The sequence below is a fragment of the Toxotes jaculatrix genome, chromosome 12 (genome assembly GCF_017976425.1).
Source record: "Toxotes jaculatrix isolate fToxJac2 chromosome 12, fToxJac2.pri, whole genome shotgun sequence".
NCBI lineage: Eukaryota > Metazoa > Chordata > Actinopteri > Toxotidae > Toxotes > Toxotes jaculatrix.
Window position 1 is genome coordinate 14791116 of NC_054405.1, and position 285640 is coordinate 15076755.

Sequence of the window (285640 nt, forward strand, 5' to 3'; positions counted from 1 at the left end):
TATTCACCTCTGCCACTAAACAAAAAAATCACTTCCTGTTAATCCTTCTGCTGTGTGATTTTCATAACCCTCGAAGCCTGTTTGACCAACTGTCTGCAGAACAATCACAAGATAAATCTGGGGAGTTGTGAGATGATTAAAGGGAGAGAAAAGAAAAAAAATCTTGGTTCTGCTACACAAACCACAAACTTGTAATATATATATATTAAAAAATTTGTCTTATTGGACATTTTGACCTCTTTGGGTATTGGAAGCTCAAAGGGGAAACCCTGCAGTGATAGTGCTAACAAGATATAGACTTCTGAAACCTGTGAGAAGAAACCAGGAAACTGCTTTTTTTTTGTAAGCGGTTTTGTCTTGTGTTCTCATAAGCTTATAAGATGTAGATTCAATATAAATAAGAAAAGTAACTGGTAACTACAGCTGTCAGATAAATGTAGTGCAGCAAAAAGTATATTTCCCTATATAAAGTAGCATAAAATGGCAGTACTCAAGCACAAGTACCTCAAAATTGTGGTTCAGCACATTACTTGAGTAAACATAGTTTCCACCAGTGGTAGAGAGGTTCTCATTTAACTCTCTGCTAGAAAGCAAATAAGCGACGTTGAACTAGAATGAGTCAATCATCTAATTCAGTACAGAACGACTCATCACATTAGAAGTTGTGAGAAAAGCCATATTGTCCATGTACATGTCGCTACAAGACCTACATATAGTCCAGATCATAAGTATTAGAACAGGTTTTTGTTCTTCAGGCTCTGTGTTTCAGCACATTCAGTCTGAAATAAAATAGCAGATGCTACATTTAAGTGCCAAGTCTCAGCTTTAATTTGAGTAGATTGACATCAATATAGAAGGAACTGTGTGGGAGCTATAGCCCTTTCAACACACAGCTGACAGATTCACACAAAGTCAAACACAGTGATCAGTTTAATATTTTGTGGAAAATCCTTTGCAGTAAATGACTCCCTGAAGTCTGTGATCCACAGGCATCAGCTGAAGCTTTGTATCTCTTGCTTGTTGTGGGGTCTCTCTGCCTTTAGTCTGATCTTCAGATGGTGGACTGAGATCAGGTGACTGACACCTCTTGACCTTGAAAAGCTCTTTGGTTGTTTTATGACTGGCCATCATTTTGATAGAGGTTGATTTTTGTTCCATCAGTACATAGAACTTTGTTCCTCCACTGCTGTTTTTTGTATGTGTGTGTGTGTCTGTGTGTGAAATGTAACTTGACCTTTTTGTTTGCACGTTGTTTGCATGTTGTTCCATAATCCTCTGAGATTATGGTGATCAAATCTTCTCTTGATCAAGGAAAAGGACACACTCATTTGCATGGTCAAATCTTTACTCCTCATATTGGCAGAGAACTCAAACTCAATCAGAAATGACAACTGTCATTCAACTCTGAACCATATGTGGGGTCAACTAACACTGAAATGAGTTTAGTAGCCAAGTGTCCAATTACTTTTGAAACCTTGTTTCAAAAGAGCTATATCTCCCACGCAGTTCTTTCAATAATTATGTAAACCTACTCAAATTAAAGCTGAGACTTGACACTTTAATGTAGTATCTGTTCATTTATTTAACTTGCCCCTGTGGGTAGGTTTAGACAAAAGGCTGCAGTCGTCCCCATGAGGAGCAGAGACTTCAACTGAGGAGAGAAACCAAACTGACAAAGGAAAGAAAAGGCATCAGCCAGAGACTTGGTCTAATCTTTATATACATGATAATTAGTCACCAGTTACAATACACATATTTATATACTACAGGAACACAGATAATACAGGTACTCAATGTGTGTTTTACTGTTTTTTTTTTTTTTTAAACCTATCCTGCATGTTGAATAAGAGCCAATCATGGGGTTTGTCTTCAAGCCTAGAGGACAAGAACGAGAGGGCTGCTGGCTCGAACTAACCAATCACAGCCCCCAGTGATCAACCCCCCCACCCCCGCCCTCATCCATGTTGGCCATTGGCCTACATTTGAACAGAGCACATAGGTCCGAGAGGTTCAAACTCCAAGCAGTCTTTTCAAATGTACACAGATGTCCAAACTGCTGAGGAATGCCCATACAACTGAAATGTCCTGCCTCCTATATCGTGGTTCCCTTTTAAAGAAGAAAGCTTCACATTCATTTTTCCGTGCAAATCGTTTAAGTTCAGCATTTGAGCTCGAGAACCAGCTGGCCACACCTAGTGACGTGATGTCTCGTATTTCAGCAGGAGAAAGTGAAATCAGACTGACTGATGACTTCTTGCAGGAGGTGCAGGAGTGTGTTAAATGAACCTTACCACAGGCAGCAGATTATGACTCATAATCCTATTCTCTGTGGGAAAAATGAATGGGAAATTGACTTCAGGAACTCTGCATTTATGCTCTGTGACCTTTCAAGTATGGCTGACAGAACTACATTTTGTTGCATCCTTCAGCAGAAGACAAACCCTCAGAGAGCCTTTTAATGCAACATCATTATTGCTTACAGAGAAAAAGAAAAAGCTTTTTTGTGTACATAGACACACAGTGCAGATTCATGGAGGGCCCTATAGTTAGACAGAGATTATGGGAGAGCAGAGCTGAACCTCTGCTCGTTTTCATCGTCAGGGGAGGGAAACATCCGACTCAGAGGAACCTTTAGAGCAGGCAGCAGAGCGTGAGCGAGTGAGGGGTTTCACGAGCTTAGGTAGAGGATTTACCACAAGGAATGATGGTGAAGGTTTTTATTGCTCGTACTGTGACAACTTCTGGCAATTTTCAATACGACGAGTAACAGTGTTTAACTAATTCACAGGGTTTTGGTGAAGGTTTTTGGCGAATGCAACCCATGGATCCTTGTCACTGAGCATTGTTGTGGTACACCTCTCCTCTCAGAGCGCCGAACGTGCAGTGCTGAGCTTCGTATTGACACTAAAGACATTGATAAAATCAACGGTGAATCACAGGGGACAGAAAACTACTGCTGCACTGCACAGCTGCTCTGAGGCGTGGCCACAAGTACAACATGCCTCAGGGTATTGGTTCAAACAGAGCAGTTTTCCATGGCAGCACAGAACTGCCACCAGTCACAAAAAATATGCAACAAAGGTCACTAAAAAACAAGATCTTGAAATAATGACAAAAGACCAATTATTTTCTTATCATGACAAAGCACCTCATTGTAAGAAGAAATAAAATCTTGTTATAATGAGAGAAGTTTCATCAGAACCTCTTTGACTTAGTTCACAGATGTGCAGAAACTAAATATAGAATAACTGGAATGCCTTTTACCTCACAAACTTCCATCCTTTAATTGGACTGTTATTGCTTTAACCCAGACAGATGGATATTTTTATTTTGATTGAACTCCTGATGTCAAGTTAAAAAGAAATCTTTGTCATTATAACGAGATCCTGAGAAAACTTTTTGTCTCATGGTTGCACTTCTGCTTCTCTGCAGTTTACTGCCCTGTGTGAACCCGTGTAAAATAACTAATCTGTGATCTAAACGACTTGAAAGACGGTAGCTCTAAGCGAGGCCCAAACTCCACAGCAGCTCACTTTACTCATGTGTTCCTTGTCTCTAATCAACTCCTTACTAATCATCTAACATCGGCAGAGTTAGAATAAAAACCTACAAACTATTGATATAATCTGATTGGCAAAATGTTTTTTTTTTTTTTTAAGGCTGATACCGATAAAAATTTTAGCTCCAAGCTGCAGATTGGTGATACAGTATTTTAAGCCGATAATTAACATCTTTATGTATGTTTTCCCGAGATTTTTATTCATGTCAGCGTGAGAAAGCAGGGTGAAACAGCAGCTAGGCCATGATAGGACACTACAACTCTCCAGTGAAAGCCAGACTGGTTCAACACCTTTATATACTTTAGCAGCTCTTGAAGGCAGAGGCTGAGTTTATAGACTGATGCCCCTGTTCAGCAACATCCTCACCTCCACCTCAGTCTGGTGGTAGGAGATTTTGACAATCCAACATCTGACTGATCAAAGTCAATATCTGAGCTATCTGTCAGGCCTTGTGGAGCATGGATCAAAAACCACTGATTTACAAGACAGAATTATTATATGTACATTCCTACAGCACTCGCTCAACTCACAATTAGTACTCATAATATACATTCACATCCACACCCAAGTGAACAGTTTAAGTGACTGTGATTTCCAATGTTCTCTGGTACTTCTCCCATCTTCTATCGGCATCAACCATCACATCTAGAGACAATGACTGCAGTGATCCTTCCACAAAGGGATCCAGTGGCTTTAGTTTGTTGAGTTGAGTGTCTTGGCAGTACATTCCTCATAGCTAGATGCCCCCGAAAAGAAGAGCTGCTTCCCAACTAAAAAAAAAAAAAAAGAAGAAAAATACCACCTCATGTCGACCCACTTCACCAAGTCTCTGAGGACTTTCTGGGACATGAGGTACATTCTGCTCCACTGACAGTCAGATGCTCTTCACTAGTCAGTCCACAAGTTGGTTACAGGAGACTCTGAGGTGAGTCCCCATCTACCAGCAAGACTGAAAAGGGAGGTGATGGCCCTTTGTGTCAAGGGTGACAAACCAGTAACCAGCTGTCAGATAAATCATCTGTTTGGATATCACACCCGCTGGGTGTTTCATTAGCCAGTGACTGGGCCAGGAAAGTGGAGGCACGATTTACAGAACCTGGTTATCGCTAACATCCTGACATTTGAAAATTCACTGCATCAGCTAAGGAATGGTGAATGATGATGTTATAATGTTAGGGAATATTTCATGTGTCCAAATGAACGTTCGGTAAACCCCACCCATGGACACTGATTGTCCAATCACAGCTTAGCAACTGTAACTTGGAAATGAGTGTTTGTTTTCTCGGCTCCTCACATTCTGTATCACGCATGGTGTAATGTTAGCAAGTCCAGCAACCGCAGCCCAATCTTTACCTGAGATAGCATTATGTTTCAAACACATCAGTTAGTCCTCACCCTCAGCCTTTTCTCATGTAACTCTAAAGGTCAAACATAATAAAGAACAAAGTTTTAAAAAATTATCATGAATTTGGAGTGGTAGATCAGCCACTGTTACTGTACACAGTGGCATGTGAGGATTGAAAGCCAGGCGGGTGTAGCAACAGTTACTAAGGGAGGTGGGGCTTAACAAGCATCAGTTGCTCCAACAACAAATGAAAAATGTAGCAGTGAGAAGGAACAAAAGGAGTTTATGCGTGCTGATGGAAACAGGAGGATTTTCAGTACTTTAAAAGTGACTGACGGAGTTATGAACTTAATGTGGCTCAGGGTTTACTTTTTATTTTCATAGTAGTCTTCATAGTAAATTTGTGGGGTAGTTAGTTTACAGTTATTGAGTATGGTTAGATACAGTAATTCTATATAGTGCGTATTTGAAAGAAAGTTACACATTTAATGCAAAGTGACAGAAGTCTTTCCATAGATCGGTCTCACCATGTTAACTAGGTATGGGGGCTATTAGCCTCATCTGAAAGGGATTAATATGAATGTAATATGAAACTTTTTATTATAGCATCACCATATAAATCAGTAGGAGGATTATTATTATTTGATGATTACATAGTTGTTTGTCAATTATGATTATGAATCTGCCTTGAAAAGGAATTCTAAAGATAGACTACCTACTATATTTGGTGTTTGGCATATTAAAACCAATGAATATCAGTGGAGAACTAGTTTTTATGTCTTAGTCAGGTGTTGTAGGTGAGTGCAGTCTTATGAAAGGTGGCATAAAGACTGAGTGTCTTACACTGTCAGTAGAGAGGGCGCACTCCATAGTCTACATTAGATCGAAGAAAGATCCAATTATGAAGGTGCTGTGGGGCCACAGGAGTCATGGTGCTATCTTGGAGTTGGTGATGACTGGGATGTTTGCTGTGTGGTTTTGTTGCTGTGTGGCTATCAACACCACAACTTGATTTACAGATAGGAAACTCTACTCTCTTACCTCAGGCTACTAAGGCCTCCAAAATGGGCAGATTCTCTTTGTGTTATTTGAAGGACTATAAATCTTAAAGGATATCTTTGGGAAATACGCTTATTCACTTTCTTGATGAGAAGATTAACACCTCTCTCATGTCTGTGCGCATTTCTCAAAATGTCAAACTATTCCTTTGAAAGCACAAGCCAGACTTGTTCTTAATGGTGATATTAACACATACATTTAATAATTACTGAATGTGTGTCTAAGGGGAGTAGGCTTTAGCAACACATTTGGAAGGCACGTGTTCTGCAGCTTTCAACTATCCTGGCCCAAACATTTAACTGTTGTGCATTTATCAAGCCTGCTGGAAAATTATTCTTTTCAGTGGCTTTTGTGTAAAAGTAAATACACTTGAAATACTTGCAATTACTATGTGGCCCAACAGCAGCTATAACAAAAATATATTTTTAAATATGCCCCCTCTCCAAAAAAAAAACAAAACAAAACAAAAAAAAAAACCCCAAAACATTTATCCCAGGAGTACCGGTATATCCCCATCTGGAATACTGGACTACACAAAGCATTTATTCAGGTATGTGACTACTAATCTTTTATAATCCGATGTTAAGTGCTTTTATCTGTAGACAAACTGTGGCTGGATAATGGCTGGGTCATTGACTTTATGGGAGGGGGCAGAACAGCATGTGCCTTCAGTCCCAGAAACCAGGAGCAACAATTGTTCCAGGCCTCCTCTATGAACTTTATTCATCTGCCACCAAAGGATTGCTGAGAGGGCAAAGAGGCAAGCTGGGCCATTAGAGCTTAATATAATGCTCAGTCGCTTGACATTCTCGACAGCTGTCTTAAGACAAAAGATGATACGTGTCACCTCACCCTGCGTTTGTACCTGGGCGACATAAAATAGAAGGAAAGAGAAATAACAAAGCTGAGTGATCATACAGTGAACCTCTTTCACTCTTTCCTAACTTGACCTCGCTGATGCTGCTATGGGTGAATGGGAGCAGATCCCTGCACCTAGGTTCCAAAATCTGAAGAAATCCTTCAAAGAGTGAAGGGTGTTATAACAGCACATTAATGCTCTTGGAGTAACATGTTCCACTATCACATATGGGTGTGAAGGTTAGGTGTCTACATAACTTTGGCCACGTAGTATATACTCATACTTCTTCTGAAAGCTTAATAACCTTTTCTTCTCCTCCAAAATACACTATTTCTGTCTGAAGACACTGACAAGAATGTGTCGCGACAAAGTAATTAGATTTTAACTAGTGTTCAGACTGAATGCAAGTGAAGCTTTGCCTAATCAAGCACTGAGAAGCTTTTGTTTAACGCAGACTTAAGCTCCAGTTAGGTAACAGCACACAGTCAAAGTACATGTTACATGACAGCTCAGAGTCCAGGTGATTGATTTTAAAATTGACCTGGAGCTCCGAGTTCTTCCTGTTATTTACCTCTAAACCTTCTTTTTCATCCTCGCTCAGGCAGTAAACTCGAACAGCTCAAGACAGTCTTCTCACAAACGTTGTAAGCAATGGCGCAGCCTCCAAGACTCATCTCACATTCAGTCTGAACACGTCTTATAACACAACCTGCACTTCCAGCCCTGGCTTCATGTTGACTGATCAATGGTAACAATGGAGAGGATGCAGTTTTACACTTTACCTACAGCATTAAGGAGCAGGACTTGTGCTCAGTGGGCCAGCTTACGTCTGGAAACATTTCGGCTTAGGACAGAGAGCACCACTCTTCCGACAGAGACTCAATAATCACATAACGACTGCAGGAGCCACAACTACCTACTATCAAAGAAAGACGTGTTGTTGAAGGCAGAAGTGGGTGGGTGGGTTGAGGGGCAGGGAGCAGGACTGAATAAATGAAGGAGATGGTTTGGTTTGGGTCACCACTTCAGATGGTGGCATCGTGGGGCAGTTGAGGCACTGCCACACCTGGCCTCCGGTTGGAGTAGCGCTGCAAGTAGGGCGGCAAGTAGCCAGATGGTAACAGGCCTAGCAGCTCCCTGGATCTACCTGGCCACCTCCGGCCCCATAGGCGACTACCATAACTGAGCCTGCGGCTTCGTCTCACTGCCTGGCCCAACAGCATGGCTGTCTGGGGCCAGAGTGGGTCCGTGAAGCTAGAGATGCTGGGCTCCTGAAACGGGACACAGGACCTGCGCCTCAGTGGGCGTTCTTCTCGGTAGATGTGGGAGGCTGTGAAGAGGTCGGGGCTAAAGTTGGAGCAGGGCTGCCGTGAGCCCGGGGTCAGAGAGATGCGGCCCTCCAGCGATGGCCCCAGCAGGCTGAGACTAGTTCTGTCCGTGAACGAGTCCGTTCGGTCTTCGTAGCCGAGGTCAGCAGGGGCCGAGCACTGCTGCAGGGGCCAGCCTCCGCGACTCTTCCCCCCAATGTCCGCAGTGCTGCCTCCCTCACCACCGCCACGCTCTGCCCTGACTGCCTCATCTTCCTCCTCCTCCTCTTCTTGTTCCTCCTCCTCCACCTCCGCTGCCTCCTCTTCCTCCACCTCTCCCTCCACCACACCCTCCTCCTCATCCTCAGTGCTGGTGGGCGGCGGGGAGCGTGGGTCCCGCAAGAAGACCACTATGACAGTGATATTATCACTAGAGCCCGCATCACGGGCAGAGGCCACAAGCTTGTGGGCTACCATGGTGGTGTCTCCAGTGTTCTCCTGGAGGTGGTCACTGACCACCCGCACCGCCTCATCCGGACTCACTGTGTCCCAGAAGCCATCGCAGGCCAGAATCAGGTAGTCTTCTGAACCATCCAGTGGGAAGATGCTATGGTCTGCATCACCACAGATGTAGGGTTTGTGCTCGGAGTCACCTGTCAATACAGGTAACAGGTTAGTCTGTTAGGGTCTGCTCATACTAGAACTCATGACAGCAAAGTGAGTGGACTGCCAGCAGTGTGTGTACTTGATGGTGAACAATGGTAAATTCTCAAGGTTACTACCTTCACATGCCTAAATATTCATGCTAATTTTTGATATTTGATATTTAGCTTGTTTTGATATTTGATGTTTATATTTGCGTGAAACTTAGGAGCAAACACATAGTAGTCGAAATATGAATGATGTATACAATATTATTCATACTACATCTGATGTAGTATGAGTACATTACATGTAGTATAAAGAGGGTCTGACTGAACTTGTAGTTTACCTATTGCTCTGGATACAGACAGACTGCCATTAACCCTCCAAGTGCCGAACCAGATCACACAGCCCCCCAGAGCCTCGATCCTCTGCTTCTCATCCTGCACAGAGACATGAGGCACAACTGGCTTCAGTGGTCAGTCATTTAACAATCTGATCCTGGATATTGAAGGTTTCTTGACAAAACTATAACTTGAAATATTTCTTTTGATGCAGAATTTACAAGAAGAGTAATAAATATAAATAAAGAGCTGGTTGTAGACAGTGTTTCAAATTATATCATTTTACCCCAGACACAGCAAAACTAAACAGACAGATTTTTGAAGGGAGTTTGGTGTTTTAATTGGGTCTTGTTCCATAATGGACATTAATATCTGTACAATTTCAAGGAATGGTTGTCACATTTATTTGCTCTCTGGCATTGAGTCAGATGAGAAGATTGATACAGATACCACTCTCATGTCAGGCAAGTGGATTTCCCCTGTTTCCAGTCTTTGTGCTAAGTGGAGCCAACTGGCTTCTGGCTGTAGCTTCATATCAAACAAGACAGACATGAGAGTGGTATCGATTCTTTCATCTGACTCTTGAGCAAAAAAGCAAATAAGCGTATTTCCCACAATGTCAAGCTTTTGCTTCAGGAGCATCATAATAGTGTAAAATAGTATACTACAAATGGTAAATTAATGACTGTACACTGTATAATAGCTCAAAATCTACCAATCTACCACTCTCAGCAACAGTTCGTCATTTCAATCCAGTGTGAATTCAGAGGAAGTGAAAGATCTGTGCCTGATGGTGTGTGGTGGTGCGTGTGCATGTATAAATGGTTACCTCTCTGTCTGGTTTATGTGGTTTCATTAGCTCCACGACCTGTCCTCTCCTCACCAGTATGACCTGGGAGTCCCCCAACCAGGCCACGTGCAACGTCTGGCCCCGCAGGAACGTCACCACACCTGTTGTGCCACAGCGCAGGTTCTGCCAAACACAGACTCATGTTACAGAATTCAGCTCACAGCAAGCAGCAGCTGTACTGCCGCTACTTCGTACAGGAATGGTGTCCCTGTTTTATTGGATCAGGGTCAGTTTACTGAAAAAACAAGCAGAATATTTGTCATGACCAGGCAAAAATATTTTCTAGTCATCCAATCTGCAACTCAAACCTTAATAATGTGGAAACACGCTGTAAATGTGTGAATATTCTGGACAATGGAGAAACCTGGAGGGTTGTTATTGGGAGGAATGACTTGCCTCATCATGGATTGGACATAACAATCACCATGTCCAAGCATAGGGTGGTTCATAAATGTACTTGGTACCAGAACACCCTGGACCCTGGTAGACCCAGAACACACTGGAGATATTATCTATCTCATCTGGCCTGGGATCCCCCAGGCAGTACAAATAGTAGTAGTGCTAATATAAGTATCATCAGCAGAAGAAGCATTATCAGTAGGAGAGGCAGCAGTAGCAGTAGCAGTAAAAGAAGTAGTACCACTAATGTTGTTATATATTAGTAAATAATACAATACAGTACTTTGCGGTTGTGGTTACCTCTCGTGAGGCCTTCTTCACAAAGCGTTCATCAGTGAGTTTGAAGGCTCTGCAGAGCGCCTCGCTGGGGTCCTGGCTGAAGGATTCCTGCCGAACTAGGTTGACATGGAGGTGATTGGCAGCATAAATGGCAGCGTCCACACCGCCATGGCCGTCAAATACGGCAAAGAAAGCCTGTTCTTCCTGATCCTGAAAGACAGTACATGTCAGTCAGTGGGAAAAGAACACTGCAATGACAAAATCAGAAGTTTTAGCTCAGACAGTAAAGCCCCAAAACAACCTTTCATTTTTTCACAAGGACAGATGACGAAATGCTGAAACCATTAGAAGTCCAGGCACCAAACTTGGAGGACAGATTATTGGTCTCACCAAGGTCCTGTCATGACCTGCTTTTTCATGGCATGGGGTGTAGGGAAGTGGTGTCTACCTGAACATTGAAGAGTGTGTTGAAGTCAGGGATGATGACATGCTTGTCCTCCATCTTGCGCCTCATGTTCTTGATGGCGTGGATGGAAGTTTCGTAGTATGGCTGTGGGCGGCGGCGGAAGGGCAGCTCCTTCAGCCAGAGGCAGCACATCTCAAACAGTCTATTGAACACCAGCCGGGCCAGCTTCACAGACTCTATCTCTAACACACACACACAGGCACACACAAAGAATCAGTCAGTCTGCGTGCTTCTTTCTTGCATATATGCTGACTAAGTCATATCATTTCAGTCACCTTTTTGTTGCTTTGCTTATCTTGCTATTCAGTGTGGTTTCCAGTGGGAGCTGAACAATAGAGGGCACATGCTCTTACCTGCCAGCAAGAGCTAACACTAACTAACAGAATTAAAGTTTTGAGAGTTTGTTAGGTTTAAAGGAACACTCCACCGAGCTAGCTCTGAAGACTTGCTCCTTTCTTAAGTATTGTAGCTGTGGTCTGTCTGGATTCAGAGGTTACAATTGCCTACAGGTCACAGGCCCAGGAACCCATGGGTCAGAGTCTAACAATTCTTGTTGAAAAGTTAGTTAAAATACTTCAAAGAAACACAAAATGACCTAAAAAAGATTTTAAAAAAACCTGTAAATGACCACAACCAAAAACACACAGGAAAGATCCAAAAAGATAAAAAACAGAGTTAACGTTTCTAAGTTAGATTTTAAGGGGGACTTTATTAAGGGTGACTTTAGCAGAAAAGCTAATGTGTGTTGTTCAGTCTGTGGCTGTCTGCTCTGCCTGTGATACAATGCTGACAAGATTTGATTGGCTGTATTGACACTACATGTCCGTAGACAGATGCCTGAACAGAATTCCATCAAAGTAATGCAAAACTAGAAGGCACCTACACGAAACCAGAAAACATGAAATGTAAATTTTCCCCTTTTGGTTTTTTACTTCTTCTCGACGGAGAACCCAGGCCAATAGATTTACAGAGCATGTATAAGTTATAGCAGACAAAAAGCAGACAAAAAGAAATGCAATTTAATTTCACTTGGACAGTAACTGCTGTAAGTGCACCGAAAGAAGAATAAGTGTGCCAGGAGTTACATAGTTTAATCAGTTTAACAATAAAAATGTAAAAGTGTTAGTTTAATATTTCTGCTGTGTCAAAAATTGAATTGAGAAAAGTCCCTATCCCCAGTGGAAATTATGCCATTGTGGATGGTGAAAGCCCCAAGGATGTGTTTTACTTTTTCAGAAAGGCAGATGAAAGAAAGCCTCATTGAGATATTGCTCTGAGTTACAAAAGTGAGTGGAACTGAGCTGAGCCCAGAAGTGACATCAAGGCTTCTTCCGCTCTCTGTAATAACCAAGACACAGACTGTGAGTACATGGGCTTGACCTACTAATATTAGCTGCAGGTATAATAGTCCATCCTGTCTTTGCTGTTGTCTTCTCTCTCACTCCGCTCTCCCAAATATGGTATCAGTGAGATAACGAGAGAGAGAGATTAAGTGTCCCATTTCCTCCCTTCACCTTCACCCCTCCACCTCCTCTAAGTACCTGCACGTCAAACGCTGTCCTGATACTAAATTTCACTATCTGAACTGGCTGTTCAGCCATTAATCGTTTTAATATTTTCAGTAATATATAGGCATAAAACTTTCAATGGAAGAGGCACAAAAGTAAGTTAGGACAAAATCACATTACATGTAACTAGACTGTGTTATTGTTGTATGTGTTTTATAATGATTTTTTAATATATTACTAAAGAATTTGTAGATTTTTATAGGTGCCTGGGACATTTTTCATGTATTTTGGTAGCCTTATACTTTGTTAAATTGACAAAGTTTATATGACTTTTTCTTATTCTCTGTGGAAAGTTTTACCTCTTGTATTTGCCTGATCTTAAAGGATAAGACTGGCACTGTTCTGTATTTTTGTTATTGTTTACAAATCCCATGAAAAACCAAAACCAACAATGGATTAGTCTATCAATACCTTCTGACTTCCTTTCCCTGTCTGTGGCACTCAGCCCAAAGCCCATTGATTACAACTGAAGACATAATCCTTTACCACAAGTACAGAATTTAACTTGTTTTTTTTTTTTAAAAAAAGGCTCTGTAATTTCCTAAAACATCAGGTCACTGTAGTTATTGGCAAATGTTACTCAAACAGGACTAAATAAAGCTTTTGTTGGGGACTATTTTCAGCAGTGGATTAATACACATTTGGTGCTCTCATGGGTATTTCCAGGGGACTGACTTACAATAAACTGCAGTTCATCACTATGAGTGACCTCTTTCAGATTACACATAATCCTTTGATCAATTGTTATTATAAAAATACAGATTAGTGCAGCTTTAAAAGATGGCTGCTGAATATAATTAGTAAATCCTTGCTTTCTGTTTTCTGTAATAACAGTTACAAATTCAACATTAAGTTTTCAGTCTACATCCATTTAACTGAACTTAATGTTTAGTATAGTTGATGTATATGCAATATACTCATTGACAAAACTTTGCTCATTGCTATGTTAGACTACCTCTGTAATGAAAACATGATTAGACAAAGCATGATAACCACTTTAATGAAACTACGTTGGCCCATGGTGGATGTAGTATATCCTGGCTTGTAAGCAGTGAGTGTGCTTTCTGCCCCCTAGTGGTCAAATACCACTTAATGCAGCTTTGCGGGGGAGAACTGGGACAAAGCCCTGGTGGTTACATGCCTTGCCTATGTATGTGTGTGGGATGAAGTGAGAGAGAGACCTAATTTGTCTGTACCTCTATGTGTGTGTGTGTGTGTGTGAGACAGAGCAGTCTCGTGGCCCCCCCAGAGGACTCACGTGGTAGTGGGTCAGCTCCATCTTCTACAGTCTTATTGAGGTGGTGGATGGAGAGGTCAGTCTGCAGGATGCTGTCTGCTGTGGCTCTAGCCAAGGCTGCAGCCAGGGAGCACGGACAGTTACTGTGGCGAGGAGAGACGACACAGTTATGAATGGGTCACAAATTAGAATCATGTTACAATAATCTGCTGTGGGGATCAACAGTGTGTTTGTTTATTTGACCAGTGTATTTGTAGATATACAGCAGGTCGCAAATATCAACATGCTGAATGGAACAACGCATGGTTTTACTATTCTTATAGGAACGCAGGTATTTAGGGAGGGAGGGAGACATGACTGTGTGTGTCAAGTTTCATGGCAATCCATCAAGTAGCAGTCAAGACATTTCTCTCAAAATCACAAATGTGAATCACAGTCATTAGGATACATCATCTGGGAACCATGAATGTCAATACAAAATTTAGAGACATTTCACAGTGAATAAGTGAAAACTTTGACCATCTGGTGGTGCTATTTCAGTCTGGACCAAACAACTGGATCAATAGACATCACCATCCCTAGAGCCATATTGGTAGCTGTTATCAGTTTTTAATCAGTATTTGCCTTGAAGAATGTTAAAATGATATAACAGCTCTGATTGAGTGCAGCGGTAGATCACTACATCTGGTCAGAGCTGTGTGTGCATCTGTGCCAGAGGAGGTGTGTCTCCTCTTAAGGTTAAGAAGGGGGAGGAGGAGGAGGAAGAGAGGGTCGTTTGAAGGACTAAAGGCCTGCTGTACATGAGTCACTAAGAGAACTAGGCCACCTCCAGATGCAGGTAACCATGGTAACCCAACTTCTGGATGCTCTCTATCACACTCAAATTAAGTTGAAAATAAACCTGAACTGAAGCGACGTCAGCTTAATGGCTTTTTAATTCGGGAGTGAGTGCCAAAGCTCGCTTTAGCGCTGAGGAAAAGTATAATTAAAAGAACTATTAAGTTAGTTATTCCTGTCTGTCCTGGACAAGTATGATCTGATGATTGGCAGGAAGTCCAATCATTTATTCTTGATACTTGTGCAGTGCTACGAGATTTACTCACTGAACACAATACAGCCACACATATAGCCCGTGCTGGTTTGTATTAATTTAAAATGCAGCAGCGAGGCAGCTGAATCCTCTGAGATATACTCTGAAATGTGCAGAGCAACAATAACATCCTCGATAGTTTGATGCTGCAGACTCGAAACAGTCATTACGCTGTTTAATTTACCCAAATAAATGAACAGGGGTTGGATGAGTACAACACAGGGACATATTGTACAATTACATACTGCGTATTTTGTGTGAAAGCACCTCTGTGGCTTTTTGTGTTAAATGACTTGGGTTTAATCAATGAAAAGCCAAGGCAACTGAGTCAGCTTCAACGTTTTTAATGAATACAGCTCTTAAGTGTGAGGCAGCTACGTGAGCTCAGGTTAATGTATGATCCAAAGGCTGGTTCATTTCTAAAATTACAAACTTGGATCCTTGGATTAAAAATAAAAAGGTGGTAAAACTCTGTTTGGGTTTCGTGGTCCAGGTGCAGTGGGTCTAACTCTTAGTGCTTTGTGTTGTATAATGTACGAGAGGAGGTGAGGTACTCCTGCAAGAGTTTATTAAGCGACACCATTATAACTTCAGGGCAGTATTAGAGAAGCATTCACAGGACCTCAGCAGCATAAGTTCTCTCTGCGCCTTCCCAGAGAAAACTCAGAACACAGAGAACAAAAAGAGGATGTAAAGCAAGCAAAAGCACAAGTTCACAAAATAAAACAATCATCAATCTTCCCCTTTTTTTGAAAAGCAAAGAAACTATACGTGAACACATATTTATTCCCCTAAAAGTAAACCAGAAGCATTTTAGAAAGCACAGGATGAATAAGTCTTATTTTGTACTCTTCAAAATTCTGACTGAATTTTGCAATGCCATAATTATAATTTAGCACAATAACATACACACAACACAGAGAAAACATTAATTTTTCCTGTACACATAATTACTTTTTGTGTTTTATTTTTATTGTATTTGATTGTGTGTACATGTTTTCTCAGGACACCGTGTAAGCATGTGTGCGTACTGCTAATGGTCTTGGCATTTCAGTGAACCACACTATATTTCCTCTAGAATAAATGCGCCATATAAATAATCCTGCTTTGCTTTTACTACCATCAAAAACAAACAACAGTAAACTGCAGTTCACTTTTCATATCTGCAGTTATAATTTGCCTCTCCTCTTTTTCTCTGCTCTCACAATATGTTGTAGTGTTGGAAAAAGTTAAAACACGACGGGGAATGTTCCTCTCTCCATGGCAACCACAGAAACTACAAATAACTTCACTGACGATCATCTCACAGAAATAGTTAAATGAATTACTCATTTCCATCTTGACACTGGACAGAATATATCCAGGCAATTTGACGTATTTAACAATACAGTCAGTGATGAAGAGTAAAACCTAAGTTACTGGTATTCTGTCTATGTATGGGCAGTGCTGCTATTCATTCTGTGACACAGAAAATCAACTTAGAAAGTTTTGGCTTGCTGCTTGTAAATTGTTAATAAAATAAAATTTGGTCAAAATAACAAACCAATCAGATAACAGTAAAAATAGGAATTCCAAACATATTCGCTGAACACTTTAATACACTTGGATTAGATATGACCAGCAATAAATTGTTTACTCTGCAGTTGTTTTGTATTTGGGTAGGGTAGAAGGTGCCCTAATGTCATCTGACAGATCCACTTGGTCTTGGTGGGTGGTGGTTCAATTCACATAGACTGGTTTTGGAGTCGATGGTGCAGTCATCTACTTGCTTCAACGAACCCTTTCTCACCTGGACAAAGCAGGCAGCACTGGAGGAATCCTGTTCTGTCTTGTTCTCTAGTGCCTTTCACTCAATTTAAGCCGTCCTGCTGTGAGAGAATAAGCTCCAGAAAGTGCAGGCAAACGCCTCCACAAACTCCTGGATTACTGACTACCTGACACACAGACAGGCCACAGTTTGTGCAGCTGCAGGGAGGTGTTGTGGATCTGAACAGGTGTTTAGCAGCACAAGAGCACCGCAAGGAACCTCACTCTCATCTTTCCTCTTCACCCTGCACACCTCTGACTTTCAGTCCAACTATGAGTCCTGATGTTTGCAGGAAGGGACAGAGCAGACTCTACTTCTCGATCTATGTAAAAAAGAGACTTAGAAGGTTGAGTACAGATCTTTTCCTCCCTGGAAATGAGATCTGGGCCCTGTTTAACCAAATCTGCAATATTAGATCATTTCTTTTTGGGTTAAGTTTGACGTGTCTCACTAATCAAAACAAACCCCGAACATCCAGGAGTCCTGTAGAACTTTTAAATAATCTCCAACTAGTAAGTGACAGTCATTTGTTAGACAAGACTTAAGTTTTGTGAAGTGGGCCACAGGCCAAGGGGTGGTTGTTCCCTGTTTTTCTCTGACTCATTGAAGTGCACTTTGTTGTGTGATGTAGTCGGTTGAAAATCTGTTGTTCAGTGATTTTAAAGGTGGAAAATGTTAGAAAAAGAAGCACGGTCCAAATGGCTTGTCGCAGTATATCAGGGTTACTCTTGTTAGACGCATCTTCCTTAAATGTAAATTTTTAAACTACACCCACTGATGGCTTTTGGTTTTCATTCAGGTTATCTGGACCAGGAATATGCGTATGCAGTAGTCTTGTAATTCCTCTCTTCCCTTTGAAACTACTTTCTCGTCAGGTCCTTGATTTTGCTCTCGAACTGGGTCAAGGGCTAGAAGCATCAGATTGGTTAAAGCATGCCCCCATAAAGCAGTAACCATAGTAACCTCCTGTGTAAACTTCTCCTTGAAAATGTGGCAGCTGTATTGGCGTATTCTTAAAGGGATCTGTTGAGACAAATTCTGCCACAAATCTGATGCGAATGCAAAGTTGCATCACAGTGCGACCCTGCGATTTCTTTGGCCGAAGCCCTCTGCATGGATGGAGTGGCCTCATTCGAATGAATGATAGGGTGGCATGTTTTTTCAGATGGGGCTCATGTTGGTGTGAATGCAGATAAAACCTCATATTACTAGCGGTTAAACTTTTCAGTCAGTTTTCCTTTTTGCACAGACTGATGACTGTGGATTTTGTCCCTCGTCTCATATACTAGAATCGCATTACGAAGGTATCTCTTCAGTCAGTCTGAACAGACGAGCTATATCAGTGCAAGTACAGTATGGGTATGTGAGTATTCCTTTAATCGATTTCTTAGGTCTAGGGCCAAAATTTCTGATCTGCTGCTCTGTTAAGAACTCTCCTCCCACACCTGTCAGACCTTCAGGGACAGGTCTGTTTACTGTTTCCAGAAACTAAACACCTCAAAAAAAAACTAAACACAGAGAAGCAGAATTCGGTTTTTGTACACCTCATATCTGGAAAAACCGCTGCAACTCTCAGTTCGTTTAAATCAGGACTCAGTACATTTCTGTTTGTCACTTTTGAGACTGCTTATTTATGTTTATTCACACAACTTTGTGCCTTGTGTAAAGCACTTTTATTTGCTTTGGTGTTGAAGGGGCTTGCCTTCGTGGATGATAGAAAGCCTGATATTGTCTTTGGGCATTTCTTTTTGCCAGACAGTCCGGTCAGCGCAAACATGTTGAGATTTCATAAGAGAACGTGTGTATACAAGAGCGTCATGTTGAAAGGCTTAACATTGTCTCTGTTTACTATCTGTGGTGGAAGACGTACTAATATTTGTTACTTAAGCCAAGCAAGTTAGTTCAGTTACTGCTAGTTAGTTATAGCTGGAAACCACTGGTTTTATCTATAATAATATGTTGTATTTTTTAAAGCACAGTGTACATTTTTAAATGTAAAACCTTAATTCGCAGCATAAGAAGCAAATATATTCCATGTCAGATGTCAAATGTGGAGTAAAAAGTACAATATTCATATTTCCACATAAAATTGACAAGAACATCCAAATTTTACATAAGTACAATCCTTGACTAAATCTACTTAGTTACTGCATTATAACAGATAGAAGAAGAAATAAAGACAGAGAGAGGCAAGATGAGGAGACGCGGGGTGGGGAGGGTCTAGCTGTCAGCATATGGGTTTGTTCATCACCAGTGTCCTCTCCTCCATGTTTCCATTCATAGAAACTCCCCCAACCCCCTCTCTTTCCTCTCTTCACTTGTTCCACCACTGGCAGCCCGGTGGGGGTGGATGCTGAGCCGAGGAGCTGTGATTGGCTGCAGGTCACACAGGAGAACGCATGGCGCACCAATGACAGCTCCCGGCGGCTTGTGCATCACAGTGAGGTCATGTGGAGCGGAGGAGGATTAAAGGAGGGAGCTTAATCTCAGTTCACACCATCACACTGCAACAACACGACTGACTAGATAAATGACCAGCACTGGTTCAACTGGTTACACTGGTCGTCCAAATCGTTCTTTAATAGTTCACAGTTAAAAGATGCTTCTATCACACAGCATTAAGTTTATTAATGCTGCAGTATTTTATTTAACTGTGTGTTCTGAGGCTTTTCTTCTGTCCATCTCTTAATTTTACTGAAAAATTAGCCATGTTATGGTGCACACTCACTTATACAGCTCAAATAATCCAGAATAGCAGTGCCACAAGAAGGGACCCCAAAATTTAGATAATGGCAGTCTCAACTAAATAACCACTTTGCTGAGGTAATATTTATAACAAGGCCCCTGCATTGGCTTGTCTTACACAGGTGTTCCTGTTATTGTGTCCCTCCCCTGTATGCCACACATGCCTGGTGACCTCAACATTTTGTAAAGGACAAACTGGTTTATATAGGTATCTGTCTGTGTTTATGTCTCTTATAGCAACAACAATATACCTGCTGCAGGTGTTGCTTCAGTTTTCTTTTTTTTTTTTTTTAAAGTTATATTTTACATGCATGATTGCTGTCAAATACTTCACGTTCTAAACTAAAAGAAAAAAATCTGAAAGTTTTGTTAACTGGAGCATATTTCAGTGTTTACACTGCTGCTTTGGAGAAGGGAGCAGGGAGACCAGATTTTATTTGTCCAAAGAAATAAACTGGTGGGTATGAGAAAGAGAACAATATTTGAAGTAGCTACTGAATACTGGCGTCTTTTGCAGCTCTTAGAGGTGTTAAAAGTAAGGACACGAGGTTATTCACATCCTATTTTTACATTTTTTTTTTTATTTCAAAAAGTCAGTGAAACAAAACTTGAGAAATCTCACACAGATCTTACTTTTAGTTGTAGTTGTATTATTTTTATTTACAGGCGCATACATACATTTGCTATCTATTTTCATTCTAAATTCCTGTTGTCTACCTTTCCATATGTAGAGTTAGTTCACTTATTTTCAGATTTTTATTTTCATCTTATTTTGACTTTTCTTGTTTTGTGGATTATCTGAGATTTTAAATGTTGTTAGTTTTTATTATAGTTGTTTTGTGTGGACCAGCAAGACTCACCAGGAAGACTAGTGAGTGGACATCCAACAACAGACTAAAGAATATTTTAGTGAATAAAGACACAAAGTGCAGTTACGTAAACTGTGCTCAGTGGGGGTGGGGGCATGCCAGTGCTGTGTCTGAAACTCTTTCCCCATTGATTTGTGTTTCACCTTACACATCCCACCCACACGTGTAAATGGGGAGGGCAAAACATTAGAAACATGTCTTTATGCCTCCAAATGTCTTGTTTCAGTCCAAAATCAAAAGCTATTCAGTTTAAAATGACATAAATCAGAGAAAATCCTCACACTGGTGAGACTGACATCAGAGAATACTTGTATATTTGCTTAAAAATTAACTTTAGTTGATTATCAGAATAGTTGCTGATTCATTTGCTCATTTCTTTCAGCTCTGCTTGTGACATTTTCCCTCTTATTCTCACAACATTACCCCTCCACACCTGCTGGTTGAAAATCTGCCCTGGCTGCAGCCTTGACTGTTGATAAAGTTTGGAGTTGAATATAGCGGTATGCTTGAGTCAGCGGTGATTACTGCCTTCTCCCGTGGTTGTTACCACAGTCTGGTGGTGCTTTTGTTCTCTCATGTGGTCTCTGCTGCGGCTGTGTTTAGCTACAATCACGCAGGGAGCTCTGACAGGCTGCTCGCAGTGATAAAACTGGAGAGCTCTGAGTGTATGTGTTAGCAGATGACTCATGCATGCAGCCATGTTTTTTTTCTTTCTTTCTTTCTTTTTTTTTTTTTTAAACCATTGCTTTCTACAAGCTTGTTCTTTTCTACAGAATTAGCCCCGGAGTCGAGCAACAAGGTTGTTTCCATAGCAACACAGAAGCAAGTGACTGACAGCCAATGGTGTCAGTCGTCTTGTTGCCAAACCCACAGAACAAGCTCCCACTTCATTATTCTAAATATTGAACCTTTTCTGTGCCAAGTGGAGGTGAGAGTGTAGATCCACTGGAACTCATACGGCTCTATTGATATGCTCTGCTTTGGGCACCGGTCCCTTGTACCAGGCATTCCTCATATTAAACCTGAGCCTTTTCCCAGAGCCTTTTCTGGGAACGGAGAGAAAATCCTCTGGCTATTTCCAGCCCCGCATTAGGTATTTGTTTTATCCAATTTTCCAAAATGTGGTCAAAGGAGAAATTTTGAATTTGTGTTTCTAACAACTACTGTTATGTGAACACAGTATTCTCGAGAGGGCATAACAGGATTACATAATACAAAGAGTGCCAGGAACTCTTAAATCATGGCGATTCACTGCTGCTTCTCCCTTAAGATGGCTTTCAAATGACTTTGATGAATTAATTTGTCTCCTCAGTCCACACACACCATGTGGCGCTTTAGTCTGTTGCCGGGCTTTCTGGCTTCTAATGATGGTGAGTGGCAGGAATCCACTGATGCTACATCTGAACTGATGGAAATTAAAAAAATTACATCTTTTACATATCAAATAGGGGTAAAAACCTTCTGCTCTTTCTTTTCCATTCAGACTTTTTTATATGCCGAAATTCAAAATGAAAATAAAAATCTGTGGATAGAAATATATTAAAAACAGCTTCTGATCTCATGTCAGGGCCATGACAATCATTAATTTATTCTATTTATTATACACGTTTTTAAATGCCAGTGTTCAATTCAATTATATTTCACCCACATTGTTTTTCTCGTATAATTACATTTTACTCCAAATTGGCATGCTGTTTGGTTCTCCATACACCTACATCTATATCTAAACGCTGAGCACTGTGTGGTTTTAGAGTATTAAAGATTTAACTGCAATTACTGTTTTTGTTGCCATTTGAAGGACAGGGCTGGTGTTATTCTGTATTTTTCTTATTGGCAGTAACGCAGACATTATGTTATGTCACACTTCTCTGACATCCCTGTTCTCTCTGTGGCTCTCAGGCCCAAACCCAGTCCTTCCTACTGAAGATGTCAATCTTTGAAAAGCTACATTTTCTAAAACAGCCGGTCACTGTCATTTTTAGCAAATGTTACTCAAACAGGACTAAATGCTGTATTTGTTGGGTTCTATTTTCAGCTGTGGATTAAGGAACATTTGGTGTGCTAGTATTTACAGAGCCGAGACCAGATCTATTCATGATGCATACACCATTCCCCACACGTAAAGTGGTGTTTAAAAAGAAAAAAAAGGTGTGGTGAGAGTGTGTGAGTGTCAGACCAGCGTACACATATTTATACCCTGAGTTGCTGGAACTGTCTGCCTGAGGATCTGAGAACAGCTGAAAGTACTGATATCTTGAAACAGAGACTTAAAACCTACCTCCTAATCAAAGATTAGGCTATTTTTAGGGACACTATTTATTTATTTTGTGTTCATGTTTTGAAATATTCTATTCCCTCACATCGATTTTGCTTTTGCCTTTTATCTATTTTATCTAGGTTATTTTATTTATCTTATTTACTTATTTAGTTTTGCTGTTATTTTACAATTTATTTATTGGTTTTGTTATTACATTCCTTTTTTTTAATTTCTCGTGCACTAATTCTCATTATCAACTTGTCAGTCATTGGAAAAGCACTTTGAACTGTATTAAGGTGCTATACAAATAAAATTTGATTTTTCTAGAGCAATCCAAGGGTGATATGAAGGTAAAAAGTGTTTTCTGATTTGATGCCACGTGTTTGTGCTTTCTGAATAAATGTTTTAGTGGTGTATCTACAGTAGATCGAGCAGAGCTGTAGCTGTTGATGCTAACAAAATGACTGTTTTTATATAAACAGTATGACAATGTATTTGAGCATGAAATGAGCAATAACTATCGTGAGTTTTGGTTGTGGAATAACAGTGGTTCTGTACAGATGTGTTGTCTCACTGGCAGGACCATCCACAGTAAACAGTAAAAATGTGAGCAGCGTGATTAGCCGCCAGCTGAAGACTAGCAGATGCGTGGTGTTTTGCCCTCTCAGCAGTTCCACCTTAAGTGCACCTCTGGATGTTTTCAGAGCTCTGCAGATGTAACGCTGCGCACTTCAAACAGTGTGGAAATGATGGAGCGACTGTGACTGCAGACGTCACAGAGTGCTGCTGTATGCATTTGCAATGCCGTGTTCCACTTACGATGAAGTGCACAATGTTGGCTGCAGAGAGGCGTGTCTAATCTGTCATAAAATTAGAAAAACCTCCACAGCCACAAAACTCCTACAACAGACTACAGTACATCTGGGAGTGTTGTGTAGGCAGTGGGTCTACTACTTCAACAAGACGTGACAGTAACTGGAGACTTAAAGGTGACATACTGCAAAGAAAACGGGCCGTAAAGCTTTGCATGTGTCATGTATTAGAAATGGCTGGATATCTGTTGAAGTGTAGTAAGTTTCCAGATAAGCCTCCAGCCTCTGCTCAGTCTCCACAGATACACTGGGGAACTTGCATGTAATTCCCTCTGAGGTTTTTGAGCAGGCCCAGTGCTGCTCTGCACAAAGCCTTAAGGCGGTATTATGTAATCTACCAGCTGGATCATTGGTGGATTGGTGAGAGCCTATAGGGGAGCCACATCATGTCCTGACCCGAACTATGTCCGGAAGCGCCTTTAATTGAACAACAGTGCTGTCTGTGTGAGTAATGCAACGTTAGTGCTGCCACGTCTTGAGCGGTGTAAGCGTCATGACTTATTTACCAACACTGCAGTATGGACTCCCTAGATAGTTTGTTGTCTGCTAGAGTGGCTCTTGTTGGAGTAACCAAACGTTGCTGTCAGTTGCCATTATTTACAACATTTCAGCCTGGCTTCTGTTAAGTAGGTTGTTGTATTGGTAAATCTTTATCAAATTCAGCGAAAACTGATTTATTTTAGCACTTCATCTTTTAACAAAATGCAGTCAGATTATCAGCTGTTTGTCTGCAAATACTTGCACCGTTCGCAAATTCAAAACGCTTCGTCGTTTCAGTTGAGACCAAACACTGCGCCACGTTGCTGAGTCCATCCAAAACTGATTCAGAATTTAAAACTGTGTTGATTTGAGCTGCAAAGTTGCATAGTTTTCGCCGCAGTGTAATTAGCTTTCTCCAGCCATTAGCACTGGAACTTAAGCCTAATTTTTAGTCTAGTGATTGGATGTTTCTAGCCGAAATGCACCTGGGGAGTTGTTAATTAACTATCCCTCTGTGTTTTTTTTATCAAAGAAGCCAATATTTTCTAACACAGTTATTGATCTTTTTTTTTTTTGATGATTTTAAAGTGCCCATGGGAAAATGAATGGGATGTTTGTGTCCAGTACCAGCTCCACCACTGTAGATTTTAACAGGATTAAATATCTGCAGACTTGGTACGTTAATAAGTAAATAAATTATAAATTTATTTCTGGTGTCATAATAAATTATGACACCAGAACGGTGTATACAAATCTATGGCACCGTACTTCCATCACAGAAAATACATGTTAATAGGATCGATTCATTGTTGGTTTTGGTGTTTTCTTGGGATTTGTTAGCAATTAAAAACATAGAATATCACCAACTTTATCCATCGAAAGATTTGTTCTTTTGAGTGCTGAACTCCTGTACAGGCCTGCCCTCAGCCTTGAACAGCCTGAATGTCTACACTGTAATTGACTCATTTATCATTTATCGTACTTTGATATTTTATCACGCAGCCCGGCACACCAAACTCAAAGATTTCTTTCAAGGCTGTCAAAAGGGACAAGCCTCGACGTGTTGACTTGATCTTATCCTGACCATCTGTTTTAACAGAGTATTAAACTGCTTAGAGGATGAAATGCTGGTGATTGTGAACTGCTCCGTGCAAACAGCATACTGGCACCACAGAAAACAGCTGCTGTGAAACTTCTCCTAAATAAATGCAACCCCGACCCCATAATACTTAACAAACTTGAATTAAATGTCAAATCCTTACTTTGTAATTAAAATCATAGAAATCAGCTCATTTCTTACATAATCTTTTCAGTATTTCAGAGCAGAGATGTTTCCGTCTGGCTTTTATGCTCAGCACAGCACTGGACCAGCTTTATTCAGTTAAAAATCACTTCAAAATACAACAATTTTGTTGAATTTATTTTAAATAAATATATAAAATAAATAAATAAATAAATAAATAAATTTATTTTAAATTGGTTTTCGTCTTTAGTCGCATTTTGTTTATTGTTAATTCTTTGGGGCAACAAAAAGACATTTTAGTCTAGGTTTCATCAGTAAAATAGATTTTATTCATGCAATTTAGATTTTTATGTCTACTGGGATGTTTTCTTTTACAGTTACTATATGTAATATTACAATGCTGGTGATGATGATGTTGATGACAGAGGTGGATTGATTAGTTGATTGATTGTGATTTAAGCCGTTTTTCAAACAAAAATGCTAAAGACTTGATGGTTCCAGGTTCTCAAACGTGAGAATTTGCTGCTTTTCTTGGCCTAACATTATGGTAAATTAAATAATTTGGGGTTTTGAACAATTAGTCAGAAAAAAAACAAGACATTTAATAATGTCACCATGTGCTCTAGGACATTGTGATGGAAATTTTTCAACAAATAATGAATCAGCAGGATTTTCAACAAACACTGCCTCCCTGTGCAAGTCGAGCCTGCTAACAGTCTGAGGCAGAAGCTTGTCCACCCTAAGGACAAAACACTCAAGCATGAGCAAAGCAATGTAGTGTGTGCAGTTCAGTGCAGCGAGGAATGCACAGACCTGCACACTGGGAAAACAGAACAATCACTTCACAAGCGCATGGCACAACACAGGAGAGCTAGCTCCTCAGGTCAGGACTCAGCAGTCCGCCTACATCTGAAGGACAAAGGACACTCATCTGAGGACAGCAATGTTCCCATTTTGGCCAGAAAAGGCAGATGGTTTGAAGAAGATGAAGTGAAAGAAGCCATCTACGCCAAACTGGAACGACCATCACTTAACAGAAGAGGTGATCTACAACACCACTTGTCAACCACTTACAATGCAGTCTTCAGATCCCGCCCCAGGCAGCTGAACACCCATTCATACCGTGACTCATGGGATTCAAAACAACTCACATGATGTCAACAACACTCAAGGTGTTAACGACCCCACAAGAGCTTAATTACCTGGGACTCCCCTACAGTCAGTTAGAATCTGAAGTCTTTCAGATTAGAGGTGAAATATGTTCAAGAACCTCAAGCAAGTCCAGCTGCCTTTACATAGCATTTAGAAACAGCGCTGCATTAGTCATTTAATGATGTAGTGGTTTCCTTCAAGCACCACACACCACGTATTTTAGCTGCACATACAGCTAAATAATCAGTATGTTGTCAATTTTCTCACCTAAAATGCTGTGGAAAGAAAAATAAATAATGTATGATGGTGGTATGTGCACAAGATACTGGGGCACTTTCAACCAGGCTGCTATTATTTTGATTTCCACTGCAATTTAGGTCCACCACAATTTATGGCCTCATGATTATTCCTTACACAACCTTATGTTAATATAAAATTATACCTAAAATGTAATTAATTTAAGTTAGATAATGAAGAATGCTGGTGAAATCCAACAGTATAATAATCACAATCTTGGTGTCTTTTCTTTCTCCAGGTGCTCATTCAGATTCAGATAAATTAATTACTCTAATGTGTGGCTGCTTCTCAGTCATGTGATCCACAGACCCAGCATGCCCCTATTCAGCAGCTTTCAAATACATTTTTCAAGGTCAGGCAGGTTGCGATGCTGCAGACTATAATGTGCGCTGAACTGCTTTCCCTTCAGTTCATCTGCCGCAAACATATGTCCCATCATTTGAATTATGGACACCTTGTGTGAACAAAGACGCCTGTCGCTTTGGAGCAGCAGCAGACTGGAAAGGCTTCTGCAAAAGTGTCTATCCATAAGGCTGTAAGAGGAAAAGGAGGACACTGCACACTTTTGAAGGTCACTGCACTTCCAAAAATGGGGCCTCTCCAGAGCTGAAATTAATTAAGGCGCCTGTTTTAGAGACATCAATGTGAGCCACTGCTGGAAAGACTAGTGATTCTCCATTCTTTACAGCCCAGTGTTAGACAGTTACAGACCAGCTCCAGAAAAAAGGCCATGGAGTGGATGTTGAGATCTTTTTGTTGATCAGATTAAAATGGTCAGTCATCAAGCACCAACAGTTGCTCCTCATATGAATGGCTCATTAAAGAGGCTCTACAGCAATCTGGTACTTCCATAAATTCAGGCGAATCATAGGATGTTAAAAAAAAATGATATAAATAGCTCCAAAAACGCTGGATATTCCATAACACACCTGGTGTAAAATCAGTGGAATGTCCGTTTAAAGTTTGTTAAATGAAACTTAGTTGAAGCAGCATTATGGGCTGTAGGATCTGAAAAATAGGACTGTAAGTCCTGTCTGTGTGGAGTTTGCATATTCTCTCTGTATTTGCATGGTTTCCCTCTGTGTGCTTTGCTTTCCTCCCACAGCTCTGGTGAACAGGAGGCTCTATACATCTGTCTCAGCGTTGTGATGGACTGTCCTAAATGTTTCCCTGCCCCCTCCCCAATTCAAGCTGGGACTTGCACTGTTGGGGGGGTTATTGAACATCTTACTGTACAACTTATAACTCCATTCAGTTCTTCTGACTAGTATAACTGATGTAAGCAGCTTTGACAGCACAGAAAGGTTATTATTACGTTATGATACCAATGGTGCCTAAGTAAAGCTTACTGCTGACATTACAGTGTTAACATACTGACAAAGACAATTATAACATGCTAATAACTTGCTGGTTATGTTTACCACGTTCACCTTTATTTCACCATCTTTCTTAATCCATACCTCCAGATTTTTTTATTTTTATTTTCTAACTTGTTGTCTTCAGATCCAAAAACTCTTAATTCACATCACTTGAGTAATTTAGCAGACTTTATGCAGCTTCCTCTGGAGCCACAAAAGCCTTTACAACTTTCTTTCATACATGCACTAGTTCTCCACAAGACCTGTAAAAACACTTTGATGAGTAAAATTGGTGCATGTGTGAGGGAACATATTAATATCAGTTTATGGCTACATGACAAATGAGAACCTGGGGCCAGTGCATGTTTGGCATTTTTGCTTGAAAAATGATTAAATTGATTAATCGATCACCAAAATAATTGATTGACTAATCATTCCAGCTCTATAATTAATATTAGAGAATGAAGAGCAGCTTTTTTTCATCTATCATGAACTGATATAAAATCTAAATCAACAGTTAGAGACAGTTGTATTTGATCCCTGAATCAACACAGTCATCTAACATTGAGAGGCTTTCTCTACAAAAGGGAACTGGTTCTGTTCCAATGGCTTCGTGAAACAAAACAATGCGTTCATTTTACTGACGCTGCAGAGGGAAAGGTCACATTAGTATACTGCACGCTCAACAATTGCCAGTGGTGTTGGAGGGCAGTAACTGAGGCTGCCCTCCGTGGTAATCCCAGCGAGACACTCTGATTAAGGGATTACTCCTGCAACTAATTTCACAGGGATAGACCAGACCAGAACGAGGAGGCATAGAGGAGAGGAAGTTGTACGGATGAGTGGACTGAGAAAAAAACTGCCGAACCAAGGATGAGGAGGGATGGATGTAAAACACCCAAAACGTGTTGAAGATAAGCACTCTCCAGCGCTGACATAGTTTTGTAGGCATTACCAGGCCTGTCTTTTTCTAAGACAGGATACCTCAAAAGTCACAGAAAAATCCCTTTAATGAGAAACGGGGCTGACTGAACCTCAAACAGCTTCAATTTTCAGAGGCGCTCTAGAAAGCCTTACAGTTACTTCCCAGAAGCCTCAGAGGATGTATATCTCCAGGGGGATCAAATCTCCTGGCTTCATATTGCTCTGATTAAACAGTGAAAAGCCAGTGGACAGACAGATGGTAGCGTGAAAAACTAGGACTTTCAAAAATTCCATACAAACGCACTTTCTTTGCTCAAACGTATGTTGACTTTCATTTAAAGCTTGGCCTGCTCGCAGTAATGGCTCTTGATGGCGAGAGGCAGCTATCCCATGAGAGGTGGGTGCATTTAATGCTGTTTGATATACATTGAATTCAATAATATCTGTATCCTTTTTCTTTGAAACTAGTTCAGCTCAAAAGGAGGTCACTTCATTCTGAGACAGTACATGTGGGACTTCAGTGGATGGTCTGATTTGTCTGCTGTAAAGTGACAAAATCGTCTAGCATTTGCTCACCGCAGATGAAATCCATTTTGAGCTCTGGACTGCAGCTTTATTCTGGATCACTGCCGTGGTAATACACTCAGTACATTCCTCTATGACATAACAGTACCTTGCTATTCAAGCATCAGCTGTGGTTCTGACCTTTGATGTTCTAATTAAAGCAGAAAGAGGAACATATTGTCAGACATGCTCAAGAGGCTGCTCCATGAATACAGCTCCATCCTGCTTGCTGTGGCTAATGGACCTCTTTTATGAAATGAAAAGCTTGGGGCGCCCTGCGATCAACCACAATGTCGGGGATCTTTCTTGCATGTCATTCACCAACTGTCTCTCCCCTCATTTCCTGTCATGTTTCTAACTGTTGACTCTTTAGTAAAGGTATAACACATCTCAAAAAAATTTTTTTTTAAAAAAAAGAAAAGCTTCATGAAACTGCCATCACCCAGGTTCACACCATCCCTCCCTCAGATTCCCAGCTCTCCCAGTCCAGGCAAACAGGATGTAAACCCTGGCCACTTCCAACCAGTGAACATTTCCAATTGTTGGGGTTAGCTCCCAATTTCTATCAAGTTTCTTTAGTCTGTACCAAAACCAAAGTGTAAAAATGACAATTTTGACAAGTTCTGGCTAAAAAATATTTGTTGGTGAAAGACGTGAAAATAAGTCCTCCACTTATTTGTAGAAATGAGCTAGAATTAGTTGACGTATATGAAGAAATTGATTTCAAATTAGTTTTTATGACTTTACATTTGTTCTTGGGACATTATTATGATTATATTGCTTCTCTTTTCATTCCCTGAATTGCTTGTTAATTGATTACGCATCATGTTGCTGCCAGTGCTGCTTTTCTCTCTCAATTAGAGCTGCACCAGTAAGTCAATTAATTGATTAGTCAATCAACAAATGAATCAGGAGCTATTTTGATCATCAAATAATTGTTTAAGTCACTGTTTAAGCAAACATTTCATCTCTTTGCTGTTTCTAGCTACTAAAATGTGAGGATGTTGATGTATTTCTTTGTCACACATTTTAGTAAACTGAATATCTTTGGATTTTGTCCTGTTGGTTGGACAAAACAAGATGTGAAGATATCTCCATGGTCACCTCTTGGTTGTCATTTGTAGACAAAACAATTCATTGATTAATCGAAAAAATAATCCTCAGAATAATCGATAACGAAAATACTCATTAGTTGAAGCCCTACTCATGACTGGGGTCGACACCATTTTGTATCAGGTCTAATTATCCTTGGCTCTATTCTGGATCCTTTTGCTTTGGAAGCTTTCTAAAAGTCACCCTCCTTACACCTTGAGCAGTCACATTGGCAACTGTCTCTGTCTCTGTCTTGAGGGACAAGATGATCTGTTGCTCTTCTTCCAAGGACCATTTGTGGTCACAACAGAATCATAAATAATGACAATTTCAAGTGGCACAAAGTAGCCTAAGACATCGGACACAATTGTTATTCCAGGGAGACAGAAGTCATAAAACTCTGTCCCTAGACTACTACTCATAAACCAAATTTAGGACTGTATTCTGTCATTACACTCCTCTCCACAGAAGTCAACCTCTGCACAGAGTAAATTCACAGGAAACAAAGAAAAAACTTAAAAGAAAAGCTTCCTGTCTAGATGTCACCTCAAATTACTGGGGGACCAACAAGTATGCTCAAACAACAGCAGGGATTTGGGGCTGTAATTACAGGCTAGAAGGACAAAAATCATATACATTTATGTTCTAGAAGATTCAAATTACTTCAGGGCACAGATAACATTAAAACCATCTTATCTCCCACAGAGAAAAAAACCTTTTATCACTATTCAGTTCATTTTTCACTAATTATTATGGATTTCATCATTAATCAGCATTGGCTTTGTAGAGAATGTTTTCATTTGTCATCAGATTTAATGCCATTTTACTGCTCATAATGTATTTACTGCTCATTAATTAATCTGTCTTTTGTCTTTTGCTCCAGTTTACTACAGCTGGAAAGGTCACTCATTTTGAGATGAACCAGTTATGTGCGAATACAGTCCCTGGAGAGTGGGTGTGATAAGAGTGCGTGGGCAGGTGGACATTAGTGCAGCTGTACACTTCTGTATTGTCATTATTTCCTCTTTTCTGTGCAGCATCCTACTTCTGCTGGATGGCCTGAGGGAAGTCCTCATTAATAAAGCCCTTGAGGGGTTTGCTTGTTCCAAACAAAGCAAGCTTGTCCTTGAACCAGAGGACATGGCTAATAAGGTCAAGGTTTGTCCAGCCAGAAGCAGGGGTATGTCAATCACTGAATGCTGACGCTGATTAATAAACACATTGAGTAACAGGGTGGAGACTGTGAGTGCAGGCAAGGTACCACATAGTACCACACACTGTTGCTTAAAGTCCAACTAAAAATCAGCTTGTTTTGTAGGCAAACATCTGTGTCAAGGTGATTTTAAAAAATATTTCTGATAAAAATTAAAATTATAATTACATTAATTGCCGACCGGTTAGCTCAGTTGGTAGAGCACGAGACTCAATCTCTCGGGGTCGTGGGTTTGAGCCCCACTCCTGACGGCACCGCTTTCCATGGGCTCACCACCTGTGAGAGGTGCTGTAGGACTTGTGGACTGGGCAGGAGTTGCCCCCGCGACCTGGGCCTGGACCCAGATAAGCAGCAGCAGCAGATGATGACATGACATTAAATTAATTATTACTGTTAGTCGTTGGGCTGATGTTTCATCTGTGAACACCCAACCCAGTCTTGGTGCAAGGGGCACCATCTTGGACTGAGAAAACCCTTTTGAGTGCTGATTTGTTCTCATGGAGAGCACATGATGTGATTTACAGAGCACATATGTATATCATAGTAGAAAATAAACACTGAAATTTAATTTCATCTGGACTTTTTCCCTTGGCCCCACACTGAGTTAATTCAGAACATCTGCTCCTAAAATATCTTTTAAAATTGTATAGAAATGTCAGATCAAAGGTTTTTACCATTCATGAAGCTACTTTGTTTTGGGAGGCACATTGTGCTGCATCCATCTGTATGAAATATGCAACATGGCCAACTTTTCTGCTATGAATGGAACAAAAGGAAATCAGCTGCATGTGTGATGGTACATAGTGTTCAGCAGGGAAACGGCAGAGAGCAGAGAGTCCTGAGTTGTGCAGAATCAACAATCTGCAACAGTAGGTTGTACCAAATTATCATAAAAAATCTACATAATTAGTTTCATTGCTACAACTAATAAGTGTTGACATTCAACTCATAAATACTAAGTCAGTTCTAAATAAAAAAAAATTTAAACAAACATTGTTTGAGCTCAAGAAGAGGAGGTGTTTATATTTGTGTGATAAATGTTGATAATGCTGATATTACTGCCGCTTTTGCTTGTTTCCACAATGTGTGATAAAAGAAATTCCCATGTCACACTCGTATTTTCCACAAACGCGGTAACATGACTCAGTTTCTTCTAGTTGAAAGCTCATATTTCCCACAGACCCAACATGTCGGGAACATGGGGATGCGATCGAACATCTGTTAGCTGCTGTTTGCAGTGCTGCACTGACAGCTACACTGGACAACTGGGGACCATTTGTATACAGTAATGTAGTGATAGCAGAATAAGTAAACCTGCTGTTTCCAACCAGTCCAGCACAGCCTGCTCATGTTTTACCTCTTTACCTGTATGAGAAGCTCAAATTGAAAGTGTAGGAAGTGTGGAACAAGCTCACCAGTTTCTCTGCCAATACAGTCTCAAAACATTTTTGAAGATATTGAGGTGTTGATAAAATTGGCTACTGGAGATAAAAATCTGCTGCAGACGTTTGGAGTTTTAACAATCGCTGGCCAAAACTGAGAAGCCTTATATCATTTCCCTCTTCGTTTATACTGAATACAGCAAAAGCAAGCAACATTTACCATAATAAAAATAATACTGTAAGTGGCATAGGGCGGCCATTATCTTTGCCCAGAGTCCAGGATGGCTTTTTCAAATTCCTTGTTTTTTATGACCAATATTTAGTTTATTATCTTATATGAAAGAAATCACCTCACACTTGTGTTGCTAAAATCATACATCGTTTAGCAGTTTTGCTTAATAAATGACAGTAACGATTACTTGATTATCAAAATAGTTGCAAAGCAGGAGCAGAACAGAGAATAGATAATAGGTTTTTTCATGGGAAAAACTACCAACAGGTCATGTTAATTATTGATATCAACATAATTAATGTGGATACTGTTATTGATAATCATCATTAAAGTTACAACTGGTCCTAGGCTTTGTCTCTCATAATGGCTCGGTGTGCAGGTAGTTCAAACAAATAAAAGCATGAGGAGAAAAACAGGGAACAAGAACAAAACCACCTGTAATATATAAAATAATAACAGCTGCCATGATGACTGTACGTATCACCAGCAGCTACAACACAGTCATTGGTGATGTTGCAGTTTTACAGTCTGTGGTTTATCTTTTAATAAACCAGCTCCTCTAACACCACCTACTCTTCTAATTGTGTGTGTGTGTGTGTGTGTGTGTGTGTGTGTGTGTGTGTGTGTGTGTGTGTGTGTGTGTGTGTGTGTGTGTGTGTGTGTTTGTGTGTGTGTGTCTACATACTTGAGTGCATCATGTGCTGGAGGAAGCCGGATCTACCCCCTAGTTCTTTACAGCTGTGGGAGACATTTCTGTTTAATGAGGTCTAGAAAGGCTCTCCCCTCAATTGCTATCTATCAGCTCTCAGTGTGTGTGTGTGTGTGTGTGTGTGTGTCATTGTAGAGGGTCATTTAACTCCCCCTCTTACTCCTCTTCAAATCGTTATCAGTTCATCAGCAGTCAGTACAAACAGACAGTGATATCAGACCGCTGCCAAGTTTGTTTGTTTGTTTGTTTTGTTTTTATTCTGAATGATCAGCTGTTTAGAGCTAATCTAATACAGATCAGACCATTCAGTTCATGTTTTTACAAAGGTAAATTCACAGGAAGAGCACAGTAAAGAAATTACAGGAAATGAGGGTAGAGAAATGGGAGTTGACCTGCAGTAAAGGTTCCTCACTGCGCAGAAAAGCAGGAAAGCTGTGACAAAACAATCACCATCTTAAAACATCAGGATGCCTCATTGTTAAATACACTTCAGCGTTTCACACCAAAATGTGGTGAATAGATCCCTGACGTCTAACAAATGTGCTTAATGTATTTCCTTCTTCATAAAACACTTGCAAAGCTGATTTTAAAAAATATATATTTTAAATAGTCCCTGTTTGCTTGCTAGCAGCCTTCGCTGCATTGTTGTTTGTTTGCACTTTGCCACCACAAACTGATGTAGAGATACAGTAGAACCAGTGGCAGGATCTGAAACTAAAACTTGCATCCACTCATAAAAACACTGCCCCATAGTGCTGCAGGCAGTCAAAAACTCCACAAGGTGCCTTTATTGCAACGGAAAACTACTTAGAAAAGTAAACTCAGTGAAGTACTTAGCTTTACAAATGATGCCACCGCAGTAAAAGTCTACTTCTGCCTACAACCCCGATTCATGTTTATGTCTGCTTGTTTTATTCACACAGCAGCATGAATTTAAGTCATGCAGTACTTTGGAGTAAACCCTGCATGGACACACACACACACATACCCCAAATCACACCGAGCTTAGGGGGAGTAGACTGCATCCTCTCCTTCTCAGATGTGACTCCCAGCTGCCTGGAGCAAAATGGATTAAAACCTAACTGGCATCATTTTAACTTACACACACACGCGCACGCACACATGCTCTGTCCACACCCCCAAACTCGTTCTAGCACACCAAGTGCTTCACCCGCCCCCTATTAACACACACTCACACACAGAGGGGATCTCTCTTCTTGCAGAAGTCTATTATTAGCTGTTCAACCCAGAGACAAACTAATGACACGTTGGGATGAATCACCAGAGCTGCTGCCTCCAACTATCATTACACTCACAGCACAGCTCCAGTAGACAGCCATGTAGGATGCTGGCCACCACACAAGTATACACACACTCATACCATCAGTCTGCTTCGAGGAAAGTTCTCAGCGAAAGTTCTCATCCATGAACCACTGGGACCCACATGTTTGCAGATTTTCAATGCAACATGCACAAAATCGTATTCGACTAATACCCACTTATCTGATGTCTGCACCTCTGAGTTACCAGGCGTGACTGCGTGGTCAGTAATGTTTTCACCTTGTCAATCTCCATATGTGTGTGTGTGTGTATCATCATGGCAAAATGTGGTCCTGGAGACACCTACTGTCGCAGGAACTTCCATAGAGGTGGTTTGAGTACTTTGGCAGGTGTTTATATATCTGTCTGTACACAGATTTTGTCACTGTGATAGCAGCACCTTGCAAGATACAGGGACAAAACGTTGTTGACATAAAAATCAAGGTCGAGTTTGAAGATTGATGTGGTCTGAGCAAGGCCACCAGAAGTAGGAGAGTTGGAAGTAGTGGCAGGTCACCTGTTTGGACAAACTCACGTCTCTCATATTGTGTATTTTATTGTACAACAAACAACAATTTCGAATCGCAGCTGGTGTGACCCCATCGCCTTGTGGTTTCTAGTTTTATTTTATATTACCCCCAACTACCAGTGTTTTTACTGCCATGTTTTCTTTGGGCACAAATCATTATTTTTATATCAACATGTGAAAGGTATCATGTAGTGATGAGCCCACAGAGACTCTGTAGTTCCCCCCATCTCTACAGAGCTTTTTAAAATCTTTCAGCTCAGTGTTTTGGTCCTGTCTCACGGAATAAGGATGCGTCTGTGTCGCAACAGGCTTCTGAATCACTTTTTTTTTGTTTTTTAACCAATACAGCAACACCTGGTCTCATGTTACCTTAGATAAAAATTATCCCCATGAGTCCCTGGCAGTGAGATATACAGAATTTACATTTGGGAAAAACACTGATATCACACCAATTCTCTTTATTGGCAGATGTCTCGAGTCGATGTATTGGTATTAGGAGAGAAAAAATAATTTCCAACCGTAGCTGGCAGCTCTTTTCGGTGAAAAAGCGCTAAAAACCCACTACCTGTTCAGCACCAAATATCAGCCAACATGTTTGAGTTGATTTACAGCTTTTTCTGCTGCCTCAAAGTGACCAAAATACCTGTAAGTGTTGCTTTGGGCCAATTTTTTTAAATCTAGATGAGCCTTGTTGGCCTGGGGGGGGTTAAAGCAGCAACCATGAACTCCTACTCTATAGAGCTTTTTTTTTTTCATTCAGCTCATTGTTTTGTTTTTGCGGCCAGCAAGTTTACTGTTCAGGTTCACTCTCACTGCTCTCATCAGTGTTGGCTACAGCAACAGCAAGAAGCTGCTTTCAGCCAAAAAGCCTTGATAGACCTTGTGAAGCTTTGCTACATGTCATTCCCAGTATCATCCCTCTGCTGTGTCTATGCAATAAGATGATAAAAATACATAATTGGCAGTTATTTTGATAATCAATTAATCCCACCTTGTATGTTGAATATCTTTGGGCTTTGGACAAAACATCTGAAGACCTCCTTGGATTTCTGATTTGTGTGACAGTCATTTTTCTCTATTTTCTGACACCTTATAGGTTAGCCAAGACAACCCAATCTACAATATCAAAACACATCTAACATTACAGAGTCCAGTGTTTGATAGACTTAATGCCATAAATTCCTTCTCCCTGGTTTTTGCCCACATTGTCCTACGGATTAAATCCACAATGTAAAACTCTGATGGTTGACAAATTTAATCAAGTATTTATTGGCATGTTTCCCAACTTTATTGATCTTAAGTAAGCAGCAAAATAACACACAGTGACTGCAAATCTAAAGAACCTAGTGTGCTGCTTGCATCGCCTCTGCTGTTATCTAAGCACAGTTATCAAGCTGCCACATAAAAAGAAGTCTGACTGAAACATGGCTGGCCTGCTGCTGCTGCCTCCTGTATTCAGACTGACTACTGACCACCATTATTACTTGGTGCAAGGACGCCTGGGTTGTTCCCATGACAACTGCTGTATACGATGTAAAGAAGTGTCAAACTAACACGCAGATCAGACCTTGTCACGTGTCCATTTTCACTGTGTACTGTGAGCCTAAATGCAGAGACCACAGCTTTAACCAGCAGCAGGCAATGCTAATGGAAGAATAAGTGATACATTAGATCGTGTATCAGCTCTGAATGAGAGTTGATACCTGATCTGTGTTCCCTGTAACTCCTGTACCAGAGAAGGAGTCTACAGGTTTGACTCCAACCAAATACTGCAGCAGCTCATCTTACACACTAAACCACTTTAAATGTGAGTTGTGTGTGCTCCAATGGATGTTGCCTGTTGGTGAATGTGTTTGTCTTTGACACTGTTACTATGAAAAATATTGATTGCAGCCATTTTAAGGATAGTGAAACACTGTGGTTTGTGTTAAAGTAAGCACTTTGTTAAGGTTAGAGAACCTCCGTCATCAAGGCAACAATAATAACCATTTGGTTATGGTTTGGGAATAATTGTTGTCTTGGTTAAAAGAAACTGACACTTATCATCCATACACACACATCCAACCCTCTACAATCTTTGCAGCGTTATAATAATGTCATAGAATTTCCACGTTTGCTCCTGACGAACAAGAGTCAGAAATTCTACAGCAACGTTAATTTTTGTTGTTTCTATAAAGCAACAAAAATGAACGTCCCTTGTGACCTTGTGAGCAGCTGGAATAGCTAGCTCTTGGTAGTGTCTCCTAAGATAAACTGCTCCATGGAGAGGAGCCAATGAGTGATTCATCAACTCCAACAAGCCAAATGTATAAGACGCTACCTCGGCCAGAAAAGAGAGACAGAGGGATATGTTATAAAGCAAGCTTAGGCGGTGAGCTGCAGTTATTTTGGTAAGCTTGGCTAACGGTCGCTTCACAAAGCCAGATTGGATGGACTCCATTTAAATGACTGTGGCAACTTCAGCTTTCAGCCAAACCTGGTCATGAGCAGGAGTAACACTGACATGAGGGATCACACACCAATCTGACTGCTCTCATATGCTTTGGAGAGCTGTCCACTAAAATATTACAGCAACCAGTCATCATGCAGTCACATGTTGGTGCCTTGTTTCAGCTTTGTTCAACATCAGAAGGCGTGTAGTTGTCAGGAAGCCCAGAGAGTTGTTAAAAAACCTATTTTTGAACTTTTTGTATTTTTTTGAGTGGTGAAAGATGTATTCAGATCCTTTATTTAAGTGTAAGTAGTAATGCCACAATGTAAAATATACTCCATTACAAATAAATGTACGTATTATTCGCAAAAATGTATTGAGGATATCAATCGATTATCTATGCTATATTAGTGGATTATTATTACTGATGCATTAACATGTTTTAACATTTTAATGTTATAGTTAGTCGACGTGTAGTTAATTTTAACATGTTTATGTACTGCTGGGTAACTTAATAACTGTGTATGTCTATGCACAGTACTGTGGGTAAAATGGATGAGGTTATTTTTATGGCCCAATAGCATTTTCTGAAAACTAATAAATTACATGATAGATTTGCCTAATGCAACCAAAAATATTACAGGGGCTTTAATAAAAATAGTAGGGAAAACCCATATTACCTCTCAGTCCATATCGTTATTTTGCTGAACCAGGTGGTAATGTTGGTGCTCACAGCTGACTGCTTAGATAAATGTAACAGATTAATGTTGAACTATTCCTTTAACATTCAACAACTACAGCGCCCATGATTCTTAGACACAGGCAGGCAGGCTCTTTAAATGAAAAGGGGCTCATATTTTCTCGAAAGCACATTAGCAGGTGCACATTTACACCGAATGTACCTGAAGAACATGAAATAGTCAGGTGTCAATACAAAACCTGCAAAGGGGGAAAGAGCTGTGTAACATGTTGAACACTGAATCTGCTGAACGTTATTTTCTCCAGCCAATCAAACATCGTAACAAAGACAATATGAATGTGTGAGACTGACCTGGACGGGGCTGCTTCAACAGGTCAGATGTGTGAACCTTTCCAATCAGAGTCATCCTGCTCTCCAGCTTTGTGAAAACAGCTGACGACTCTACTGGCTGTTGCATGTGATCCATTCTACCACCAACACATGCTCTCCATCACTGCTGGAGTGTACCCTGACCTTCTGAGATGTACGGTACACAAGTGCCTACAGGGTCTGGGTGCAAACTGACCGATAAAGTCATTTTCAGACATACATGCAAGCAGCAGTCCCCTTGCCACTCAGTGCCCTAGATGAGTCCTTCCACCCTGTTCTTCCCAGCACAGTTTCTGCACCTATTTTGGATTCAAAACCAGGCCAGGCAGCGGAGCTCAGGGCAGAGCTCTCTCAGCAGCTACACTCCTCTCAGTTTTACTCTTTCTGCCAAGTTTGCCCATGTCTCAAACAATGGCTTCTTAAGAATTTTAATTCTGTATATTAAGAATTTTAATTATTATAAGCGGAGCATGCTTTCTCAGTAAAATGTATGAATTTGATTGTTAACATGCATCTAAAGTGTCCTCCCTTAATGAACATGTCTTCTTTCCCTTGCAGACCTTTTGAAGGGACTACAGTGAGATTTAGGTTTAAATTTTTGAGCTGCAAAATGCACGAACACGTTTGAGTGATTCCGCGAACTACAAACATGTCCAGAGAGACGCAGCACCTCAGTCTGTGACCATTCAGTGTGCGTCTTGGATTTTAGAGTGTAACGATCAGTCTAACGATTGAGGCTAATAACGTAACCGGTGAGGTTATTTTTAGCCTGCATGAAGATGCGCTCAGCAGTGATGGCGATGGCTTCCTCCCCCCTCCTCCTCCTCCTACACCACGATGACGTCGTGCTGTTACGCAAAACCAGGGGTTCACCTTTTGTAGACCTCCAGCTCTGTCACCGCTGGCGTCAAATTTTGTGGCACGAAAAAAACAGAGGCAATACACAGACATATGACACAGTGCAACACAAAACATGCAGTCGAGGCAGCGCCGACGCGCAGTGTCCGCTTTTAACTTCTGCTTTATCTTTAATTCCTCATAACGTTTCAGCAAAGACACTTGTGTCTAAACTTGGTGCCGGACACACCCATCGTGGCATGAAAGCAGGTAGCGGGGTATCCTGCGAGGCAGTCAGCGGGCATCCCGGCTTATCTGGTGTGGACCCAGCCGGGGTCGCAGCCCGCTCACCTCCGCACAGCCCTCCACAATACACTGACGTTTAAAACACGAGCATTTCACCGCTGCGGTGGGACCATTTGGCATTACACACACAGAAAAAACAACATGCCATGACAGAAAGTGGACACTTAACTATTTGTAGAGGTGTTGGAGACACAGGTCGAGGCATTCCCCTTCCACCTCGTCCTCAGACACCAGGTCCGACAAGGGGCGCATCGGCAGCGGGTCGCTCTCCTGCAGAGGCATTCTCATCTCCCGAAGAAAGAGCTCCAGGAACCGTCGGAAGGTTTTCTCCTCTGCTGCAGAGCCGGCCATCATTTCTCATTCCTGGACAGACAGAGACAGCTCCGCCCGTCAGTACACTAACTTGCCGGGCTAAGAAGAGAAGAGTCAGTTACACTAACCGAACTAGTTGGACTGTCAGTGCGCTACCAGACTACCTGAATAAATGTGTACTACCGGTGGAGCAGTGCCGTTGACTACCGGTGTGTCTGGAATCAGCGGACCTGACTGGATGAGCGGACCGTGGCGTCTACGATTATACTACCGGAGGAGCTGTCACAAGCTGGACCGAGTCCCCATTCAGAGCCGAGCGGGAGCGCGCACCGCGTTATCGGGGATTTCGGATGATCAGAGGGCGGTGACGTCAGAGACAACGCAGCGGTTTACATTTAGCTCATGAACGCGCGCGCAGTCTCCTGACGTCTGAGACCTTTTTGTAGACGCGATGAAGGTGGTTTCATAAAAGAACCTTTTTTTTTTTTTTTTTTTACTGTATATGGTGAAGTTGTCTTATTAATTATTGATGCCTACATTTTATATCCACTTACGTAAATTCTCTAAATCCCCATCTTCCTATGAGAAAAAAACAAAGTGTCTTGCACTCTTTAAGCCATATGAACTACAAAAGTGCTGTCTTGATACTCAGAATTAACTGCTATATACTATCTGTATTTTTTTTTGGACTGCATGTAACGATTAGTGTCATTATTTTATTATAATATATTAATCATTGTTAATTGTGAGTATGTTAATGTAATTAAATGTAGAACATATGATGAGCTAAAATATGATATATTCTTACGGAATTAAACCTTCTAGAAGTCTATAAAATACTTAACATTAGCCCCACCTTGACCAATTACAGCAGTTAAATGACACTTATACGGGAGCACATCAGTAATAACAATCCAAAAATGAAATGAATTTAATAATACATACACAGTAACAGTATAACAGTCACATAGGTCTTTTTTTTTTTTTTTTTTTGCTTTGAGTACTTTTACTTCTGGTGCTTTAAATAGAATACATTGAAATCCGGTACAGTTGGGCTAGCGCTACTACAAGCATAATTCCAGTCCACACTCCTGTATGAAATAAAAGGTATATTTTATACAATTCAAGACCAAATCTGTACAGGGACGGGACAGGGGGAGGAATTTGGACCATAATACATTTGATGGATAAAAATAATAATATTATATTATTATTATTTTTTGTATATTTTTAGTCACAATGATTTCCTGCTCACGTATATTTTTTTTCAATAACAACATATTGGTCAGTGATCAAAGCCATTCCTGTTGCACTCATCACTATGATAAGAGGGATATTACACTGTTAATCTATTATACCTTCAATTTGTGTGTTGCTGATTGACAACATTAACTTCCTTGATGTCAGGTGTAACAACAAAGCATTGAGATCCACTATCAAACGAATGTAACCAACACCGGAACGGTAAAACAAATGTTGCATGTACTCGGGCATTTTAGTTTCACGAACCCGGAAGTTGGTGCGTCGTTGTTTTTATTCCCCTGCTTCTCCGAACATGAAAGAGGCGAACATGGCTGTCCCTGTGAGTATCGGGGCTCTGCTTCAGTCAGAGGTCCTGGAGGATGCTGCTTATCGGGACGACGGCTTGTGTGTCGTCGGTATCTTCGGTAAAAGCAACATGCAGCCCGTGCCGCCGAAGGAGTCTCTCATCAACACTCTGGCGGACAAACACATCTTCTCGCTATTCGGCGGACCGGAGGGCGGCGGCACCGCGGACAGCCACATCCAGGCTTTCTACAACCAGGAGAACCGGGTGCTGTACCTGCTGCTCTCTTCCGTCTGCGATAGCCGGCAGCTCCTGCGGGCCTGCCAGTCTCTGAGCGCCGGCACCGGCCACTCCGACTCCCACGACTTCTGGAAAGGCCTGGACAGACAGCACTGCCTCCACCTGCTCTACATGTTCTCTGTGTGTCACGTCCTCCTGCTCGTACACCCCAACCAGACCTTCGACGTGACCTACGACCGGCTCTTCAGAGCCCTGGACGCCCTGCGACAGAAGGCGCTGCCTCTGATCCGAGCTGCCATCAAAGACTGCCCCGTGTCCAAGGAGTGGAAGGTGAACTGCCGGCCCTGCCCTCCGCGCCTGCTCTTCGTCTTCCACATGAACGGCTCTCTGAAGGTCTTCTTTTTAATTAAGTCTTTTTTTAATTAATTATAAGCAGCGGTGTATATTTTTCATCAATTTTACAGTGACATACAAAAGTGGTAGTCAGAGTGTTCATCTGCCCTGGGGCCCCAACAGTCAGGAGCCCTGAAGCTCACAGATTTAAGTATAAGAACCTGAAACAGATGTTTATTCCATCATTTTGAATCCCTGTCTTGTAGAGGAGCACTGTGCCAAAGCTGTGTCAAATTGTAGAGTGAACAGCTTTATTATTAAAATTGTGCATACTCCACCCTTCCCCACTCTTCCTACTTCAGGAAGCTCACCATCTCATAATGGGGAAGTGATATTATTGAAACATATTAAATTGGTTAATCCATCCATTCATTTTATACTGCTTGTCTGTGCTGATGTCATATTAATTGATTATATCATCAGGAATTTATGTAATATATTGCTTTAAAGTACTGAAAAAAGTGATATAATAGATCATTCGAGGCCATATCATCCCTACTAGTTTTCCATCATACTTTCATACTTTGGATGGTATATTTTGTGAAAAATATGTCATATTCAATTCTCTGTGGCATTAAAAAGGTCTTCTGAAATTCAACTTTTTAAGTGATAAATTATCTTCTTTCTATAAAAAGAAATATTATTTGAAACCCCTCAACACACTTGGTCAGGTAATTTTCCGCTGTTGGAACACTGGACAGATTCTCGGGCTCCATTCTTGGGCCATTCTGAACCTCCGCCTCTCGGGTGACACCTCTTCTCTTTGTTGTTCCAAAGGTTTCTGCAAATGGCTCCGAGTCTGGAGGAAACCCAGACAAACCCAAAAAGCACTCTCCCAGGAGGAGGCTGCAGCATGCCCTAGAGGACCAAATTTATCGCATCTTCCGTAAAAGCAGAGTCCTGACCAACCAAAGCAGCAACTGCTTGTTCACTGTACCTGCCAACCAAGCATTTGTGTATGTAATACCAGCAGCGGACGAGGACCCTGTGGGTGCCTTGCTTGGTCAGCTGCGGTCCAACTGCATCTTGTGTGATCAAGACTCCACCACGTCGGTATCAGGACCAAGGCGGTACCAGCAGATGCGACGTTCAACTCGGCAATCCAGCCTCAGTGGAGACTCGGGCATCATGTCCATGGGTGGTCAGCTGGTGGACTGCAGCTTGAAGGAGTTCCTCTGGCAGCACGTAGAGCTGGTGCTGACCAAGAAAGGCTTTGACGACAGTGTCGGCCGCAACCCACAGCCTTCGCACTTTGAGCTGCCGACCTACTCCAAATGGGTCCAGGTTGCCTCCAGACTCCACCAAGTCCTAATTAGCAACACAGAGGAAGAAACGGCCGAGTTAGCCACGAAAGTGCAAAGCCAGCTGAAAGTTTTGGAGGGTTTCCTCGATGCCGACACTAAGTTCTCTGAGAACAGGTGTCAGAAGGCTCTGCCACTGGCTCACAGCGCTTACCAGTCCAACCTTCCCCATAACTACACTACTACAGTGCACAAAAACCAGCTGGCGCAAGCTTTGCGTGTGTACAGCCAACATGCTCGCGGTGTGGCTTTCCAACGCTATGCACTGCAGCTTCATGAGGACTGCTACAAGTTCTGGAGCAACGGCCACCAACTGTGTGAGGAGCGAAGCCTGACTGACCAGCACTGTGTTCACAAGTTCCACCTGCTGCCTCAGCCAGGTGAACACTTTCTTCTACTTTCTTCTCCTCTGCTATGCTGTATCTGGACTAATGAGGACAGGAACTAGAAAAAGAAAAATATACAGAAAGTCCTGTATGTGTTAATGTACATGCACATTTCTATACGTGTATGTTTATATACATTTCAAATGCATTGCGATTAAAACTAATAACATTGCTGCATGAAATCTGACATCAATTTCTGCAGGAGAAAAGCCAGACATGGATCGCAACCCACCCATCCTGAACCACAACAGCAGGGGACGCTCCACCAGCTCCTGTAACTGTGGCAGGAAACAGGCTCCTCGTGAGGATCCGTTTGACATCCAGGCTGCCAATTATGACTTCTACCAGGTTAGGATTCGCACTACGTTGTCCTTCTGAGGACCACAGCATAGCAGCTTTTCTCGACTGGTTGTCAAATATCACATACACAGCTGTGATAGTGCTGATCTGACACATCTTATTTAGTGTGTAGTCATTTTCAGTGCCAAGCTTTTATTGCTGTAGTGTTTTTGCACTGCACTTCCTGGAGATCATATGTCAGTCTATGTGACCAGTACTTTATATCTTTTGTCTTTAGAGAACCAAACCAAAGTACATTAAATTCATAGTTGATGCTTCATTCCATCGCTGCAAAAATTCTATGTTGTCATAAAGAGAGCTCTTGGTTTGTTGGTCATATACATTGCCAAACTCTACCTCAAATATTATTTATTCCATGTCTTTGTTGCATGTGTTCTGTAACTCTGTTCTCCCTGAATAGATGCTGGAGGAGAAATGCTGCGGGAAGCTGGAGAGGATTGAGTTTCCTGTGTTCCAGCCCAGCACCCCAGACCCAGCCCCAGCTTGCAACCAAGCTCAGCGACTCCCATGTGAGGCCTCAGGGTCTGGTGAAGCAGAGAGGCTGAAGGAGCCGAGCACTGCCCAGAGCCATACGCCTGGAGACACCAGCCTCAGCCTGGCTCTCAGTCTAGGCCAGTCCACGGACAGTCTGGGTCCGTATGGTGATGGAGACGGAAACGAAACCCAAGTCCAGCAAAAGAGACCAAGCCTTGTAGATCGCCAGCCCTCTACTGTGGAGTACCTCCCAGGTATGATGCACTCTGGCTGCCCCAAGGGCCTTCTACCCAAGTTCTCCAGCTGGTCACTGATCAAACTGGGCCCAGCAAAGTCATATAACTGCCACACCGGTCTGGAACAGCCAGGCTTCCTCCCCGGCTCCTGCTTCCTCTTGCCTTGGGACTTGGTGATCCGGTCTCGGTCAGAGGACGATACAGGTCTTACGGAGCCTTTGGATGGAGGCACCTCCTCATGGCCAGCCCCCAACAAGTCCCTGGTGGGAAAACGAGGGAGCACTGGAGGGCTGGGTAGGAGTCGCAGAAGGGATGATATGGCTCGCGCATTTGTAGGATTTGAGTACGAGGACAGCAGGGGAAGACGCTTCATTAGCTCTGGGCCTGATAAGATAGTGAAGGTGCTGGGTCCAGGGGGTGCCAAAGATCCTGCCACCAGGGTGTTAAACACCGACATGCCGCTGTACATTCCTTCCCCTTCCCAGGGCCGTGGCCTGAAGCCTCACTACGCCCAGCTGGCTCGCCTTTTTATTGTGGTCCCTGATGTTCCGCTGGAGGTTACCCTCAACCCACAGGTACGCAGCTGAACATGACTCCATTTTGATCAACATTTTGTCCTGGACAAAGTTTCAGAGACACAGTTTCAGAGTTCTGCTTTAAAAGATATCAACCAGAAAATTAAAAATAGTATAAAAGAGGTATAAAAATAAAATTAAAAAGTCATATGTTTTACTTCATGATATAAGCAGCATCATGTGGCTGCTGGAAGGTTATAGTTATCTGACTGATTAGGGTTAGACATACAAATATAAATATATGTGAACTCTCTGTGAGGTTAGACTGCTCATTCACGCCTCGTAGCAATATTCAACATTTAGTTTGAATAATGATGCATGAATAAGTGTATTTTTTAATAAAAATGTCATATTAATCCTCACAATATTGTGTTTTCAGGTACAGCCTGGTCCTCATCCCTGCCCAGTTTTCCATCCAGAGCAGACAGATATAGTGTTGCCCCCTGATGGTCTTTGGGTTCTGCGGTTCCCTTATTCCTACGCAACAGATCGAGGCCCCTGTTACCCCCCCAAAGAAAACCAACCCCTCAACAACTACAAGGTGCTGAGAGGCATCCTGAAGGCCACCACTGCTAACCCTCCACCACAATAAACTTGAACCTTTTTTTTAAGGGCTTCACCTTTCTCAACCCAGTCTTATTGATTTATCTAAGACAGGCTGAGAACATTTAGTTTTTTGTTTCTCTGCACATGGATCAGTCAGTGATGTCCTCTCGTCAGATCTCTTGTCTGGCTCCACCATGAGGTCAAAATCTCCCCAAGGGTCTGAGAATCTAATTTCTGGATTCTCATTAAAGGAGCAGTGGATGTTCATGCTCATCCCACTGATTTTTCATGACCTCACGACCTTTTCTTTTTAGAGCACAATTCAAACAGTTTTACTGAACGCTTTCACGCTCCCAGAGGAAGAACCCACTTGTGGCACTTGGGAACAATTATGACCGTCTCATAACCGCAATTATTTTACTCAAGTCCAACTTGAAGTCAACTTGAGTCACTTCTCTGTGACAACCATCAAGTTCTTTATCTTGTGCCGCTTTGCAAATGTTCTTATATTTTACAGGGTGAAGTCTGCTTAACAAAGGTCAGCAGCAACAAAGAAAGTAGACATTAAAGCAGAGGCTGAGGTGGAGTATCAATAATTAGGCTGAATTAATGTGTGCTCTGCTTCAAGGGCAGTATCTGTATGGTGCCACATGTCAAAGACTCGTCTGTAAAGTTAATCATGGCTTACGTTCTTAGAAAGACACAGAGTCCTGGGAGTGGAACATGTTCTTGATATTTTTTGTAAATAAAAATCCAGTGTTAGATAATGTTATGAATGATACCTGCTCAATGAAACAAAGAAACAATCATTCTGATCTATACTTGAAGTCACAAATGGCAGCCTAAAAAAGAGAAAAGCTTCAGATTTGAGGTCAGTTTTAAAGCCAGAAGCACTGCATTCTACCTTTTACTCACTAGGTGGAGTTGGGCTCTTTCACCTTGGTTAAACCAGCTCTTCGTCCCTTGATGGAGGCAAATGACCCATTTAAAGCTAAGACCAAAGTTAAACCTGTTTCCTAACAGAGAAATGGGTCATACTGGACTGTTTATTCATCATTTAGGCCACACATATTTTTCTTTCAATGAAGAGATGAGAGAGATAGCATGTTTACAATTCAGTACAGTTCAGATTTTTGCCACATGATTTGACTCCACGTTTCCCATATCCCCCTGGTGCTGGCTTCATTGCACTGGTGTCATGTCAAAGTTAACATTGAATCCTTACAGTGGGTTTTAAAACTACATATATTCTACAATTCTATAATTAAAGTTGTTTGACATAACTTTGGGTAGCTCACTGTGGAGCCACAGAAGATATTATATACCTCTTTTCACAGGCTGAGTAGAACCAACCAGTGTCATGTAAACTGAACTTCATGTGTAAAATCTGCAGTGTGCCCACAAAAACAGCTGAAAGGTAATTGTTTGAGTTTACATTAAACTTTTCTGTCATCCTTCTTTGTGTTCTTTCTGTATTAGAAGACAGAACTCATCAACAAAATATACACTTTATAAACAAATTCAACTTGCATTAATCAATATTTTAGATACGGTACCTTAATTTCTCTGACCAGACAGCAAAATTACCTCAAAGAATGGCACCTTCATCAGTTTCATTTGTGATGTGAACATGACAATAGATGAAGATCAACAGGCTCAAAGCTTTACTGCCCGAAACAGAGCGATCAGTGTGTAAAGTATGTTTTCTTTCTGTTACTCAACTTTATCTGTATTTTTCCATAATTTAAAACACTGTGTTACTCTGAATTATCTAAAGTACAACAGCAAGGAACAAGGAAATAAACTGGTGATCTCATGTCTTAGTAACACACACACACACAGAGCTCTCAGGAATGTGGGTAATAACAATGAAGTTAATAACAAAGCTGAGGTGTGTAATTCAAGGTCATAGAGTCGAGCAACCAGTGGTCAGAACTTAAAGAAACATTCAACATTTACTGTATATTAACAGTTAAAAATTGTTCATTCTGCACCTAAACTAATTTATCTCAACCTCATGCTTCAACTTCTTTGAATGTTTACACTAATGCTGCAAAACTTGATCCACTATTTTCCCATTTTTATTGATGCAAGCTCTGCTGAGGCCTTTGCTCGCCAAAATTGGAATTAAACTTTTAGTGCGCAAAAAAGTTTTAATTAGTAAAGTAAATTAATAAGTTTTTTTTCCTTGTTTTTTTTTTTTTTTTGTTAACAATTTCTTGTGTAAGTATGACAAGTCTCCATTTGGAGACAAAAAAAGACTTCGGCCCTTCCAGCTCCTTTTATTACTTAAACTGACCTTACAATCTTCTGCACTTCGACTCCTTTCAGTGTTTGAACTTCATCAGACTCTTCGACGTCCCTCAGCCTTTATATATTTTATCTAATATATGAACATCATCCAGGACTTGAACTCCAACTCCTTTCAGCACCTCCATTTTTACAACCACATCAACTTCTTTTAGTGTTTCACTTTGACTTCAGCTACTGGACAGTGACTGTCACGCAAAGACATTTCAAAAGCACCAAAGACTCATCATATTAAGACATACACATACATTTCTTTAAAAAATTTAGCCTTGTCTGGTGTCAGACCAGAATTCAGTCAGACCACGTTTTATTTGTAGTGACACCAAAAGTGTCCTAAGAGTTCAAAGTGCCCTTCAGAGAACTGTTAGCTATTGGAAGCAGTAAATCTGGGTGTGAGTGTAAAGCAACAACAACCATAAAAGGAGCAAAACAAACTTCATGTGTTCAGGGTTGCTGTTCCCACCTGTGTGCAGGTAGGGGAGGCGGGGGAATAGAAACCAACCCACATGTAGATCAGAGTTTACAGCTCGGCTTTGTCACTCATCTCTGTTCTACCCTGAATACCACTGTGCCAAAGTTCAGCGCTCACAATCTGGGACAATAGGAGAAAGAAGACACTGAACTAGATGTTCTCTGGCAGCTTCATCTTACAGATTGTGTGTGACCCTGAGACAACTGAAGGCAAACACCCGAAACTATTCAACGAGGCAGCACAACGGGATGTGAGTATGATACACATGTCACATTTATCAAGCAATCAATGATTATTTAAAGTTACTGCAAGTGTCCTCAGGCTCCTGCAATCACTTACTACAAGGTTAAGTTTCAACTTTGTCATTGTATTAACCGTGAGCAGCCTATGACAGCAGTATGTTATGCAGTTTTTTTACATTGAATTTTGAGAAATATTTATTCATCAAGTTTGTCATTTTTGATTTTTGTAGATCATCATTTGAACTTCTTGTGTCAAATTCTCATTTGTGCTTTTTGTCCCCTTCCATGGACCAACCTTGATCAACTTTAAAGGAACATACCACCAGTTTTGTCTTGTTTTGAGACCAGTGGGAAGAACTGAGGACATTTCTCAGTGCTCATGTTTTACTGGAGCATTTCCATTTTGTAAAAATTTGCTTTAGCACTCCACTTCTTTTGAGATGAACAGTTTACTTATTACTCTTCTGTATTTAGCCACAGCTGTGGTAACTAGTTAAAATAAGACAGTCTCCAAATATTCCCACTGTTGTTGTGGAGAATCATTTCAGGACTTTTGAAAAGGAAAAAGTTGTGTGTTGTTTTTTTTTTTGTTTTTTTTTTTACATATCAGGGACCGTGCAGGAGTGGATCATGTATTTTTCCTTTGGCTGGAGGAAGAATTGTCCTAATTTTGGGGCAGAGCAGCAAAGTTTTCCATGCCCTAGTTTTATATTTTATGCTACACTTTTTCTTGCAAGATTTACTGTAAAAAAAAAAAAAAAAACATCAAAATTGTTTTGTCAGACACACGCCTTTTTGTGTGCTTTATGAATCATAAATAAATAGAAACTTTATATTTGCAAATCCATCTGAAACTTACCTTTCCAGAATCAGTGAACCTATTACATCAAATGAACAATTTCCTTTGGGATTGTTTTTTATTTGTGGAAAGTTTTACTGGAAACTGGTAACAGTGCTGTCTGTGGATTATCCTGAGTAACCATGACACTGCTACTGGAAGGACAAGTACAACAAGAGCACTACATATTGAGTTCCACCCATATCCATTGTACTGGGGTGGAGGCAGAAATCTGAGAGAAAGAAATCTCAACAACTGGACAAATAAAACCAAAAATATTTGCGTGGCTTGATATCACCAGAGAAAGTTTTTTTTTTTTGTTCTGTAATTTGGATGACACTTTAAAATATTTCTATGTGTAAATGGATATTATTGTGATCCTTTATGTGAAACTGATGTGGCTTCAGGTGAGATAGTAATCATATCTTTTTTGGTCTTTTATCAGTCTTTCCATTGGCGATGCGAAAATAAGAAGACAGTATCAGTTTGAATTGACCTAAAGCAACATGGCCAACAGGAAGGCAGAGGTCCAGCGAAGGATTGTGTCCAAGGACGGCCACAACAATGTGCGGATTGACAATGTCGAGGGCATGGTCAAGCTGTACTTGCATGACATCTGGACCACTGTGGTGGACATGAAATGGCGCTACAAACTCACTCTGTTCGCCTCCACATTTGTCATGACTTGGTTCATCTTTGGGGTCATCTTTTACTTCATTGGCATGGGCAACGGAGACTTTGAGACTGGTTTGAGTTCCAACCACACGCCCTGTGTGATGAATGTGGAGACACTCACCGGAGCCTTCCTCTTCTCCCTGGAATCACAGACTACCATTGGCTATGGTTTTCGTTACATCTCAGAGGAGTGCCCTCTGGCTATCTTCACTCTGGTGGCTCAGCTCGTCATCACAGGCCTAGCTGAGATCTTTGTCACCGGTGCCTTTCTAGCCAAACTGGCTCGGCCCAAGAAGCGAGCAGAGACCATCAAGTTCAGCCAGTTGGCAGTGATTTGCCAGCACCAAGGCAAGCTGTGTCTGATGGTGAGAGTGGCTAACATGAGGAAGAGCCTGCTGATCCAATGCCAGCTAACAGGAAAGCTCCTCCACTCAAATGTGACACAGGAGGGCGAGAAGACACAAGTCCACCAGAGCACTGTTGATTTCCACATGGACTCTAGTGGAGAGTGCTCTTTCCTCATCCTCCCACTCACCTTCTACCACATTCTGGATGAGCACAGCCCGCTGGCAGGACTGAACGCAGAAAACCTCCACAGTCGAGAGTTTGAGCTGCTGGTCACCCTCAATGCAACAATGGAGTCGACGGCAGCCACGTGTCAGAGCCGCACCTCCTACATCCCTCAGGAGATCCTCTGGGGCTACGAGTTCAAGCCAGTGCTGTTCAGCACCACAGGGGGCCGCTATGTGGCAGATTTCAACTTTTTTGACAAGGTGCAAGTGAGCAACGACGGAGCCCTCCTCGGAAACAATGCAGAGAAGATAAAAATTGAGGAGGACTATAAAAAAGAATAGAGGGTACATGTGTTAGTGTGCTGTATTGTGTCAGTCAGTTCTTCTCATGGCTATGACCCTTAATTCAAACACATTTTATTTGAACGTTTTCATTTTCACATAAAAACTGATTTGGTCTTGTTTCTCATGACAATGCCCTGACTTTCTGTTTTTGTAACTCAAATTTTCCAGCAGCCTGGAAAACCTGACATGAAAATACAATTTCTTTGCACGTTTTATTTATTCATTGAATCATTCTGACATATCTTTTTTAAATATTAGTTTCTAAGTTTTCAATATATCAGAACTGTTCTAAATTATTGGTTGGATCATTGGGGTTGTTAACCCAAAATAAAATTCATTAGACTGGGTTTTCGATGGATTTGGATTTCTTTGAGGGGAATTAATTGGTCCAAACACTGCAAAAATGACAAGTTGTGATTTTACAGGTAGTTGTGTGCTGAAAAGTAGGATAAGTCAGATGTGTTTAGCTTAGCTTGACAGGATAAGATAAAGCAGGACTTTTGTGATGTCGCTAGTAGTAGTTCATGACACTCAGTGGTTGTTGGTCAGGAAACACTGAACTAACAAAGACACAATGTACAATCAACAGGACAGATTTGGACTTGGTGGAAGGTGTATTGATCAGTGTATTTTTTTTTACAGTGTTATAGCCCAGCAGTTTACAAGGCTAACACATTCGATCTCTGTTCTGGACACACAGAAATGAATCTGATATCAAACTGCTCATCTGACTGTGGGTAAGACACTGAACAAACATTGTTCCCAGAACATCAAACTGCTCCTTTAAAAATACTGACAATCAGAAACAAATATACATTTATGGCAGCTCCAGTCCAGAAACATCGGTATCAGCATCTTGTGTAAATGCATATTGCTGCACGTAGGTTCAGCCTTTTACATAATTTTCAAATTAAGAGGATATCTCTACCTCGATATGAATCTAGTGTGAGAATATGTTGGTGCCTATTACAGATTCACAACTGCTTTACTGTTACTGAATTTGTATGGCCCATGTTTTCTAACGGACATTATCCCTGGAGAACAGGTGTAAGCTTTGTCATGTTACTCAACTGGCACAGACAAAGCTTGTGATGATATCATAATGCATTAGACATGGTGATACACAGAGGGTATATAATGAAGAGACTGATAAAAAGAATTAGTTTTTGTTTTGTAAATAAATGTTTCTTTATTCAGTAAAAAAAATTTTCCATGTTCATTTTTGTGGAAACAAAATTGAATGTCTCTCAGTGCATGCTCGGAAACGCTCCAGTCAATAATGACTCAGTGTAGGAACAGTGGATGGTGGATGGTAACTAACTATGTTCACTCAGGTAATGTAATTAATTAAAGTTTTAAGGTATTCCATTTTATGCCGATTTCAGCTTACACTCAATTAAGAACAGATGATCAACCTCTAAAATAGAGTAGTTCAAATTAGCTTCACCTTGACCAACAACAATAGTATAGTGCTACTTAATGCATCTGTGACAATAATCCATATAAAATAGCATAACACATTTATTTAAGGCAGGTTTTGAATGCGTGATGTTTGCTTGTAACAGAGTAAATCTGTACTGTGATATTGATATGTACTTAAGTAAAAGGATTGCCCACTGTAAAGGAGTAAGTGGTGATTGTGAATGGATATATGGATGAATGAATAGAGTCCATTAAAGGACAGCATGTTTAGTCTACAGCTCTACTGTCTCAGCTGTCTTTAGCCTTCAGTTCTTATTGTGGCAACACTGAAGTTTGAGATGACCGTTGGTGATTGTATCTGGTCAAAACAACCTTTCAGTCCAAAGCACAACTGATCTTTTTCTTTCAGAGAAAGGGGGGATAACATTTCGATCAGCAAGCACTTTATTAAAGACAAATAGCTTAGCAAGAAAATATATCTAAAGGCTGAATTCCTGATAATCAGCTCAGCTTCTTATATGAACAAGTGGAAATGACCACATAGATGCAGCACATATTCCTAAAATATTAAAATACAAATGTTATGATTTTGAAAACTTAAACTTCAAGATGTCATTACTTAGCAACAACTTGTCTGTGGAGATAGTTTTGGATTTCACTGCCCATTCTTGCTCTGCAGCAAATGGTGTAAAATTTTGCTGATGGTGCACAGCACTGAAAAATTACATAAAAAAAAAAAACACACTATTAATAGTTTTCATTGGGGCTAGTTCTTCAGCAGAAAGTAGTTACAGTTAAAAAGATTGACAGTGAGATCTTTGGACATGGAAATATCGGAGGCAGATATGACATAACCTGGGCACACAAAACGAAAACTATTTGCATGGCGGTGCAAATAGAGATACATTTCTTTGTATTTGGATTTGTGCTAATGATTTTTTGAGGAACACGGGCTGAGATGCCACTTTTATTCTGAAGGAATTGAACCGGACATTGTGCGGATGCAGCTGATGGCGGAAAACAAACCGAGCTAGGAGAAAATATAATAAATGTGTTACAAGGTAACGCCAGCTTGTTTGTTGTATTAAGAAGAAGCAGCGTGGAGCCTGTTCTTTAAATGTCTGTCTGAAGAGTTACGGCCAGACATGAGCGTCACGTTAGATATAAGACTGAAAAGAGCAAACAAAGTTTATCATGAGGGGGTAAGTACGTTAACCACAGTCATCTAACGTTAACTGCTTGTGTAGCCTGCTAAGCTAACATTGACGTTAACCTTGCTTTCTTGGTGTTTAATGTAACTGTCAGTAAAAGACAGGATTTTTTTTTTAAAGATGCTTGCTTACTAACTAACTGGCTAGCTAGTCAGCTAGCTAATCCGGTGTTGTTGTCCTGTTATCACATGACCAGCAGCTGACCAAGGGGTGTTAACGCTAAAGTCGGTGACCCCTCAGACCTGTTCACTTCTGGTGACCTGTTTCTGCTTATCAGTAGGCACAAAGCTCTGGTGATAGTTATTAAGGTCATCAGTAAAAAACGCTTGAAACTCACTTTCAGATTTGTGAAAATATAAGAAATGTTTTTTGTACAGTCTGTGGTTGTTAAATGAATGTCACTAGTTATCCTTTCAGGTATGATGAAATGCCAGCATTCTCAGTGGGTTTTTCTTCTGCCCTTCTCTGGTGCACATGAAAATTATTCAATAAAACGGAAATTACTCCTCAGGTCACAGAATATAGTGTAACACTGGTACAAAGGCTGGTTGCGCCTGGGTTGCTGCAGTGCACTGCAACCTCAGCTGTGCTTAAAATGGGTCATTGTGCAAGTTAGCTTAATACTGCCTAGCAGAGTTTAAGGGATTAAAACGATGACCTTGAACATCTTCAGAACACTTATTTTTTTATTTCATTTTATTTTTTGTGCAGGAAGCAGTGGCTGGTGTCATCGTGCTGGCGTGTAAGGAGCCGCTGCAGCACCACGGCATCACTCTGAGCATGGAGGGAGTGGTGAACCTGCAGCTGAGCTCCAAGAGCGTTGGTGTCTTCGAAGCTTTCTACAACTCTGTCAAGGTGAATTATGGGTTATGTGGAGTTGAATCATTTCAGTTCTCAGTCAGGAGGTGCGAACTCCAAACAGATGCCTTCTTGATAGCTGAAACCTCACTACTGTTCACAAAGATATTAGATTCATCAGCATAAAGACAGAATAGAAGCAACAAAGAGTAAATCCTGACTAGTACTGAAACAGTTAATCATTCAACTGAAAATTAATCAGCACAGTTTTTATACACAATTAACTTGTGAAGCAAAAATAGGAAAAATTCTCTGGTTTCTGCTTCACAGATGTGATGATTTTCTATTTTTCTCTGATTCAACTGGATATATTTGGGTTTTGTCTGACAAAACAACATTTGCAGACATCACCTTGGGTTATTGCAAACTTGTGATGGATTGTTTTCACTAAACAGACTACAAAATGACCTGTTGGAAAGAATATTAGCAGACTAAATAATAGCAAATTTGATGTTTTAACATCAATTTAAAAGCGCATCAACATTCTGGGGCTACAAGTTAGCTTCAGATAGAAGCCATGTATACATTACATCCGTTCTACTACTTATCTGTATGTAACAGTGTTACAGCCCTAATCCTGTGGAGATAAATGATATGAACCAAGGGGTTGCAGTTACCAATATAAATCAAACCTTCCTGTCTTGTTTTTTTACGTGTTGTAGCCCATCCAGCTGATCAGCAGTAACATCGAGGTGGCCAAGGCAGGAAAGATCCCAGGTGGCAAGACTGAAATCCCCTTTGAATTCCCTCTGCACGCAAAGGGCAACAAAGTGCTGTATGAGACCTACCACGGTGTCTTTGTCAACATTCAGGTGAGAAAGGGACTCTTTAAATCTTATTAGAATTAATAGTCATCACTGTAACAGGACATTTTATATCATAAACAGTGACATAAACAGGACATAAAGAGGCATTTAGTTCTGTAACATCACATGAGGATGGTTACTGTGTGGTCGTTACGTTTCTCTTGGATTTAATAGTATTTTAACTTTTGAATTTGTGTGGAAATCATAGGTCGTTCATAAAATCCTGTGGTTAGTTTTGTTTTCACACCACAAGTCAGCCACAAATCAGAGCTTATGCAGAAGATAATTTTGATCCAAAAAAAAATCTAATTTAAAGTTATATATCCTCAAATAGTTGTGGTGAGTTGTGTTTCAAATTCTGTTTTGTATGTGTGTAAACCATCCTGTTTGTGTCCCCTCATCAGTACACCCTCCGCTGTGACATGAAGCGCTCCCTGCTGGCCAAAGACCTGAGCAGGAACTGTGAGTTCATTGTGCACTGTCAGGTGCGTGAAACAGATTTGATTTAGATAAACTACTGCATCAGTGTAAATGTTTGTTTGTTTGTTTCTCCTTGGTGTTGTGTGGTGTGAAGCTACAGAATTTTAGGACTGTAAAGTTGTTTTAATGTAGCACAGTCATATAGTCAGATTTAGGACACATATTTCCAGTTTGTAGTATATTATTCATTACTTTATTCATTTTTAGTAAACTATGTGGCTCTCTAGATATCTGTGTGATCAGTCTAATGACACTGAGATTTCTGTAGATTAAAGGTTGATTTAACTTTCCCCTAAGCTTTCTTATGGGTGGTGTAAATCCCATCTGTGCTGTTTTATTTTATACAAACACCACGTGTTTTGAACACCATGCATCACATCTGCATCTGAAAACATCTGATTGTTTTTAATGATCATATGATTCAGTCCATTAGGTCTCTTTGTAAACTCAGATGATATGTTCACCGTCTTCACTGTGTGGACTCTGTTTCTCTGTTTGATTTTCAGCCACAGAAATCTAAAGTTGCCCCCACTCCGGTCAACTTCACCATCACTCCAGACACCTTGCAGAATATCCGTGAGGTAAAAAAAAAAATGTTGTCCCTTGTTTTTATTGTTTAATTTTGTTTTATTTAAAGCTGTACTGAGAGGAGGAAATTCCTTTCTGTTTTTAGAGGAGTTCACTGCCAAAGTTTCTAATCAGAGGCCATTTAGACGCCACCAACTGTGTGATCAGCCAGGCGCTGACTGGAGAGGTGGTGGTGGAGAACTCAGACGTTCCCATCAAGAGTATCGAACTGCAGCTTGTGCGGGTGGAGACCTGTGGTGAGTTCATTCTTCCAGATGATTGGATTAACCTTCCTTTTGTAGTGGAAGCTTTTGTAGTGGAGCTGGCGGTTTTTTAAAATGTCTTCTGTGCCCAGGTTGTGCTGAAGGCTATGCCAGAGATGCCACAGAGATCCAGAACATCCAGATAGCTGAAGGTGATGTCTGCCACAGCCTCTCTATTCCTATCTACATGGTCTTCCCCAGGCTGTTCACCTGCCCCACACTGGAGACCACCAACTTTAAAGTCGGTCAGTGAAACCTTTCAGGCTGTTTTAAGTACAATAATGTTTTCATCCTACAATATTTATAGTTTTCAATATTTTACAGTAATCCCTCCCAGAGCTGTCATAAAAAACGTCATAGTATAGTAAGGCGTCAAAATCGGCCAAAAAAAGTCAAAAAAATTTTTGACCTCAAAATGTGATAAAAAACGTCATAGTATAGTAAGGCGTTAAAATCGGCCAAAAAAAGTCAAAACATTTTTTGACCTCAAAATGTCCTAAAAAACGTCATAGTATAGTAAGGCGTCAAAATCGGCCAAAAAAAGTCAAAAAATTTTTTTACCTCAAAATGTAATAAAAAACGTCATAGTATAGTAAGGCGTCAAAATCGGACAAAAAAAGTCAAAAAAAAATTTTGACCTCAAAAAGTCATAAAAAACGTCAGTATAGTAAGGCGTCAAAATCGACCAAAAAAAGTCAAAAAAATTTTTGACCTCAAAATGTCATAAAAAACGTCATAGTATAGTAAGGCGTCAAAATCGGACAAAAAAAGTCAAAAAAAAATTTTGACCTCAAAAAGTCATAAAAAACGTCAGTATAGTAAGGCGTCAAAATCGACCAAAAAAAGTCAAAAAAATTTTTGACCTCAAAATGTCATAAAAAACGTCATAGTATAGTATGGCGTTTTTTCGGGCAAAAAAAGTCAAAACATTTTTCGACCTCAAAATGTCATAAAAAACGACATAGTATAGTATGGCGTTTTTTTCGGGCAAAAAAAGTCAAACATTTTTTCGACCTCAAAATGTCATAAAAAACGTCATAGTATACTAAGGCGTCAAAATCGACCAAAAAAAGTCAAAAATTTTTTCGACCTCAAAATGTCATAAAAAACGTCATAGTATAGTATGGCGTTTTTTGGGGCAAAAAAAGTCAAAAAATTTTTCGACCTCAAAATGTCATAAAAAACGTCATAGTATAGTAAGGCGTTTTTTTCAAGCAAAAAAAGTCAAAAAAATTTTTGACCTCAAAATGTCATAAAAAACGTCATAGTATAGTAAGGCGTCAAAATCGACCAAAAAAAGTCAAAGATTTTTTCGACCTCAAAATGGGCTTTTGGACCTCAAAAGGCTGTTCACCTGCCCCACACTGGAGACCACCAACTTTAAAGTCGGTCAGTGAAACCTTTCAGGCTGTTTTAAGTACAATAATGTTTTCATCTCACAATATTTATAGTTTTCAATATTTTACAGTAATCCCTCCCAGAGCTGTCATAAAAAACGTCATAGTATAGTAAGGTGTCAAAATCGGCCAAAAACAGTCAAAAAATTTTTTGGACTCAAAATGTCTTAAAAAACATCATAGTATAGTAAGGCGTCAAAATTGGCCAAAAAAAGTCAAAAAAAATTTTGACCTCAAAATGTGATAAAAAACGTCATAGTATAGTAAGGCGTTAAAATCGGCCAAAAAAAGTCAAAAAATTTTTTCGACCTCAAAATGTCATAAAAAACGTCATAGTATAGTATGGCGTTTTTTTCGGGCAAAAAAAGTCAAAAATTTTTTCGACCTCAAAATGTCATAAAAAACGTCATAGTATAGTATGGCGTTTTTTTCGGGCAAAAAAAGTCAAAAAATTTTTCGACCTCAAAATGTCATAAAAAACGTCATAGTATAGTATGGCGTTTTTTTCGGGCAAAAAAAGCCAAAAAATTTTTCGACCTCAAAATGTCATAAAAAACGTCATAGTATAGTAAGACATCAAAATCGACCAAAAAAAGTCAAAATTTTTTTCGACCTCAAAATGTCATAAAAAACGTCATAGTATAGTATGGCGTTTTTTTTGGGCAAAAAAAGTCAAAAAAATTTTCGACCTCAAAATGTCATAAAAAACGTCATAGTATAGTATGGCGTCAAAATCGACCAAAAAGAGTCAAAAAAATTTTCGACCTCAAAATGTCATAAAAAACGTCATAGTATAGTAAGGCGTCAAAATCGACCAAAAAAAAGTCAAAATTTTTTTCGACCTTAAAATGTCATAAAAAACGTCATAGTATAGTATGGCGTTTTTTCGGGCAAAAAAAGTCAAAAAATTTTTCGACCTCAAAATGTCATAAAAAACGTCAAAAATTTTTTCGACCTCAAAATGTCATAAAAAACGTCATAGTATAGTATGGCGTTTTTTTCGGGCAAAAAAATCAAAATTTTTTTCGACCTCAAAATGTCATAAAAAACGTCATAGTATAGTATGGCGTTTTTTCAGGCAAAAAAAGTCAAAAAAATTTTCGACCTCAAAATGTCATAAAAAACGTCAAAAATTTTTTCGACATCAAAATGTCATAAAAAACGTCATAGTATAGTATGGCGTTTTTTCGGGCAAAAAAAGTCAAAAAATTTTTCGACCTCAAAATGTCATAAAAAACGTCAAAAATTTTTTCGACCTCAAAATGTCATAAAAAACGTCATAGTATAGTATGGCGTTTTTTTCGGCCAAAAAAAGTCAAAATTTTTTTCGACCTCAAAATGTCATAAAAAACGTCATAGTATAGTATGGCGTCAAAATCGACCAAAAAAAGTCAAAATTTTTTTCGACCTCAAAATGTCATAAAAAACGTCATAGTATAGTATGGCGTCAAAATCGACCAAAAAAAGTCAAAATTTTTTTCGACCTCAAAATGTCATAAAAAACGTCATAGTATAGTATGGCGTCACTATCGACCAAAAAAAGTCAAAAAAATTTTCGACCTCAAAATGTCATAAAAAACGTCATAGTATAGTATGGCGTTTTTTTCGGGCAAAAAAAGCCAAAAAATTTTTCGACCTCAAAATGTCATAAAAAACGTCATAGTATAGTAAGACATCAAAATCGACCAAAAAAAGTCAAAATTTTTTTCGACCTCAAAATGTCATAAAAAACGTCATAGTATAGTATGGCGTTTTTTTTTGGGCAAAAAAAGTCAAAAAAATTTTCGACCTCAAAATGTCATAAAAAACGTCATAGTATAGTATGGCGTCAAAATCGACCAAAAAGAGTCAAAAAAATTTTCGACCTCAAAATGTCATAAAAAACGTCATAGTATAGTAAGGCGTCAAAATCGACCAAAAAAAAGTCAAAATTTTTTTCGACCTTAAAATGTCATAAAAAACGTCATAGTATAGTATGGCGTTTTTTCGGGCAAAAAAAGTCAAAAAATTTTTCGACCTCAAAATGTCATAAAAAACGTCAAAAATTTTTTCGACCTCAAAATGTCATAAAAAACGTCATAGTATAGTATGGCGTTTTTTTCGGGCAAAAAAATCAAAATTTTTTTCGACCTCAAAATGTCATAAAAAACGTCATAGTATAGTATGGCGTTTTTTCAGGCAAAAAAAGTCAAAAAAATTTTCGACCTCAAAATGTCATAAAAAACGTCAAAAATTTTTTCGACATCAAAATGTCATAAAAAACGTCATAGTATAGTATGGCGTTTTTTCGGGCAAAAAAAGTCAAAAAATTTTTCGACCTCAAAATGTCATAAAAAACGTCAAAAATTTTTTCGACCTCAAAATGTCATAAAAAACGTCATAGTATAGTATGGCGTTTTTTTCGGCCAAAAAAAGTCAAAATTTTTTTCGACCTCAAAATGTCATAAAAAACGTCATAGTATAGTATGGCGTCAAAATCGACCAAAAAAAGTCAAAATTTTTTTCGACCTCAAAATGTCATAAAAAACGTCATAGTATAGTATGGCGTCACTATCGACCAAAAAAAGTCAAAAAAATTTTCGACCTCAAAATGTCATAAAAAACGTCATAGTATAGTAAGGCGTCAAAATCGACCAAAAAAAGTCAAAAAAATTTTCGACCTCAAAATGTCATAAAAAACGTCATAGTATAGTAAGGCGTTTTTTTCAAGCAAAAAAAGTCAAAAAAATTTTCGACCTCAAAATGTCATAAAAAACGTCAAAAATTTTTTCGACCTCAAAATGTCATAAAAAACGTCATAGTATAGTATGGCGTTTTTTTCGGGCAAAAAAATCAAAATTTTTTTCGACCTCAAAATGTCATAAAAAACGTCATAGTATAGTATGGCGTTTTTTCAGGCAAAAAAAGTCAAAAAAATTTTCGACCTCAAAATGTCATAAAAAACGTCAAAAATTTTTTCGACATCAAAATGTCATAAAAAACGTCATAGTATAGTATGGCGTTTTTTCGGGCAAAAAAAGTCAAAAAATTTTTCGACCTCAAAATGTCATAAAAAACGTCAAAAATTTTTTCGACCTCAAAATGTCATAAAAAACGTCATAGTATAGTATGGCGTTTTTTTCGGCCAAAAAAAGTCAAAATTTTTTTCGACCTCAAAATGTCATAAAAAACGTCATAGTATAGTATGGCGTCAAAATCGACCAAAAAAAGTCAAAATTTTTTTCGACCTCAAAATGTCATAAAAAACGTCATAGTATAGTATGGCGTTTTTTTCGGCCAAAAAAAGTCAAAATTTTTTTCGACCTCAAAATGTCATAAAAAACGTCATAGTATAGTATGGCGTCAAAATCGACCAAAAAAAGTCAAAATTTTTTTCGACCTCAAAATGTCATAAAAAACGTCATAGTATAGTATGGCGTCACTATCGACCAAAAAAAGTCAAAAAAATTTTCGAACACAAAATGTCATAAAAAACGTCATAGTATAGTAAGGCGTCAAAATCGACCAAAAAAAGTCAAAAAAATTTTCGACCTCAAAATGTCATAAAAAACGTCATAGTATAGTAAGGCGTTTTTTTCAAGCAAAAAAAGTCAAAAAAATTTTCGACCTCAAAATGTCATAAAAAACGTCATAGTATAGTAAGGCGTTTTTTTCGGGCAAAAAAAGTCAAAAAATTTTTTCGACCTCAAAATGTCATAAAAAACGTCATAGTATAGTATGGCGTCAAAATCGACCAAAAAAAGTCAAAATTTTTTTCGACCTCAAAATGTCATAAAAAACGTCATAGTATAGTATGGTGTTTTTTTCAGGCAAAAAAAGTCAAAAAATGTTTCGACCTCAAAATGTCATAAAAAACGTCATAGTATAGTATGCTGTTTTTTTCTAGCAAAAAAAGTCAAAAAATTTTTCGACCTCAAAATGTCATAAAAAACGTCATAGTATAGTATGGCGTTTTTTTCGGGCAAAAAAAGTTAAAAAATTTTTCGACCTCAAAATGTCATAAAAAACGTCATAGTATAGTATGGCGTTTTTTTCGGGCAAAAAAAGTCAAAAAAATTTTCGACCTCAAAATGTCATAAAAAACGTCATAGTATAGTATGGCGTCAAAATCGACCAAAAAAAGTCAAAAAATGTTTCGACCTCAAAATGTCATAAAAAACGTCATAGTATAGTAAGGCCTCAAAATCGACCAAAAAAAGTCAAAATTTTTTTCGACCTCAAAATGTCATAAAAAACGTCATAGTATAGTATGGTATTTTTTTCAGGCAAAAAAAGTCAAAAAATGTTTCGACCTCAAAATGTCATAAAAAACGTCATAGTATAGTATGCTGTTTTTTTCAAGCAAAAAAAGTCAAAAAATTTTTCGACCTCAAAATGTCATAAAAAACGTCATAGTATAGTATGGCGTTTTTTTCGGGCAAAAAAAGTCAAAAAATTTTTCGACCTCAAAATGTCATAAAAAACGTCATAGTATAGTATGCCGTTTTTTTCGGGCAAAAAAAGTCAAAAAAATTTTCGACCTCAAAATGTCATAAAAAACGTCATAGTATGGCGTTTTTTTCGGGCAAAAAAAGTCAAAATTTTTTTCGACCTCAAAATGTCATAAAAAACGTCATAGTATAGTATGGCGTCAAAATCGACCAAAAAAAGTCAAAAATTTTTTCGACCTCACAATGTCATAAAAAACGTCATAGTATAGTATGGCGTTTTTTTCGGGCAAAAAAAGTCAAAAAAATTTTCGACCTCAAAATGTCATAAAAAATGTCATAGTATAGTAAGGCGTTTTTTTCGGGCAAAAAAAGTCAAAGAATTTTTCGACCTCAAAATGTCATAAAAAACGTCATAGTATAGTATGGCGTTTTTTCGGGCAAAAAAAGTCAAAAAATTTTTCGACCTCAAAATGTCATAAAAAACGTCATAGTATAGTATGGCGTTTTTTTCGGGCAAAAAAAGTCAAAAATTTTTTCGACCTCAAAATGTCATAAAAAACGTCATAGTATAGTAAGGCGTTTTTTTCAAGCAAAAAAAGTCAAAAAAATTTTTGACCTCAAAATGTCATAAAAAACGTCATAGTATAGTAAGGCGTCAAAATCGACCAAAAAAAAGTCAAAATTTTTTTCGACCTCAAAATGTCATAAAAAACGTCATAGTATAGTATGGCGTTTTTTTCAGGCAAAAAAAGTCAAAAAAATTTTCGACCTCAAAATGTCATAAAAAACGTCAAAAATTTTTTCGACCTCAAAATGTCATAAAAAACGTCATAGTATAGTATGGCGTCAAAATCGACCAAAAAAGTCAAAATTTTTTTCTACCTCAAAATGTCATAAAAAACGTCATAGTATAGTATGGCGTTTTTTCGGGCAAAAAAAGTCAAAAAAATTTTCGACCTCAAAATGTCATAAAAAACGTCAGAAATTTTTTCGACATCAAAATGTCATAAAAAACGTCATAGTATAGTATGGCGTTTTTTCGGGCAAAAAAAGTCAAAAAAATTTTCGACCTCAAAATGTCATAAAAAACGTCAAAAATTTTTTCGACATCAAAATGTCATAAAAAACATAGTATAGTATGGCGTTTTTTTCGGGCAAAAAAAGTCAAAAATTTTTTCGACCTCAAAATGTCATAAAAAACGTCATAGTATAGTATGGCGTCAAAATCGACCAAAAAAAGTCAAAAAATGTTACGACCTCAAAATGTCATAAAAAACGTCATAGTATAGTATGGTGTTTTTTTCAGGCAAAAAAAGTCAAAAAATTTTTCGACCTCAAAATGTCATAAAAAACGTCATAGTATAGTATGGCGTTTTTTTCGGGCAAAAAAAGTCAAAAATTTTTTCGACCTCAAAATGTCATAAAAAACGTCATAGTATAGTAAGGCGTTTTTTTCAAGCAAAAAAAGTCAAAAAAATTTTTGACCTCAAAATGTCATAAAAAACGTCATAGTATAGTAAGGCGTCAAAATCGACCAAAAAAAAGTCAAAATTTTTTTCGACCTTAAAATGTCATAAAAAACGTCATAGTATAGTATGGCGTTTTTTCGGGCAAAAAAAGTCAAAAAATTTTTCGACCTCAAAATGTCATAAAAAACGTCAAAAATTTTTTCGACCTCAAAATGTCATAAAAAACGTCATAGTATAGTATGGCGTTTTTTTCGGGCAAAAAAAGTCAAAATTTTTTTCGACCTCAAAATGTCATAAAAAACGTCATAGTATAGTATGGCGTTTTTTCAGGCAAAAAAAGTCAAAAAAATTTTCGACCTCAAAATGTCATAAAAAACGTCAAAAATTTTTTCGACATCAAAATGTCATAAAAAACGTCATAGTATAGTAAGGCGTTTTTTCAGGCAAAAAAAGTCAAAAAAATTTTTCGACCTCAAAATGTCATAAAAAACGTCAAAAATTTTTTCGACATCAAAATGTCATAAAAAACGTCATAGTATAGTATGGCGTTTTTTCGGGCAAAAAAAGTCAAAAAATTTTTCCACCTCAAAATGTCATAAAAAACGTCAAAAATTTTTTCGACCTCAAAATGTCATAAAAAACGTCATAGTATAGTATGGCGTTTTTTTCGGCCAAAAAAAGTCAAAATTTTTTTCGACCTCAAAATGTCATAAAAAACGTCATAGTATAGTATGGCGTCAAAATCGACCAAAAAAAGTCAAAATTTTTTTCGACCTCAAAATGTCATAAAAAACGTCATAGTATAGTATGGCGTCAAAATCGACCAAAAAAAGTCAAAAAAATTTTCGACCTCAAAATGTCATAAAAAACGTCATAGTATAGTAAGGCGTCAAAATCGACCAAAAAAAGTCAAAAAAATTTTCGACCTCAAAATGTCATAAAAAACGTCATAGTATAGTATGGCGTTTTTTTCAAGCAAAAAAAGTCAAAATTTTTTTCGACCTCAAAATGTCATAAAAAACGTCATAGTATAGTATGGCGTTTTTTCAGGCAAAAAAAGTCAAAAAAATTTTCGACCTCAAAATGTCATAAAAAACGTCAAAAATTTTTTCGACATCAAAATGTCATAAAAAACGTCATAGTATAGTAAGGCGTTTTTTCAGGCAAAAAAAGTCAAAAAAATTTTTCGACCTCAAAATGTCATAAAAAACGTCAAAAATTTTTTCGACATCAAAATGTCATAAAAAACGTCATAGTATAGTATGGCGTTTTTTCGGGCAAAAAAAGTCAAAAAATTTTTCCACCTCAAAATGTCATAAAAAACGTCAAAAATTTTTTCGACCTCAAAATGTCATAAAAAACGTCATAGTATAGTATGGCGTTTTTTTCGGCCAAAAAAAGTCAAAAATTTTTTCGACCTCAAAATGTCATAAAAAACGTCATAGTATAGTATGGCGTCAAAATCGACCAAAAAAAGTCAAAAAAATTTTCGACCTCAAAATGTCATAAAAAACGTCATAGTATAGTAAGGCGTCAAAATCGACCAAAAAAAGTCAAAAAAATTTTCGACCTCAAAATGTCATAAAAAACGTCATAGTATAGTAAGGCGTTTTTTTCAAGCAAAAAAAGTCAAAAAAATTTTCGACCTCAAAATGTCATAAAAAACGTCATAGTATAGTAAGGCGTTTTTTTCGGGCAAAAAAAGTCAAAAAAATTTTTCGACCTCAAAATGTCATAAAAAACGTCATAGTATAGTATGGCGTTTTTTTCGGGCAAAAAAAGTCAAAAAATTTTTCGACCTCAAAATGTCATAAAAAACGTCATAGTATAGTATGGCGTTTTTTTCGGGCAAAAAAAGTCAAAAAAATTTTCGACCTCAAAATGTCATAAAAAACGTCATAGTATAGTAAGACATCAAAATCGACCAAAAAAAGTCAAAAAATTTTTCGACCTCAAAATGTCATAAAAAACGTCAAAAATTTTTTCGACCTCAAAATGTCATAAAAAACGTCATAGTATAGTATGGCGTTTTTTTCGGCCAAAAAAAGTCAAAAATTTTTTCGACCTCAAAATGTCATAAAAAACGTCATAGTATAGTATGGCGTCAAAATAGACCAAAAAAAGTCAAAATTTTTTTCGACCTCAAAATGTCATAAAAAACGTCATAGTATAGTATGGCGTTTTTTCGGGCAAAAAAAGTCAAAAAATTTTTCGACCTCAAAATGTCATAAAAAACGTCAAAAATTTTTTCGACCTCAAAATGTCATAAAAAACGTCATAGTATAGTATGGCGTTTTTTTCGGGCAAAAAAAGTCAAAATTTTTTTCGACCTCAAAATGTCATAAAAAACGTCATAGTATAGTATGGCGTCAAAATCGACCAAAAAAAGTCAACATTTTTTTCGACCTCAAAATGTCATAAAAAACGTCATAGTATAGTAAGGCGTCAAAATCGACCAAAAAAAAGTCAAAATTTTTTTCGACCTTAAAATGTCATAAAAAACGTCATAGTATAGTATGGCGTTTTTTCGGGCAAAAAAAGTCAAAAAATTTTTCGACCTCAAAATGTCATAAAAAACGTCAAAAATTTTTTCGACCTCAAAATGTCATAAAAAACGTCATAGTATAGTATGGCGTTTTTTTCGTCCAAAAAAAGTCAAAATTTTTTTCGACCTCAAAATGTCATAAAAAACGTCATAGTATAGTATGGCGTCAAAATCGACCAAAAAAAGTCAAAATTTTTTTCGACCTCAAAATGTCATAAAAAACGTCATAGTATAGTATGGCGTTTTTTCGGGCAAAAAAAGTCAAAAAAATTTTCGACCTCAAAATGTCATAAAAAACGTCATAGTATAGTAAGGCGGTTTTTTCGGGCAAAAAAAGGCAAAAAATTTTTCGACCTCAAAATGTCATAAAAAACGTCATAGTATAGTATGGCGTCAAAATCGACCAAAAAAAGTCAAATTTTTTTTCGACCTCAAAATGTCATAAAAAACGTCATAGTATAGTAAGGCGTCAAAATCGACCAAAAAAAGTCAAAAAATGTTTCGACCTCAAAATGTCATAAAAAACGTCATAGTATAGTATGGTGTTTTTTTCAGGCAAAAAAAGTCAAAAAAATTTTTCAACCTCAAAATGTCATAAAAAACGTCATAGTATAGTATGGCGTTTTTTCGGGCAAAAAAAGTCAAAAAATTTTTCGACCTCAAAATGTCATAAAAAACGTCATAGTATAGTATGCCGTTTTTTTCGGGCAAAAAAAGTCAAAAATTTTTTCGACCTCAAAATGTCATAAAAAACGTCATAGTATAGTATGGCGTTTTTTCGGGCAAAAAAAGTCAAAAAAATTTTCGACCTCAAAATGTCATAAAAAACGTCATAGTATAGTAAGGCGTCAAAATCGACCAAAAAAAGTCAAAAAAAATTTCGACCTCAAAATGTCATAAAAAACGTCATAGTATAGTAAGGCGTTTTTTTTGGGCAAAAAAAGTCAAAAATTTTTTCGACCTCAAAATGTCATAAAAAACATCATAGTATAGTATGGCGTCAAAATCGACGAAAAAAAGTCAAAAAAATTTTCGACCTCAAAATGTCATAAAAAACGTCATAGTATAGTATGGCGTTTTTTTCAGGCAAAAAAAGTCAAAAATTTTTTCGACCTCAAAATGTCATAAGAAACGTCATAGTATAGTATGGCGTTTTTTTTGGGCAAAAAAAGTCAAAAAAATTTTCGACCTCAAAATGTCATAAAAAACGTCAAAAATTTTTTCGACATCAAAATGTCATAAAAAACGTCATAGTATAGTATGGCGTTTTTTCGGGCAAAAAAAGTCAAAAAATTTTTCGACCTCAAAATGTCATAAAAAACGTCAAAAATTTTTTCGACCTCAAAATGTCATAAAAAACGTCATAGTATAGTATGGCGTTTTTTTCGGCCAAAAAAAGTCAAAATTTTTTTCGACCTCAAAATGTCATAAAAAACGTCATAGTATAGTATGGCGTCAAAATCGACCAAAAAAAGTCAAAATTTTTTTCGACCTCAAAATGTCATAAAAAACGTCATAGTATAGTATGGCGTCAAAATCGACCAAAAAAAGTCAAAAAAATTTTCGACCTCAAAATGTCATAAAAAACGTCATAGTATAGTAAGGCGTCAAAATCGACCAAAAAAAGTCAAAAAAATTTTCGACCTCAAAATGTCATAAAAAACGTCATAGTATAGTAAGGCGTTTTTTTCAAGCAAAAAAAGTCAAAAAAATTTTCGACCTCAAAATGTCATAAAAAACGTCATAGTATAGTAAGGCGTTTTTTTCGGGCAAAAAAAGTCAAAAAATTTTTTCGACCTCAAAATGTCATAAAAAACGTCATAGTATAGTATGGCGTCAAAATCGACCAAAAAAAGTCAAAATTTTTTTCGACCTCAAAATGTCATAAAAAACGTCATAGTATAGTATGGTGTTTTTTTCAGGCAAAAAAAGTCAAAAAATGTTTCGACCTCAAAATGTCATAAAAAACGTCATAGTATAGTATGCTGTTTTTTTCAAGCAAAAAAAGTCAAAAAATTTTTCGACCTCAAAATGTCATAAAAAACGTCATAGTATAGTATGGCGTTTTTTTCGGGCAAAAAAAGTCAAAAAATTTTTCGACCTCAAAATGTCATAAAAAACGTCATAGTATAGTATGGCGTTTTTTTCGGGCAAAAAAAGTCAAAAAAATTTTCGACCTCAAAATGTCATAAAAAACGTCATAGTATAGTATGGCGTCAAAATCGACCAAAAAAAGTCAAAAAATGTTTCGACCTCAAAATGTCATAAAAAACGTCATAGTATAGTAAGGCGTCAAAATCGACCAAAAAAAGTCAAAATTTTTTTCGACCTCAAAATGTCATAAAAAACGTCATAGTATAGTATGGCGTTTTTTCGGGCAAAAAAAGTCAAAAAATTTTTCGACCTCAAAATGTCATAAAAAACGTCATAGTATAGTATGGCGTTTTTTTCGGGCAAAAAAAGTCAAAATTTTTTTCGACCTCAAAATGTCATAAAAAACGTCATAGTATAGTAAGGCGTCAAAATCGACCAAAAAAAAGTCAAAATTTTTTTCGACCTTAAAATGTCATAAAAAACGTCATAGTATAGTATGGCGTTTTTTTAGGCAAAAAAAGTCAAAAAATTTTTCGACCTCAAAATGTCATAAAAAACGTCAAAAATTTTTTCGACCTCAAAATGTCATAAAAAACGTCATAGTATAGTATGGCGTTTTTTTCGTCCAAAAAAAGTCAAAATTTTTTTCGACCTCAAAATGTCATAAAAAACGTCATAGTATAGTATGGCGTCAAAATCGACCAAAAAAAGTCAAAATTTTTTTCGACCTCAAAATGTCATAAAAAACGTCATAGTATAGTATGGCGTTTTTTCGGGCAAAAAAAGTCAAAAAAATTTTCGACCTCAAAATGTCATAAAAAACGTCATAGTATAGTAAGGCGGTTTTTTCGGGCAAAAAAAGGCAAAAAATTTTTCGACCTCAAAATGTCATAAAAAACGTCATAGTATAGTATGGCGTCAAAATCGACCAAAAAAAGTCAAATTTTTTTTCGACCTCAAAATGTCATAAAAAACGTCATAGTATAGTAAGGCGTCAAAATCGACCAAAAAAAGTCAAAAAATGTTTCGACCTCAAAATGTCATAAAAAACGTCATAGTATAGTATGGTGTTTTTTTCAGGCAAAAAAAGTCAAAAAAATTTTTCAACCTCAAAATGTCATAAAAAACGTCATAGTATAGTATGGCGTTTTTTCGGGCAAAAAAAGTCAAAAAATTTTTCGACCTCAAAATGTCATAAAAAACGTCATAGTATAGTATGCCGTTTTTTTCGGGCAAAAAAAGTCAAAAATTTTTTCGACCTCAAAATGTCATAAAAAACGTCATAGTATAGTATGGCGTTTTTTCGGGCAAAAAAAGTCAAAAAAATTTTCGACCTCAAAATGTCATAAAAAACGTCATAGTATAGTAAGGCGTCAAAATCGACCAAAAAAAGTCAAAAAAAATTTCGACCTCAAAATGTCATAAAAAACGTCATAGTATAGTAAGGCGTTTTTTTTGGGCAAAAAAAGTCAAAAATTTTTTCGACCTCAAAATGTCATAAAAAACATCATAGTATAGTATGGCGTCAAAATCGACGAAAAAAAGTCAAAATTTTTTTCGACCTCAAAATGTCATAAAAAACGTCATAGTATAGTATGGTGTTTTTTTCAGGCAAAAAAAGTCAAAAAATGTTTCGACCTCAAAATGTCATAAAAAACGTCATAGTATAGTATGCTGTTTTTTTTAGGCAAAAAAAGTCAAAAAATTTTTCAACCTCAAAATGTCATAAAAAACGTCATAGTATAGTATGGCGTTTTTTCGGGCAAAAAAAGTCAAAAAATTTTTCGACCTCAAAATGTCATAAAAAACGTCATAGTATAGTATGCCGTTTTTTTCGGGCAAAAAAAGTCAAAAATTTTTTCGACCTCAAAATGTCATAAAAAACGTCATAGTATAGTATGGCGTTTTTTCGGGCAAAAAAAGTCAAAAAAATTTTCGACCTCAAAATGTCATAAAAAACGTCATAGTATAGTAAGGCGTCAAAATCGACCAAAAAAAGTCAAAATTTTTTTCGACCTCAAAATGTCATAAAAAACGTCATAGTATAGTATGCCGTTTTTTCGGGCAAAAAAAGTCAAAAAATTTTTCGACCTCAAAATGTCATAAAAAACGTCATAGTATAGTATGGCGTTTTTTTCGGGCAAAAAAAGTCAAAAATTTTTTCGACCTCAAAATGTCATAAAAAACGTCATAGTATAGTATGGCGTTTTTTCGGGCAAAAAAAGTCAAAAAATTTTTCGACCTCAAAATGTCATAAAAAACGTCATAGTATAGTAAGACATCAAAATCGACCAAAAAAAGTCAAAAAATTTTTCGACCTTAAAATGTCATAAAAAACGTCATAGTATAGTATGCCGTTTTTTTCGGGCAAAAAAAGTCAAAAATTTTTTCGACCTCAAAATGTCATAAAAAACGTCATAGTATAGTAAGGCGTTTTTTTCGGGAAAAAAAAGTCAAAATTTTTTTCGACCTCAAAATGTCATAAAAAACGTCATAGTATAGTAAGGCGTTTTTTTCGGGCAAAAAAAGTCAAAAATTTTTTCGACCTCAAAATGTCATAAAAAACGTCATAGTATAGTATGGCGTCAAAATCGACCAAAAAAAGTCAAATTTTTTTTCGACCTCAAAATGTCATAAAAAACGTCATAGTATAGTAAGGCGTCAAAATCGACCAAAAAAAGTCAAAAAATGTTTCGACCTCAAAATGTCATAAAAAACGTCATAGTATAGTATGGTGTTTTTTTCAGGCAAAAAAAGTCAAAAAAATTTTTCAACCTCAAAATGTCATAAAAAACGTCATAGTATAGTATGGCGTTTTTTCGGGCAAAAAAAGTCAAAAAATTTTTCGACCTCAAAATGTCATAAAAAACGTCATAGTATAGTATGCCGTTTTTTTCGGGCAAAAAAAGTCAAAAATTTTTTCGACCTCAAAATGTCATAAAAAACGTCATAGTATAGTATGGCGTTTTTTCGGGCAAAAAAAGTCAAAAAAATTTTCGACCTCAAAATGTCATAAAAAACGTCATAGTATAGTAAGGCGTCAAAATCGACCAAAAAAAGTCAAAAAAAATTTCGACCTCAAAATGTCATAAAAAACGTCATAGTATAGTAAGGCGTTTTTTTCAGGCAAAAAAAGTCAAAAATTTTTTCGACCTCAAAATGTCATAAAAAACATCATAGTATAGTATGGCGTCAAAATCGACGAAAAAAAGTCAAAATTTTTTTCGACCTCAAAATGTCATAAAAAACGTCATAGTATAGTATGGTGTTTTTTTCAGGCAAAAAAAGTCAAAAAATGTTTCGACCTCAAAATGTCATAAAAAACGTCATAGTATAGTATGCTGTTTTTTTTAGGCAAAAAAAGTCAAAAAAATTTTCGACCTCAAAATGTCATAAAAAACGTCATAGTATAGTATGGCGTTTTTTTCGGGCAAAAAAAGTCAAAAATTTTTTCGACCTCAAAATGTCATAAAAAACGTCATAGTATAGTATGGCGTTTTTTCGGGCAAAAAAAGTCAAAAAAATTTTCGACCTCAAAATGTCATAAAAAACGTCATAGTATAGTAAGGCGTCAAAATCGACCAAAAAAAGTCAAAATTTTTTTCGACCTCAAAATGTCATAAAAAACGTCATAGTATAGTATGGCGTTTTTTCGGGCAAAAAACGTCAAAAATTTTTTCGACCTCAAAATGTCATAAAAAACGTCATAGTATAGTATGGCGTTTTTTTCGGGCAAAAAAAGTCAAAAATTTGTTCGACCTCAAAATGTCATAAAAAACGTCATAGTATAGTATGGCGTTTTTTCGGGCAAAAAAAGTCAAAAAATTTTTCGACCTCAAAATGTCATAAAAAACGTCATAGTATAGTAAGACATCAAAATCGACCAAAAAAAGTCAAAAAATTTTTCGACCTCAAAATGTCATAAAAAACGTCAAAAATTTTTTCGACCTCAAAATGTCATAAAAAACGTCATAGTATAGTATGGCGTTTTTTTCGGCCAAAAAAAGTCAAAAATTTTTTCGACCTCAAAATGTCATAAAAAACGTCATAGTATAGTATGGCGTCAAAATAGACCAAAAAAAGTCAAAATTTTTTTCGACCTCAAAATGTCATAAAAAACGTCATAGTATAGTATGGCGTTTTTTCGGGCAAAAAAAGTCAAAAAATTTTTCGACCTCAAAATGTCATAAAAAACGTCAAAAATTTTTTCGACCTCAAAATGTCATAAAAAACGTCATAGTATAGTATGGCGTTTTTTTCGGGCAAAAAAAGTCAAAATTTTTTTCGACCTCAAAATGTCATAAAAAACGTCATAGTATAGTATGGCGTCAAAATCGACCAAAAAAAGTCAACATTTTTTTCGACCTCAAAATGTCATAAAAAACGTCATAGTATAGTAAGGCGTCAAAATCGACCAAAAAAAAGTCAAAATTTTTTTCGACCTTAAAATGTCATAAAAAACGTCATAGTATAGTATGGCGTTTTTTCGGGCAAAAAAAGTCAAAAAATTTTTCGACCTCAAAATGTCATAAAAAACGTCAAAAATTTTTTCGACCTCAAAATGTCATAAAAAACGTCATAGTATAGTATGGCGTTTTTTTCGTCCAAAAAAAGTCAAAATTTTTTTCGACCTCAAAATGTCATAAAAAACGTCATAGTATAGTATGGCGTCAAAATCGACCAAAAAAAGTCAAAATTTTTTTCGACCTCAAAATGTCATAAAAAACGTCATAGTATAGTATGGCGTTTTTTCGGGCAAAAAAAGTCAAAAAAATTTTCGACCTCAAAATGTCATAAAAAACGTCATAGTATAGTAAGGCGGTTTTTTCGGGCAAAAAAAGGCAAAAAATTTTTCGACCTCAAAATGTCATAAAAAACGTCATAGTATAGTATGGCGTCAAAATCGACCAAAAAAAGTCAAATTTTTTTTCGACCTCAAAATGTCATAAAAAACGTCATAGTATAGTAAGGCGTCAAAATCGACCAAAAAAAGTCAAAAAATGTTTCGACCTCAAAATGTCATAAAAAACGTCATAGTATAGTATGGTGTTTTTTTCAGGCAAAAAAAGTCAAAAAAATTTTTCAACCTCAAAATGTCATAAAAAACGTCATAGTATAGTATGGCGTTTTTTCGGGCAAAAAAAGTCAAAAAATTTTTCGACCTCAAAATGTCATAAAAAACGTCATAGTATAGTATGCCGTTTTTTTCGGGCAAAAAAAGTCAAAAATTTTTTCGACCTCAAAATGTCATAAAAAACGTCATAGTATAGTATGGCGTTTTTTCGGGCAAAAAAAGTCAAAAAAATTTTCGACCTCAAAATGTCATAAAAAACGTCATAGTATAGTAAGGCGTCAAAATCGACCAAAAAAAGTCAAAAAAAATTTCGACCTCAAAATGTCATAAAAAACGTCATAGTATAGTAAGGCGTTTTTTTTGGGCAAAAAAAGTCAAAAATTTTTTCGACCTCAAAATGTCATAAAAAACATCATAGTATAGTATGGCGTCAAAATCGACGAAAAAAAGTCAAAATTTTTTTCGACCTCAAAATGTCATAAAAAACGTCATAGTATAGTATGGTGTTTTTTTCAGGCAAAAAAAGTCAAAAAATGTTTCGACCTCAAAATGTCATAAAAAACGTCATAGTATAGTATGCTGTTTTTTTTAGGCAAAAAAAGTCAAAAAAATTTTCGACCTCAAAATGTCATAAAAAACGTCATAGTATAGTATGGCGTTTTTTTCGGGCAAAAAAAGTCAAAAATTTTTTCGACCTCAAAATGTCATAAGAAACGTCATAGTATAGTATGGCGTTTTTTTTGGGCAAAAAAAGTCAAAAAAATTTTCGACCTCAAAATGTCATAAAAAACGTCAAAAATTTTTTCGACATCAAAATGTCATAAAAAACGTCATAGTATAGTATGGCGTTTTTTCGGGCAAAAAAAGTCAAAAAATTTTTCGACCTCAAAATGTCATAAAAAACGTCAAAAATTTTTTCGACCTCAAAATGTCATAAAAAACGTCATAGTATAGTATGGCGTTTTTTTCGGCCAAAAAAAGTCAAAATTTTTTTCGACCTCAAAATGTCATAAAAAACGTCATAGTATAGTATGGCGTCAAAATCGACCAAAAAAAGTCAAAATTTTTTTCGACCTCAAAATGTCATAAAAAACGTCATAGTATAGTATGGCGTCAAAATCGACCAAAAAAAGTCAAAAAAATTTTCGACCTCAAAATGTCATAAAAAACGTCATAGTATAGTAAGGCGTCAAAATCGACCAAAAAAAGTCAAAAAAATTTTCGACCTCAAAATGTCATAAAAAACGTCATAGTATAGTAAGGCGTTTTTTTCAAGCAAAAAAAGTCAAAAAAATTTTCGACCTCAAAATGTCATAAAAAACGTCATAGTATAGTAAGGCGTTTTTTTCGGGCAAAAAAAGTCAAAAAATTTTTTCGACCTCAAAATGTCATAAAAAACGTCATAGTATAGTATGGCGTCAAAATCGACCAAAAAAAGTCAAAATTTTTTTCGACCTCAAAATGTCATAAAAAACGTCATAGTATAGTATGGTGTTTTTTTCAGGCAAAAAAAGTCAAAAAATGTTTCGACCTCAAAATGTCATAAAAAACGTCATAGTATAGTATGCTGTTTTTTTCAAGCAAAAAAAGTCAAAAAATTTTTCGACCTCAAAATGTCATAAAAAACGTCATAGTATAGTATGGCGTTTTTTTCGGGCAAAAAAAGTCAAAAAATTTTTCGACCTCAAAATGTCATAAAAAACGTCATAGTATAGTATGGCGTTTTTTTCGGGCAAAAAAAGTCAAAAAAATTTTCGACCTCAAAATGTCATAAAAAACGTCATAGTATAGTATGGCGTCAAAATCGACCAAAAAAAGTCAAAAAATGTTTCGACCTCAAAATGTCATAAAAAACGTCATAGTATAGTAAGGCGTCAAAATCGACCAAAAAAAGTCAAAATTTTTTTCGACCTCAAAATGTCATAAAAAACGTCATAGTATAGTATGGCGTTTTTTCGGGCAAAAAAAGTCAAAAAATTTTTCGACCTCAAAATGTCATAAAAAACGTCATAGTATAGTATGGCGTTTTTTTCGGGCAAAAAAAGTCAAAATTTTTTTCGACCTCAAAATGTCATAAAAAACGTCATAGTATAGTAAGGCGTCAAAATCGACCAAAAAAAAGTCAAAATTTTTTTCGACCTTAAAATGTCATAAAAAACGTCATAGTATAGTATGGCGTTTTTTTAGGCAAAAAAAGTCAAAAAATTTTTCGACCTCAAAATGTCATAAAAAACGTCAAAAATTTTTTCGACCTCAAAATGTCATAAAAAACGTCATAGTATAGTATGGCGTTTTTTTCGTCCAAAAAAAGTCAAAATTTTTTTCGACCTCAAAATGTCATAAAAAACGTCATAGTATAGTATGGCGTCAAAATCGACCAAAAAAAGTCAAAATTTTTTTCGACCTCAAAATGTCATAAAAAACGTCATAGTATAGTATGGCGTTTTTTCGGGCAAAAAAAGTCAAAAAAATTTTCGACCTCAAAATGTCATAAAAAACGTCATAGTATAGTATGGTGTTTTTTTCAGGCAAAAAAAGTCAAAAAATGTTTCGACCTCAAAATGTCATAAAAAACGTCATAGTATAGTATGCTGTTTTTTTTAGGCAAAAAAAGTCAAAAAATTTTTCAACCTCAAAATGTCATAAAAAACGTCATAGTATAGTATGGCGTTTTTTCGGGCAAAAAAAGTCAAAAAATTTTTCGACCTCAAAATGTCATAAAAAACGTCATAGTATAGTATGCCGTTTTTTTCGGGCAAAAAAAGTCAAAAATTTTTTCGACCTCAAAATGTCATAAAAAACGTCATAGTATAGTATGGCGTTTTTTCGGGCAAAAAAAGTCAAAAAAATTTTCGACCTCAAAATGTCATAAAAAACGTCATAGTATAGTAAGGCGTCAAAATCGACCAAAAAAAGTCAAAATTTTTTTCGACCTCAAAATGTCATAAAAAACGTCATAGTATAGTATGCCGTTTTTTCGGGCAAAAAAAGTCAAAAAATTTTTCGACCTCAAAATGTCATAAAAAACGTCATAGTATAGTATGGCGTTTTTTTCGGGCAAAAAAAGTCAAAAATTTTTTCGACCTCAAAATGTCATAAAAAACGTCATAGTATAGTATGGCGTTTTTTCGGGCAAAAAAAGTCAAAAAATTTTTCGACCTCAAAATGTCATAAAAAACGTCATAGTATAGTAAGACATCAAAATCGACCAAAAAAAGTCAAAAAATTTTTCGACCTTAAAATGTCATAAAAAACGTCATAGTATAGTATGCCGTTTTTTTCGGGCAAAAAAAGTCAAAAATTTTTTCGACCTCAAAATGTCATAAAAAACGTCATAGTATAGTAAGGCGTTTTTTTCGGGCAAAAAAAGTCAAAAATTTTTTCGACCTCAAAATGTCATAAAAAACGTCATAGTATAGTAAGGCGTTTTTTTCAAGCAAAAAAAGTCAAAAAAATTTTCGACCTCAAAATGTCATAAAAAACGTCATAGTATAGTAAGGCGTTTTTTTCGGGCAAAAAAAGTCAAAAAATTTTTCGACCTCAAAATGTCATAAAAAACGTCATAGTATAGTATGGCGTTTTTTTCGGGCAAAAAAAGTCAAAAATTTTTTCGACCTCAAAATGTCATAAAAAACGTCATAGTATAGTATGGCGTTTTTTTTGGGCAAAAAAAGTCAAAAAAATTTTCGACCTCAAAATGTCATAAAAAACGTCATAGTATAGTATGGCGTCAAAATCGACCAAAAAAAGTCAAAAAAATTTTCGACCTCAAAATGTCATAAAAAACGTCATAGTATAGTAAGGCGTCAAAATCGACCAAAAAAAGTCAAAAAAATTTTCGACCTCAAAATGTCATAAAAAACGTCATAGTATAGTAAGGCGTTTTTTTTGGGCAAAAAAAGTCAAAAATTTTTTCGACCTCAAAATGTCATAAAAAACATCATAGTATAGTATGGCGTTTTTTTCGTCCAAAAAAAGTCAAAATTTTTTTCGACCTCAAAATGTCATAAAAAACGTCATAGTATAGTATGGCGTCAAAATCGACCAAAAAAAGTCAAAATTTTTTTCGACCTCAAAATGTCATAAAAAACGTCATAGTATAGTATGGCGTTTTTTCGGGCAAAAAAAGTCAAAAAAATTTTCGACCTCAAAATGTCATAAAAAACGTCATAGTATAGTAAGGCGGTTTTTTCGGGCAAAAAAAGGCAAAAAATTTTTCGACCTCAAAATGTCATAAAAAACGTCATAGTATAGTATGGCGTCAAAATCGACCAAAAAAAGTCAAATTTTTTTTCGACCTCAAAATGTCATAAAAAACGTCATAGTATAGTAAGGCGTCAAAATCGACCAAAAAAAGTCAAAAAATGTTTCGACCTCAAAATGTCATAAAAAACGTCATAGTATAGTATGGTGTTTTTTTCAGGCAAAAAAAGTCAAAAAAATTTTTCAACCTCAAAATGTCATAAAAAACGTCATAGTATAGTATGGCGTTTTTTCGGGCAAAAAAAGTCAAAAAATTTTTCGACCTCAAAATGTCATAAAAAACGTCATAGTATAGTATGCCGTTTTTTTCGGGCAAAAAAAGTCAAAAAATGTTTCGACCTCAAAATGTCATAAAAAACGTCATAGTATAGTATGGCGTTTTTTCGGGCAAAAAAAGTCAAAAAAATTTTCGACCTCAAAATGTCATAAAAAACGTCATAGTATAGTAAGGCGTCAAAATCGACCAAAAAAAGTCAAAAAAAATTTCGACCTCAAAATGTCATAAAAAACGTCATAGTATAGTAAGGCGTTTTTTTTGGGCAAAAAAAGTCAAAAATTTTTTCGACCTCAAAATGTCATAAAAAACATCATAGTATAGTATGGCGTCAAAATCGACGAAAAAAAGTCAAAATTTTTTTCGACCTCAAAATGTCATAAAAAACGTCATAGTATAGTATGGTGTTTTTTTCAGGCAAAAAAAGTCAAAAAATGTTTCGACCTCAAAATGTCATAAAAAACGTCATAGTATAGTATGCTGTTTTTTTTAGGCAAAAAAAGTCAAAAAAATTTTCGACCTCAAAATGTCATAAAAAACGTCATAGTATAGTATGGCGTTTTTTTCGGGCAAAAAAAGTCAAAAATTTTTTCGACCTCAAAATGTCATAAGAAACGTCATAGTATAGTATGGCGTTTTTTTTGGGCAAAAAAAGTCAAAAAAATTTTCGACCTCAAAATGTCATAAAAAACGTCAAAAATTTTTTCGACATCAAAATGTCATAAAAAACGTCATAGTATAGTATGGCGTTTTTTCGGGCAAAAAAAGTCAAAAAATTTTTCGACCTCAAAATGTCATAAAAAACGTCAAAAATTTTTTCGACCTCAAAATGTCATAAAAAACGTCATAGTATAGTATGGCGTTTTTTTCGGCCAAAAAAAGTCAAAATTTTTTTCGACCTCAAAATGTCATAAAAAACGTCATAGTATAGTATGGCGTCAAAATCGACCAAAAAAAGTCAAAATTTTTTTCGACCTCAAAATGTCATAAAAAACGTCATAGTATAGTATGGCGTCAAAATCGACCAAAAAAAGTCAAAAAAATTTTCGACCTCAAAATGTCATAAAAAACGTCATAGTATAGTAAGGCGTCAAAATCGACCAAAAAAAGTCAAAAAAATTTTCGACCTCAAAATGTCATAAAAAACGTCATAGTATAGTAAGGCGTTTTTTTCAAGCAAAAAAAGTCAAAAAAAATTTCGACCTCAAAATGTCATAAAAAACGTCATAGTATAGTAAGGCGTTTTTTTCGGGCAAAAAAAGTCAAAAAATTTTTTCGACCTCAAAATGTCATAAAAAACGTCATAGTATAGTATGGCGTCAAAATCGACCAAAAAAAGTCAAAATTTTTTTCGACCTCAAAATGTCATAAAAAACGTCATAGTATAGTATGGTGTTTTTTTCAGGCAAAAAAAGTCAAAAAATGTTTCGACCTCAAAATGTCATAAAAAACGTCATAGTATAGTATGCTGTTTTTTTTCAAGCAAAAAAAGTCAAAAAATTTTTCGACCTCAAAATGTCATAAAAAACGTCATAGTATAGTATGGCGTTTTTTTCGGGCAAAAAAAGTCAAAAAATTTTTCGACCTCAAAATGTCATAAAAAACGTCATAGTATAGTATGGCGTTTTTTTCGGGCAAAAAAAGTCAAAAAAATTTTCGACCTCAAAATGTCATAAAAAACGTCATAGTATAGTATGGCGTCAAAATCGACCAAAAAAAGTCAAAAAATGTTTCGACCTCAAAATGTCATAAAAAACGTCATAGTATAGTAAGGCGTCAAAATCGACCAAAAAAAGTCAAAATTTTTTTCGACCTCAAAATGTCATAAAAAACGTCATAGTATAGTATGGCGTTTTTTTCGGGCAAAAAAAGTCAAAAAATTTTTCGACCTCAAAATGTCATAAAAAACGTCAAAAATTTTTTCGACCTCAAAATGTCATAAAAAACGTCATAGTATAGTATGGCGTTTTTTTCGTCCAAAAAAAGTCAAAATTTTTTTCGACCTCAAAATGTCATAAAAAACGTCATAGTATAGTATGGCGTCAAAATCGACCAAAAAAAGTCAAAATTTTTTTCGACCTCAAAATGTCATAAAAAACGTCATAGTATAGTATGGCGTTTTTTCGGGCAAAAAAAGTCAAAAAAATTTTCGACCTCAAAATGTCATAAAAAACGTCATAGTATAGTAAGGCGGTTTTTTCGGGCAAAAAAAGGCAAAAAATTTTTCGACCTCAAAATGTCATAAAAAACGTCATAGTATAGTATGGCGTCAAAATCGACCAAAAAAAGTCAAATTTTTTTTCGACCTCAAAATGTCATAAAAAACGTCATAGTATAGTAAGGCGTCAAAATCGACCAAAAAAAGTCAAAAAATGTTTCGACCTCAAAATGTCATAAAAAACGTCATAGTATAGTATGGTGTTTTTTTCAGGCAAAAAAAGTCAAAAAAATTTTTCAACCTCAAAATGTCATAAAAAACGTCATAGTATAGTATGGCGTTTTTTCGGGCAAAAAAAGTCAAAAAATTTTTCGACCTCAAAATGTCATAAAAAACGTCATAGTATAGTATGCCGTTTTTTTCGGGCAAAAAAAGTCAAAAATTTTTTCGACCTCAAAATGTCATAAAAAACGTCATAGTATAGTATGGCGTTTTTTCGGGCAAAAAAAGTCAAAAAAATTTTCGACCTCAAAATGTCATAAAAAACGTCATAGTATAGTAAGGCGTCAAAATCGACCAAAAAAAGTCAAAAAAAATTTCGACCTCAAAATGTCATAAAAAACGTCATAGTATAGTAAGGCGTTTTTTTTGGGCAAAAAAAGTCAAAAATTTTTTCGACCTCAAAATGTCATAAAAAACATCATAGTATAGTATGGCGTCAAAATCGACGAAAAAAAGTCAAAATTTTTTTCGACCTCAAAATGTCATAAAAAACGTCATAGTATAGTATGGTGTTTTTTTCAGGCAAAAAAAGTCAAAAAATGTTTCGACCTCAAAATGTCATAAAAAACGTCATAGTATAGTATGCTGTTTTTTTTAGGCAAAAAAAGTCAAAAAATTTTTCAACCTCAAAATGTCATAAAAAACGTCATAGTATAGTATGGCGTTTTTTCGGGCAAAAAAAGTCAAAAAATTTTTCGACCTCAAAATGTCATAAAAAACGTCATAGTATAGTATGCCGTTTTTTTCGGGCAAAAAAAGTCAAAAATTTTTTCGACCTCAAAATGTCATAAAAAACGTCATAGTATAGTATGGCGTTTTTTCGGGCAAAAAAAGTCAAAAAAATTTTCGACCTCAAAATGTCATAAAAAACGTCATAGTATAGTAAGGCGTCAAAATCGACCAAAAAAAGTCAAAATTTTTTTCGACCTCAAAATGTCATAAAAAACGTCATAGTATAGTATGCCGTTTTTTCGGGCAAAAAAAGTCAAAAAATTTTTCGACCTCAAAATGTCATAAAAAACGTCATAGTATAGTATGGCGTTTTTTTCGGGCAAAAAAAGTCAAAAATTTTTTCGACCTCAAAATGTCATAAAAAACGTCATAGTATAGTATGGCGTTTTTTCGGGCAAAAAAAGTCAAAAAATTTTTCGACCTCAAAATGTCATAAAAAACGTCATAGTATAGTAAGACATCAAAATCGACCAAAAAAAGTCAAAAAATTTTTCGACCTTAAAATGTCATAAAAAACGTCATAGTATAGTATGCCGTTTTTTTCGGGCAAAAAAAGTCAAAAATTTTTTCGACCTCAAAATGTCATAAAAAACGTCATAGTATAGTAAGGCGTTTTTTTCGGGAAAAAAAAGTCAAAATTTTTTTCGACCTCAAAATGTCATAAAAAACGTCATAGTATAGTAAGGCGTTTTTTTCGGGCAAAAAAAGTCAAAAATTTTTTCGACCTCAAAATGTCATAAAAAACGTCATAGTATAGTAAGGCGTTTTTTTCAAGCAAAAAAAGTCAAAAAAATTTTCGACCTCAAAATGTCATAAAAAACGTCATAGTATAGTAAGGCGTTTTTTTCGGGCAAAAAAAGTCAAAAAATTTTTCGACCTCAAAATGTCATAAAAAACGTCATAGTATAGTATGGCGTTTTTTTCGGGCAAAAAAAGTCAAAAATTTTTTCGACCTCAAAATGTCATAAAAAACGTCATAGTATAGTATGGCGTTTTTTTTGGGCAAAAAAAGTCAAAAAAATTTTCGACCTCAAAATGTCATAAAAAACGTCATAGTATAGTATGGCGTCAAAATCGACCAAAAAAAGTCAAAAAAATTTTCGACCTCAAAATGTCATAAAAAACGTCATAGTATAGTAAGGCGTCAAAATCGACCAAAAAAAGTCAAAAAAATTTTCGACCTCAAAATGTCATAAAAAACGTCATAGTATAGTAAGGCGTTTTTTTTGGGCAAAAAAAGTCAAAAATTTTTTCGACCTCAAAATGTCATAAAAAACATCATAGTATAGTATGGCGTCAAAATCGACCAAAAAAAGTCAAAATTTTTTTCGACCTCAAAATGTCATAAAAAACGTCATAGTATAGTATGGTGTTTTTTTCAGGCAAAAAAAGTCAAAAAATGTTTCGACCTCAAAATGTCATAAAAAACGTCATAGTATAGTATGCTGTTTTTTTTAGGCAAAAAAAGTCAAAAAAATTTTCGACCTCAAAATGTCATAAAAAACGTCATAGTATAGTATGGCGTTTTTTTCGGGCAAAAAAAGTCAAAAATTTTTTCGACCTCAAAATGTCATAAGAAACGTCATAGTATAGTATGGCGTTTTTTTTGGGCAAAAAAAGTCAAAAAAATTTTCGACCTCAAAATGTCATAAAAAACGTCAAAAATTTTTTCGACATCAAAATGTCATAAAAAACGTCATAGTATAGTATGGTGTTTTTTCGGGCAAAAAAAGTCAAAAAATTTTTCGACCTCAAAATGTCATAAAAAACGTCAAAAATTTTTTCGACCTCAAAATGTCATAAAAAACGTCATAGTATAGTATGGCGTTTTTTTCGGCCAAAAAAGTCAAAATTTTTTTCGACCTCAAAATGTCATAAAAAACGTCATAGTATAGTATGGCGTCAAAATCGACCAAAAAAAGTCAAAATTTTTTTCGACCTCAAAATGTCATAAAAAACGTCATAGTATAGTATGGCGTCAAAATCGACCAAAAAAAGTCAAAAAAATTTTCGACCTCAAAATGTCATAAAAAACGTCATAGTATAGTAAGGCGTCAAAATCGACCAAAAAAAGTCAAAAAAATTTTCGACCTCAAAATGTCATAAAAAACGTCATAGTATAGTAAGGCGTTTTTTTCAAGCAAAAAAAGTCAAAAAAATTTTCGACCTCAAAATGTCATAAAAAACGTCATAGTATAGTAAGGCGTTTTTTTCGGGCAAAAAAAGTCAAAAAATTTTTTCGACCTCAAAATGTCATAAAAAACGTCATAGTATAGTATGGCGTCAAAATCGACCAAAAAAAGTCAAAATTTTTTTCGACCTCAAAATGTCATAAAAAACGTCATAGTATAGTATGGTGTTTTTTTCAGGCAAAAAAAGTCAAAAAATGTTTCGACCTCAAAATGTCATAAAAAACGTCATAGTATAGTATGCTGTTTTTTTCAAGCAAAAAAAGTCAAAAAATTTTTCGACCTCAAAATGTCATAAAAAACGTCATAGTATAGTATGGCGTTTTTTTCGGGCAAAAAAAGTCAAAAAATTTTTCGACCTCAAAATGTCATAAAAAACGTCATAGTATAGTATGGCGTTTTTTTTCGGGCAAAAAAAGTCAAAAAAATTTTCGACCTCAAAATGTCATAAAAAACGTCATAGTATAGTATGGCGTCAAAATCGACCAAAAAAAGTCAAAAAATGTTTCGACCTCAAAATGTCATAAAAAACGTCATAGTATAGTAAGGCGTCAAAATCGACCAAAAAAAGTCAAAATTTTTTTCGACCTCAAAATGTCATAAAAAACGTCATAGTATAGTATGGCGTTTTTTCGGGCAAAAAAAGTCAAAAAATTTTTCGACCTCAAAATGTCATAAAAAACGTCATAGTATAGTATGGCGTTTTTTTCGGGCAAAAAAAGTCAAAATTTTTTTCGACCTCAAAATGTCATAAAAAACGTCATAGTATAGTAAGGCGTCAAAATCGACCAAAAAAAAGTCAAAATTTTTTTCGACCTTAAAATGTCATAAAAAACGTCATAGTATAGTATGGCGTTTTTTCGGGCAAAAAAAGTCAAAAAATTTTTCGACCTCAAAATGTCATAAAAAACGTCAAAAATTTTTTCGACCTCAAAATGTCATAAAAAACGTCATAGTATAGTATGGCGTTTTTTTCGTCCAAAAAAAGTCAAAATTTTTTTCGACCTCAAAATGTCATAAAAAACGTCATAGTATAGTATGGCGTCAAAATCGACCAAAAAAAGTCAAAATTTTTTTCGACCTCAAAATGTCATAAAAAACGTCATAGTATAGTATGGCGTTTTTTCGGGCAAAAAAAGTCAAAAAAATTTTCGACCTCAAAATGTCATAAAAAACGTCATAGTATAGTAAGGCGGTTTTTTCGGGCAAAAAAAGGCAAAAAATTTTTCGACCTCAAAATGTCATAAAAAACGTCATAGTATAGTATGGCGTCAAAATCGACCAAAAAAAGTCAAATTTTTTTTCGACCTCAAAATGTCATAAAAAACGTCATAGTATAGTAAGGCGTCAAAATCGACCAAAAAAAGTCAAAAAATGTTTCGACCTCAAAATGTCATAAAAAACGTCATAGTATAGTATGGTGTTTTTTTCAGGCAAAAAAAGTCAAAAAAATTTTTCAACCTCAAAATGTCATAAAAAACGTCATAGTATAGTATGGCGTTTTTTCGGGCAAAAAAAGTCAAAAAATTTTTCGACCTCAAAATGTCATAAAAAACGTCATAGTATAGTATGCCGTTTTTTTCGGGCAAAAAAAGTCAAAAATTTTTTCGACCTCAAAATGTCATAAAAAACGTCATAGTATAGTATGGCGTTTTTTCGGGCAAAAAAAGTCAAAAAAATTTTCGACCTCAAAATGTCATAAAAAACGTCATAGTATAGTAAGGCGTCAAAATCGACCAAAAAAAGTCAAAAAAAATTTCGACCTCAAAATGTCATAAAAAACGTCATAGTATAGTAAGGCGTTTTTTTTGGGCAAAAAAAGTCAAAAATTTTTTCGACCTCAAAATGTCATAAAGAACATCATAGTATAGTATGGCGTCAAAATCGACGAAAAAAAGTCAAAATTTTTTTCGACCTCAAAATGTCATAAAAAACGTCATAGTATAGTATGGTGTTTTTTTCAGGCAAAAAAAGTCAAAAAATGTTTCGACCTCAAAATGTCATAAAAAACGTCATAGTATAGTATGCTGTTTTTTTTAGGCAAAAAAAGTCAAAAAATTTTTCGACCTCAAAATGTCATAAAAAACGTCATAGTATAGTATGGCGTTTTTTTCGGGCAAAAAAAGTCAAAAATTTTTTCGACCTCAAAATGTCATAAGAAACGTCATAGTATAGTATGGCGTTTTTTTTGGGCAAAAAAAGTCAAAAAAATTTTCGACCTCAAAATGTCATAAAAAACGTCAAAAATTTTTTCGACATCAAAATGTCATAAAAAACGTCATAGTATAGTATGCCGTTTTTTCGGGCAAAAAAAGTCAAAAAATTTTTCGACCTCAAAATGTCATAAAAAACGTCATAGTATAGTAAGGCGTCAAAATCGACCAAAAAAAAGTCAAAATTTTTTTCGACCTTAAAATGTCATAAAAAACGTCATAGTATAGTATGGCGTTTTTTCGGGCAAAAAAAGTCAAAAAATTTTTCGACCTCAAAATGTCATAAAAAACGTCAAAAATTTTTTCGACCTCAAAATGTCATAAAAAACGTCATAGTATAGTATGGCGTCAAAATCGACCAAAAAAAGTCAAAATTTTTTTCGACCTCAAAATGTCATAAAAAACGTCATAGTATAGTATGGCGTTTTTTCGGGCAAAAAAAGTCAAAAAAATTTTCGACCTCAAAATGTCATAAAAAACGTCATAGTATAGTAAGGCGGTTTTTTCGGGCAAAAAAAGGCAAAAAATTTTTCGACCTCAAAATGTCATAAAAAACGTCATAGTATAGTATGGCGTCAAAATCGACCAAAAAAAGTCAAATTTTTTTTCGACCTCAAAATGTCATAAAAAACGTCATAGTATAGTAAGGCGTCAAAATCGACCAAAAAAAGTCAAAAAATGTTTCGACCTCAAAATGTCATAAAAAACGTCATAGTATAGTATGGTGTTTTTTTCAGGCAAAAAAAGTCAAAAAAATTTTTCAACCTCAAAATGTCATAAAAAACGTCATAGTATAGTATGGCGTTTTTTCGGGCAAAAAAAGTCAAAAAATTTTTCGACCTCAAAATGTCATAAAAAACGTCATAGTATAGTATGCCGTTTTTTTCGGGCAAAAAAAGTCAAAAATTTTTTCGACCTCAAAATGTCATAAAAAACGTCATAGTATAGTATGGCGTTTTTTCGGGCAAAAAAAGTCAAAAAAATTTTCGACCTCAAAATGTCATAAAAAACGTCATAGTATAGTAAGGCGTCAAAATCGACCAAAAAAAGTCAAAATTTTTTTCGACCTCAAAATGTCATAAAAAACGTCATAGTATAGTATGGCGTTTTTTCGGGCAAAAAACGTCAAAAATTTTTTCGACCTCAAAATGTCATAAAAAACGTCATAGTATAGTATGGCGTTTTTTTCGGGCAAAAAAAGTCAAAAATTTGTTCGACCTCAAAATGTCATAAAAAACGTCATAGTATAGTATGGCGTTTTTTCGGGCAAAAAAAGTCAAAAAATTTTTCGACCTCAAAATGTCATAAAAAACGTCATAGTATAGTAAGACATCAAAATCGACCAAAAAAAGTCAAAAAATTTTTCGACCTCAAAATGTCATAAAAAACGTCAAAAATTTTTTCGACCTCAAAATGTCATAAAAAACGTCATAGTATAGTATGGCGTTTTTTTCGGCCAAAAAAAGTCAAAAATTTTTTCGACCTCAAAATGTCATAAAAAACGTCATAGTATAGTATGGCGTCAAAATAGACCAAAAAAAGTCAAAAAATTTTTCGACCTCAAAATGTCATAAAAAACGTCATAGTATAGTAAGGCGTCAAAATCGACCAAAAAAAGTCAAAAAAAATTTCGACCTCAAAATGTCATAAAAAACGTCATAGTATAGTAAGGCGTTTTTTTTGGGCAAAAAAAGTCAAAAATTTTTTCGACCTCAAAATGTCATAAAAAACATCATAGTATAGTATGGCGTCAAAATCGACGAAAAAAAGTCAAAATTTTTTTCGACCTCAAAATGTCATAAAAAACGTCATAGTATAGTATGGTGTTTTTTTCAGGCAAAAAAAGTCAAAAAATGTTTCGACCTCAAAATGTCATAAAAAACGTCATAGTATAGTATGCTGTTTTTTTTAGGCAAAAAAAGTCAAAAAAATTTTCGACCTCAAAATGTCATAAAAAACGTCATAGTATAGTATGGCGTTTTTTTCGGGCAAAAAAAGTCAAAAATTTTTTCGACCTCAAAATGTCATAAGAAACGTCATAGTATAGTATGGCGTTTTTTTTTGGGCAAAAAAAGTCAAAAAAATTTTCGACCTCAAAATGTCATAAAAAACGTCAAAAATTTTTTCGACATCAAAATGTCATAAAAAACGTCATAGTATAGTATGGCGTTTTTTCGGGCAAAAAAAGTCAAAAAATTTTTCGACCTCAAAATGTCATAAAAAACGTCAAAAATTTTTTCGACCTCAAAATGTCATAAAAAACGTCATAGTATAGTATGGCGTTTTTTTCGGCCAAAAAAAGTCAAAATTTTTTTCGACCTCAAAATGTCATAAAAAACGTCATAGTATAGTATGGCGTCAAAATCGACCAAAAAAAGTCAAAATTTTTTTCGACCTCAAAATGTCATAAAAAACGTCATAGTATAGTATGGCGTCAAAATCGACCAAAAAAAGTCAAAAAAATTTTCGACCTCAAAATGTCATAAAAAACGTCATAGTATAGTAAGGCGTCAAAATCGACCAAAAAAAGTCAAAAAAATTTTCGACCTCAAAATGTCATAAAAGACGTCATAGTATAGTAAGGCGTTTTTTTTCAAGCAAAAAAAGTCAAAAAAATTTTCGACCTCAAAATGTCATAAAAAACGTCATAGTATAGTAAGGCGTTTTTTTCGGGCAAAAAAAGTCAAAAAATTTTTTCGACCTCAAAATGTCATAAAAAACGTCATAGTATAGTATGGCGTCAAAATCGACCAAAAAAAGTCAAAATTTTTTTCGACCTCAAAATGTCATAAAAAACGTCATAGTATAGTATGGTGTTTTTTTCAGGCAAAAAAAGTCAAAAAATGTTTCGACCTCAAAATGTCATAAAAAACGTCATAGTATAGTATGCTGTTTTTTTCAAGCAAAAAAAGTCAAAAAATTTTTCGACCTCAAAATGTCATAAAAAACGTCATAGTATAGTATGGCGTTTCTTTCGGGCAAAAAAAGTCAAAAAATTTTTCGACCTCAAAATGTCATAAAAAACGTCATAGTATAGTATGGCGTTTTTTTCGGGCAAAAAAAGTCAAAAAAATTTTCGACCTCAAAATGTCATAAAAAACGTCATAGTATAGTAAGGCGTCAAAATCGACCAAAAAAAGTCAAAAATTTTTTCGACCTCAAAATGTCATAAAAAACGTCATAGTATAGTATGGCGTCAAAATCGACCAAAAAAAGTCAAAAAATGTTTCGACCTCAAAATGTCATAAAAAACGTCATAGTATAGTAAGGCGTCAAAATCGACCAAAAAAAGTCAAAATTTTTTTCGACCTCAAAATGTCATAAAAAACGTCATAGTATAGTATGGCGTTTTTTCGGGCAAAAAAAGTCAAAAAATTTTTCGACCTCAAAATGTCATAAAAAACGTCACAGTATAGTATGGCGTTTTTTTTGGGCAAAAAAAGTCAAAAAAATTTTCGACCTCAAAATGTCATAAAAAACGTCATAGTATAGTATGGCGTCAAAATCGACCAAAAAAAGTCAAAAAAATTTTCGACCTCAAAATGTCATAAAAAACGTCATAGTATAGTATGGCGTTTTTTTCGGGCAAAAAAAGTCAAAAATTTTTTCGACCTCAAAATGTCATAAAAAACGTCAGAAATTTTTTCGACATCAAAATGTCATAAAAAACGTCATAGTATAGTATGGCGTTTTTTTCGGGCAAAAAAAGTCAAAAAATTTTTCGACCTCAAAATGTCATAAAAAAACGTCATAGTATAGTATGGCGTTTTTTTCGGGCAAAAAAAGTCAAAAAAATTTTCGACCTCAAAATGTCATAAAAAACGTCATAGTATAGTAAGGCGTCAAAATCGACCAAAAAAAGTCAAAAATTTTTTCGACCTCAAAATGTCATAAAAAACGTCATAGTATAGTATGGCGTCAAAATCGACCAAAAAAAGTCAAAAAATGTTTCGACCTCAAAATGTCATAAAAAACGTCATAGTATAGTAAGGCGTCAAAATCGACCAAAAAAAGTCAAAATTTTTTTCGACCTCAAAATGTCATAAAAAACGTCATAGTATAGTATGGCGTTTTTTCGGGCAAAAAAAGTCAAAAAATTTTTCGACCTCAAAATGTCATAAAAAACGTCATAGTATAGTATGGCGTTTTTTTCGGGCAAAAAAAGTCAAAAATTTTTTCAACCTCAAAATGTCATAAAAAACGTCATAGTATAGTATGGCGTTTTTTCGGGCAAAAAAAGTCAAAAAATTTTTCGACCTCAAAATGTCATAAAAAACGTCAAAAATTTTTTCAACCTCAAAATGTCATAAAAAACGTCATAGTATAGTATGGCGTTTTTTTCGGCCAAAAAAAGTCAAAAATTTTTTCGACCTCAAAATGTCATAAAAAACGTCATAGTATAGTATGGCGTCAAAATAGACCAAAAAAAGTCAAAATTTTTTTCGACCTCAAAATGTCATAAAAAACGTCATAGTATAGTATGGCGTTTTTTCGGGCAAAAAAAGTCAAAAAATTTTTCGACCTCAAAATGTCATAAAAAACGTCAAAAATTTTTTCAACCTCAAAATGTCATAAAAAACGTCATAGTATAGTATGGCGTTTTTTTCGGGCAAAAAAAGTCAAAAATTTTTTCGACCTCAAAATGTCATAAAAAACGTCATAGTATAGTATGGCGTCAAAATCGACCAAAAAAAGTCAAAAAAATTTTCGACCTCAAAATGTCATAAAAAACGTCATAGTATAGTAAGGCGTCAAAATCGACCAAAAAAAGTCAAAAAAATTTTCGACCTCAAAATGTCATAAAAAACGTCATAGTATAGTAAGGCGTTTTTTTTGGGCAAAAAAAGTCAAAAAATTTTTCGACCTCAAAATGTCATAAAAAACATCATAGTATAGTATGGCGTCAAAATCGACCAAAAAAAGTCAAAATTTTTTTCGACCTCAAAATGTCATAAAAAACGTCATAGTATAGTATGGTGTTTTTTTCAGGCAAAAAAAGTCAAAAAATGTTTCGACCTCAAAATGTCATAAAAAACGTCATAGTATAGTATGCTGTTTTTTTTAGGCAAAAAAAGTCAAAAAATTTTTCGACCTCAAAATGTCATAAAAAACGTCATAGTATAGTATGGCGTTTTTTTCGGGCAAAAAAAGTCAAAAATTTTTTCGACCTCAAAATGTCATAAGAAACGTCATAGTATAGTATGGCGTTTTTTTTGGGCAAAAAAAGTCAAAAAAATTTTCGACCTCAAAATGTCATAAAAAACGTCATAGTATAGTAAGGCGTCAAAATCGACCAAAAAAAGTCAAAATTTTTTTCGACCTCAAAATGTCATAAAAAACGTCATAGTATAGTATGGCGTCAAAATCGACCAAAAAAAGTCAAAAAATTTTTCGACCTCAAAATGTCATAAAAAACGTCATAGTATAGTATGGCGTTTTTTTCGGGCAAAAAAAGTCAAAAATTTTTTCGACCTCAGAATGTCATAAAAAACGTCATAGTATAGTAAGGCGTTTTTTTCAAGCAAAAAAAGTCAAAAAAATTTTTGACCTCAAAATGTCATAAAAAACGTCATAGTATAGTAAGGCGTCAAAATCGACCAAAAAAAAGTCAAAATTTTTTTCGACCTTAAAATGTCATAAAAAACGTCATAGTATAGTATGGCGTTTTTTCGGGCAAAAAAAGTCAAAAAATTTTTCGACCTCAAAATGTCATAAAAAACGTCAAAAATTTTTTCGACCTCAAAATGTCATAAAAAACGTCATAGTATAGTATGGCGTTTTTTTCGACCAAAAAAAGTCAAAATTTTTTTCGACCTCAAAATGTCATAAAAAACGTCATAGTATAGTATGGCGTTTTTTCGGGCAAAAAAAGTCAAAAAAATTTTCGACCTCAAAATGTCATAAAAAACGTCATAGTATAGTAAGGCGTCAAAATCGACCAAAAAAAGTCAAAAAATTTTTCGACCTCAAAATGTCATAAAAAACGTCATAGTATAGTATGGTGTTTTTTTTAGGCAAAAAAAGTCAAAAAATTTTTCGACCTCAAAATGTCATAAAAAACGTCAAAAATTTTTTCGACCTCAAAATGTCATAAAAAAAGTCATAGTATAGTATGGCGTTTTTTCACTCAAAAAAAGTCAAAAAAATTTTCGACCTCAAAATGTCATAAAAAACGTCAAAAATTTTTTCGACCTCAAAATGTCATAAAAAACGTCATAGTATAGTATGGCGTTTTTTTCGGGCAAAAAAAGTCAAAAAATTTTTCGACCTCAAAATGTCATAAAAAACGTCATAGTATAGTATGGCGTTTTTTTTGGGCAAAAGAAAGTCAAAAAAATTTTCGACCTCAAAATGTCATAAAAAACGTCATAGTATAGTAAGGCGTTTTTTTCGGGCAAAAAAAGTCAAAAATTTTTTCGTCCTCACAATGTCATAAAAAACGTCATAGTATAGTAAGGCGTCAAAATCGACCAAAAAAAGTCAAAATTTTTTTCAACCTCAAAATGTCATAAAAAAACGTCATAGTATAGTATGGCGTTTTTTCGGGCAAAAAAAGTCAAAAAATTTTTCGACCTCAAAATGTCATAAAAAACGTCATAGTATAGTAAGGCGTTTTTTTCAAGCAAAAAAAGTCAAAAAAATTTTCGACCTCAAAATGTCATAAAAAATGTCATAGCATAGTAAGGCGTCAAAATCGACCAAAAAAAGTCAAAAAAATTTTCGACCTTAAAATGTCATAAAAAACGTCATAGTATAGTAAGGCGTTTTTTTCGGGCAAAAAAAGTCAAAAAATGTTTCGACCTCAAAATGTCATAAAAAACGTCATAGTATAGTAAGGCGTTTTTTTCGGGCAAAAAAAGTCAAAAAATTTTTCGACCTCAAAATGTCATAAAAAACGTCATAGTATAGTATGGCGTCAAAATTGACCAAAAAAAGTCAAAAAAATTTTCGACCTCAAAATGTCATAAAAAACGTCATAGTATGGCGTTTTTTTCGGGCAAAAAAAGTCATAAAAATTTTCGACCTCAAAATGTCATCAAAAACGTCATAGTATAGTATGGTGTTTTTTTCGGGCAAAAAAAGTCAAAAATTTTTTCGACCTCAGAATGTCATAAAAAACGTCATAGTATAGTAAGGCGTTTTTTTCAAGCAAAAAAAGTCAAAAAAATTTTTGACCTCAAAATGTCATAAAAAACGTCATAGTATAGTAAGGCGTCAAAATCGACCAAAAAAAAGTCAAAATTTTTTTCGACCTTAAAATGTCATAAAAAACGTCATAGTATAGTATGGCGTTTTTTCGGGCAAAAAAAGTCAAAAAATTTTTCGACCTCAAAATGTCATAAAAAACGTCAAAAATTTTTTCGACCTCAAAATGTCATAAAAAACGTCATAGTATAGTATGGCGTTTTTTTCGACCAAAAAAAGTCAAAATTTTTTTCGACCTCAAAATGTCATAAAAAACGTCATAGTATAGTATGGCGTTTTTTCGGGCAAAAAAAGTCAAAAAAATTTTCGACCTCAAAATGTCATAAAAAACGTCATAGTATAGTAAGGCGTCAAAATCGACCAAAAAAAGTCAAAAAATTTTTCGACCTCAAAATGTCATAAAAAACGTCATAGTATAGTATGGTGTTTTTTTTAGGCAAAAAAAGTCAAAAAATTTTTCGACCTCAAAATGTCATAAAAAACGTCAAAAATTTTTTCGACCTCAAAATGTCATAAAAAAAGTCATAGTATAGTATGGCGTTTTTTCACTCAAAAAAAGTCAAAAAAATTTTCGACCTCAAAATGTCATAAAAAACGTCAAAAATTTTTTCGACCTCAAAATGTCATAAAAAACGTCATAGTATAGTATGGCGTTTTTTTCGGGCAAAAAAAGTCAAAAAATTTTTCGACCTCAAAATGTCATAAAAAACGTCATAGTATAGTATGGCGTTTTTTTTGGGCAAAAGAAAGTCAAAAAAATTTTCGACCTCAAAATGTCATAAAAAACGTCATAGTATAGTAAGGCGTTTTTTTCGGGCAAAAAAAGTCAAAAATTTTTTCGTCCTCACAATGTCATAAAAAACGTCATAGTATAGTAAGGCGTTTTTTTCAAGCAAAAAAAGTCAAAAAAATTTTCGACCTCAAAATGTCATAAAAAATGTCATAGCATAGTAAGGCGTCAAAATCGACCAAAAAAAGTCAAAATTTTTTTCAACCTCAAAATGTCATAAAAACGTCATAGTATAGTATGGCGTCAAAATCGACCAAAAAAAGTCAAAAAAAATTTCGACCTCAAAATGTCATAAAAAATGTCATAGTATATAGTATGGCGTTTTTTTCGGGCAAAAAAAGTCAAAAATTTTTTCGACCTCAAAATGTCATAAAAAACGTCATAGTATAGTATGGCGTTTTTTTCGGGCAAAAAAAGTCAAAAAATTTTTCGACCTCAAAATGTCACAAAAAATGTCATAGTATAGTATGGCGTTTTTTTCGGGCAAAAAAAGTCAAAAATTTTTTCGACCTCAAAATGTCATAAAAAACGTCATAGTATAGTAAGGCGTTTTTTTCGGGCAAAAAAAGTCAAAAAAATTTTCGACCTCAAAATGTCATAAAAAACGTCATAGTATAGTAAGGCTTCAAAATCGACCAAAAAAAGTCAAAAAATGTTTCGACCTCAAAATGTCATAAAAAATGTCATAGTATAGTATGGTGTTTTTTTCAGGCAAAAAAAGTCAAAAAAAATTTTTCGACCTCAAAATGTCATAAAAAAACGTCAAAAATTTTTTCGACCTCAAAATGTCAAAAAAACGTCATAGTATAGTATGGCGTCAAAATCGACCAAAAAAAGTCAAAAAAAATTTCGACCTCAAAATGTCATAAAAAATGTCATAGTATATAGTATGGCGTTTTTTTCGGGCAAAAAAAGTCAAAAATTTTTTCGACCTCAAAATGTCATAAAAAACGTCATAGTATAGTATGGCGTTTTTTTCGGGCAAAAAAAGTCAAAAATTTTTTCGACCTCACAATGTCATAAAAAACGTCATAGTATAGTAAGGCGTCAAAATCGACCAAAAAAAGTCAAAAAATTTTTCGACCTAAAAATGTCATAAAAAACGTCATAGTATAGTATGGCGTTTTTTCGGGCAAAAAAAGTCAAAAAAATTTTCGACCTCAAAATGTCATAAAAAACATCAGAAATTTTTTCGACATCAAAATGTCATAAAAAACGTCATAGTATAGTATGGCGTTTTTTTCGGGCAATAAAAGTCAAAAAATGTTTCGACCTCAAAATGTCATAAAAAACGTCATAGTATAGTATGGCGTTTTTTTCGGGCAAAAAAAGTCAAAACTTTTTTCGACCTCAAAATGTCATAAAAAACGTCAAAAATTTTTTCGACATCAAAATGTCATAAAAAACGTCATAGTATAGTAAGGCGTTTTTTTCGGGCAAAAAAAGTCAAAAAATTTTTCAACCTCAAAATGTCATAAAAAACGTCAAAAATTTTTTCGACCTCAAAATGTCATAAAAAACGTCATAGTATAGTAAGGCGTTTTTTTCGGGCAAAAAAAGTCAAAAAAAATTTCGACCTCAAAATGTCATAAAAAACGTCATAGTATAGTAAGGCGTTTTTTTTGGGCAAAAAAAGTCAAAAAATTTTTCAACCTCAAAATGTCATAAAAAACGTCAAAAATTTTTTCGACATCAAAATGTCATAAAAACGTCATAGTATAGTATGGTGTTTTTTTCGGGCAAAAAAAGTCAAAAAATGTTTCAACTTCAAAATGTCATAAAAAACGTCATAGTATAGTATGGCGTTTTTTCGGGCAAAAAAAGTCAAAACATTTTTCGACCTCAAAATGTCATAAAAAACGTCATAGTATAGTATGCCGTTTTTTTTGGGCAAAAAAAGTCAAAATTTTTTCGACCTCAAAATGTCATAAAAAACGTCATAGTATAGTAAGGCGTTTTTTTCGGGCAAAAAAAGTCAAAAAATTTTTCGACCTCAAAATGTCATAAAAAACGTCATAGCATAGTATGGCGTTTTTTTCGGGCAAAAAAAGTCAAAAAATTTTTCGACCAAAAAAAGTCAAAAAATGTTTCGACCTCAAAATGTCATAAAAAACGTCATATATGTTTGGTGTTTTTTTCAGGCAAAAAAAGTCAAAAAATTTTTCGACCTCAAAATGTCATAAAAAACGTCATTGTATAGTAAGGCGTCAAAATCGACCAAAAAAAGTCAAAAAATTTTTCGGCCTCAAAATGTCATAAAAAACGTCATAGTATAGTATGGCGTTTTTTTCGGGCAAAAAAAGTCAAAAATTTTTTCGACCTCAAAATGTCATAAAAAACGTCATAGTATAGTATGCCGTTTTTTTCGGGCAAAAAAAGTCAAAAAAATTTTCGACCTCAAAATGTCATAAAAAACGTCATAGTATAGTAAGGCGTCAAAATCGACCAAAAAAAGTCAAAAATTTTTTCAACCTCAAAATGTCATAAAAAACGTCATAGTATAGTATGCCGTTTTTTTGGGCAAAAAAAGTCAAACATTTTTTCGACCTCAAAATGTCATAAAAACGTCATAGTATAGTAAAGCGTTTTTTTCGGGCAAAAAAATTCAAACATTTTTTCGACCTCAAAATGTCATAAAAAACGTCATAGTATAGTAAGGCGTCAAAATCGGCCAAAAAAAGTCAAAAAAAATTTTGACCTCAAAATGTCATAAAAATGGTCAAAGTATAGTAAGGCGTCAAAATCGGCCAAAAAAATTCATTTTTTAGAACGACTTCAAAATGTCATAGTATAGTAAAGCTTTAAAATATTCCAAAAAAAGTCATATGTTCGTAAGATTTCAAAATGTCAGAAAAAACATCACATAGATGTAAGGCTTCAAAATATGCCAAAAAAAGTCATATTTTATTAAGACTGTGAAGAATGTGCGTGAAGCTGTTGCATCACGCGCGTTATTCGGAGCGCAACCCATGTAAAATGTGGAGAATATCTGGAGCGTGGCTCCATTTTAACATTATGCTGACAGTGCACAATGCTAAATATGTATAGGCATGAAGGGCACTGCCAGTGCTTTCTGACTTGGCAACAAGTTTATCTCTGTATGCAAGCAACACCCACTCCTTCAGAACTGCATTTTCTACTGCTGGGGACAATATTACCCTGGAGCAGCTTGTCTGACATTTTTGAACAATACCCAGCCCTACTAACGAATCTTCCTGTTATCTTCATTATTAATTGGTTTGTTTGAAATGTCAGAAAATATTGAAAGGTGCTCAGAATTGACCTGTCAATATTTACTGATTAACATGCTATATTTTGATTTATGTACAAAAACCAAATTGTAAAAAACAACATGTTTAACGGACGGCTCTGAGCAGTTACCAGGAAACCAGCGGAGACTATAGTTAGTGGTCCCTGCCAAGAAATAGTTGGGCACAAAAACCCCCCAAACCAGGTCGAATTATTGTTTTTACACTGAACAACCAGTGACATTTTTACTGCGACTGTTCTCATGATGTAACAATGTTTGTTTCTGTTCTTTAGAGTTTGAAGTCAACATCGTCATCGTGCTACATGATGATCATCTGATCACAGAGAACTTCCCTCTGAAGCTCTGCAGAGTCTGATCCTGGATCTCACACCAGCTCTCAGGTAATTTCACTGTAGGCTGCTTCTGCTGACCTCGACCCTTCATATGACACACCAGGACAGTTGTGCCATCTGTAGAGATATGAACTGAGTTTGTGCTTAATGCAATGGCCAGATTTTCCTTCAGAAATATATATAAATATGACTTTAAGTGTGGAATAGAGATGTAAAAGTGATATTTCAGTGACATTACAACTCATTTAAGAGATTGTACCACAGGATTTTCAGGCTGTAGGTTGATGGGAAAGAATTTTCCAAACCAAGACTTTACCATCTGAGATGTAACAGATGAACGTACAACAAAGAGAGTTCGAACACACAACAGTTTTATTTCTTTAAAGTGTGTGATGTGGTGTCTCCCATCAAAATTTTGATAATATAAAAACATGAATCGCGTTTTTAGATTTTAATGAAGTGATTCGTAAAATAACATAATAAACATAAAAGCGAACATTTAGGTAGTGAAGGCTGACCAGGGTTAAGACATTATGGGGCTTGGCGTCTCCTGCCAGGCAGCACAGGGAAATCTTCAGGCAGCAAGGCGTGATCTCTGCAGGTGGGACAGGTGCTCCGCTCCTTCAGCCACGGCGTGATGCACTGAACACAAACAACATGTGCTGCACGTTAAAACCAGCAGCAGTCACCATCCATACATCAAATCTATGACTTGGTATTATAACGTGTTCTGTTAGAAACTGGAATGATTTAATTTGTTTCATTAACATCCATTTGGTCTGTATTCATTTGCTTAGTGTTTATTCTGAGGGGATTTGCATTGAGCTTTAGTCAAGTCCTGCTTATATCTTTTTCACAAGCTTGTACAGGATCAGCTGAAAGACTGTGGTTTAAAAAGGTACCCTGTGGAGTTGCACATCATTTAAGTAAAAGCTCTAATTATTTGAAAAAAAATTTTTTTTCTAGCATTAGTAAACAATGTAATATAAAATATTAATTTAAAAAAAGTCATTTTCTAAGAGCTCATGGTAACACTGAAGGTAAACAGATTTGTTTGTTTATAAGAAAGCTCCACAGGGCACCTTTTTTAAAAAAAGTATGTCCACATTAAGCCACTTAAATCTAAAAACACGTTATTTTCTCTGTTTCAGGCCTCAGTTAAAAGAGGAAGTGAATAAATCTTATAACTTTAGCATACGCTGAGAGTGAGTGTTAGGGCTATTCGCCACTTAATTTAATTTAATTTAATTTATAATTTTAATGACTTTATTGATCCCTCCTCGGGAAGTTAAGAACAACTTTATTTCGTTCCTAACCTGTCCAGTGATGACTGATTTTAAATCAACATATACACTGGTCAAAATAATATGTAAACAAGAAAAACTAAACTGTCTGTCCTACTCCTTCTCAGATGCTGACTATGATGCACCATTTAGTTGTTTGCCAACTGAGAAAAGGGGCAAAGAAGAAGAGATTTGCTGCTGTTCTGATGTTTCACTGTGGACAGATGTCTCTACACCAGTGTCAAAAAAATTAGCTTAATGTGGATGTATATATAAAAGCCTGATTTACTCTGCAGCTCAACATCATGAATGAGCTGCCCGTTAACTGATGACAGAGAAATCCTGTCAGAGGTAAATAAATTGTAAAGCTGTTTAATATGTATTTCTTTAAGCTTTTTTTTTAATAATTAGAGAAAGCATTTCTTCTGTCTGTTGCACTAATTTTCTGTAACAAGTCAAAAAAAAAAAAAATCCTGTTTTGGTTGAGTATTTGTTGTTCAAGCACCAGAAGATTACATGTACAGGGAGTTCAGAAGTTTTTCTGATTTCGGCTCATTTCACACTGTTCCAACTTTAAGAATAACTGGAAGAGGAGTTAAGAAAATCCTTCCCTGCTGGTCCCATTTAAACACCAGTACAGTACCCTTTGATTCTTTGCTCACCTCTTTGTGGAAGCTGTGTCTGCACTCCAGCACGCAGATGTCGTCTGGACTCATGTCATCATGACAGATGATGCAGGGATCCTCCACGTTGAGCTGCAGTCAAGACACAGAGAGACACACACACACATACAGTCAGCTCTGAGCGCCTCATTTATCCCCGTGGGAAGTTCTGTTTTTAGTCACACTAGCAGTATCTTTTAGCGCCATCGTCAGGTCAGAGTTGTTATTTGTCCAGTACTTTGGTTCATGACCAAAAATCTGCAAAGCTAATGACATTCCCATCAGCCTCAGCTGTTTTGTGTGAATTAGAAAATGTTAGCAAGCTAACACACTAAATTCAGATGGTGAACAGAGAAAAAAAAATTACAACTATTACTATATTAGCTTGTTAGCATACCAATCATTTTTGCATTTACTCCAAAACAAACTTTGGTCTTACCAACTCATTTCTTAAATTGTGGGCCTTTCTATTCTGTATTTCATCTTTTTTTTTTTTTTTTTTAAATCTCAGTATTGTTGTTGCCTCTTTCTTTCATTTACATTGTATAGCTCTGTGCTCTCTAAATAAAATTTGACATTAATAAGGTGGACTGTGTATTGCTTTGCATCAAATAATAGTTTTTGTTGCCTCAAGTCAAACCATGTGAATAATGCCAGTGCAGTTTGTACTGATGAAAAATTCTGGACTTACTGCACTGGAATGTGTGGCTCTGTGGGATCCGACTGGCTGCCAGACGGGCGCTGGGGTTACCAAAGGCGGAGTAGCACACTGAGCTGGACTCCCACGTCCCACAATGCTGGATTTGACGGAATCAAGCTTCTCCTGAGACGATAAAACAAGAAAAAAAATCAACACAAATATTTCCAAGTGACAATGAGTAGGCTGTCAATACTAAACCCTGAATCCATGCCAGACTTTCAGCTCTGATCACGTGGGGTGTCAAGCCAGATGGAGGGTGTGAATCCAAGTTCACTACATTTTGAATTGGGTCTAATTAACCTCAGGTCCATTTGGGACTGGCTCTGTAGATCTGTTTCACGTTTACAAAACCACACCTACCTGATGGTCCAGGATCAGCTGGGTCACTCCACCAACCACATCCTGCAACGCCATGTTGTTGAGGGTTCCACCGCTGCATGAACGGAACTCCTGAACAAACTTCATCAAGTCTAACCTGAACACACACACAGTAAATTGATTATCCACATTTGTTCTCTTTAAGTTCAAACTCTCAGTACTATGATGTTTCCTAATTTTGTTTATTTCCATTCATTGTAGTCCACATGATGTTATAATGTAAATAGCTGGGTTTCAGTCACATGATCATGATGACGCATATAGGCACAGCGATTTCACATGGAGGGCAGGAAGTAAGTTAAATGTCAAAGCCAATGGAGGAAATATTAGCAGGCAGTTCGTGTTGTACGAGTTTAGATCCTGTGTCGAGATGGAGATACACAAAATTAATCAAACAATATGTTGGACGTGATCCGTACCTCATGAAGATGAGCAAGTTTTCAACGGACGTTAAAGATTTGCCGACAATCGAGGCTGTTGAGATCACCAATTATCTCGTACTTCAGACCTCTTATTATACGAAACAGCAAATGAACGCCTACAAAAGTCTGGACGAGATGATTATCGTTTGGTCTTCGCCAGGGTGAGTGTTTATTCTTATACTTGTAATGTATAGCTAGCAGCTAGCAATAGCGACTATGATGTCAACAAACACATCTTACAGGGATACAAGGGGGTTTATTTGTCAATTACATAGAAATACTAATGTATGACATGACAGCGAAATAGCATTTGGACTACTGAGTCAACGTCCCCTAAAATGCTAGGGCAGCCTAAAAAGTCCCATTGAGGTCCATATTAGACTACCGGCAACTTAATAATTATTACTATGTAAGTCAGCATTAAGCGACAACCTAATGATATAAACACAGCCACAAAAACCGTTAGCTAGCTAACACACCTTTGACAAAGTGGTCAATGCAGACACGGGCATTAGCAGACTGCTCCTCCCGACCACAGACGTAGGTTTAAGATCCACCTTTTACGGCGTTGTTCTGTAAGTTTTTTATATTGCTCACCTTTGTGGGTGACTACATTTGGTACCCTATAATAGCTTTTTTCTTTTTCTCTATTGGAACGATTTGAGCACCGGTAAACTACACAAAACATAGGCATGTGGCATTTTCCCACACGGTAGATTCTCAGTGTGTCGGTCAGCTATCGGCTGAAACACTTCCTGCCCTCCGTCTGAATTTGGCGCCCTCGCGCCACTGCATCATGACGTCACGTGAAACCCACCTGTAAATGAAACTGATGTGGATTTTTAAGGTCATTAAATGATTTCGATATTTGCTACGTTACATCTCCGATTTTTCCAAATACAAACACATAATCTTGATACGGATCCCTTTGCATCAGTGGTCCAGTGTTACCTTGTATAGTCGGGGAAAATGGTGGACAGGCGCTCCATGGCTTTCTCAAACACGGTGATGTGCGGAGGCTCCAGTGTCCTGCCTGGAGGTTTGTGCAGTGTCTGAGCCGGACCGGCCAGCACCTCAGCTGCAGACGGGGCCGCAGCCTGCTGGATGGGCGGGGGGCTGCTGTGCGACGCCTGGGCTGAAGACTGAGAAGTAAACTCTTTGGCTGCTGCAGAGAGCTGCTAAATTCACACAGAAGAGGAAGCCGTTTACATTTGTACACTTTTATACCTTTAATTAGTAAATACAAGTAAATAACTTTTTTTTTCTTTGCAGATGATGATGAGGACTTTCACCAGTTCAATGTCACGTTAGTTAAATTGACCTGATTTTAGTTTTCATTACATTATGTTCACTCTGTGACTTCAATTCATGCTATTGAAAAGTTTCAACATCCATAGTGAGTAGTTATGAACTGTTAGTGGAAACACTGAACTGCTGCTGCTCTTTAAGCTGTTCGTCAGCCAGAGGTGAGACTTTCATCTAGTCCAAAATAATGTCTTCAAATTGCTTTTTTCCAGTCACCAAAAACAAATAAAAGGCATCCATTTACAGTGATTTTAAAAACAGTAAATAAATACTGGTGTGGCTGATCTGCTGGGAAGTATTACCTGTTGTGCTGGAGGCTCAGCCTGGTTGTTGATGCTGACTGGAGGCAACTCACTGACTCTTCTGCCGTTCTTTGCTTGATCGATCTGCTCCTGGTACTGTGCCTGTGGACCATGTAAAGACAAGTCATGTCGTATTCTGAAATTGAATATTCTTATCTAAAAAAAACATTTTGGCAATGGATTCATTTACCTCAGCAGCAGAGATTTTATTTTCTATTTCTTGGACATTGGTTCTCCAGCTGTTTCTGGTGGTTTCCAGGTCTTGGTTTGGGTATCTGGAAAGAAGAAGGACACTACACATAAGTCTGACACCATCTGGTCTATGTTTAGTCCATCCTGTTAGCCAGACTGATCCACAGCCATAGTTTCACTTGTCTTACCTGTGTACTGCTTCATCCAGTTTGCTCAGCAAAGCCTTGGCGTCGGTCAGCTCTTTGTAGAGGCCGGATAAACCCTGATCCCGGCTGCTCTCCACTAAGGACAACTTGAGGAGCAAACCAAGCAGGGTTAAAGGAAAAGTTCACAATTTTTCCCGTCTGTCTTAAAACAATACTCAGATGTCCATATATGTATTACGTTTACTCCACTTTGTATGATGTTAATTCATAAATAAAATCTATTCATGGCATTATTTTTGCACAGAACTGTGCACTGAAACGCTCCTGTTCATACTGGGCATGAAGAAATCTCTTCCCTAACGTACTTCCAATGATTGGCAGAAACAATTCTCCACATTCTGTGCAAAAATATATTCTGTTTATATACCTGTATGGAAAGGAGGGGAAGGACATTTGCAATGACTGAATGAAGATTTGGTATTGTGAGCATTGTTTTTAAGAGTTGAAAAAACAAACAGTCTTTTATGACAAGAAGTAAACCATTAAAATGTGACTGTTTGGGGTCAAGAAGTAGGACCTACCTGAGCTATGTGGGACCTCCTCTTAGCCGAGGTAAACAAGGCTTTACAGCGCTTGATCTCATCTTCCAGACTCATCTTCTCAGCGGCTGACTGGTTGCTGGAGGAACAATGAAAAAGAAGTGAACAAATAAAACCAGGGAGGGTTTTAGTTTGTGCTTCACTATCACCGTTCTATCACTACTTACCCCAGCTCCAGGAAATCCTGCAACTTTGCCTCAAAGCTGGCTTTCTTCTCTTGGATGTTTCGGGTCAAACTAAGAAAAAAGAAAAAAAAACTGTAATTTAAAAAATAATTATCAATCAATCAATGGTATTTGGGTAAGACACCAGGTACTATGAAGAGTTCTGAAAATTAATATGTTTTAATTAATTACTGTTGTTAATTGCAAGTTTTTAAAAAAGCATTTAAAAAAGGTCTGAATTAATTTGTTTCATGATATTTTTTAAAACAGAAACTGACTTTAAGACTTGTACAAGAAAAGTCTGATTGCTGGGAATCTTAGACTGAGCATGTATCACATTAATTTGCATTCATTTCCCTTAGTTAAACTTAAACCACTCTAATGCTATTATATGATTATATGTTCAGACTTTTTTTTTTACTCTGATAAACTATGCATCCCCACTTTTCCCCTCTTTGTTTTTTTTATGTTCTCCTCCTTAATTTGTTTTATCCTCTTACTCTTTTACCTTAATGTTAGACATACATGTGAAGATGGGTGGTGAAAGTAGGTGATGCTGTGTAAAATGTACAACTCTACCTTTATTTCAAATAGAAATTCAAAGAGCAACAAGATGTGACATCTGTGCAAACACTTGTGACTCAATAACATAAGACCAGCCACTACAGGGAGTAAACTACACCAGAGAACATTTATTTCGTGTTCAAGCTGCCACCTGAGACGTTTGAATAAACAGATGCAGGAAATGTTTCTGTCTTACCTCCCATGTTCCTCCGCCAGCTGTTCGATCTCCAGCTTGAGGGACTTCAGCGCTTCCTGGTTGGCTTTCTTCTCCTTCTGGTCTTTCTTCACCTCCTCTTCCAGCTTCTGCTGGAACAGTGTCAGCTCTTTGTTGGTCACCTTGCAAAGAGAAAACAACCAACAACAAACAATTCAGCCATTCAGATTAAAATCATCACTTATAAATTCACTGTAATTATAACCGGGTCTGGACCTACTTGTATGTTGGCATTGATCTTCTGTATGTCTTCCTCCAGGGAGGCAATGTCTTCTTTGTGCTTTATGTTGACTTTGTCACAGCCGTCCACCATTTCCTCGATCTGCTGCTCCAACATCCTGTTGCTCTTTTCCTTTTTGATCATGTCACCCTGGACAAATAAAGAAGGCCAAAAGGGTCAACAACAAAATAACTGAAACATATAGCTAGACCGATAAATCAGTCAGACCAGCATATGGGCTGATGTATCGGAGGACACAGATGTTCCTGCAGAACAACCCACTCTCCAAACAATCCCAGAATCCAAATGTAGAAAATATGATGGAAATATGAAATTTATGTCTGCTTCAAGTATTAATTTGAGGAACATTGCAGTCTCCTCAACACTTCATACAGATCTGATGTTTTCATCTTCTTCACGTCTACTACACGGAATGGAAACACACTCCCCACTACATGGTTTGTCTTCCAGAGGCTACTGACAAGTTGATTTTACTACTGAAATTTCCTGTACTATAGTAAAATGCCCTACTATAGAAAAAAAAAACATAAAAATGTAAAAATGTAAGGAATCTGTCTCTAAATTCTTGGTTAATGTTACTACTGGCACTGGATTTTTTAACCCCCCCCCCAAAAAAAAAAAACAGAATTGGATATGTGGCTATACTTTAACAGTTACAGATGAACTCACCTGGCAGCTCTCAAAACGCTCATGAAGCTCTGTATTCACAGTGACACTGCTCATGGGCTCCGGACATGTCTAAAAGAATGGAAGGAAAAAAAGCAATTAAAACTTATACGAAATACGGTATGCATTCACATGTTTATGTATTCCATCTAGTTTATTCAAAAATCTGGTGACCTGAACCAACCTGAACTTCTGCATGTTTCTTCAAAACGCTTTCCTCAGTCGTCAATGAAGCGACTCCACCTGAAGACGGATCCATTTCCCAAGCTCCGACATCAGGCTCACTGACATTTAGATCCAAATCCCAGTTGTCATTACTGAAAAAGTAAGGCGACTCCTGTTGATCATCACCGTTACTCCAGTGGGTGAAGGGATCATTCACTGTGATACTGCCTACAGAGGTGGTAAGTCCACTATCTGGCTGGAAAGCATATGCATAAGGATTTGGGAGGATGGGATAGATTTCATTCTGTGCACATGAAAAATTGTCCAGATAGTTGGGGAAACCAGATTCATGCAAATCAGTAGATGGAGAGTCTGTGTCAGGATCCACTATGACATCAAGGTCATCTAGGCTGGCTCCATGTCCAGCCTGCTGCAGGCTGACGGCATGTTTAGCCAGGCCGATGCACCTCCCCATCTTTATGAAGCGAAGGGACTCCAGGAGGAAGGACTCAAAACCGCCTGCTTCTTGGATCTTCAGCTGAGCCATGGGTGGGAAATTTTCCAGCTCACCCACCAGCAGGGGGTCCTCAGCAACCAGGGGACCATGCTCCTCCAAGATCTGGGCAAAGTAGCTGCAGCAGCAGAAAGATAATCCAAATGTTCAGATGTATGAATGGAGTATAAAATACACAAAACAGAGTGATGATAAACACACCAGGGGCAGACGAACACTACAGTCAACAGTTACTGTGTTTTTTTTTTTAATTTGCTGTCTGAATACTGCTTACAAGTGCTCTCAAGCAAACTGTGGAGAATGTTGTGTCACATCAGCTGGATCAGGGCAGTCTCACCTGTCCAGAGCAGTGGTTACTAGGCTTGGCCAGTATCCTTTTTTCCCCATACCTTAATACTTTGCCAACATTTCACCTGGGAAAAATTGCCTTGGACCAATATTATTATTTTGTATCTATACATGGAACTGTAGCCTGCACTTACTCATACAAGCTCTCTTTCGTTGGGTCAGGGTGGTTGTCCAAAATCTTTTTAAAGTGACCTCTGTTTCTGGTGCCGTGGAACTGGTTCTCAAAATCGGCGAGTTGCTCTCGAAGGTGACCGGGTACACTGAATGGCTCAGCGGGGTGAAGGAATGATCTGTCGACAGAGAGCTCAATGTTATGAAAAGTTACAGTTACAATACAATGCGTGAGTCCATGTGGAAAAGGCAACTTACAAAGAGTCATCTTCAAAAAAGTCTTGGTCCCACTCGTCCCTTGGAGTTACACCTCTCCTCCCAGACAAAACAATAACACCCTGAGAGGAAGAAGACAGGAAACACTTCAGAGCGATGCTACATATCCATATTCAGATATAAGCAACAACTACCAATGTAAATTCTGACCTTTGGTTCTCTCTGTTTCTTTTTCCGGCCTCGATTCTTAGTCTTCATAGGAGAATTCTGAAATGAAAACAAACGGAATGAGAATTAACTCTGAAACTCAAATTTAGTGATGTCTGCTCAATGCTTCATTTACTATGGTTAAATCATATTAAAGGAATAGTTCAACATTTAGGGAAATTATTCTAAAAATAAATAAATAAATTATTATAAAAATAAATACACCTATTTAACAAGGCAGCAAAAAGTTGTGGTGTTACAGGGAGATATGTACTGCACCTTTTTTAGCACATTTGAGTTTCTTTTTTGTGTCATCAAGACAATGTTATTAACTGACATTATCACACATTGATTTTTGGCTTTTGTACATCAATTCAGAATGGTGGAAGATAAGAATAATGATTCTTAAACAAATCAATTTTCTATCCACCCCTTTGTGTAACAAGAAAGCAAATAAGCATATTTCCCTTAATGTCAAACTATTCCTTTAGGTTTTGTTTATGTGGCCACCAACTTCTATCCTGTGTCATATAAACCCAGGGAAAAAAATAGAAAGAAATTAGAAATTAGTTTTCTGAAGACTTACATTTTCATTGTCATCAGACTTTTTTAAGACTGAACAATGTCCATCTGAAAAACACCAAATTGGAAGTTAAATCATAAAGCCAGAGCAAAATCCAGCAGAAAATGAACAGGCCTTCAAATCAGGTTAAATATACTTACCCATCATATCAAAATACTCATCCAGAATAGTGTGGCAGGAGACATACTCATCTCTATGCTCCTCCAGAGTCCAGATAAAGAGTCTCATGTCATGTAGCGGTGCCTGTTTTAGGTATTCAGTCACTGTCAAGCCAATGCTTGAAAAAACCTCCGGCCTTGTACCAAGCTTTGATATAATCATCTCCTGCAATGGGCCAAAGTTGAGAAGAAGAGCCAGGTCCAGCTGCTCCAAGCGTCCTGCGTAGCGCTCAATGAAGGATTTAGCAGCGTTCAGGCCTAAAGAGAGAGAACAGAAAACAGTTGGTCAGACTTCACAACCTGGCACTAATGTTGAAGACCACAATTTTTGAATGACTTCTGTGTGTAAATGCTCTTTTAGTGTGGCCTATTTATAAAATTCAGATATTTTCTGACCTGCATTGTTGAGCCGACACGCCCAGCTGTTGAGTTTGGGGTTTACGTCCAGACAGCTACTGAGCAGTTCGATCAGGACACGAGCCCAAACCCGGTTCTTCCTCTCCAGTAGGAGCTCAACAGCCTGACCAAGCGTCTCCAGCGACTCCTGCTGCCAGTTCAGCATCCTCGCAGCTATCTGGTTCCCCCTCGATGAGTCCAGCTCCAGCCAGGGCTTCAAGGTGCTGGCCAGGGCCGACACCTGGAGGCCCTTCTCCTCTCTCAGAAGCTCCAAGTTCTGGCTGATCTGCAGCAGAACTCGATCTCGGTACAGCAACCAGACTGAAAAACCAAGGAAACGTGACAAAAATAAAATGAAAAGACAGATGGATACTTGTTATACATGTATTAAGTCAACTAAGGAGAATGGAGATTTCAGTTCTCCTGACTGAGCTCAGCATTTGGGAGAATGACCTCTTCTAAATGAAGAGGTCATAAATCCTGCACAGTTGTGACAAAGTCAGGAGCTGTACCTTTCTGTTGACTCTGAGATGCAGAGTCTTCTTTCTTCTGCAGAATCTCATCGTTGAGCGTCTGCTTATCTTGAAATGACTGCTTATGCTGCTTCCTCTTGAGCTTGCGCTCTTCCTTTGACTTTAATTTCTTCAGACTGAAAATAAAATACAATTATTAAATAATAATAATAACAATGAAAAGAGAGGCAGTTAGACTGCTTTTTAATTATTCAGAAACACGACTAATTAATAACTGAGAATGAGCCTGGGCCTTCACTAACCCATTGTTTTTATTTTTTTTGTTTTTGGACTTTGCCACCATGAGGTGTCTACAGAGTTGCTTAAGCACCACAAATCTGATGTGTAGGAAAATCTATAGCCTGAGAGGCAAAACCCAGGGCACCAAAACTAACTATTGACTGGTTATCTATAATCAATCAACTAAAATATGATAATATTTGTAGTCAGCATATGAGATGCAACTGTGATTAAGCTTGTAGAAGCACCAGGCTGGAAAGTCAATTCATTAGTTTACAGAATCGTACTATTGATAACAATAATACAGAAATGGCAGATTAAGAACTGATTAAGTGCGAAACTGTCCTCAATAAGAAAATTCTTTTCAAAGTTAATGTTATCACAGTACCAGTCCTGCAGCGATAAACTGCAGGACTGGTACTGAAGAAAAGCCACAGTGAGTCAGCAGCATGAACTGTATTTGACTGCAGCCTCACCTTGTACACCTCTGATTCACTTTTGGCTTCTTAGAAGTCTGCGGTTTGGGAATGGTAGCTTCAAACTGAAAAGAGAAAGAAATCAGGTCAACACTAATCCTGTCATCTATGAGGACAGTGGCTCTAAAAGTTCACCTCACCTCCAGAGAATTATCTTACCTTACATTTCACCAGGCCTGTTGGACCAAAGATTTTGATACTACAGACCTGGCCGACGCAGTCTGGAGTCAAACATGGTTCTTGCAGGAAATCCTGCAACATAAAAACAACACATAAAGAAAAACAAATTAAGACTAGGAGCAGAGGTTAACAGCTACAGAACTGCTGTGCACAGTGAGGAAAAAAATAAAAGTGATAATAATATAAAAGATAAAAATATCCTGGAAACCCATAGAGATTGACCTTAAAATGCTGTTGTGGAATCTCAACGTACCTTTTCGTTCTTTTCAAAGAAGGTTGATGTCTTGAGGGTCTTCCAACAGGTGATGTGGTATTCAACAGTGCAGCTCTGACAGCAGCTTATTTGAATGAAGCCCTACGTGAAGAAGAATGCACCGTTACAACTCATCCATGCTTTTCATATTTGAATTCCAAAGCACTGTCTAGCTGTGTATCACTGCCCCCCATTTACCTTAAAATCTGGGTCAGTGAAGTAGATTTCACTTTTCAAGTGGCCATGGCATTTCTCATGTCGACAAATGGCGTCAGGAATAGGAGGAAATTTGCACAACTCTATAGCACTCTCCAGAATTTCCTACAAAGACAATTACAAAAGTAAGACAAACTGAGGATGAGAGATTTCTAATCTATAATCACATGTTCTAAGACAAAAATGTGAAGTAAAACATAAGCTATAAATACAGTAAGTACTTTTACTTGCTCAGACATAGTGTGTCAGTTTTCACTGATATTTAAATATATACAGGGCCAATAAAAAGATATTTATTGTCCTGGAACTTTGTTATATTTTATTTTATAATACTGAACCGCGGCGGATCTAATTACAACTTTTTCCACACTGATCAACAGAGAAAACCAGGTGAGAGGTCATGTGTGATTTTCACTGTGAAAACCATATTCAGTCCAGTTTTGAGTCCTCGTTCTGATTACTTTGAACTTAACCATCATGGATTTGACTGAAATTTTCTTTTGTTTTAATGATATATTTTATAACGAGACCCAGACGACTCAGGAGTTGTTTCTCGTGCCCCATCCTGTTGTGTTTCAAGACCATGTCGCCATCTAACATCTAAATTACTGTTTGACTTAACTGTTTGTTGTGAACATTGTGTTCTGTTAGTCAGTGTGAAAAAAAAGTCCTTAAATTTAGTGTAATTAGCAGAGAGGAGGTAAAAATCCTTAAGGACACTGCATATAGTCCTGTGTTCAAGCACTATTAAGTTGTTTGTCAGAAATCAACACAAACCTACAATGACAACATACCTTGAAATAGTCTGGTTGTGTTTCTTTGACGATCTCTCTTGTTAAAGGCCAAGTGAGTTTACCGGGTGTTATTTGATTCTTGACCATCTGGAGGGAATCTGAAAACTGCTGCAGAGCAAGTGCAAACCTGCAGAGGAGACACATACGTTGTACAGTTTGAAACTGCCAAAGGTGTGAATCTGTGACATAAAACTTTTAAGACTAGAGTCTAATGTACCTGTTCTCTTTGAGATACACCCTCCCGATGGCGTAGTAAACCAGACACTGAAAGGTCCTCTCCTCAAATGATTTGATCTTCTTCATGAGTTTTTGTGCTTCTGCAAGTTCCTGTGTTTCACAAAGCAGCCACACATGTAAAGACCAAACACAGGAACTTCACATACAATTTCTAATATAATTTTTTGCATATAATTTAAATGCTCAAATCCTCCTGTCCATGTAACACCACCTCAAACTGAAGCAACAAACTAAATAATTTAAGCTTCTCAACTTAGCACTGAGATAAAGTAGCTCATGAAAAATAAGGTGTCCCAAATTTAGAACGCTGCAGCTGTTATAAAAAAGTGTCAGATACATAATTAATCAGCATTAGGGTAAATATAAATCTCTGATCTGATCAGACTTGGAATCAGCAGAGACCTCATTTTAAAGGTATGAGACCAGGACAAAAAGGGGGAAAAAAAAAAACTTCACCATCACTTCAACATCACTAGTTTTTTGGTTATACACCGACTGTTTTAAAGGGTTAAATGGACTGCAAACACAACCATGGTGACTGAGGTAGAGGCGGCTCTACAATGTCAATATGTTTTCAACAACCTTCCCTATCAGCACAGCATAAATGAAGGTGCAGTTACTGATAAAGCTTACAGCTGTCACACATCTGCACATTAATATAGTATAAATATGAAGTCCATGTCATAAAGATTTGAGAGACAAACATGTCAGTAATCTGTGCAAATATTGTACAAAAGATATGGAGAGGAGAATTTCCCATTTTCAAAAGTTGTAACTGATTGCTGTTGCCATTCAGGGACAACACGCCGATCTACGACTTACCTCAGGTTGGCCGATTTCTGTCAGGGCGGTTGCACGGCCATACAGTAGCAACAGTTGATCCACTGTGGAAAGTCCAAGTTCCTGAGAATGTATATAATGAAAACAACATCACAGTTAAAAGTTTTTCACAAAGTTTGAGGCATTTTTTTGTCTGAATTTGACAGCTGATGGTGAAGACTGGCAGGAAATGTGGGGAGAGAGTGCAGATGACTTGCAACAAAACGTCCACAGCTGAATATAAACCAGTAATGTTACATATGTTATCTCTACAAAGTAATACCGCAGTCTAGGTGGTGCAGAGTGGACAAACCTGAATACACAGCACCACAAATCTGCAGCCCAGTGTAGACTGAGATTAATAAAGCTCAATTTACATTTGTAGACAAACTTAAAAGCACAATCACGCATATTTATATTCTGCACAACACAGTCAAGTTGTGCACATGTTGAGTTTCTGAATCTGCTTGCAAAATGCCGGGCATTTTTGCTCATAAGTTGTACAACAGCATGAAGCCCTATCGGTGGTATGATTACCTTGGGTGAGCTGGTTTCCAGTATGGCCAGTGCCTGGCTGAAGGCCTGCTCTGCGTTGCGGCTGCGGAGGTCAGCCAGAGCAGTATGGGCGTCCTGTACCATGGATCTCAACTCTTTGACCACACTTGCTTTACTGTTGGCCTCTTTCTGGTTCTGAACAGAGCACACACCACAGCAGGTCAGCCATTTCATTCAATGATACCTTTATGGCTTAGAAGCTCCAATATCTATAGTTTATAAATGCTAAAAGTTAAGATGTTGCTAAACACGGGCTATCAATACAGTGAATAACAAAGGTGTGGCTACATTCATCCTGCAAATGTGTGAAATATTGACACCACAACTCTTGATCGACTCTTTTAGATTCCAAGACAAACAACAGCTTCAGTGAGGTGACGCTCCAGGCTCTGTGATGCTAGGTGTGTCTCCACACATATATCCGTTTTCATGCTGCACTGGAAAGGCTTTACAAGTCTTAACACCACTCAAGACTCAAGATAACATGTTAGTCAAGTGACAGAAGCAGAGCTCCCAACATGCATAACACAACACATGAGCAGGGCCTTACCTCAACTTCAGACTGTCCATTTTTGTCCTTTGATTTCTTCTTTGCTGCAGTGCTGGACTCTTCTTTTCTGATCTTTGACGACAACTCACTGGAAGCATAGATTTATCAATTAGCTATAGAGTCCAAAATGCAACCAAATCACATGCTGCCACACCACACTGTACTCCACGAAACGATTAAAGGGACAGTGAGCCGGGGCAAAAGGTGGTTGTGGGGTCCTCGTAGAATCAAAGTTGATTGCAGTGACACAATTTATATAAGAGTTGGTTATAACAAAAGTCCTTCCACTAACCTCTTTGAGGGTTTAGAGTCTTTAGCATTGCCTTTCACCTGTGCGGTCTGTTCATTTTTACCTGTGGAAAGAATATTAGGCATGAAGTTTTTCAGTGTCACTGTATAATGTCACTTCAATTCTGAAGGGCCATTGTCCCTGCAGAGCATAATCAACCCAGGTCCAAATAAGGATACTGATATTCTACATGGGACCACAGCACTTGATCATACAAGAATAAGGATTCTATTGGGTACCAGATGATAAACATGAACCTAAGCTACCTTGGTCATGTTGTACCATCCAGATCTATTATCAGTTTGTTGGCTAAAGTGAGTCAGTCATTGATATTGATACTGAGGGATGAACTGATTCACAAGATCAGGCATTTTTTTGCTGAGGATCTAAGCACAGGATTAAAAAAAAAATTATTAATCAACTGCACCAATAGGCATTAAAACGAACTCACCTGGTTGCTTGTCCGTTTTAACCTCAGAAACCTGTTAACACAGAAGTTAATTACTGACACAGAACTACATTTAACTTCAACCAAGGCCATGTTCATGTAAACAAATCAATTACATTCTAAAAGTCAGACTAAGAAAACTAGGGCTAAAACTAACCAAGGTTTTTTTTTTATTCTAAATTAAAAAGACGCCAGAAAAAAAAGAGACTGAAATGACAAATATTGATGTCATTAAATAAACATTTCTGTTTAAGAATTTCAGATATCATGTTCCATGACAATTAATTTGCCATTTCAATACCCACATGTCAAATCCTTAAAACCTGAAAAAGCAAGACAGCTGTTGAAGTCACTTTGGGCTCTTTTTAACAGGAATTTTACACTGTTTTCATCGATCAAATGATTAATCAGTTAATTGGGAAAATAATCAGGGATCTTTCACAAATAAAATCAGCTTCCAGTGTTTTGTGTCTAACGTGGCTGCTATCTGTTGAATTACTGTTGAGGAAATGTAACATGAACAGAGTTACCAACCTTGTTCTGTGGAGCTTTGCTTGTTACCGCACCAACCCGAAAAGATTTTACAGGCTGTTGTCGTGACTCTGCTGCATCTGCTCGGTTAGTGCTGCCAGGTCTATAGAAAAAAAAAAGAATTACAAAAATACAACAGAACTTCGATAATTAATCTTGTTTGTACCATGTGTATTAGGTAGCACACACATACCTTTTATGCTTACTCTTTGGATGTCCAGCTGAAAACAAAGCACAAAAAAACGACTCAGTTTTGAGGGACAGCAAACTACAAGGGATGATTTGCCTAATAAGCGATAAACTAGTTATTTAGTCCTACATAACAAGTTATGATCACATCTTAGTTAGATCCATTACCTTTACATTCAAGTTAAAGTGGAAAAACAATCCCACACGAAAAAAAAATTACATGCAAGAAGTTGTTTATTATTTACACCTTGACTTTTCCCCACTAGCCATTTTCCCCTTTGATTTTTGTGTTGTATTTAGCTGAGACAATGTGGACACCGTGGTGCATAGGGGCTGCTTACTGACACCAGTGTAAATATGTCTTAGTGCCAGGTACGTTTAGAAAAAAACAAAAAGAAACTAAAGTGATTTAAGGTGCTGCTGTGAACATGAGTGCTGGGAAAATACCTTTGCGTTCTTCCATTTCAGTGATGAATTTGAGATGTTGTTGTTCTAGGTCTTTGATTCCCTCGTGGTCATCCTTACACAGAGTCTGGGCTGAACTGTTGGCTTCAAGAGCCATTCTGACCTCACCCAAGGAAAACAAAGCCTCGCAGTAGCGATAATGGCCCTGCAAACAAACCAAGCATTAACTTGTGTCTCATAACTATTGTTTGCCCATCAGTGACGGGCAGGAAGTACATGTGGAGTCAACTGCAGTAACAGGGAGTACAGTTCAAACTGTGAATCAGCTGCATCAAGACTGTGTTTGTACAGATTACTTTGCCTCTATGGTACAGAAAAATGAAAAATCAGCATCTGCACTTATACTGCTGCGTGACGCAGGACGTCCCTAACTTCTGCGCAATAAATGTTGGACCAGTCTCTCTGTTGCATATCCATACCACACCACCATAGCCAGATTATAAAAGAGATGAGTACCTTTGCCCACAGTGGTTTAATCAGGGTGGCACGTTTTCCATCACCAACTGCTTTTCTGTAAAAAATCAAAAATTCATGTTTGGGTTAAAACATTTCTTAAGCCTTGTGCCTTTGATGAACACCACTGCTGAATGATTTATAATCCTGCATGTTCGCTAACCTTTTTTTTTCCTTTAAGTTGAAGCACAATCCAGTACACATGTAGTAATCATTATAACAGAGACTCAGGGGATACACGTTGTCATACCTTTGTTAACTGTTTCGCATGGTTATGTATGAATAAATGTGTTCTTTTTATTAAACACTCTTCTCAATTTGCAATTGCTTAGTAAATCACCACAGCTAATGACTATTTCTGAATGTTAAACATATTTTGATCTGTTACACTTAGAGCTCAGTTACTTACAGATGAAAAATATTCCAGAATAAGTGGTACTCACAGAAATTTCTTACATCGGATATAGCACAAGGCTCTGTTTCCATAAATTATGTGATTGTCAGGGCTGGAGGGAGAAGAAATGAATTCCAGTTACAAAAGCTCACATATTTTCCAGTTGATTACAGCTATACAATCTAATACTATAAACTTGGAATGACTCCTTTCTTTGTGGAATTTGTGTTCAAATTCTTGTCAACGGTATCAGGGAGGAGTTAAATCAGCTCTGTGGCCTTTTTTTGAGGCTGTTGTTTCAGGTGGTTTCATCTTATACTGAGAGGCATATGTCAATAAAAACTAAAAAAAAGGCATTTACAACAGGGTCATTATATTTTACTGCATTACTTAATATTAGTAGTTTATATTTTTCTATTGCACCATGGGTCTGAGTGAAACACAATTTCAATCCTCTGTATGTGATATACATATAAGGTATACGTAGCATTGATAATAAAGCTGACTTTGATTACAATAAAGAAACTGCGACTCTTTATAACATATTTTATAGTATATTTAGAACGATGCAGTTTCATGTCTAAGAAAAAGACACTTTTAAGGAAATATTAAAATATTACTTACTAATATTTGATGGCTTGGGAATAAAACTTCACAGCATCTTCATACTGCTGTTTCTGAAAGTTCTCATTTCCTTTCTTCTTCATTTCTTCACTTTTCTGAAAGAGGAACGAGGAATGAGTTCAGGGCTGCCACATTTGATGAGAAATTTGGTCATTTAATCATACATTTTCAAACTGGCACAGGTCTCAATCAGGCCGCCCAGATCATTGTCAATAATGTGCCTGACTCCAGGCAGACTTACAGTCTGTAGATCAAGTTGTTGTGCCTTACCGCTACTTGACAGTCGGATGGCCGAGCCATCAGCGCCTTCATTGTCTTATCAAAGTTGCTTCCCATGTCCTGGATGTACTTAGCAACTGTTTGAAAGCAAAAGAGAAGAAATCATTTTCCTAGAACTTCTACAGGCTTCACTGTTTGGCACAACTCAAACACAGCAAATTTCTGTGCTGTAAAATACATGTATAAATTTAGTAATGTAACTACATTAAAAAAATGTTATTTTAAATGTTATAAAATAAAACAGACTCTGAAATCTACAAATGGCCCAAGTATTTGGGTTTTCCCTTTACATGAATTACTAGAAATGTCTTGTGACCTGATAAAACAAAGCTGGGTAAATGTCAGAGGTGTATTGCTGAATGGTTTTGCAGCAGACCGGTCCGTGTGAACTGTAGCGTGTGTGTCTTACACTGGGTGAAGATAAGGTGCAGGGCTGTGAAGCAGGTGTGTGCATGGCCAAGCTCTAGGACGCGATGGCGAATAGCAGGTTCCTCTGTTCGCTCCAACCAGAGTAATGCATCCTCCAAAACCTCTGCGGTACGCTGTTAGTACGATGACAAACAAAGAAGCAGTCAACTATCTCTATTTACCATTACACAGGCCATGTCAATACACACAGGTATTCATTCAACTGTATATTTTTTGACACTGACATTCTGCTATATTGAGGAAAAAAAAATATAATAAAACATTATGCAATTTGATGTAAAGCACACTCAGCTGCTTTATATTCATGAAAGGTAATAAACAAATCATGTTCAATATTATCATTATTATTATTGTTATATTATTATTGACCAAAAGCTAGAAAAGGAAGCCATGCCTCTGCCATTGTTCAAAACACATGATCCCTTTTTTCCTCAACTTACCATGTTAAACATGTTGCTTATCCAGAAAACATGTTTTGTTTGGTCCCTTTTCAACTGTAACAGAGAAAAAGTGGTTAAGATCAAAAGCAAAAGCTCCAAAGTCATAAAGTACCAATGTTGTGATTGTCAACATCCCTCTAGTCTACTCTTTTGCTTGTCTGTTATCTGCCAACACCAACACACAGTGTCTAAGCTAAGATAGGCCAGTAATATCAGCCATGCCGATGCATCAGTCAAGATCTGCTACAGAAGGCAGCCAATGGGGATAAAGCATCACTGACACAAATTATCACAGTGCAATCAATCCTATACTGTAGGTTGTGTGTTCAGAAAAAAAGCTTTGGGATGAACCAGTGCAAAGTGAACTTACACTTCCTTTCTCCAAAGCTCTGAAGATTGCTTCCAATATGTCTATCCTGTGCAGGTGCTTCAGACTTATTACTTCTGTGTGCCTAGAGGAAGACAATTAGAAACTAAGTCCAAACACTGAGGACTGAAAGAGCTGGGGGTTAAAAAATGATTCAGATGCAAATTATAATTATACTTACACAGGGTCGATCAGACCTATTTGTAAAGCCCAGGAAGTGGTAGGGCTGGACTCGTCACGCTGCAGCAGAGTGGGAAGCCAGAAGGCACAAATTTTCATCCGCTGTCCAGCTTCTTTTTTGGTATCGACGGGGATACGGCCCCATTGATCAAAAACCTCCTCTAAAAAAACAAAAAACATGCAGTTTTTCTTTTCTTTTCCAAGAAGTAAAAGACTGTAAATTAAGGAATATATCAGCATTCATTAATTTAGTTTTCTCGACATTAAAATACAAGCAAAAAGTGATTGTGATGTGAAAGTCATGGCTAGTTGTGGCAGATAAAAATGGACAGGGTTCAGATTTTCACAGTAATGCACTCAAATCTTTTATCAGAACTCACTAGTGCGTCTTAGAGATTTCAGTGTTTTTCAACATCTTGTGCAAAATGCAATCAATTATCTAATCACTATTTATAACAGCAAATTAACTTCAGAAATATGTCCATAACTGACGCCACAGTGACAACTGTCTCAGTGTGGTTTGTACTGTACAGAAAATGTCACAACCTGAAAAATAAAATAATTGAGTTGTTCTTCCTTTCATCTAAGAGAATTTCTGGTTTCTTGTCCATCGTTTAAGTCTGATGTTGCTGTATAGCTCTTATCTAAAAGGCGTGCTCAAAGTTTACCATCAGTTGACCACAGCTCTCCCTTTTTTCTCATTGTGATTTTGGCCTAAAGGTTATTTGGAAAATTCTTGATTAATATAATGTATACCATAATAATTTTGCATTGGACAGCACTGCTTTCATATGTATGGTGTATTAAGACTTAAATGTTCCTTACCTGGTGGATGGAAGGCAACCATCGGATCATTTCTCTGAGTGGCCAAAAGAGAGAGAAAAAAAAAGAAAAAGAAGTTTCAGTGACAAACAGCAAGTTGGCTAAATCATCTTATTTTGAGCAGTAATTAATAACTCACAACACTCACCCGCTGTCTGTAGTCTTCCCAGTCACCACCATAGTCAGAGTCAGAGTCTGAATCTGACATTTTGTCCAACTCTGTAAGAAAACTTCAATAAATCACTCAAACCCATTTTACACTCGGGACTCACCGTGCCTCTTTTCATTGCTGTCAATGTCTATGCAAGTTCATTCTCATAATATCTGGCAATTAAATGAAGCAAAGCTTAAAAAAAGAAAGTCTATCACTGCGATCGGCATTAGACAACAGTCAGTAATAATATAATCTTATGTTTTGAAGTAAACAAGTCTTATCACTGCAGGCTAGAGCTGCAACAATTAATCAATTAATTAATCAATTAATCAATCAACAGAAAAATTACCTGCAACTAGTTTGATAATTGATAATCTGAGATAATTTTGAGAGTTTTTTTTTTTTAAATAAAATGTCAAAATTTTCTGTATTCAACCTCTGGTTTACCTTCTCTTCTATGGTGGCAAACTCATTGTGTTTGGGTTTTGGACTGTTTATCAGGCCAAAGGAGGCATTTTAAGACATCACCTTGGACTTTGGAAAATTAGGAAGGATATCTTTCACATCTTTTGGACATATTACTGAGCACACAACTAATCAATTTACTAAGAAAACAACTGTCAGATTAAGAGTTAATTATAATAAAAAATATATATATTGTTAATTGCAGGCCTGCTGCAGGCTCACAACAGGGAATAACTATGCTGAGGCGCTATGTTATGGTTCTGCATGACCAGGTTTTAAAAACAATCAAAAGGGCGGAGATGTGTGTATGTGGCGTTTCAGGCATCAGTGACAATATGAAATATGATCCATTCATAAAGTCCAGCCCTAGTCGCCTTAACCATGAACAATGCTTAAGGCGAGTGAATCATATTTTGATGATCGAGTCGTTTCATTTTTCAAGCCAAGTTCCAGTGGCTCGCTAGTTCCCCTGCTTCCATCGTGATGACCTGCTTTTTTCCTCCTGTTTTACATAAGTGCAAATCATGGTCAGGCAAAACAAGTCACACGAACCCCCAACACGAAGCGCAGATGGTTTTAAAGTGGCTTATGACAACTATTACAGAAAATAACTTTAATTCCTACAACTACATAGCACTTTTTAAATATAGTACTTTAACCGCAAAAATCACCATCACAGATTGCGAAACTGTACCTAATTGTGTGTATGTGTGGTAAAACGAAACACTGTCCCACTAGTTTCGTTTCGTTACAGAAGCATTACTCATGCAAAGGAAGGAAGAAACACACACACACGCACACGCACTTCTGAGTATAAATACACCTGGAAATGATTACTTTCACTTATAATGTGGATTCAACACCGTGAAGACTCGTAAGACAGCAAACAGCGATTGAATTATTACTATGGCTGTTACATTTTCTCATTGTTTTTCTTAAAACAAATGCAACCACTTTGAGTACTGAACGCAAATGTTTGTCGGAACCAGTTCCCTCGGGAATGAGGTAAGGTAGCTAACGCCGCTCCTTCAACTTAGCATTTTAGCATAACAGCCCACAGACGTAGTGATAAAATGCTGCCATACAAACGCCCACAGCGCCGGGTTAGCCCGCTGGGAACTGCATCAACTACTACCCGGTTAGTGCCAAAGCTTTATTTTGGCCATTTCCTCACAACGTGGCACACTTTAATGCGTTTTAAACAACGCCACGACACTTTCTTCCTACTTTGTTTTCGTGCGACGCAGCCCATCATGAGCCGAGCCAGGATTACACTTCAGCCACTCGATGCTGGCGGGTTCAAAAAGAGACTTAAGTCAGCACTAAATCACAAAAGACTCACCTCACGTCAAAGATTTACAGTAGTTTACTGTCTTAAGCTGCTCGTCCTGTTCATATTAGTGTGCGGAAGTTAAAACGAACGCGCTGATCACGCACCCAGCCCCCGCGTGTCGTCAGCATACGTGAATGGGCGGGTTTTTCTTCTTCTTCTTTATTTTTTTGTTGAATGGTTGCGATACCGCCACCAACTGGTGGGCATCCTTGTCATGCGACGGGACTGTAAGAATCTAGTTTTTAGACCATGATTGTTTTAGTTTATTTTATTTTGCTCATTTGTTATAAAGTTTATTACCCAAATATTTTCAAATGTCTTGATTTGTCCAGCTGTCAAAAACCCAAAGGTGTTGAGTTTATTATCAAACTGGGAAAGTTCCAGTTAATTCTCATTTCTAAGTTAGCAGAGATTTTTAAATTGAAATTGTTTATTATATTTTACAGTGTATGTGACAGAAATGGTGGTGAGAACAGAATACAAATCTTTGGTAAAAGAAAAAAGTACAAATACAACTTATTCCGTAGAAATCACAATCAGTCAGCTCTTTTCAAAATGGCAAAAATCATTTCAATTTGATGTTTAAATTGACAGGTAATATTTTTTACAATTAAACAAGAAAAACAAGTCATTGGAGATACTGAAGAAGCCCTTTAGCTTCCGTCATTAGGTGTAAAGCTATTATGAGCAAAATACAGCTGATGTTGTGTTGCAGGCTCTATCTAACAGTCCCGTTATAGATCCAGCCTCTATGAAGGTCTGTGTTGAGACTGTTGTGAGAAGAGGTATTAAGGTGCTGATTCAACTTTATGGTCATTTTGAAGGATGTGGTTTGTGCTGCTGCTGAATTGTGTTATACTGACAGATGTTTCTAATGTGTACAACCATCATGAATATAAAATATTCATATCTGTGGTCAATTAAAGCGGAATGAAGCACACTTTCATGCAGACTGATAGAAAATAAGATAAATGATTAAAAGGACTAACGAGATGGTGGTTTATTAAAGATCAGAGCACAATGTTAAAGACAGTTGTGAAATGTGAAGATTCAGTTGCACATTATTCATTCTGATCTAATTTGTCTTTAACTCAAAGTCATTCCTCTGCGTGAGCAGGCTGTGTAAAACTTTCTCAGGGTACAGGAAAAAGTTTCTATTCTGCTCCAGGTCCTGTGCATTTATGATACGAGTCACCAAAGCTTCTTGTATGGCTGGAGACTCACAGGGGTGGTGCTGCACATTGTGACTCACATTCCTCCATGGCTCAATGACTAACAGGCCCATCGTGCCAGCTTCCTCCTCCCTGCTATATCCAGTCAAACTGGTGAGTCTCTCTCTGTTTACCACACCTTCAGCCGTTGCATTGCTTCCTTTTGACACATTCTCTACTCTAAAGTTTTCTCTCAATCCATGCATTTTACAGCTTCTGCTTATTTCAGAAGTTGAACTGGGTGCAGTAGTCTCATTAAATCTATCAGTTGCAATACTTGCATTAACCAGAGTAACATTAAAAAGGTGATTACTTGAGCAGGTCATATTGGTTTTGCTAGATATGTTAGTTTGTCTTGGTCCACTCGTTGTCCTAGTTTTGGGTTTTTGTGGACCTGGAGCTACAATCTCCTGGATATTTCTGCGTAGATAGGCATTGTAGCCCTGAACCAAGCGTTTTAACCCCGTCTTATAAGACAGTCGCAGTGACAGTACTGATCCTAAAGGCACAGAGTTCAGCCGGACCTGTTGGAACAAGAATAAATGTAATTTCAGATCAAAATCCCCAGGAATTATGTTCTCTATGGATGATTCAGCACATCAGGAATGATGGGTGGGCATGTAATATCATGTCAACTCATTATATTAAAAATGTAAAACATGCATTTTAACTTTAAGCTTTTTTTCTCTGTCCTGACCTGATGGATTCTCATGTGCAGATGAAATGCAGCTCCTGTCAACCACTGCTGCATGGACACCGAACTCATTCTTTTTTTAGTGGTCATCCTCTCATAATGGTCAATCAGCTCAAGTTTCAGCCAGCTGTCATAGAGCTCTGTAGTCTGAGCCATCTTCTCCTCATCGTTGGCAATGCCAGGGATCAGGCAGAGGTAGCTGTGGATAATCCAGCCAATTCTCGAAGAACTACTGATGCCAAAAATCTTCTCAACCTGGGATCTCTGAGTTGACAGGTCCCCCTCTGTTGAACCTTGTGCTCGGACCTGGTTAGACAACAGAGAGGAAAGGTGTGATAGAGAGAACAGTTTAGAAATCTCTAAAAACTCTAAAAAGTCAATGTCTAAGTGGTGCTAGAAGAAAAGGGATCAGCAAAGACAGTACAGGGTTCTGCTGATTTCAGTATTGAATAAAGACAAAACAAAAAAGTTTTACCTACTTGTTGGGCAACCTGGTCAAAAAGCATGGACAGAGCCAAGGCAACCACCCCTACTCCTCCATAGGTGACCCTGCTGCTGCCTCCCAGCTCTCTAGTCAGGCTGAGGTTGAATTTGGTCTGCTGCTCCCTGCTCATGCTCCGCTGTAAGAAAGCATATTGATGCTCCAGTGCTGCAGAGGAGTCCAGCGACAAGAAGGTGGTGAGAACCGGATCCAAGGAGATATCAGGGATGATACTGGCGTCTCGAGCCACAGAGAACAGCTCCTGGACAGTGGCTGGAGAAGGAAGACACAAGCTGCGACCTGTCAGGATCATGGCTGTATCTGTCTGTCTAGTCAGTGTGTGTTGGTATGTGCATGTGTGTGAAACAAGACTGCTTGTTATCTGTGTTTCTGACCCTCTGTGTGTTTATTTGCCCCAGTCAGAATGATGTTATCAGCGTGACCAGTCGAATGAAGCACTCATGCATATAAATATAAATGCATAACCTGTTAGCTCAAATAAAACAAGGCTTCACACACACATACAGTAATTACAGCAGCATCAACCTTATTTTCCTCATTGAACAAATAAGACTTCCACAGTAAGCATATAATAACCATCTGTTTCAGAATCAGTGCAGCCTACAGATGATACTGAAGTCACAGCACTTTTTGTAATCCAACTGACATTTAGACTTAGACACAACCACTGAACATTAACCTCAATGTCAATAAGCAAGCAGTCAGCTCACTGCAAGGAACAGATTTACTCTGCCCGCCCTTCAGCAAATTCCACTTTCGGGCACTGTGGCAAGGGCTCAAGTAAGAGTCCAAAATATATGACATCCAGACCCAACCTCAAAGCCGGGGGTTGTCCATAGACCAACTGTAGCTGTTGAAATGTTGTGTGAATCTGTAAACACAGTTCATGAGTCGATGTACAATAGTGTAAATACTTTAGACTATCCAGTATTTGGCCTAACTGTTGTACATTGAAAAAGCACTTTTGAAACAAAGCACCTGCATATTGTACTGAAATTTACATCAATATAATTTTTTTTTAGTAATATCAGAATATTTAACTCTCTATATAATTTATTTTATTGTATCACATACTATAAACTAGAACTACGTTTTGAGTGAAAGGGGTGTTGTGGCAAGACTTTAGGATAAAAAAAAATAGTAGTAATACTGTAGTAGTAGTATTACACATATAATTATAAGTATACATATATTTATATTTATATTACAGTATTACATATAAAGATGTAATACTTGGGTCCATTGTGATACGTCATTTTGACTTATGTCTGTCCCAACATCTGGTTGAGACGGAAATAAAAGTGAAGACCCTTCCGTACTGTTCCGTCCTAACTCGCCCATCTCCGTCGGTCACATGACCCTCTGTCAGCGGTTTTTCTGCATGACGACATTCACCAATCCTTGGAAATTAGTCCTTCATGCCTAAGTAAATAAACTACCGACTTTAATCGGAATGCTTAGGCAAAAACTGTATTTTCTTTCTTAAAGAGTTTGACTGTTTTGAGATGATAAATTGAATAAATGCCTCCAGTCTCAGTCTGATAATGTAATAACCGGACTATAGCGTCGTTACGAAGACGTCAGTGTCTAAACCTTGGCCGTTGGTCATCGCGCAGAGGCGGTGTGTTCCTGCTTCAGCTCGGTGAAAGCTAATCAGGTGAGTACTAAAGCAAACATCAGGGACATGTCATGGTAAAGTGTAAGATCGGTGAGCAGCCTGTGAGCTGGATTTTCTCGTTGTTGTCTGTTATCGCTGAGTAAAATACAGCTACATCTTTAGCTAACTGACCGACAGATAGTCGACAAGTTAAAGGAAAGCCTTGAATAAATGAGGCGAGACCATAGGTCGAGACACACGGGGAATCATGGTTTCTGTCTGTATATAGGACAGGAGGGCTCACTGGATGGTCCAGTGACTATTAAAATGATGTGAATCATATTCTACGGCCTTCACAGTAATCAGATCTCAACTAAATTGAACACCCATGGGAGATATTGACGCTACAATGCTCTCCATCACCACCATAAAAACACAAGAGAGTAGCAGAGGTGTAGAGAGAGTTGTAAGAACAGTATTTATCCCTCCAATGTAGATTAAGACAAGGATAGATTGTTTTCAGTGTCAGCTGCTGATGCAGGTGATAATTCTTTGTAGGTTCATCAGGGGCCACAATTATTCCCCTGATCCCACCATGATTTAGTCTGGCCCTGAGCCTGACTTGAACATTGGAAAGTGACAATGATAAATAAAAAGTTCAAAGCAAAGACGTTCTGCTGTGAAACACATACACAAGGTATAATCCTTATTGATCTATAGCAGTGCAATTAACAAATAACGGTGATCAAAATCACCTTAACAATTTATAATAACGTGTAATGTATGAAAGAGACGTAACATAAAAAGTCGTTTTTGGAGCTTGACTCATGCTAAGGACTAAAAGTCAGGTTATCTTGGCCCTTTCTGCTTCTATTATGACCAGTCATTTCACGATCTGTCTTTTGTAAATCTCTGAACTGAATTGCAATACTTAATTATTGTAGTGTCCCTTTATTTACGACCTTATAAGGTTGGCTAAGGTTCGAGGTTCATCTTTGTAGTCGTTATATAATATAGGATTGCCCCCTCCATGCTACACACACAGAAAATGTATAAATAAATGTTTTAAATTTCAATACAGTAACACAGGAAATAAAATAGAACTGTCTAGTTTCATCTTGAGCAGACACATTGACATTTGCTGACATGATATAGAAAGGCTGCTTTTTGTCTAAACTGTGAGGTTTGTGCATTAGATAGGGTGCTTATAAACTGTGTGATAATCTGGGAGCGTCATAAATGCTCCGTGCAGGCAGCAGAATAGAGATCAGTCTGTTCAGCAGTGCATACAAATACACTAATAAATCAGATGATGAATTTTTCATATCAGGTTGTCCAGCATTATGAGTCAGCGGACAGAGCGACGGGGTATACATGTGGACCAGTCAGACCTCCTGTGCAAAAAGGGATGCGGTTACTACGGCAACGCAGCATGGCAGGGTTTGTGCTCCAAGTGCTGGAGGGAAGAGTACCAGCGGGTACGGCAAAAACAGATCCAGGACGACTGGGCCCTGGCAGAAAAGTAAGACCTTTACTAGCCTGCACCTTCACTACCTAGGTTTAAAAATTTCCAGCTGTCTCTGACTTTTCATTGATACTTAAACGAAAGAAAACAAATTAAAACATGCAAGTCCATCTCCTGGTAAACAAAGGCCTGCATCCTGATGAGTTGACTGCATTCGTAGATGTAAAGTATCAGTTTTTTTTTTAAAGACGTTAAATGATTGGTCAAACTATTTAAAAACTGTAGACTTATGGCAAAGTTATCAGCCTTGTCTAAAATACTTATTTGCTCTCAGTTCAATGCTTTTTTATTATGGTAACAATATTTTATTAAAATTTGAATCTGCATATTGTCAAAACATAATACAACAACTGCAGATTTGAATATGGTAAACTTTACCATTAAAGCTCTTGACAAAGGCGAACAAAATGTGTCAGCTCTTTTAATTAATTTATCTAATGCTTTTATAATGTGGACCACAATATTTTAATATTTTAGTACCACTTGAAGCACACGAGTGCCAATTAGCTGGCTTTTTTTTCCTTTATATAATTTACTTATGAAATAAATCAGCTAGGCCAGTTCATGAAAATTACATAGCAGTAATGTAATGCCAAAAGACACATCAAATTGCTTTTTTAAATTAAGCTTTAAATAATTTTCTCAGTTGCTTTGGCACTTTCCTATAATGAAAAGCATGATTTCATACTGTTGCTTCCACATATAATCAAACTGAAAAAGTAAAAGTGCCTTTTGTGCTCATCAGTTATACCTGTAGCATATTCATTCAGAATGCAACTTTGTCAGTGACACTGTATATGAATTTGACAAGATACAGTGACACTAATTGCAAGTTTTGATCTTTAAAATTGAATTACTGGAATTACTGACACATTCTCTATCAATTTTCCTTTGCCTTAGGTTGCAACGAGAGGAGGAGGCAGCGTATGCCAGTAGTCATGGAGTTCAGACCCAGTCCCAAGCCCAGTCCACGGCACCACACCAAGGGCACACCTCTTTAGGACCCTTTTCCAAGTTTGAGGAGAAGAAAACCAATGAGAAGACACGAAAGGTCACCACTGTTAAGAAGTTCTTCAGCCCGTCATCACGTGCTGCTCCCAAGAAAGGTTTGACGTTAGCACAACATACAACTCAGTCCACTTTCTGACTGGTTTTTTGCCAAGGTCACTGCTTCATGTTTTGCTCATTTAGACTAACCTGAAATATTTGCAAGGTCACCATGCTGACACAGATGGAGAGTACAGCAGCCAAAAAGTCATTCTATTCCTAAATGTGGTTCTTCCTCACCAGAAACCCAAGAGGGCAAGACACCCAGTCCATCCATTAGCCGCCACGCCAGCTTCGAGACAGACCAAGTGTCCAGGGACTTTGTTGACTTCTTGAAAAACCTCCAGAAGCCCGGCCGGGAGATCCATAAGCAGTGTCGATCCTTCATAGTGAACATGTCAAGCAAGAAGGTCTGTTATACTCAGAAATCTAGTGGAATAATAATGATACATTTATAATGATAGTTGGAACTTTTAAATGTGAATGCGTTCTTTGTTAAATTACTCTTAATGTGAAATGTTTAGATTAGAAAACAATAAAATAAAACTAAAGTAAAACACAAGCACAGATCAATGCAATAATCGATTTGTGTAACTGATCTGACAGTTTTTATCGTCATCATCTCTTCCAGCTGAAATGACAGGTTACATTGCTGCTTTTTTAAATTCATGGTGTGTGTGCTAATACACATCAGGTCTGATAACTTTACTTTCTTAAACTTCTGCTTTGTAACATGAGTTATAGATAGTGACCTACCTTAACTTCTTGTCTTGACAGGATCTCAGTGCTGAGGAACTTTCAGAGTGCGTTCAGGATTTCTACCAGGGCATGGCTGACCGCTTAATGAGTTACTTTAAAGGTTGGTTCAGAGGAGCTTCTTATGTGAAAACAACATTCAACAATTATGTCCAGGAAAAAAGGTTCCATGGCTAAGTTCAGTTATCCTCCTGACAAGTATCCATCATCAGAAGATCGTCATGGTAACATCAACTTCACGTCAGAAGATCAGATCAAAACTTGTCAACAGCGAAACCACCAACCAATCAGATCACTGGAAAAACAGAGTCATCAGCCACTGGATCATGATCAAACAGAGAAATACTGTAGTTTACCACACTTATAGCTGAATTAATATTATTACCAGTTATCACTGCATATGAACTATTTCACTGTTAATTAGTAAATTGCAGCATTTTGATCAGGTGAACCTACACTGTACTTCAGTTTTTGTTACCGCTATAATCTTGTTTCTCTGCAGGCATCGCTGTTTCGTCTCATTCCACGAACATTCTCGTAGCTAGACTGATAAACTCAGAGTTAACAGAGCCACATGATAACCAGCTTTATGATACCGGTTATCCTGGATCACCGATGTTGGGCTCCTAGTGAGGCCATGTAACCCAAAAAGAGCCAGACCGAGCTGAACTCGCATCACGATTCAGGCTTTCGCTCGGCCTGTTGTGCTAATGTGATGTTCTGTACTGCACAAGGTGTGTACACAGTATGCAGCACTCACTAGATGGCAGCACAAGCAGGATTTTCCACTTAGGTGCGTAAATTTGACACTACATCTCTAACCACTGTGGTCTGAAATATTATTGTTCACCAGGCTCTTCAGATTCTGTGGAGCAGGTGATGGACCAAGTGGAGAAATACATCATGACGCGTCTGTATAAGAGCGTGTTCTGTCCGGAAACCACGGATGATGAGAAGAAGGATTTGGCCACACAGAACAGGATAAGGTGGGCCTCTCTGGATCCAAATCCGGCAGTGATGTTCTCATAATAATATTAATATATCAAGCGAGAGTGATCACTAGGAGTGGAACAATAGACACATATTCAGACAGGATACAGTTACATTTTGTTTTGATAAGCGTGTGCCCATTTTAGTCTTAGCAGAAACATTAGAAAGCCTCACTACGCAAAGCTTTCTCTTTAATCTGCAGCAGTCTGTGAAAACTTCTGTCTGAGTCTGTTTGTGCACTTGATTACACAATAGCCATTTTTAGCAGCGTTCAGTGTGTTTTTCTTACATGCGAATGCACAGTGGCAGCTGCTGACTGCATGTGTTTGTCACCCAGGGGGATACTGACAAATGTGTGTGTGTGGTTAGATCAGATCCTCAAAAACAAAAACTGTAGACCGCGAACATAACTTTGCTTCTTTATGGTGCAGGGCTTTACACTGGGTGACAATCCAGATGCTGTGTGTGTCTATGGATGAAGAAATCCCTGAAGTCTCTGAGAACGTGGTCAAAGCAATAACAGGTCAGAGTCTGCTACAGCATACATGTCGGCAAAGTACTGTACACTGTGTCTTATTCACCCACACACATACTCTAGTATCAGGGTGGAGGCAGAAATCTCAGAGACCGATATCTCAACAAGATAAAACCAAAAACTGCCTGCATGGCCAGATACTGCCCGAGGAGAGTAACGCTGCAGTTAAAAAATGTTTCCTCTATCGATTAGTCTGTCGATTAGTCATGGTTTTCTTGAGCCAATCAGTGTCAAAAGATAAGTTTAGCACCTTGTCAGAGCCCAAGCTGACGTCTTCAAATTCTCTGTTTCTTCTGACCAACAGTCCTAAACCAAAGATGTTCAGTTCATTGTTATGCAAGGTGAAGAAAGCCAATAAACATTTACATTTCAGTAGCTGGATCCTGTGAAGCTTTTACTCTTTTTCTTAAAACATAATGAAAATGATTAATCGATCATCCAAATAGTTGATTAATTTCCTGTAAAACAACATCAGTTAATTGACTGATTGTTTCAGCTCTAGAAGTGAGACATTGTTTTTTTTGTTTGTTTTTTTTTATTTGGGTGTTTAATGTTTTTTGCGCAGGAAACTGATTATATTTTCTAACTGCCTGATGATACATTAGTCTGTCCAGCCTCTGCCTTATATGTACATATCTGTGACTCTTGCAGATATCATTGAGATGGACTCGAAGAGGGTTCCTCGGGACAAACTTGCGTGCATTACACGCTGCAGTAAACACATCTTCAGTGCCATTAGGATCACCAAGAATGAGCCGGCCTCCGCTGACGACTTTCTCCCTGCTCTCATTTACATTGTGCTCAAGGCTAACCCTCCACGACTTCAGTCCAACATCCAGTACATCACCCGCTTCTGTAACCCCAGTAGGCTGATGACCGGAGAGGATGGATACTACTTCACTAACCTGGTAAGTTTTTTTTGTCGTCTTCTACTTCAGTTCTTCTCCAGAGCCAGTTTGAGCTGGAGGCCTCTCGCTTCACAGTGGTTCTGTACATGCAAAGCCAGGGGCTTATGAAACTGAAAAGGCAATTAAAAATGAGTTGTATGTGTTGTCCTTCTACAGTTTAACTTCATCTGTAAAATTTTAAATCCATTAAGACATTTTACAGTACATATATCACATATATATGAAAATCTCTCACGTGTTTTAGTTGGGAAAAGGTGGCATCACATACATGCACAAATAAGGATTCAGCAACATTTGGATCAGAATCTGCTGACAGTAGAGCTGCAACAACTAGCTGATTGATTAGTTGATCAACTGAAATTAAATAACTATTTTGATAAGCGATTAATTGTTGTAATCATAATTCAATTAAATATTCCAAACATTTGCAGGTTAAAGCTTCTTAAATATGATGATTTGCTGTTTTTCTTTGTCATATCTGATTGTAAACTGAACATTCAGTCTTGGTCTTTATACTGTCATCTTTGAATGAATATCAAATAAACAACATATATTAATTAGTGAGCTTTTTTTTCCTTTCTTTTTTTAGTGTTGTGCAGCGGCCTTCATCGAGAAGTTGGATGCTCAGTCTCTCAACCTTTCTCCGGAGGAATTTGAGCGCTACATGTCAGGCCAAGCTTCACCACGACTCAACAGCTCTGAGGGTGACTGGCCCCACGCTGGCTCAGCACCTGGTGTGACTGCCACCAACCCAGTCCTGGCTCAGCTCAATCACAACCTGGAGCTGCTGTCGAGCCTCACAAGCAAGCAGGAAAGGCTAATGGAGGCTGCTCAGAGCCTGCAGGCTGACCTGCTCTCCTGGCCTGAGAGTGTACAGCGGGAGGTGCACGACATCCTGGAGAAATACCCCCTGGAGATCATGTCTTGCACAGTTTCTGCCATTGATGCCAACAACATGGACAACGACAACCTGCCGCCACCCCTCACACCCCAAGTGTTTGCTGGGTAGTGGAGTCTACAAACGGAGGAAACATTTCACACAGTGCAGCTGCTTTAAAGAAGTCAGCTCATTGCCTGTGTTTTGAGTTTGATCGTAACGTCCCAAATACACAAATCTCCTGAACATTTTACTGAGCTTCTTCTGCACCTTAAAAGCTCAAACTGTGTCCAAAACCACTCCCTATTTAATATATGGTACACTATACTTACTACACTTATTTCCTTAATTCAGAGTGAGTAAACTCAATACTTAATAGCACCAGCTACACCACCAACTAGCACTAGAAGGGTCTAACTTTATTCACTTTCGGAAAAAAATTTCTTGTAGTGTGTTAGGTGTGAAAGAAATACTTGGCTAAATTAACTAAAACACACAACCTGGTTGATGTTACATAAAGTGAAGTTGACATTAGCCTGTTGGAGACGCCAACATTTATTTTCGCTCTACACATAAGCTCCTTTTGTTAGTTAGTGACAGTATTTGATTTTAGTGAGTTATGTGTGCCTAAATTCAAAACAGCTTTTTCAGCATTTTTTTTTTATTTCTTCCCACTCTGGATAAAAACATAATTGTACAGCTATTTAGTTGACAAATACAAAATTACCATATACAGCAAGCAACACCCAGTCTTTAATAACTGACAAATGTTTTAATGGCAGCATTAAGTCGGATCCTGTTTTATTGTTTTTTTCCCACACTTTGCTAATGTTAAAACGCTAATGGTAGCTAGTTCCAAACATCTTGTAAAAGACTGACGATAAAGTTATATTTTCTCTGTAATACTTGAAGATTTCAGTCTTGTGTGTGTGGGTTTTTTGGACTTTTATTTCACATTTTTTACACAGATGTTATTGTCTTATACTGCGTGAACATTAGTTAAATTAAGTGTGGCAGTAGTCCTATGTGCTGTAATACCTTTGTGACACTCCGCATGGCTGAGGTCCACAGTTGGACTGATGTGATCGGGCATTTATCGTTACCTAATCCTCAGCTGTCCCTGCTCTTTCATTACAGCTGCTAATCGTCAGTTTTCACTAGCAGAATCCACAGTGTCCACGCAGATCTCACATTCTACAGCAAATATGAACAGGTATTTGGTGGTGAGTTTATTTTTCTGTTTGAGGCCAGTTTGACTTGTCAGTATAGCTGCATAATCTATTTTCTTGCTGTGTTTAATATTTTGTGTGGAGCAGTTTTATGTATCTGTCACTGAGTTTGGTGAAGTTGTAACTGAAATCCAGCTGTAACAAATTTAGAGGAAACAGAGAACCACTCCGGGACTAGTCCTGTCATTGTCAGGTATCAGATTAACTTCAAGAGGCCCTTCAGTTAGTTCAGTTTTTATTTTCAGTTTTTATAAATGCACTATATATTTTAACATTGTACTGTGTTTTTTATAATTGACTGTATTTTGGCCTCTATAACTAATCAATGTTAGGATGTAGTAAGCATCTTATACTAAAAGAAATGCATTTTAAATGTTGATTTAGTTTGTGATTTTGTGATGCACTGTATAATATCGAGTTTGACATGATCTGATTGCCTGTTGAAACATTGCTGCCCTACTACTGTTTTTTGTTGCTGTTGATTCATTGGCTTGAGGATTGTTTTAAATAGCATCATTCATTCTAGAAAAGGGAAGAGTGAACATGTAAAATCCTGTGAATGTTCATGTAATTTACGATATTTACTCGACTACAAAGAGAACCAGAATTTATCATGTGTGGTTTAACAAAACCATAATAGCAGGAACCACTTTTAAGAATAGGTCTGGTGATATTCTGTGTTTATCTTACTGAGACGAAAACCAACAATGAACTGATCCAAAGGTCAAAAGTATTTTCTTGTAGCCAGAGCCTGTTATATCTGATATATATGCACACACTGTATAGTAGTCCTCAAAAAAGCCCTTTCTACCCCTGTTTGAATGATCTTAGCTAAAAACTGCAATTCATAGCTCTTTTAGAAAAAAAATTGGGCCTTAGAAACTGGTGAGCTAAATGGGGGCTGAGTCAGGATAGACAGTGGATTAACTAAGGCCAAACAGATGGACTAACACTCTCTTGATTTTGGCCTTTTCATGGGGTTTGTTGACAGAAAGAAAATCCAGAATAACACCAGCATTCTCCTTCAAACATATTCTGAAATGTGAAATATCTCACCTGGCAGAGTCCGTACGATTAAGGCTGCAGTGGTCTGGGTTCATTTCTGGCTCTCCAGCTTTCCTGTCTGTCCTCTTACTGTCACTATGTGAAGAAAGGCAAAAATGTCCAAAAAAAAACATTTCACACATTTAAGGGTTTAATAACGAAGTGTCCATCAAACTGTCATGATAAAATGTGTGTGTTTTCTGGAAATTGGCTCAATTAAACTAGAAGCTAAAGTCTTCTTTAGACAGAATCAGAAATAATGATTAATTATACGTAAAAGTGGTATGAGTGCACGAAGGTGGATGATGCTAAGTGTTGGGAAAAATAAATAAAGATAACAGTGAAATGAAACGTAAATGAATTTAGTCTCTTTTTTTGTACAATAACTATAAAATATGGACCAATTTATATACAGCACTTTACTTCCAAATGAAAAAACAGTTTTAAAGGCAAAGGCTGCTCATGGAAGATGTTGATTTGGTTCAGTTTTTTTTTTTTCTGTTTACTTTACTTTGTATGAGGTTAACCAATATATAAAAACTATTCATGGCATTATTTCTGAAAAGACTCACTTTAGTTTTAGTTCCTAAAACATTTAGGCACTAAAACTAATCTGTAGTTAAAACACACTGTTCAGATTTGAAGATACATTACTTTAGCACCACCTGTTGATCATGTCAAGACTCTGAGGCAAACAGGAGAACACAACAGATGAACCGAAATTAACAACACACGCTGACTGTTCCTCTTCACTATCCTCCTGTTTCATTTTCCCACAAACGAAAACTGCAGTGGTGGAAAGTAACTAAGTACATTTACTCCAAGTCTGCACATAAGTACATTTTAGTGGTAACTGTACTTGAGTATTTTCATTTTATGGTACTTTTTTTTGTATTTTACTATTTTAATTTTCTGACAGCAACAGTTATTTTTCAGAGCAGGATTTTACATGTTAAAATGATAAGCTGATAAAGTACAACACATTTTTAGGATTTTGATCTGTAAAGAAAAAGCAAAACTGTGTAGTTAGGCTATTTGTCATGCAAAACAAGTAGTTTAATTTTGATTCTTTAAGTACATTTTACTGATAATACCACTGGACTGTTACTAAGGTAGTTTTTACAAAGTGGTATTAGTACTTTTACCAGTAAAAAGGATCTCAGTACTTTTTCCACCACTGAAAAAAAATATGCCACATTCAAAAGCTGTGATAATCACATCTAAATAAATAATTCAAAAAAGAAATTCTACACATACAAAGAGAAAAACCCTCACCAAGTACATAATATGCAGTTTACTGTTTATTTTTGATACTGGTAGGTGACGTGAGGGATTTCTGGAGACTGAAGTAGTGACTACCTTTCTCCACTAGAGGCCTCCGATGTGCAAAAGTGACTAAATGCAGTTTTAAAGGGCCATTGTCTGAAGTCACTCAGCTGTAAACAGCAAGTCATGGCTTCTCGAGGAATAGTATCGCAGGCGTGTAGAACTACCTTAAACAAACATGTATCATTTGGGGAAGAATCTGTCATTGGTTTAAACTAGAGTTTGCATCCATTAAGATGTATGTTTTTCTTATAACATTATTATCATCATACAGTATATACACAATACAAGATAAATTAACCGCGGATAATGTTTATACATGCTTATATATTTCTGAAAAACAAATGATGAAAGCTTTATACATACAGTAAGGCATAGAATATATACAGAACTAACCTAAAGGAATTAGTATCAAACATCTGTCAAATATTCACACCGCAACAAAACAAAGAATTCAAAACATTTTATAGTATGTACAAAAATACTTATGCAAATGCCCCTAGGAATATTTTAATAGAAAAAATAATAGGAATCTCATCAGGAGGACATCACATTATATTTGAAACATGCACTTGCCGCAAAGGGTTTTCAGTTCAGCGGTGGGCCACATGTCTAGATGGTTTATTGTTGTTTTTGTGGTAACTGTGAATCACTGAGAAAAAGTGGATCTTGGTGCAGGGATACTTGGTCTACTGTGCTCACTGGTCCTCGTTCAGTAACTAAGATTCTCACCTGTGCTCCGCTAGCTTGTGTGGTCGTCCCCCATTTGGGAGACGTGCAGTACAGTCCGATAATCTCAGATGGACCTTAAGCTTGGCATCTTTCCCTCCTCCATCACGATCGCTACACTTTGGACTCACTCTCCATGTTGGCAATGTCCCCGTTCCTCTCAGTCTGCTGGGTCTTCTCCTGGTTGTCCGTGCTGGTCTTGGTCTCCTGACCCTCTTGCTCAGACTCTGGAAGCCCCTGCTGACTCAGCTTACTGGCCAGTGACCAGGTTAGGGGCAAGCGGGCGCGGTTCGTCATATCAGCAAGCTCTTTGGCACTGCAGGTGGGTGTGTTGGTTTCGTAGATGTCATGGAAGCTGTTGTAGTCCACCTCATAGAAGCCATCCTCCAGTGTCAGGACTGGTGTGAAGCGGTAGCCCCACTTGATCTCACTGCTGACGTATGAACTCCTCGCCTGGCACGTCATGCCTGGAAACACAATGCAACATTAAAGATTAAAAGATTTATGGCCACCTGAGAGGGTCAGTTCATCCAAATTACAAAAAACAAAAAACATAATACTCACTTTCCTCTCATGGTATCTACACACAATTTTTAGTAGAAGTATGAAGTAGCATGGAATGAAAATACTCCTCTAAAGTGCAGGTGCTTAAAAATCTACACTTAAGTAAATGTACTTAGTTACATTCCACCGCTACTTTTCGAAGCCATTTACTTGTGTTTTGATGTTTATCAGTGTGCTCTTTGGCTCAGCTGTCTGGGTCCTCTGTGAGCCTCCAGCAGCTGCTTCAAAACACACCACTCAGGCGTTATGTAATTGGTTCATTTTATTGCAGCTGATAGTGAGACAAGCGATCGCATTCCAGTTTCTAAGGCACGTCAATGCCGTCTGATCTACCATGTTAACATTTTCATCTACAGTGCACACGTCTATAAACTCTCACATTATACAAAATAAAATTATTACAAGTAATCCTGAAATTGAGGCAAATGTGCGCAACAAATTCAATGGGAATCCATTCAATATTTGTAAGAAAATGACTGTTGTGAATATTATACTCGCTAAACATCAACATGTTGGTATGGTCATTTGGCTGATGTTAGTATTCAGCTCAAAGTAGCACCATGTCTAAGTGCAACATCACAAAGTTGCTGCTGTGGCTATAAACTCTTAGTGCTGTGTAACCTATAGGATGGTAAAGACAGGGTTAATTAATCAAAGCAATTCAGTTAGAATTTAACTAGACTATACATCTGAACTTAGGCACAAAGAAGAGCTTTACTGAATAACAATTGCTGAACACATTATTGTTATCTATGCATGGTAACATCACAAATATAACATCTGGCCAGAAAGCCTCAGACTTTATGAATCCGAGGACTCACCTGTGGCCTCGACCATCCCCTCCAGAATCACAACAATTTCCAACTCCTCCTTGGCCAGGTGGGCTTGTGAGATCTCCCAGAAGGGGCTGTTCTGGTTTATCTCATGGCAGATGATGAGCGGCGACACTAGGAAGAGCCTGTCATCTCCTGTGTTGTAGCCCACATTTATGTCTGTCTGATTCAAAGGGATGAACTCCCCTTCCTTGGTCTGCTTAGACTTGATAAGCTTGGCCCTGATTGAAGCCTCCACGATGTGTGAGTTTCGGAGGTCTCCGACCCTGAACATCAGGCACAGTCGTCCATCTCTCATTGAGATGACCGCGTTGGTGGAAAACACTAGTGTCTCAGCTCGTTTCTTGGGCTGCGAGATTTTAACGAACATGCAGCCCACCATGAAGGCATTCACGATAGATCCCAGCACTGACTGAACTAAAAGCAGAACTATGCCCTCGGGGCATTTGTCTGTGATGACTCTATATCCATAACCGATGGTGGTCTCTGTCTCAATGGAGAACAGAAAAGCTGATACAAACCCATTGAGGTTATTGACACATGGAGTCCACTGATTGTCTGCTATATGGTCCAGATCACCCCGGAGGTAAGCGATAAGCCACCACATGAAGCCAAAGAACAGCCATGTCACCGTGTACACCAACACGAAGATGAAGAGGTTGAACCTCCATTTGAGGTCTACCAGCGTGGTGAAAATGTCTGTCAGATACCGGTATGTCTCTCGAACGTTCCCGTGGTGGACGTTGCACTTCCCATCTTTCTGGACGTACCGTTGGATCTTCTTTGCCCTGTCCATTTCTGCCAGCTGTTTAGGCAGGTCCTCACGGGCCTGCTTTGGCAATTTGGGCTGTCTGATGATGGCTGGGCTCTCCACATCCTGCTCCATGGGGTTTCTAGGTGGATTCAAGCCTGTAAGAGAGGAAACATGGCACTGATTATTAGCAACAGCTAGCAAGTTTTGTAGTAATTGTACTGGAATACTTTCATTTTAAGATACTTCATACTTACATTTAACAACATTTCACAGGGAAATATTTAACTTTTTAATGCACAACATTTATCTGACTGCTGGAGTCACTGGTTTCTTTGAAATTTTTTCTCTACACCAACCAGCTGAAACGTATAATCCGAATATCGATTATAAGGATAATCCAATGATATAACATCATGAAATATTATAAATACAGAACTTTGACTTGTAATGGAATATTTTTATAGCATTGTATTGCTACCTTTACTTAAGTTAAAGATCTAACTTCTTTTTTTTTCCAACACTGAAAACTTTTTCTTTTCTTGTTCTTACAGAAGATTTAAAATTCCTAAATAAAAACAAGCAAGTGAAATCCATTAAAGATTCTAATACGCATTTCCCTTTCTGTATGAATTTACAATCATATTTCATTGAAAAAAACATACGTTAAAAGATGTTTTAGCTTTTTGGCTTTAATAAGTAAAAGGAATTGTGTTCTATATCATGCTAAAATCACACCATTAAAACATCCCTGAGGGATTTTCAGTTAAAGATATAAACATCAAATCAACTATGAATGCATGCATTCACATCATCATTTCCAGCCTGTTTTAACAGAGACCACTGTCTACAAATGGCTGAATCTCTTCTTCTGCCTCTTTTCACCTAGTAATGTAGTCGTCTGGTATGGAGTGAAAAAGACAGCCGAGTGGACCAAACCAACCAAAAAAAATAATTAAAGAACAATGTTGGAAAGGAATGGAGCCACGACATCCATCTCCCTTCAAAGAGCAGTCATTTCCATCACTACTGCCATTGTTTCCAGTATCATCCAGTTGAGCCCAGTATAGATGCACCATTAGTACTAAATAGTTACGGCATGAAACTGTGCAGCTACAGTGAGCCAGAGGGAAAACGTGTCACCACCCACACTGCCAAAATCAAGCTACACTTTGTCACAGTAGCTCCTGCAGTATAGAGTGGGAGTGTAACGCTGAATTAAGGTTGTAATGCGTTGTGGGTGCTTGGGAGCTCCTCAACACCCACAGAGAAATCATACTGTGAGGTGACCATATCTGAAGAATAAGATAATCTACTGAAGATAAATTACAAACAGTGTAAAAACAAAGGTTTGACTGTGACATAAATTATGTCCATTTCTACATTTGACTTTTTTGGTGCCCTGGCTGCCACCTTTAGGTAATGACCACTCTGAGGTCTGATACAGTCTTGTATCATCTTGTGTATCTTGTGCCATCTGACGTAACAAGAACACAGTAAGTTTCTCAGTAACTGAGGCCGTCACAACCAATATAACACACCCCATCCCACAACTGGGCCTTGATATCCTTTTTGTTTATATTATTGAGGCCACACAAGCTTTTCCGATAGTTTATTATGATATTTTGTGTGGTATCCTATCATTTTCTGTCTTTGTTGGTATGGTGCTGCAAGGAGGTTTAGACAGGACAGAATCTCCAGCATAAACAAAAAAGTTCATCTGCAGTTTTTCATAAGCAGCAACGCTCTTGAAGTAAAGCACTGTACCTTTCCTAAATATGCTGTTTTCATAGCTTATTGTCATTTTATTAAACGAAAAAACATATGTTGAAAGGAAACTTATTTGGCCTCTCCTCAAACACTGAAATGTAATTCACCTTTTCACGTTGTCTTCTGTGTTGAGATTTGATTGGAAAATTGAAAATTCATGTCACAATCCTCCCTCTAACATTCAGTTAATAATGGCACAGTAAATGCACACACAAAAAGGAAATACATATGATGTGTATTGTTTTTCCACTCTGTTTCATTTGTTTTAATGTAGACATTTTAAATCTTCTATATACTTGAAGCGCGATAATGAATAAAGAAATAACATTAGAGTTTTCCTCTAAGGTTTCAAACAGAAAAGACAAAGGCACGTCCGTGCCATGGGCTCACCACTGTCTCCTATTGTAGCCAACCTCTACATGGAGGAAGTAGAAAGCGGAGCACTGAACTCCTTCAGAGGAACACCACCAAGCCACTGGTTCAGATATGTGGAAGACACATGTTTTAAAATTAAAATCCACAGAGTGCAAGCCTTTACAGAACACATTAAATCAGTGGACAGTAACATCAAATTCACATGAGAGGATGTCAGGAGCAACAGCTTGGCTTTCCTGGACTGTGCTGTATCTCACTGAAGAAGACAGGAGCCTCCACATTGGAGTATACGGGAAACCCACACACACAGACCAATTCTTAGTCTTTGACTCTCACCACCCACTGGAACATAAGCTAGGAGTGATCCGTACCCTGCACCACTGAGCTGAGAATGCGGCAGCTAATGCCCAGGCCCAAGAGAAGGAGCACAGACACCTGAAGGATTCACTTAAAGCTTATGGATATCCAAACTGGACATTTGTAAACAAAGATCCAGGAAAAACACCAACACTGTGGGTGGTGAAGAAAATAAAAATAAAAACTGCAACAAGAGCGTCATCCCATATGTGTCTGGAGTATCCGAGAAACTTGGGAGGATTTTCAACAAGCACCACATCCCTGTGTTTTTCCAAACGGAAAAAAAAAACACATAGACAGGTCCATCCAAAAGACAGCACAACCAAACACAAGAAAAGCAGTCTACTGTAACTGCAGTAACACACTTATATATAAGGGAAAGTAAACAACCATTGAACAAACACATCGCTCAACACAGGAGGTCATGACTTAGCAGTTTTCCTTCATCTGAAAGACAGGAGACACTCTGTTGAGGACAACAATGTACATATTTAGGACAGGGAGGACAGGTGGTTTGAATGAGGAGTGAAAGGTCTACAACACAACCTATCCCCTACCTACACCTACGCTATCCTTTCATCCCTTCCCGAGAGATTTATCAACCATTCACACTTGGCCTCAGGTGACTCCAAAAACTCAAACATGAGAACTAATGAATGGCCTCGATAACCTTACAGAGGTTAAATAGATTTACAGCAAAGTCCAGCTGCCCTTGCTTCAACTCTTCTTGGATTTACTGCCTTTACTTTTGGTAGGCTTTGGACTATTGTTTGAACAGAACAAGCATTGTGAAGGTGTCACTATTTTCTGAAATTTTACAAACCAAAAATCCAAACAAATTGATTTGATTTGAAAATGACTGAGATTAATCCATAAGTTATTAGATGCAGTCCTATCTTCAGTCAATCATCCAGTAAAACTTGCAGGGACATTATTTGTAATCTGATTATATTGAATTTTGCTTCAGTGACATTTCTAATTCAGGACTTTTAACTTTATTAGGTATTTTTACAGAGTGGTAAAAATTAGTACTGATCACTTCTTCCACCATGGTTCAGAACATGTTCCTCCAAGAGCTAAATCAGACATCACCAGGGTAAAAATAAATCCATGCAGTGCATATGAAATACACTAGAGTATGTGCTCCTTGTGATGTGGCTGTCAGATATAGATTTTTTTTTTTCTGTTGTGCTGTCCTGAGATCAGTACCGATTTCCTTTTCTGTGCACATAGCCTAAGCCACCATCAGTGCTTTTACCACTGGAACAAATGGCTGTGTTGAAGCCGTTCTGCTCTCCATTCACAGGGGAATATTATGAGCTTCAGCAGCGCTGGTTTCCATGGCAACGCACAGCTCAGTCTACCAAGTGCTCACAATATAGCAGGAATGTACTGGATGAGGCCGCAGCATTGGATAACATTTGTCTGTTTCATCTTGTTTCAGAAGGCCTGAGGAAGAACAGCGTACTCTATCTGTACATAAAGCTGTCACTCATGTCATATCTGGGATTTCCGAGATATTCAACAGATGAATATCTGTGAATGGAAACATAATAATAATAATAATAATAGAGGCTTATAATGGTACTGAGACTAACGGAACAATATAAGCTAGTAAATTATGATCAGCAATCATTTTAATTGATGGGGCGTCTTTCAACTTCCTTTTTTTTTGGTTTTGTGACCAACAGCTTGTTCTAATTCTCTCTCACCACTTCTGTCGCTTTGTTTTTTTCAACTGCAGCAGGGCAGCTTTTCAGCAAAAAAAAAAAAAAAAAAGCCCCCACTTAATGTTACCTGCACCAAAAGGCAGATAAAGTTAGCAATCAGTTGGTGAACATAGTGCTGCATTTAGCTGCTTTTCAGGAGTTGGTAAAGACCAAAAAACTGACTTTTTGTTTTCAGTTTTCCTTTTTCTTTAGCTCCCACTTGCCATTAGCAGTGTATGTAACAGAATTGTAATGCCATGTTCACATCATATAAACCTGTCTATGGGGGACAAAAAAAGGAACAGGGCTTTTACCTCCAGCTCCAGGGGCACCCAAAATAGGTTCTCAGGCAAACCAGAGACCACCGTTAATGTTGTAATGGAACTAAACTGAATCACTAGAGGTTACTGCATACAAGGCAATCAGTTTCACTGATGGTTATTCAAGTGCACCTACTGTATGCTGAACCACATGCTTGGTCTGCAGCAGGATGTGGTGCATATTTAAATATTGTGTCGGATGGACCTCAACTCAAAGGAAAGTCTTTGTCGATATGTACGAAACTGTGCAAACACATCAGCAGACACTCTTTTTATGTGATTTCATGATTCAGTTTCTAGTTTTTCATTATGCTGTGTGAGGGTTATTGTTAAGCAGGTAGCTTGATCCAGATGTGGCCAAAATTGAGCCAAGGCCGCATGGGGACACACTATTTTTAGGCCTACAAACAGCTGAGCACAGGCACAATAAACGACGCATACAAATAATTTTCGAACTTTACCACAGTATTTCGCCAGCATTTTAGAGCTCAGGTGAGAATAACGCAGTGAATGAAAACTAGTCTCATTCATCAACTGATTCTTCCATATACAGCAAATCAGCTATTGCTGTGTTATTGCTGTTCTTTAATATGGTGCATGGAACCCAATTAACCACTCCACCCATGGTGATATTGGCATTAAAGGAACTGTTCACCCAAATTACACAAAAATCCAATAAAGGGAGAACTGAAACTGAAACAAATTAGGGGTGAGTTTTTTTGTAAACTGGATTAAAAACAAGAAGATGCTTTACACTAATAGCTTATCAGGAAAGGAAAAGGAGAGGATTTCTGTTAGGCATCCTGCCCCACCAGCTTTTAATGGAACATCTGTTCAGGAAGTGTTGAGTTTGCCCTTGGAGTAAACACCACCAATAACAAAGTGAAGGAGGATCAGACCAGGAAACAGGTAGGCTTCTTACCTGTGGCCTGAGAGGTAAAAAAAAAAAAAAAAAAAAAAAAAATAAAGTTTGCCAGCAGTAGTAATGTGATGAAGGTATTCAGATAAGTTTTTTAATATTTTTGTCAACTCAGAATTTTCTCTCCTCAGAATCTGTTGCTCCAGCTATTTCTAAATCCTGAACTTGGTTTGTCTGTAATGTCCGAAGTTTTCAGTGACCACTTTCTGATTTACAAAATTGTGCTGCACCAGTAAAGCTTCAGCTATGGCCTAGATAGTTAAGGTTTCACTGACATGTAAATCTGTTGCCTGGAAACATCTGTAGTGCTGTCTCACGTCTATGTAAACAGGACGTCGCTACTGGGTTCTCAAACCAGGTCAAACTTGGTTGCCAACCTGACACAGGTAGAGCTTTGGTGCGTGTTGAATCACGTTACCAGCTTAGACACTGTGTCAAGTCCGAGATCTGTCCTTCAAAGAATGACTATGACACACTACAGTGACTGCCAGAGTTTTTGCTCTACTGTGGCTGCTGAGAAAGGCAACAGATTTAACTTCAAACAAACTAAAACAGCCTTGATTTGTTTTGATGGGGGAAGCTTTTGGCAGAGGCAACAATAAATCCAAGCAACTAACTTTTATTGGATACAACTATGGTTTCAGTAGGAATTATATCTTATTGAAGATGAAATGATTGTTGTGGGAGACAACTGGAAAGGCTTTATTACACTGGAACAGATTTTATTGGAGAACACACTGCCCTGAAAAAGACGTCTAGTTACGTTGAAGAATTGCTGCCATTACAAACAGCTGGTTTAAGATGAAATCTTGTTTAGAATTACTTATTTTATTTGAATTACTGGTTCCATTAGAGATTAAATGTATTTACTAGACATTAAAAACTGGACTGATTTGCGATTATGTGGTTTTATTAGTGATTAAACACATAATTTATAATGCTAAAGTGAAGCCACTACCAGCAACCTTTAATGCACAACATCAGATCCAGTTATCACTTTCACATTAATTAGCAGACATTTTAGATTACACAAAAACAGCTATTAGTTAGCCTTGAGCCATTAGTGGTTTCTGATGTTGATTTTTGATAATGAATCATCTCAGGACATTCATCTACCAAGCTCCACTGTTAAAGTTTCTAAACCACTTCACATCTCCTCTCTTGTTTAAATCTTGTAACTGCAGTACACGACTCAGTAACTACTTAACGTAAGATTTCCCATATGTACACACTAATCTTGGTTTCAGGTATATGCACCCTCTAAATGCTATGAACTGAAAATTGCCCAGATTCTTTCTTTCCCCCCTGGTGATTGTAAAGTCTTTATTATCTGATGTTTAATGTGATTCCTGTAATTGTTTTTTTTTATTAATTTCTCCAGCACAAGAGTTGGTTTGTCTTTTTTAGCTCTTCTATTCATTAGGGAGACCTCACCGGTGGACTCTTCAACCACTTAACATCTGGAAAAGAGCTGCAGGACATCTGAACTGAAATCCATTTATAAACTGTTCATTAACATTTACAATTACATACTTATTATGGTAATCGTTTCTTATTAACTTGGAATTTGACTAGCTGTTGATATGTGTGAAAAACACAAATGTAGAGAGAAGAATATGGTAAATGTGAAATGTTTATGGTAATTTTTAAGTTAAAGTCTCCATTCTGCTTTCTGAATGAAGACTCTCATGCATTAGTATTTCCTGTTTAAATAAAAATGTTTGGTTACTAATATGGCTGTTTTTTTTTTCGATTGAGTAATAATAGTTATAAATACCTGAAAATGTATGACAGTAATAGGGTCTTGGGTTTCTCGTTTTCTAATGAACCATTAGCAAAAGTTACTCAGTCACATTCAGCTATAAATGTCAATAAACCAAGGGTTCTACAGTCAGTCATGTGTAGTTGTAATTGTTAACAAGTGGCTTATTAATAGATTTTGGTCCAGATGTCCTGAAGCCCTTTTCCAGCAGGAGACTCCTCCAAACAGTCCGTTGGAGGGTCTCCCTGATGAATTACAGAGCTTTGCTGGAGGAGGATTTTCTACAACCTGGCAACGCAAACGTTGCTTTTAATAATGGCTTGTAACTGAACTAGAAGGCATTAGTATATTACAAATTAACCAATAGTAAATTTATTAATAACCTTTGAATAACTATTCAGCCTTGTCAGAAAGTGGTTCAAATAGATCTATAATTTCCATTGAGGTCAGATGACAAGAGTGTTTTTCCATCTATGAAGCCATTTTAGTTTTAAATACATAAATCAGACAAAAATAATTAGGCTACTGCTCTCACTTTTGACTTGCTATATGTGAATACAACTTGCTTTCTGGAGGGTAAACCTGGGTTAGCCGGTTAGAGGGTAACTGGCTCCACTGTTCTCATCCTGTGGCCCTTTAACTGAGATCACTGGCGTTTTCAAATTTCCCCTCACAGGTTAAAGAAAAGCCCCTGTTCAGCATAACGTACTTTTATTATAGAGCAAGGCTAGGGCTAAATGATTTTCTTTTTCTTTTTGCTGGGATCAGGTGCATCCGCAGGAAGCGGAGAGCTAAACTAAAAGGCTGGAGATTTCCCGTTGTCATGGAGACGAAGGTGATCCAGATAATAATAATAGCCTCCTAATGTCAGTTCATTTTCTGCCTTCATATGCACCAGTATGGCTCGTTTAGCAGCCTTATCTGTGCCGTGGTCCTGTGGTGATGTGAGGCCGCGGGCCTGCAGGCTCTCACAGCCTGGAACATCTTCTGCAGCACCTTCCAGTTTCTTCCATCTAACCGGCTGCTTTTTCCCCCTTCATCATGCCACGGGAGAAAAATCGGGATCCATCGGGATCAACCACAATTAAAATTCACAGTCACAGTCTAGATGCGTGTTTTGTTGTTTGTTTGTTTTTTCTTTTTTTTTTTTTTTTGGATGCTGATTATTCTCTTAATTAATCTCTGATTCGCCTTGCACTATTATGTAACTACCCCCCCGCCCCCCATATAACAGATGATTACATTTAACAAGCCATCATCGCTACAAGGAACAGCTGAGGGAAAGGTGCATACCTTGTTCAGCAGATCAACGATCACTCCCCGGGTCATTTTAAGTCGTTTTGTGTCCATGAAAGAAAAAAATAAAAAATAAAAAACAATTCTCCGCCGTTTGCAGGTTCTGATTATCAAGTCGCTCCGCGAAAGCCGACTGAAGAATAGCCACTAATCCCCCCTTTTCTCCATCCTCTCCACAGAAAAAGGCATCGGCCGTCAGCCTCCACCCCTCAGCTGGGAGAGAGACCTAGGTGAACACTGAGGGAGAGAGAGAGAGCGGGGAAGAGAGAGGAAGAGAAACACTGAGGAGAGAGGGAGAGAGGGAGAGAGAGAGAGGGAGAGAGAGGGAGGCGGAGAAATGTGTAATGATAACCAAAGCTGAATCACCAACAGGGCAAAGCGGGCTCCTGCCCGGGGGTGGGGGGCAGAACCTTAGGGGGGCCCTCTATAAACCCCAGGTTCACTTAATACCATTTGTGTCTAATCACATATTTGTTAGAAATTTGCTGCGCTGAAGAACAAAATTAACTGTATCCTCCATCTTGTCTTGTTGAGGGACCTTGTGTCAAAATTGCCTTTAGTTTATTGAGCCAATTTGTTGTGAAGTTTTTAATCAACACTGCTTCCATTTTCCCTCTGCATATAAAGTAACAAACAGGGACGCTCCTATGATTCCATCATCAGATGAACTGTAAGGCTCCAATCAACAATTATTTTCATTATCAATATGTTGGACAACTATTTTATTTAATAATTGATTGGTTAGTCTTTCAAATGTCAGAAAGTGTGTATGTAAGTGAACATATTCAAATTGCTTTAAAATAAAAAAAAATCCTGGCCAACAGTGAAAAAAAATCCAAACATGTTCCCTTTACTATCATAGAAAAGTGAGAAACAAGAAAATTTGAGAAGCTGGTACCAGGAAGTGTGAGCAGTGATTAATTAGCTATCAATCAATTTTAGGACGATCAACTAGTCAAATAATCAACTAATCATTTCAGTTCTAGAGTACAAGCCATGTTGCTAAGACTGAATATGACATACTTACATACTACTGCATGTTAAACATGTTACAGGTATTTCCCACATCAGAGTTCATATCTACTGCATTAAAAGAAAACCCTCATAGCGAGTGGTAATGTTGCTGTCAGCAGGAAGTTACCATGTCTGACCACTGACCTCACCTGTTAGTGAAGCTTCATTTATTTGAAAAGGTCTGAGATCAAGAACTTTTACAAGAGAGGCCTGAGAGCAAATTTCACATAGAACATCATACAAAGACCAGGCATTCATACAAAGCAGGCAGCATGTTCACAGGGACAATGCTAGCATGCTAGTGTCAAGCAGGTTCAATGTATACTATCTTAATTTAGCATGTTAGCATGCTAACATTTGCTAATTAGCAAAGACCCAAGTCAGCAAGAATCATCCTCTGAGGAAGATCACAATCTCATGACAACTCATTCGGTAGTAGTTGGGATTGTTAAGTTAGAAACCAGGAAAACAGGGAAAGGAGCCAAATGGATGAAAATCAAGGTGAAGTGTGAAAGCTGCTTTCAATGAAAAAAAACAACTGGCTTCTTACTGGCAGATGAGATGACAAGATGGCAGGTAGGAATCCAGGAGCAGGGAAATAAATGCAGGTAACAGGGACACAGGAAAACTGGGGAACAAATACAGCCATCAGTAACAGAGGGGATCACACACAAAGTGAGAAGGAAACACTGAGACTTAAATACACATGGTGACCAGGTGAAACACACCAGGGGAGGGCAGACAATCACATGGGTGGGAAAAAAACAAAGACAGGAAGTAATACCATAACAGACACTCAAGGAAGGTAATTTCAAAATAAAACAGGAAATGATAAATGACACCAGGTTAAAAAAAAAAAAAGTGTCACTCATCAGGAAAGTTCATGACAGAGATATTTGGTCTGGACCAAAGCGGTGGAACAACCGACATCTGTATTTTTGTAGAGGTGGACATTGTGAATCACTGTTGATTCAAATGGTTACATTCAGTTCAGTTTGCAGCAGCGAATGTGAGAGCGGTCTCATGTACGGAAATGAGTGGCAGGTGTTAAAGCAGATTGTGTTTTTTTCTGTTTTAAAAGGAGGAACAAGTTCTCTTCTGTGCTATTTATGATGCCGCAGTCCATCAGTTAGATTTAGATAGAGCACATGAGTCTAAGAAGAAACATCGATGTTTTATGCTCTTGTGAAATTCATACTCATAGATACTGTGTAACCCTTAAGGCTATAGGAGAGAGCAAAACCACAACATTTGGTTTTAATCTGATACCAAATGGTCTCAGGGTCAGGATCACCAATATCAATTCTGACATTGATACTTTATTGTTAAGAGCAGCTCATGTGTCATGTAAAGAGAGAAATATGTCATGATTTATGGGGTGAACTAATTATTAGTAGGGTACATCTGAATATACAGTGGCAAGAAACGTGCCCAGGATGAGAGCTAAAGTGAAGGATCCATATGTTTTTGCTATCAGTCCTCTTGATGCTTGTATCGATGGTCTAAACAAGACTCCATATCAGTAGAATTGATCTACCCACCCCTCTCAGGAAGCTGCAGAGGAGAAAATGTACAAAGAGGTACTGTACAATATAGCATTGTGGATTCCTCAAAAAAACTTAGATTAAGATAAAAATCAAACCTCATCACTACGTCAGTCCATTCAGTAGCAATATTTTACTGTTCTTGTCAATACTTCTATGTACTTTCATTAATAAAGGGGGACACGTTTAGCATTTAAGTTATTTTTAATTTTATCATAAATATTAAAAATCACACATTGCTCTTTTACTATAAACAAACTAAACCCAAAGAGGACTATACACGTGTAGCTTCCTAGAAGCTAACAGAAAGAGATAAACAATATAAAAAACATTCAAAACATTGCAAAACATAACAAGGTAAATTAAGATTTGTAGTGCTCCAAAGGAGGAATAGGTCTCTCCTGCATTATCTACCAGAAATACATCAACAACAGAAGCATGTTGGTTTGCTTAGTGAAGATAAATGAACGGATGTTTATGCTGTTAGTTTCTATAGTTAATAACTATGGAGCTGTTTGAGGTAAAAAATATATCTTAGTTACAGTCACAAGGTGCTCAAACTTTATCATCAAGTACAGTAGGAAATACCTATTTAACTTAGCTTTGATGCTCTACTGAAGCTGGCAGCTTCAATGAATTTCATAAAGTTGTAATGTAAATAACTACTGAAGTTGTTAGATTTAAGATTCTCACTATATTTCTGCCATGACAACATTTGCAAATTTGTATTAGTGTGCAACAAATTTACTTTCCTGCAATCCCATACAACTCCGTTTACATGGTGATACTACGGAACCACATAAAAAGTGACAACTGTTTGACAGCATGACAAAATGAATACCACCCAACCTCTCTCACATCTTTAAAAACACACTCCTCAGGAGGCTGCATAATTAAAATATACTCTGTTTATCCAAAAGGAACAGGTTCACAGTTAATCTGTATCCTGAAACAAAACTTAGTCCTAAAAATACACATTTAACTTCAGTTTACTTACTTACAATATTCAATATTTACTTGAAGGATCTTTGAATGTTAGAACTGGAAATGTGGTGAGACAGCCCTGAACCCAATCACTTATCAGTGGTAAGTGATTGGGTTCAGGGCTTTGGGCAAAGCTACAGTTAAACTTATAAATCAGTTATGAATTAATTAATATGAGTAATAATAATAATAATGAATACATTTTGTATGTTAGTGAACCATGAGCAGAATTGGCTTTTAAATGAGATACAGATCATGTCACCCATTTCTGAGGTGACAGTCACCTCAGGCTTCAGATTTTTTGCATATTCAGATTTTTATCTAACACCTTGTTTATATTAGCTGCATAGCGAGAGTGGCACGTCAGCAACAGCTTTCAGTCTTCATCAGTGTCTACTCTGGTTGCTTTCAGTCACAGCAATGCTAGGTCACTGGTTATGTACACAAGTTGGAAGAAAATAGATTTAAAGCCTAAAAAGACACTTTGGGTCAAGGTTACGTGCCTTGAAGCAGAACTATGCGACTTGAAAATCCATTGTTCATCTTACAAATGAAAAGCTGAATGCAAAAATATGAACCACTGCTTGCAGCTATGGCTAAACTTATGGTATGTTAGCCTGTGACTTTAGGCATATTTTTTCCCACTGTGTTTTGTTCTTCAACTTGCATGTAACCACAGTGACTGTGAGCTGGGCTCTGAGTGCTGCCAAAACCCTTGTGATCATTACTGTGCCTGAACACATCTAGTGAAGACACTGGTGGAGAAAATAAAACTAAGTCTGAAATGTGTCATAATGTGTCATCAAGTGAAGGTCAATAGAGTTTTAAATAGAAACTTATTCTGCAGCAACTCAAAGTGCAGAGTCTGTTTCACCCTTTCTTCTTAAGTGATGGGCTGTGCTCAGAGGTCTGCTTTGTTGGACCTGTAATCACGCCCAACATTGATGTCATGAGGTCCCAGAGTACACCTGTGCATCACAGATGACCTTACGTTTTAAAGTATTAGTCGTGTGCCATTGGAAAGTGATGGTATTTACACTCAGTCTCCAGCTTATTGGGTTACACCTCGTTAAATCTGTTCAGTTTTTGTTGAAACTGTTTTAGAGAAGTGTTGATTCAATTGTATGATCATCACTTTAGAGGCTGGAGGTTTGTGGGGCTGTTGACTTATATCGCATTATATTAATAGGTGTTTCTATTACTTTGTCCACCTTATTTATATCAATGCAATACAGTTCAACATCATCACAACCTACAGACTGTAAAATGATCATACAGGTGAATCAACACCTCTCTAGAACAGCTTCAACAAAACCTGAACATTAGAATCTTCATGGAGGAGGATTTAGCAGCAGTGTTAGACTACATTAGTTTTAGCTAGGTGTTCCTAATAAACTGCCAACTGAGTGCAATTTGTTTTCTTCATAGTGTTTTTCTATTTTGATAAGACAGAAAAGAAAAATATTTGGGGGAAACTATCTATCTATATTGGAGAATGATTTAAAGGGTCACATTTTAAGACATCAGCACAAAATATTGGCAACATCAATACAAAAACCAATATCGGCTGAGTTATAGAAAAAAAATGGAACATCCATCCTTTTGCTTTTTGGTCCGATCGGCCATGACTGTCTTCCTCCAGCTTCACCACCACGTGATCTTAAACTCATAGATTGGCCTCTTGCAGTAGTAATGGTTGATAAGGTGCTTGTCACAGACACCAATGCACTGCTGCTCGGCAGTGATGCCTCGCTCTGCAAGGTCACTGACGATGCAGTGCAGCAGGTCGTAAACATCTGCCACTGCCTCCCAAGGTCCGAAGGAAACGTCCACCTCGCAGTGATGCTCAAAGAGCTTGGCCTCGCTGTCCGAGCGTTCAAAGCGCAGAGAGTTAAAAAGAGGGCGCTCGTATGGCGTGATGGGCATCTCCTCCTTGTAGACGCAGATCTTCAACTTGGCAAATCGTGCCTTTTTCTGCATTGCCCTCAGTTTGGCAATCTCCACAATCCGCTCCAGATTGTCTGAAATGAAAAGAACAAGGAGTCATTCTCCCTGTTCATACCCATCCCTTCCTATCACGTTTATGTTTACAATGTAAGTAATCGGTGTAACTTTGAATGATATCCACTGTCCTTAAATTAAATCATGGTAAATTGTATACTAGAATTAGGAACTACCTAATCAGGCTGTATGCCTTCTAATTTGTAATAAAACACCCAAAAGTGTAAAACAACTCCTAGGATTAAGAGCAAAATGCATGTGTACTATATAAGGCTGGCCAATCCACACCCAACCCGGCTCTTTGCCTGCAGCTAAGGTAAAGGAACAAAACAGCTCAGCTCACAGAGGCCCAATCATGTGCTGTTGACAAGCTTAGCAAAAGTGCAAACAGAAACCACTAACAGCCATGCTCATTTCAGTTACCTTTGTAATAGGGAAGCAGGTCAAGGAAAGCTTGACGAACTTTCTCTCCCGTGAGCGGCTGAATGTCCTCCAGGCTGTCCAGCAGCGGGCCAATGGAGTAGTACTGAGCCTCTCTGTGCACCGCCCTCACTCTGTCCCTGTGAGGAAGCTCACCTTCTCGGAGGAAGTTCAGGATGTCCCTTCAGATGGAAACAGCATGACTATGAGTATGCTCTGAGTCTTTAAAACCAAACAGGAAAAACAGTGCAGCCAAGAGTTTTGACAAGACGCATATGTTAACCTTTATTAGTACTGCGGTTACAGGCTACAGCTGATTGGCTGTCAGGTGTCTATTAGTTTCTAGTAACCAGCTATAGACAGATTCCTCCATCTTTGGTTTGATGGGGGAAGGAAGCAGGTTAGTAACTGACATTATCAAAACAGAATACAAAAAGAAATTTAGCTGATAAATTTTTAACTTCAATCTGACGTGCCATAAATTATTTCTCAGATTGTGACTGACTGAGCTGCTTTGGCTTTTGCTTGTCTTTGGGGCTGAAACTAATGATTATTTTCATTATTGATTAAGCTACTGATTATATTCTCGATTCACTGATTAATCTACAAAATGTCAAAAATCATGAAAAAAACATCCATTACAGGGCCCAAGTCATCTTAAAACAGTTTTTTCTGACTAACCGTCCAAAGGTATTCTGTATACAATAAAATAAAAAAGAGAAAAGCAGTAAATAATATCAACTGAAGAGAAGGAACTAGTAAAATTACTCATTTTTTTTTTCTTGAAAGCTACAATTCTGCTCTGATAAAAAGCTGTGAGGCCTGAACAATGAATAACTTTCATCTGCATAGTCGATTCTGAAATATCCTGACGGCATCTTATATTTTCATGATCACTTTTTACAAGTGACACCTTGAAACCTCAGAGATTCTTCTGTGTGAAATACTGCTGCAAATGAAAGACTGTAGTTTCCTGCAGCCTCATGTTGAGTCTCACTTTCTCTTTTGTGTGTGACCAGGTTGAAAATTATTATTATCTCACTTTGAAAATTTAAGTCACACTTATGAGCAGTCTGGATTGCATAAAGCACTCAACAGATATGGGATTTTCACATGATTTCACACGATATATTTAATAAGCTAGAATATGCAAAAAGAGACATTCTTGCCTATTCTACCCCTAAACAAACACCCATTAAAATTTCTAAACTGTTCATCCAGACAACTCACTACATCACTTCTTTTATCAGAGACATAGAATTGCACAGACAGGAGAGACAGGATTATGGCCCACTCCTGTAAATTACTACATTATTACATACAAATTCATCCAGCTAGAGGCTGGAAACACTGCCTTAAAACAATGTCAAAATACTGAATGGTTATTTTGCTGGTAACTTTAATGTGGGGGGAAATGATTACATCATTACTTTCATTTTCAGGTGTATTACTGCTGTAAGAAGTTGTGACATAAATATATCACACTTCTGACCATAACGCTTTGACCTCTGTACAGATCTGATTTTCTCAAGCGGCTGTTTTACATCCATACCTACTTTCCTGGGCACATTAGCTATATTTTTATGTCCGCTTATCTTTATTTAGCTGTACGTCTATATTTGAATCTACATCTGTTCTCAGCACTATGTGAATGTTTACTGAGAACTACAGACTACTGGACTCAAATTGTGCATATCTGCATACAGTACTTGACCAGAAAAGATGCTAAGATTATGATTCTGCTTCTCTGCAACTGAACCTGAAAGGCTTGTGAACACAGGGGATCAAATGACGGCAAAAAAGTACAGAGAGATCCTGGAGGAAAGGCTGCTGCAGTGAACAACACAATAGCAGCGTGAAAGAAGATTTATTTTCCAGCGAGACAACAGCCCCCCAAAAACACCAGTGTTAATATCCCAAATGAAAAGGCTCTTTTCTGAGGGGCTGTACACCTGCAGTGGACCAGCATCCTCTGAAGGTTTTTTTTTTTTTATTATGTTTTAGAGTTACATGTCTGCCATCTGTCATTCTGTTAGCTCTTAGTGTTTAAATCTTTAATACACACCTCCTCAATCAGACACACACTGGGGCATTCACAGAGAACTGACCTCACCCCAACCCAACCCACTTCTTACACAAGTCATACATCTTGACTCTGCTTGTTATCACATTCATAATTAAAGCAATTGGCTTTTCCTTTTTAGCCATGCTAGTGGCGTGGCTCCAGGGACGGCGATGTTGGTCCACTTTGGTCCAGACTGAAATATCTTAGGAAATGCAGCAGAGACATTGGGGTCCCCAGAGGACGAACCCTACTGGCTGGGTGAAAACCATTTACTTTTCTTCCTGCCCCACCATGAAGTTAACATTTGTGTATGAGACATTTGTGTCTTGGCCACTATTGTAATTTTGGAACAGACTTTCATGTCCCCTCTCAGGAAGGACTGTAATCACTTTGGTGATTTCTTAACTTTTCAAACCTCTGCCCTCTGGTAGCCGCTACAGGTTACCAGAGGGCCAGTAAAACACCCTGGGTTAGGAGCAGCTTTTTCCTGCTGCAATAAAGACTCACAATTCTGTCTGTTCATTTCTCATCCTTGCATCATGTATTATGATGCATTCAGCTCTTCGGTATCTAGGAATATTGTGATTATGACAGACACTGTGTACTGAGTGTTGTCTCCATGCTGTACCTAAAACAAATTCCACAGACACCATGGCCATGTTCTGTTTATAATGTGTATGTTATTCTTCACAATTTCAGTTAATTTGCAATTTGATATTACTTTCTATGTCACCATCTTTTTTTCACTGTACTGTTTCATTAACCAGTTTGTGTTGTAGGACGTCTGTTTGTTGTTTTGCTCTAATTAAAAAAAAAAAAAAATCAATAAAATATGATTTGTTCTGTCTGGAGACTGATAGATCTCAGTGGTGAACAAAAGTTTACAGATCACAGTCAAGTCTACTGAAGTTGCAGAGAATAGCTATAGCTAATAGCTAATTTCACAAATATCTAGTATTTCTTCCTTTTTTAATCATACTTTATTCTTGCTGTATTTATGCATTTTAAATCACATTGTTTGTCAATACTGTGCCCCTGACGCTTGTCCTGTACTGTCAGTTGCCAAGTATTTTGCTTTCTGTGTGTGGTGAAGCCAAAGATAACTTTCTACAAGAACGTTTCTACAAGTTTCTAAGATTTAATTGTCAAAGCACAGCCCAAATCAGGAGCTACATGCATCCATGAGCCAATTCTATCTAACCCCAGAGATACTGGTATAGGCATTTATATCAAATGAGAAGTAGCATGTAAGACAAAGCAGGAGCACAGAACTAGATCTAAATCAGTTTATAGCACCAGCAGAAGCCAGAGATACTGGCTGTTTCCATAGAGTACCTGATTCATGGATACACGTCAGAATATAATGAGTTGCCTTCAGCAGCTTTGAAACCACTTTCAGAGTGTGTGAGAGAGAGAGTGTGAAGTTTTGTAAGGGACTAAATGTTTGTCCTCTGCTATCTTTACATATTTCCTGCTCCCAAGTGTTTCTGTCATAGTCACGAGACAATATTACTGTCTAAATAACAACCATATGAAATTACTGTGGTAATGGCGATGCTGTCTTCTTTTGCAATTCCAATGGATTACGAGAAAATCTATTGATACTGATATTGGCATTTGATATTTTTCCGAGCTCCCTGGTCTAAAATCAGTTGGGGTACAGCTCAGGCACATTGCAGCTCACCCAAAATATGTTCCATCCCGATCGATGAAGTAGCGTCCCTCAGCATCACGTGGGATGTAGTGACGCCCACTGAACATGGCAGCCAACATGGTGTCCTCGTATCGCCGCAGAGTAGACAGCCGAGTGGTGAAGTACATGCCCCCAACGTTCAGAGAGATGACTTCTGGAAACTTCAGATGAGAATGGAAATAAAACCGGTAAATAACAGGATTAAAAGTCTACAGCCATGTTAGTGAACATGTGGAGTCTGTAATGCATGTTACACACCACACACTGTTGAATGGATGAAAAATTTAGAGAAAATGTCTTTTTTCCAGCCATGACACCATCAAAAATTTAACAACAATCAAGCTACAATCAAACTAAATCAACTGGCTTAAGAAGGTGTGTTTTTCAAATCTGTTTATAATATTGTATTATATATTATTTTGACTGTCAAGAGATGTGAAATAGGGCCTAATTTAATACAAACAAATACTTACAATTGCTTAAGTACATTAAATTATTTTAGTGAGTATATGGGAAATCTCTTCTCTTAATGAAGGAACGTTTTATCGTCATAACTGTTTATCTGTAATGATGGTTTGTTAAGCTTTTAAAAATGTTTAAATGATAAAGTTCCCCCACCCCCTGTACATGCACCATGGAGACATCATCTTAAGAGTAGAATGCTGATTTGTTATATAAATGATGAATGCTGCATGTGTTGTTGTTTAATGGACTGCATCCAGTAGATCAACAAAAGAAACAGAATAAAAACAGTTAATACTAAGAGCTGTGGGCGGCCTGTGAGAGGAGGAATGTGTCACTCCAAGTGTCTGATCAGCTGTGACTTTACAGTCAGACCACAGAGGACTATAAGAGGATTATTCTGCTGTATCCATGTTTAGATCCTTCAGCGGGCTGGATGGTCCGAGGAGGGCACATGCTGGCTCATTAACGCAAATCAGGTGACACAGCTGCCAGCCAATCATGACAGGGCCAGAGCCAGCTCAAACAGACCCCAACCACAACAACAGACATATTTCAGATCCATCTGTTGATAATCTTTGAAAGTACTGTCTGTACATATTGTTATCATATGTACATACACTGTGTAAGTCATTCATATATTATACATGTATTTAATGTGCAGCAATTCTATTAAATATCCACTTGACTTCCACTAATGTCCAGCACATTGTGTATGGTGTAATCTGTATTATGTGTTGCTAACTAAGGCCATAGTCATTTTAGTTATATGGAAACTTAGACTCAGATTTGCTGGCTGTGTGTTTGTACTTGTAGTACTTTTCCGCTGTTATGGATGACAGCTGTTAGTGATTCTGCAGTAAATATGTTTACGCGGATAGTTAAATACAAACCCTTTTTTAAATGTCTGAAGCTAAACATTACCTGAGAGTGTTTTGCAGTTTGTTAGCTTGTGTGAGAGCTGGTTTATCATGATTTTCCATGTACAACAGTGCTGTGAAGCGGCCTACCTCCTGCTCCTGTGTGTTCAGCGGGGAGCTGAGCGGCTTGCTGAGGGTGAGGTTCGGCGAGGGGAAGGCCGGCTTTCGGAAATCGTCCTCCGCAGAGTCCGAGCTGGACATGGCATCGCTCGGTTTCTCGGTGTCCCCTGCGGCCGAGAATACCACCATCACTCTGGGTAGAGGCAGCGTCCGTCTCTCCTGAATGAAGCGTCTCACCCGTGTAGTAGCGGAGGGCAGCGGGCTAAAGGACAGAGACTGGCGCTCCCTGCTGCAGCCATCAGAACCGTTGGACCCGCTCGACCCATTCTGCTGCATGCGCGCGACGAGCCAGCTCTTGGCACAAATCAGGGGACAATGGCACGAGCCACACCGCGCGACTGTTAATAACAACAACAACTACTACGGCGGGGAGCGGAGGGTGGGGCTCGAGCAGTCGCAGGGACACACCCAGCCTGTACACCAGCAGCGGAAACAGGGAAATTCCGCCTTAAAAAATAAAACAAAATAAAACGTTAAACCCACGCGTTGCAAATGTGGTTAAGTATTTTAATCCAAAGTCTTAGCAGTCCGGACTGGGCCCGTGCTGTCTTCTGTCATACGTGCATGACGTGTCCGCACGCCGTAATGACGTCCGGTCAAGTAGCGCTATTAAGGGCGAGCGATAAAAATCCACTAAATTTAGCGACACAAATGGGTCATTTTACAAACATTCTCATTTTACAGAATTGTTTCTGTAAACCATTGTTGTGTCTTAATCCTCAAACTAAGCGGTATACCATCCAAGGACACTGCACATTTCTGGTAACTGTACAGTAGATTCTCATATTGTACTGTCAGAGTTTTGGAATATTTTTCCTCTCCCAAAATTTGTCACCACCGACACAGAATAATAAATACCACAAGACGGGCTATACCATTCAGATTTGGTTTACATCTACCTTGTAAATATATTTTTTATTTTTTCAAAGGTGAAAAAATAATTCATTTTTTTCAACGTGTTTAAAATTGTAATTTGTGAAATTCATTGTGAAATGAATCCATTCTTTTGCTGCAAAGGGCATAAGGCATATTGTCACTCAACTCAACAATCTCCATCTCATATTTATTTATTTATGTATGTATGTATGTATATTTTATTTTTTACAGCAGCGGATTTTTTCTTGTCTCTTGGTTTAGTCTCTTAGTTATTCTACCTTATTTAAATCTTGTTCTGGCCATATTGGCCTCTTACTTATATCTCACTTTCACTTACTGTACTGTATCCCTGCTGTTGCTAAATGCAATTTCCCCACTGAGTGACTAATAAAGGATTCTCTTCTCTTCTCTTATCTTATCTTATCTCTTAAAGTTAAGGAGTCTTCCGTTTTAATATACATCGAAACAAACACTAAAACATCTTAGTTAATAACAACATCAGTATCCTAAGTTTCGGTCATGGCTACAAATTTTTGGTAATGACAGTAATGTTTGGTTAGTGACCACTATATTTTGTTTGCCTAGACTGAATCAGACTGTCAGTATTTCTTGTTAATAAAAACTAATTAATAACAGATGCAGCCAGCAGCAGACGCACGCATCTGAAAGTAAATATTGGAAAAGAACACATAACAGTACTTGGATTTTAGATGACACCTCACTGAAGAGCAGTTGGCTAGTTTGGATCTGGAGAAGAGTGCAGGTGAGAAGAGCTCTGCACACACGGGTGTCTGATCACTTTCACGGGAAGTGCTGGGTGGTGTGGAAGCCCTGCAAAATGTCTTTACCTCTTTCTGTCTTTTGGCCATCACCCTGTCTCTCTTGGTTGCTTTTTGGTATGTTGGAGTTTTGTCTTTCTCCCTGCACTATCTAACTATGGGAATTAATACTACATACACATTTTTAGAATTCAGTAAAACACAGTGACAAACAGTGCTTGTCTGAACCTGAGCGAACTTGCTCAAAACCTTTTTCACAGTGAAAATGCAGATTGTCTGTCCAGTGTTTTTTTTTATTATATTAAAAAAACTGGAAAAGTTTGGATAAAGTTTTTAATATTATTATTAATAATAATTATTATTGGCGCACACGCAAGCGCGTGCGCCACTAAAAGGAAAGTAACGGAGGGTATAAATAGACTGCACTTTATGTGGAATCTTCCCTTTGCACCTGGATTTGGACACAAGTGGACCTGTTGCAAATCAAAGCTGTGGAAAGCAAACTCTTGGAGGATTTAATCTCTGGAAACGAACTACTGGAAAACGCATTTGTTGGATAACAAAACGACTGGATTACTGAACTGCTGTGGAAAACCGAGGAGCAGAAACATGGCCTTCAGGAGACCACGGATCCTCCAGAGCCGCCTATGAGTTGGAGGAGGACCATGCAGGTAAGACAACTTTTAAAAATCCTGGATTGTCTTGACGACAGAAAAGACATTTGCTTCGGACCAGATGAGAAGGATGGATGGACTACAGGACAAAGTGGAGAGCGGTGGTTGCCTTTTTCCTCACTCATATGATTAAGTAATCTCCTCACAAGAACTACAAAAGTACCACTAAAGACATAAAATTAACATTACATGCTGTATGTGGATTGCATTTAGTATGGCAACCTTATTCCCTTATTAGAAACCACTTTAAAAATATCTACCTACAAAACAATGGTTGAATTACAGCTTCCAAAACAATTCATTATGTGTTTGTGTTTGACTCTGACAGGGAAGGACTCATTCTGTGTCTACGGCCTCCTGGGGCATTTGAGAGTGGATGTCAAGCTAGCCATCATCCCAGGAAGACCCTACACTTCAGCAGAGAACTGGCGGCAAGCTCAGTCTGAAGACCCAGTGAGTAACATCAGAGCCTCCCTTCCCCTCCTCCCCCAGCACCACCCTCTTCAGTTACTAGACGATGAGGGCCGTCCTGACCCAACCTGCACAGACAAGGTTGTCATCATGTGCTTCATCTGTGTTGGTGGGTTTGGGAAGCTCCTCATACACACTACCACAGAAACACCCACAGGAAGCTTTCGCCACCCTTTGCTCAGAAGTCAAGACAGAGACACAGAGTTCAGAGTGAATGAGAAAACAATAAATTCTAAAAGTATTTAGCTTTGTTACATCCAAAACAGTATGTTACTGCAAATGTATGGAAACTGTTTATGTCCTGAACAGTACAGTAATTAATGTCTTGTGTGCTTACTTATCACATGTCAGTGACATTATTTGAAGACAGTCTTCAAATAATTCTTAATACCATTAACAATAGTATAATCTTTTACAGACTGATATCTTACATTTTTGAGAAATACATGTTGTAAAAGTTATAATTTGATTTGTTATGTTAAGGCATTACTGTTACAAGCACAACTTTGGACTGTTTGATTTTGAATACTTTGGTAAATATAGAATAAGTATAATACACATATAATGTTACATGTTAATATAAAATAAAATGTGCTGTAAAAACAATTAATTGTAAAAATAAAAATGTTGTCCTTGTTCTTAAGTTAAGCACTCTTTTATGCACTTTTTTTTATTTGACTGGTTTGATAAGGAATTCAATAAAAATAATGATCACATGTGAAAAGATACTGTGTTCTGTGAGATTATCTGCGCTCAGTGATGCTTTGTTAACATAAAGCTTCTTAAATACTGAATCAGTTTCAGGTGTTATAACATTTGCCATGGACTGTTTCCATAATCAGGACATGAGACATGATCACCAGATTCTGTGTGTGGAAAATATAGAAACAATATGTTTCATGAACATACAGACATTTTATAGGATGAGTTTGATACTATATCCTCCTTCAACTTATTCAGGATTCATATGAATGATATTCCAAATTACATGTATCACAGGATATATACAGAAGAGCATCAATTATTATTAAAAACATAACTGTAAGGGACATATATGCAATTTTATTTTGCATGATAAAATGTATTGAAACCCATATAGTCTTGGATGCAACGCATGACGGGTAGTCCTAATCATGACAAGGTCTCTATGAAGCCATGAAGATTGATGCAGCCATGACACATCTTCTCTGGAGACCTGATACTGGGACTGATATTAGGAGTCCTGAGACTTTGTACACTTCAGGTTGGTGCTATGAACTCAATGAACTGTACTATTTGAACCAACATATTATCTAATTTTCTTCTGGTTTCTCCAGTTGCAGTTAGTTGGGGTCTCTCGGCCATGTCAGGCTCTCATTTTTATCATTGTACAACTATGTGCATACATGGAACACACATACAGTAGATATAAACCATACACTATATATGGATATGAAAATATACACCTATTTTAGATTACATATCCAAAACATGTGTCTCCAAAGTTTCAAGGTTGTGTGGCCACGAGTTAGAGGTACAGCTGTGTGACAGATTCACACTGTGGACTGCCTTTACAAACAAAACAAAGCAACATATCAATCAGAGCACTTTCCCCAGTGATTCACATGCTCAGGACATGCTTCTTCGCACAATAAAATACAAAAAAAAAAAAACCAACTATGTGCTGCACTTTTGGTGCTCCTTTATTCATCCTAGATTTCACAGTAAATGTAAACAGACAACACAGCTTGACATAACAGTGGGAAAAATGTTTCTATTTGTCAACAAATCTGCATTTGCCTTCAAAGGTCACTCCAACATATAAAGCTTATTCTAGCACTCGGGAGTATTATTTCATTATGGAGTTAATGTGGGTGATACTGTGAGCTATGATTAGCCTGAATGAAGCTTCGGGTATGAGCATTTGTCCATAATCCATACCCGTCCTGCTGCTGACAGCTCCCTCTGTCACTACAATAGAAGTTTTATGGATGATGAAGGTGGGTGTGATGTGCTAGGTCTCTATATGGCAGGAATACCTGTGATTTTGATCCACCCCCAATTGTCTAAACTTAGCCCAACTTGGCTGATGTGATCAAGTCTATATAACTGCAGAGGGAGGCTAAAAAAGTTATCTCTCAGGGAGTTCAGAGCGTGTTGAGAAACTCCTCCACCATGGTAAGACTGCCCTCTTTGTCCTTCACATCTTTCTTTATTTGCCTGTTCTCCTCACCTTGTTTGTTCAGGTGTGTTCTCCTGGGGCAATGTTAGGAAGAAATAACATCAAGTTTATGTCTGGTACTTTAACCTCTACAGTCCATATAAGGATGGAGATGCCAAGCTACTGTATCTCTGAGAAATATGATTTGGAAAAACAACAAATACCAGACATTTTTATTTAGGTAATTACACAAAGGTTACACTTAACATATCAAAAGATTGTTGCCATGACTGAATAATGTAAATCCATGATACACACACAAAGTTGCCATGTGTTGAGCACTTTCAGGGGATTCAGCATATAAAGACTAACCTTACAGCAGAGTGGGTGTTGTTTGTCTCATGTGACTCTTAAATGTCATATGTCTTTGAAATGAAGCCAAATAAATAAATAAATAAATAAATAAATAAAGCTAGATTCTCTTGTTCAGTTTTACCACATTGTGTGGATAAAAATGATTTTGTGTGAGCTGTGATAATTTGGGCTTTTTTTTTTTGTACCATTTGCACAGTTTGCACCAAAGTACTTCTCCCATGTCGGACAGTTTTCTTTTCACTCTTGCAGATTACCTTTCAGAAACTGAGAAACACATTCAGTGGTTGTATTCAGAAATCAGCAAAAAAAAAAAATGGGATTCTACAAAATTCCTACTTCAATAGGATTTTGAATACAGAACGTTTAAGTGTATAGGAGTATTATTATACTGGGATAGTTCCTCTTCCACTACTGCATTTCAGGAAGCGACAAATGATCACTAGTGAATGACCGATATTAAGTTCTCTTAGGAAATGCAACACTGAAATTAATCACATTCATTTGATCACATTAATAACCACATTAGCTCCAGACAGCTAATGTAGAGGCAAGCCCGGTTAGCAGTAAGCTGATCAGTGATAAACTAAATTCTACTAAATCAGAAATCAAAAGACACAAAACAACAGTAATAAAAAAAGAGCAGTGTAACTACATATAATGATCCAACACACAAAAAAATAGATATAAAAGGAATCATTGAAAATAATCAGATATGTAAGGCAACAATTTAATACACAAGAAATCTCTCAAATTGTCCTTTCAGGCACCGAAGAAGGCGAAGAAGAAGACAACCGAGGCTGGCTCCAATGTGTTCAGCATGTTTGAACAGGCACAGATCCAGGAGTTCAAGGAAGTGAGACAACTGCTGACAGCTACGTCTGTCACATTTCTATTAATCGTGTGTTACAGATAGGTTTTTTTTCTCCCAGTACATTTCCTGATCCAGATTTAGAAACAGCACTTGTTATCATGTGAATCCATATTTGACTTTCTTTGTTTGAAGAAAAATAGGTCTTGAGGGATATGTATTATTATTGTGACTGGAACTGGAAAATATTTTTATTTTCATGGCATGAAGTACTTCACTTCCAATAGGTACATTTAAGGTACTTGTACTAAACTATTTTAGACATTTTTTAGGCATGGTTTCCAGATATGGTCAGTAAGCACAGTTTTTGGTCTTAAGACAGGCCCAATGTACCAAACCTGGCAAAGTCTCTGTGATGACATGAGTCTGTGCACAGTTGCTGCACCAGGCTGTTCTTACATTAATGACTCCTTACTGAAAAACATGTTGCTGATAATATCTCCGTGCTTGCATTAAATAAAATGAGGGCAGGACTTTTCGTTGTCTAGTTGTAATTGTGTTAAAGTTCCTTTCATTTAACTAAAGGATCTACATACACAGTATAGGACATTGGCTACAGCAGGTGGCTCTCAGCCATGAACTATCAAGGTCTTTCAGGCTGCAGGGTGAAGGTGCTTTAATCGGTGAAATGAGCTACAACAGCAATTGATTCAAATGAAAACATACACGCTAACAGGTGATGCCTTTTGAATGATTAGAAATGCAGTTGTAAAATGTGAGAATTTGTGCAGTAACGTACAATTTCAGAAAAATGAAATCTGTCCATCTTTTTCTCCAGGCCTTCACCATCATGGACCAGAACAGGGATGGTTTCATTGACAAGGGTGACCTGAGAGACACATATGCTGCTCTAGGTGAGTTAGATCTAGGGAAGGGCTCCCTGTCCTAACACAAATGCACAGACACTTTCTTTTGTAGCTTGAACTTGGCAGACACTGTGTTTTTAATTTTTTTTCTATTAATCCTGTACCTGTACATTCTGGCCTTTCTTAACCGTCAGAACCTGCAGCTCTTATGCTCACACTGTATGGATCAACTGATCAGTCATGATGTGACTGCTCACACTGAACTTAAGCAAGGGAATCCTGTTCAGTTTGGTTCAGCAACAGTTCTATTTAAGTTTATTCAACCAAGAAACTGTACAGTGTCTGCCCAGCTTTCTGAAAACATTGAATTAATTCCACGAAGACTGACTGAAACTATAAATCCAAGCCAAACTCCAACCTTTGAGGTTTTAGTTTGCTGTGACGGAAAAGCTTGTTGGATGGTCTGTGTCTCCTCTCAGCATCACGTGTTTAGCACAGAGGTTTTCTCTGCTCTATGCAGGACGTCTCAATGTTGGCAATGATGAGCTGGATGAGATGATGAAGGAGGCTCCAGGCCCCATCAACTTCACCATCTTCCTAGCTATGTTTGGAGAGAAGCTCAAAGGTTAGTCAGGCTATCTGTGAACTAGAACTGACTTCATGTCGATCTGAACCCCTGCTACATCAGGTTAACTAGAACAGTGTGTGGGCCAAATTGATTAACGTCATGTACCACAACGCTTTTTTAAAATAAAATATTAAGCCGTCTTCTTGAAATGTCTTTCATCATTTAGGAACTGACCCTGAGGAAACCATTCTCAATGCTTTCAAGATCTTTGACCCTGAGGGAAAAGGCGTCCTAAGAGGAGAGGAGTAAGCATTTTAAAATATCTTTGCAACATGTCTTCAGCCATACTAGTGTTTCTGTCAGGCTGTACTGCACAGTGGTGCTTTGAGCTAAGTGATAAAGTCAGCATGCTAACATGCTCACAATGATAAATAGCAGGTATAATGTTTACCATATTCACCATCTTAGGTTAGAGCTATCATTTCCCAGTTAGCAGTTAAGACAAAGTCTAGATGAAGCTGATGGTAATGTCATAGTTTGGTAATGTCAAAGCAATGGACAGATTCAAAATGTGACCTGATGGTGGCGTTAGATCAACAGTCAGGGGATCTCCATTTCCACCAATAGGTCAGGAGAATACGCTCTACTGAAAATGCCATTCTATTTATGAACTATCATTTATACTGACCTTGTTTACACTCGTGCTTTTCCTGCTGTGACGTCAAAATGTCAGCTGTGAAAAATACCTGTAAATCAACACTGTGAAGAAATCTAATGTAAAGCACATGCAAAAAAAAGAAAAAAGTTGAGATCCTATGTTCTGTCTATGATTGGTCAATAAGAATTTTAAAAGGAAAAGGAAAAATAATATTGGTCAAGATCTAAGAACGACTAACAAATTATAGTCTTTCCTTCACAGCATCAAATACCACCTCATGTCTCAGGCAGACAAGTTCACAGAGGATGAGGTAATGCATGTCCATCCACCACTGCTTACAGGGGTCTGTTACTCCATCTGAGAGAAAGATACAGAGATCATTGCATGATGAAGGGAATACATATTAATGATAGATACACGGCACCTTCTCACTGAAAAGGACTGTCAATTTTACCATACATTAGACACTAGCAGACATTAGGTACTTGCTCTGAGCTCAAGCCTGAAACACTGCAACTATTAAAAACACATAGAACCAGTCGCTTGCAGTTCTTCATGTACCGTCTAACTGTGACTGTTTATTTTAAAGCAGCTATAACCATAATTTGCCGTTATAATAAATGAATGAAATGAATGAATGAAACTGCGAAGATTCAGTTTGCCTGTGGTTTCACTTGTAAACCACTCAAAATATGTTAACACTGCAAAATCAGCTTGCTTATTCCCACATTATATCTTGTTTGTTGAATTCGTGAGCTTTTTTTTTTTCTCCTTTGCACAGAGCCAGGTTTCCTGTTTACAGCCTTTATGCTAAGCTAAGCTAACTCCTGTCACCTGTAGCTTCATATTTATAGTACCAATATCAGAGTGGTATCAATCTTCTCATCTAACTCTCAGCAACAGAAAGAATGAATGTCAGACTACTGTTGTAACAACCACGTTGGGGATTTAAACATTTTAACAACTGTTTTTAACTTCACAATGCTCGTCACATTTCAAACATGCATGCATCAAGCACATGGTTATCTTGAGTTCAGGATCAGTCTGAGTTTTAGATCCCATCCCAACCGTAACTTCTTTTAGGTAAACCAGATGTTCACAAACTTTCCTCTGGATGTTGCTGGAAACCTGGATTACAAGAACCTGTGTTACGTTATCACCCATGGAGAGGACAAGGAGCAGGAGTAAAACAGCCAGCAACAACCCTCCAATCGTCTGTCCATCACACGCCACCTGAGACCCTTCAATCAAACATCATCACATGTTGTCTTCTTTCACCCACAGCTTTAACAATAAAAGTTTCACAAGAATCCTGGGTTCATTTCATTGCTGCTGTATGTTGGTTTATATGACATTAAATGACATTGCTGCAGTTTTGTAATTCTGGCCAAACTGTGTAACAAATATATGAGTTGTAATGACTTCCTGATTATTAACAATAATAATAAATAAAACTTTAGAATGCTGCACTGAAAAAAAATGCAGTAGCTGCAAAATGTTTCGATGGTATTTATTTTTAAATGGTGCTCAGTTGTAACTTGGGAGCTACAGTAGCTATTTAGTGCATTCTGGCTTTGTAGTGCAGAACTGTGACATTTAACAACAGCTAGAAGGCAACATTGGTCACATCGCAAAGGCTTGCAGAGAGCAAAAAAATGAAACCTCAAATTAAAATATCAAACAGTAAAAGCAGGTGATCACTGTTATTTTTCTTCCAATTCAGACCACACGGAGAATGGAGATGTGCATTTCGGGGAGGTCCTCTCTGTCATGAATGTGACGGATGTGGCGAGGTGCTGAAAGAGGAAGCACAGCTTGTTCTGCTGCCACTGAAGAATGAAGGCAGCCGGACCACCGAAGGTAACACACATATTAGTATGTTTTGTTTTGCTCCCGTAAAGCGTCATGTTAACTCTTAGTTTGTCATTTTAAAATAGATGAATAATATCTTTGATGTGTCTGTGAAGAGGTCTGAACAAAATCGGATGCCAAATTCACAAACACACCCTTTGGTGTTTCTGTAGAAGTTGCACACAAAACATAGATATTGTTTTAGTCAACACATTAAAAATATGTGATGGAATCTAGCTAAGCACACTTACTTGTACTTTACTTGGGCATCTTAATTTTCTTGTACTTTTACTTCACAATATTTCATGGGGACATGTTGTGGTTTTTACTTCTCTATACTATATATTTAGTTTTATATATAAAACAAGTGGCTTAATAAATTTGCCATAAACTACCCAACAATATATAACCTATATACTGTATAGTTCCATTTTTCACATTAGATGAACATTAACATGCACCTCAACGCATTAGCAATAATCATCCAGTCTGCTGCCTTAGTGCATAGGCTTTTTACACTCGTAGAACATAATTATATATATATACATTATATATATATATATATATATAAGCATATATATATATATATATATATATATATATATATATATATATATATATATATATATATGCTTGCAGTAAAATAGGAGAAAGTGTTCTCTAAGAATTCTTACTATTTAAAATAATTAGCAAAAAAAAGAAAAACAAAACATAGTAAAAAAAAGCATAGTACGTGCAGTAGTATATATGGCACAGTTGTTTCTCTGCAATAGGTACATTTTAAATACACCCAGTTGTCAGCTTATTAGGAACACCTAGCAAAAGCCAAAGCTGTCTAATACAACAGTCCAGCAATAAATCCTCCCTTAATGAAGGATATAATGTTCAGTTTGACTCTAAACTGTTTTAAAGAGATGTTGATTCCACCTTATGGTTATTTCTGAGGCCGTAGTTTGTAAACTAACTATCAGGAGTTCACCAAGACCAAAATCAGTATCCCGAGGAATAACCCTGGACAATTCTGTATCTTACAGTTTACATCCAACGCCACTGTTCAGTGTCTGTGCAGAGAGTAAAGTAATGAGAGGTGTGTTGACCTTAGGTCTGCGAGCCAGTGGGCAGAAAGTTGGGTCCCAGTATGTGAAGAATGTTTTATTTTTCTTAATTTTACCATATTTGAGAACAGCTTTTGTTGTTTTTAGGCAAGTTAAAAAAAAAAAAAAGAAATTGGCTATATTACCTACAAAATACAACCTGGTTGATATTACATGAAGTCTAGGTGGTGTTGGCCTGTTGGAGATGTTAATATTTCTTCTAGCCCTGTAAAAACCATCCAAAAGAGATGATAATATATCACATAAACCTTTGTGTTGCTAAATACTGTGTCTTGATTTTACTGAATTCTATGCACCTAAAATCTTACTGCCTTTCAAATGTGGCCATAAAACACAAGAATTAAAAAACATATTTTACAGTGTTCCTAATTTAACTTCTTCTAAGTAAGGATAAAAATAACCATGTAGTTACTTCACAGACAAACCATACGACATGCCAGTCTTTAACACATAGCCCACAACTGCCTGAAGAAAGCATTTAGTTGGATCCTACGCTTCTTTGCCCACATTTTGCTAATGTTAAGATACACCCTAGCAGATAGACCCTAGTCTTTTCCCACTGGCTTGCAGACCTGAGGTCCCCAGAGGAGAGATGGACCCTCTTGGGGACTCCAGAACTGACTGCATCCCCGTCACAGACCTAAAACTAACTACAGTCCTTCCCCATAACCTTAACCATAGCATTTTTGCCATGCACTGACACTGCAAATTTTACATTCTAAAAATTATTACATTAGACACAGCTGAGGCAGTGTATCAAACAGAAAAACCACACCACACATGTGGGAGGGAACTCAACTTTCTGGCCACGTCTCAGGTAGTGCAACATTAGTACAGTTTCACAGAAGACGGTGACTGTGATGGAAAACTGCAGCTCATTGGAAAGATTTACGTTCCAGTGAGACCATGACCCAAAATGTAAAACCAAAACAACAGTAACAATGTTATAGCCCAGTCCTGAATCTAAACCAGAATCTACGTCAAGGAGGGAAATAGCAAATGTATGCACACAAATAAAAAACAAAACCTCCAAAAAAACATACTGTACAATGAATGACTAACATGTATGTCATTAACAGAATATAGCATTAAACAGCGTTGTTGAGATTTTTACATGTCTAAGGGTCGTGAAAAATAACATTGTCTAACGGGCAAAATTCATGTCCTTGATGATGGCCTGACAACTGTCACCGTTTATTTGATAATGCATAAGACTGCACAGTTGTAAAACCTGCAGTTTACAGCAGAACTGGTCATCGGACAACAGACAATCTAACCCACAGTAGATAAACAGCTTGGATTTAATGGCTGTATTTTGATTTCGGACAGAGATACATTTTAGATTTTGCCCTTGGAACAGTTTTAGTCTCTGACGATCCTTTAACAGAAGCTTTGGTGCAATTCTGAAAAACAACGATGAAGGGCAAAGTGCTTTCTGGGTTAAAGCTTTTACGTTGGAGATGACGTGAAAGTGGGGTAGATGTGACATTTATCGCTTTTTATACAACTTTATAACAGACCAGTCAGTCTAATATACTGTTGTGAAACCAGCCCCCTGCAGATATAGATAGAAACTTTAGATAGACTTTAAAGCTGCATTAAAGCTAGTATCACAATGCCACAGTGTTCTTGCTCTGGGGGCTGTAATACTTCTTAAGTACCAGCATACAGTCGTAGGTGTCAGTCCCATACACAACCTACAAACCACGTTTCAGTTTTGTTTCGGCCAACCACATCCTGTGATTCATTCTGTCTTGTTAACAGGAAAACGGCAGCTACTTCAACCATGACAAGAGAGAAGAGAGCTGATAGTTGACCAGCAACGTTTAACGATTAATATAATCTCAGCAACAACACCACTTCATAACTAACAAACTTTTAGCATTTGACTTGGTTGGTAATTATTTATTAACTGTGTCAGTCCATTGCATTGGGTTCATTTAATAGTTGGTCATATGTGTCATTTGTGTGTCTTTTAGGCATGATTGGAAACTCCAGTCCGTTAGCTGCAGTCCTGACTGTTGTGTCAACTGTGTCTCTAAGTCTACTGTTTCTCCTTTGTATGCGCTGCAAAAGGAAGTCCAGTAAGTGCATTTGGTAGATAAGAATTGTGGCATTGAACTTGTTTTTTTTGCCCCTGCATGTCACAACAGTATTTATAATGCTTATTTTATGAAAAAAAAAAAAAAACAAACGGAAAAAAAAACAGAACAATTCTCATCGTCAAAAAGCAAAGACTGGCTGGAGACAGCTAAACACTAATTTACCACTGAAGGAATAGCTTAGCATTTTGGGGAAATAGGCTTAGTTGCTTTTTTGCAGAAAATTGGGTGAGAGAGTTAATACCACATCTGTAAAGTGCACATGAAGCTAGCACCAGCAACTGTCTAAGTTAGCTTGGGTGGCATTGTTTGCACTTTGGTTTCTGTGTGGATGAAACAAATGTAGCTGTCATTTAGTTTCTAGTCTTTATGCTGAGTTAAACGGCCACCTGTAGCACTATGTTTAGTTCAATTCACCAAGGTTTCTACAAGCAATGAAGTTCAGTGTTTAACAGAACCAGGACTGAGGCCCGGTGACCTGAGCTGCCTAAAAAGAACCATAAAAACTTTAACAATGCTTTAATTGCTATGATGGAATATTGTAGGAAAACAAATGAAATACCTTCTCATTGGATGTCCTCACTGCACTGTGATTACCAAAACAAGGTGAAAGGCTGCTGAAAATGCTAATTATTGCAAGTCTCCATCCGCTACTTTTTTGTGAATATTAGGGAGTTGGTGGTGCCGATTCTCCAGTCAGGTGCCATTAAATCACTGCTGAAGAAAAGGGCACAAAAAGATGCGCCAATTAAAACGGCAGCAGTTAAACCTCAAAGGAATAAACACAATGTGGAAAAAGATGGCATTTATGTTTGTTTGTATGTCTGCTTGTATTAATTTGAGGAACGCTATAGTCTCCTCGGTCCACACAGACCTGATGTTTTAGTCTCTTCAGTGGACATTTAACTCACTTGCATGCAACATCACTTGTCACACTTTTGTCTTTAGCGTCAAACCACCTTTTCCACCTCTGACAAGTGTGAAAACATACAATTTCAGGTGGTTCAGCTCAAGTTGTTTTAATATGCAAATTAAATATGCACATATAACCAAGAGGACGGAAACTTACAAACTGCTGATGATGATCTGAGAAGCTCTTGGTTCGAAGCACAATGACGCCAGTCTCTGTATCAAAAGACATGTGGAAAAGTGATCAGTCATACCCTGCATACTACACTGGAAAGTCACGCACATTTTCTGGTTTGCAGTTTTAGCGCTTGTATTAACTTTTGAACACCGGGTTAAAAGTTTCACACGCTACAGTTTCACTGCTTTTGATTTCTTGCAGAGGTCATACATGAGGGGCAACAGGAATATGACCCGCATACATTGTGAGTATTCAGTGTTTGGTCCATGCTGGCACACTGCTTTGACCATCGCCCCTGTTGTTTATGATAAACTTTTGTTTTTAATTGCTGAGATCTGTGACATATGTAGTCAAGAAACACAAACAGTTTAAAATGGATCCAATGTCAACACTGTAGTAAATTTGTATTAATGTTTAGTTTTTATTATAAGATTTCTTATTTTTTTCAGTTTTTGACATTAAAATGCTATCTTGACAGCCGTCGTGGGGGAAGTGTATTTGCTGTGACGCAGTCAAAAACAGGTAAAGTAACTCAGCACAGACTCAGACATTGCTATCTGCTGACCACAAACAATAATTTCCCATCTGGCTTTGTATTTCTTATTAACTTTTAATTAGACTGACTTTGAGACTGTTTTTTTGTTTTTTTTCAGTGACCAGGGCCAATCAGATAAACTCAGCCACAGTGTAAGTACATTGCGACGTACATTAACTAACCTCATCTCTGTGTAAAGGTACTGCAGTGTGTGTGTGTTTGAAGGGACTGCCATGCTTGTTATTTTGCACATGAGAAGAGTAATATAGTCTTTGAGCTAAGCCATAAGCTAAACACCTCAGTAGTCTTTGTAGTAAACACAGACATCGAGGAGGAATCTTTTAATCTTTCTCTGGGTAAGATGCAAACAAAGGCATTTCTCTAAATTTTGCTCATTTAAAGAGGAACTGCAAGCCCATACTTGAAGTGTGAAACGGAACAGGAGCGGTCCAACATTTTGATGAGTACATTTTTTTCGCTTTCTTTCCAAACGTGTACCAAAAAGATCAATATCGCTCGCACATCTGTGAAGTCAGAATGTGATTAGCTTAGCTTATATAAACAGAAATGTAAAAATGACTTCCTCTGGAATTGTTGAGAACTATTTCTTGCAGGCAGCTCCAAGAAATTATGTTAATATAGAACTGATAAGCGACAGAAAGTACTCTCTGAGGAAAATGTAATCATGACTGGATTATGTTTTTTTGTTTACACAATCAGGATATATTATTAATTAATATATTTGGCATGTTGCAAATATATTCATATTGAGCTTATCAGTAAAATTTCACAGACTGTCAGCCAATATATCTGATCCCAGAATACTCTGGCAACGACATTATCAAACTTTTTATGATTTTATTTGGGCACTCACAGCACTTGGTTAAGTTTCAGGACAACTCATTGTCTCATTGTCTGTTTAATTCAAAGAAAGTCAGCAGTGAAATTTAAGCAAAACCATAACCTTCGACGGGACTGTGGTTGCAGGATCTGGTCTCTAGTGTTAAAGTTCTGAACTTTGTACGTCCACCAACGTTATAACGTTGCCTCTGAACATAATCCAGGAAGTGATTACATTTGCCACCATTATGCAACTGGGGAAAGCAAATTAGCAAGATATAAACGTAATATGTAGAAGACAAGTTTGCTACAGCTACAGCGCAGGTTTCTGTGGGTGAGCACTGGTTTTGTTTTTAGCCTCTGAACAGGCACAATGCTACCAAACATTATGACAAGCTGCACACAATCGCTGTGCCCAACTAAAGCAAGAAATAGTTCCAGCTTGTGAATCTCTGTAAAACCACAGACTAATGGTTTTTTTAATGAATTTTTGTGTAATTAGCGAGCGTTAGAGGTGTTTTTGGTCAGACCCAGTACTGATAATGATCCTTAATGTAACTCAAGAAAAAAATTTTATATCTAAACATATCACCATAACAGATTGTTGCTGTTATGTTATGATATTTTTAGTCTGAACAGATTGTGTTAAAGAGAAAAACTTTCACTGTGGGGGTTTCAAAACATAAAACAAAACCAAAGATAAAATCAAAGGTATGACTCAAAGGTATGGTGTAAAGAAAAAATAAATAAATAATTCATATGTTTTTCAGTGAAATCCAAGAAGACTTCTCACCAGGTAAGATTATCTTGGTTTTACAAGGTTTCAGTTTTAAAACAAAGAAAGCATTAACCACTTAAACCTGTAGTGGTGAGCTGATCTACTGAAAGAGATATATACTTCAACGCCATGTGTTACAGATTCAGCAGATGACCAGTCGGACTATGAAAATATCAAAGAACCTGGTAAGTTTACATACATTCATTACTCACATTATTTACTTACATTCATTCTCTAGTATTTGTATTTCTTTTTCATACATTAATCAGTGTACAACTGCATTATTGCTGTGTCCTTGATGTAAAAAGATACACCCTGCAATGCTGCACCTCAAACAGGAAGTCTGGAACATACATATGTGTAAGTATCCCAGTTCTTCTCTTTCACTTTCCCATTAAAAATACAAAAACAAAGAAAAAAAAGCAATGCACACTTGGTGTAATTCTGCATTCATTTTTTTATATTGTAAATATACTATTTAAAATATACTTCTAAAAACAGAAAACATTTTCACTAGAGAGAAAAAATGTCATTAAGTTGACCTATCTGAAATGACACTTGATGAATTCTGTTTGTGCTGTAAATGTTGAAGATTTCAAATTACATGACACAAAAATAACACGTACCTCAATTTATGAAACATTTGACTGAATGGTTAAGTCAGGCATACTCATACTTTCTACTTATAATGAACTGTATGAATACTACTAACTGTGAAACACACGGAAATAAAACAAACATTATGATACCCATATTTACATAAGATCTTTTGCGCCTCTGAAACTGCATATGTTAGAATGACTTCCTTTTTACATAGGCTGCTCTTGATTGAACAGTGGTCTAGATGTTTCTAAGGAACATATTAATAGGTTACTCTTTACCAGAAAACACGCTTAAAGTTTTCACAAATTTTAATGGTGCAGCCTCAATTAGTAAATCACTAGTTTGAAACCAGCTAGTGGTTACTAAGAATTCAGGAAGCACTTTATGTTCAAACCTACTGATGGATTTGGAGGTGGCAAATCAAAAAGCTTAAACACTAAATAAAAACTAAATAACCATCACCAAAACTAAATTATTTTTGTAATGCTCAAGATTAAATTGGGTAGCTCTGTGGAGTCAGGATGAACCAAGATTATTTCTAGCAACCCCTCAAATTTAAGCCCCTGAAAAATTTCTGATATGTTTAATAAATTGTGTGTCTAAAATGTCCTATCTGTGTGTTGTTTTGTAGAGCTCCACTACCGAACTCTGTGTATGAAAATGAAAAGAATGAAATAGATATAGATGGTGAGCATTTTTTTTCACGTTCGTCTCTTCTTTACCCTTGAACACTGAAATTATGCTTATTACCAGTTTTTCCAACTTATAGAATTGTTTGTTTACTTTGTTTACTTTTACTTTTGTGTGTTTGTCTAGAAGCTGATCAGACGCAGGGGGTCTACGCAAACTTTATCCAATCATTGCCAATAGACGATGGTACGTCCAGACACTGTATTGAAATATCAATTGTGATTCAGTCAGAGATGTGTGGTTTCTTGTTAGTGGATCTATGTTAAGTTGTACGAATGTGAAAGAGGGTTGGCAAAAAATACCAGGTATTAAAGCTTCAAACTGCTTTGTCACCAAACAGATGATGAAGACAGCTATGAAAACGCTGGATACCTGGAACAAGTTAGGCAGAATGAAGAAGATTGTGAGTATCATACATCATTTGTTTGTTAATTACATGCACAGAAAGTATACTGTTTTTTTAAATTAAAAAAAAAAACAGTATTACTCTATAACTGGAGAATAAAAACATATTCTGCTCAAGCAGAAGATTTTTTGGCCCATCTGAGAACAAGTGAACCTACTGGCTGAATTAACCCATGTAGAGCTCACAGATGGTCAAAGAAAAGAAGAAACATTTAGGGAAGACTCATAATTTTAAAATGGAGGTGGAAAAGAATTATAGTGTGTCAGATCTATATTAATTTTTAAGGAATGTAATGATCAAGAAATGAAACTCTGCTTTTTAAGACTTTTCAAGAGCTACAGATACCCATGTGTTGAAATAATAACTAGTACAAAATATAGTGGGAGTATAATAAGGAGTATAATGTTAGTATTTAGCTTAGTATTAGTATGATTACCAGATGATCTGGTATAGTGAGCAATAGACAGGTGCTATTGTGCCAACTCACCACAACGTGAACTTGTTTGGTATCTCAAAGCTGAAATATTAACTATTCTTCCACCCTTTGTTTTTGTTTTGTAGCAGATGAACCTGATTATGTGAATGAAAGCTGATGTGGGGCACCAGAAAACATCAGTGAAAAGATGCAAACGGTCTGTTGTCTATAGCTGAAAGTACAGATTTTTTTTTTTTTTTTTTTATTCCTGCTGTTTGTGATGTGTAATGTGATATGATTTTGTGCACAGCTGTGAGAATAAAAACTCATGAACCTCCATTGTGTTTTGCCTGTGAAAACTAAGGCTGCCATCTAGTGGTAAAAAGTCATCTTTCATATACAAAGGACAATGCCTTTAAAAGAGTTGTATTGTTGTGTCTCCTTCTATTTTTGGGTCTGAATGCTCAAAAAGTGAATTTGTTGTGTGAGCTTCTGAGTATTAATTGGGATGTTAATCATTGACTCTCGATGTAATTATCACATTGCAGAGGAAGCTGCAATGTGACACCATTACATCATGAGTTATCCTAGCTGTAGCTGCAAAGCCTTTCACAAAGGAGGAGGAAACAGTGAGAAACGTTTTACACAGACACGGTTTTATTAACCTGGACAGATCAGCTGAGATCGCCACCACGTCTCAGTCTGCTGCTGCTCAGAAACCAACAGCGGGAGAGGACAGAGGACCAGAGCCGATGTTAATGTGAACAGAGAGGAAATATAACGTCTAGATACATACACATTAACCGTTTCTTTAAATATATATATTTGTACTGTGTGTATCCACGCTGTCGAAGGTGGTGCAGTGATGTTCCAGGGCGACTATGGAAAAGTGACGCAGCAACACACACATTCACACGCACACGAGCCAGTGTTTAAAGTTGCTTGGGGGTGAACGACTCCTCTCATGATTTTTAAAAGAAATGGCAGAAATCCCGACGAGTCAGAGCGAAAACAGGCAGAGAAGTAGAGAAGATCACTGACACCTGCTGTTTAAACCCAGTTTCAGGTGACGGTGACGCTGTGGAGAATGTTTGCTGTGTTTCAGCCGTTCATTCAGCAGGTCAACAGGAAATGTTTTCACCTGAGCAAAAAAAAAACAAAAAAAACTTCCACCTTAACAAGCCTTAATTCTCAAAAACTAGCCATCGATGTCAAGTGATGATTCCTATTTCCAGCCATTTGACTTGAAGTGTTTTCTCAGCATGTTAAAATAAGGCAGAAGGCTCTACTTGTTACGGACAGCATCGAAAGATCTGAGGCAAAGGAAATGATTCCCCCGTGAATCACAACTGGCATTATTTTAAAAAACAAAGCCTGAATACAACATGAAATGACTGATACAGCAGAGGGGGGTTGTTTTTTTTTTGCAGGGTGGAGAGGTTTTAGGAGTAAACAGGAGTCTGTCTGAGCAGCTACCCACCTCTCATACACTCACTCACACACGTCCACACACACCAGTGGGTTGATGGTAACTTTAGGCACTGCTTAGGGCGTCCACGCCGGGCAGGACTTTACCTGAAGACACAAAGAGCGTGAGCACACACAGTTAGCATCATCATTATGAAGAGTCAGCGCAACATTGAAATGATTTAAAGTGAGCATCACTTCGTTTTTCTGTCACTCACCCTCCAGCAGCTCCAGGCTGGCACCGCCTCCTGTGCTGACATGGCTGACCTTGTCTTCTGTGTTCCACTTGGCACAGCAGGTGGCAGTGTCGCCCCCACCTGGACACAAACATACATCATTCATCCTTGATTAAATGGTTTATAAGTGAGTGTTTGTGAAAAGACAAGTCTGCAACACTACAGTCTGCTAATGGATTACAGGTTAAACAGGTAAACAGTTTCTGCCCTGGTTCGGGTTCATTTGATGATGCAAAGTTTTGGACCACTTGTGTAGCCACAGGAGTTTGTGGTAGAGGCCCACCCCTTAAAAATAAAAACAAGGATCTTTTTTTGCAAGAGCAACGTGTTCTGGTCAGTGATTCATCAGGCTCATGAAAACAGAGCAACGGGCCAAAGATAAAAACATACAAACATGCAAACATGCAAACATTCGCAGCAACATAACAAAAATAGTTTTGACCATCTGTGACTATCAATAGCCTGTAGGTGCAAACATCATCACAAACAAAATGCAAAAATACCACAGAGCAATAAGAAAATAACAAATATATATATTTAAAATGTAATAGAAAATTTGAAAAAAAGAGATACACAATGAAATCAAAGCATATCAAACAAAAATGACAGGAAAAAAACAATTGAGAAAAAATAAAATAAAAGAATATATTTCATTTTAAACAGCAGAAGACATGATTTTTTTCCCCCAACTCTACAGGAAAATGACTGAATAACATGGCCACCAACAAACAAACAACAGAGAAATAAACACAAAAGCTTTTGTCCCTTCTCATCTTTCTTACCGATGATTGTGATGCACCCTGCTTTGGTCACCTCGACCACTTTGTCCATCAGGTTCTTTGTCCCTTTAGCAAAGTTGTCCCACTCAAACACACCGACTGGGCCGTTCCACACGATCTGCTTGGCCCTGCCTACTGCGTCTGCGTAGGCCTTAGAGCTCTCTGGTCCACAGTCCAAACCCTGCGGAGGCGAAAAGAGAATCATTATCAAAAGAAAAGAAAAAAATTGTGAATAGAAAACTTTACATCAATCGATTTGGACTTGAATTTACTGATGATAAAGATAACTCTTCTTTTCTCACCATCCAGCCAGCGGGGATGCCAGCAGCAACGGTGGCAGTGCCGGTGGTAGCTTTCTCATCAAACTTGTCAGCAGTGACAAAGTCGACGGGCAGTGTGATCTTGACGCCGTTCTTCTCGGCTTTGGCCATCAGGTCTTTGACGATGCCGGCGCCCTCCTCGTCGTACAGGGAGTCACCGATCTGACAAACGCCAGAGGGAGAGAGGAAATTAAGTGAAAAATAAACTACACATCACAGACTGATGTTGAACAGACCAGCTGGTTTGTGATATTGTAATAGCAGTAATAGCCTGAATGTTATATCTTGTTTCTCTTGAAGCTTCAGTTAAGAACTGGTATTCCCCCTCTGGACACTGAGGCTGGTAGATTCAAAAATATCCAGCAGGAGTTGTGTGATCTGGGTGAAGTGAAAAGTGAGTCCCATTTTCTTTTTATAATTTAAGAGAATCACGTTTCCATTAAATGGCTCGACTGAAACCCTGAAATATTCAGGTGGTCAGATGATTAAAAATGGGAACTGGAGTTTGGGTATTGGAAAAATCAAGCCCAGAAAAGAAAATAAATACTGCTGTGTGACCTGTCAGGATCTTAGTTTGATTTGTTACTAGGTAAACAAAAAAAAACATATCAGGGAGCTCTGTGATTGGCCAACCCTCTATAATCCTCTATAGGTTTTTGCTAATACAATTAAATGAAGCTACATTCTGGAGTAAAATTAAAACTAACCAATCACAATTCACCTCTAAGAGGGAGGGTTCTTTTATAGATAAGACAGTGACGACTTCCAGGTCCAATGGTCGCTGTTCTCCACTGTGAGAGATAAAAGGCTCGATAAGAGATTTGTTAGCGCTGGAGTGCAGCGAGTCTGGGGTATTGACTACTGGTGGTGGTCAAACAGGCTTGTGAAACTACTTTGTTTTGTTAGAGTCGCAGCACAGATTGAGAATCACGTTCGTAACCAAAATCTGACCTGTGACAAAAAACATTCAAAAAGGCCAGCTTTTGTTTAAAGGGTCAGTTCACCCAAATTACACAAGAACATGTTTTTTCACTTCCCTGTAGTGGCATGTAGTCATGCAGGTAGATTGAGAGTCACATCATGAACGTGATTCTCAGCCTCTGCTCTGAAACTAACAAAAAAAGCAGTTTCAACACCACCAAAGTTCAACATGAATCCAGCAACTCAACGAAGAGAGCACGCTGAGGGGCGAAAGCACTGAGGCACTTGTGAAACACCTAAATTTAAATACAATTTTTTTTGTTATACAGGGTTCACTCTAAATATATTTTCACTCTCACAGAACAAAAAAACTGGTTATAAGATGTGTATTAAATATCTCAAGGAAGGATGTAGTTATCATTATCACCGGACTCTGCAGGTCTCTTCAGTTTTACACAGCTTTATAACGTCTTTCAGCTCTTTGTTTCCAGCCTTTTACGGCTTTGGTTGAGTCTCAATGCTTTCATCAACGTCATTTTTGGTAGCAGAAGCTCTAAAAACCCACTGTACATGACTTGTACGACTTCCTCACCTCCATGTTGTTGAGGACTTTGAGGAAGGTGAAGGCCATGCCGCCACCAATGATCATCTCATTAACCTTATCCAACATGTTGTTGATAAGCTGGATCTTATCTTTCACCTTCGCTCTAAAACACAGACAGAACAGAAGCAAACATCAGTATACATGAGAAACACACATGTAGAGGAGGTGGAGCTCATCAGAAAAAAAGCAAGTCAGAGTTAGACTGATATTTACATTCCATATTAAACTGGTTTATACTGGGTTTTAATATCTTACTAAAACTAGATATTTTGTTTTTCTTAATGTTGTTCCTCACACAAAACTCTTCAAACATGTAAAACTACAACTTTTATGAGGCTGCCCTGAACACATAATTATAAGCCACTGTGCATTTTTGACTGCTGATAAATGCATTACTGTGTCACTCAAACTGGACTTACTGGGATTGTTTGTCATGGTTTCACTGGGAACCTGAAGAAACACACCCCTTTAAGTGCAGCCCCTAGCATTTTTAACAATTTGGACACGACTCCAGTAACTCTGATGAAAATATCTTTGACTGTACAGACAGAGGTACTTACTACTTTTTCAATGATTTATCTGTTTCACTGCTGTCTGAACTGTGCAGCCGTTCACTGGCTGATCATTACTCTCTAATGGGCGATGTCCTCTGTCTGTGAACTGAAAGACGGTGACTGGCTGCGCTGCTCAAAGCTGAGCGGATGTGACAGTTGCACAATGCACTCGGGCTGAAATGGACTCTGACACAAGGCCAAATCCCACATGTAGCCTGGTTTGATCTGGAGGCAGCTTGGTTAGAGAGTGTTTCCTCTTTATTCATCCAGCTGTGGTGCCACAGCTCAGACTGAAACAGGCAACAATAACCCAAGAAATATGAAACCACCTGCAGCACCACACAGACATACAACCACACGAGGTACTGCTCTGGCAGCACGTGGTGGACGTGGAGGCTGCTTTTATCATATTCAACATTTTTCTTTGTCTGCTGACCTCCTTGTTATTGATTACAGATTTATTAATGAATGAGAATTTAAAGTTATTGTAGTTTCTGTCATTGAACTTGTGTAATATCAGATGGGACAGGATGAGGTTAGATAATTTCCTCAGCAAACTGTGGTGCCACAACGTTGACTAACTCCTACTAGTTTCTACTATTCAGAGTGGCTGCTACGTGAAACTGTAGCATAATTTTACAATCAAATCATCAACCAAATAACACTGAAAAGTCTTAAACAATAAACAAAAATAGTTTTACAGCAATATGTGCTGTATGACCTCTCATCTCTGCCTGCATGCTGTTTGCACACTCTAAGCTCAACTGAGCAGTGATAGCAGTGTCTTGAAGAAAGTAGTGTACTGTGACACCACAGATTACATAATGAGCTTATAGTCTCTATTTCTGGATGGTCACCTGGGTATTTTAAAAAGAGGCTGCAGTGTGATGATACTTAAACCACAGGAAAGGGAGAGGACAATGCTGACAAGTCAGACTTCTTTTAAAATGTAATGCAACCTACAATAAAAAAATGGTTTCGTCAGATTTAGCTTTTTCTAAAAATTATTATACATTTTTCTCTTTCTGCTGTCAGATGTTGCAACTACAGTGAAATATAATCCCAGCTCATAAATAGGCTACTATGTTAACCAGATGTGATTACTGAGGTGGTGTGCAATTGATAAAATCATATCTCGCCTGACAAAATGAACAAGAATACAGGTTAATGACAGAGAAAGTTAGAGGCACGTAGGGTCGTTATATTGGGTTGTCATAATTACAGCCACATAGTTTAAAGACCTGAAAACATGCATTCAGCTCTGGACTACATTATAAATCTGGCTGGTGAAGAGCAGATGTGCTGTTCTTGAAAGGTTTCCAGTGGACAAGTCGTTTCCAGTCGTCAAGAAAAAAAAAACTGAACCTGGCTCTACTTTTGCAGCAATACATGATTAAGTCACCTACAGCATGCAGGCATGTATTCCTGGTAGATTACTTACTTACTGTAACGTGAATGGTGTATTTCTCCTGTTTACCTTGCAGTCATCTTACAAACCATTGTGCAGTGTTTTGGAGCCTGATAAGCCTTTAAATGCATTAATATCTTACTCCAAATGGACTTTCTGGATTTTATTTTATGTCTCACTGGTACTTTTGCAATACACTGCCTAATAAACAGACCCTTACATTCTTACAGGGCTGTTTTCAGTTTGATCACCCACTAACACGTTCAAACTTGATGACTTAATGAAACTAAATGTTCTCACCCTCCAAGGATGGCCAGGAAGGGCCTCTGAGGTTTCTCCAGAGCCATGGCAAAGTAGTCGAGCTCTTTCTTCATCAGGAAACCAGCTGCCTTCTGAGGCAGGTTCACTCCCACCATGGAGCTGGGGGAGAAGAAGAGGAGGAGAAGCAGTCAATAGAGAAATAGAGGTGGAGGAGGATGAAGAAAAGTCAAATCAAAAAGGAGCTTAAATTCTTCAATTTAAGATGTTTTAAGACATCTTTAATACCACACAGAGTGTTTTTAACTCCTGTCTCACTAAGATATTAATTAAAAACCAGCAGGGAGATAACGACTAGACTTTTCAAGACCTGCAGATATCAGTGCTAATGTCCTCCATTAATCACTACTGTACCCAAGCAGCCTGTGTCCTGCTCACCTGTGGGCTCTGTGAGCTGTGCCGAAGGCGTCGTTAACATAAACGTCTCCCAGTTTGGACAGAGACGCCCTGAAGGTGTCAATCTCCTCCTGGGAGGCCTTGGTCTGAGGGACAAAAAAAAGACAGGAAAGAGTAAGAGAAGAAGACAAACTCAGGAAGACAGGCGAAACCTGCATCAGTGGCTGCAGTCTGTGTTTCTCTCCACGTCTCTGTTGAACCACAGATCGATCACAGAGGATCGCTTTTAACATAACCGGACAGACGATTGATTTCAAAGCAGGGCCTCTGTCTCTTTAAAGGTTTAAAAGTATTCATTATTTCTTGACACACAGGAATATTTCATTTGATTTCACAATAGTGCGTGGCACTGAAAACACAAAACCCACACACGTCTATACCAGCAGCTTAATGAAATTCCTGCTGTTTTGCCCACAAAAATGTTACTCCTGCTATCTGACTGCAGTGTGTGAACAAACTTTCTCTATCAGTATTAAGTCAGTGTGTCATTGTGGATCGTGTTCAGGCTGCACTTTAACAGGCAAAGGTCATGACTGTGAGACTGGAGGGCAGAAAAAGGTCAAGAGAGTTCTTCAGTGTCGTTCAAATGTCAGACATCAGTACAGTCAGGTCACTGCTCTCTGCAGGTCCCCTGTCAGTCCACATGACAGATTATACTCATAAAATTTAGTGACAAGTTGCTGTTGTGTTCTTGCTTTTTCCCCCAAACACGTTAGAAAGGATTGTGTTTGCTGCATATCTACTGCCAATGCAGCGTCTTTCATACTTTATTATATGGAGCTGGGACACACAGATCCTTCTACTGCACTCTCCAAGGTTTAACTCAACAAGTGAAATTATTTCAGTCTTTGGAGCAACTCTCACACTGAGAAATGTTTTTATAATGAAATAAAAAATCCCTGTGTGATACAGTAAAGCAGTACAGTAGAAACCCACCCACACAGGCTGCATACCAACCAGGCCTCTCAGGACAGGAAAAGAAACACATCCAGCCAGAACAGCCCACTGACCTTCACGATAAATGTCAACAAGACAAGGCTGCTGATCCACTGGGCCCTGGCATCCTGCATTTATGCAAAGTCCTAAACCTGGATCTCTTTTTATATCAGACCATCTGCATCTCAGCATAAAGAATGTGATGGTGGTCATCACCCAGATGTCAATGTCTGTTCCTCGTTGCCTCTAGACGGCGTGAAATATAGCACATGAAGTGTTTTAGCGATAAGAAAGAGGAATAGACTGGAATAGACAGAGCTGTGATCTGGCACTTTACAGATGACACAGTCTGTGTAACACTCAAAGCTCACATTCAAAAAGCTGAAGCTGTGGCAGACAGCAGACACTGCAGCACTCCTGAGCATGACATCATGAGACGGTGACGTAGCTCTTTCAGGTGGACGCTACAGCTGGAGCATGACTGTGCATTTTCCTCCAGGAGACCCAGCAGTGAGAATTAACTGCTGGCCAGCCAGAACACAACCAGTATTTTTTTTTTGTTTTTACATTTTCATTTTGATTTGACACCAATTAGGCCAAAGAGAGCATTTAAGCATTTGCTTTGTTTGATCAAACATTAAACAAAACAGTGACTGTGTCCTAAACCAAAGCAGAGAGTCTGCTGGGAGACTCACTTTGTTTCCGGAGGCATCCTTTCCCTTTCCCTCCTCGGCGACGTGGAAGCGGAGGTTCTCCAGCAGGATGATGGATCCGTCGGCGGGGTTAGCGCAGGCAGCTTCCACCTCTGCACCCACACAGTCCTTCAGGAAGGTGACATCCCTGCAGAGCCCCAGAAAATCATCTTTATATCAAACTCAATTTACAATACTATTTATAGTATTTTGGATTATAACTTTAATTTCCTAACGCCAAAAGTAGAAATATTCCAGTAATGGATTTATCACCTGCTTTAAGAAACAAAGTCAATGCATTAAGAGGAGGAAAAAAGGAAACCAGTTATTCAGTCCATCAACTCACTTTCCCAGCAGGGTCTTAAGCTCAGCAGCGACGGGCTCCAGGGAGTATTTCTCAGGCATGAAGTTTCCATCAGGACGGCCCAGGTGGCTCATCAGCACGACAGACTTGGCCCCGTGGTCCAGGCAGTGTTGGATGCTGGGAAGGGCCGCCTTGATCCTGAAAATCACAGAGCATGAGAGTTCAGCAAAGCCATCTTTTCTTTCACCCTTGCCCCATTCTTTGAAGAGACTGCGTGCTCTGCTATAAATATGAATCTTTTTTAATCATACATTGATCTGCTTGATTAAAGAATATTAAGTTTATAGAAATTTTTTTTTGTTTGAGTGTGAAACTTTTTCCTATGACCTTTAGGAACAAATTTATTTTTATTGTGAGAACAGAAAAGCTGCTGAAGAAATGAGGTGGACTTTACCTCTGGTTGTTTGTGATCTGCTTGTCCTTCATGGGAACGTTGAAGTCAACCCTGAAAGAGAATACACTTAATTACCAGACAGAAATAAACTAATGACGTGTCGATGAGTGGTGACCTAACATTTCAAGTCACTTTCCTACACAATTACATTTATGAGGACATGCTGCATGTCTATACACCAGTACAAAAACTGCCATGGCCTCCAATCTGATCAACCAAATAAACAAAGAAGCTGAAACACAGACGTCTGTGAGATAAGATGTCAAATATTCCCATCATGCCTACTTCTTCTACCTGCATATTTCTGAGGCCAATACTAATATATATTTGTGAGTTTCACACCATCTGACAATGATTTTAAATACTTTTTTGCATGAACAACAAACTTGAAACACCCCTTATAACTGTTATTTTTTTTTAAAGACCTGTGACCAAAATATATACTAAAGCCCCATTTGGTTTGGAATAATTTCTCTGGGTGATTTGGTCCATGATTTTTATCTCATCCAGCGTGCATGTGAATAATTTTACACACCACCCCTCATAGTACAGTCACAATTACCGTCTATTTTTTGGTGAACTTGCTGGTTCTCCTGTAATTTAAATTCTGCCTAGAGCGACTCAACTTGCCACCGCTCTCTGGTGGTCAAAGTAAAAAAGTTAATTATGTCAAACCTAGTTCAGCATTTCTGTGCTGCATGTTCTTGTTATTTATGGGTTGAATAACACAGATATGTATGCAATAAGCTGATATCGACAGATTTATTGACCTTGCTGATTTATCAGTCTAGCTGTTTCCTTTACAAATATCTGCTATTTTCAGACAGCTCCATTAGGTGGAAGGCTTCCATCCATTTTCAGTGGCAGCATTAGCTCCTAGCATTGCTCTGCCCACTGAGCTGGCTGCTCATCCAGCCCTGCAGTGATGCATGCTGGGTAGCTCACGAGAACATGCTGCATCCCTCGTAGTCCAGTTGGTTACATAACCACCTCCCTCCACTCTGTCTGAGGACCTGATGCACTGAGACACATGATCAGCCTGTATGCACATACACACACATACAGACAGACAGACAGACAGACAGACAGACAGACACACAGACACACAGACACACACACACAGCACCCACTGCCATAATAACAGCAATCCACTGTCTTAGTCTAAAACCCAACAGTCAGCAGTTTAGTGGCTCAACAGGTCCTGTGCACAGACAGCTCTCAGCCATCTACCTACTGTAGTAGTTTTACGCTCTTTAATTGGTCTAATGTTCCTTGTTTGTGTCGATCTGCGCATCTCTGAGGGTTTTGTTACACATCATGTACACAAAGAAACAGAGGAGTCTCTCAGAAGCAGAACTAAGCTCAGTGGATGAATTAAATCTTGATCGCTGGAGCCAAAAAAGTGCAGGCAAAGTTAGACCACAAAGAACAAGGAATTTCCAATTTACCAGTACAGCTATTCCATATGATGGCTATTTAGGGTTAACACTACCAGCTTAACCCCAGGTTAACCTATTAAAATAACTGAGAATGGATAGACAGCTATGTTTATGCCAAAGGCATAGAGCTAGCTCAGTCTTTTCAGATAAACTCAGCCAATGAGCCCAATGAGGCTCAAAGTCGATTTCTGGCCTCTGCTGGATTTGGCTGCTGTTAGGCGCTGCCATGTCGCTATGGCAACGTTGTGCCTTCCCTCTTTTAAATTCTGTACCAGTGGCTCGCACAGCACCTCCCCTGCACTCCTTCTACACCTGGAAGTTTATAAAACTCATACAGTAGGCATGCTACGGCAGGCCCTGGGTGTGATATTAGAGAGTGCAGCACAGTGAGATGAATTCAACATGAATTTGACCTTTTAACACTGAGCAGTGCAGGCTGGGGGCTGCTGCTGCTGTTGCTGCCGGTGAACCTTGTCCTATGCCGCCTGTAGTTGCACCACCGAGCTGGGTGAGCTGAAATGGCCCTCTGACATTTCCACACAGGGTGTCAGTTTCAAGTGCACTTTTGTTGCCACTGGCCTTCACAGACCATAGAAATATCCAGTGAGTAAATGACAGGCAACACTTTAAAATAAAAATGAAAGGGCTGCACTTCAGATAAGTTTAAAAACACATTTTTATTATTAAAAAAATGTAGTTATGCTTTGCTAAACCAGACAGGACAACATCCCTGGAAGATAAGGAGGGAAGGGGATTAGAACCTGCGTAGAGTACAGTGCCTTCGAGCAAGGCACTGAACAGGTTTGCTATCTGTAGTCGACAAGTGCTGAATTAGTCAATTAGTCATGATAACCTGTACAATTAAAACTAAAAGTAACAGCAAGAATTTTACCATTAAAATTACACTTACTGTAAAAGAAAAACTGTAAAAGATGGGATTTGGCACATTTCTTTCAGAAGCTATCAGTCTTGTAACAAACAGTGAATTCAACTGCAGAATGTAGCACTGAATGACTGCATATATTTTCAGGTTTGGCGTTGCCTGTGATGGGAAGGCCTTTTCATAGGGCCCAAAATCCCCAGACGTGCCCCTGTTCACTGCAAGCAGTGCTGCTAGTTTGACTAGGGGCTGACTCACAGTGCATGCAAGTGATGCAGTCGGTTGCATCCATGCATCATCTCCTCAGAGGCACGTAACATGGATGGAAAACGTGACAACCAACAAGTTCACTTCCTGTCTTCTGTTCAATGGCCTGAACTGACAAACACCACACCGTTCACGTTTGTGTCTTCACATCTCCACCATCACCGGGGACAACTACTCTGTTTGTTACCACAGGGAGGACACGTTTGGGCTCTAAAATGCCTTGTTACCTAACGTCAAATAATCCCATTTCCCATTAGCCGCGTCGTTACCAGAAGCTAACGGACAGCCCATAAACGCTCACCTCATAACGACGCGCTTCCCCTTGACGTCCACCTTGTCCAGGGTGAGTTTGTTAGACAGAGACATGTTGCTGGTTTAGCTGGTTCTTTCTTGCACCTTCCTTGCTGGTTCTCCTCCGCCTCCTTCGGCTGACGGTTGGTTAGACACCGAATGACAGCGTTGACCTTAGCGCAGCGCGTAGGTACACCGGCGGGATGGGACACGGCAGTCACACCCGCACGTGATTGGCTACAGCGGGATGAACAGACTTGCATTTGATTGGATTTGGTTGCTGTCTGTTCTCTGACGTAACACTTTTCCGGTTCCGAAATAACCACAATCTCATTTTAAAAAAATGTTTTAAAAACAATTTTACTTAAAATAAAATAGGACAGGCAGTGAAAATACTTTCTAAACATACACAGCACTTCCACGATAAAACTATCTGTATAAAATGTAATCTAAATCAAATGTGTTTGATGGAAGAGTTGCAGTTTATTGTGATAGTTTATTTCCGATTTTGGAGATGGCTCAGGGGTACACAAAAGTTTTCCACATTGATAGAAAAAAAGTCTAAAATTGGGCACATTGTAAGTAGTTCTTGAGTTATCAATGTTATATTTCCCTAGCAAAAACAAAACTTTTATACAGTCATCAGACACACTGTCATTGGATTTATCAGATAAAAATAAAACCCATGTAACCGGACAAATTCTTTGATTTGCTGAGCAGAGCAAACTTTTGGAATAGCAGCAGTTAAAAATGTGTAATCTTGAGCAATATGCATGTAATGGAGAAATGTCTTTATATTTACTGATGAATTTTTTGCATGGATAAAAGTTATGTGAATTTAAGTGGTGGAGAAAGTATTCAGATCCCTTACTTAAGTACTAATACCACACTATAAGAATTCTCCTTTCCAAATAAAAATCTGCGCTTGCCTGTATGTAAATATAACTGGGATATAAATATACCGGTAACAGTTCTTCAAGGACAGGTTCACGGTTTTTCAAATCTGTCTTAAAACAACAGTCAGGTGTCTGTGTAAACATTGAAATGGTTATTGCTGTAATTACTCCTGCTCACACTGGCCAGCAAGAGATCCCTTCCTAATGTGAGTTAATAATATTCTGTCAGCTGACTAACAAATGTTGCAGCTTTAGATCATGTTTAATCTAAAACACATAATTTTTGTATATAAAATCTTATCTGTGGGGTAGATTTGTTTGGAAATGTGAGCAAATTTCTGTCTCTTTAATCGAAGTGTATTTTAAATATAGTATGGCATTATATATTGTCCAAACTGCTGCAGAGACAGCTGTGATAGATAATGGTAACTACTGCTGAACTGCAGAATTCACAGCTTCAAAGAAGAAACAAGTAGCCAGTAGAATCACATTTAATTTATTTGCACAAAGTAACATGTTGGAATAAGCATAGGCATTCACTGTCTGAACACACAGATATCCATTATTCATCTGTACAACCAGAAGGTTTATTAGGTGAGAAGCAGGTCTGTCATGGCGGCTCTTCACTCCTCGGACTCTCTCCAATCTTTGGGTGCGACCTTTCCGACTGGTGAGAAATTCCAGGTGATGCCAGTCTGAGTCAGCACCTGCATAAAGACAGGAAACACATCAAACTTTTCTAACCTTCACCTGTTTGCTGAGGGATAACAGGGCTCATCAAAAACTTAAGACTCTTTGAGCCATTCATACTGTCAACCTCTGAGCACAAATGAGCTGTGTAATATGAAAGGTGCTCAGATTGCCCTCTAGTGGTTATAATTAACAGCTAACATTCAGGGAAAGATATGTCTGGTGTATCATTTGTTGCTACAGAATAAAGAACAACAAATATATAAAGCAAACACTTATGAGCAGTTATGTGCACTTTGAGTAGAATGATTTTTTTTTTCATGACTGTAGTGAAATGGACACTGTTGTATTTCCAAATACCCCACGACACCATGTTACCGCACACCCCTAACTATAGTGTCGCTGTTAATATTTTATATACAATATTTTTTGTGTAGTATTCACTTGCCCTTGCTTGAAAATACAAGCACTATTGAACCTGCACATGTGTTTTTCTATATACCACTTTGTGAGCAAGCTGTTCAGGTCATATTTATAAATAAAAGTGGCACGGACGGACATAGTGCTACTTACATATGACCACACAGCTGTGCAGAAGACAGCCCCACTGACCATCAGGGCGTTGCCATACTTGGAGTGGAAGTCCTGGCGGGTGGTGGATCCATGTCTCACCTGCCGCACGGCCTGACCTGGACAATAAAAAAACAAAACAAAACACAACACAGTCTTCATGGTACTGACCGGCATTTATACACTGCATTGTTACTAACTTTTATTATTCATGACTTCACAAATTCAAGAACCTTAAGTTCTCATTATGCAGACTAAATGCCAAAGGTTTGGAAATAAAAAGATGAAAATAATACAAATAACTGTAAACTGGGAACAAATAAAAATGCAGTAGTGAAAACAATGACAAAAATACCTGATGAGAAAGGTGGAAAATAAAAAGGGCAGAAATAAATTCTGTTGGATGTTGTAATCAGGACTGTCATTAATTTTTGTCTCTACATTTGAAATGATTAGTCAATTAGTTGACCAACAGGAAAAATAATCAACTTCTGTGATATTCCAATGACTGGTAAAGCCACTGCTCTATTAAAAACTACGACATGATCTGTGTGAGATGATTTGAGATGACTTGGGGCCATCTGACCAACTGAATATCTTTGCTTGTTGCACTGTTGGTCGGTCAATCAAACAGGTAACATTTCTAAGCAGGAAAATTAAGTTTCCTATAATTTGCATTGGCCATATTAAGACGTTATTTTAAATTATGAATAGTGACACTCAAGTGTTTTAAACATTGCAAGGCAATAATTATTACCAAGTCCAAATTTCAATCTGACATATTTAGCAAGCTGAAAAGACTATCCTTCTTTGCCCTTTCTTTTTCACACAGAGTCATTTCGTGGACAAAATCTAGACAGTTTACCGTACCCTAATATTCTCCATAACTAATGCATATTTACACTATAACACAAAAAGAAACTAAATATTACAAACAAGCTAACTCATCACTATCCTAAATTATACAGGTCAGATGTCGGACAATGGCATCTCGAAGAAAGTAAAAAGCATATTAAAAAGGCTACTTTGAACCCAATAACTGGTTAAACGTAGGGGAGATAATTTAAGACATTTAACTACACAAATAAGGTTGTTAAGGCGTAATGATTTCACCGGGCAGATGCTAAAGTTAGCTGGCTAATAGCAAGCTCTTAGCACGCCAACAGCGGTCACCGACCAAACATAGGCCGGTCAAACTTGTAGACCGATACTAAACTACCGCATGGCCTAAATAAATACACAGTTCATATATTTATATGAAAACCCAGTTTACTTACCGGTAACGTTAACTGCAGCTTTAGCAAACCGGTACATGTTGTCTCGCCTGGTTTCTTCAGATACCCTTGAACAACGGAAGTGTGTTATGGCCGCCGCACGTAGACACAGCGGATATTACGATGGTCGATTTGAGCATGCGTCGACGAAAACTAACTAAGTGTGTAAATGGAAGCCAAATGTGCATTTAGTAAAGTAAAAAAAAAGAACACACAAACACAAGAAGGAATCAATAGTTATACATGTTTAAAATACAACTAGACTATCAGATGGATTTATGGTGGCAAAAATTATGAATAAAACCCTATGAATTGCCTATTCAAAGAACCGTGTCAGGATGGCCGAGTGGTCTAAGGCGCCAGACTCAAGGACTAACTCCTTCCGCTGAAACGGGATTTCTGGTCTCCGAATGGAGGCGTGGGTTCGAATCCCACTTCTGACACATACCTTTTTACACTTTCTTTCGTTCATGTTAAAAATAGCAGCTACTGAAATAGCTCCACTGCTTTAAAAACTTTCGACGGGCAAATGTTAATCAACTTGTGCATAGAAAGCGGATTGTCACTGTATTCTCACGCCTTAATTCTGGGAAATTCTAATTCACAAATCAAATTTAACTAAGGCGATGCTCTAACCATGTGAAATATTGAGAAAACTACTTCAGCGTCTTAAGCCAATACAACCAAATCATCATTGTACGTCGATTTATTTCATGAAATAAAAAGTAACAGTGCATTCACATTTAATGATAGGCTCATTCAAAATCTTACAATGGCAATGAAATAAAACAGACTGACAAACCTTCGTTTTGTAGATTTATTAAGTCAAAATATCATTCAGGATTACAGCGGTATTATGACATTAGTTGATGTATGAACATGCACACTAAAAATGTTCAGGTGAATTTGTTTTTATTTAATCTCTCCAGTCTCCAGTCTCAAAGGAATGATGGTGGCAAAGAAAGATATTGTTAACAGATTATTAAACAGCCAATTTTTCTACAGTCAGAAATATGTTAACTTCTTCCATATAACTAAAGGATTCAAAATTTAACAATATTTCTTTGCAAAAAAAGTCTCCTGCAGGAACAGACTGGCACAATTGTAGAAAAAAAAAGCTCCCAGTCTGCTTTTTTACAGCCTGGAACTCTAACTTGGACTGTAAAATTTTGCTGAAAACTGATGTGATTTGCAATCATTTTTTTTTAAATCTATTAGTTGTAGTTGTCATCAGAGACTATCACCAAACTGGAGCCATTTCTTTGTACTTCCAACTTTAAGACAGTTTTCCTCTGCACTATGTCATGAACAGTCATTAACATTAAATACAATACTGCATGTGAATGACAGCTTCATGATCGTTTTTTGTAGTTTTTTTTCATTGCACATTACTTGTTTTGTCCGACCTACAGTCCAAAATCCAAAATAAATTCAATCTACAATTTACCAAAGCAGCAAATCATCATATTTAAGAAGCTGAAACCAAAGAATGGTCAATATTTGGACTTGATGAATGACTGAAATGGTTAATCAGTTATGAAAACTGGTTTCAATTGCTGTTCTGTCAATCAGCTTTTCATGAGATTACCACTGAAAACTAAGACAGCCTCTGCGGGGTGAACAAACACCTGGATCGCCATTGTGAATGTTACAAATCGGTGAACTTGCAAATCAAAATCTCAGGAACGGTTTAGGAACAAGAGCTGTCAACAGAAGTCTGCACAGAAAATCACACAGTTCAGAGTAGTAAATATATTTGATGTGTTGGAATGTTAAAAGCTGAGAAAAAAAAAACAAAGCAAAACAACAACAACAACAAAAAAACCCTAACAGGCCATATTATCTCTTATATAATGACATAATATAAGTGGCAGTTTGGTGAAAATCAGGTGCAGTTTATAGAGAAAAGTGCTTACAAGAGATTGGTTTCACTGCGTGTATGTGATTATGTTTTCACTGTCTAAAAACATTTACTTCAGCTTGTCAGCATTTGGTCCAATTAGCTGCATTAACTCTCAGTTTAAAGGACAACTATGTTGTAGTTCCTTTCAGCCTGTGTGTTATTCTGGGTGAATTATTATTCCTTGTGCTAATTCTGCATTCGCCATTTCCATTGTTAAGATTCTGGAGATGCAATTCAAGCAATACAATTTCCTGAGATAATTAATTTCAAAGCAAGCTGAGCCAAACCTGCAATAAAACAGCAGCGACATTAACAAAGTGAATGTTAGAGCTATGGATCGTCAAACTGACTTGACGGGACGTTATTGAGGTGAGCTGAACAAAACCGATCTCATCCTTTAGCCTACCGACTAACCTCAACCTGCAGGACATTTAAACATCAGCAGCTTCATAAAATGTTGGAACTGGTCCTTGATTTTCTTTGAGTCTTGATTCTCCACAACAATCTAAGGATCCATGTTTAAGTTAACAGTGAGTGATCTAAACTCTAACAACCCCGCACAGCTCTACATCAGACTGCAGTATATTAAACTGTTATTGCCATCTAATCTCCACATAACATAAAAGGAGATGAAAGGAATTCAGTCGGCATATAAAATCCAGGACTGTAATGATCCAAAAATACTAGAATGCATATAGAAGATGGAGGAGTTTTCTCTGAATGGCAACCAGCATCAAATTACAAACAAATATTAAGGCATCTGTCATTTTTCCCTCTTATTCATTTTCACATTTAGTCCGCCTTTTTGTCTTTTCCTTCCTCGTCGTCCGTGTACTCTGTGGGCTCCTCTCCTGGTTTCAGAAGCTTGCCGATGTAGTCATACTTAACTGTAGTGGTGAAGATTAAAGAAAATAAGCAAATGAATTGCAGCCTTAACAACCATGAATGCTCACACAGCGATTCGACAGAGCAGGGACCCTCCATGCAGTCGAATCAGCCAAGGTCTTTTCATCATGTTTCGTAACTTTTTCACTTTTCTGGAATGTATTCATGTAACATTATTTTTTTTATCAACTCAGTTGTAAAGTTAAATATTTAATTTGCTGTCTGTTCATAATTTAGTGTGTTTTAAACTGGATTTTATAGTGATGTGTTTGCACAGTGAAACAAAGCTGCATTAAACTGTTCATTGTTAAGCTAGTCAGATTTAATAAAATTCAAGGCAAACATGTAGTGAAGTCATTTTCCTACATTTCCTATATTCTGAGTATTGAGTGTTGCAAACCTTTCAGGCCACAAGAGCACAGAGCATACAAACATGATATGCTGCTTTTTCAGCAGAAGTAAAACAAAATGCTTCATTATCCTCCCAAAATATGAAGCAGCAGGCTACACTGAAATCACGAAAAGGTTTTACCTAGCTTACTGTGATAACTGTACTGATGCTACGTGCATATGTGTTTAAGATACAGTGATATTATTGGCCACAATAACTGTGAAGTGAAAATCTGATCCAGTGACATCTTTACTCACAAGTGAACTGAGCCTCCCACTCAGAGAGGCTCTCCTGCTGCATGGCGTTCAGGTCGGACAGGTCATCGTGTTCGTCTTTCAGGGCCTCTTTCTCCAGGCAGAATGTAGCCAGACCTCTGGATGCATCTCTGCCTGCAAACACTCCATACGGCCCCTCTGCAAGACAGGCGAGACACAGAGAGAGAGCAAAACTCAGTCGTGCCATTCACATCCAAAACTTTCAAACAATACCCACCCCTGAATGTTTCAAGTTTAACAGCCTGCAACTGCCATGAGTGCTATCAAAGTGCCCTTGAGCAAGTCATTCACTTACATTCCAGCGGGTGTGCGGTGCACTGAGAAAGTTTGCATGACAGTGAGCTATCGTGTTGGTCAGAGGTTACACGCAACAGAGGTTACAATCTGAGATAAGAGGAAGAGAGAGAGGTCTAACTCTGTCTCTTTCCAGCCAACAGTTATGTCACAGTGAAGCATGACAGGGCAGATTCTTATTTCAGAAAACTGGAGTCAATGGAAATGCTTTAGTTTTTCGTAAAAACCTGCAAAGGTTCACAGGTTTGACCTCACTGCTGCAAAAGGTGGGAGGACATATTTCAGCCGCCCATTCACAACATACACAATGTTAGGTGACTCAGTTGGAGTTCTTCTACGAAAAACTCTACCACGTCAACCATCAGTACAAATGGTTAACAAATGTGTTATAAAGTCTCTATCATTGATTAAAAAAAAATACAACTTTAATCATCACCATTTTTGTGTGCCATAGTTGACAGCTGTAGAGCCGCTCGGTGGTAATCTACACTATGTTTTAGCTTAAAAGAACTGTTTTTCGTTACGCTGCAGACTTTCTGATGGCACTTTATAGGGAATACATTTACACAGAATTTGACCACTGAAATAAAAATGGCGGACAGTAAATATAACACACTATGTCTTGTCCGAAATTCGAAAAAACTGGACTTCAGAATACAAGGCAGCGGCGACAGCTGCAAGTTATTATTAAATAATACTTATTTATTTATTTACTATGGAGCAACTCAACTTCTTGCATAGACGATCTCTGGTTTCAAGGCTACAGCAGCTCCTGTGTTGTGACACTCGATCTCAGTTATAATAAAACTAAAGGGGGGTGTGGCGATAGCATCCAGTTACAAAAGTCACCATAAATATCTGCCAAGCAACGACTTATATTTGATAATATTGCTGGTGAATTGCTACCAGTCCGCAAAAAAATTCACGCAAAACCAACAGCCACCTCGCGCTAACTGCGGTTGGCGGCGTTGCGTTGTTACCAACAGAGGGTCAAGGAAACAGTTGCTAACGTCTTAGCGGGTCCAGTAATGTTACCTGGCCCGTAAAACTTCTTCCCCCTGGTCACGTCGAAAACTTTTCCGTTGACAGCCATGAGGATCCTCGGGTTCTGCACTCCATCGTAGGGCTTCAACTCAGCCAGGGTAAAATCTCTCTTCTTCAGTTTAGGCAGCGGTTTTTCCACCTCGCCGAGCTCCGGCGGTTTGTCCCCGCGGAAGATTTTGTACAGGAGGAACAAGCAGAGGCTGAGCAGGGTCAGGTTCAGCGGGGACGTGAAGATCTCTTGAAAAATGCCTCCAGAAGTTAACTCGCTTCCTTCTGATTCAGCCATGTTGGCTCCTCTTTGCCCCTTTCCTCTCTCCGGTGTGTGTGTGTGTATGTTTGTTGGGGTGGGACCGGTAGATCTCACGGATCCTGAACCAATCCCTGCTGCAGCCTCACGGGCAACGGTTAACTGTTTAGACCAATCGTTCTCCCCTAACTGCGTGACAGATATGGAAGTATGCATTATAAAGGATTGCACGACTGCTCTTCTATCTTTCTTATATAATTTAGGGCTGCACTTACACAGGTTTCATTGTTGATTAATAAGTGATATGATTATTTGTTTAACAGTCCCGAAAATAGTCAGAAGTAGAAATATCTGAAGCAGCTTAAACATATTTTCAAACAAGCAAATTTGTTTTTGTTGATCGATTAATTGATTAATAATTATAGCACTCTGTTGTTAGTTTATTAGGTACACCTGATTAAATGCGGGTCATACAGTGTAAAATAAGGTGGTAGGTGACATACTGGAGACCAATAAAACAGAGGGCTGACCAATTTGATTCCAGGGAGGGCCTGTGGCACCCCAGGCCACCCCATTGTATTCCCCCCAATGAGGGTCAGAGGGTGATAGATAGTTGGGTTTAATGGTATGAAGTTGCTTTTGACTGTTGTAAAATTAATCAAACAACTGCAAAGCAAAGCAAACCAACCACAAAGTGATCCAAAATGGTAAACAATGGGTCTCTTTCAGTCTGGGGGTCTTGCTCCTATGTAGCAAGGGTTGGGGGACTTTTATATATCTGTGTCCAGGAGCTTGTTTTATAATCTCTGATGTGAAATTACAAATAATATCATTTGATATTGACTCACCTTGTCAAGCTCCTCCTTCTCCAACTCTTTTCTGCACCTGCAGCTCCTGTGTTGTCTTCTATAGCTCTCCTCCTTTGTTGCCAGCTCACACCTGAGATGAGCTTAGAGGTGTGTGTTTTGTGTTCTACTGTCTCCCTCTGGTGGATCTTCATATTGTTCTCATATTGTTTGGCTAGATTATCCAGATTCCCCTCTACTGGTGCCATCATTTTATTTCTGACACTGGTGATCCCATCATCCTCTTCCTTGATGAACTGGCTTGTCATCAGAGTTTTTAGTTTGATCGCTAACAATCCACTAAATTCCAGTTTTGTCAGTGGAAAGTTTGATCTTGTTGAGCTGGTCACTTTGTCTTCCAGTCCTGCTTGACCTTCTTGTTCTAAATCTGCTAGGAGCACACAGTTTTCGTTAAGAAGCAGACTTCCTCCTCCTTTTATTTAATTTTCCTACCCGTTTCCTTACATTCAGTTGATTGACAGAATTCAAAGTTCTCTGGTTCCACCTTCTCAAAAGTGATTATTTTGTGGTTTCCTTGGTCTTTTATGGACTGTTAGTTTGGAAAAAAAAACCTGTAATGATGTAATGATGACTAAAAAGTCATCTTTTTTCTTTCTTTCTAACCTCAACATTTGTGGGATTTTGTTGGTCAGACAGAACACGCAATCTGAAAATGTTTTCACAATTTTCTTACATTTTTTGACTACACAAAACCAATTAATGAATTGATAAAGAAAACAGATGCTTGGAAAGTGAATTGTTGGTTTCAGCCTTACAATTATCCTATGGTGGAATAGGTCCTAACACGATATTTTCCCTTTTTGTGTGATTTATTTATTTATTTTAAAGGAAAAGTACTAAAAATCTCTGGTACAAGTTTCTCTCAAGTCTCCCAGATGTCAAAATATAAACTAAAACAAGTTTTAAAAGTAGATTTTCGCACAGGGTCCCACAAGATCGGGGCTGCAAGATGGAGGACGGAGAACCTGACAGTTCATTTTCTACTTAAGTGGCGCAAATATCTGACAGATTTGTGATTAATCAAACTATGTTTACCCTACTAAATAACAAAGACAAAGTCTGAGTTGCCTGGTTAGCTAACTTCAGCACCATTGCCTCACAGGTAATGCTGAACTACCGACTGGGCTTCCCAACATCCGGTAATTGTGTCATGAAATTCGGGCACTTCCCTCACTTGGAAACCGCCTCTCTCGCCTCTGTGGTTCCCACCCAAACAGACAAAGCACAGTTAGATGTTTTTTTCTCCCTTGGAAACGCCAAACAGCTCAACCTTCAGACAGAGGGCTCCTGTTAGCTAGCCGGATGTGTTTTCAGAGAACTGAGCTCCTGTGAGCCACAGACGATGTTTACCGTTTCTGTCTGTAACCCTGTTTAACTGACGGCTTGCTCGTAAATTCAGCCATTGCACAACAGTGTCTGTGAGGTTAACCTAGCTAGCTGCCAGTCTCCGAGTCCAGACAGCAGCCGGCGTAGCAAGGTTGGGCAGAAATGACGAGAGCTTTGGCTGTGACCGTCTTTACTTTAAAACAGGTGTGGTAGCCACGGATGACAGCCCCGGTTTGGCCTCTGATGTTGGGGAATATTGTTTAAGTCAAGCTAGCTGCCAGGTGAGTTTTCAGTATATGGTGCTGAAGTTAGCTAGGCTAGCTCTCAAACCCTGAATACCAGTAATTCTGGGCTAGTGTTTTGGCCATGTCATGTTGGGGTTATCTGAACGACTCATGTCTTTATGTTATTTAGTTAAACGTCATTTTTGTTTTTATAAAGTGGATTAAGATATAGTTAATACTATCCAGGGAGTACAGTTACTTAACAGGTTGTTACAACTAGAATTTTAAGTAAAAAGTACAAAGTGAAATGTGAACGAAATACCATGTAACTCTTTAGTTATGCATTCGGATTATTTGCTAAACAGTGATGAATAAATAATCAGTACACCACATTCATTTGTAGGAGTAGTTTGTAATAGCAGTCATAACTTATTGTTTGGAAAGGTTTTACATTTGGTTTCACTGTAGAACATTTCATGTAATACGTATGAAATCTTATTATGAAGAGATTCATGTTTAAAGTGTAGAAATACACCAGTTGCAGATACAGCAGATGAAACAGGTAATAAGAGGAAGTGAAAAGATTTGAAAGTAAAACCAGAGAGGTCTCTAGTAATTATGGAGTTATAGTTCATTTGTCATCAGTTTCAGTCTTTAAATGATTATTTTCGGTTTCTAAATAAATTCAAATTGTGTTTATAACTTTATTATTGTTGTCACTCATCTGCTCTGTGTCCCGTCTTTTCCTCACAGAGCACACTGAGCAGCCCAGGAGCTGCCTCATAAATTAACCCCCCCCCTCCAACCCCACCCGTTTGCTGTGCTGTAGTCTCGTCTTGGGCTTTTCCATTACTATGAGTGCAATGCGTGTTGATGCCAAAGTGGTGATGTTGGGAAAGGAAAGTGTGGGGAAGACCAGCCTGGTGGAGAGATATGTTCATCATCGCTTCTTGGTCGGCCCGTATCAGAATGTGAGTGTCAGCTGCTCTGCTTCAATTTCCGTGTCGGCCCATTGCTGATTCCCTCCCTGTCTGCTGCCTAGATGAAAAGCATTATTTTGATATTTTGCCCTGGGGATGCTGTGGTAATAGAAGCTCAAAACTGTGGGTGCAGTTGCATGTTTCAGTATATTTCTTATATAACATACTGCTTGAGACAAGTATTTTAGTTAAAGGCACAGTTTAAGAAGGGAGCAATATGTACTCCTGGTAGACAGTCTAAACCTATTTTATCTTATCTCCCATTAGTCCCCATTTAAACTGTGGTCTGTGAAAGTTCAGACTCAGCATTTCCATCCAGTCTAATGTTTTATTGCACTTGTTTTCTCTTCCTGATAGACTATCGGTGCTGCTTTTGTTGCTAAACCGATCCAGGTGGGAGACAAAGTGATTACTCTGGGAATATGGGTGAGTTAAAGGCTACGTCATATGAATTTGAGTCTATACACTGCTTCAGTGCCAGAGTTTAGCTTGGTAAAATCTGGAAATGCACATGACTATGTTAAAGCTGTTTACTAGGAAGCAGGGTCTTCTCTCACATATCAGTTCACGTTGTTTCCATTTAGATGGATCTCAGTCTTTCTTACTTCTGTTCCACTGTTCTCTCTCACTCACCCAGGACACGGCTGGATCGGAGCGCTACGAAGCTATGAGCAGAATCTACTACAGAGGAGCCCGGGCAGCCATAGTCTGCTATGGTAAATCTGTACTACACCTAATCATCTTATGGAGAGCTTTCAGGTGTCATAAGTAGTGGCCAGCAACAGTTCAGAACATCTTCAAATGACCAACTTCACACTGACCAACTTCTGATTACTTATCAGAATTAAAGTGGTTATGGATGTACACTTGTGTTTTCTGACAGTCTGGAAATATTACCAGTAAATATTATGCAATGATTCTGCTCACTGTGTTGAGGAGTCTTTTTTTTCTTGTTAAGACTTGCTCCTTTACACATTTTCTAAATGGTTTTCATGTCTCAGTGTCTTTGCTCCATGTTGGGGAACTTTGCCTTTCAGAAAATAGCTGATGGCTATTTCCCACTGGATTACTCACACTGCTGTCATGTTTTATTTAATGTCTTCTTTTGGGTGTACTGGCCTTCTTCTTCTTTACCTTATATCTTCTTTTTGTAGATTTTATTTTCCTTTTTTTTAATGTAGCCAAATTGGTGATTGTGCTGCTTACTCCACTTTAGTTTTATAATTTTTTTTGACCATGTCCATTATTATAAAATGTACAAAAGTGGAAGAATTGTACGATTAGTTGTGGATTCCAGTTAAGTAATACTGCACTCCTTCTGCTGTATTGTACGCAGGGTTGTGTTTATATACATATCTTAATGAGAACATGGAATACTAAAAGTCTGTATACACAGTATCAGATTACTGTTGGTGACTTAACATGGTTGTTGTTGACTTGCAGATCTGACTGACAGCAGTAGCTTCCAGCGAGCTCGGTTCTGGGTGAAAGAGCTGCAAAACTGCGAGGAAGTAAGAGTTATTTTTTTGAGTTGTTATTGTGAAAAATGTATAATATTTTACCAGTACAAGGTTGTCAGTTGAACTTGTGCACATGTCATTCAGAAACTTTGTTGTTGTTTTTTTGTTGTCTGTTGTGTGTGCCTCAGCACTGTAAGATCTACCTGTGTGGCACTAAGAACGACTTGATTGAAGGAGATCGGAGCTTGCGCCAAATTGACTACCACGACGCTCAGGACTTTGCTGAAGGTAACTACAGCCTCACTGGTATAAACCTGCCTTCTTCACTGCTAACCCTAACCCTAACCCTGTCTTAGCTGATCAGCTATTCACAAGTTAAACACATTAGGTTGAATATCATAGAAGACAAAGAAAATCAGCATCAGCAAGAATTTACATAGATGAAAAACTTTCTATATCCTGCTGTGCTGCAGTCACAGTTAAAAATTTCCTCTCCTTTTCATGTGCACACACAAATCTATGACCTTTTATCAGCCTCTGTGTGATCAGTAGCAATTGGTACATGGACAAAACTTCTGTCCTCTTGCACAAGTTTCTGTTTCAGCCTGACCTCAATGTTTTCGTTGTTTTCACAGAGATTGGTGCACAGCATTTCGAGACCTCGAGTAAAACAGGAAATAATGTGGGTGAGTCACAACTTCAGTCATCTGCAGACCACATTTAACAAGGGTGGTTGGCTCCAATCCCACTTGTATTTATTCATAGTCTGTCCATTGAGGAAGTCGGTTTCTCTCAGACCTGTAATATAGTAGATAAGAGTTATTTCTTAAGAAAAAACATTGTTTAGTACCAGTTTATAAATTGGAAAAAAGTAAAACTCAAATTAGTGGAAAGTCAGTAACCAGTACAACTGAAATCTGTGTAGCGAGGCCACTTGAAATACTCAAAAATTAAAACAAGGTTAAAGACACAAAGAGATTTAATAAGAGCAGTGCTATAATGTATTACTTATTATCTCTCATCCACAAAGAAAATAAAACTAGTTTCATGAACAAGGAAGCACTGTGAAAGGGGAAACTGTCAAATCAGTCTTTAAAAATGTTTTTCCCCCCAGTGGAAGCACAAGAGGTTTTTAAACCCCTAATACAACAGTACAACAGTAATAAACAGAACACCACCCCCTTCCTATAGCTGCTATCTGCCTGAATGGAATTATGAAAATCAATCAAAATGCTTTACAGAATTTATCAGGAAATTCACAGGAGGAGAAGCAAGCTGTATGTCCCTCATTCTTCAGATGGCTTCAACTGCAAAATAAGTTTTAAAGTTTTAAAATCCATCACTGATTAAACGTGTGAGAGAACAAAAACACTCTTCTTCCTTTACAACATTACTTTCTTACTCAGCAGTGACACCGGTCCCTCTCACACCAAGTGCTGAACACTGACATAATGGACACCTGTGTCTAAATGACAAAGAGTCATCGCTTTAACAGTTAGATGAATAGAAAGAAGCACAACAGAGAGCAGTCAGCAGAACCGAATAATCGGCTTGTGCACAGAGGTGGCCAGCGTTTCTGTATATCTGTTGACAGCCTGCATTTCATGTCAGTTCACTTTAGAGCATTCTCTTGTGATTATATCTGGAATCAACAGCACGCACATCCTGTTGTAACCTGTTGTAGGTTTCATGCAAGAGAAAAGAGAAACATGCAGACTAGACAGCATTTCAACCATGGCCTCAAAGACAAATTCAAACGTTAGAAAATAGAGTAAGAATATAAAAGTTTATAAAAGCCTAAGACTCAACCTGGGCTGAATTGAAATGTTTTCATTTTTTTTTTAAGTGGTTAATTTTTAAGAAATCCAGTTAGCTTAAAGGAGGCAGATTTCTCTCACTAGAAGAGCTGGAAAGAGCTGTCGTGTAGTTATTGCATGCAGTTGAGATTTACTGTTGATCAGGTATTAGTAATGTGAGTAGACCGGTTTTTATCAGGTCATGACGTGGGACTGAAGTAATGGAAACTGACAGGCCTCATTCTTCCTCTGTTTGTCAGATGAGTTATTCCAGAAGGTTGCTGAGGATTACAACAGCACTGCCTTCCAGTACATGACAGGTGAGTGTTTAGGGCATTTGGAGTTGTTGTGAAGGGGTCAGAGGCTGCAGAGACTCCATGCAAAGACTCTAGTGTCTGAGGCTGAGGCTGGTGGAGATGGCTGACAGTAAAGACAGCATGAAGCACTTGAAAGAAAATCTCAGTAATCAGCTGCTTTTCACTAGAGGCCAGAGTATCCTTCAAACAAACAAATTCATGACACAGAAAATAAGAGAGAAAGGAGAAGAGAAATAAGAAATGGATCCCTGGGAAACACCACATGTGACGGGGGGCGGATGTTCAAGAAAGGCCCTCCGTGTACAATGGAGACATTTCTGGCCACAAAATATAAGCAAAACTATTTCAGATCCAGGACCTTAAAGTATTATTTGAACATTTTGGTTTTTGGAGTTTGATGAGAAGATCAGTGCATTCTCTTATCACTAAGTCTGAAGCTACAGCCAGCAGCCAGGCAGCTTAACTTAGTGCACAGACAGAAAATGCGGAAACAGCTAGCCTGGCTCTGTCCAAAGGTAACAGAATCTGCTCAAGTGCCTCTAAAGCTCACAAATTAATGTTATATTCTATTTGTTTAATTTATACAAAGTGTAAAAAACTATTAGCAACAATTGCTTATTGTTTTTTATTAAAAAACAATAAGCAATGTGTTAAAAAATAACTGCAAGTAACTGAGAGAGCAAATTTTCTTCAGCTTCAAAGAAAATCTGTCTCCTGAAACTAATCACAAAAGCAAACAAAAACAAAATCTCCTCTTTTTCAGCAGAGGAAACTGGCGTCGACTTGGGCCAGAAGAAAGACTCATATTTCTACTCCTGTTGTCACAACAACTGATGCTGAGCAACAGGAAGGGAAACAGAAGTGGTCACCTTCCCCCGGCTGGAGTCAAACCTGGAAATGCTGGATGGGTGTCAGATACCTCTGCTCTGGATCTGGTACCAAAGCACAGAAAAAGAAATCAAACAATACTCTTTACACCTTGTTAGATATGTTCATTTCTTTTGTGCCATAAAGAACTGAGGGCTGCAAAACTTTGAGGAGAATCCACTACGGCTGCAACTGTTAATGGGTGAAGAAGGAATCACTTATCACCTTGTGATGTCCTGTGTTTTATCCGTACATCAGCTGGTCATCTTTCTGTAGCTCTGAGCTGGACCATATTGTGGAGGTGAACTTATCCCCAAAGCTGTGGTGTTAAACAATCAGAAGAAGATGTACTGTGGTTAAAAGACGACCTGCAGTGGTGTGGAAGTTAAAACAGTGCTGATAGAAAAGAGGAATCTTACTGAAGCTGCACTGGAAGAGAAATTTTGATTGATACTGTTTATTGCTATAGCGAGTGCAGTGCTCCACGATGGTGAATGGTTTGTTTACAGCAGGTAATTCGTGTTTACTTCCAAATGTAATTAAGCTCATCGCGGAAATCCATCTGTTAGGCCTGCACATCTTCAGTGAATCCTACACAAATGGATGGAAGCCAACGAGGATATGTCTTAAAAAAACAAAACACTCCCGTGTTATTAGCTATTCTCCATTGAAATGAACCATTATGAAACATGAAACAACCAATGATCTTTATAAAGGCCTTTATATCCACAGTAGAAATGACAGGACCGTGCATGTGTCCAAATTCAACCTTCTGGAGCGCTGGCTCTTTAGTGTTTAACATTACTGCAACTTTTGCCATGTGACAGCCATGGATGTATTAAGAGAGCTGATATGGCCCCACCACTGACCCGTGTTGCTAATTTGCCCCTGTGGCCACTTGTGGTACTGCAATGAAAAAAATCCCCAGCGGCCCAAACAGCATTTTAGACCACCATTATGAAAGAAATGTCTGCAGTCGAAGGTGTCCTTTTAACTGTTTGACAGACATTTCTTTGTATAAAGAATTTTTAAACCATGAATGTTTAAATATTTGTACAACGTTGAAGCCGTTTTTATTTGTGTTACGCCACCCCAGTGTTAAGACACTAACACTCGTGCAGTGAGCCACACAGCGCAGAGGCAAGCCTGGAAGCTACAAGACATTTTTGGCTTACAGGGTTTGCAAGCAGTTTTCCAACGAAATGAACAGGCAACATCTTGGAGCCCAGCATCCAGTTCTTATAATACATCCATCCATAATACATCCTGACAGAATGCACGACATGTATGTGTAAAGTTATCATTTGCAGCATAAGCTCAGATTTTGTCAAAAGAAAAAAAAAAAAGCTGATTTTAGGTGGTGGTTCCTAAAATGCCTAGGTCTGTTACAAAATTATTCACCAAGCTGACTGAAAGAAAATTTGAAGGACAGTTTTCCACATTTAAACTCTAAATTTTCTATTTTCTAATTGTAAGTGGATGGTGAGTGTCAAATTGTCTTTCAGTCATTTCTAGTCGTGAAATGTTCCTTTGAAAACAAGCTCTGAAAGGAAAAATTCCACATTTACGTAAATCTACAGTTTCTCCCCTAAGTGAGAAACTGTAGATTTAACCAATACAGGAAAAAGCCTTGCGGATGAATGTTGTAATATCGTATAAACCGTCATCTCTCAATGTTCTCGGAACAATATTTACAGCTATATTTAAGACTCAAGTCACTAATTTATTGCCTTTTAAGTTGTGTTGCCAGATGTGGGGAAATAAATGGACACAATCTCAGTTTCCCCCGTGTTGCTGCTTTGATATGTTCATGCCCTATGTTGATATTTCGATGCACAATATTTTTATTGAAGGCTGTTAAAGAGAGACTTGTGTAAAATGGATGTTATATAAAATTAAAAGCTTATTGAAAGAATGTTTCAAATCTCTTGACAGATGAAAAATTTTATAGTAACTGACCCTTTTGCCCCTGTGTGTAATATCAGAGCTTTTTATGTATTTGTGTGGAAAAAAATGGCTAAATAATGGCAATATATCTTAACTTGTAAAATCTAAGGGTATTGCAAATCATTACAAATCTAAGCATGAATACACTGTGGCCTACATACCTGGATTTGAGGCATTGTGAAAATTTGTATTTAGTTTAGTATTACCAGCAGCTTTTTCTTATTCCGCTTACAGATATTTTTGTTGCTTTCAAGTGTCTCATCTCCATAATATTATCTCATGCCATCCTTCCACACACTGAAACATTTATTTAAATAAAAGCTTAAGCCTGGAAAAGGGATGTTGCCATAAGATAAATAAAATCCCTTCAAACCAGCAGAACTGTTGCTCGAACAAAGCAAATCAACTTCACTCAAGAGTGTTTTACAGCTGAATTCCCCACTCAGTGGTTTAACATGGTTTAGCCCATCACCTGTGGTTTCTGTCGCAAACAAACATTTTTTAGATAACTTCTGGTTTTCGGTTGAGGTTGAGAATATTTTCAAAACTGTCCCTGATGGTGCACTGAGGGACACTCTGTTACACTTCATTATCAAAAGCACTGATGACGTATACCATTGGACGACAGTCACATAGTTAGTCATAGGACCTGCAGGTTTTGAAAAGTCATAATGGGAGTCTGTCAGATGTTACGCATCTACAAACTTAAAGTCGGATTGTTTGACAGTGGGTTGTTCTGCAGGAGGCGGTCTAATTCTTTGTGGAATTTCAGTCAACACTATGAGACCAACAGTTGCTACACACAATAGCTACAGTTACTACAAAGCTCATTGTGTTATGGGGGAAAGTGTCTATTTTAGCAAAAACAAGCAAGAATGGTGATGGGTACCAGGATGGAAAAAACAAGCTTAAATTGTTTAGCTATGTTCGTCTCCTAATTAGGGTCCAGATTACATTAATTCACATTAATTGATTACATTGCTAAGAACAACTGGCATCCAGACCCCTTAACTATTTTCACATTGTTATGTTTCAGTCTCATGCTAAAGTCAATTAAATCAATTTCTTTTCTCTCATCAATCTGCACTTAATATCCCATAATGACAAAGCAAACCTGGGGGTGAGCTGAGCAGAGCGTCCAGGGAGCGGTAAGCTGAAACAAGCAGGGACTTGGGTAGAGAAGCGGGGCCGTCAGGACAAAGGACAGGGGCCGGGGCAGACTGGACTGCAGGAGGAAGAGAACAGGTTAGGAAACTGATAACAGCCAATGAGCAAAATATAACTTAGAATGACTTAAACGCAGACTGATCAGGAGCTACGATCTGGCAGGGTGGTTGCAGCAGAGCAGAGTCTCGATTGCAGGATGGGATCCAGCTGGTGGGGCTCTGCTGTCTCACACTCAGTCACACTTGCACAGACACACAGGTGGAGGGAGTGACAATGACAAGGATTTGAACATGTCTGACCATCGTCAAAATAATTTAATAGATGCTGCAATCAAAAAAAAAAAAAAGATTATATACATTGTGACTTTAATTTTAGAAACTTACAGATCTACGTTTTCTGTGTAGCTTAATTTTGTACCAATAAATGACAAAAGAATGAGGCCAGCACAAAGCACTTATTTCATATCTTCTTCTTATATATTTATATAGCAGTTAACAGGTCAATGGTTGAGATCTAACAGGTCATAATTACACTGGAATGAAACACTGCTCGTTGGGCAACTGTAAAAAGGCATTAGTAGGGAAATTTGGGTGCCAAACCATTCCTTAAAAATATTTCCGAAGAATTACACACTAAGGCATTGGCAGATAACACAGACAATATTATAAGCTTGAAGACAGAGCGAAACACATGTGGCAAGAACACATACTGAAGTGCAAGCATAATGGCAGGAGTCTGTAGTTTTCGTAATCCAATCGAAGACTTCTTTTTCCCCTCGATGGAGAGTCAAGAACAGAGAGAGGAAGCGCTAACATCCCCGCTCTCCCTTATCATCATTTGTGCGTCACAGAATTATATATAAACAGCATACACTGCAGAAAACTTAGTGCTATCTCTGCATCCAGACCACCAGCAACCACGAGGGCAAGACCAGGTTTTCGTGTGGTGTGGTCAACCAGCTTCAGGAGCGTCAGTCTGTGCGATCCAGCCTGGTTCAGCCTGACTTACGGAACTGCTAAATAACCTATACGTTTCTTAATCTGAGACAGTTTTAGTGTCCCATGATGGCATAAATACTTTCTTTGTGTCTTTCCCACCCTCACTGACTGGTCGTAGTTATACAACAAATCCTTGTCAGTTTAGGATCCCTTTTTTTGGCGTGAAATGGTCTAGAGAATATTTTTTTCTCATCCTGGCTATTGGCAGCCTCAATTCAAAACTATCACTATCTACATTCCAAAAAAAAAAAGATTTTATTCCATCAGACTTCATCTATTTTAACTTCTGTGACCAACAACCACGAATCTGTAGTGACAGTTTTCTCAAGTCGCTCGTTGCGTGAATGCATGGTTAAGGCTACACCAGGTAGCCAATCATCTGGCACTTTCACATTTTTGTAAATGGTCTGATCTTGAATGATCTGAGGAGTTTAAAAAAAGCAAAGTGGAGACAAACAGGAGACTGAAGTGACTGGAAGTGATGACTCCTGTGTGTGAGGCTGTCTTTCCTGGGTGGAAGTTGATTCAGGGGGGTTGTGGGATGTGATTTTGCCAGAAGTATGTGTCCAGTAAAATCCCAATTACACATCACTGAACTAAGTCCACTGACCACACGGACAAATTTCAGTCCAGTAGAGGCTGGATATGTTTCATTTGGAGCGATGTCTAAAAGCACAACCACTGCAGAGATGTAAACGGAGTCACTATTTAAGTCCAGTGTAACTGAGTAGAAGTCATTTACCAGGCTGAGCGCTGACTCAGTTGGTATTTATCGGGTCCCAGCATCCATGGGCTGAAGAATTTAGTCCCACCCTGACAGGAAGCCATAGCGTAGTCTTTTCCTTGCATTAAACACCTATGCACCAGATACAGTAATAGTCTCCTACTACATTAAGCTTTTGCAGGTCAACTTGACACACATGACACCTCAACTACTACTCAAAGAGATACCAAAACAAACCAGCAGGTGAAACTGGTAAGAATGTGAGAAAACAAGTATATCGGAGTGAAATATGTTTACAAATGCCAAGGTTTATGTTGCAGTTCCAGATAACTTTCTTTGTCAGATCTCCCATATGAAGGTGCAGCCAGTTTGTGCAAAGTTACTGTGTTACGAAATTGTCTCTACAGCAAGTGTGTACCAAGGTCAGGGAACACGGAGCGATGTAGTAGGACAAAACTAAATCAATAAATAATTTGTGAAATTGCTGAATATCTGTCTATGTATATATCAGACTATACAGTATTTATTCTGTTTATTTATTCATTTATCAACTTCACAATTTATTTATGTTCTAATTTAGTTTTGTACCAAAAATTCCTCCATACATCCACCTGCTCACTGGATAAAAACACTGACAGACTGGGCTACTTCTGTTGTGTGATTGGTTGATTGCCATTTGTTTCCCCACTGCACTGACTGTGATGTCTTCTTGCCTGACTGCCTGTTCTGCCTCCATGTCCTGTGCCACTATAAATAATAATCCACTGTATGTTATTCCTCTTCCTCTTCTTCCTCCTCTTCCTCTTCTTCCTCCTCTTCCTCCTCTTCCTCTTCTTCCTCCTCTTCCTCCTCTTCCTCTTCTTCCTCCTCCTCCTCCTCCTCTTCCTTGATCTCCAGGTATTCCAGCCCAACCTCCTCCATCACCGCCTCTCCATCCTCTTCATGAGGATCTGATTTCTGCCTCCCCTCCTCACCCTCTTCCTCTAACTCCACATCTGCCAGCTCCTCCTCCTCCTCCTCTTCCTCCTCTAAGACATCCCTCTCCTCCTCATACGAAGAGATGGGCGAGTAGTGCGGGAGGTCGAACACCTGCGGGCTGCTGGGAACATCAGAGCTGTTGTGGGGAGGTGATGTGGCAGGAGCAGCGACAGGAATGGTGACAGGTACCGCGATGGAAAAAGTAGAAAACGACTCGGAAGAAGACATGCCAGCGCCGGCGCTGATCTCCTGGACCCTCCTTGTGGTCTGGTTCAGACTGGTGGTTGTGTTAGAAGCAGCAGAGGGGATGACGGCCATGCCTAGCCCCGAGGTAAGAGCCCTGGGTTCCGGTGTGTACTCCCGGATCTCCCCCGGTTCCAGTGGTTCGGGCCCACAGGGGTCGTGCTCACTGCAGGACAGTTTGCCGTCCAGCTTGGAGATGAAGAGCAGCCCGTCTCTGTGCTGGCAGCAGTAAGAACTGGGACACATCTCACAGAAGGACGCCGCCTCTTTACCGCATATGTCGCACTGGTGCCACGGACATTCCCATCGACCTGCAATGAATATACATACACAGACAAGAACATACAGGGAAGTATTATACTTTTATAATAATGAACTTTATTTCTGTAGCACATTTAATGAATAAATATAACACAAAGTGCTTTATATAAAAGCAAAGAGTCATAATAGTTACAATAAAACTAAGGTAAATACAATAAAATAGGATCAAATTTAAAAGACAAGATATGCAAACTGTGAAGCAACTGTGACAAATGATTTCACTTTGGTTAAGCCACTGACCTGCAGGCCTCTTGGTGAGGTTGAGGCAGTCGGCGTGGTAGACTTTAGGACATCCAGGTCTCTTACAGGAAACCATCTGTCCTCCGTCTCCACAGCTGAAACACTCGTCCTCTCTTTCTTTGGTCACCACCACCTTGTTCTTCTTCTTGCCGTGGCCTCTCCTCTTCAGCTTCCGACCTTTGTCATCAGATGGAGGGTTATTCTGGTTGCAGAGGAGAGTGGTTGATTAATAGTGGTAAAACATGAAAGCTAGTGGTACTTTCATTGTGGTTTTTGCTTTCTTGAGTAAAACAGATGTTACTTTCTGATGCTCCACCCCAACATTCACCACATCACCAGGCAAAGAAAGTGCTGTTGACAGCACTTAAAAATAACTTGTACCTCAACAAACTGTATTTCTTTTGTGGCACCCTCCCACGCCCCCCCTCACCTTTGGCCTGACGCCCAGGAAGCCGCTGCAGTTTGATGCTCCACATTTACAGACTGTCTTCCCGTTCCCCAAACACTCCAGGTTGTAGTTGAAGGTAAGCTCTGTGCCTGAGCAGACACACACAAACAACTGAAAGGGGCTGCAACTGCGGAGGATACCCACATGATCTGAGAAACTCGGACTGATGAAGCCTCATAAATTCAGCTGAGAAACGAGCCCACAGTTTGGACAGGGTGGTTGAAAAATCTGATTTAGAAAGTATTGACGCTCTTATGTACTCTTTCAGTGTACATAAGAGCATGTGAATGTTTTTCTACACACAATCAGCATAACACACCAAAAAACTATTTTAATATTTTCCAAAATTAGTCATTGACAGTTGTTGATTTAACAAAGCACCTTAAATTAGAGTGGTTATTTTAAAATTTCAGATCTAAATGAAGCAGCGTACCTGCAGCAATGTCCACCAGAGCAAACAGTCCCACCCGGGTGTCTCCGCTCACTGTCCACTTCTGGGTCTCACAGTTTGGCTGACAGCTGTGGTTCATGAAGCGAGCCTCGTTCCCCTTCGGCCCAGCATCAATGATCCGGTCCTAACGTGCACACGCACAAACATACACAGAATCCAATTAAAAACTGTAAAAGACAGTTCATCTTGTTGACATTCATAGAGAATCTCTCATGCTCCGTTGCAGCTGCATTATATAAACACCATACAGTACCACATATTCTTAACATTTTAAAGGCTCTATTTTCATGCTTCCTCTGTGACTGAGTTTGGTATTTCCCTGACCTTGAACTGGCCTTGAAGCAAACTGTAGCATGCAACTGAGACAAGATTAAACAAACACACACACCCACACTGGTTCAGAGCTGTACCTTGTCCAGAGTTAACATGTAGAAATTACAGATGTCGTTCTCCTGTGCGTGTCTGATCCTCGACCTGCACTCCTCTTCGTCGATCACCTCCCCAACATACTCACTCACAAACTGACCCTGGGAGAACAACACAAGGAGCATTCATTATTTAGCCTGATCCAGTCCCACAGAACAGCAGCTGCACCACCTGATGGCAGTTCTGTACCAGTTCATTTAGAAGCACTAGTACCAGTATCAGCAGTCAGTAGCATTGATAGTGGCAGTACTGTTACTGACAGTATTGTGTTTACCTTCTTGATGTCATGGACACAGCGGAGCCCCCAGCCTCGGGACAGCGTCCTGAAGATCTCCACCTGGCTGTATTGACGTTTGGTGAACGCCTGATTGAGGCACCGTTCACCTGCAGGGCAAACCTGCAAGTTCAGAGTGTCATTATCAAAATATATTAGTCATATATGATGATAGAGATACTTTACACCTGGCTGTATCAAAACACACTGTGCTCTCTTTATTACAAAAGCAAAGGAAGCCACTTATGACCCATTTAAAATTAAGCTTTTGTTCTGTCTGAGCACGCCTAGTCATCTAGTTTTACTTACTGAAAATACTGTCCACTGTCATTTAACAGGCTTTATAAAATGTTACCATGGAGGACTTGTGATAGTGAAGTTGATAAAACATTGTGTGAGGGCGATGGGAGGTGTTTCTGTACCTGTGGATGGCATTCGTACAGCAACATGCGGTTGATGCACTCTGAGTCCATTCCACACGGGCTCTCGTCTGTCACCTTACAGTTACAGCGCGGGATCTCTGATAGGTCGGCTGTAAAGATCTGAACCTTTCCTATCGGGCGATTCACCTGAATGAGCCAGAAGCGTGGAAGCAAATATGAGCTCATCAGAATGAACACATTTAAGGCTTGTTACTGAGCGAATCCTACATGTTGCGGCATTTTGGACTAAATAAAGACAAAGGTCGATGGCAAGTCTTCTCCCAGACCTTTATATGTTTGTATGGAGGAGGCTTCCTGTCGTTCTTCCTGTCCTCTTGAAGCTGCCGGAGCTCCTTCTCTGCCTGCAGCTCTCGAAATCGCACAGCTGCCTCCTCCAAAGCTGAGGAGGAAGATCAACAACCAGAGAAGTCAAGTCATCATACCAAGTACAAACTGGAGACAAAACAAATAACATACGAAACACTACATTAAGAGACACAATTCTATTTAAAGAACCAAAATGATGACTTTCACTTTCAGATTCTGTTAAAGAAGCCATTTTGCTAAACGCACTAGATACCTTTCTTATAGGTGGCATCAACACCTTTCCCCATCTTTTCTTTGCTGTTGGCGTCCACATCCATATAAGGGAAGACTCTGGCCTGGTAGGTCCACAAGTAGTCGTTGGAGCCGAAGAAGTGAACAGGGAACTCCCCGACATCGTGCCTCATCCGCTGGATGTTCTCAGGGATTGTTTTGGGATGGCTGACTTCTGCTGGCCACCACCTTTATAGTAGTGTGGAAAACCACCAAAGAAACATAACTGTACAACAATAGAAGATTAAGATATTTATTTAAAGGTGTCAATTCATTACACAGGAGTGATCTTGCATTTGTCTTCTCCAGATCTGTGTCTGTTACAGACATCTCAATTATCTGTTTAGCCCACATGTTACTGTATTTTTGAGCTGTATTTTTGAGACAAGTAATTTGTGTTGTTTTTGTGGAATAATGACAAAGATAAAACATTTAATGATGTCCCCTTGTGCCTCAGGATATTGTGATTTTTCATTTTTCCCAGATGTTACACCAAGCAACAAATTAATTAATCAAAAAAATAATCAACAGATCATGCAATAATGAAACCAAACTAATTACAATTCATCCTGAGGGGAACATGAATGTCTGTAACAAACCACAAACACCAACTTCCTGGTGGAAGTCAGGAAAAGTCAGGGCATAGGCCAATAAAAAAAATCCCTAAAACACACGCTATTATACTGTAAAAGGAATTGTGCAATGAAAACAGAAAAAAATACTGTTATAACACAGACCTGAGCATCAGATTCTCTAGCTCGCCACTGACCTGTACCGTCCAACTTTCACCCAGAGGATGTCCTTGTAGCGAGGTTTCTTTCCAGCCTTGCAGTCGTTGCAGTACCAGCTGCCTTTAGGCATCTCAATGTTCAGACACTCCCGGTGGAAGGCAGCAGGACAGGACTCGCAGCACAGCAGACTCCCACCTGGAGCACATTAGGAAGAACGCCAATGTTTTAACTGTTCATTGTTACAGGATGTGTGCTTTATCAGTGAGATTCACAGATTTTATATATGTAATTGTGAAGGCCTGATAGCTAATGTTTGGTGAGGGCTACATTAAGAGTACCTCTGTTTGCTATTAATATTTTAGCTTCCTTTAACTCATTGTTTTGGTTTTGGAATTGGACCAGGCCAATCTGAAATTACTCCACATGCTCTTAAAGCTGTACCCTCTGTGCAGACGAAGCACCAGCTGACGTTGACATGCTCATGGTTCTTGACACCACGACGGGGGGTGAAGTGGTTGGGACAGACGATGCTGTTGTTGGAGAGGACAACACTGCCTGCCGCCATGCAAAGGTCTGTAGCATGATAGGCCACCGGGCAACGCACACATCGTACCAGACGACCTACAGACAAAAAACAAGAGAACAAATGGACATTTAGGGTGTGGGCGGTGCAGAGGGTAAAGGTGTTATCGCAGAGTATCTGAGCGTCCTCTGTTTACCTTTAGAGATAGACGAGCTGCTGGGATTGGCGATGAAGCAGGTGAGACAGACGTGGATCGAGCAGCGGAAACCTCTGTTCACAGGTGCAGTTGGGGCGTAGTTGGTGATACACTCCCCGTGGTAAAACTTCCCACACACAGGGATCATACAGCGCCTCACATCCTCACTGCGCTTTTTACACACAAAGCAGGTGTGGATGCCTGGGAGAAAAACAACCATGATGCAATTCATTTAAACATTATAAGCATAAATCTTTTAGCAATGCATGTTAGCACCATCAGATATGTACTTAACTATATGTTTTATCTATATTAGAAAGACAGTCTCACAATTTGTTTTTTCAAGGAATAAAACTTAAACTGTAAAGCTGTAAAGCTTTAGCACAGACGTACCCGATTTGCACTCAGGACAGACAAACTTCCCTTTCGGTGCCTCGGCCAGAGAGATGCAGGGTAGGTGGAAAGCTCCACAGCACTGACCCTCACAGAGCAGCAGCTCCCCCGTCTTTTCACACACCTGAGATTTAAAAAAAAAAAAAAAAAAAGAAAAAAAAACAGTCTGCTTTGAAAGTCACAGCATAATAAGAGTAGTTAAAAGTAGCTGTGAAAGTGGTCCTGTGTATTCTGTTCCATGTCCTGTAGTCTGATGGGTAAAGCGTGATATTATACCTGGATTTTCTGTGGGCGTCCACAGACTGAAACAATAAGTACTCATGGTGCAGAAAGCCACTCTGGGACTAAACATCCACCAAATAAGTGAAGTCATCCAGCCGAGGCTAACAGCCCTGTTGAACTGTGGCCAAAATGAAGCATGTTTTCCATAAAAACAAAGCAAATGTGGTTTCATTTTCCAGCAGGTCTCACTTTATTACAAACCTCTCCAGTGGGAGTAAGTTGTGTTAAAACCCACTTTGAGTACTAACTTATGAAACATGACATTATATTGTTAAATGGAGATTAAGTTTAGATTAGATTAGATTAGAGAAGATATATTTTGTGTTTAGTTATTCACCACAGTTAGAACACCCCAGAAATGTTGGATTTCTGGACCCTAAACAACTCTGCAGGTGGGATAGTACCTCTGTAACACAAAGAGTCACTAACAACAGAGATGCAAAGAGTAAAGGGAGTTTTAGAGGAAAGTTAAAACTGTTCTCTGAAAGCTTTTGAGGACATCAGGGAATTGTCTCACCTGGCATATGTTCTCCTTCATGGAAGCAGGGCCTCCTCGGTCCCCTATGATCTTCCTCGAGGGTAAGCGTGGGTCATCGCACAGCGACAAGTCGTCCTTCATGGAGGAGAAGCTGTGATCCAAGCTGGTTGGGTCACCCTTAGGAACAAAGGAAAAATTCACTGTTCTAGAGCAATAAATAAGGGCAAGGAAGTAAAGAAAGTTGATAAAATGCTTAATAGGCCTAAAAGTGGGACAAAATATGTGTGTCTGAGAATTTCTGACCAGTTAGGACTGATATCAAATTTAGCAAAGTGAATGAACAGCCAGTGGAAAAACAAATCTTCAGTGGTTTGTGCTACAGTTACAGTAAATAAGCCACTAAATCATGTTAATGTAAGCAATGGTCTCACGCACTCTATGAGCAAGTAAACACGTCTGACCTCTGATTCTGCTGTGTCCTTTTTGACCTCCTGGGCCTTACTGTCCTCTGGCTGAGGAGCATCGACGTCTGCTGACGCCGTCTCGCCCGGGCCGGGTTCAGGTGGAGCTGACACAGGAGCAGCGGGTGCAGGAGTGCTGGGAGTGAGACTGGTCTGAATGGAAGGCGTGGGTGTACAAGTGGAAACCTCTGGAGTCGTTGGTGTGGAGGTGGATGCTGTAATCTGCTTGCCCTTTGATTTTAAAAGCGGTGGCCCTGAATCTGGGTGTGAGAAAGACGTGTTAGAACCAGTTATCACAGGCAAGATGCAAAAACTATATATACTTCATAAGATTGAAAAATTAAAAGTCATAACACTGAAAGTAAATCTCAGTTTAAAGCCATTTCACATTTTTCTTACACAAAGCAAATGTTTTAGGTGCAGTGGTAATTTATGTTGTGTGTAAATTCCTCAAGGCTTCTTTCACAAATTCAAGAGAACACAGGAAATTAGGGTTTAAAAATGTACACAATGGGAAAAAAAGGTATATAGTTATTATAAACTGCAGTATTGTATAATATGTACTGCTATGAGATGATTTACTGACCTGATTGAGGAGCAGGATTTGAATTGATCTTCAGTGTTTTGACCTGTGATAAGAGAAACATTATCAAAAACTATTTCTATAGAAAAGGGCTGTGTGGTTTGATGTGATGAGTGTATTTTTTCTGTGATTTCAAAGCAGGTTTAGAGACATTTGTTTGCAAATGACGTTAGAGATAATCATACCCCAAAGATTCATACTCTGAATCTAAAAATATGTGCATCATGTCTGTGGAGTCAGGTTTGCCTAAGTCAAAACTCAGGAGGAGTATGATCTTTGACAAAAACTGCAACAATCAGGTGGTAAAGGCTTTAAAGCACCTTAACTGTTTCAGTGAGCTGTGTGTCACAGCTCCAGCTGCTGCTCCAGCTGATGGCCGTGTTCACCATGTGTATCTTTGCCTCATGTCTCCTAATCTGCACCACTCCTCAATTCTCCTGTACCCACCTTGGGAGGCACCACTTGCAGTCTGAATCAGATCTAATGCAATTTGAAAAAAAAAGTAACTATATTTGTGAAGCTTTAAATGCTGAGATTTGTCTATACAGGTGTGTGTAATGCACTGGTACCTCAGACTGTAATCACGCAAGTACAGGTGTACCAGATATACAACAGGTAAATAAATGAGCACATAACACTACATGTCCATGCTGTACCTTCTTCTTTGGACCCGTTGAAGCCTCTGCCTCCAGGCAGTACTCCAGGATCTTCTGAGTGGGTTTCCTCTTCCGCTTCTTCTCCAGCAGAGGACCGTTTCCTGTCAACCAAATGTCCCAGCCAGGTTAGCATTCAACATTACGAGGCTCATCCACATTTTCAAAACAGTATATCACACTTAGTCTTCACTACTGACTGACACAATACTAAGCTTTAATGGATCAAACATTTAATGATGAGAGAAAGGCTGCTGAACAGAATGTGCTGTCAGGAGGTGTACTACAGTAGCTGGTTGTCAAGAATCGCTGATCTGAGACCAAATCCATGCATCCATGCCAACAATACGCATATTAATAATAGGAGCACAAAAAAGCCCATGAGCCATGATAAATAAAAACACCCTGCACATGTCTCATTGTCAATCATGCCACAGGTTTTACTGATAGCAGATACAGTCAGACGCACTGACCACAGCAGAGCAGGACACATTAAATTTACTAATTACAAGACATTATTTATGATTTTAATAAGACACAATGAATTTCATAAATAATTCATTGTAGAATTAGAAATGTTAATAAATGTTAACAAAGAATAAATACATATACATAAACACTGCCTTACCATTGTCTTTGACGAGGCCTTCAGACAGTGAAGGTTCAGCTTCTGGAGGAGGAGTTAGTGTGTCGATGGAAAGCACTGATGAATCTTGGGGAGATGTGTTTTCAGTGCTGGGAATTTGTAGTTCAGAGGGTGTTGTTGCAGTGATTTCCTCAGGAGGTGGTGTCTGTATTTCAGGAAGTAAGTTCAATGACGGGTGGTCGTGTGCGTTCTTGTCCGGTCCCGGGGGTTCAGACATGGAGGTAATGGGTTGAGTGGCCTGAGAAAACAAATGGAGTGATTTCAATGTCAATCAGTGATAAAAGTTTGACATGCAGGGACAATGGATACTTCATGCCAATGCTGGTATTATGCAGAAATGCACATAATTACAAAGTTACAACAGAAAAAAGTAACTTTGTGTGATTTTTACCTTTCCAATCGACTGGAGAGGCTTTTTGGTTTTCTTCCTTGTGGAGAAAATCTGATCATACTCTTCAGTCCACTCAATCAGCCTCTTGCTTGGTTTTCTTATTCGTTTATGTGCTGAAAGTGATATACACACATGCAAATTCCTGTTGTTCATAGTGTTCAAAACAATATATAAAACTTTCTCTTTTTCATTCAACAGTCCTTTATCAGTTTTTACCTTAATGTTGATCCAATTGATGACAACTGAACAGTCAAATTAATTATGGTAATACACAATGAGGAGTCCATTCATTCAACTGTCCATTGACAGTCTGTTGGTTATCTGTATATAACCATAGTTTAGTGATTCCTTTGTACTGACTGTTAAGTACAAACTGGATTAAACTCTGGAGAATTTCAGTGAACTGACCCCAACATGCTCAGTGTGAATGTTTATACATCCTTGAAGTCAAGTTCAGACTGCCAGATGGTCATTAGCCCTTTGGTCTTTGTTCATCCAAGAGTCTAGTGAGGTGACATGTGCTTAATATTTAATCTAGTAAGAAAGAGGTATTAGGTTTCACACCAGTCTGACACTGCAGGCCCCCAGAAGTCAATGTTGAGACAACTGTGCCTTCAACGCCACCTCCAACTCCACCTGCACCTAACTCCTTGTAAACAGGATGTAATAAGTGAGTTAGCTGGGGCCTAAAACTTGGCTCTGTTTTTCTTATGCCTACATTGTTTACATAAAGTCTTACTGTTGATCCCTTATCCAGTACATCACACTCCTTATGTCAGTCTCTAAATATGTGACTGAGCAATCCAATTTCTGGATGAGCCCTCCTCATATCATCCCACAGGGTGGTATGTTGGACATGCAATGTGATCAACTTGAAAAGTTTGGCATTTGAGACTGGTCTCTGTGCATGTTTGTGTAGAATTGTGGGACATTTGGGTCAGATTGTGCTTCACTATTTTGGGACTACAAACTAGGCTGTCCTTACCTGTTGGAGCCTTGTCGCGTCCTCCAGCGTTGTGTGTCAAGCTTGCATTAGTCTCAGTGCAGTCTGCAACAATGCCATTCGGCAGTCCCAGACACAGCGTAGTGTCGGACCCCCGCTGCTCCAAAGGCACCATGTTCTGTAGATTCTCATGTACTCTGCTCCATCTTTTTGCCTCCTTCTCCTTCTGAACCACTCCTTCACCACCCCCTGCCTGCCTCTCCCAGCTGCTAGCCTGCATGCCCAACAGGGACTTGACTCTTGATGAGCAATCTACTCCTGATGAAGAGTCCACTGTTGGTAAGGATGCCATTCCTGATGAGGACTCCAGTCCAGGAAAACCAGGCCCAGACCTGGCAGGACGGCAAGGCACTTTGCGGTTGGCTTTCTTTTTCACTCCAGTGCAGCTACCCCTTCTGTTGTAGGGCCTCTTCGATATCTGACTTGTGCTGTCTTCACTTTGGGTGATCGTGATTTTGTCTGGATTTGAATTGTTACTGACATGTTCATTTTGTTGATCTGGGCCTCTGGGTTTAGCCTCCCCAGGCATCACCAAGGGCTCCTCCTTAACATGTGCACTTGGTGGCCCAATCTCCAGTTCTAAGGGGGCCCCTTCTCGCTCTCTAGTGTCATGCAAGTCCTTTAGCATCATGAGAAAAGTGCTGAACTTGTAGTTTGTGTCTGGTTTGAAAGTGACGGGTTTACCACTGCCCTCATTTGTCAGGGACTGGAAAGATACCTCCTCCACGTTTTTAAAGGCATTCATAAAAGAAAATGGTGAGGAAGGTGAGGATGAGGAACATATGTCAGAAGAATGATCTTCCTCCTTTGCCTTTACCTTAGAAGTAAGGGGTATAAAGTCCATTGGTGGAGTTGAGGATATTGACAGGTCTTCATCTTCACTCTTGACATCAGCTTCAAAGTCTGCTGAATCAGAAAACATCAAAGGAGGACTGCTACAGCTAGAAAATGTGTCCTGATCATACTCACCATTGTCATTATAATGAGATTTAAGAGATTTTGTTTTAGTGCAAAGGTCCGGTTTGGTCTCTGAAGTGGAGTTATGCGCAGAGTGGCACACAAGGTCCTCAGTTTTTCTGAATGGATTTAAGGGTTCTTTCTGTTCGGCCTCCTTTTTGGCTTTTTTCCGCTTCTTCTGCTCTGCCTCCTGCATGGCCTTCAGGGCTCTGGTCATCAGCCGACTGCTGGCTGGGAGGTGGGCAGGCTGCTCATGCATGACTTTCTTTACTTCATCTGGAACCTGCTTTGATTTGTGGACAACTTTCTTGGACTTTTCAGAAGACGTGACTTCAGAAACATGAGTGTTCCTAGACAGTGAATTCCCTTGCCTGTGAGAAGGCGGTAATGTGACAGAAGTTATTCTTTGCTCTGAGCTGCCTAACTGGTCAGAAGACACGCTTGTTACATTGGAGGCAGTGGTCCTCTTACTTTCTGATCTGTCTGACTGATTAGAGGATGGGTGTGTCACATTGCTTGGGGTTACATTTAAAACTGGTATCCTTTCCGCTTGTGGGCTACCTAACTCATCAGCAGACACACTTGCCACATTGGAGGTCACAGTAGTTTTCCCTTGTGATGATTCTGATGAGAGACAAAACATACCATTCCCACCGCTTGCTTTTAACTTCACAACGGAGACCTTTATGGATTCTGAACTGAATGGCTGATCTAAGGGGACACTTGCCTTACCATCCACCCTGTCTGATCTTTTAGAGGGAATTTTATTCACATTTTTATCTTGTGTTTTTTCATTCTTTGTACATTTAGGTTGGTCAGTGGGACTAATGGTTACACTAGAGTTTAGGAACTTTTTACCCTTTATGTCCTTGCGTATTAATTTGACAAATGGTAGTCTACACTTAGAGGCCAGACTTGTTGACTTTTCTTGAATTGCTAATGGGTCACTAGTGTCAGTATTTAAACTGGACACTGAAGAATTGTTACTTTCTTTTTTGTCTGCTTGATCTGAAATCCTGTCAGTTACATGGACCTTTTTACTAGCCATCAGGTCAGGATGTTCAGTTCGACTGACACTCTTTACACTTTCTGAAAACCTGGATTGGTCATTGAAACCAACTTTCATGCTGGATTCCAAGGCCTTTTTAACATCTGAGCTACCAAACTCGCCGGACAGTGTGTTAATAACAGAGTCAGTTGTACTACTGGGTGTCTGTCTACTCTTTGAGTTTCCACACTTGTCAGAGGGCTCAAGAGTTTCAACAGAGAGTGGGGACTTCTGCCTGTCCGACAGACCTGAGTGGTCAGCAAGACTGCCATTTGTACCAAAAGGTCTATTAGCAGCCGGGGTGTTTTTAAACTTCAAAAGTCCTGACTGTTCAGGAGGCAGATTTGCTTCAGCAGATACCAGAGTCTTATGCTTGTCTGACAACCCTGATTGGTCACTGGGCACACCACTAGAGGAGACACTTGTAACCAGCATCTTTTTACTAACAACAGATAGGTTCTTCTTCTTACAGGATGCCTTACTAAAGAGAGTGCGGTCTGGCATTGGACTGGTTGTTTTAGGTCGTCTGTCTTTGCATGATTTGCTGAACCAAAGACCACTCTGAATCTCAGGCTGCTTCTTCACCTCTCTGACAACAGTAACAGACGGCTGAGTTGGAACTAGCTTAGGCTGACGTTCAAGTGCTTTAGGACACAAAATCTTAGGGACTGAGTCGAGGTCAGAATATGGGCACTCTTCATTGTCTCTATCTGATTGGTCAGGGCTATTCCGCGAAGTCTTTTTCAAGTGTTTACCATTCACGTCTTTTGTCGATTTACTTGTTTTCTTCTTGCCAGAAGATTTCCTTAAAGTGCTTGGCTTTGCTGGAGTTCTTACTGGGGATGAAATAACTGGGGATGAAATGGATCCATTGGTCATGTGTGACGTCTCAGGCAGGGTGGAGACAGGTGAACTGGAGGGAGGAAAGGTTGGATGGACCTTGCTCTCTGCCTCCGATGTGGAAATATTGTGGAAGGCATCATCTATGGACGAAGAAATAGAGGAAGCCATTTTGGGTCTCTCTCTGAGAATAAATTCAGCTTCTGCCACACTGGATTTCCAGGAGTCCTGAAAACGCTTAGCAATCTGCAAAAAGTTAAAGAGAGAGACTCTGCTTAATCTTTGCAAATATATCGGGTTACAGAAAAATTTGTTGTAAACATTTTCTTTCTTGTGTGTAAGCGTTCTTGTATTGTCTAACACTATGATCACCCAGCAATTGTGATGATTTAGACTAACATTTTATTGAGGTATGCCATGGGCGACTCATCATTCACAAAATCGTAATTACAGTGTATTTGTAGTTTTGCTCCCTTTGCTTCCCCCTCCGTCGCAGCAGGGGGAGCTTTTCGAACTCAAAGCCTCCATGGAAGGTGTGAGTTGATTTTTCCTCCACCCAGACAAGCTCCACAGGCTCACCAAAGGTCCTGACATGGTAGAGCCGACAGGGCCGGTCACTGGGCTCTAAGACAATAACAAAACACCATCTTCAGTCTCATGAAGACTGAGACATAAGTGCATCAACATAGCACAGGGAGCTTTAAAATGCGAGTACATAGAACTCTACAAAATTACATAATTTTGAACGGGACATGTTACATGGCCAAAATATTAAAAATGGCATATAATGTATAATAGTATAAATATAATAAAATGCATTTATTCTTAAACATATTTATTGGAATTTATTATTTGTAACCCACAGAAGACAATTCAAAAATGTGTACTATGATCTAAAATCATGTCCACAAAAATACAGCAGTTTGCAATATACATAACTTATTCTGTGAACATCTGCATATCTATGGATCCATCTGTACATGTGAAATGCATTTTGCACATTTGTGGGTCGCTTCCTGTAAGTTTGTTGGCCATGTGGCATTTGTGACTTCCCTATTTGTTTTGTTTTTTTGTAGTCCAGTTTGTGCTGTGGCTGATCTGTAAAAAAAAAAACAAAAAAAAACACAAATGTGTGGTGCAGTTACTAGCTCCACCAGCAGGTGGCTGGCAGCGCTACAGAACTGGAAGAGGGCTAAAACAAACAATAAGCCTAATCTAGTATCCACTCAACGATCCTCAGATAAAATGTGAGAAAATGTAGTTCACGGTGACCTAATGAATGTTAAATTTGGTCTAATCTAAATATACGTGATCTGCGCTAGTCGTCTTCCAAAACTAATTTGCACCCCATGTGCATTACTCGCAGAAACACGGGGCAGCGAAAGATCAAGGAAGAAAAGACAAACTACTACAAACTACTGAACTATTCTTAACTAGAGTGTGGCATACTGCTCTTACACAAGAATCAGTTACACTACAGTTGTGGCACCATGAAAGTACTTCTACTACCGCAATAATATTACTTGTGAACTAGCCTATTTCTAATTGTGCTACGACTAATACTCCAATTACTAACACTCAGCAACTGTAGCTAAACTACTAGGGGCCCAGCAGAATATGCGAACAGGAAGTCATCAACCATAACCATTAGTTTTTGCTTTTTCAGAGAGAAACTGCAACTTAAGTTTTAGAATATTCTTCCATTTGGCCACTGTATTTTATTCTGTATTATAATACAATCTGAGCTCGTTGTTCAAATTTCCTGGGCACCTACATTGAGGACATTGACTGGGGGGACAGGGGTCATCCACATAAGCCTGATTTTAGAAAGTTCTGCCAAAAACTGACACGTCCCTGAACAACCGACAAATGGAAATGCTCAGAGCCTCAATAAATCCTCTCCAACACTCAGACTGTAATGGCAGTGATATGTATTTGGAGGCTATTTGGAATTTGTCCAGCCCCTGATGCATGATGGGCATGATGAAGCACCTTAGGGTCACAGCTGAAAAATCTGGGCCAAACTGTGGCCCACATTCATCATAAGTTATTGACAGCAAAAAAAAAAGAATAAAACAATAAAAAGGTTGTGTTTGTGCTTGTATGGCGCAAACTGGTCCTCAAATTTTCACAAGTAGAAATGAAATACACTTAAGTGTACTTGAAAAATGTGTTGTGTTATGCTATCAGAGTTTGAAAACACGTAAAGTGAATTTTAATCAAGTAGTATTTATACATATGAAAAGTAATCCAACAGTACAGTAGGCTGCTATTTGAGTGGCATTTTAATGTATTCATTCCAAGTGTATTATTTTGTTAATACAAAAGAGTGAACAAATAGGACATTAGTTTTAAGAAAACTTTAATCATTTCCCATCTATTGTATATAAAGTTACTGTGCTTTTCATATACTTTTACAAAGCTTATACTTTGTTCATTTATGATTGTATTCTACAAACACACTTCTCAAAAATAGGCTCATATTTATCTAAATATAAATGTAAAACAAGTCCATATCCAGCAGCAGTAGAAGCAGTAGTTGATGGTGGCTTGGAGTTCAGTGATGGTGACAGCCAGAACGAGAGGGAAGTGGCCAAGGTGCTGCTGAGAAAATGAGGAGAAAGAAAGGAATGAAAGGGTCAGTGAGGTCTCAGAGAAAATTCAGTCACAACATTCCCATAATCATGTAGCAGAACACACCAGTGACACTGTGGCTTACAAAGCATTTAACCTTAAAATCACTGTCACTAGGATAATGATTACTTTGAGCTGATCTGTCTGACTGTTCTACTTCTGATTCCCTGGCTATGGAACCTGAGCATTTACTGATCACCTGACAGCAGTAAAAGTAAGCTGTTGAATTAATCGGTAATTCCATTGCAAATGTGAATAGTCAATTATTGTGAAATACACATACATTTTCTATATCATATGCAAGCTTGATGTCCTACCATTAAATAGTGCTGCAACCTTGCCAAACACCTCATTCTGACTAGCTGCTATTCATGCCTCACATTCAAAATCCCTCTGTACCTGCACTAAATGATCTAACATGAGCTAGCATGTGCACGTCTACCACAGCTAACACAAAGTTAGCAAACTATGTAACACTTGTACTTAGGCAAGGACAGCACAGCACACTCACCTGAAGATGGCAACGATGAATGAAATGGGTTAAATTAAGATGCTCCACTTTGTCTTTCACCGCCTGGTTGAAGCCAGGCTGCTGTCCTTCTATGGAGAGAAATTAGGCTCAAAATGGTCACAAATGTGCATTACATGATCTACAAATGAACTAGAATGACACAACAGTAGTGTCAAGGTCTGTTAACCCATCGCAATGTGCTTCCCTTAATTTAGAATCGTGTTTCCTGCAGCGCCGCCCCTTGGTGGTTAGGGTTCAGCTCAGCTGGCATCTGCTTTCTGCCTGCACTGGCTGTTTTTCCAGCAGAGGAACAAGCTATTCTGCCTGTTTAAAAAAAAACATCTTTCCCACTTTGAAATTACGCACAAATTCACAGAAAACTCAGATGTCCCAGTTCTCCACCAGCACTTAAATGTAGCATGCATTTGTGGATCTAAGCTTTTTTCAAGTGAAAATGATCAGAGCTCTGAAGTAAAAAATATTCATATTTATTGAGGTTGTGTACGTGCATTAGTAAAATTGCTTTACATGAGTTCAAATTACTTGGTATTTTGTGTGGTTTGGAACACGCCTTTGTGAGTACCCTAAATTACGCAAAAATTATTGTGCACATTTGTAAATTTTATTTTCCATTTGTAGATCATGTAATACATTTTTTCCACCATGCTGAGTCTAATTTCTCTCCATAGCCTTCTTCTTGTTCCTTTTTTTACGGCTGTGGATGCTAAGTAGACTCTTGTTTAAGTCGTCTTCCAGTGCAGACCACCAGCAGGTGGAGCTAGTAACTGCACCTCACATTTGTGATTTTTTTTTTCTACAGGTCAACTGCGGTATGAACTGAACAAAAATCCGCAAACAAATAGGACGGATGTCACAAATGTCACGTGGCCCACAAAATGACCAGAAAAGATCCACAAATATGCTAACCCATTTCACGTGTACAAATGGATCCACAGATATGTAAATGCTTACATAGTAAGTTATGAGTTTTTGCAATCTGCTCCGTATTTTTGTGGATATGATTTTACACAACACAAATTTTAAAAAATATATATTTGCCGATCGTGATACACAGGATTGTCTTCTGTGAGTTACAAATTACAAAGTCCAATAAAAACTTCCACAATGGGAGACTTCGCAACAAAATAATTATACATTTCTGAATCTGTTTTTCAGCAAATTGTGTCCTAAATTACTATTTCAAACAATCTTATTGTGCTTTCTGATGACACCAGAGAGCCATGCTAGTAGCTGAAGATGTCAATTAAGTGGTGACCAAAATAATCGTACTATTGAAAGAAACCCATGTACAATGCATTAGTCTAGGTAAGAACAGTAAGTCAATGTTTCAGGCCCACCTTTCACTCTGTGATAGATTCCCTGTACGGGGTCAATGATCACCTCACAGGGCCACCATGGTCTTCGGCTGAACTTTGCCCAAATAATCTCACCCTCTAAAAACTTCACAGGCGGCAAGGACTTTTTCTTCAGGCTGTTCTGCTGAGGACAAGATGACAATCAAGAAAGTGCAATGAGACGCCTGAAATGAGACAGATGAGTTTTGTATTTTCACCAAACTGTGCTGTATCAGAGCAACAAGTGTGTTAGTATTTCGACATGACTATGCCCATTGTGACCCATTGCATTTTGATGTGCATCTACTCTACTGTCAAAGCCTGCTGGGAGTTTGTTTACATGAAACACCTTGACCTTGTTTGACCTGTCTAGGCCTCTTTGGGTAAACCGCTGTGGTGGGAAAAGTGAACAAACTATGAGGTGTATGTCTGAAAGATTCTGGAGGTAGAAATACTGATTTATATTGTGAAACGAAACCGAGCACAAAGGATCACTTCACAGCTTTCTCCATTAAGTGCTGACTGTAGGTTGTGCATGCATGTTCAAAGATATTTAACTATAAGCTCTGTGTCTAAATTCTTTTCACCACATACTGTACCCTTCTCAAAAGGTCAAGAAAGAGGATTCATGCCCCAATATTATCTTGCTTTTCATTAACAGTTTTCACTTGATTTATATAATATAATAATATAAAAGAGGAAGACAAAGGACAGGCAAATACAAAAGGTGAACTGTAGTTTGTTTTTAAATCATCTGCTATTGGGGTTCACTGCCTTTTATGTTCTGTTCAAGTCTTCATGGTGGGTCAAAGGTGTCAGTTTCTGAACACCAGTGTTCTCCACATACATTTTGTGATATAAATCTAGCTTATCATCTCTTACGGCCTTCAAACCACAGTATAAAAATATCACAACCTAGTAATGCTAGTGGCTATGATATTTCCATCAGTGTAAAAAGGAGTAGGTGTTCATAGCAGCAGGGCGAGCAGACCGGTGGGGTACACAAGCAGGCCTGAGTTATGACTGGCATGTAGCAGGACGGGCCAGAGGGCCAATATCAGCTGCTGTTATGATGCAACCCTGGCTGAAGCATTTTAAAGGACTTGTTCAACATTTTGGAAAATACACTTACTCGCTTTATTGCAGAGAGTTACATGAAAAAAATCAATTACCACCCTCATATCTGTCTCTTAAAGGAGAAGTGTTGTCCTATTTTACACATCAAAGTCTGCTTGCACGTCTTAGTGACTATGACTGTGTCTGTGGAAAAAGTTGCACCTCTAAAGTTGAGTAATTCACACATTATAGATTGTTTGTTTAATCTGTACACCAACTTGTGCAGATGTGACCATGAGAAGTCGTAGTTGGGTAGTTGCTTTGGTCAGAAACGGTTGTAAAGACTCTTTCAGCTATAGGCAGATAAAAAAAATGTGACTTTGTAAGTAAATAGCTGTTGTTGTGACCTTGCCATTAGTGCCAATAATTTGGATCAAAAACAGCTAATTGCTTGTCCACATGTGGACATTTGAACATCAGAGGCTTTCATTGAACGACCTCTCTAAAGACGTAGGCCGTTTTCACAGTGGACATTTTGACATGACACAGTAGGAAAACTACAGGCGTAAATAATAAAATCAGTGATGGATGAATTCTTTTTAGCTTCAGATTTCAGGGTCCTGGTATTGTGCATGTTGGCTCACTGTCACAGTGTCATGGCTTACCCAACACTATTACACTATATTGACACTTGAATAAAACAGAGCCATCGTTAAATGTTATTAGTAACACCTCTGCTTCTCCTACTGTGACAAGTTCAAATATGTTATGCTCACTATGTTCACATTGGTTGCCCTATGAGCTCACTGATTTGAATGGTTTAGTAACCGTTTTCCTGGAGAAGGCAATACGTACTGAAACACTGACTCAGAGAAGTAAAACTAAAATCACTCCATCACAGTTATGGGTGTGCTGCTCTCTCCTGCGTCTTTGGGTTTAGTATCGCCTCATGAGCGGTGCCAAAATGTAGTTTTGCCCAAAGTGGACAGAGAAAAGCAGAAAACAAAAGCAAAGCCTGTGACAACCAATACGTCTTAAGTTACAGTTTGTTATGTTCCTATAGTGGAAAAGACTTATTTGATGTGCACTTATGAGTAAACCCCTTATTAGAGTAGTCAGGGGTTTTCTAAGTCTGACACCATGGAAAGAATTGATTGATCTTGATTAAAATTGTTTTGTGTTTTTTGTCTTTACCATATGTTTTCAACACATAATAAATATCTGTATGTGAAAAGATAGTTGACGGGACATTCTGAGTCTTAGTAGTGTTAAAAAAAAGTGATAAGACAACACAGAAATTTTAAAATTAATGTTTTCTGTCATTTTGTTATTATTATTCTTTTTCTGACTTCTACTTGAGGAATAATGATGCTGTAAGTTGTGGAACTGTAGTTCACATAACGCTTTGGGAAATGCTAAAAAGGAGCATAATGTTGCCATGAGCTCACAGAGTTATGCTGTGGGCCACAACTTAAGCCCTGTGTTAGTCTGTGTGGTTGTGTACTTTTTGGCAAACTGACACTGTTAAAAGTATACAGAGTTAGCTATTATCAGTTTCTGTTTCCACTGAACCCATAAATGTACAGACAGCTATCACTGAATTACTTTGGTACGGCAGAAAACAAAAAAATGTTATGAATCTCAGGCAAGCTCAAGAGTTAGAGGGAGTTTTTTTTTTTTTTTTTGATTATTAAGCAGATTCATAGACATTGTTCACAATGAGATAACGTCGATAGATATTCTTGTTATGTGGAAGAGAAATTGAATCTGAAAATATGTATATCCTATCTATGTGGTCATATTTGAGTGACAATTCAGAAGAAGTGCATTTTTGATGTGTTTCATAGCCACTGATGACGGTGTAGGTGAGTAGGACTAATCGGTGACCCATCTATGATAATTAAGTTCTGTTGTTAGTAATGGTAGATCTGTCCCTCTCAGTTTGAATACTTCTGGAGCAGGCAAATGTTTCTCTTTTAGTTCTCTGTAAAAACAAGGCAATCGTGTTTATCAGTGACAGAGCTACAGTTGTGGAGTCATACCTCACCTGTATTTACAGTAACCACTATTCTGTTATGACTGGTCAAAAGCAGTGAGGTGTTCCATGTCATGCACAGGATTTGTGTGTGAAAAAGTTGTGACCCAGCACCATAACAAGTATTTTCTGATCAGGTGAATATCAATCCTCCTTTGAAATTTTACAATGCTGTGTCAAGCCATATGCCTGTCTAGTAATGTGTTGATATTGCTAAAAAACCTGAAAAGCAAGTTGTTTGTGCCAAGTTTACTGAAGGTAATAAGGGTAAAACTTGCCATTGAATGCCTTGAGGGACTATCCACAAACAGGAACAGATCAGAGTCGCTCTCCCACTCGTCATCGGAGCCATCCCAGTATCTCCTGCGTTGACCCGAGGACTGGGACCGGGTGACAACCTTGGCTGACAACAGGGTAACATCCTTAGAGTCTGAATTTAAATCTGCAGGAGTGGACTGAGCAACATTCCCCGCCCTCTCATTTTTATCCTGCAAGCCTCCCACACCCACGGTAGCTCGTGCTTGATCGTTGTCATCATCCTCAAATAAAGAAGATTCGAAGTGGAGGAAGCCATTAGCGAAGGGGCTGTTGCTGTCAAGAGAGAAGGCCGGGCTAGGCGGGCCTGAGAAACAATTCTCTGTCTTTTTGTCTGAGCCAGCAGCATCGCTCCGATTGGCTGCTGGTGCATCTCTGCTTCCAGTTTGGACCTCGGGTTGTTTTCGTCCAGAAGATGTGTTACCAAAGGTCTCCCCCCTGCTAGTATTCTGGGTGCCAGAATAATCCCTGCTTGTGCAATCAGCCCAGGAGTCTCTCTCCATCTCCTTCCCCCTCTCCTTCTTACGTGTGCCCCACTCCCAGCTCCTCTCTGGCTCCCTCACTGGCAGGACCAGGTCAGGCTGGCTCACCATGGTGGTGAGATGCTGAAGCCTCCTAAGAGGACTATAAGAGGAAGAGGAGGAGGAGGAGGAGGAGGAGTGGTCCCTTTGTGTGAACCCATAGACGGATGCATGCTTCAGGGAGGAGGCTGCAGCAGACATGGTTAGGCCGGTCCTGTGGTCATGGTGTCTGGAGGAGCAAGAGTGGGTGGAGAGGTCACGGCCAGAGGTCAAAGGGCAGCTGGACTGATGGGTCTCCCTACCAGGGCCTGCATAAGGCCCACTCATGCTGGCATTGTTCCTCCCTGAAACATGAACAGAAATGATCAGTGTGGAGCCTACAAACTTAGCACCAAAAAAACATGAGTTTGAGTGACTTTAAGATATTAACTTAATGTTTTTCCTTACACTAAACTTCATTAAAAATATGCTTTTAATTATTCTTTAGGGCCTTCCACCAATTGCCTGTGGAACTCAGTTGTGATTTAAGGATATTTTCTATGATCCTCCTATAATATTACGATAAGAAATTGCACTTAGCCATGATTTTGGGCATAGCATGTTTCTACAATCTGTCTTTCATTCAATAATATATCACAACGTTACTGCAGCTCATTTAAAGTTAACACAGGCAGCCAGTAATGAGATATTTTTAAAAGTGACAGAAGAAAGGCACAGCTCAGACACCAGCTCCGTAAAAACAACCCAATCTGTCGTCATAGGATGTCAAAATAAAAGCGTAAACAGACTCACTGACGACGAGCGGATCGACCTAATGTGACATTTTAGGAGAGATTCTGCGCCAACACCGCAGCCCCATTGAAAAGCCTTTAAGGAAAAATTATCGCGATATGATGAAAATGACATCAAGACCGATAAGGTCAGCAGCCTGTAAACTCACACACATACGTATAGTATAAATACACAGTAAAGCCAGTAGGATTATAATGGCGCGTCATGTGAAAAAATCAACCCGACGTTAAAACGCCGGCGTTTAATCCACGACCTGGAATTAAAATGGACCCGTTCATGCGCGTGCGCGTGTTTGACGCGCGCGTGCATAAATGTGTGTATTTGTGCGTGTGTGTGTATAGGTGTGTGCAACTGCGTGCGTGTGCGTTTGTCTGTGCGTCGCTCGTGGCTTGCAGTGGTTCCATGATTGCACGAGACAGAAACACAAACGCCACATAACATGCAAAGACGACGACACACAACAAGTTCACGCACACATGCTGACACTCGCGGACACACACAGACGCACACGCGTACTTGTACAGGCTTCCTTCCGACAGATGCAGGCTATGTGCATCAAACAACAAAATCACGTAGAAAACGCCAAATGACACGGGATCTGCCGCGAGAATCTTACCATTCCGGTGTCGCCCACCGCAAAAGTGACCCTCAACCCGTTCATTTTGGCGTTTTAATGTGCCAATTTCCAATTTTTTGAAAGCGGATGAGGAGAGTCCCAGCGGCAATACTACTAGGCCTGGATCCTGTGAAACGTACTCACTCCCCCCCACCCCTCCTCCCTCTACCTCCCTCCTCCTCCTCCTCCCTCCCCCTCCTCCTCTCTACATGCGCTAAAGCCTGGTCCAGCGGCCCCTGTTATAGAAATTCAGGCGTGTTGTGCTCCTCCAGCGACACTCCCCCTTTTGCTTTGTGATAACTACAACTTTCTAATTCCCCGTCTGTGGATTTCTGCTCTGTTGAATTGCTGTTTCCTGCCTGCAGACTCTGCCTGCCCCTTGAAAGTCAGTCTCTCTCTGCTGTGCGCACTGCCAGTCGTCACCACTGCCTCCCTCCCCAGCCGGTCCACAGCATGGAGCACAGAAGGGGCCGTAAATCTCTCTTCAAGGGTAAAAAAAAAAAAAAAAGAAAGAAAAAAAAAGAAAAAACAGAAAAAAATCTGAGCTGACAGCCCCCCAAAACGCACTGGACCACCACACGACACTTCCAAAAATCCCTTCGCCCCTCCCCTTAATTACAAGCATCAATTATTAACCTAAATCAGGCTGCCATCATCAATGACATGTCACATGCCAAACTTGTGGCAACAACTGGCATCCTCTTCACCACCACTACCACCACGACACGCACTTGGGCAGCACACATGCGCCTGGAGATGAGACGAAGAAATAAATAAATGGTGTTACAAAAATGTCCACCACCACGTCTGAGGAGCAGTGAAATGGTGCTGCAGGCTACCCGGAAAATCAGATGAGTTTCCTTTCCTGAAACGAGTTGCCGTGTTGACTCTGGCTGCACACCCGGTCCCTTCAAAATGGAGTCCTCCAGCCTTAGAGGAGGAAAAAAAAAACAGGCCACAAAGTGTTAATATATGTTCGATATAAAGTTCACCCAGCCACGGAGAAACTGAGCCACAAAGCGCACCTCTCCTGTGCCCTGGAGGTGTTTCTGGAGGCTGTTTGAGTCTTGAATCACCCATGCCACGGGAGTAACATTTTCTTTACATGTTATGCCTCCCAAAGTCACTGTCTTCAGAGCGTTTCAGCCACGACAGGGGGACTGAGACACAATTATCCTCTGGTTGTGTGTGTGTGTTTGTGTGTGTGTGTGCCAAACGCACGTCTGACAGCAAAAACCAAAACACTTGGTGGCACTTCAAGCGTCGATTATGCTGATTTTGGTTACTGTTGCTTTATACATATGAAGGGAAAACACACGCTCAGCTTTGATATATATATATATATATATTTTTTTTTTTTTCCAGAAACGAAGGGGTGAAAGCTAGAAAACAACTGCAGCTCTCGGCCGGCGAGGCTGAGCTGAGCTGGGAGACATGCGAGAATTTCTTGCTTTGGTGTGTTTGATTTTTATGGGTGAGGAAATCTCCTGATGTATAGATTTGGAGACGATATGTCAGTGAGTACATGCAGGGCGGCCAAGGGCATGTTTCAGGTGTAAAAATACCCCCCTGCACACACACAGTCCACTCTTGTCACCGGGTGTCGATGTGGGAAACGGCGTTCATGATCGACACGGCCGCAGAACAGCAAACCCTCCTCTGCTCTGGGAAACACTGGGGGGAAATATATGACAATGAAGTGAAAATAAGAGCGGCAGAAAGCTCGATTGGGTCAATTGTAAGAAGGAGACGAGTCTCTTTAGCTCTGTTATGTGGGTATTTTACGTTTTCTGCAGCCACACACGGTGAATATCAGCTCCTCACTTTCCCCGGTGTTTGCTTTATTTATTTATTTTCTTCTTTTACTCAGCTGAGGCGGAAACACGGGTGATCTGAGATGCGTTTTGCTTTTCTGCCTCGATCTTTGCAGGAAGGGTTTGATGAGGAAGGCTGAGAGAGAGAGGGGGGGAGACCTATCATCGAGACAGACAGGAGAAAGAAGGGGAGAGAGACAGGCAGACAGGACAGGGCCTGCTGCGGCTTTACGCAGCGCATAACAGCGCCGCGAGTTGGCCGCACTGCGCATGTCCCGTGTGAAACGCTGTCATTATTACTGTTAACGTGGTTTCATTTAGACCAACTAGTTAGTCAAGTTTCCACTTCCCGGACTTTCCACCAGTGCGTCAAAGCAGGGTCTGATTTGACAAAGCACCGACGCTTTATGAGTCTGAATTTGAATAAACAAATGATTATAAAGCATCTGTAAGTACCCTTAGGGTTGCTGTGTGGGGAAAAAAAACTGTGATATAAACACACTTTTTGAATATATAAAACACTCACCTTGTCTTAATAATGTCACAGGAGATGCAAAAACAACACAAGGTAATTTTAAATCAACTGTACTGCATTACAGATGTTTCTGTGATCGTTCTCAGCCCATTTACATGAAACAAAGCAGACTAAATATTATACCTCTCAGTATAACAGCACTGTCAGTTACAGCCTCCAGAATGACAGCAAGTGAAACCAAGACCTCCAAATGTTTAAATAAAACCTGCCCATTATAACCTTCTCAGTTGTAATTCTGCTTCTGTTTCGGTTCACAAACTACAGCCTCAGAAATGACCATAAATGAAACAAACACCTCTCTACAACAGTTTGAATAAAAAGTGGATATTACAAGCTTCAGTGAAGGGAGGATTTATTGCAGGACTGTTGTATTAGACTGCAATAATGTTAACTAGGTTTACCTAATAAACTGAGTGTACAGTCAGTGGTAGAGAAAGTATTTAGATTCTTTATTTAAGTAAATGTAGAAGCACCAGAGGCTTAAAACTATTCCATAACATGTAAAATCCTTGCATTTCAAATTTCAAATGTACTATGTATAGTACATGTATATAAAATATAAAATATAAAAGTAATTTCAGTCAAATACAAATCTCAAAATTGAAACCACACATCATGTAGAAATGCTCTGTACTGACTGATATAATATTAATAATACATTGTATAATTGGGTGTTAAGTTATTACTTATTGTTGTACTTTGTTAATATGTAGCCAGTTTTAGGGACTTTATACACAACTGGGCAGTTTAATAGTAAATATCTTAATCTAAACAGTGATCTGTAACAACAGCTCTCAAACAATGTAAAGGGGTAAAAAGTACAATATTTCCCTCTGAACTCAAGTGAAGTATAAAGCCACACAGAACAAAAATAGCTCAAAATCATATTTATGGACATTCATTAAGTAAATGTACATAGTAACTTTCCACCTTTGACTGAGCTGACAGCTGAGCATTGACAGTAAACTAATCTATCACATTACTTTTGCTGCTGAATAAGTTAGTAATGTAACTGCTTTTCAGTTAGTATTGTGAAATAAGTAACTGATTATAGTTTTTCAAGTAACTTGCCCAACACAATTAACCACATCATCAAAAACCAAATGAAATGTAATCATGGGGTTTTTTGGGCCCCTGGGGCCCACAGGCCTGGGACAGTTGCCCACATTGCCCAGAAGATAATCCAGCTTTGCTCAGGCCCCTTGGGTCACAGATGTCTATGAGCTGTTAGCAGCTCCACCAAAGAGACGTCTTACCTCTAAAATTTCCACATGGTTTAATTTGAATAATTGTTTGAGGCCAACGGAGGTCAAACTAGCCAAAATTTCACAAAACCTCAAAAACCTCATCAAAGAAAAGTTACGCAAAAGAGTATGTATTTGTTTATCACAATTTAGTTTTTTCTTCTTTCCTCTTCCATTAATCATCTCACAACTCCTCAGATTTTTCTCATGACCTTTTGGAGGAGCCTGACCCCTGCATAAGGAACCACTGGACTAAACTACTGAACTGTGTACAAAGTAAAACAGGCTCCACCTCGACCAGCTACAGCAGTAAAATGCTACTCACACACTGATGCATCAGTCCAATAATGTCATATTAATGTATCAGCCACAGGGGGCATTTTTTTGACTGAATGAATACTTTAACTTTGATACTTTAATAACATTTAGTTGATGATACTTCTGGAATTTTATTTAAGTATTTTCACACTGCTGTCTTGCTACTATTACTTAGATAAAGGATCTGAGTTCTTCTTTAATATTTCACTGGTTTACAGTAATATTAGATGCAGGGACTTTTGAGGTTCACTGAACTGACATATTGCAAAACTAATAAAACTAATAGTGATGTTTTCAGTTATTATCACTTTGGAATGACAACAGACCTCCTCTGCTATTTGATAAAAACTTCACGTTCTTGATTGGACAATAAAAATCCCTTGTAGAGACTTGACATGTCCACCGGAGGGCAGCACAGCACATTATATAAAGTGGAAGCTTGAGAAGTGAGCAGGTTAGCAGTAGTCAGTATGTAGTAATCTCTGTCTATGAGTCTCAACCTGACTAAAGCAATTATTTAACCTGGACATAATCTTTTTACTTAAGCGCTCAGATGTTCTTCTTGGCCCATCCAGGTTCTAGATGCATGAATGAAGCTTAAAGTGACTAAACAACATAAGAATCCCAGAAGGTGACATGGTCACTGGTATAGTCTTTTTTACTTTTGCACATTTTTATTTCAATTTCCAGTACCTTTAAGCTTCTCATTTAAAATACCCCTCTTGTCATAGAATTTCAGCTTTTTTTTTTTTTTTTACTGACAACTCAAGAATGAAGCATGGACTTTCTGCTCATTGACTGAAAAGAGCAGAAGCAACAAAGTGCTGCATAAAGATGTTGGACTGTGGGAATGGATTGCAAGCTTTGTGTGGTTCTATAGTGTAGTGGTTATCACGTCTGCTTTACACGCAGAAGGTCCTGGGTTCAATCCCCAGTGGAACCATGACTTTATTCCAAGGATGTACTTGGGTTTATCTTTACTACTCCTGTATAAATGACATGTCAATGCCCTAATGGATAAATATGTATTGAGGATAGATAGTGGCTTCTACCTCTTTATACTAACGAATCCAGGAATATAATATATAAAATATATCCTGTATTCCAGCTCTGTTTGTACATTAATATACACTGTTTGTACATGTTGTGGTGTAGTTTCAGTAGTACAATAGTACTATTGTATATGGATACAACAAGCCATTTGTACCAGCTCAAGAAAAATACATTAAAGTGAGTAACACTGTGAATTCTTTGCAAATGGGCTATAAAGTTTATCATTGATGCTGTAATTGTTAATAGCTGACAAGGCCAGTGTAGTGGATGCAGAGGGACAGGCCAGTCAGGAAGAGACGGTTGAGGAGGTTGGGGGGGGGGCTTGGAGGGGGAGTCGCCCAGGGAGTAATTCAATGTAGAACCGCCACTGGTCTGTCACATGAGAGAGAGAGGGAGAGGGAGGGTGTTCCAGAGGCTCACACTCATCTCCTCTCCCAGAACTTTGGGTGTGTGTGTGTGTCTTCCTGTTGTTTTAGATTCCACTTCACTCCCCCACTGCTGCCAATCCATGACCTCTGACCCCCGCTGAACCCAGCTGTCAGCTGTCCTGGCCTGCATGGGACAACTCTGTCTCTCTCGCTCGTTTCCATCTCTTTCTCTCACTCTCTCTCTCTCTCTCAGCTTATTTCTTTTCTATATCTCAATTTCATTCCCCTTTCTCTCATCCTCTTCTCATACACTTAGTGTTATGCTCTTGACCAGAGCAGAGGTGGAAATCTCTTTGCTGATTCAAATCATGTTTGCAGTACTGGTCAAGTTTTGGGTGCTAGAACAAAAGTGAGGATGCTTTCAAAAATAAAGCCAAGAGTATTTTTTAAATTGACATTTAACCTCATGCAAAGGGCAAAAAAGCCCATTTTTCTGTGACCACTCGTTGCCTTTAAAACAGCACCAGTTCTCCTACACTTGTGCACAGTTGTTTAAGGTACTTGGCAGGTACCTTAAACAAGCGTCAGCGTCAGCATATGTACAGTGTTCAGTGCTGATCCAGACTCTCTTCATTTAAGTAGTGTGCTCTCATGGTCTGTAGCTAATCAAGCTGTTACGTTGAGTTCGGTAAAAAAACAGCCACATTAGTAATCACCAGTGTGCTTGTGTGGATGATACTACGCAAGCTTTAAATAAAACGGATGAAAGTGAAGCTCCACTGTGCCAGTAGTTGTCAACTAGTGTGTTCAGTATAAATCTGACCTTTCCTTGCAGCTGCAACCGTGTTGAGCCTGACTGTGCTCATATGAGGTTCAGATTCTTTTTGTCAAGTGCTCACAGAAATATGTGACCTTTTTTCTGCATTTGTTAACTTGCAGAAGGTATTGAAAAAGCATCTTGAACATAAGCAGCAGACGCTGCCTGGTGTTGGCATCCCAGCACAGAATGTTTTCTCGCTGCCACGCTGCGTTTGTATCAGTTTCTACTTTTAACATTGACACAAAGAACAATGTTGTTTGCATTTGAAACCTGTTTATTGTCTACACCATCTTATCATGAACCCACATTGTGTGCTCGTTTTATTTCAGTGGGCAAGGTTAAATAAAGCTGTCGCAGCTTTTAATAAAAACATTTCACAGACCAAAATCAACAGACCAAATGATACTGCCAGTAAACTGCCAGGTTATAAACAAGGCCTCTTGCCTGTTATTTTACTCACACAGTGTTATAATTTCTTTATGCAGAACCAAAACAGCAGCAAGGACCAAATGAGGACACGCCACCAGAGGAAACAACATTTTTTAGGGGATACAAACAGCCAGAAATCTCAGCACCTGGAGTTGAGTCACTGCTGACCAACAACCCCAGATGCTGAATCATCTTATCACCATGGCGACACATATCAGGCCGCCCTTCACGTCCATCATCTGATCACAGTTCACAGGTTCTCCGTGACTGAGAGAATGTGTAGCTGTTCTCCTGCTGGACACGTTGAGGGAGTCACGGTCGTCCCAATAGTCCCAACACATCCCCACAGACTCGCCAACACGCACAGCTGATAGATGAACTGCAATGACCAGAGGAACTGCTCTCTGCTGTCGGACAGAGGGTTAGGGTTAGTGAAGGTACTTGGCAGTGGACATACAACTCAGTTGGATTTGTTTTTTCAAAGTAGTGGATTTGTGACCACAACAAAGTGACACATTTGGTCGAGGACATCGGAACCTATCAAGATTCTCACACACTGTTGTTCACCTGCAGTTCAACAACATCTTGTGAGACTGATTATTTCCTGTTTCATTTGTTTTCTTTCATTGTTGGCTGAGTGATCACCCCATCTGTCATGGATGCCACTGAACATATAGTACTTTGACTTGCAGCAAGTTGCAAACATACAATAGTTTGACAGATATCTCCAGGGCTCCTTTTGAGCTGTTATAAAAATATAATCAAGTTTTTTCTTTTTGAAACCAGAGTTACAAGTGCTTCACAACCAGGAGCAAACAATAATGAAAGTGGCTACATAGATTTAAAATTGTTGATAAAAGTGTTTTAAAATATTCCATTAAAAACATAAAATGAACAAGTTTAAATGTATTTAATGTATTTAATTTAATATTTTATTGTATTTAATGTATTTTGTCCCAGTATATTATGTGCTGTCAGTGTTTTTGCCTGTGTTATCTAATATTATTTTAGTAATATTTTATTTTAATCTCTTAAGATAAATTAAATATTTTAGAACAGATATTCAGCTGTTTGCATCAGGAGTGTTTTTTTGTAGCAGCAGTTCTTCTCCACACAGGGGAGGTAACAGCATCACTTTAAGAAGAACCAAAGACACAGGACTGCTTCTCCCTTCAGCTTATTTGTGCATTTTATGGTCTGAAAAATGTTCTCTCTTCTGTCTTTTTTTTTTTTTATTTCAGTATTTTATATCTGTATATTTTCTCAGAAAAATTAAGTGACTCAAAAAACAACAACAGGAAAAGTCAGGAGCCGCTGATGCTGCCAAATCCTGACTCGCTGAGATGTTTTGAAATCTTGCACTAAATATCCTCTCTAGTCTCATCAAAACTCATTACCTCTCCTCATATACATAATCCTCATTAATCCTACTTGTACTCATGAACAACGTGTGAAAAAAAGAAAAAAAAACTCTTTGAAATGAGAGTCCGCTTCATTCCAGCTTTGGCGCCTCCAGACAAAAATATCTCGGGAGACCATTAAAAAATGTCAAATTCAATTATGCCTTTCTCTCCTTTGCGTCTTAAAAGACATCACACACACACACACACACACACACACACACACACACACACACACACACACACACACACACACACACACACTCATGTAAAAAGTGAATGAAAGGAAGAGGAAGTCCTGAGGGCTTTGAAAGCATGATTGGGAGAAAGCTCTTGTGCTGGTGAGAAAGGAAAAGGTGAATAACAGCCCCTGGTAGCAGCCATCCAGCACAAAGTGGAGTGGAGAGCTCCATTCTCCCTGCCAGAGAGGGAGACCCCTCACAGGGGGTGGGTGAGGGCCCAGAGGGCCCTCGGCAGCCCGGGACCTATGCTTAATGAGAAATTCCTGGGGATTTAGAGGGGCGCAGAGGTCTTCATTTTCTCACTGCGCCCACGGGCCCCCGGTAGCCCGGTGGTGAGGGTTCTCTTTCAGCCCTGAAACGTCCCCAGAGGAAGGGAGAGCACCCCCATTCAACAAGAGCAGGGGCCCGCCTGCCTGCTGGATTATGTATATGAGATGTGGGTTGTAGGATCACAACCTGCCACCTTCTGCACACTGCAAAAAATGTCAACAAGTCATTTAAAGCTGCACCTGCCCTCACACAGTGGGGCTTCAGCAGGGAGGAGCTTCCCATCCCCACTAATTAAGATGCAGTACATTCACACTGATAAGTGTCAGTTGAAAAATGTCCCCATTAAGACAAACACAGTCCATGGACCAACGTTCATATTCAGTTCTCTTGACTAAAATAATTATGATACAGTATGTAAAGTTTGTAAAATTAGAATCACCTATAGGAACATCTATACACACAACAAAGCAACCACACATAAGCAAATTATACTGGAACACAAAATAGGAAAACAGTAGCAATACCTTTATTTTACGGGTTAGTTACACATCATGCAAATTGTTCATATTTTCAACTTTATCACAAGACAAAATGTGGATTGTGTTCATGCAAGAAAAAAAACACATTATACTTCCTGAAGATGTTCCTTAAAGCTCAAAAATTAGAAATTAAAAACAACATCCCTTTCCTACAACATCTCTGCGTGGCAGCTACAGCATGGTTACAGTTTAGCCAAAGTTAGGGTAAAGTGGTCATGATTAAAAACGCTGCTTCACTTTCCGCATTAGCACCGCAGGAGGTAGAAGCACTGGCATCGGCAAATGATCTTCTGCAGCATCCTCAAATACACTTATCAGTTATCAGTTATCACATCAACCCATCACAGGTTAACGAATGCTGTGTGCTCGATGCTCACTCGGTTTTAGGCCCATGCAGAACAACAGAATATGACAGAATGAATGAAGAGAACTGCTTGGGTGCCGTAAATCACTTCATCATATTGATGGACCATTAGCTCTTGGTATGTATGATTTAAAAACTGAACACTGAAGAACTTATCACATGAAAAAAAATTTTTTTCAGTCCCCTCCTGTGGTTCTCCAAGTGTTGAGTTAGAAGAATGAGTGGGAGCGCTGAGAGGGGCCGCTGGGATGCAGCTGCCCCCGTCAAACTCTCACAGCACCAGGCCTTTGGACCTGCTCTGGCCCTGGGCCCCCGGCTGAGACTCTCTCACAGCTGGCCCCTCGGCTGAGCTTCAGAGCCAGAGGGCCGGGGCGTCGGACATTGTGTTGAGAGAGCTCTTGCTGAGGATCGACTCGGCCACTGACACAAACAAACCCCAGTTGGCTGTTTGACGGCTTCACAGGTACAGAGACGCCGTCCTCTCTCCAGGACCCAACTCTTCAGGAAGCCAGTATTCATGATGGAGAATTAGAGCAGCAGTGCAGCTTCAAGGAAGTTTCCCCATTTAAGTCTGCATTTACATTTTTGGTGTTTTACTGGCATCGTATCCTTAGGCTCTTAAAGTGGGTTTTGGCATGAACTAACCTCTGCCAAAACAAAATAAGACAAACCTTTGGCTGAGTCCAATTCTTTGTGAAAATCCACTAGTTTGCAACAGTAAATACAGTTTGACAGTAATGTAATTCTGGATGGATTACATTTTCTAGTAGCATGAGGATGAGGACATGTTCTTAATTAACATATATGGCAAGAAGCAAAACTGGAGTGGAAAGTGAAAGTGTTCAGTGAAAACATATTTCATTTATTTTCTATCGAAATACCAGATCTTGTAGTAAAACCAGTAAAACCACTTGAATCAACTGCAGCATTATTAACTTGTTTTATGGTTATGTTTCAGCACTCAGAACACTTTCACAGTGACTTCAGACACAACGTGTTTATTTAAATTGAACCAAAACCAAAGTGCTTTTGTCCCCAAAACCTAACCACTGATGAGAGTCACGACACAAACTCTGGTCTTTGGTGTCAGGGTTTTGAACTTTGCACATCCACCCTGAACATCTCCTTGTGACTGTGGTGAAACACATAAATGTAGCACCTCTGAATAATTCAGGCAGCAATTAGGCTATAGTTTCATTACAATGTAATTGTAACTTAGCAATGTAAGAACAGAACTTCCAGAAAACAGGGTTGTTGTAAACATCCATCAAACTTACAAACCGACTTCCCAATTCAGCTTTGACCGACTCGATGTAGTGTTGTTGTGTGAACACAGTTATTTATTATTAACAACTTGTCCGATTGCTCCTGTTTCTTGCCACGTCAGACCTTGTTGATGTGGTATTCCGTCATGTCATGATGTTTCTGGATCTCAGCAATCACTTTGGTGAGTATAATATTTGCATAACTGATAGAAGAGATGGACAAAGCAATGAAAGCAAGATTCAGGTTGTACTAAACCACCTTTATTCTGTAATGACAGTCGGAAAGTGATTACTGTTTATTAACAGCTCACTTCCATTGTAATATTAAGCCACCAAGTCTGCAGTTGTAAATGTTAGTAAGTTTCTTTTGGAGGAGGATTAACACTATCCAAACAGATTTTTCACAACCTGGCAAACCAAAAGTACAGCTCTATAAAACATTAATAGATGATTTACTTATGATTTATGTGGTACCTAACACAAACACACACACGCACACACATACACACACAAACAAACACAGAAAGCCTGCTTGGCTTTGAGCTGGGCTGTGTTGGTCAGTGAAGTTTCAGAGCCAAACAACCCTCCTTTTTAAACCCAAAGCACAGCCGGAGGCTTTGACTGAAAAAAAAAAAAAAAAAAAAGATCTCCACTTGGGCACTCAGCATGAGCAGCAAACTCTCTGTGGACACGGCCACAGAATAACTTTGGATCATTATGCATCTATTCTCGTGAAAGAAAACTAGGCTTTCACTTAACTGTTAAATAAAGGAATGGCTGCACTTCACAACATCTCACCACTGTTTAGATTAAACCTTATGAGAGTTTTAAGATTTTAAAAATACATTACATCTACAGCTGCTGCGAAATTGTGCATTTTCCCCTCCATACTTTTAAAATCAGGATTATTTCATCAGGGCAGATAAAAAAAGTAAAACAAAAATTCAATCAATTTTGTAAAATAAAATTCTATTATATTGCTTTTTTCTCTGGACCTGAGAAATAGATTGCCTGTGCTGTGGTCACAGTGGCCCCTGGATACAGGCATCAAACCTGCTTTAAAACTACATGGAGATCCTCGAGGCCCAAATCCTGAACAAACGAGAAAATTCTGGATAAGTTCTGCTTTCCCCCTCCGGCTAAAAATTAAACATCCGAGTGCTGGTTGTTCACTATTTAGCACAAGTGTAAAGAAGTCGTCTTTGCAGGAGAAATGTCCAGCTAATTGGTTTGTTAAGCCGAGAGAGGGTGTGAGGGGAGAGACAGGGAGAGAAATTTCCCCTTTCTTTCAGTCCAGACAGGTTAAATGTGCAGTTAGACCCAGACAATGGAGCCGTCCTTTCACATGCAAAGATGAGGTATATGGAGCGAGCCGGGATTTGTGGCCGGTGTTCAGACTTCAATTGAGATGCACCAAAGCGTGACGGTATCCCCTCCCCTTCATGCCTCCCACTTTCCCTCCTTTCCTCATTCCCTCCCCTCCTCGCTTCCTTCCTTCATTCTCCTCTACCTTGGATAATTTTCTTCCATCCTTCCACTTCTCCTTTCATGTTAGCGCAGTATCTGTAAGAATTACGTTCATATTGGATGTTTCTGCACCTAAAAATTTTTGGCAAGGTGGAGAGTAAAGGTGTGGAGGTAGTAGATGGTACTATGTCTAAATTTTTTGTTGAACATTAAAGGTTCTGTCCCATCACCTTCATCTGCCTTTTTATTAATCATAACTACAACTTTCCCTAGCCTTTACTGTTTCTTAGTTTCCATTTGCATTGGCACTGGACTAAAAAAAAAAAAAAAGAGGATTGCAATTAAAGTTACCATTGAAATGTTGTGACAATTTTAATAGAACTTGCAGAAACAGGCAAGAAAAAAACAGAAAAATATTTTTTTAGTTTTAGTCCACTACTGTCATGTGAGTATTAAGGCTTGGTTCATCAAGATCAACAGCTGATAGTGCTTATTCTCCAGACTGTTGCCATTTATCATCCCAGACGAAGAGAGAGAAGAGTTATTAAAAGAGAGTTAGTCAACCCACAAACAACAGAAACCCATGTGAAAATGTGACAGAGACATGACATTTATGTTCGTGAAATAAAGTAGATGACAAGAATTTTATCTAAGACCTCTTCAGTAGAGTTTTTTGTTCCTATTGGTGGCTGTTTCACTTATAATTACTGCAGCTACATCCCATCTCAAACCAGCACAACAGAGGTAGGACAGTGGTGAGATAGGGAGGGATTGTGGAAAGAAAGGAGAGAGAGAACAGGAGAGAAAAAACAGTTTTGGGGGTGGTAGCAGAGGGGATACTGGGTGTTGTAGGGGGTTTGTCATACAAAGACTGAAGCCATGAAATGGTGCTTGTAAAAGCCCGGCGCTGGTCGGCTCATTGAGTTGTCAATCTGCCCGGCAGGTCCCCTGTATGATGAGACCTGTCAGAGAGCCACAGAGAGAGAGCAGGAGGGGTGGGGATGACCTAATGCTACATCAGCTCCCTCCCTTTTCTCCTCTGAGAGGTTTGAGTGACACCCCCACTGGCCCATAATACGACCCCCTGTGGTGCCGTGGCAGCAGACGGACCGGACCAATCAGGACACTGGACGCTGGCTCACTGGTCAGTGGGGAGGACTGGAAGATACTCAAAAGATACAGGTGGTAGAGAAAATAGCAGCAACGCCTTGTAGAAAAGGACGAACAGTCATAAATGTACTAAAATACTAAAATACTAATTTGTCAGTATAAGAGGTCTGTCAGTCAGCACCTTGAGTTTTCAAAGTAACATAAGTCAAATGACAGAGACTCAAATCATCTCAACAAAAACAGCTAAATTACTTAATATGTGTGCTGAATCTGTGTGTCACAGATGAGATCAAAGTAACCAACAGGTGACAGACATAGACATACAGGGGGTTAATGAAGTACACTGACTGTTGTGGAATCTATTGTAGGCCCATGTAGTACCAGAGTTTGTTTACAGTGATTAAGCACCTCAAGGTTATTGTCCTTTTCATGCAGTCTACATTGTTTTTCTAATATGAGATATCAAACAAACAAAACTAGGATATCTGAACAATAATTAATTATGTGTAAGTAGGGATTCCTGGTACATTTCCTTTGTAAGTTTAACAGAACAGAAATTCTGTTGTTTAAATATTGATCATGGAGACTGAATAAAACAGCTAACACTTACATCACGGTGTGCACTGGATGTCACAGTCCATTGAAGCAAACAGAGCTACATCGTCAGCGAAAAGGCAGAGATGCACTCCTGAGACCACCAGCTACACTTCTTTGGGCTTGTATTTGAAAATCACAGGCACAGTGTGAAGGCAACAAAGGGAAGACTTACCTAGAACAGAAGAGTGTGAATATGAACAAACCAAATGGAAAATATCTCTAAAGTTAATGTTTCCATAATGAAAATGCACTGATTGCATCTTCAAGAAACAGTTTGCTTGCTGAGTCATTTTCTTAATTTGCAGTTTGTCAGACAGCAAGCGGGCAGGTGGCGACACAAACAGCTTCACCCATTGGCCTTTAGCTCTCTGTCACCTCCTTCCACCTATCACACCATGTCTTTGTCTGTCTCCATCTCACAGAGTTCAGCTCTGGACCAGACGCATTGTCCTCTTTGATGACTTGACGTCTCTGTCTGTCACATAGATGCAGACACAAAGACACATGCACAATACTAACACACACAGCGCTGCACCCCGGTCACAGTCTGGCATCCTGACAGATTCTCTTTCAAAGGTTACATGTCAATCTGATTTGACAACCGTGATAAAGATTTTTAGATTCAGTCCACTTGAGTACAAACAGAAATTCCACACCAGATGAAATGGCATCATGTCATGGTCATGCAAAGCTGGTGCTTTGTCAGGCCTGCTAGGTATTAGGGTGATTTTGGGTAAGTAAGGCATTTTGTCTTAAAACATGTCTATAGTTGATCATTAACAATTATATTACAAACAAACAAACAAAAAGGTTTTACTGATTTTCCTCTTATTTTATGTTGCTGTTGATCCTCTGCATGTCTGTTTACTGAACCGTCTGCCCGGCGCCTGCTTGTGTCTGGTTTCATGTAAATACCATAATTTGTTTAAAATGTAAAATTCAGTATTTACATTTGAGATTCAAAATTGGAGAGAGCTCCTGGAAGGAGAAAGAGGGAGGGAGGAAGGAAGGATTTGCATAGGGCTGGGCAGTTGCTCAACATTATGATAAAACCAAACTACTGACTTTCACAGACTTCACTATATATATATATATATATAATAACTTCATAATCTTCATGCACGTACAGCAAAGGAGCAGCCGGTAATTCTTACTTGGGGTGAGCAAGGCAGTGGAGGTAAGTCTATAGGAACACAAGGTTCTAACACAGGAAACAAAACCATGAGGCAAACAAGGGCAGGATCACAGGTGTAAACATAGACAGGACCATAGGGACAAACTCAGGGATGACAACACATTCAGACTCAAACAAAACAACAGACAAACTGACAAAGAGACAGAGGATCAAGGAGACTTAAATACTATGGGGCTAATTGACAACAGGTGACCCACATTAGGGAGGGATGGACAATCAACAAGGTGGGAAAGACAGGAAGTAGACTATGAATAGATACACAAGTAACAGAATAAGACAAAAATAATAAGACAGGAAATACTAAACAAAACTCAAAATACTGAACAAAAATGAACAAGACAAAAGTCCACAAAAAGGTCCAAAAAGTCTATAAAGGAGTTCAACAAAAAAAAAAAACCCAAAACAAAATAGTCTAAAAAGAGTTCCAAAACAGTCACCAAGGGGCACATCATAACATGAACCGCCGCCCATGTTGTGTGGCAGTTTGAATTCTGTTTGTTAAGTTAATGATCCATTTCTGACACTATTTATATTGTAACTTTTAGAAACCTACACACTTCAGGTGTTTTTTCTTTTTGAAGAAGCTTTTCTTCCTGAACTAGGTGGTGTCCTTTAGCCTTGGCTCAAACAAACTGTGGGAGGACATTTCAGGAATACTTCAGGAAAAACAAAGGTCTAGTAAAGTTTTATGGTGAATCAAAATCCTGTGGCCTGTTTTTTTTTTTTTTTTTTTTTTACGAGCAGTGCTCTGCCTCTGTTAGACCTCTGTGTCACACACATCCCTGTCCTCCCCTCACTGTCTCATACACTCAAAACACAACTGCCCACACACACAAACCTGCATGCAAAACATCAGCTGCTTTCAGCCAGCTGTTAGATATATTTTAAGCTCTGAAACATCACAGAAAAAAAGATATTCTATTTGCTGAAGTAAATCCATGCCAACACTTTGTACCTTGTAAAAAGCGTATTGCTCTTTGCTTTATCAACTACGGTAATCAGGATTTAATTTATCCAGGGGGGTTTGTGCTTTCATTTGAAGGTAACATTATTTTAGGTGAGCAAACAACCTCCTCCCACAAAAGAATTCTGCAATATTTTTGGAAGGTAGAAAAGATTTTTTTTACTGGTAAAATCATGTCTCGTGTGATAACTGACCATTTGCTTAAGCCTAACCTAATTAAGCTAACGACTAAGCTGTCTTGGGGTGACTTCTTCATGTTTCCAGCTGACTTGTTTTAGAAGGAGAAACTTGTAAAAGGGGTCTTAAATATCAAATGTCATTGTAAATGACTCAGGTTAAAGCTAACAGGGCTCAGGTGGAAAGTCAGCATCCTCACCAGCTGATGGTCCATGTAGAAAACACATTAAACAGCATTTTCTTGTGTTGCAGTGTAGAGCTGGTTCATCCTAGGACTATGAAGATCACATTATTTTGCCACAAAATAACCTTATTTGGCTGCTTAGCTTATGTATATATTAGCATTGTAAAACAGTATGCTTTCACTTTTAACATTTTAAGAGCGACAGCTTTATGCATGAGGATAAGTGATAACTGATGTGTTTGGTAAATAAAAATGCGATCGAACAAGTTTCGTTTCCTGAAATCCAGTAAAGAGCAGAACAGAGCCGTTAAGTTAACTTAAACTCCAACAGCATCCAGGACCAACTTACACACAGTGATAAAATACTACACCATGGACATGCTAATCTTAAACTGGGTGTTTCAAGATTTAATCCTGTAACCCCACAAAGCTAATGTGGCTACTGCTACTGTCCTTCTTGGCCTTGGAAGTAACATTATTTTACTGTAGGTAGTATATCTAGTTAACCCCTGCAGTTTATGGTAGAACAGAAAAACAAACTGTTTTTCTTTTCCTTGAACTTGTCTTTTTTTGGTTGGTTTTTGGTTCTGGGAGGGAAAAAAGTCACCACCCTCCAGAGCCTTTAAATGCAGAATACTGCTCTGACTGCAGCACCACGTTCACCACTTTGGCATGAGGACAAATCCTGTTTGGTGGAGGTTTTAAGCTAACAGTCAGTTTGGTTTAGTTTAGTCTTAGTTTTACTCTTACAAGATTCTACAAAATTTCAAGGAGAGACTGGTGACATTTGAATTCACGTCTTTCAGGAACAGACACTGATTCACTGGCTGTTGACGTCTGGACATCAGAGGCGACAACAACAGCTTGTGCCACAACATGTGGAACGACTTTGTTTTTAACAGAATGAAAAAGTGTCTTGTTCCTGGAGTTAAAAATGGAAAGTCTATATTTTAGGACTGTCAGAGGTGGGTGGTTTGTCCCAGCTTGGCTTGGCACAGCCCAGGAGGCCCTCTGTGACTGGCCTTATTTGTTTGGACAGCAGGCAGTAATGTGGTGATCTGCAGCCCAGGAGACTGACCAGGAATGTGGGTGAAGGTCTCATCTGGCCTCATCAAAAGACGGCCGTGAGCCTCTCTGCTGTCTCCTCTCTCTAAAAAAACCCAAACCATCAACACTAAGATTACTACTGGACCTGCCAGACCTCACAGCACTACACAGTTTGAAGTCCACTAACTGCTATACTAGACAATGAAAGAAAGCAAAGGTTTTTATCAAAATCCAAATACAAATGATTAATGCCAAACCCTTTTTTTCCCCCCATTGTTCTTCCTTCAGCACAAACACTCACTCAGTTTGTTAATTATACTTTTACATGTGCATCAGTGTCCCTGTAAGGATTATGCTATTTTATATGTATAATGTTATGTATGACAGTGTGGATCTGTTGTGGCTGGAAGGTCTGGACAGGATTTAGACTCCCTTCAACCCTGGCATGAACAAAATACTTACAAACCTACATACCAAAATACACACCAACAGCTGCAATCAGTGGCAGTTTTTGGCACGGGCAAACCGGACAGCCGCCCGGGGCGGCATCACAGGGGGGGGCGGCACAACCATGTGAAAAAAAAATCATCTGCGCTGCTAAGCTGTTTTCTATTATCTATTATAACACTGTGCTGTGTATAATACAAGACCGTGACCCAGGGGCACCGTGCATTAGTGTATGGTGTGTGGCAGCGCTTATTGGAAGGGTACACAGGCCACCATGCGGAAGTTTTTTAAGTCCCCTGAGTGAAGCTTCAGGTCATGAACAGATCTATGAAGCATGCTTCCCTCCTCCGAAATTCCAACTGTTAAATGAGAGGAAATGCAGTTAAATCACAGAAACTATCAGGATTTCAATGATTTTTGTTTTTTTTTGAAAGCAAACTTACTTTTCTTGTTTTCTGTGAAACGAATCATCTGGCCAATGGGATGATCATCATATGACTCCTCCTTGACAAAGATGAGATCAGGTTCCCTCTCCATCAGGTCTTTTCTGTGAGAGAGGTGCTTCTCTTCTCTCCAAAAGTCCAAACATCAGTCCTTTCCAAAAACTCCATCGATGGCTCGAGCAGGCTGCTGCTGTTCTGGAAAAAGGAGATGTAATTGTAGGCACCTATAGAATGTTATCATAGTGTAAATATATACACCAAGATCAAATAAAACTTCAAAACAGCATGATTGTTTTTCAAAATAACTGAATGTGAAGGGCTGACAATACAGATCTGCACTTTGGGAGATAACTGAGGAGTAACACGCCTCAAACTGTGGCGAGTTTGATCAGCTCAGACCTTCTCTTCTCTTCTCTGCTTCTCTTCCTGCTCTGCTGCTGAGTCACATTGAGTCACATTATCAGCAACAACTCCACTATTTTTATTGTTTTCTCAAGTCTTTTTTAACACTTCTTCTGTAACTAGGTAATACTAAACTAAAGCAATCCTATTACTGCAATACATTGGAAACAGCGAGTTTGAGCCTGAAACACAGTGAGCCCAGTGTTTCGGGGGAGTCCAGGCAGCTCTCCGCTCGGCTCCTGACATCCTGCTCTTCCTCTCCTCTCACCTTTTAATTGGTCAGAGTGGCTGGCGGCCTGTCAGGATGTCCCGACGCTGCATGACGCCTGTGTTTCCTCCCTTACAGCTCAGACAGAAAGGCCTCTGTCTGCCTCAGTTTCCATACTGAGAAAGAGCGGAGTAAGGAACTTACCTGTTCTGTTCTTTTCTATTGTGAGTTATGAGTTTAGAAATATCGACGCCGGCCAAAAGTGTCTAATTTTAGCTACAGTATGCAATAAAGTGGACTATGTGAAAAAAAATTTCACACTTCTTCTGCAGTTTTTTTCTGTTGCTTTCCTGTACACAGGCTGTTAAACTCAATTTGGCAGTAAAGAGTCTGGCAAATGCTGGATGCTCCACTTCATCCACTCAGGTCACTAATTGATTTGTCGTCATTGTCAGCTATGAGTTTATGATTTAGTCTGCACTAAAATTGAGCGGCTTCAAGACATTAGTTAATCTTGAACCCAGAATTGAAAATGGAGTTTTTGTGAATCAGGATAGAGGTTAGTGCAGATGGAAAGGGAAGAATTACCCCTCATCATCTTAATTTGATACAACTTTCGATCAGAAAAATAACTTTTGGAAAGAATAAACACTGGTGCCTGCAACGCCAGCCTGTTCATTTTCCTCTGTTTGTCTCTGCCCTGTTTCTTTGTCTCTGGATCATTAACATCTTCTGGAGGAGACCCCAGTCATCGTCTCCCTGTCTGTCTCTGTGTAGACTGACCCATAGCTGTGTGGGCAGACGTTGGTCACAGTTTGAGCCTCCTGGTCACCGGGGCTCTCGCCAGACTGTCTCACCCCCACAGCGCTCACCACAGCTTGGAGACAGATAGGTGCCTGCAGCTCATGGCTCGTTTCAAAAACGTTTGGATGTGGAATCCAGTCTGACTGATCACATTCACAGATAAATCTGCTTCTTTTCTGGATCACTGATGTGCATCAGTGCTTGGGTGAGACAGTGACAGACCTTGACGGGGTAAAGCAACTCAACTTGCAATGAACCCATGCATGTTGATGTCACCAGTCTGTGGGCTTACCAACCCTGTCTCCTAATAATTGCACTAATATACTGTACATGCACTGTGCTTATACTGTTTTTTTTTTCTTTTTCATGGGAGCTGCAGTTTTTTTCTCTGCTCACAAGTAAACTTTGTTTAATTTGTTACAATCCCAACGGTTTCAACGTCTACTACAAAGTGCTGCAGTGGATGCTGATTTGTCTGTGAATATGGAGAGTAAACCCAAGGAACAGGCCTCAAGTTCTTCCTCAAAGGCAGACATGAGAAATGCTGAATGAGAGACCTCATTGAGTTACAGCAGCTCGGGGAACTGAGGCCAGATGCAACGTCATGACTTTGGCTTTCTATACTTTTGCCTTTATGACATTATCTTAATCCTGAAGTGTATGTTTCTTGTCTTCATTAAGGACAACAATGGAAATAATTAGAAGATAATGTAAATTTTAGGGGACAGGATAGGGGCTTACATAGAAAACACTGGGAATAAGTTTTTTTGTCATGTACCGCGTGTGTGTTGTCACTATGGCTCGGAAGTTTCCGAAGGTTTTATCTCTGTGATTACAATTACAAAGTTCCATTTGCCTTTCTTTGCGTTCAAAATTTTAAATTGCGACAACTGTGAAACAAACCCGAACTCATGACCTCTGGGTGAGAGCAGAGGGTCACTTTCTCTGCCCTGCAGCTGGTCCTTGTCCTGTTCTGGAGTTTTGTAGATGAAAGCCAAACAAAGCCAAACAAACAGAGGGGGGGGGGGGGGGATTCGGCACCACTGGTACAAACAGAATGATCAATGACATACCACAGAGCTCACAAACATCTGTCTGATGTTATCAAAATTTGTTCATGTCTACACTAATTGCTAAATTTAAATTCACATATTTTTTTAATTCTTTCTTCACTTGATCCCCTCAGCTCCTGTATTTGGATTGTAGCATCTTTCATATCGTCTTGGTTTTCCGACCCACTACTTTACTTTATATTCGTGTTGTTTTTGGTCACAGTGGGCAGCTGTCTTCATCAAAAAAGCTCTAAAAACCAACTGTACACTACCTGCTCAGCACCAAACAGCAGACAGACACAGTTAACGACTAGCTGGAGCATGTAGCAGCATATTTCCCTCAGGGGTTGGTGGAGACCAAATTAGTAATGGACATATATTTATCAGATGGACACAAACAAGACTACAGGTGAATGCTAAAGCTCTTCTGCATTAGCTCAATGTGTAAATTAGCAACAGTTTGCTAACAAGTTTAACAGTAAACAGTCGTTAGCTTAGCTTAGCACAAAGACAGGAAACAGCTAGCCTGACTGTCAAAAGTTCAGAAATCCACCTTCCAGCACCTCTAAACTTCAACAATGAAAATGCTGTGTTCTTTAATCCATACAAAAAATGTGTGTTTTTGTACATTCGTCTTTGTGTATGGCTTAAACAAACCTGATATAATATGTTGATAAGTGAGCTTCAGAAGTCCTGGTAAGTGGATTTTTTAAGTTTTCAGTAAATAAAAAAAATAATCCTTTAATAAATGGACATGAAATGCATCAACAATAGATTAAAATGTACCCACATTATTCTGGATGTGGCCTTATACAGTAGGTGCAGAAGTTGTTTTGGTTTGGGAGACTTTGAGGCTCCAGTTGTTTCACCTACATCTACAACAGCACTGCCAGTTTGTTTTAATTAACCTCCCACTGGGATCTCTGGTCTCAAATGTAGGAGCTGCTGCTGCCCACTTCTCCTCAGGAGGGAGAGAGGGGGGTGTCTCTGAGTCTCTGCTCCCTATATCAACAGAGGAGCAATGCTCTGTACTTGCAGCCTAATAATCACAAACATACCAGCAATGATTTAAAAGAGAGTTCACCATTCTTCATCTGAATCACAGATTCACACATGATTTGATGTGATATGTTAATGCAAAAGTTTATTCATCAAACTGGAGAACAAAAAACAAAGCAAGAAGCAAACAGGCAGATGTCAGTTTCTCGATTCCACTGGTTCCCGGCAGGAGACCGGACTCCCCGGGAAATCTTTATCTGCTGAATCCTGAAACACACATGACCCTACTACAACATGTTTGACTTACAGAGGGCATGTAAACAGAAGTCTTTGTATTCAACAGTGGTAACTGTTAACTTGCTTGTTTGCCAAAGAGTCAAACAAACAAGTTTTTCAAAGAGTTTCCCATCAGGTTGCAAGAGATGGATCATGACAGAGTGTGGTTTACAGAGTCTACAGCCCTTTTCAGAGATGGAAGATGTGACATTATCTGTTTAAAGTTATTATTATTATTTTTTGTTATTTATATTTAGGTGTTATGTGAATATTCAGAACCACTTCATTCATACATGACAGGACAGTTGTGGAAAAAGCCACAGTTTTGTCAAAGATGTGTGGGATTCAACAACCAAAAGTGAGACTTGTAACAAGACATGGACCACATTTACACCTGGTATTGACACCTGGATGAGGAAAATCACGTTAATGCAGGTGTAAAAGCAGAGGGAATTCTTTGTGGTTGGATCAGCTGGCTAATTGTAACTGGATTTTTGGCTGGGTGATCACATGCATACAAAGAAAACCCATGAAAGGGGAAAGTTTAATTTGCCTGTGTTGTTACCGTAAAACACAGCACCAAAGTCAGTAATGTTCATCCTTTTGTCATCATGGATCTCTGTACCAAAACATAGCAATCAATTTAATAATTTCTGAGATATTTCAGTTTGGCCAGAATGTGATCGACCAACCACCTAACAATACCATCTCTCGAGCCACGTCGCTAACATGGTTAAAAATTATTATTTGTGAGGGTTTTCACAATTCCAGATCTTAAAATCTTTCCTAGTCTGTTTTCACAGCTACAATAGATTGTTGTTAAATGTGGGAGACAAAATAAAAAGTGGATTTTGATTATTGTGGGAGACAGAGGGATGAGCGGATCATGGATGGGAGATTCTTTCACGCCTCAGTTTTTTTCTTTTTCTTTTTAATATATATATATACCAGAAAAAAGTCCTTTGACAATGCAGTGAAGCAGAGGATCAGACGTATCTGTTTATGAAGTGTTTGCCTGTGTGTGTGTGTGTGTGAATGTGAGAGAGATTTGAAGGTGGCTGAGAAAACAAACTCGCACACATTCACTCAGGAAAGAGGAGAACATAAACAGGAGGAGGAGGGCTTCTCTTCCGGACTGATAATTACATATTTCACTGATGAAGAATGAAAAGTGGGCGATGACAGCCTTATTCTTCTTTTTTGTTTTTTCTTTACATTCTTATTTTTCCATTGTGCTTCACGTGCCCACAGAGAATCTTGGAGGATTAAAGGAGTATTTCACTCTTTAATATAACAGCTTTCGGTGCAACTAATAAAAAACATTTGCTGCAGTCTTCATTTAATGAGACACTTGATTGTTATGCTTTGGTTTAACTTCCTGTCTTAATAAACACTTTTGTCTGTACTGTCTCTACTGGGTGTTTAATTGCTTGAAACTATAATCACATACCGTATTTTGTCACTTAATATCTGGTTCCATTCTCTATATTGAATTTAAGGCATTGATATTCTGAAGCACTCACTGATGTTTTTGCACAGTCTAACATGATATGATTGTTGAGAGACTTTGCATTAAACCCTAAACCAGAACCAAATCCCCAACATCTACATCTAAAACACACAGACGATGGCAGTGCCAAGGGTGGCTGAAGTCATAATCGAATGATTTTGAGAATGAAATCGTAGTTTATGACCATGAAGATGAAATATTCTAAGCATACAGTTGCAGTTCATGAGAAAAGTTTGTAATGTTTCAAGATTTTGATACTATGTTATAGTAAACTGTTATAGTAAAGAGTTTTATGGGTGAAAGTGTAACTGGAAAATGAGCAGAGCAGGGGACTTGGAACTTGTTCCGAAGTGGAAAGAAAATCAGAAAAAGGACACACGCTATGCTGCATTTCATTTAGTTCCTTCAGTAGAAAGTAGAAGTGAGAAGAGCATAAATCTTCCCTGCTGTGTCATGCAGAAAGACCCTGCCACCCCAGGGTGAATATTGATCCCATCCTGTCCAGCTCTACAAAAACTGTTTGGCTTTAGTGCACAAAACAACCACTGCTATTTATTCATTGTCATTTAGCATTATTGTTTCACAACAGATTCACTTCACTTTGGGGAACAAATCACTCATGTTAACAAGAGATTTCTTCCTGTCTTTTCATGTGAATTAATATTCTACTCTGCCTCGTGTGTGGTTTCAGCCACAAGTGATCCACATCAAAGACAAATTTCCATATTTTTGTGAAAGATAGTCCCAGCTAAAAGTTGCACTCAACAAGAGATTAAATAAATGCAGTATTAGGCATTTTTTAAATTTTTATTTTATAACAATGTACTTACAGAATACGTTTATTCAAATTTTGAAGGTGTCAGAAATAATATCTCATCACAGAGCTGTAACCTAACTAACCAGTGATGTTTGTACAAAATGTTCTATCTATAATCTTACACCAGCATCACAGCAAATGAATCTGAATTCAAAAACAGCCTGAGGTACCATCCCACTGGTGTCCAGCGTTTCAGCTCATTAACTACAAATCATGTAAACTTTATTGCTCACAGCTTTCCAAATCCTTTCCTAACTCTTAAGATTAATTTCCATCATTTTTTTGGTTTTACATCATTTCTGTATTTTATGAGACTTGAAACGTGCTCATCCATCACGGTTAACGTTTAGACAGCTTTATGCTTCTGTCAAAGTTCTGTTATTGATGCTTGGTACTGCAGTTCTCAGCAGGGACCATTTCGAACGCGCCCATGCTGATGCATTCAAGGACGCTCCAGCGTCTGAGGTTTTTAAGTCAAAAGCCAGCAGCATTGTTTTCACAAAAATCAGCAGAGTTTATTTATCCCTCCAGGACAGGACATTTATCGGAATTAAGCACAGAGTAAACAGTACACATAACATAATAAAAATAATTAACACAAATCATCAGCAGTCCAACAACATGTGCTTCTCCTGGCATGGGGATATTTTAGTACTGTTTGTTTATTATATTGATTGCACATGGCAAGGATCCCTCAAATGCTCCTTAGAGGTCATTAACTCAGATTCATTGTGGAGCTGATGTTAAGTGTCATCCACAACACATAAACTTCCCTGTATATAGCAGTACATTACAGACCATATGGTGACAATTGCTGGTACCTATAATTTTTCCAGCTGTTTTAACAACCCTTGTTAGCTTCATTTTATAAACCACGGTCAGGTTACCATACCAGACTGAGATGCTAAACATAAAGATGCTTTCACAGAAGCTTTTTCCTGAACATTTGTTTTTCTGACTCCAAAATGTCTGACTTGTCTTCTGAAATTCAGTTTGCCAGTACTTGTTCTTAGTTACATTAAATTGGTGACAAAACAAAAAGAGATGGTAATGGACCTGCATGATTTCTAATGAGGTCCATACCTGGGCAACACAATCACAGCTGGTTATGGAATAGCATGTTTTACTGCTTTTTGATGGACGGATGTAGGGATGGGTTCTCAAGGCTGGTTTAATTTTGAATCTGGTTCCAAGTTGGTAAAATACCCAGGTTTGTTAAGCTCAGCAGCAAACAAATTCCTTATCAAAAATTTTATTTGTGTTGTGTGTTGTGGCTAGTCTCTTTTAACTCTCTCTGACACAGACTTTGGCAAATAAAATAAAAAGACAAACGTGATAACTCATTGCCGCTGTTATTAACATCAAACATGACAGATGGGTTTAAATGTTCCAAAGTAAATAAAACAACTGCGAAATGAAATATTTGTGAGAGGGTGCTCATGACAAAGGGGGAATGGTGATGGTTTATATCCAAAAACCTGCAAAACGAATGACACTGACAGCGCTAATTAGAAAAGTTAACATGCTGAACATCAGCATTTTAACATCGCCAGTGTGAGCTTGCTGATGTTAGCATTAAGCTCAAAGTGCTTCTGTGGCTAATTAGTCACAGACAAATTTAAGAAGCTGGGTAATGCTGCCGTTCATAAGGATCACATACAGACAGTGGTGCAACTTACAGACACAAAGGATTTGTTGTATTTGTTTGGTTCATACACAGCGACACATAAGCTCTTTGTTGTGTTCTGTTCGTGCTGTAAGGTTCAGCCATAAAACAGTCTCACAGTGTTATAAAACCCTGGAGAAGTTGGTTGTCTTTGAACATGTCTTTGATTCCTGCTCAGAGAGGCACAAACACATGAGACATAACCCACAAACACGACCGCGCCCGCAAATCACAAAGCTTCCACACACAGCCGAACACCACCCAGACAGAGTTAGTTTCATTGAAACAACATCAGTAAACTACACGAGCAAGGAGCAGAAAATACTCTGACCCTGAACAGACGGAAGAAAGGGGCACGCTGCAAGTTTGCAGACATGGGAAAAAAGTGGGTGATGAAGGGTGCACAGTGATTTAAGATGTATTTAAATGCACTTTAGTAATTCTAGCAAATTAGAGTCTATTTGCCAAAACTTACATGCGACTTTGTTTTCAAAATAAAAATCTGAAAACTAATGTGATTTTGACTGTTTGAGTATATTTATTTGAGAGAGTTATCCAGATCATCTGTGTTTGGTGCCTTGCAGTCAGTTTTATGGTCTACAGGAGTCTGTGTTGGAAGTGAAAGCTTTTTAGGTCACCCTGTGAGAAATCTTCACACACCCCCAGCTCGTGAACACAGCACAGCACAAAATCTGTTGCCATAATCTGCTTGAAAACCATGAAACTACTTTGATACTCACCGAGGCGAATGGCTGCACTGGGATTTTATCTGACATGTATGTCTGTACACCCCAAGGCACATAAAGCCAGCTCAGAGCAGGTTATTTAAGAAAATTACAGTGTAATTTCCATCAGTTATCAAGATAAAATGATCTTATATTTCCAACATGCTGTTGGTTGGAAATCTCGATGAATCAAAGGAAATAGTCCTAATTTCTGAACAGCAGTTCAGAAATTAGGACTATTTCTACTGCTGCATAAAGGAAAACAAGTTCATTCTCAGGGACTGTTCTCTTGCCATAATTCTCTTACCTAAATGCTTTAATCTCAACACTTAATGCATCGTTGCAAGGATCACAGTGTGTGTGTGTGTGTGTATTTGTATTTGTACTTCTATCTTTGTGAGGACCAGTTTGACTTTTAAAACACTGGAGTGATAACATTTGGGAAAGTGTGGCCAGTCCTTGTATCTGTATCTGTTTATGAAAGTACATCCGCTTGCGCACATTTGCGTTAACGCTCCCTAAAGAATGCGGCCCTATGTGGCCCAGACCACCTTGCAAATGTGGTCTGAGTGATTGGACCTCGTATGCATCCTCAATATGTCTTGGGTGCATTCGCACCTTGGGAGCTGTCCACCTGTGATCGGATCACCTGAGACACATGTTAATACCAGGTCTGAATAGCACCTTACTTGTGATGGTTATCATTAGGGTAAGTAGCTAGGGAATGCTTTATGTCAATGAGAGCCCTCACAAAGATGGAGGTACAAGTTTATGTGTGTGTGTGTGTCTTACAGTAGGAAGCATTTAAAATTTCTTAGGTCTAAATTGCCACCTGGATCTCCTGAGTCATTATCCGCCCTCTGAGGAGAAAGTGTAGGGTTGAGAGAGAGGGAGTTTGACTGTAATACATTTGCTTACATGTCTGTTGACGCACATTTGACTTAATGACATCCAATCAGTCACATCCTCAGGGCTCCATACACTAACAATTACAGGCCTGCTTGGCTGCAGCGGCCGGTAATCGTTCACATCAGCTGAGTAATGACTCTTTAAAGCCCCAGACAACCTTTTGTTTCCAAATGACACTTGTATGTTATTAAGGGACGTGGCTGTTTTTATAAAAATCGACTTGAATTTGCAGCCAGGAAATTCAGACATCAGAGACTTCACACAACCAAAGTGACATTATGAATACAACACCACTGGGTTGAGTGTTAATTTTGGTACCGGATTTCTGATTTTGTTTTGGTCTTAGTCTTTTGACAAAAACCACATTAGTCTAGTTTTTATTGGTTAAGTTTTAGCTTCATTTTTGCGGTGCAGTTTTAATTTGAGCATCTCTCATGAGCATTGTGGGGCAATTTCTATGGCCTTGTTTAACATGTGCAGTCCCAAACGTTGCAGATGTCCTCTTCGTCTGTCACAAGGTTTACAGAAAAAGTTTCAATAAATATAGTGGAATGCGAGAGTTTTTATACAATATATGGTTTTAACTTCCAGCAAAGTTTTGTGAATGCAAAGTTTTGCTGCAACCAGCTCTCACATTTCACATTTTTGACAGCAAACACCAAATAAAAAGACGTCCCCTCTCCCAGCATGCACCACCAGCATGTGAATGCACTGTGGAAACAGTACAACAATGTATCGATATTAGAAAATGTACTTTGTAATTTGTACTTTTTAATGATTTACAATGATCCATTTCTAACACGTTTAATGTTCCATTCTGCTACAGATAAAATTGGATTAATATTCTATGCAGACTGTAATGTAAATAATTACCAGTCATGACAGCTTTTTGCCTCTGTGCTGTGTTTTCTATCATAACTGTAATCTGCTGAGCACATATTATCCACTAACTGTTCACTAACTGTAATCTAAATGCTGACCCTCTAACATTGTCCATTGCCAACGCTGTTTGTATTATGCTGCATGTCCTCCTCCTCTCCTCCATTCCTAGCTGTCCTATCTTCCTCCTTTTCCTCCTTTCACCCAGCCCGGCCATCGGCAGGAGGGTCCCCCATTTGAGCCAGGTTCTGCTCAAGGTTTCTTTCTTCCTGTGGGAGTTTTTCCTTGCCACTGTCACTGCCACTATTTTTTTCACCACTGGTAACACATTTTTCTAATTTTTGACAGTTTTTACTTCTACAGCTTTCGCACAAATGTGGACTGCCCAGTCCGCTTGTGCTGTTCCAAATATGTCAGTTGCCTTGATGACTAGGACATCTTCCAGTTTCTGTGGAGTATTGTGGTGGTTGATGAAATAATAATAATAATAATAATAATAATTTTGTTATTATGCATGTAGGTATGTATGTATGTTGGTCTGGTGATTTGGTGATTTCTTCTCATTTAAATAGAAGAACACAGTGGTCCTTTGTGGCAAAGAACATCACATTACAAGTTTATGCATACAGTGTTCTTCCTCTGTTTTTACAGGTTACCTTGAGAAGCACCCATTAAACAGACAAAAGTTAAACTTGTTCTTTGGACTGCTGGGAGGCTACATCATCGCCATAACTGGCCACCGAAAGTACAAACATGATAATAAAAATCAAAGTCACACAGGAGGCATATCGCTCAGAGGGGGTGTCGCCCAGGGAGTAATTCAATGTAGAACCGCCACTGTCTGTTCCCAAGACAGGAGATCAATGTAACTACAGAACATTTGGTATGCTTTAGAAATTGTCTCACAGTAATGTAAAATAAATGTGATTTGTAATTAATAGGCAAGACCATGCAAAACCAAACCACTGGTATGCTCTTTTAACACATTACAGTAATTAAAGGCAACAGGAAGAGACAGTCACAGGGAATCAAACCTTCTCGTAAACATGAACATCTGTTGTTTTTTTTGTTTTTGTTTTTGTTTTTTTTAACCCAGAATAAATTTCCATCGTCTGTGCACAGTCTGAGTAGATTTCGACCCTTTGACAAACACCTGCCACATTAAATTTGGGGTACCAAACCTCTAACCCTGCCAGTATTGGAGCCTTCCTTGCTCTATCCTCTGTGGACGATCTGCCAGACAAACATCTGACTCGTCTTTCAAAGAATCCTCTTCCTAGCTTGTTATTGGTGCATGTGGTTGCCTTGAAGGAAGTGGTTGTTGTTGTTGTTGAAAGTGGGTGTGAGTGCTGCATTTTTAAAAAAGTGATTTATGAGAGCTTTGGGTTCCTCTTTTGTCTTTACAGCTGCAGTTTCCTCCCGACCAAGTGTCTCTCAGACACCACACTCTTAAACGCCTGCGTCCTTTGTGTTTTTGTCCTTGAATGTTGAGGACTCGAACCTGCTGACCCAGGATAAGTAGCTTGGAGATACAATCAACACAACCTGTTGCTCTTCATAGTGCACATCTTCACACATGAGACTCAAACAGTATTAAAGGCTTTTAGAGCAACAAACTCAAATTCTTGAACTGTCAAAGATAAAGAGGGTGAGTAAAAGGAGTTTATCCACCTTTTTAGGATGACGCTTCTGATATGCACCAATATCAGAGATCAGATTCAAGATTCAGACATCAGTTCTCTTTACAAAGTATTTAGATGATTTTATGTTACGAAAAATGTGTCGTATTCTGCCACTAGGTTTAACTTTTTTGTGATTATTGTTGGCCTTATGAAAGCACAACCTAAAAATTAGTTATTTTCAACTTTGTGACAGCAAATATACTTTGAAGGAATGCTACCTGCATCCAAATTTCTGAAACAATGACGCTGCATGTTTCGTGCTGTGGTCTCCATAAATATGTGCACGCATCTTCAAACCTCCACAGCTGTGTGATTGGCTCACAGTCACAACGCATGCCTCTTGAAATTTTAAACATCTAATCATGCGCGGCTTCTCATCTGACTAATAATCGGATAACAGACATATTTATAAAGACCAGGAGAACACAAAAGCAAGTGGAACCTGGCAGAATTATCAACATTGGAAAATATCGTTAGCTTTTAGCCTTATGTTGTGCACCCGTCTTTCACACTGACACTTGCTTGTTCAAGAACACACACACACTTGCTGACACTATGATGTACCAGTGGTACAAAAATATTGAATAGTAAATTTCTCACTGGAAAAAAAACACACGTTGTCTGTGAACATAATCCAGGAAGCAATTTTGGTTTTCCCTAAAATACTTAATTGGGTTGAGGGTAACAAGGTGGAGGCAAAATAAACAAGGACAACAAGGGATAATGACAGTGGTCAATGAAAATTATGTCTTAATTTTCGCATCAGGTTTTCAGTATGTTTCTGTTCATGCCTCAGCAATCAATGATTCTGGATCTGTTGTTTTCAGTGGATAAAAGTACCAGCCAGGGATGAAAAATGAAAAGCAAACATCAACAAAGGCTCCCATTGGTGTTTTCACTGAATTCAGGAGAAACAGGTTAACACAGTGAATGGTTTTAATTGCTCCCCCGTAGGGAGTTGAGTGTGTCTGAAATGAGTTATCACCAAGGCCGGGGGACATAAATCTACTCTGACACAACCACTCTACCAGCCAGGAAACAAGTCAGTCAGTGAGTCCAGTATAAGTCAGCCGAGCTGACAGCAAACCAGACAGGTTGGCCAGCCGGGCAGCCAGACGAGCAGGATTCAAGACGCCGGCTGGTCAGTTAGTGCCGCTCTCAGTCAGATAAAAAACAAAAAAAAACAAAAAAACAGCAAGCCTGTTTATGAGGAGGTCAGTCAGTCAGGAGCCTTTCACAACATTAAAGTAAGATGACAACAACACACAAAAAAAAAAATCATCAGGCCTGCGTTAACATGGGAATATTGCTAAACTGTATTGCTTACATACACGTTTACCCTTCATGCCTTGCACCATGATTTGTAATTTGCACTTCCCTTTGTTCTACATGCATATAGTCTTCTGCATACTATGTGCAGCATATATTAATTTTATTGTTGTGTATACTGAGCATCTCTGGAAATTTCTCTGTGATGAATAAAGTTCAGTCTTTAAGTAACTTTTGTGCTGCACTACCCCGTGTATTTGTTTGGCTGGAACCCAGTCTGATGGCCTTGTTGAAATAAATGAGGAAGAGTCTTCTGGATAATGTTACCATAAACATCACTTATATGAAGAAGCTTTTACTACTTTTTTTTTTTTTATCACCAAGCTTTAAACAGGAAAGAATTGTCACTTTGTGTTGAGACTAATGACCTCAGTGCTCTGTTGATCTCAGTGATATCTCTATGTTAGCTGGAGAAGGGCAGAAGCTCCTTCCTAACATTTCATTGAGGAAAATGCTTAAATGAGACAAAAAGAAGTGCAAACAATCACCAGCTGCTTGAAAACACTTTACCCACCAAATCAAATAAAAACAAAACTTGGTGGAAAACTACTCAATCTGGCAAAACAGTTTATGAATTACGGAGCAAATGTGAAGAAAAGCTGAAGGTCTGTCCACTTTGCATTTAAAAAATGTTTTCAATTTTATCCCCAATAAAAAGCTCAGTTTTTGATGGTAAAAAGCGTAACTAGTATGTAAGTAAACTTTATTTCTATAACTAGAGAGAACTACAATGAAGACAAAAAAAGCATTTTCAGAGTTATCCCATTATGATTAATAGGAAAGGACGTGGAATAAATCTGTGCATGTGTTTGTGCTGAAGCTCGAAGGGCCTCTATAAGTCATCCAGCCAGGCTGACAGCCATACAGCTCAATGAATAACTAAACTGTCTCATTGGCCGACTGCTTCACTGGCTGTCTGGCTGACGGGGCAGTCAGGTGATTACAAGGACGCCATTTGGTTTTATAGCAGAATAATATGGCCACTGTTCGCTCTCTTTCCTTTCTCTCTCGCCCCATGAGGATATAGAGGGGGCCAGCAGGGGAGTGATTAAGATTTTAGGGAGCTGCCTGGCTGGTTCAGGGGTTGGAGGGTAAAGAGTGGGGATTTATTAGGGCCATAAATTAGACCCAGACATTGGCCCCCTCATCCCTCCTTCCCCTACACCCCCATTATTTTAAATCACTCCTCCTTGCCACATCCCTCTCCTCTTAATACTGCTTTTTCAAACAGGTAGATAGATAGATAGATAGATAGATAGATAGATAGATCTGTGTTCTATCCACAGTAATGTCATTCATCCAACTGTGAGAGGTTGAAAAATGGCTAGTTACCCCACTGTGAAAGCCACACAGACAGCGAGGCTTTCAGGTCTGACCTACAAATCTTCCTCTAATGTTTGTGGATGTGTCGGCTCCACAGAGATTCAACTGTACTCCAGTCTGTCCTTAATGACCCCTGACACAACTGAGTTTGCTTTAAGAGGAAGCAAGGAATGGTCAGTAAATTCAGAGGTTCACCTTCAGCTGGAGGATCCAGAGCAAAGATACTGTGTCAATAAGATCTGCCCCGGACATGGTATGATCATTACTGATGGTATTAAGTCTGATACAGAGTCCTAATAATATGCCCTATTTAACTTTAGAAACAAAACAAATTAAAAAACAAAAACAAAAACATGACTGTTGAGGCTGAATAATACCAAAAGACTGTGTCATCTACAGGTAGCTGATTGGTTTGTATATTAAAACCAGGATCAAACCCATAAATTTTAAGAAAGGCAAACATTTTTCCTGGTCAGACTCTTTGACCAAACATGACAGTGAAAACACAACTTCAGAGCTCCTCTTCCACCTCCAGTTTCATCTCTCCTCTGTGTTTGGAGGCTATTTTGATCATTAAAGGCCTAGGCCCAGAGCGCTGTGGGTGTGTGTTGGTCCTTCGATTAAAGGGCAGCCATTGAAGAGTGTGTGTTTTGTGGTTTGAACCAACAGCATGCAGGATGCCCATTTGGGCCTGGGCTGACGCAGTGGCACCACACTGAGATCTGAGCATGTGCGGTTGTGGGGTGGGGGGCATTAAAGCATCAGGTTATAGTACATACACGAACCTCGATCCTGATTCTTAACCTAACTGTCATCTTGACGAAGCGAGGACTGGTCAAAACAACCTTACCTGATGAAAAACGTCCTTGTTCTAAAGGTCTAGAGCTTAAAGACCAAACTACAAAAAATCAGGTCAAAACAATTGAACCTGTGCTCTGCTGTCCTTGTATCCTACTTGGTGTACTGTTTCTAATTGTCATTATTCATAATGTGATTATTTCTTCAGGAACTCTTTGTGACACCAGATCTACTGTCACTCTCCAGAATTAGATTTCCCCTGTGGTTCTTGAAGATACAGGAACATTAATATCAACATTGTTGCAACATTTTTACAGTGATGGAACGAGTGAGTTTACCAAACAAGCCATTATGGTACATACATTTAAAAAAAAAATAAAGGACGCAGTATACTGTCAGACTTAGGGAATGCATTTTCAGCCCTCTGAAACTACAATACTAAAAAAAAAAATACAGTTAACTTTGTACAAGACAAGAGATGGTTGTGCCACCAAAAGTCCCTAGTAAAGTTTTAGTTTCTGAAAACCCCTGTATCCCCTGAAGATGTGTGTGTTCCAATCAGGTTGTGTTGAGTATAACAAATCCTTCAACACTATATCACAACTCAAACTGTGCTTTATCAGACAGATGAGAAAATCAGCAAATAAATACTGATGAAGGAGAAATTAAAGCAGACATTTTTCTGTTTATCGAAGGTGCAATCAAAATTATCCACTGACTTCTCTCTCTCTCTTTACACACAGTGTGCATCCTCCTTCCCCCTTACTCCCCCCTCCATCTTTCCCCCTCTCTCTCCCACTGAGCGCTCCATTGACGCACCAAGGGTTTCTTTCAGCATGTCTTCAGGTCTCTGGCTCTCTTTAAGCAGCCTGCCGCTCCAGCGAGTGTGGCCTGACAGAGGACGTTTTCAAACCGGTCCTGACATTGATGAAATGCCTCCGGTAGTGTCCAAGAGCTGCAGTTAAACACACAGTGGTGTGAGTGTTGACTGAGACCATGAGTCTATGTGTGTGTCTCTGTGTTTATGATTAAGTACTTTTCTAAAAGTCAAACAACGAACAGAGGCCTATTTGATGTATGAAACTTTGAATCTCCACAAATGTTTGGAGAAAACTTGTTTCCGATGGCTGCCCAGCGTAGGCTGATATTTTGTACAGCAACATAGGAAACGATTTTAAGTTTTCAAATGACAACAAAAGTTTTCCAAAACTTTTCAAGGTGTTTCATTTTATCTCACTTGACTAACCTTTACATAAAAAACAAACGAACAAATAAAAAAAAACATAAAACATATGCATACTTCTGTGCAGTGTCTTTGGCAATAGTGTGTGTTGCTAGATTGCACAGGTTTTGGTCTTAACCAAACCTGTCAGATTCACTATGGCATCAAGACTCTGTCACTTATGTTCGCCAAGAAACAGCTCCAGCACATAACCCCTCCCAAAAACCTCATTCCGATCATTAAAAACAGCAATGGGAAATAATGAATGTAATGTTGACATCTACATTTCATTTCAACTATGGGAATTCACAGTTCAGTAATTCAATTCACATTTTTTGTTCAACTGTTGGGAAAGACATTCATCCTGTCTATGATCCTTACCCTGCATCTGATTCTTCTCCCCTGTGATTTTCCTGTTAAACCAATGTATACAGTGTAATTTAGCCAATAAAACCACAGCATTACAGCTACACTTAGTTACGATTATGCAAAAAAAAAAAAAAAAAAATGATGCACTTGCAACATGGTAAATCACATCTTGACAGCATCATGACATTATGGTGGCTTTCTCGCCCATGGCCCATTTTTGTGGCAAACTTGCCAGTAAACAGTTGCTTATTTATACATCCAGCAGATATAAAGCAACATTTTTTCTTATCCTTTTTCTGACAACCAGATGTATATAAGTCAAGTACTGGAGCTCCTTTTTTTCCTTGCTTTGGTTTTTAACAACTCCTGGGAAAAACATCTGGATCTTTTGCTGCTAAATTTTTTAGAGCTTTTTCACCCAAAAACAGCTGCCTAGAGTTCCTGGAAATTAAACCGATAAGAGCAGCAAGAGTGAACTAAAATGGTAAAGTTAACAGTTTTAATTCCAAAACAATTGCTGAAATATTATGTAGCACTGAAGAGGACTGGGAACTGAGAAGAAAGGAAAAAGAAAGAGGGAAAGGATGGATGGATGAAGAAGAGGAGGAGGTGGTTTACTGTAACAGATCTCATTAAGAGCTCAGGAAGAACACGAGGCACAGGAAGTCAGGCACTCGGTGTCCTGCTCTGCCCTGCTGCATGCCTTTTACTACTCTGTTATGGTCTGCTCTGTCTCAATGTGTGTGTGTGTGTGTGTGTGAGAGAGAGAGAGAGAAAGAGAGAGACTGAATGAGTTTGAGAGGCTGTGTGTGTGTGTGTGTGTACATAAAACGAGAGAGTGAGTGTGTATTTGTCGGGAGGAGAGAGTGGAGAATTTGTGTAGTAGAGGGTTTTAATCTGAATATATATATACACACACACACACACATACACACATATGTACATAGTAAGTCCAGAGGAGTAGTTTCCTGGTTGTGGAAGTGAATGTGACTATTACTGAGGTATTAATGTCTCCAGATTGCAGGCCTGTTCCTGCCCCCGCATCCGCCGGCACTCCTCCGTCCACAACTGTGAAATTGGGACCATGTGTTGCTGCTGCTGCTACACTCCTCCACCTCCTCCCCTCCCTCTCCTCCATCCCATCCCCTTCAACTGGCCAAAAGCAGGTTTATCAGCCTTTCTCTTCCTCCTCTACACACAGTAGCACTTTTTCTCCTCCTCCTCTTTCTCTGTTCTCTCTTCTGTTCTTCTGTTCTCCCTCCTCCATGACTCCTTAAGGTCTCTGTATAACTCAGAGTTTGTATGAAGTATTTTCTGATCACGTCTAAAGGGAAAAGTGTTTACTTGTTTTGAATGGTCCAGTGGGGCGAAAAGCCTGCTGCCATAGCCTCCTCCTGGCTGCACTGTCTCTGAAAGTTCAAGAAAGTCTCAGAAGTCTTTTCCGTATCTCTCTAGTCTTGACATATTAATTGCACAAACTCCACATAAAGGAAAGTCTCTCCGTTGTGTAGTTGTGTGGAAAATGAGATGAAAGAGCTCGAGATAGGTGTACAGCTCACTACTGACTACACCTGACGATTCTGTGCATGAAATGGATGTAATTGTTTCGTTGTTGATTAACCATATCCACTGTGTTAACTCACACTACATGTTTTAACCTGCATTTTTGTATGACCAGAACCTGTGACTTTAATGCTCATGCTGTACAGATCAATCAACCGCTCACACTGACTGTAAGCAAGGAACCCAAAAAAAATGTGTCTGGAAGATGAAGAGATTAAGGTCTGTCTCCTCTGCAATGAAGTTCAGTCTGATTCGAGGCTCCAGTTTTATCAGCTGCCCAAAATTTCTGACATGCCAGAAATTCAACCGACAGCACAATCACTGACCATTCGGGCAATTAATCCCCCCCTTGGGGTTTAAATCAGGTTTAATCTGTACAGTGTCTGCCTGGCTCTAGACTCTCTGACAAGCACTTTGGTGAGAGGATGCTGAGGCTTTTCTTGTCTTCTCTTGTGAGATGTGGGTAACCACACATAAATGCCATCTGTGAGCTAAAAATTTAATTTGTGACAATAGGGAGAGACAAAAGTGGCAGGTGACACATGGAGAGGCTGACAGAGAAGAGAGGACAAGACAGACTGATGAGATGCAGGTGAAGCAGTTGAAAATTTCAGGAAAAGGAGAGTGGAAGGAATGAGGTGTGACTGTGTGTGCGTATGTGTGTGTGTGTGTGTGTGTGTGTGTGTGTGTGTGTGTGTGTGTGTGTGTGTGTGTGTGTGTGTGTGTGTGTGTGTGTGTGTGTGTGTATGCGTGTGTGTGTGTGCTCAGGGGTTGCTGAGGTGGGGAGGTCACATCTTGCCAGGATGCAGGGGTCAAGTTTATTTTTCCTGCCAGGGGAGACGCTGACAGAAAGGGAGGAGAAGATGGAGCGATGAATGGAGGGAAAGAAGAAAAAGAGCCAAGCAACCCAAAGTGGGAGTTTTAGGCAAACTGAGAAAACTATTTTTAAAACCAGTTAACTTGGTTTTAATTAGAAATGGAGGTTTAATGTCTACTTTGATCTTTCAATCACTTTATAAACCAACTCAGTCTCCTGAAACTTTGCTCAGTGAGTTCTCAAAATGAAAACATGCTCTGTGCACATAACATTAGGCTGTGTTCCCACCGGGACAACATGAAGAAGACTTTTTCACTGAAGACATATGACAGTGGGAAAAACTCAGAGATGAATAATAAAATCAAAGATGGCTGAATCAATTTAGCTGCTTCAGTAATGGTGTCTGGTATTGTTCATTGTTTTCTCTTGAGCTACTGGGACACTCGAGTGGTGCCATTAATGTAATCACTGATAACTGTGCTTTTACCACTATGGCAGTAGATACTTTTTAGGGTTATGAGGATTTCATTTATATGGTTGGCAGTTAGTTTGATAACGTATAAACTGAGTAGGTGAGAGAAGGTGAAAACTTTTGTCAGTGTCAGACTTTAGAGTGTGGGCATACGACTATTCCCTGGAGGCAAAATGACAGCTGTGTGTGTGTGTGTAGGGGTAAACTACCAGTAGAAAAGATTTGGTTCCTCACTTTGGGCCAGTGCTACTTTCAACTGGGCATTCGTTTATCAGGATACTTCAGCAGAGCAGACACACACTCTGCACACACACAGACACACAGTCCGACTTATCAAGGCAAACGGAGGTATCTTATTAGTGTCAGGATGCACTGAAGAGCCTCCACACTCACCCCAGGTTCATCCTCAGAGGTCACAGCATAACATCCTACAGGAAGTAAACAAGGACACACACACACACACACACACACCTTTTTGCCCTTTCTTCCTCCTCTTCTTTCTCATGTCATACTCAAATTTCACAGCATAACATCCTGTAGGAAGGATGGATTACTTCCAGCTACTGGGTGATAAGAAACTTCTGGGAATCAAACATCTCACAGATTTAAAGTTGTTTCATGAATCAAGAGGATGGAAGGTCTTGTCCTGGATGCTTTTGACTGGTGAACATGGATATTTTCATTGAGAAGATGACGTCCACCAAGGACAAATTGATGAAACAATAAAATCATGAATCATTATTATTTGACCGCTCTCAGTGCATAACTCAGCCAACAACGTTTGGAAATTACTTCTCCAAAAGAGATTTCACACAGGGCAGAAATACCAATTTCAAACTCAAGTCTGGGATTATTGAAAACCTACTGTACATGATGCGCTCACCTGCACATCACAATAACAGTAAAACAGGAAAATCAACTGTAACCAAAGGGATCTTGTTCTTTTGGCACCACGTCTGACACAGTGACCCTGAAACCTCAAATCCATATACACGGGGCTGTGATTGTAAAGTGTGACCATGGAGACTGTACGAGACTACAACATGAACCTGAGAAATATGTAAAGAATGAGAGCATACTGAGGGGGGAAGCAGGTCAGCTGCAACTAACGGTAGAAACTTCACACAACCCTCTTCACAATGTTTGCTTACTGACTGAAATCATTTTTTTAAACTTCTTAAACTTCTTTTATGGAAAAAAAATCGACTCAAAATGTGATTACATGTATCTAGAAAGGTTTGCAGGTTTAAAAACAAACAGAACATAGGAAAAGATAAATCAAGAGAGCATATGAGGAGGAAAAGAGTAAGATAATAATGTGCTCCTCTTTAATTTTTAATGGTCTTTATTGACACAGGGCTGGACCCTAGACTCTTTTCTGACATGATTGAGAAGCCTTTGGCCACCAAACGTCGTCAGTATTAAAATTTGTTTGAAGCTCCTGCTTGTGGAGACTCCATTTCCACCTGAAAGGAAAGAAGATGAAGGTAGACTGATAAGGATTAAATTGTGAAGCTTGTGTGTGTGTGTGTGTGTTGTGTATGTGTATATGTGTGTGTGTGTGTGTGTGTGTGTGCGAGGCAGAGGGGTCTGTAACACGGCACAAAACAACATCCCTGAAGCTATTCCTGTAATCTCTCTCAATTTCCCTCCCTCTCATTCACTCTTTTCTCTTTTCCTTCTCGGTCAATCTTCCTTCCCTCAAGGAGCCACATCAAAGAGCAGAGAGCTGTTATCAGTGCTGCGAGCTGTGTGTAGGTGTGTGTGTGTGTGTGTGTGTGTTGTACATACCACAGTTTATCTCTGTGAGTAGCAGACCTTCTCCTGGTTTATCTCTGGCACTGCTTGCTGAGATTTATCAATGGGAAACAACAGTGGAACAAAACTCATCTAAGCAGAGTTCAAACCTCAGGAGTCTAAAAAGCTCTAAATCACTGATTGTACTAAAAATCCGGATCACCCTCTTGTGCCGTGTTTTTCTTATTCCTCTGGAGAACTGGCCAATAATAGTTTAGAGGGTTTCATGTCCAGATGTTTCCATCTGCTCCAGTTTTAGTGATCGGAACATCACCAGATAACTGAAAGTTTTGGTGTCTACTGCTCAGCATCAAATATGTGGAGCAATCATACTCAGACACAGCGGTGAGATCAATATCTACAGCCAACAGTTGCAGGAAATAGAGTATTTTGAGTCAATGGCCTTGACGTTAAACGTTACCCTGCTGTTTACTTTAAAATAAAAAGCTGAACTCTCAGTTTCATCACTTCCACATGACACAGGTGTTTTTGAGAGCAAACAGCTGCTTATCGAGCTTCTTAACTGTTTGGCGTGCTGGAAAGTTGAGGGATACAATCAGTGTTTGTACTTTGTGGTGGGATGGAAGCTCTCAACTTAAAATCTACAGACATTTTCTTCAGGCTGATCATCACTTCATTACACAGAGGAGGAGTGAAAGTGTTTGTGTTCACTGAAAAAAACACATCAGTTTTCCATCAGTCTGTTTTTTTTATACCTCTGTGTCTGAACTGTTTGTGGGTGGATATTTTGCATGTCAATCTTAAAATCCTGTTTCTCCTTAGAGGCCCCCAACACACACGTAACACACCGTTTTCGTATATATAATCATGATTTTGTGTCACTGCCGCCAAGTGTGCAGTCACGCAGCCGTAATTTTTTCATTTATAACTTGGGACGTGACATTGCATTGTGGGATTGTGAGCACAAAATAGTGTACAAGCCATGAACGCAGTTTTTATTTTTTCATTCCATTGTGTGAATTTTTGAAGGAACCATATAGCTAATAAATGTCACACTTAGAATTCAGACACGTCTGCAGTTCTCCTGCTGTCCAGAAGGATCTGAAGTTGTTGGACCAGAGTATCCTGTCACAAACTGCAAGATAATTTGACCAAATGTCAGAAAATCATCCGTAGAAATAGATTTTCCTTCTTCTCTAGCATGACTGTGAAGCATATAGTCTAAATCAGGGGTGTCCAAACTGTTCCACAAAGGACCGGTGTGGCTGCAGGTTTTTGTTCCAACCAATGAAGAGCACACAGTGTGACCAACTGTCTGAAGACTGAGATCAGTTGATTAAATGAGTCAAGTCTGGTGTGCTGCTGCTTGGTTGGAACACAAACCTGCAGCCACACCGGCCCTTTGTGGAACAGTTTGGACACCCCTGGTCTAAATGGAGACATATTCTTTTAGAGGAGACAAATTTTAGCAGCACAAAGGCCCTTTGAAACTCCAAATGCAATTCCTCTCCCCCCGTCTCATTCCCCTCCATCCATGCCTACACACTCCAAGATAAAACTGCCCACCTAAAGGGCGTCTTGGCTCGAGGATGGGGGCAGACTCTCTGCCTATGATATTGACCTGAAGGGCCACATCACAGGAACACATGCCCTCTTTGATAAGCGGGCCTGTTCTAGCAGCTGCAGACGATCACTGACCGCAGGCAGAGCTGATAACAGCCTGCTGCAGGGGCTCAAACATACACCCTTAAAATAACAGGAGGGTACATTTGAAACTCAACACAACACAAACACACCAACAATGGGCATCAGTAACCTCAGAAAGGAATGCAAGAGGCATGATTTGAAAACCCTGGGCCCTGATTGTTTGGGAATAGAATAGGAATACAAGTAAAGATTAATACAGAACAAATGGACACTGTTGTTTTTAGCCAACCTTACTTAAATAGCAGTAAATTGTGCACTTGTTGGGGACTATTAAAAGTGGTGGATTGATACACACTTGCTGCTCTAGTGAGTCATCACTGAGGTCTCAGGTTAATCATACTTGTATGTACAGTCACTTCATTGCCAGTCCTTTCATGAGATTTATTAACATTAAGGGAAAAACAGAATATCACCAGACTTATCCTCTGAGTGACTTCTTCTTCTTTTACAGTTCAATGATTTCCTGCCAGGGTGGAAGAAACTCAGATGGAGCTTGTGAGTGCTAAGTTTACATACAGTGGGGGTGCACTTCGGCCTCACGCCTTTAGCCACATGTCTGCCAAAACCTCACGAAATATGAATGTTAAACAGTGCAGCCTTGAGTGTGTAATTGCTCTTAAATCATATTTAATATGACATTTTCATCCAGTTGGTCAGTAATTACAAACTCATGCTGTGCAGCCAAACTTTATTCAAACCCACAGGAATTTGTTTTAAATTCTAGTAGAAAGTTTCCAGAAATTACAGATTATGTCTTAAAATCACATCTTTGGTTTTAATGTTTTACTCAGTGTGAACATCATATAGCTTCAGTAAAGAGCTGGAACAAAAATGATTTGAAATTGTCAGCCAGAGATGAATAATATGAAAATCTCAAAGTATTACACTTCCCAGTTTGTGCTGGGAACTGAACTGGAAAATGACCTGAACTGGAACAGGTACATGAAACAAAAGAGCTGCCATTATTGAGAAGTTGTTATGAGGCTGCTGCCAAGAACATGAGGGAAGGACCCAAGTGCAGACACCACTAGACGGACAGATAATGATAATGTCCTCTTATTAAACTTCAAATCACTGGCATAGAGTCCGTGGCCAGGAAACCAATAAATTCAGGCAACTGAAAATCATCCACAATAGAAAAAAAAATAGAGATAAAAGAAATACAAACTCAAAAACCAACTCAAGGGACAAGCATGGCAAGAACACAACAGGGACAAACTTGGGCAGGAACACAGACTCAGGCTTGACAACAGACAACCTGACAATGAGACAGGGGAGCCATGTGACTTGATAAGTCTTGATACACTGGGGTAAATTGGCAACAGGTGTTTCACATTAGGCAAACAATCAACAAGGGGAGGAAAGTCCTGCAACCAAAACTCAAGAAAACCAAAAGACCAGAGTAACATCACTGTCAATATAAAGACCAGAAATGACTGAACAACCAGGAACTGATACATAATATACAGGATTTCATACTAAAACAGGAAATACAGAACATACTCCAAAAACTAAAACAAGAGTCCTCAGATAGTCCATAAAGAAATCTACAAAAGAATTCAACACTCACCAAGGGCTCACAGTTCACTTTTCCATTTGCATGATCTTGTCAACAAAAACACATTTGGAAAATAAAAGCAGTTTTAGAATTTAAAGTCTATATGTGTGAGTAAACTTTAGGAATCAAAAGAATCCATGAAACTGACATTAAGTATGAACCATAAAAGAAAAGGCATATGCGTTTGTTTTGGAACAGCAGCTACATGAGTACAGAAAGTTTGTTTTTGAACACTGAAAATGGCCATCCATCCATGCTGTCCATTCATTACGTAGCAGATTTATTTTGGCAGAGAAGTTATCCAATGACATCACCTGTAACCGCCATGAGCAGCCATGAGGTACAGTGTTCTTTATCATTGCTGTTTATCATTCTCTATTTCAGGACTGCAGAGACTGAGAAACACAGATAAACATAATGAAAGTCTGATGTTCGGAGCCAACTGACTGGCCTGCTGGGAGACGTAAAGAAGCCAAACTTTCCCACTGTCCATCTGAAATACAACATCTTGACCCCCTGGTCCACTTATTCATTTAATCACGAGAATCACCAGCGTCATCATTTGACTGGCTTCACAAATGCTGACCCACCAAAACCCAGAAACCATGACAAACAAATTCAATGCGAAACAAAATATTTTCTCGACCTTTTAGGTTGCACTAGCAGCACGGCTCTAGGGACTGCACTATCTGTCACTCCACCACTTTGGCCCAGAGTGGTTTCAACAAATTGTGGGTTAATTAGCAAAAAAATTTGACACACATTCATGTTCCCCAGAGCATGAATCTGAATGGTCCTCTGACTTCATTCAGAAAGTCGACATATTTAGATTTGACTGGAGTATCTCAACAACTGTTGGTAGAATTACTCAGAAATTAGGTAAAGACAATTAAGGTCCCCAGAGCTTGTGGGTGTACTGAATTTTCATTTGGTGCCACCAGGTCAAAGTTTTTACTGGACTGATGAATTTCAACATTTAGTGCATGGATATCTTCTATGTTGAACTTGTACATACAAAGTCAGATTAAAGAGTGAGAAGGAAACAGGCATGTGCAAAAGATGTCTCCATCCTTCAGAGGAGGGAGAGAACGGCAAAGAGACAGACAGGAAACAGAGGGATACATGTAGAGACAAAGGAAGAGGACACAGACAGGAATCAGTGGAGCGTATCAAATATCTTCATCCTGTTGTGGGGGAGAGAAAGAGAGAAAGTAGTGAGAGGGAGAGAAAAGCTGAGAAAGGAGATAAACAAGATGGACAGAGAAGCAAGTGAACAGAGAGAGAGAGAAACTTCTCAAGCCAGGAACAAAAACACATTGATCGGACGTGTCAATCAGCGGAGGTGAATGAAATGTGGAGGAAAGCAGGGGTTGAAGGAGGGTGAGAAACCCCTGCCATCTGGGCAGCAAGGAGGGAAGCAGCAAGAGGAAGCGGGATTCAATCAAACACTGTCAAGGTCAGTTTGCAGTGAATAGGCCTCTCCACCTGGCTGCTCTTTCACTGAGAGGATGCATGCTGCTGGGGGCCTCATTGCACTGCATGCTGGAAGAGGCCCTTCCACTATAAAGACAGTCGCTGAGACAAAAGTTTACTCTCATATGGTTTATGTAGATTCAGGAAAGATCTTGAGGGAATCACATCTTGAGGGATGATAAGTACAACGTAAGGAGCCCTAAGTGCATAGAGAGAGTGGTGGTGTTCAGAGTTAATTATCTAATTAAAACATGAACTCACTGAAGAAGGTGTTTGTGCCAAAACATCTGTCCCTGTGCTCAGTCATGTAGGTTAATAAATAAAAGTAAAACAGAGAATTCAAAAACATGTTTCAGAGTAATACACTCGGGCATTTGGACTGAGCTTGGCTAAATGCGGATTTTTAACTAGGATTTGAAATCACAAGTAGAGACAAGAACTATGGATGGATTATGACACAATGGGCCCCTGGGCACAGACATGTAAAAGGCCCCCCATCTGTCCCTCATAACAGCAAGACACCCACACTGAAAGAGACACAAATCAATCAGAAACCACCCAAGCCATGCCATTTGTGGTCGTTTTGTGTCTCCTCAAAGATGTTTTGCACCTCTTTGTGTTGGTTTTGTGTCTGTTTGTTTCTGTGCTCCACTTGCAGAGCTGTGCCCAGCAGTCATCCGTCCATGACAAGAACATTAAGAAATTCCACATGAGTTAGCGGCAGGCTTCATATTCACCAAAAGGCAAACTACTTGAAACTATTTGAATTGAAGGGTCCATTTGAAGCCTGCAACTAACTCAGTGACACCATAGTTATATTGCACTTTCTTCACCCAAAGCATGCTGGGAACTGTGTCGGCAAAATTAAAATTTCGTCCAAAATAGTCATATGTCTTCACACGCTCCTCACACTTTTCCGTCTTCATGCTTATTCGTTTGTGTTTTACCTGTTGTCCAGACTCAGTAAATCTCATTTGGCCAAACAGCTGATTTGACAGCTGTGTGTTTGTGCTGGTGTGTGGTGGAATGTGTTTGTGTGCATGTGTGTGTTGGAACAGCTATGAACAGTTGTCATCCTTACAACTGACTAAACCACAAAACAAAGTGAACGTCTGAACACTAAAAATTTCTTTCAACATTTAGAAGATATAGTGATTTTTGTTGTACAGTGTGTGTGTGTGTGTGTGTGTGTTACACTTCAAACACAAGTAGCTCCTGCCACAGTGTTTCTCCATGTGTGGTCAGAGTGTCACAGACATATTTGCTGTTGGCTACTGTGTATGAATGTGTAAACGTTTGTGGCCATCTGAGTGTGTGTTTGTTTGTTCATGACTGAGTCGTTTAAAGTGGTTCCAACCAAACCATGCTGTTCAGTTACATGTGTCTAGATATAAGTTCTCACACGTGTGTGTGTGTGTGTGTGTCATTCTGGGTCATACAGGAGCGTTACAGATTTTAGTTCATGAACTATTGTATTGAGTTTTGAAATTTAACCTTTTTATTTACCCATAGAGAAGAGGGCACTAATTTTTCGGAGTTGTGTCTGTAATCCTCTGGCATGTCTACATAGAAAGCATTTCAGCTGTGTTTTCATTGTCCAGCTAACGAGAGTCTGATGGAACAGCTACACTCCTGTGTTAATCAGTCCAGCTGTCTACACAGCTGTGTAATGACTTGTGTTTTGTTTGTGATAAGAGTGTCCCAAAGCATATTTTATACAGTTCAAGTTGATTTTCAGGCATTTTATATACATAAAAAACCTAAGTGACTGTGTGTTGGGACTGAGCATTTCCAAAATTCCTGTGACATACAACTCAATACTGTGTCTGAACGCCTGCTGTGTAGACACAGGCAGTGAACAAGGGTGAACGGTAAAATTATTACCCAAACTGTAAATGCTACCTGTAACCTCGCAATTAATTTTTACTACATTTCCCTGTAGCGGTTGGGTAGCCTGGCTATTTACAAAGTCATGTTACGATTTTTCCAGTAGCGTGTTATTTTTATCTCTATGATTCAGGGAAACGCCACAAATTCTACACTTTTTTTCTTTAAAGAAAGATATGCTCAGAAATGACAGTTTGAAGCTCCACACTCATGATTCTACACCAGTATTTTGATTTAAGTGAGAGTCAAGCAGTGGGATGATTTGACGGTGTGGAGCAGACTAAAAATACATGTGAAAAAGCTTCAGTGTGTTTTTTCTGAGCAGCTTGTAGTGTAGCTACTTTTATCAAAGGTGTAGTGTTGCTGTGGCTTAACTACCTCCAGAGAGGAGCAGTTTGGAGCTTCACTTGCTGCAGTTTCAAAGTACATTCCCCAGCACGTCTTCCAAATAAAATGGTTTAGAGAATCTGGATAAAGTGATCACTTGATTGCTTGTGTTTTGTGTCATGATCGTTTTGATCTCATTTTCTTTGGTGAGTGATGGACAACACCATAAAAATAAGAACCATGTTGAAATAAACCTGAATAACCTTTTAAGCTCTTTGAGGGTAAACCAGCAGCCCCTTTGTTCATCCTCTTCAATTTTCACTTCTTTTTCTATTGCGTGATGCAAATTCTGAGCTGTCCTGGTCAGAACACGGTTTTCCCCTCTTGCAGTCACAATAAATCAATGTGGTTTATGTGCTAATGGGCTGAAATATAAAATCTAAATGTGCATGCGTGTGTTGCCCTGGATATTTGGCCTGGTGGCTCAATGCCAACCCAAATCGCCTGCTGGCAGCCTGAATGCAGCAGGCCTGCCTCAGCCTGAGAGCCATTTCACAGGTAATTAATGGACATAATGACTGCAATTCTGGGGGAAAAGAGGAGAGCGTGGGTTGCTCTTATTAATGCACGAACATAGAGATCCACGCACAAAGACAATTATGCAGCATAGTAGAATAGGTTTTTTTAAATTATTCCTCCACTGCTTAGTTGTATCATTCAGTAAATCTGACCAAAATATATTATTTACAGCTCTTAAAATGTGAAGAAATTAAGAAATCACTTAAGAACAAATATTTTAACCATTAAAAAAATGCACACTCACAAAATTGTCCCTATTTAAACACCAATGCACAAACAAATTGCCCTCGCTTTCACAATCTGACACACCAACTGCAGTGCTCTTACAGACAGAGGTTTAAGAACACACACAAGCACACGTCTGTCTGAAGGGTTTTCTTTGACTGCATGTGCGTCACGGCACTACCACACAGGTCTGGAATCACTTATGTCTCCACACATTCATAAACCAACACAGGAAAGACGCGTGGCACCACGAAACTACACGGTTCACCTCTCAGACCAAGGGTTCAAAGTGCTTCTATACTGCTGTGCTCAGTGTGTCTTTCAAACGTCTGGTTACGTTGCTTGTGGTTTTGAGTTACCTATATTTCATGTCCAGTGTGCGCGTGTAACATAAGGTAGGTTTTAGGTTTAATGCCACAGTTTTTTAAATTTTGTTTGGTATCAGTGTGACACAATAATGCTGCAGAATTTAGGCACTAAAGCATTTTGTTGTCTGTGGACTATACTGAAAACCATGCAAGAGATAAATGAAGTTACAGTCAGTCACTTACAGATTCCTTGTCTAAAAAGAGCTTAAATAAGCAGATTGAAGAAGCAATTTGTCTTTAGTTTAAAGTGTGAAAAGCTCAAAACTGGGAAGACACGTGTAGCACACTGCAAACTCTCTTGGACACTGGTTCAGTGAAAGAAATGACTGGAAGCTGCCCCCATAATAGAGGCAAAGCATCGTGGGGATGGGAATAAGGTGAATATGCTAAAAATAATGATAATAACAGCTAACCACTTATCAACAGACTGAGCTTTATAACAGCAGCGCAGCCTTTAGCAGCCTATTAAACCTGAGAAATACCCACCCTGTCCTATGACATTGTCTCCCTCTATCCTTCTATGCTGAAGGACAAAAATAGTTACCTGGCTGACAGTCAGATGTTTCCAAGCCAAGACCATATTTCCCATAAATCCTGTTGCTTCCTGTCCTTGAGAGGATGGTACTACTTTTTTTCCTAGCTCTGCAGTGAATCCATTTGTTTAAAAAAAAAAAAAAAAACTTGAGGAGAAGAGCTGTGTGTGTGAAAGTGTTCGACAGAATGAACAGAAAGCTCCTCTGTTGTTCTCCCAGAGGACCAATCAGCCGCACTGCAGCTGTGCGTCTGTACACACTGATGACAGCATGTCACTTATACACACACAGACACATACTAAAACCTACCAACATCTACCTATAGACTACAATATGCTTGAGTATGTGGAGTTGTACACATGTAAACATGTGCACACTGACCTCTGACCTCTTTGACCTGAGGGCGTCCCAGGAGAGTTCAGCTGGACAGCCCTGACCACCTGGCTCTTGTTTTTGGCCTATCAGCTACACTCACAACACAAACGCCAAATCACACACTGAACAACATCTACTCACTGTCTGCCAGTTCCATTCACATGAGAATATTTTCGATAATGAAATTGTTATTGTATGATGACAACATCTGGCAACAGCTGTATTGTGCGATTGGCTGTATCGACTGTAAAAAGGATCAATCACAGAAACACGGCAGCAAAATGGGAAGAAATATTGCCAGATCTAGGGGAAATAAGGTCTTAGTATGGACATGTCCCATACTAAGACCTTCATCATGAATGTGGCCAGTCAAAGAAGAATGATCTGTTTTTCCTTGGAGGTGATTTTAACTTAGAGCACCTCAAGGTGACAGGTGTGTGAGGGGTGTCACCTGAGGGAGGCAGATCAGGTGACTAGGGCCAAGGCAGGGCGAGGTAAGGTCAGATAAGTAAAGGTCAGAGGAGGAAACCTTCCCTCTAGATTTCACATTTTCAACATACCAAAAGAAAACAAAGTTGATTTTAGGAATGATTACAAACCTGAGTCAACTCATCCTCTGCCAACTTTAAACAAAGGAGGATTTGTGGCATCATTCTAAACTGAAAGCTTGGGGGTTTTAGATTGCTGATCTGACAAAAAAAAAAAAAAAAACTTCTTTTGGTTTAGCTATTTTGCCTACAAGAGACACATCTGCCACATTACAGAATCCTATCCTGAATTTTTAACAGTGTGGATAAACTGATCCTTGTTCGGTGCTCTAAAGGCGAATGCATCTTTGACCCCTGATCATCTTTACTTTCCCAAAAATAAAAATATGTAATATGTTTCTTCTTTAGATAAAATACCACTGGCATTCCTCTTTTTAACTTACCTGAGAGAAAGTGAAGTCAGGTGAGGTGAAGTGAGGAAAGCTGTGGAAGTTAGAGGCGGTCAGTTGAAGTCAATGAGCTGCTGCATGTAATCGTCTCCATTACGATTACAGGCAATGACACATGTAATTACACAACATTCCTGCCTTCGAGGCCTCAGTGGGCCCTGCTAACTACACCTGCAATTTAAGTGTTAAAGTGGAGGCTGTTCCTTTCATTGACCCCATGCTGCGCGAATGTGTGTGAGTATGAAGATAGTTGGGCGAAAACATCCTTTATTTCTTAAACGTACTGACACCATGCAGGGTGCAAAAGATGAGAGTGGAGATACAGAGAAGCAGACCAGCTGACAAACTTTGACAAACAACCTGTGTAAATAATCTACAGTACACCTCAGCATCACAAATTAATTTCTTCATTCAGTCACAATCAGCACAATGCTAATGCCATTCCAAAGTAATAGCATTAGCACTGTGTTTTCTCCACAGCCCACACTCCAGCTCAGACCATGCTCCCCCTGCCTGCAGAGCTGAGCAGCTAACTAGCCTATCGCCATAAACCAGCGACAAAATAGCAGCTCCTAATTGTTGAGTTTAACGCCTGGTGATTACTGGGGCTCATAAAACTCCCCTCTGACAGAGGAACCCACCTCCCCACCTCCCTTCTCTCCTTCAAGGCCACACAGGGCGCCAGTGCCAATCAGCAAGTCTCTTTTTCTTGCACCGTTTATTCATTTTACAGCCCAAAGAGGGAGGAGAAGTCTACACTCATTTAGCTAACGGAGACCCATAAACACTGAGAGATTTAGATTAATTGACCATTTACAACCAGGGGAGGGGGCAGGCTGGGTAAACTCTGCTTACTAGATCAGCTGAGTTGACTTTGAGCTTGTCTGTTGTTTCCATCCAAAACAATATACGTCAGAATACTGTAAACCACGACAGACAGCAGTCAAAGGCACTGTGTCACTTAAAATGGTGTTTCTGCATGTATCCTGATTCTGTTTGATTTTTTATGAATCCACAAATATAAGGGTTCATTCTGCCAGAATGATGTGATCTCAGCATGACCTAACCAACAAAGACTATGGGTTAAAGAAAAATAAAGAAATAAAACTAGATCTAGAAACATGAAAGCTGCAGAGTCAATAAAGGCCGTGAAATATATTTCAGAGTGATGCCCATTTAGTGGCTTTCATGTTTCAAATCCCAGTGCAGAGGGAGCACGCAGCATGAAAAAACTTTACGTTGTGTTATTGTTCTGAATGGAGCTTCTGTGTTTATGTGTCATTGCGGTATCATCTTCTGCTTCTGCAGGAAATAACCCCTCAGAAACAAACATGCCTTCATACAAACATGTCTGCCTTTTCATTTAGGGCTCCTCATTTGCTGGAACAGAGCTCCTTTTATGTTACATGACTTTTGTGTTTTAGATATGAGCAGTTTCTTTAAAAGTTACAAATGTCATGAGGCAGCTCAGCTG

The 285640-nt window shown here is 38.7% G+C and overlaps 16 protein-coding genes and 2 non-coding genes across 27 annotated transcripts; 9 read left to right on the forward strand and 9 right to left on the reverse strand.

The window, feature by feature from the left end:
• Positions 1-1714: 1714 nt before the first annotated feature.
• ppm1e (protein phosphatase, Mg2+/Mn2+ dependent, 1E) lies at positions 1715-41316 on the reverse strand. 2 transcript variants are annotated; one of them, XM_041052330.1, is made up of 8 exons: positions 41189-41316; positions 40863-41056; positions 13937-14058; positions 11093-11292; positions 10666-10854; positions 9946-10089; positions 9122-9215; positions 1715-8783 (listed from the first exon to the last, which is right to left on the reverse strand). In XM_041052330.1, exons 2-8 carry the CDS (start codon positions 41045-41047, stop codon positions 7849-7851), a joined length of 1869 nt encoding a protein of 622 aa, XP_040908264.1. In that variant the 5' UTR covers positions 41048-41056; positions 41189-41316; the 3' UTR covers positions 1715-7848. The 2 variants fall into 2 exon arrangements, with proteins under 2 accessions (XP_040908264.1, XP_040908265.1); XM_041052331.1 differs by having other exon boundaries at positions 41170-41316.
• A 1212-nt stretch (positions 41317-42528) lies between these two features.
• smg8 (SMG8 nonsense mediated mRNA decay factor) lies at positions 42529-48510 on the forward strand. The gene is made up of 5 exons (XM_041052307.1): positions 42529-43184; positions 43962-44865; positions 45074-45219; positions 45632-46516; positions 46896-48510. Exons 1-5 carry the CDS (start codon positions 42561-42563, stop codon positions 47106-47108), a joined length of 2772 nt encoding a protein of 923 aa, XP_040908241.1. The 5' UTR covers positions 42529-42560; the 3' UTR covers positions 47109-48510.
• Positions 48511-49894: 1384 nt separating this feature from the next.
• kcnj15 (potassium inwardly rectifying channel subfamily J member 15) lies at positions 49895-53085 on the forward strand. The gene is made up of 2 exons (XM_041050916.1): positions 49895-50094; positions 51370-53085. The coding sequence occupies exon 2, from the start codon at positions 51431-51433 to the stop codon at positions 52451-52453; it is 1023 nt and encodes a 340-aa protein (XP_040906850.1). The 5' UTR covers positions 49895-50094; positions 51370-51430; the 3' UTR covers positions 52454-53085.
• Positions 53086-54871: 1786 nt separating this feature from the next.
• On the forward strand, positions 54872-101304 carry vps26c (VPS26 endosomal protein sorting factor C). Its single transcript, XM_041050917.1, has 9 exons — positions 54872-55080; positions 55801-55944; positions 56610-56759; positions 57158-57238; positions 57740-57814; positions 57907-58057; positions 58156-58308; positions 98723-98830; positions 100194-101304. Exons 1-8 carry the CDS (start codon positions 55024-55026, stop codon positions 98803-98805), a joined length of 894 nt encoding a protein of 297 aa, XP_040906851.1. The 5' UTR covers positions 54872-55023; the 3' UTR covers positions 98806-98830; positions 100194-101304.
• ttc3 (tetratricopeptide repeat domain 3) lies at positions 99137-122128 on the reverse strand. Of its 2 annotated transcripts, none has more exons than XM_041050915.1 (46): positions 122022-122128; positions 120209-120279; positions 120064-120097; positions 119240-119399; positions 119062-119143; positions 118692-118745; positions 118232-118364; positions 117814-117899; positions 117544-117638; positions 116969-117031; positions 116529-116583; positions 116055-116217; positions 115612-115639; positions 115422-115521; positions 114891-114921; positions 114443-114503; positions 114151-114238; positions 113583-113735; positions 113049-113129; positions 112207-112316; positions 111990-112116; positions 111178-111300; positions 110980-111081; positions 110706-110798; positions 110547-110611; positions 109831-109967; positions 109319-109639; positions 108905-109180; positions 108768-108811; positions 108185-108241; positions 108017-108096; positions 107782-107937; positions 106805-107417; positions 106624-106692; positions 105934-106083; positions 105696-105835; positions 104939-105007; positions 104754-104850; positions 104215-104318; positions 104025-104109; positions 103835-103936; positions 103179-103402; positions 101788-101902; positions 101419-101550; positions 100728-100820; positions 99137-99424 (listed from the first exon to the last, which is right to left on the reverse strand). In XM_041050915.1, exons 2-46 carry the CDS (start codon positions 120266-120268, stop codon positions 99314-99316), a joined length of 5322 nt encoding a protein of 1773 aa, XP_040906849.1. In that variant the 5' UTR covers positions 120269-120279; positions 122022-122128; the 3' UTR covers positions 99137-99313. The 2 variants fall into 2 exon arrangements, with proteins under 2 accessions (XP_040906849.1, XP_040906848.1); XM_041050914.1 differs by having other exon boundaries at positions 103179-103405.
• Positions 122129-123087: 959 nt separating this feature from the next.
• Positions 123088-124711, reverse strand: LOC121191010. Its single transcript, XM_041052054.1, has 3 exons — positions 124397-124711; positions 123921-124223; positions 123088-123747 (listed from the first exon to the last, which is right to left on the reverse strand). The coding sequence occupies exons 1-3, from the start codon at positions 124709-124711 to the stop codon at positions 123088-123090; spliced, it is 1278 nt and encodes a 425-aa protein (XP_040907988.1).
• A 1135-nt stretch (positions 124712-125846) lies between these two features.
• Positions 125847-135265, forward strand: rabgef1 (RAB guanine nucleotide exchange factor (GEF) 1). Its single transcript, XM_041051172.1, has 9 exons — positions 125847-126076; positions 127347-127538; positions 128442-128647; positions 128832-128998; positions 129366-129447; positions 130198-130330; positions 130766-130857; positions 131521-131777; positions 132367-135265. Exons 2-9 carry the CDS (start codon positions 127360-127362, stop codon positions 132784-132786), a joined length of 1536 nt encoding a protein of 511 aa, XP_040907106.1. The 5' UTR covers positions 125847-126076; positions 127347-127359; the 3' UTR covers positions 132787-135265.
• A 1831-nt stretch (positions 135266-137096) lies between these two features.
• On the reverse strand, positions 137097-147687 carry LOC121190444 (G protein-activated inward rectifier potassium channel 2-like). The gene is made up of 3 exons (XM_041051173.1): positions 147636-147687; positions 138368-139288; positions 137097-137449 (listed from the first exon to the last, which is right to left on the reverse strand). The coding sequence occupies exons 2-3, from the start codon at positions 139263-139265 to the stop codon at positions 137097-137099; spliced, it is 1251 nt and encodes a 416-aa protein (XP_040907107.1). The 5' UTR covers positions 139266-139288; positions 147636-147687.
• A 2702-nt stretch (positions 147688-150389) lies between these two features.
• On the reverse strand, positions 150390-159407 carry kctd7 (potassium channel tetramerization domain containing 7). The gene is made up of 4 exons (XM_041052441.1): positions 158832-159407; positions 157351-157520; positions 153605-153783; positions 150390-153201 (listed from the first exon to the last, which is right to left on the reverse strand). Exons 1-4 carry the CDS (start codon positions 159135-159137, stop codon positions 152825-152827), a joined length of 1032 nt encoding a protein of 343 aa, XP_040908375.1. The 5' UTR covers positions 159138-159407; the 3' UTR covers positions 150390-152824.
• Positions 159408-164934: 5527 nt separating this feature from the next.
• Positions 164935-168345, forward strand: myl10 (myosin, light chain 10, regulatory). Its single transcript, XM_041051310.1, has 6 exons — positions 164935-165029; positions 165823-165898; positions 166371-166475; positions 166645-166723; positions 167338-167386; positions 168160-168345. Exons 1-6 carry the CDS (start codon positions 164994-164996, stop codon positions 168262-168264), a joined length of 450 nt encoding a protein of 149 aa, XP_040907244.1. The 5' UTR covers positions 164935-164993; the 3' UTR covers positions 168265-168345.
• Positions 168346-168555: 210 nt separating this feature from the next.
• Positions 168556-177835, forward strand: LOC121191011. Its single transcript, XM_041052055.1, has 13 exons — positions 168556-168560; positions 168800-168936; positions 172022-172126; positions 173433-173475; positions 173710-173753; positions 173885-173918; positions 175377-175402; positions 175525-175569; positions 175693-175744; positions 176619-176674; positions 176804-176863; positions 177018-177080; positions 177645-177835. Exons 1-13 carry the CDS (start codon positions 168556-168558, stop codon positions 177674-177676), a joined length of 702 nt encoding a protein of 233 aa, XP_040907989.1. The 3' UTR covers positions 177677-177835.
• Positions 177836-178133: 298 nt separating this feature from the next.
• Positions 178134-189963, reverse strand: pgk1 (phosphoglycerate kinase 1). Of its 2 annotated transcripts, XR_005895053.1 has the most exons (12): positions 189775-189963; positions 186888-186938; positions 186476-186631; positions 186133-186277; positions 184484-184587; positions 184088-184207; positions 181814-181928; positions 180283-180462; positions 179984-180161; positions 179184-179282; positions 178979-179073; positions 178134-178639 (listed from the first exon to the last, which is right to left on the reverse strand). XR_005895053.1 is itself a non-coding variant. In XM_041051961.1 (11 exons), the coding sequence occupies exons 1-11, from the start codon at positions 189837-189839 to the stop codon at positions 179033-179035; spliced, it is 1254 nt and encodes a 417-aa protein (XP_040907895.1). In that variant the 5' UTR covers positions 189840-189962; the 3' UTR covers positions 178926-179032. The 2 variants fall into 2 exon arrangements, 1 of the variants encoding a protein (XP_040907895.1); XM_041051961.1 differs by lacking the exon at positions 178134-178639 and having other exon boundaries at positions 178926-179073; positions 189775-189962.
• A 1177-nt stretch (positions 189964-191140) lies between these two features.
• On the reverse strand, positions 191141-193343 carry LOC121190946 (cytochrome c oxidase subunit 7B, mitochondrial). The gene is made up of 3 exons (XM_041051968.1): positions 193198-193343; positions 191924-192039; positions 191141-191367 (listed from the first exon to the last, which is right to left on the reverse strand). The coding sequence occupies exons 1-3, from the start codon at positions 193232-193234 to the stop codon at positions 191284-191286; spliced, it is 237 nt and encodes a 78-aa protein (XP_040907902.1). The 5' UTR covers positions 193235-193343; the 3' UTR covers positions 191141-191283.
• A 183-nt stretch (positions 193344-193526) lies between these two features.
• On the forward strand, positions 193527-193637 carry trnal-caa. The gene is made up of 2 exons: positions 193527-193564; positions 193592-193637. It is a non-coding gene; the product is annotated as a tRNA-Leu (tRNA).
• Positions 193638-194134: 497 nt separating this feature from the next.
• On the reverse strand, positions 194135-198323 carry pgrmc1 (progesterone receptor membrane component 1). Its single transcript, XM_041051967.1, has 3 exons — positions 197978-198323; positions 196631-196786; positions 194135-195984 (listed from the first exon to the last, which is right to left on the reverse strand). Exons 1-3 carry the CDS (start codon positions 198270-198272, stop codon positions 195890-195892), a joined length of 546 nt encoding a protein of 181 aa, XP_040907901.1. The 5' UTR covers positions 198273-198323; the 3' UTR covers positions 194135-195889.
• A 1986-nt stretch (positions 198324-200309) lies between these two features.
• Positions 200310-207984, forward strand: rab24 (RAB24, member RAS oncogene family). 5 transcript variants are annotated; one of them, XR_005895054.1, is made up of 10 exons: positions 200310-200706; positions 201403-201620; positions 201987-202055; positions 202267-202345; positions 203073-203140; positions 203278-203377; positions 203725-203775; positions 205146-205205; positions 205966-207637; positions 207676-207984. XR_005895054.1 is itself a non-coding variant. In XM_041051962.1 (9 exons), exons 2-9 carry the CDS (start codon positions 201504-201506, stop codon positions 206034-206036), a joined length of 615 nt encoding a protein of 204 aa, XP_040907896.1. In that variant the 5' UTR covers positions 200310-200706; positions 201403-201503; the 3' UTR covers positions 206037-207984. The 5 variants fall into 5 exon arrangements, 4 of the variants coding, with proteins under 4 accessions (XP_040907896.1, XP_040907897.1, XP_040907898.1 ...); XM_041051962.1 differs by having other exon boundaries at positions 205966-207984; XM_041051963.1 differs by having other exon boundaries at positions 205969-207984.
• Positions 207985-209492: 1508 nt separating this feature from the next.
• Positions 209493-235377, reverse strand: nsd1b (nuclear receptor binding SET domain protein 1b). Of its 3 annotated transcripts, XM_041051415.1 has the most exons (26): positions 235351-235377; positions 235165-235255; positions 234962-235075; positions 232360-233261; positions 228994-229135; positions 224942-225114; positions 221628-224736; positions 220643-220755; positions 220234-220489; positions 219609-219709; positions 218956-218998; positions 218370-218629; positions 217948-218085; positions 217149-217272; positions 216756-216956; positions 216478-216657; positions 216075-216231; positions 215289-215494; positions 214996-215108; positions 214709-214855; positions 214287-214409; positions 213997-214113; positions 213569-213710; positions 213118-213224; positions 212688-212889; positions 209493-212437 (listed from the first exon to the last, which is right to left on the reverse strand). In XM_041051415.1, exons 4-26 carry the CDS (start codon positions 233242-233244, stop codon positions 211677-211679), a joined length of 7800 nt encoding a protein of 2599 aa, XP_040907349.1. In that variant the 5' UTR covers positions 233245-233261; positions 234962-235075; positions 235165-235255; positions 235351-235377; the 3' UTR covers positions 209493-211676. The 3 variants fall into 3 exon arrangements, with proteins under 3 accessions (XP_040907349.1, XP_040907348.1, XP_040907351.1); XM_041051414.1 differs by lacking the exons at positions 234962-235075; positions 235165-235255; positions 235351-235377 and adding an exon at positions 234326-234508; XM_041051417.1 differs by lacking the exons at positions 234962-235075; positions 235165-235255; positions 235351-235377 and adding an exon at positions 234326-234507 and having other exon boundaries at positions 228994-229132.
• A 3729-nt stretch (positions 235378-239106) lies between these two features.
• trnav-uac lies at positions 239107-239179 on the forward strand. The gene has a single exon. It is a non-coding gene; the product is annotated as a tRNA-Val (tRNA).
• Positions 239180-285640: the final 46461 nt, after the last annotated feature.

Excerpts from the sequence above, each read along its gene's own strand:
- ppm1e (XM_041052330.1), bottom strand. The coding sequence starts at position 41,047 with ATGATGGCCGGCTCTGCAGCAGAGGAGAAAACCTTCCGACGGTTCCTG. Across the intron at positions 14,059-40,862 it reads CTCCAACACCTCTACAAATA|TAACTGTCCGTGCTCCCTGG; the intron begins GTTAAGTGTCCA and ends TCCTCGCCACAG. Across the intron at positions 11,293-13,936 it reads TGGAGCTGACCCACTACCAC|AGATAGAGTCTGTGAAGCTG; the intron begins GTGAGTCCTCTG and ends TGTGTGTGTTAG.
- smg8 (XM_041052307.1), top strand. The coding sequence starts at position 42,561 with ATGAAAGAGGCGAACATGGCTGTCCCTGTGAGTATCGGGGCTCTGCTT. Across the intron at positions 45,220-45,631 it reads CCAATTATGACTTCTACCAG|ATGCTGGAGGAGAAATGCTG; the intron begins GTTAGGATTCGC and ends CTCCCTGAATAG. Across the intron at positions 46,517-46,895 it reads AGGTTACCCTCAACCCACAG|GTACAGCCTGGTCCTCATCC; the intron begins GTACGCAGCTGA and ends TTGTGTTTTCAG.
- kcnj15 (XM_041050916.1), top strand. The coding sequence starts at position 51,431 with ATGGCCAACAGGAAGGCAGAGGTCCAGCGAAGGATTGTGTCCAAGGAC.
- vps26c (XM_041050917.1), top strand. The coding sequence starts at position 55,024 with ATGAGCGTCACGTTAGATATAAGACTGAAAAGAGCAAACAAAGTTTAT. Across the intron at positions 55,081-55,800 it reads ACAAAGTTTATCATGAGGGG|GAAGCAGTGGCTGGTGTCAT; the intron begins GTAAGTACGTTA and ends TTTTTTGTGCAG. Across the intron at positions 58,058-58,155 it reads TGTGCGGGTGGAGACCTGTG|GTTGTGCTGAAGGCTATGCC; the intron begins GTGAGTTCATTC and ends TTCTGTGCCCAG.
- ttc3 (XM_041050914.1), bottom strand. The coding sequence starts at position 120,268 with ATGTCAGATTCAGACTCTGACTCTGACTATGGTGGTGACTGGGAAGAC. Across the intron at positions 118,746-119,061 it reads GAGCTTTGGAGAAAGGAAGT|TTGAAAAGGGACCAAACAAA; the intron begins GTAAGTTCACTT and ends TCTCTGTTACAG. Across the intron at positions 114,922-115,421 it reads GCAAAGCTCCACAGAACAAG|GTTTCTGAGGTTAAAACGGA; the intron begins GTTGGTAACTCT and ends CTGTGTTAACAG.
- LOC121191010 (XM_041052054.1), bottom strand. The coding sequence starts at position 124,711 with ATGATCCTGACAGGTCGCAGCTTGTGTCTTCCTTCTCCAGCCACTGTC. Across the intron at positions 124,224-124,396 it reads TTGACCAGGTTGCCCAACAA|GTCCGAGCACAAGGTTCAAC; the intron begins GTAGGTAAAACT and ends TTGTCTAACCAG. Across the intron at positions 123,748-123,920 it reads TGCACATGAGAATCCATCAG|GTCCGGCTGAACTCTGTGCC; the intron begins GTCAGGACAGAG and ends TTGTTCCAACAG.
- rabgef1 (XM_041051172.1), top strand. The coding sequence starts at position 127,360 with ATGAGTCAGCGGACAGAGCGACGGGGTATACATGTGGACCAGTCAGAC. Across the intron at positions 127,539-128,441 it reads GACTGGGCCCTGGCAGAAAA|GTTGCAACGAGAGGAGGAGG; the intron begins GTAAGACCTTTA and ends CCTTTGCCTTAG. Across the intron at positions 128,999-129,365 it reads TGAACATGTCAAGCAAGAAG|GATCTCAGTGCTGAGGAACT; the intron begins GTCTGTTATACT and ends TTGTCTTGACAG.
- LOC121190444 (XM_041051173.1), bottom strand. The coding sequence starts at position 139,265 with ATGGAGCAGGATGTGGAGAGCCCAGCCATCATCAGACAGCCCAAATTG. Across the intron at positions 137,450-138,367 it reads GGGGATGGTCGAGGCCACAG|GCATGACGTGCCAGGCGAGG; the intron begins GTGAGTCCTCGG and ends TTGTGTTTCCAG.
- kctd7 (XM_041052441.1), bottom strand. The coding sequence starts at position 159,137 with ATGCAGCAGAATGGGTCGAGCGGGTCCAACGGTTCTGATGGCTGCAGC. Across the intron at positions 157,521-158,831 it reads TGAACACACAGGAGCAGGAG|TTTCCAGAAGTCATCTCTCT; the intron begins GTAGGCCGCTTC and ends TCTCATCTGAAG. Across the intron at positions 153,784-157,350 it reads CGGGATGGAACATATTTTGG|GGACATCCTGAACTTCCTCC; the intron begins GTGAGCTGCAAT and ends TTCCATCTGAAG.
- myl10 (XM_041051310.1), top strand. The coding sequence starts at position 164,994 with ATGTTTGAACAGGCACAGATCCAGGAGTTCAAGGAA. Across the intron at positions 165,030-165,822 it reads AGATCCAGGAGTTCAAGGAA|GCCTTCACCATCATGGACCA; the intron begins GTGAGACAACTG and ends CTTTTTCTCCAG. Across the intron at positions 165,899-166,370 it reads AGACACATATGCTGCTCTAG|GACGTCTCAATGTTGGCAAT; the intron begins GTGAGTTAGATC and ends TGCTCTATGCAG.
- LOC121191011 (XM_041052055.1), top strand. Across the intron at positions 173,476-173,709 it reads GAATATGACCCGCATACATT|CCGTCGTGGGGGAAGTGTAT; the intron begins GTGAGTATTCAG and ends CTATCTTGACAG. Across the intron at positions 177,081-177,644 it reads TAGGCAGAATGAAGAAGATT|CAGATGAACCTGATTATGTG; the intron begins GTGAGTATCATA and ends TTTGTTTTGTAG.
- pgk1 (XM_041051961.1), bottom strand. The coding sequence starts at position 189,839 with ATGTCTCTGTCTAACAAACTCACCCTGGACAAGGTGGACGTCAAGGGG. Across the intron at positions 184,588-186,132 it reads AGGATGCCTCCGGAAACAAA|ACCAAGGCCTCCCAGGAGGA; the intron begins GTGAGTCTCCCA and ends TTTGTCCCTCAG. Across the intron at positions 179,074-179,183 it reads CAGCCTGGAGCTGCTGGAGG|GTAAAGTCCTGCCCGGCGTG; the intron begins GTGAGTGACAGA and ends TTGTGTCTTCAG.
- LOC121190946 (XM_041051968.1), bottom strand. The coding sequence starts at position 193,234 with ATGTACCGGTTTGCTAAAGCTGCAGTTAACGTTACCG. Across the intron at positions 192,040-193,197 it reads AGCTGCAGTTAACGTTACCG|GTCAGGCCGTGCGGCAGGTG; the intron begins GTAAGTAAACTG and ends TTTATTGTCCAG. Across the intron at positions 191,368-191,923 it reads GCACAGCTGTGTGGTCATAT|GTGCTGACTCAGACTGGCAT; the intron begins GTAAGTAGCACT and ends GTCTTTATGCAG.
- pgrmc1 (XM_041051967.1), bottom strand. The coding sequence starts at position 198,272 with ATGGCTGAATCAGAAGGAAGCGAGTTAACTTCTGGAGGCATTTTTCAA. Across the intron at positions 196,787-197,977 it reads GAAGAAGTTTTACGGGCCAG|AGGGGCCGTATGGAGTGTTT; the intron begins GTAACATTACTG and ends CCTGTCTTGCAG. Across the intron at positions 195,985-196,630 it reads GTGGGAGGCTCAGTTCACTT|TTAAGTATGACTACATCGGC; the intron begins GTGAGTAAAGAT and ends TCACCACTACAG.
- rab24 (XM_041051962.1), top strand. The coding sequence starts at position 201,504 with ATGAGTGCAATGCGTGTTGATGCCAAAGTGGTGATGTTGGGAAAGGAA. Across the intron at positions 203,141-203,277 it reads AGCTGCAAAACTGCGAGGAA|CACTGTAAGATCTACCTGTG; the intron begins GTAAGAGTTATT and ends TGTGTGCCTCAG. Across the intron at positions 203,378-203,724 it reads CGCTCAGGACTTTGCTGAAG|AGATTGGTGCACAGCATTTC; the intron begins GTAACTACAGCC and ends TTGTTTTCACAG.
- nsd1b (XM_041051415.1), bottom strand. The coding sequence starts at position 233,244 with ATGAGTGGGCCTTATGCAGGCCCTGGTAGGGAGACCCATCAGTCCAGC. Across the intron at positions 225,115-228,993 it reads AATCTATCACAGAGTGAAAG|AGCCCAGTGACCGGCCCTGT; the intron begins GTGGGCCTGAAA and ends TTATTGTCTTAG. Across the intron at positions 214,856-214,995 it reads CTCCATACAAACATATAAAG|GTGAATCGCCCGATAGGAAA; the intron begins GTCTGGGAGAAG and ends TGGCTCATTCAG.